General features: G+C 40.0%; 6 protein-coding genes across 19 annotated transcripts; 3 read left to right on the top strand and 3 right to left on the bottom strand.

Moving 5' to 3' along the window:
* The first annotated feature begins 38,051 nt into the window (after window positions 1-38,051).
* A2ML1 (alpha-2-macroglobulin like 1) lies at window positions 38,052-71,378 on the top strand. The gene is made up of 31 exons (XM_047743299.1): window positions 38,052-38,190; window positions 38,667-38,751; window positions 39,450-39,576; window positions 40,350-40,464; window positions 40,799-40,908; window positions 44,128-44,349; window positions 46,679-46,739; window positions 47,206-47,351; window positions 47,859-48,008; window positions 48,797-48,955; window positions 50,291-50,384; window positions 50,799-50,919; window positions 51,587-51,815; window positions 51,946-52,072; window positions 54,084-54,205; window positions 54,866-54,917; window positions 55,286-55,369; window positions 56,990-57,166; window positions 57,324-57,405; window positions 57,756-57,912; window positions 59,893-59,967; window positions 60,143-60,305; window positions 61,516-61,730; window positions 64,754-64,969; window positions 65,136-65,260; window positions 65,419-65,509; window positions 65,807-65,875; window positions 66,941-67,043; window positions 67,476-67,517; window positions 69,451-70,230; window positions 70,948-71,378. The coding sequence occupies exons 1-29, from the start codon at window positions 38,145-38,147 to the stop codon at window positions 67,514-67,516; spliced, it is 3,564 nt and encodes a 1,187-aa protein (XP_047599255.1). The 5' UTR covers window positions 38,052-38,144; the 3' UTR covers window position 67,517; window positions 69,451-70,230; window positions 70,948-71,378.
* Window positions 71,379-92,159: 20,781 nt separating this feature from the next.
* PHC1 (polyhomeotic homolog 1) lies at window positions 92,160-113,947 on the top strand. Of its 7 annotated transcripts, none has more exons than XM_047743036.1 (15): window positions 92,160-92,428; window positions 95,387-95,544; window positions 97,074-97,184; window positions 98,186-98,266; window positions 98,811-98,960; window positions 99,561-99,716; window positions 105,425-105,920; window positions 107,396-108,174; window positions 108,966-109,113; window positions 109,359-109,570; window positions 110,158-110,272; window positions 110,941-111,067; window positions 111,285-111,435; window positions 111,901-112,132; window positions 112,954-113,947. In XM_047743036.1, the coding sequence occupies exons 2-15, from the start codon at window positions 95,431-95,433 to the stop codon at window positions 113,106-113,108; spliced, it is 3,027 nt and encodes a 1,008-aa protein (XP_047598992.1). In that variant the 5' UTR covers window positions 92,160-92,428; window positions 95,387-95,430; the 3' UTR covers window positions 113,109-113,947. The 7 variants fall into 7 exon arrangements, with proteins under 7 accessions (XP_047598992.1, XP_047598986.1, XP_047598989.1 ...); XM_047743030.1 differs by lacking the exon at window positions 92,160-92,428 and adding an exon at window positions 92,570-93,731; XM_047743033.1 differs by lacking the exon at window positions 92,160-92,428 and having other exon boundaries at window positions 99,585-99,716; window positions 110,959-111,067.
* Window positions 113,645-124,089, bottom strand: M6PR (mannose-6-phosphate receptor, cation dependent). Of its 3 annotated transcripts, none has more exons than XM_047743040.1 (7): window positions 123,708-124,089; window positions 119,897-120,076; window positions 118,422-118,588; window positions 117,163-117,272; window positions 116,753-116,883; window positions 116,090-116,216; window positions 113,645-115,632 (listed from the first exon to the last, which is right to left on the bottom strand). In XM_047743040.1, the coding sequence occupies exons 1-7, from the start codon at window positions 123,932-123,934 to the stop codon at window positions 115,510-115,512; spliced, it is 1,065 nt and encodes a 354-aa protein (XP_047598996.1). In that variant the 5' UTR covers window positions 123,935-124,089; the 3' UTR covers window positions 113,645-115,509. The 3 variants fall into 3 exon arrangements, with proteins under 3 accessions (XP_047598996.1, XP_047598995.1, XP_047598997.1); XM_047743039.1 differs by having other exon boundaries at window positions 119,897-120,100; window positions 123,708-124,077; XM_047743041.1 differs by lacking the exon at window positions 123,708-124,089 and adding an exon at window positions 123,383-123,523 and having other exon boundaries at window positions 119,897-120,100.
* Window positions 124,090-124,768: 679 nt separating this feature from the next.
* Window positions 124,769-210,221, top strand: KLRG1 (killer cell lectin like receptor G1). Of its 6 annotated transcripts, XM_047743042.1 has the most exons (9): window positions 124,783-124,902; window positions 146,629-146,924; window positions 148,743-148,847; window positions 151,669-151,838; window positions 165,954-166,037; window positions 168,777-168,877; window positions 169,262-169,361; window positions 177,513-177,584; window positions 178,139-178,194. In XM_047743042.1, exons 2-8 carry the CDS (start codon window positions 146,837-146,839, stop codon window positions 177,558-177,560), a joined length of 696 nt encoding a protein of 231 aa, XP_047598998.1. In that variant the 5' UTR covers window positions 124,783-124,902; window positions 146,629-146,836; the 3' UTR covers window positions 177,561-177,584; window positions 178,139-178,194. The 6 variants fall into 6 exon arrangements, with proteins under 6 accessions (XP_047599002.1, XP_047599003.1, XP_047598998.1 ...); XM_047743047.1 differs by lacking the exons at window positions 177,513-177,584; window positions 178,139-178,194 and adding an exon at window positions 209,298-210,221 and having other exon boundaries at window positions 124,779-124,902; window positions 146,886-146,924; XM_047743048.1 differs by lacking the exons at window positions 124,783-124,902; window positions 177,513-177,584; window positions 178,139-178,194 and adding exons at window positions 131,565-131,621; window positions 209,298-210,221 and having other exon boundaries at window positions 146,886-146,924.
* A2M (alpha-2-macroglobulin) lies at window positions 209,229-251,327 on the bottom strand. Its single transcript, XM_047743029.1, has 36 exons — window positions 251,153-251,327; window positions 248,769-248,952; window positions 247,782-247,941; window positions 247,563-247,615; window positions 245,219-245,239; window positions 244,779-244,947; window positions 244,091-244,175; window positions 242,629-242,749; window positions 241,771-241,885; window positions 241,512-241,621; window positions 239,399-239,560; window positions 237,543-237,770; window positions 237,228-237,291; window positions 235,680-235,822; window positions 234,919-235,068; window positions 232,367-232,534; window positions 231,777-231,885; window positions 230,080-230,200; window positions 229,240-229,468; window positions 228,383-228,497; window positions 227,871-227,992; window positions 227,454-227,505; window positions 223,158-223,241; window positions 222,704-222,880; window positions 222,300-222,387; window positions 220,537-220,693; window positions 219,941-220,015; window positions 219,371-219,551; window positions 216,713-216,936; window positions 214,622-214,840; window positions 214,366-214,493; window positions 212,900-212,990; window positions 211,309-211,377; window positions 210,221-210,323; window positions 209,713-209,754; window positions 209,229-209,374 (listed from the first exon to the last, which is right to left on the bottom strand). Exons 1-36 carry the CDS (start codon window positions 251,236-251,238, stop codon window positions 209,358-209,360), a joined length of 4,422 nt encoding a protein of 1,473 aa, XP_047598985.1. The 5' UTR covers window positions 251,239-251,327; the 3' UTR covers window positions 209,229-209,357.
* Window positions 251,328-272,187: 20,860 nt separating this feature from the next.
* Window positions 272,188-281,727, bottom strand: LOC125106970 (pregnancy zone protein-like). The gene is made up of 7 exons (XM_047741530.1): window positions 281,009-281,727; window positions 280,259-280,400; window positions 279,655-279,886; window positions 278,440-278,566; window positions 277,938-278,059; window positions 277,148-277,168; window positions 272,188-272,283 (listed from the first exon to the last, which is right to left on the bottom strand). Exons 3-7 carry the CDS (start codon window positions 279,733-279,735, stop codon window positions 272,188-272,190), a joined length of 447 nt encoding a protein of 148 aa, XP_047597486.1. The 5' UTR covers window positions 279,736-279,886; window positions 280,259-280,400; window positions 281,009-281,727.
* Window positions 281,728-288,358: the final 6,631 nt, after the last annotated feature.

Below are 288,358 nucleotides of genomic sequence, written 5' to 3'. Positions count from 1 at the left end.
TTGGAATAGCTCTGGAGACTCAGGAAGAAGGAAAGATGAAATATCTTCTACCAAGTATTGCAGTAGTTGGAATTCTAAAACAGCCTCCAAGATTCCAGTCTCTCAGTGTACATGCCCTATGTATTTCCCTCTCCTTGAATGGAATCTTTGAATATGTTGGGATATTATTCCTGTGATTAGGCTATGTTTTGCTGTTATAATTTAGGCCTGGTCCTTAGTGGCCTCTACCTAATCAGGTGAGCCGATTAATAGAAGATCTGGAATACAGGGACAGGAGAAGTCAGATTTGGAGCAGTGGAGACTCTTGTTGGCCTTGAAGAGACAAGCTGTCATATGGAAAGGTCCAGATGGCAAGGAGCAGTGAGTGACCCCTGAGAGTCAAGCCTAAACACCAACAACCAGTAAACTTGGAAAAGGAACCTCAGCCTCAGATGAAATGGCAGCTTAGGTAAGATCTGAGTAGACTTGTGTCCAGATTCCTGACCCATGAAAACTAAGATAATAAATATGTGCTGTTTCAAACCATAAAAATTTATCATAGTTTTTTGTACAGCAAGGGAAACCTAACACAAGTATCTTTATAGTAAAAATATTTATATAAAATAATTAATAAGTGTATTAAACATTTTATATATGTGTATTATACATTATATAAATATACTTTATATTATAAAATATAGTCTATAGACTCTGGCAGATTCGTGCTGCCTTGTCTGATGGTGGGGTAACATAGTTTATAGATTCACAGGCATAGGAGTCTAGTATATTGAATGATCTAGGGCAATAGCATTATATAATGGAAAGAATATTGAATTGAGAGACAGGAAATAATATTTTGTTCTGGCAGTCACTGAGTAGCCCTACATAAATCACTTAATTTGGGGAGGGGGGTTTCAGTTCCCTCATCTGGAAAAGGAAGAAATTGGACTTGTTGGTGATGATAGTTGTACAACAATGTGAATGTACTTAATGCCACTGAACTGTACACTTAAAAATAGTTAAAAGGGTAAATTTTATGTATATTTTGCCATAATTTTTAAAAACTAAATCTTTGGAAGACAATTCTGTCATTAGTTTATAAGATGCTCATTTTACCACGTCTCTATCAACATTAAAAATCCTTTTTTTTTTCTGACGATGTTTTTTAAAAAGGGTGGTGATATTATATAGTCTTCAGTGTAATTCTGTTAGGAATATTAGACATTTTTGCCCTTTGAAATTATGTTTTTGAGTCATTTCAAGCTGAACTTAATGATTCTCTTTCCACAGTTTGAGTCACTTTATTCCCATCTCAGCCCAATATCTAGATTAAATTCTGGTCTTTGGTAAAACACATTAAATATCTCTTGTTCAACAATAAATAAAACTTGGTATCAAATAACCTTTGTTACTGACAAGACTCATTCTGATACTCTATTACATTTTTGGTAATTGTATTTGTTTTGTTCCTATGGCTGACTGCCTATTTTTGTAACTTTCCTAATATCCTAAATGCTCTGACTTTCATTCAACAAATAGTTTAAATGTCTACTACGTACTGTGCACAATTTTAGCTGCTTAGGTTAAAACAGGAAAAAACAAAAAGTCTTGCCTTTATTTACTTTTTAGTACAGCAGGGGAAATAATAAGTCATAAATGTGATTAAGCTGAAAGTGTTCCTGGAATGTTTGAGGAACAGCAGTATGGATGGACAGAGAGAGCAGGTAATGAAGGACCCAGTTAAACTGGGATTAGGATAACTGAGAGGTATTGTTTAAATTTGAGGGAAATTGAAAGGCATTGCACACATTCATTTTTTTAGATTTTTTTAAAAAAGACTTTAGTCACTTATTTGAGAGAGAAGAGAGCATGAGATGGGGAAGGGTCAGAGGGAGAAACAGACTCCCTGCTGAGCAGGGCTTCATCCTGGGACTCCAGGATCATGACCTGAGCCAAAGGCAGACACTTACCCACCTGAGTCACCCAGGTGCTCCTGTACTGCACACTTTTTTTTTTTAACATATAATGTATTACTTATTTCAGAGGTATGGGTCTGTGAATCATCAGTCTTACACAATTCACAGAGCTCACCATAGCACATACTCTCCCCAGTGTCCATCATCCAGCCACCCCATCCCTCCTACCCCCTCCACTTCAGCAACCCTCAGTTTGTTTCCTGAGCTTAAGAGTCTCTTATGGTTTGTCTCCCTCTCTGGTTTCATCTTGTTTCATTTTTTCCTTTCTTCCCCCATGATCCTCTGCCTTGTTTCTCAGATTCCACATAACAGTGAGATCATATGATAATTATCTTTCTCTGATTTACTTACTTTGCTTAGCGTTATACCCTCTAGTTCCATCCACATCATTACAAATGGCAAAATTTCATTTTTTTAATGGCTGCATAATATTCCAGTGTGGTGTGTGCATGTGTGCATGCGTGTGTGCGTGCACGTGCACGCGCGTGTGTGTGTATCTCACATCTTCTTTATCCATTCACCTGTTGATGGACATCCAGGCTTTTTCCATAGTTTGGCTCTTGTGGTCATTGTTGCTATAAACATTGGGGTGCATGTGCCCCTTCGGATCACTACATTTGTATCTTTGGGGTAAATACCCAGTATCCACTGCACACTTTTTAACAGAAAAGTAATATGATCTAATTTATATTTTTAAAGACTGAAAAAAAAAAGACCTACTTTAGCTACATTGTTGATAATAGACTCTGGACAGTCATAGGTAGAAACAGATAGGCAAGAGGACTTCTAATTCTTGCTAAGATGGGGGTAACAGAGACTAAATTTACTCTGTCATCCGAAACAATTAGAAAACAGGACATGATATATAAATGTGTGTGTGTGTGTGTGTGTGTGTGTGTATACACACACACATATATATATATACACACACATATATATATATATATATATATATATATATATGTGTATATATATATATATAGAACATCAGTAGAAGGTGAATTCTTAGAGAGGGAAAAGAACCAAGATGAGCCCCATGATTGCCAGCAAACTACATGGGGAGTTTCTTCATCACAGTGCAGGAGAAGACAATCTAACCGGGGCCTAGTGGTCTTACTGAGTTGAAGGAATGGAGCTGAGAATTAGAGAGCCAGCACACCTAGAATTCCCAGAGCAGAGTACAGAGGTTACAGAGGATCTCCCTGAGTTTTTGGATTAATACTGTTCAGCACATGTGTATGAAGAAGCTACCCAAGGACAGGAAAAGAACCACCTGGAATCACTAGTGACAACAGTTCTTGGGGCTCACGAGAGGTTTAGAATAATTAGTATTCCCACCAGCCAGAGTGGAAAAACTAAGTAGATTATGGGAGAAAAAGTAGAGAACTCAGAAGGGTATTGCTTCAGGAGTGGGAAAAAATTGTTCTAGAGTAAAGGCTGCTCCATCACACCTAACAAACTTAAAAGAAAGCCTCAATCACAGTTGGGGCAAACAATAGATTAGCCAAAAGTCATTAAAGGGAAAAGGTGAAGAATGAGATGACCAGATGGGCTTGAAAACTCCAACATATTCCTGGGATCTAAGAGCCTACATGGGACTGTGCACATGCTCAGGAAAGACCTGAGGTCCCAAGCTCTCAATTCTGACTGGCCTAGTGAGTACACACAAGCAGGAAATAAAGGCTAAGATAAAGTTGTAAACTGCATAGGTAAATGTAGAAGATGTGCTTCAAATGCATAAAGACCCCTCAGCAGAGACAGAGATTTACTCTTTTTAAGCATGTAAGGAAATTTCTCTCCAATTATTAGGTGACCATTGAGCTGAGGAGGGGTGTCAGTGCGCACACACACACACACACACACACACACACACACACATACAGACTGAACAGAACCAGTCAGAAAGAGTTACTGATCAAACAGTAACTACAAGTACCAACAACAACAAACCCTGGGAAGGTGAAAGAATCTGATTTCCAGAGTTGCTTAATTATATTGTTTGAAATACCTCATTTTCTTTTTCTTTTTCTCTTATTTTTTTTTTAGAGATTATTTATTTGTGAGAGAGAGTGTGTGAGTGCACAGTCAGGGAAGGTGGCATGTAGAAGGAGAAGCAGTCTCCCTGCTGAGCAAGGAACCCAATGTGGGGCTCCATCTCAGGACCCTGGGATCATGACCTGAGCTGAAGACTGACATGTAAGAGACTGAGCCACCCAGTTGTCCTGGAAATGCCCTATTTTCAACCAAAAATAAGGACATATGCAAAGAAACAAGAAAGTATGGTCCATACATAGAAGGAAAGAAAACATTCAATAGAAACTCTACCTGAGGAAGAACAAATGATTTACTAGACCAAGACTTTAAACTACCTATTTGAAATATGTACAAAGAATTAAGAGAAAACTATAAAGAACTAAAATAATGTTTGAGAACGTGTCTCATCAAATTGAGAATACCAATAAAAAAAGTATTTGTAAAAAGATTTTAGGGGCGCCTAGGTGGCTCAGTGGGTTAAGCCTCTGCCTACGGCTCAGGTCATGATCTCAGGGTCCTGGGATCGAGCCCCACATCGGGCTCTCTGCTTGGCAGGGAGCCTGATCCCCCCCTCTCCCACCTGCCTCTCGGCCTACTTGTGATCTCTCTGTCAAATAAATAAATAAAATCTTGAAAAAAGAAAAAGCACATTAAAAAAAAGATTTTATTTATTTGAGAGAAAAAGAGAGTATGCATGCTCGAGCATGAGCTTGGGGGAAGGGCAGAAGGACAGGTAGAAGCAAACTCCTCACTGAGCAGGGAGCCCCACATGGGGCTACATCCCACTAACACTGATATCACAACATGAGCCAAAGGAAGATGTTAAACTGACTGAGCCACACAGGTGCCCCAAAAGATAAAAAGTATTCAAAAGATCCAGATAAAATTTCTGGAGTTGAAATATAATATATCTGAAACAAAATAAGCACTAAAGGAACTCTGAGGAGGAATAATAAAGAATCAGCAAACTTGAGGATAGGCAGTTAAGATTATACAAAATAAAATGGGTGTGATGTGTGTATATATGTACATATATACACACAGTTTTTGCAAACTATTGAAATTAAATTTATTAATCTGAGTTAGAGTGCTATCAGTTAAAATGCTAATCCACAGAGCAAACACTAAGAAAATAAATAAGACAATCAGGAAATTAAAACAGTACCGTAGAAACACCCATTTAATGGAAAAGAATGCAGTAATGGAAGAACTGAGGAACGAAAAAAATACAAGTGGCAAAATGGGAGACATATATCCTCCTTTATCCTTTATTACATTAAATGTAAGCAGATTAAATTCTCAAACACCAGAAATTGGCATATGGCTATATAAAAAGAAAAAAGAAATGTGATCCAATTTTGTTGTCATTTTAGATTCAAAGAAAAAGTAAGTTCACAGTAAAAGGATGGTAAAAGATATGCCATGGAAGAGTAACCAAAAGAGAACTAGAGTACTGTACTAATATCAGATAATATGGATTTTTTTTTTTAAAGATTTTATTTATTTATTTATTTGACAGAGAGAGATCACAAGTAGATGGAGAGGCAGGCAGAGAGAGAGAGGGAAGCAGGATCTCTGCCGAGCAGAGAACCCGATGCGGGACTCGATCCCAGGACTCTGAGATCATGACCTGAGCCGAAGGCAGTGGCTCAACCCACTGAGCCACCCAGGCGCCCCAGATAATATGGATTTTAAGACAAAAATTGTTACGAGGGAAAAAAAGGACATAATGACAAAGGTTAGTCTACCAAGAAGAAATAACAATTATATGTGCACTTAATAACAGAAATCCAAAAAGCATGGAACAAAAAAATGGACAAAATTGAAGACAGAAAAAAATACCCACCTTTGATAATGGATAGAACGAGGCAGAAGAGCAAAAAGTAAATAGAAGACTTGAACAGCAGTATAAACCAGTTACACCTGATAGACATCTGTGGAATACTTCAGTACCAAATAGCAACAAAAGACATACTTTTCTCTGACACAATCAAAACATTTTGCAGGTTAGAACATATGCTATGCCATATAAAAGCCTCAATAAATTTAAAAGGATTGAGTTTATACAAGTTATATTCTCTAACCACAATGGAAGAAATTACAGACCAATAAAAGAAAGAAATTAGGGGAATTCACAGCTATGTGGAAATTAAACAACATCTAAGTAATCAATGGGCCAAAGAAGAAATCACAAGAAAATTGGAAGATAATTTGGGGTGAATAAAAATAAAGACAATATACAGAAACTTATGGAATACAATGAAAGCAATGGTTAGAAGCAAATGTTTACTGTAAATACCTACATAAAAAATGAAGAAAAAATGCAAATCATTTACCTGAACTTCCACCTGGGGAACTAAGAAGAGAAGAGCAAAGTAAATCCCAACAAGTGAAAGGAAGGAAATAATAAATACTAGAATAGAAATTAATGAAATAGGGAATACAAAAACAATCAAGAAAATTAAAACAAGACAGAACAATGTTGGTTCTTTAAAATAGACAACAAAATTGGCGGCGCCTGGGTGGCTTAGTGGGTTAAAGCCTCTGCCTTCACCTCAGGTCATGGTCCTGGGGTCGAGCCCCTGCATCCGTTTCTCTGCTCAGCAGGGAGCCTGCTTCCTCCCCTCTCTCTCTGCCTATCTCTCTGCCTACTTGTGATTTCTGTCTGTCAAATAAATAAATAAATAAATCTTTTAAAAAAATAATAAACAACAAAATTGACAGACGATCCGCCAAACTGACCAAGGTGGGGGTGGGAGTAGTGGAGAGAATACTCATTATTAAAATTATGAATGAAATAGGGAACATAACTTTTGACTTTACTGAGATAAAAAAGATTATTAGAGATATTATGAACAACTATGTCAACAAATTAGATAATCTGGAAGAAAAGACAAATTTCTAGAAAAATAAAACCCACTATCAAAACTGACTCAAGGTAATACAGAAAATCTGAAATAGATATATAAAAATAAAGACTACATAAAAAAATTTTTTTAAAGATTATTTATTCATTTGAGAGAGAAGCAGAGAGCTAGAGCATGAGCAGGGAGGAGGAGCAAGGGGAAAGGGAGAAGTGGGCTCCCTGCTCCAGCAGATTTCCTGCCAAGCAGGGAGCCCTACTCGGGGCTTCATCCCAGGACCCCAAGATCGTGACTTGAGCTGAAGGCAGACGCTTAACTGAGTGAGCCACCCAGGAGCCCCTAGTAATAAAAATTTCTTAACAAAGAAAAACCTTGGCAAGGGAACTTAACTGAAAAATTCTACCAAATGTTCGAAGAATTAACACCAATTCTTCATGGACTCTTCCAAAAAATAAAAGAGTAAGGAATATTACTCAGCTGAGTATGTGAAGTCAGTATTACCATGATACCAAAACTTGACAAAAACATCACAGATCAATCAAGAAAACTACAGATCAATATCTCTTATGAATATAGATAAATAAATCCTCACCAAATACTAGCAAAATGAATGCAGCTTTATATAAAAAGGATTATACGCCATGGCCAAGTAAGATTTATTTTAGAAATGCAAAGTTAATTTACCATCCAGAAATCAATTTAAGAATATATCATATCAATAGAATAAAGTCAAAACCACATGAATATCTCAACGTGAGTTGCAGAAAAAGTATTTGACAAAATCCAGTACCTTACATGATAAATAAATTAGGACTAGAAGGAAACTCCTTTGACTGGATAAAGGACATCTGGCAAGGTTGAGTCAATTCAAAAATCAACTAGTATAATCCATCACATCCATTATATCAAAATATAATATCATTAGTTGCAGAAATGGCATTTGGCAAAATCCAACCCCATTCTTGATTAAAAATTTTAAAAGCATGGGGCACCTGGGTGGCTCCGTGGGTTAAAGCCTCTGCCTTTGGCTCAGGTCATGATCCCAGGGTCCTGGGATTGAGCCCCGCATCATCGCATCAACGGGCTCTCTGCTCAGCAGAAGCCTGCTTCCTCCTCTCTCTCTGCCTGCCTCTCTGCCTACTTGTGATCTCTGTCAAAAAAAACAAAATCTTTTTAAAAAATTTTTTTAAAGCAAAAAAATAAAAACAGAAACCCTCGAAACAAACTAGAAAGAGAATTTCAAAGTTTCTCAATTTGACAAAGAGCATCTACACAAAAAACTCACAGCTAACATCACACTTAACAGTAAGACATTATATGTTTTCCTCCTACACCAGGAACAGGGAAAGTATATACTCTCTTACGTTGCATGTAACAATAGTTATTTATTTTTATTGCTGAGCGGACTTCATGTATACTGTCAAGTATTCCCTCTTCTATTTTCTGGAAAAGCTGGTGTAGAATTGCTATCATCCTTCTCTAAATATTTGTAGAATTCACTAGGGAATCCACATGAGCCTAGATTTTTCTTTGTGGGAGGGTTTTTAAATACAAACTTGATTTCTTTAATGTATATTGGACTAGTTACATTATCTATTTTTTCTTGAAAGAACTCCTCTATCTTTTTTTAAAAGATTTTATTTATTTATTTGAGAGAGAGTGAGAGAGAGCACGAGAGGAGGGAGGGTCAGAGGGGAAGCAGATTCCCAGCTGAGCAGGGAGTCCAATATGGGACCTGATCCTAGGACTCTGGGATCATGACCTGAGCTGAAGGCAGACAGATACTTAACGCACTGAACCACCCAGGCACCGTCCTCATTATCTTTTTGATGTTACTAGAATTTTTTAGTATTTTGTAGTTGCCTCATTAGTTAACTTGGCCCAATCTTAAAGCTCCCCAACTGGCAGGGAAGCAAACATAATCAAAATCTCTACTTAGAAAGTTTTCTGGGGCGCCTGAGTGGCTCAGTGGGTTAGGCCTCTGCCTTCGGCTGGGGTCATGATCTCAGGGTCCTGGGACTGAGGCCTGCATCGGGCTTTCTGCTCAGCGGGGAGGCTGCTCCCCCCAACCCCCCGCCTGCCTCTCTGCCTAACTGTGATCTCTCTCTCTGTCAAATAAATGTAAAAAAAATAAAAATAAAAAATCATTTTAAAAAAAAGTGACCAGGGGCGCATGGGTGGCTTAGTGGGTTAAAGCCTATGCCTTTGGCTCAGGTCATGATCCCAGGTCCTGGAATCAAGCCCCGCATTGGGCTCTCTGCACAGCCGGAAGCCTGCTTCCTCCTCTCTCTCTGCATGCCTCTCTGCCTACTTGTGATCTCTATCTGTCAAATAAAAAAATAAAATCTGAAAAAAAAAAAAGTGACCATTTCTTCTAAAAAACAAAAAAAAAAAAAAAAGAAGGTTTTCTCTGAAGACAGTTTAAAATTCTTAAGTTGTCCTTCAATTACTTCTTAGGAGAATGGGTGCATTTCAAAGACTGGCCAATCATTGAGGATATAAGAGATGTAGGAGATATATAAAAAGATTGAATAAAAATTATGAAATGAGGGACACCTGGCTGCCTCTGTCCATGGAGCATGTGACACTATCTCAGGACTGTGAATTCAAGCCCTATATTGAGTGTAGAGATTACTTTAAAAAAAAAAATCAGTGAAATGAATAGAATCTGAATAAGTCACTTAGGTCATCTTTCTGTCATGAGTTAAGTTCATGTTTGAACAACCTGAGCAAATGGCATTTATTTATTTATTTATGTATAGATTTTATTTATTTGACAGAGATTTTAGCGTAGTTTCTTTTCTTTTCTTTTTCTTTTTTTCTTTCTTTCTTTCTTTCTTTTTTTTTTTTTTAAGATTTTTATTTATTTGACAGATAGAGATCACAAGCAGGCAGAGAGGCAGGCAGAGAGAGGAGGAAGCAGGCTCCTCGCTGAGAGAGCCCGATGCGGGACTCGATCCGAGGACCCCGGGACCACGACCTGAGCCTAAGGCAGAGGCCCCAACCCACTGAGCCACCCAGGCGCCCCTTTAGTGTCGTTTCTTAAAACTTCTCTCACAAAGATTCTGTTCCCTCCCTTTAGCCTTCTAGCCCAAAGATAACAATCTCTCTGAAAGGATGCTTCCTAATGTCTGTGCTCATGTGACTGACAATTTCTGCTCATGCCTTTTAAAATAATTGTTTTGTCCTATTCCAATACCCTTTTTCCCTTGGATGGGTCCCTTGTACTCTGATTCCACCTACTGGTTGGAGCTTAAAAAAACAATGGATTTCACCAACAATCCACTTCCTTTTACTTTTGTGAATATAGAATTTGTCATGAATGGAAATAGGCATCTCTTTTAGGAACTTGGTGACATTCTTTGGATTTTAAACATCTTAATCTTAATCTTTAATCTTATACCTTCAAATTCTCGCCAAATCTGCCCCAAAGACCTTTACAAAGCCAGAAAGTGTAGAAGGCATTTTTAGAAGGATGCTCTTGAATTTTTATAGAATCCTACTATGCCTATTTGTTAGACAAGTTTCTGAAGATAAGTCTCTACTATTAACTTTTCATTTATTGGAGAAGTAGAATAAATTCAAGATAAGTTCCATGCAAACGTCTAATTGATATTTGACAATAGGTCAATGCTAAATTTATAATTAGAACTTTTTTTCTTAGTGGTTGCCCTAAGGATTACCATTAATATCTTAATTATAACAATCTAATTTAGATTAATGCCAAGTTAATTTTGAGAGTATATAAAATTCTGTTTTTAATGTAGCCTGCCCCTACCATGCTGTTATTCTTAGAAATCGTATCTTTAAACATATATACCCAACAACTTATATTTGTAATTATTGTATTATGGAATTGTCTTTTAAATTAGACAGGGAAGGAAAGCATTACAAACAAGTAGTACATTTATACTCTATTTTTACATTTATCTACATAGTTTCCTTTACTGGTGCTCTTCATTTTATTCATGAGGCATTAAGGGAAGCCTGACTGGGTCAGTTGGTAGAGCATGTGACTCTTGATCTTGGGATTGTGAGTTCAAGCCCCATGTTGGGTGTAGAGCTTGTTTAAAAAACAAACACCAGGCGGCACCTGGGTGGCTCAGTGGGTTAAAGCCTCTGCCTTTGGCTTGGGTCATGGTCTGAGGGTCCTGGGATCCAGCCCCGCATACTGCTCTCTGCTCAGTGGGGAGCCTGCTTCCCTCTCTCTCTGCCTGCCTCTCTGCCTACTTGTGATCTCTCTGTCAAATAAATAAATAAAATCTTAAAAAAAAAAAAAAAAAACCACATACACACAAGGGAGGGCTAAGAGCCTGCTCAGCTTATGATCCCAGGGTCTTGGGATCCAGTTCCACATCAGGCTGCTTGCTCAGCTCCTGCTTCTCCCTCTGCCTGCTCCTCTCCCTGCTTTGCTTGCTCCTTCTCTGTCTCTCTCTCTGACAATAAATTTTTTTTAAAAAATGAGAATTCAAGTTACTGTCTAAAGTCCTTTTATTTCTGCCTGAATGATTCCCTATAGGATTTCTTGTAAGGCATTTCTGTTACTAAGGAAATCTTGAAGTTTTTGTTTATCCAAGAATGACTTAATTTCTCCATTTTGGAAGATATTTTTGCTGGATCTAGAATTCTTGAATGACAGTTTTTTTTTTTTCTTTCAGTAATTGAAATGTATTATCCCTTTTGATCTCCATGATTTCTTTTTTGTTTTTAAAGATTTTTTTAAGTATCTTTATACTCAACGAGGGGCTCAAACCTCCAACCCTGAGATCAAGAATTGCTCACTCTAGGGACTGAGCCTGCCAGGCACTTCTGATCTCTGTGTTTTCTGAGCAATCAGCTATTAACCTTATGGGAAATTTCTTATTCATGATGAGTTGTTCTCTCTTACTACTTTCAAGACTCTCTCCTTCTCTTTTCATAGTTCGTAATGCATCTGGGTGTGGATCTCTTTCAGTTTATTAGCTTGGAGTTCATTGCACTTAGTTGTGTAGATTAATGTTTTTTTAATCAAATTTGGGGAATTTTTGGCGATTATTTCTTCAAATACTATTTTCTGCTCCTTTCCCTCTCACCACTTCCGTTACGAGTATATTGGCATGCTTGATGGTCTCCAAGTCTCTAAGGCTCTGTTTATTTTCCTTCATTCTTTTTCTGTTCCTAATGCTGGATAATCTCAATTGACACCTTTTTAAATTCACTGATTTTTTTTTTCTCACTGCCTGCTCAAATTTGATGTTGAGCCCCTCTAGTGAATTTTTCATTTCAGTTATTTTATTTTTCAACCCCAGAATTCCTATTTGGTTCCATTTTATTTTAATAAAGATGTTATCTATTTATTTGCAGGTACGAAAGAGAGAGAGAGAGAGCGCACGCGAAAGAGAACAGAAGTGGGAGGGCGGCAGAGGGAGAGGGAGAAGCAGACCCCCTGCTGAGCTGGGAGCCTGATGCAGGGCTCCATCTGAGGAGCCCAAGAGCATGACCTGAACTGAAGGCAGAAACTTAACTGACTGAGTCACCCAGGTGCCCCTCTATTTGGTTCCATTTAAAATGGCTATCTCTTGGGGTGCCTTTTTGGCTCAGTTGGTAAAGTGTCTGCCTTCAGTTCAGGTTCTGGTCCTGGAGTCCTGAGATCGAGTCCTGTATGAGGCTCCTTGCTCAGCAGGGAACCTGCATCTCCCTCTGCCTCTGCCCCCTACTTGTGCTCTCTCTCATATAAATAGATAAATAAATCCTTTTAAATAAATAAATAATAAAATAAAATTGTTATCTCTTTATTAATAGTCTCTATTTAGTAAAACGTTGTTCTCATACTTTTTTACTTCTTTAGACATTGTTTTCTTTAGTTGTTTAAACCTAATTAAAATAACTAATTTAAAGTCTTTGTCTAGTAAGTTCAGGGACTTTGGGGATAATTTCTGCTGAGTTTTGTTTTTTTTCCCTGTGTATAGGTCAAACTTTTTTGCTTCTAATAATTTTTTGTTGAAAACTGAACATTTCAAGGGCACCTGGATGGCTCAGTGGGTTAAGCCTCTGCCTTCGGCTCAGGTCATGATCTCAGCATCCCTGAATCGGGCTTTCTGCTCAGCGGGGAGCCTGCTTCTCCTTCTCTCTCTGCCTGCCTCTCTGCCTATTTGTGATCTCTCTCTCTGTCAAATAAATAAATAAAATCTTTAAAAAAAAAAGACAACAACATTTAAAATAATAAAATGTGGCATCTCTAGAAATCAGATTCTTCTGCCTCCTCTGGATTTATTATTGTTACTCCTTTTTTATAGTTGTTTTTGTTTGTCCAGTGACTTCTGAACTAATTCCATAAAATTTTCAACATCCCTATGAATATCTCATTCCTCAGCATTTCTTTTTAAGCATTTTGGTTAGTCTATTATTTATGCCATCATCTTAGGCAGCTATAATGTTAAAACATTCAACAAAAGCTCTCCTCTATTTCCCTGAGGTATTTAGCAGTGGGCAAGTTTGTGTGAGATTGGATAAAGAAAGGACTTTCCAGTAGTCTTCCAGGGACCCATTGGCAGATAGGTCAAATAATGACATTTTGGGGGGAATGAGATTCTTTCCACATCCCCCTCCCCCATTATTAGAAGTGTAGGAAGTTATCTTTCTTTCTTTCTTTCTTTTTTTGTTAAATTTTTTATTTATTTGACAGATTGAGAGAAAGAGAGAGAGAGATCACAAGTAGGCAGAGAGGCAGGCAGGGGTGGGTGGGGGGGAAGCAGGCTCCCCGCCCAGCAGAGAGCCTGATGCGGGGCTCAATCCCAGGACCCTGAGACCATGACCTGAGCCAAAGGCAGAGGCTTAACCCAGTGAGCCACCCAGGCACCCCGAGGCTGTTATTTTTCAAGGTTTCTATGGAACTGGAAAGTGGGGGGGTGGGACTAAGGAAAGGAGATGCCATAAAGCTCACTGCTCTTACCAAGATTCAGCTGTTTTTCTTAAATAAAAGTTCTCTGGACCACTGCAAACCTTTGGTTGATTTCCAGGGTCCTAAAATTGATCCTGACAATTTTGCTATGATTTTTTGTGGTTGTTGCTTTTAGAAATCCTTACTGCATGAGTTTTGCTGAAATCACCCCAATTAGACCTTTTTGCTCTCATTTAAAAAATTAATTCAGGGGGACCTGAGTGGTTCATTTGGTTAAGCATTTGACTCTTGATTGTGGCTCAGGTCATGATCCCAGCATGGAGCCTGCTTAAGATTCTCTCTTTCCCTCTCCCCCTTGCCCCTCCCCCTCTCTAAAAGATGAGTTAATAATTTTTAAAATAAGAGTTCATTCATATTTATTAAATGCCTGCCACAGACAGACACTGTTGTAAGTGGACTGAGCCTATAGCATCGTGGTTCAGTTGCTGTCTGAGTTTGGGTGTGGTTGGGTGGCAACTTCTTTTGCCCTGATGCATTCATATTTGAACTTTGATACGCCGTATAGTTTACTCAAATGGATTTGAAGAAGAAATAGTGAAACCTATAATTAGTAGAGAAGGGTGGGGAGGACACAGAGGCAAGCAAGGAGTGGTCCTAAATTCAACTGGATCATCCCTTCCTTTTCCCCAAATTATAACTTGATCTGCTTAGCTCCTGACTCTCCAGCAGTCAAGAGTCTCAAGTCAGCAGTCCTGGAGTGGGATGGACAGGCCCCTGTCTTCTGGCCTCTCCTGGAATGAGAACAGAAAGCTGGTTTGCTGAGAATACCATACCCTGTAGGACAGTAGTCAAGGTATCTTGTAAGAGATTACTGAATAAGGTGTGCCAGTAGCTTTTTGGAGAACAAAGTATTCAAAGAGCATGTTAGCAGGTGAAAGACCAAAGATTATTTGTGAAAAAGTAGAAATAATCTGGACTTGAAAAAATAACACCAGGGAGTAGAATAATATGGACAAAATATAAGATAGGTAGATAGATATTATACACACACACACACATATTTATTTTTTAAGATTTTATTCATTTTTTTGAAGACAGCAAGAGAGATAACAGAGGGAGAAGAAGACTCGCCACTGAGCAGAGAGCCTGATTCGGGCCTCAGTCCCATGACCACAAGATCATGACCTGAGCCAAAGGCAGATGCTTAACCAACACCAACTGGTGTCCATATAAAAAATATTTTTAAAGGGATCAAGAAAGCTGGAATAATATAAATAAAGAAGAATTCCAAGCACACAAGAACAATTTTTTTTTTCCTTAGCTGTATTAATGAGTGCTTATCACTAGTAAGTTTTTGGTATAGATGAATTGGAAATTTATGAGTATTCCTGAATAACTATTATATACATTATATAACTAAATATATTTAACCTAGCTATGCTTAAGATAATATGTAGCATAAGGCAGTAACCTATTAGGATAAGATGATAACAATAGGATAATATATAATTTATATAATTTTATTCCAGAAACACCTTTATTATTTATAATAAAGTTCCCCCCCTTCTAGGTGATGTATTATGATGTTTATTCAGGCTAAAACCCTCAAGTCAGGCTTCTGATATCCATGACAAAACTAAGTAGGCTAAGTCTTTACAGAATAACTATTAACATGGCTGTGTCCTCTGTATGTGTTTGTGATGTGCCCGCAAAGGGATTTTATGCAGTTTTGGAAATTATTAAACCCTAGACATTTTACCCCACCAAATTCCAGGCTGGTTATCAAACTGATAACTGCATTAGATAGATTTTTTAAAATTTATTTATTCATTATTTGAGAGAGAGAGAGAGAGAGAGAGAAAGCACAAGCAGTGAGGAGGGGAAGAGGGAGGGGAGCCCAACGTGGGGCTTGATCCCAGGACCCCAGGGTGATGACCTGAGCCTAAGGCAGACAGCACAAACTGAGCCACCCAGATGCCCCCATTAAATAGATTTTTTAAATGGATCAGAAGTGATAAAAATATTTGACTGAAAGGGTAGTAAAAAGAAGTAAGCAACTAATGGAAGGTCAGCTAGCCTCCCACAGAGGAGGGGTTGGTATTACTGGGTGATTCTCCTTATACAGAAAGCAGAAACAGGGTGATGGGACAGAGAGATGGGACAGAAACAAAGAGACAAGACTGGCCAAAATCAAGCTTATATCTTGTTCTTATCGGCTGCCAATGTTATGGGCAAACCACATTCTTGGGGAGTTCATGCTCTGGAGCTTGTTTCAAAACCAGTTTGATTCAGGTTTAGAGCGGACCCTGAAAGGTTTCCTGATTCTAACTCAAAATATTTATTAGTTAGGTCATTAAGTATAATGGATAGGAAAGTATTTGGACTAAATTAGTGTAACTATAATACTTAACTAGTGAAGCATGCTTGAAATTTCTCCCCTGCCACCAGCTTTATTGAGATATAATCCACAGATAACATTGTGTTAGTTTAAGGCATACAATACGATGATTTGATATGTGTATGTCACGTCCGTCTTATGGAAAATGGCAAGATCTCATCCTTTCTTTATGGCTATGTGTGTATATGTGTACGTATACACATCCCACATCTTTTTATCCATTCATTTGTCTATCAGTGAATTCTTAGGTTGCTTCCGTATCTTAGCTACTATAAATAATGCTTCAATAAACATAGAGGTGCATATATTTTCTTGAATTAGTGTTTTGTTTTCTTTGGGTAAATAACCAATAGTAGGATTATTGGATCATATGGTAGTTCTATTTTTAACTTTTTGAGGAACTTCATACTGCTTTCCACCATGGCTCTACCAATTTACATTCCTATCAACAGTGTGTGAGGTTTCCCTTTTCTTTACATCCTTACCAACACTTACTATTTCTTGTGGTTTTGATTGTAGCCATTTGGCAGGTGTGAGGTATCTCATTGTGCTTTTGATTTGCATTTCCCTGATGACTAGTGATGTTGAGCAAAATTTCAGGTACCTGTTGGTCTTTTGTATGTCTTCTTTGGAAAAATGTCTATTTTAGATCTTTGTGCATTTTATTTTTTTTAAAGATTTTATTTATTTATTTGACAGAGAGAGAGAGCACAAGCAGGGGGAGGAGAGGGAGAAGAATGGTTCCTACTGAACAGGGAGCCTGATGCTGGACTTGATCCCAGGACTCCAGGATCATGACCTGAGCTGAAGACAGACACTTAACATACTTAGCCACCCAGGTGCCCCTCTTCTCACCCATTTAAAACTGGATTATTTGGGGCGCCTGGGTGGCTCAGTGGGTTAAGCCGCTGCCTTCGGCTCAGGTCATGATCTCGGGGTCCTGGGATCGAGCCCCGCATCGGGCTCTCTGCTTGGCAGGGAGCCTGCTTCCTCCTCTCTCTCTGCCTGCCTCTCTGCCTGCTTGTGATCTCTGTCTGTCAAATAAATAAATAAAATCTTAAAAAAAAAAAACTGGATTATTTGCCTTTTTTAATTTTAATTTTTATTTCATTTTTTAAACTTTTATTTAGTTATTTGACAGAGAGAGAGAGCGAGAGAGCAAGAGCGCACAAGCTGGCAGAGTAGCAGGCAGAGGGAAAGGGAGAAGCAGGCTCCCTGCTGAGCAAGGAGCCCAATTCGGGGCTCGATCCCAGGATCCTAGGATCATGACCTGAGCTGAAGGCAGTTGCTTAATCAACTGAGCTACCCAGGCACCCCTATTTGCTTTTTTTTTTTTTTTAAACTATTGAGTTGTACAAGTTCCTTATGTATTTTGGATGTTAACTCTTTATCAGATAGATGGTTTGCAAATATTTTCTCTCATTCCATACATTGCTTTTTCATTTTGTTGATAATTTCTTTTGCTGTGCATAAACTTTTTCATGTGATGTACTTGCTTATTTTTGTTTTTGTTGCTTGTGCTTTGGGTGTCATATCCAAAAGTCATTGCTGGGGTGCCTGGGTTGCTCTTAAGCAGCCATCTCTTGATTTTGGCCCAGGTCATGATCTCAGGGTCGTGAGATCAAGCCCTGTGTCAGGCTCCACATTCATTAGGGAATCTGCTTGAGATTTTCTTCCTCTCCCTCTGCCCTTTCCCCCTGCTTGTGCTACTTCTCTCTCAAATAAATAAGTAAAATATTTTTTATAAATAAAGTTATTTTTTTAAAAAGATTTATTTATTTTAGAGAGGGAGAGGGAGAAGCAGACCCTCTACTGAGCAGGAACCCCCTCCCCCCCACCCCCCGCCCAATGTGGGGCTCAATCCTAAGACCCTGAGATTGTGAGCTGAGCTGAAGGCAGACACTTAACCAACTGAGCCACCCAGGGGCCCCTAAAATAAACAAATCTTAAAAAAAAATCATTGCCAAGACCAGTGTCAAGTAGCTTTTTTCTTATGTTTTCTTCTAATAATTTTATCTTTTCAGCTCTTACATTTATTTAAGTCCTTAATCCATTTTAAGTTAATTTTTTGAGATAGTGATATCTGGCTATGGCTTTGTACTCTTCTCTCATTTGAGACAAATTTCTCTGTTTTCTTATCTTGTCTAAGTCTCTGTGCCTGTTTCTGTATGCTCAGAAAGTCAGCTACGTCTCCTGCTCTTGCGGGTAATGGCTTAATGAAGAAGAGGTCCTGTAGTGCCCTGCAGTATAGCATATCCTTGTTCCCCAGGGACTGGTGCTTCTGGGAATCTCTCTAACATGTGCAGCATGCGCTCTGCTGATGTGTCCTGGCTCCTTTATCCTTCAGGCTGGTTGTCAGCAGAGGCTGCCTTTACCTGTTTTGGTCAGTGTTTGGTCCCTGGTCTGAATGTGGCTTGTTTTAACTAGGTGTGCTCTGGTCTGCTTGTGAAGTGAGACCTGTTGCCGCTGCCACAGATACTGAGGCCTTGCAAAACTCCTGGGTTTGGAGATGTAGTGTTGTCAGGGGTTGGAGCCAGTCTTCTGGGGGAGGGGGCCATTGTGCTGGGACTGAGGGGGCAGTGTGTGACTGAAAGGGCAGTTCTTCAGAGTGCAGGGAACAGGGCTTGGTGTAAGCTTTCTTATTCTCAAAATTGCTTTGGCTATTTGGGGATTTTTGTGGTTTCATATGAATTTCAATGTTTATTTTTCTATTTCTGTGAGGAAAAAAAAATTGGAATTTTTATTGGGATTGCATTGAGTCGATAGATGACTTTGGATAGTATGGACATTTTAACAATATTAGTTCTTCTGACCCATAACCTTGAGATATCTTTCTACTTCTTTGTGTCTTCTTCATTTTTTCTCATTAATGTCTTATAGTTTCCACATGTACAGCTCTCTCACCTCTTCAGTTAAATTTATTCCTAAGTGTTTTATTGATCTTAATGCTATTGTAAATGGGAATTTATTTTCTTTTAAGAATTTTTTTTTATTTACTAGACAGACAGAGAGATCACAAGTAGGCAGAGAGGCAGGCAGAGAGAGAGGGGGAAGCAGGCTCCCTGCTGAGCAGAGAGCCCAATGTGGAGCTGGATCCCAGGACCCTAAGATTGTGACCTGAGCTGAAGGCAGAGGCTTAACCCACTGAGCCACCCAGGCACCCCTTAAATGGGATTTTTAGAAGCTTCTTTTTCAGATAGTTTGTGTTTGAAGTGTCTATACAGCAAGACTGGCACTATCACCAGTTAAAAGCTATCTGACACTTATTCTTCATAGTCACTTCAGGGAGAGACAGATAGAAAGGAAAGGGGTAATATAGGATAGAGCCATATATTAAAAGACAAGTAATAAAAAATTTTTAAATAAAAAATAATAAATACAAGAAAGAAAATGGAATATAATTTAGGGTATTTCAAAATTTCATGTTTCATGTTTCTCCAAATTGGTATTCATTTTTATATTAACTTTCTGTAGACTATGAATATAGAGCATAATAACATTGATTATTTAAGATTTATTTGATGTAGACTAAAATTGAAATTGGACATACTGGTTTTCCCTTGTATCCGTATCAACCAGAACCTTCAGAGGTAACCACAAAGTGTTCCGTACCTAAAAAAAAAGAGCTTTGGGGGCGCCTGGGTGGCTCAGTGGGTTAAGCCTCTGCCTTCGGCTCAGGTCATGGTCCCAGGGTCCTGGGATCAAGCCCCGAATCAGGCTGTCTGCTCAGCAGGGAGCCTGCTTCCTCCTCTCTCTTCCTGCCTCTCTGCCTACTTGTAATCTCTGTCTGTTAAATAAATAAAATAGTTTTTAAAATTAAAAAAAAAAAAGAGAGAGCTTTGCTGTGTACAAGTGTGTGTATGTTTGTTGGGGGAATGAGAGAAACACGTAGGAATTATTTTAAACTGTAGAAGCAAGTTTCCTAGTATATTTCTAACAAGACTGATGGATATTTATGTACAATCTAATCATGATCTCACCAGCACTTATCAGTATTGACTGATGGACTGAAATCTTCCTGGGTGCCAGGTACTATATTAAATGTGGAGATAAAACAGTTAGCAAAATAGAGTTCCTGTCCTCAGAGGTTATATAGTCTCTGCCTACCAGAGAGGTTTCCAAATGAATGTAGATGTGAATCTTATATCCTGGGCCTTCAAATGCCAACTAACTATTTCACGGTGTGGATTAAATTTAACATTCACTGTTTTACTTACATGTTACTATTTATATGGGTATATATTAAAGAAAATTACAGAAAATAAAACACAGAGGCAGCCCCTTATATTTTCTGCACAACTCTCCTTTCCCATCAAGGGAGAGTTCGTGTGGATTCATTCCACAGAGAGCTCATGAGCGTTGGCATCTTATTTCTTCTACCCCATACAGTTACCATTTTCACTTTATTCCAGGTAGCAGAGCACCAAACTACATTGCTAATGATAAGTTCAGAGAAGTTCTGGGAAAGATTGACTGCAAGAGAAGAAGAACAATGAGGGAAAGGTAGACAGTTTCATGACCTCTTTCTATTGGACATTGGTGTGGGAAGTGCAGAGGAGAGTTGGCATTCTGAACCTTTATTATCAGAACTTTGCTCTGAACTCCAGGCAGTCTTTCTGAGTAACTAGCAATATAGCAGCTATTCTCAAAACATGTTCCCTGGGCCAGGAACATCAACATCATCTGAGAACTTGTTCAAACTGCAAATTCTCAGGCCCCACCTTAGACCAAGGAGTAAAAAACTCTGGGACAGGGGCCCAACAAAAGGTATTTCAACAAACATTTTGTCATGTCTCTCTTATTAATAAATCAATTGAGACGAAAGATAGATTCTTTGGGACGCCTGGCTGCCTCAATTTGTAGAGTGTGTGACTCTTAATCTCGGTGTTATGAGTTCAAGCCCCACCTTGGGTGTGGAGCCTACTTTAAAAAAAAAAAAAAGATGGATCCTTCTTCCTAGTGTGGAAAGTAAGCTACAAGAAAGAACAATTAATTAATGGTGCCACTAATCATAAAATCATACCCAACAGAAGCTTCAAACAAAGAGGGAACATTGAAAGAGTTTGGAGAGTCAGAACAGAGGAAATGAATTTGGAGATAATTAAGAGATGGATAAAATGTGGGATAATCTTTACCCTTTGCTCCTTATTTATGCATTCATCCTGAGTAACTAGACTAGAGGAAGGATTAGGATAAGCTCTGCCTCTCACAGAATAGTTTGGGAAAGAGGAACTTCAGTAAAGAGTGACAAGACAAGATGACTAGTGCTGTGGTCAAACTCACTAGGAACCCAAGTTTTGGGACACAGGAAAAAGAGAAATTAGTTCTCTCTGGAGCAGTGAAGAATATGAGGTAAGGTAGAAATGTCTTATGGAAGTGTTAGCTAAATTTGGAAGGATGATGAGAGATTTTCCAGGTAGAGAAGGAGAAAAAGCAATCTGGGCAAAGGGAATGACATGGACAAAAGCTACACGTATGAAGTCCTTTCCTGTCTGCTTTGCAGTGTCTCTCTGTGCCTTCTGCTGATCATATGAAACCCTCAGTGTAGCCAAACAAAAGAAAAACATCTCTCTACAGATCTTTCTCTCTCTCTCTCTTTCTAAGATTTTATTTATTTATTTGACAGAAAGAGAGCAGGAGGGGCACAGACAGGGGGAATACCAGAGGAAGAGGGAGAAGCAGGCTCCCTACTGAGCAGGTATCCAGGGCTCTATCCCAAGACCCTGGGATCATGACCTGAGAAGAAGACAGTCGCTTAACCAACTGAGCCACCCAGATGCCGCCAGATCTTCCTCTTTTTAATGAAAGTTGCAAGTTTTTAAATTTAAGAAATACTGAAACACAAATTTACTTTTATTATTTTTTTCACAACCTGCAGATCTTTTTTTATTATTATTTTAAAAAATTTGAAGATAGTTTATTTATTTATTTATTTTTAAGTAGGCTCTGTGCCCAACATGGGGCTCAAACTCATGACCCCAAGATAAAGAGTCACATGCTCCACCAACTGAGCCAGCCAGCTGCCTCTATTTTAATTTTCAATGATGGTAAAAAATACATAAAGTAAAATTTACCCTCTTAATCAATATTAAGTGTATAGTTCAGGGCTGTTAACAAACCACATTCACATTGTTGTGTAGCAAGTCTGCAAATCTTGCTTATATCATTCTTCAAATTGCTGATTGCCAGAAAGTTGCTAACTCTGAGAAAGCCTGTTCCACCATTGTCTTTAATAATACTAAAGCTAACATTTGGGGTGCCTGGGTGGTTCAGTCAGTTAAAAGTGTCTGTCTTCGGCTCAGGTCATGACCCCAGAGTCCTGGGATCAAGTCTCGCATTGAGCTCCCTGGTTGGCAGGGAGTCTGCTTCTCCCCCTGCCTCTCCCCCACTCATTCTTTTTCTCTCTCTCTCAAATAAATAAATAAAATCTTTAAAAAATAAAGCTAATATTTATAAGAAGCTAAGTATGTGTCAGGCACTCTTCTATACACTTCCATGCATCACATTATTTGATTCTTACACCAACTTTGTAAGATAAGTGGTATTATTGTTCTTATTTTATAGATGAGGAAACCAAAGCAGAGAGAGGTTAATACCTTGTCACGAGTCACACAGCTAACAAATGGCATTCAGTATACAGATTTTTTGCACCATTGTCTTTCTTCTGCAAGACTGGTGTGTTCTGGTTGCTACGGCAGCAAGTAGCTGTTTTAAATCTCCCTTTGCAGTGAAGTTAACATCCTAGAAATTCAAGCTAAATACATTTGATATAACTAAGCACCCTTTTCTAGCTCAGGCAATACTATTTTTTCATTCTGTAACTAATACATAACTAGATGTACAGATAGTCCCCATGGCTGGAACCATGCCTATACCCATTCTAGCTTCTCTTTTAGATCCACAGAATTGGAAAATGTTCAATAGGATCCCAAAGTTAACCAATCTTATCTGCTAGAATCAAAGGGCCAGAATAAAAGAAGATGAATGGCTGAAGAGAATTAGGTGCCTTTATTGGGTTTATAGAAAAGATGAGAGAAACAGACATGAGTAGTGGTGGGGCCTGAAGAAGTTACAAAGGGAAGAGGAGAAAAATTTCATCAGAAAATTCAAAATAGAAGAAAAAGGTGCCTAAGAGATTATGCAAAGCATGTTCCTCAGTATTTCTTTCCTCATTTTTCATTCCCTTTGTCTTGACATGTAAAAAATGCCTCATTCCTAAGATGTAACTCCTAATGAACTTTTTTTTTTTTTTTTTTTTTTTACAGAGAGAGAGATCACAAGTAGGTAGAGAGGCAGGCAGAGAGAGAGGGGGAAGCAGGCTCCCTGCAGAGAGCCCGATGTGGGGCTCAATCCCAGGACCCTGAGATCATGACCTGATTTGAAGGCAGCGGCTTAATCCACTGAGCCACCCAGGCGCCCCTTAACTGTTTTTTTTTTTTTTGCTTTCGGCAGTCTTTTATCTTTTAGAGTGATTAAAAATGGATTTGAATGTCTTTTGTATTTATTTTGTTTGATACCATTTCCAGAAATCTTCATTTATTTGTGCAGTTTCTGTCTGGCACCCTGAGAGGAGTTAGATAACTTTCTATAAATGATCAGATAGTAAGTAATGAGGCTTTGCATGCCAAATGGTCTCGTGTAATCCCTCAAGTCTACCAGGATAGTGCAAAAGCAAATGACTGTTACTGTGCTCCAATTAATAAAACTTTATTTACAAACCTGTGAGAGGCTGGATTTAACCTGCAGGCTATAGTTTGTCACCTTCTGTCATATCTGCCACCTTAAAAACTCCCTTTAATATTGCTTGTAGCACAGATCTGGCAATGCATTCTCTCAGCTTTGGCTTCTCTGAAAAAGTCTTTTTCCCCCCTTCATTATTGAAAGATATTTTTGTTGGCTACAGAATGCTGACTTTGGGTTTTTTTTTCCTTCATTATTTGGAAATAATCCAAAACCAATCCAATCCATTGTCTTCTGGTTAACATTGTTTCTCATGGGAAATTTGGTATACTTCTTACCTTTATTTTTCTATATATAATGTGTTCCCCGCCACCCCCCCCAAACCTGGCCATCTTCAAGACTTCCTCTTTATCTCTGATTTTCAGCAGTTTGAAAATAATGTGATTAGGTCTGTGCATGTATGTGTGTCTTAAGTAGGCTCTACACCCTGTGTGGAGCCCAATGTAGGACTTGAAATCATAACCTTAAGATCAAGACCTGAGCTGAGACAAAAGTCAGATGCTTAACCACCTGAGCCACACAGGCACTTCTAGGTGTGTTTTATTTTGGCATTTATCCTGCTTGGAATTCTCTATGATTCTTGGATCTGTTGTTTGATTGGAAACTTCTCACCTGTTGTCTCTTCAAACATTTCTTCTGCTTGTTCTTTCTCTCTTCTCTTTCTAGGATTCTGATGACATATATTTTAAACCATTTGATATGCTCCTGCAACTCCTGAATGTATTGTTCTATTTTTTTCCAGTTTTATTGAGAAACAATGGGCATACATCCCTGTATAAGTTTAAGGCATACAGCATGATGGTTTCATTTATGTATATTGTGAAATGATTACCCTAATAGGTTCAGCTAACATCCATTTTCTTAAAATAGATACAGTAAAAAGAGAAAGAAAAAAAAGAAGAAAAGAAAAACGAAAGAAAATTTCTCCTTGCCATAAGAAAGAACTCTTAGGATTTACTTTTTTAACAACTTTCCTATTTGGGGAACCTGGCTGGCTCATTTGATGAAGAATCTGACTGTTGATTTCAGGGTCATGAGTTGAAGCTCCCTATATTGGGCATGAATCCTTCTTAAAATAAAAATAAAATAAATAAAAAAAAAACTTTTCTATAAATCCTACAGCAGTGTTTGCTACAGTTATCATGATGTACATTTCATCTCTAGTATGTATTTATCATATAATTGGAAGTTTGTACCTTTTGACCACCAACCTTCAATTCCCCTTCCCCTCTATCTCTGGTAACCACAAGTCTAATATCTTTTTCTATGAGCTTTGTTTTGTTTTGTTTTGTTTTGTTTTAGAGACATATAGAGAGTATGCATGTGAGTGTGCAAATAGGGGACAGGGGTGAGAGGCAGAGGGAGAGGGAGAGAATTTTAAGCAGGCTCCATGCTCAGCATGGAGCCCAGTATGGGGCTTGATCTCCCAACCCTGAGATCATGACCTGAGCCAAAATCAAGAGTTGGGCACTTAACTGACTGAGCCACCCAGGCACCTATATTTTTTATTTTAGATTTCACATAAAAATAAACTCATAGAATATTTTTTTTTCTCTGTCTGACTTATTTTGCTTAGCATAATGCCTTCAAACTCCATCCACGTTGTAAATGGTAAGATTTCTTCATTTTTTATGGCTAAATAATATTCCTGTGTGTATGTGTCAATATATATACACATATATATCACAACTTCTTTATCATTTCATCCATCAGTGGATACTTAGGTTGTTTCCATGTATTGGCTATTGCAAATAATGTTGCTGTGAACATGGGGGTGCAGATATCTTTTCAAGTTAATGTTTTCATTTCCTTTGAATATAGTCTCTAAAGTGGGATTGTGAGATTATATGATAGTTCTATTTTTAAGTTTTTGAGGATCCTCCATACTGTTTACCACGGTGGCTGTACCAATTCATAAATCCATCAACAGTTCACAAGAGTCCCCTTTTCTCCACATACAAGCTGACATTTGTTACCTCTTGTCTTTTTGATGAGGTTAAATTTTTTTCTACCTTTTTTTCCTCTGTGCTTCAGTTTTTTCCTCTGTACTTCCAACTGAAGTCTATTGACTTATTTATAAGGTAAATATTGGTTAATTATTTTCTCAGCTGTGACAAGTTTACTTAAGAGCCTGAGGAAGGAGTTGCTCATCTCTGATACCTTATTTTTTTTTTAAATTTTCAGCATTTCTAATTGACTTTATCACCTCCATCTTTCTGCTGAAATTTCCCATCAGTTTATGGATATTGTCCACCTTTTTTATTATAGTCCTTAAGGGCTACAATATATAATATTACTTCTACTTCTATTACTTCTAGCCATTTAATTTTTTGTTTTTCTTTTCTTTTTTTTTTTTTTATAGATTTTATTTATTTATTTGACAGAGAGAGATCACAAGCAGGCAGAGAGGCAGGCAGAGAGACAGGAGGAAGCAGGCTCCCTGCTGAGCAGAGAGCCCGATGCGGGGCTCGATCCCAGGACTCCGAGATCATGACCTGAGCCGAAGGCAGCGGCTTAACCCACTGAGCCACCCAGGCGCCCCTGTTTTTATTTTCTTAAAAGATTTTATCTTAAAGTATTTTCTACACAACATGGGGCTCAAACTTACAGTCCAGAGATCAAGAGTTACAGGCTCTACTGACTGGGCCAGCCAGGAGCCCCTCTTCTAGTCATTTTAAAGTCCCATTCGGATAGATCTCACACCAATATCATCTATGAGTCTGACTCTGTCGGTTGCTTTGTATCTTCACAGGGCGTTGTCACCATTGTTGTCTTTGTTGTCATCATCATCATCTTTTTGTAAGTCATATAATTTTTTTCTTTTTAAGTAAGCTCTACACCCACCATGGGGCTTAAACTCACAACCCTGAGATCAGGAGTTGCATGCTCATGCTCTAATAACTGAGCCAACCAGGCACCCCATCACATAATTTTTGGTTGAATGACAAACATCTTGTCCAAAACAGGGAAGATTAGGTAAATAGCCTTTATATCTAGAAAGGGACACATCTCTTCTCAGGCAGTTTAGCATAGTAGATGGAGTCATTCTGGTTAAAAGATGAGGTGGATTTAGGAATTGCTCTTTCAGTGTACCATAAGCTTAAAATTCCTCTTATGATGCCTTGTACTCGGGGTCGGGTCTGGAATGCTGGAGGTTTTTCTCAATGTTTGTTTTCCACTTTCAGCTCTCAGTTCCCTATACACATTATAGGCACCACAGAGGTGGTCTCTCTCCATATTTTTGCCCCTCTGCCAGTGGTGGACTGCTGCTATTTGTTATGTTTTTGGCTGGAGTGCTGGTGAGAGGGTGCGGTAGTTCTCTCTTGTCCTTTTCATCTTCAGTCATAGGTAGTCTATATGCCTGTGCCTTGGAGGATGAGAGTTTCTTAGAATTCCTGCCTCTACTCCTAATCAAACTTTGCTTTGTGTGTATGGCACGTCTTGTGTAGGAGTTTCCCACCCTTCCTTCAGTCTTAGGAAACCTCTGAAAGTATGAGTATAGAATTCTTTGCTGAGGTCTGTTTCTTTTCCCTCCCTCTGAGGTTGGGTTTCTTTGTTTTGTTTTGTTTTTGTTTTTGTGTTTTCCTCTTCTTTTACTCTGTCCTTTCCCTGGCAACAGTGGGTCTTTACCTGTGCAACAATTGGGGCAACAGTATTTACCACTTCCCTCTAGAGTCTTAAGCCTTCTGAAGAGTTTGGGCAGCTCGGGCCTTTCCTGTGGGATAGATAATACTGTCCTCTATGTCTATACTACTATGGGAGGCTCTTTTCAGTCTCATTCTGTATCCAGTCTTTCATATGAGCCCTTGGTAAAGGTCATGGAAGAGAACCTGTAAATAAGTACAAGCTTCCCTTGTGGCACACGGAGATTCTTTGTTGTTATTCTAGACCACACTAGACCTTTAGTGATTCATTAAAATCTTAGCTGTGTCCTTAGTTGCTTCTGTGATGGCCCAAGTACCTCCCATGTTCCAGCACAGAGGAGACAACTCAACACTCAAGTCTCTTCTCGGAAGGAACTGGGCCTCCTTGGATTTTAGGCTACTTAGTTAACTGGCAATCTCTGCTCAGCTCTTACATTCAACTTTCTGGTTCAAAAAAAGTTATGATTTAGCTTTTTTCAGTATCAGGGAGGGGAATATGCTCTTCCAGCTTTTTTTTTTTTAATGTCCTAAATGGAAGTGGAACTTCCTACCTATTGTTTTGTATCATATTCCCTCTTCTCCACCCTGCCATCCAATTAGTGTTGCAAACAATTCCCCTTGTCATGAAAATATTGTTTTTAATGGCTGTGTATTGTTGCTTTATATTAATATAGCAATTTTTTCAATCAAATTTATATTATTGGGCATTGTATAGACTTAACACTTGATTTTCCCAGCATCTTTACTCCAGTGCACTTTCTATAGTAATGGACTCCTTTCTTTAGAAAACCTCCTCCTGCGTGTGTTATTTTGGGATTGCCAGTCACGGTACTTCATCGTGCTGGCCTCTGTGTGGTAAGAATGACCCAGGTCCACCTGTTGTAGTATCTTGGTTACAGTGATTAATTCAGAGCTGAGCATATGAGACTGGAGGAACAAAATCCATTTTCAGAAATTTCTCTGAGTTAGATGAAAAACTTCTGTATCTTGGGATCATAGGGCTGGAAGGATTCCCAGCTCCCTCTTCTCCACTACTTGAAGGAAATCCTGTGTACAGTGGGACTGAGAGATTGGGAGAAATGGGTCCTGACAGCATCAGTGCCTAATTTCAGGCCATAACATTTCCAGTTTCTCTGGTTCCTTCGGTTCTTCATGTCTGATCCACCCATTACCAAAAAATTCTTTTTTGTTTAAGTTGGTTTGATTTGGGTTGTTCATTACTCCAGAAAGTATCCTCACTAATTTATACCCTAGGTAGCATTCAAACCTCGCCAATATAAAGAATACAGTGAAGAAGCTTACAGTTGATACATCTTTTGCAAACATGCATGCTCTCTTTGCTCATTAAGAAACATTTCCAATGGGGCGCCTGGGTGGCTCAGCAAGTTAAGCCTCTGCCTTTGGCTCAGGTCATGATATCAGGGTCCTGGGACTGAGTCCTGCATCGGTCTCTCTGTTCATCAGAGAGCCTGCTTCCCAACCCCCCAGCTCTCTCTCTGCCTGTCTCTCTGCCTACTTGTGATCTCTCTGTCAAATAAATAAATAAAATCTTAAAAAAAAAGGAAACATTTCCAAAATAAGAATTGCTGGGTCATAGAAATGTGAAAGTGTTTCGATGTGTGCGAAATTGCCTTCAGAAAGGTTGTCCATTTATACTTTTATAAGGAGTGTATATGTCCCTATTTCCACATAGTCACGGGAATACTGAGTGGTATTAATTTTTTAAATTCCCAAACAGATGGAGATATACTGCTTTTCTCTTGACACTATTCCTCTACCTGTGTTCCCAAGTATGTCTTCATAGAATAACAAGAGAACAAAGATCAAACGTGGATGGAAATTTGGAATGAAACCAGAAAAAAAGGGAGAAGTCCAAAATTTGTTCTGAGAGCATTACCACTGTGAATACTCAGCCCTGGGTTTTCCCCAGAATAGGTATTAAGGACTGGCTGAGCCAGTATGAATGTTTCAGGGAGAAATAAATTTGAGGGAGTGAATGGAAGTCCTACCCAGGGTTACCACCTTAGCCTGAGGGCTCCAATAGGTGCTTGGCTGGTGCATTAATCAAAAGCTCCACACCCTGTGGGGTTAATATATATATTGTAGCAGGGACCCAGACTTCTGGTTCCTGCTATTGAGGAATCTCACCGACAAGGATGTGGGCTCAACTCCTTCTAGGAATATTGACCCTAACACCAGCCATTGCAGAAAAATATCTCCCGTAAGTGCTTGGTGTCAGTGTTGATTTGGGGCAGGTGGCTTCTTTGCTTTTCTCAAATGTAAATATGGGAGAGAAGAGATAATCTCTGATTTATTTTAATTTCCTTCTCTTCTGTTCCTTCATTGGTTTCATTTCTCCTTTATCCAGAGAGAAAGGCAGAGGCACCAAAAGGAAGCTTTAAGAAAGATAATGTTAAAAAAAAAAAGATAACGTTTAAATATAGTAGACTCCTTATACCCTGTTCTCTGTAATAGAATTAATTTCCTTCCTGGTACCCTAGGTGTAGATTCTCAGTGATGGCCTCCTAATTGTGGTTGGTTTAAGGCTGTGCACTGCTTAAGGCTGAGCTATTTGTTACTCACCTGTTTGTCCATTATAGAAAATGAGGTTCACAAAGGCGGGGGATCAGTCTGTTAAATTTACTGCTGTATACTGAGTGCTTAGGAAAGGGCTTAATTTTTCACTGAGTGAATGAATCATTACGCCCTGAAATCCTTTTGCTTCCTTAATAGAAACTACCTGGTGACAGTACCAGCCCAGCTTAACTTTCCCTCTACCCAGAGAGTTTGTTTGGATCTGAGCCCTGGGTGCCATGATGTAAAATTCACTATTACTCTGGAGACCAAGGACAAGACCCAGAAGTTGCTAGAAGCCTCTGGATCGAAGAAGAGGCACTTACAGTGCATCTCCTTTCTGGTAAGCACAGATTCAACTCCAACTCTGCTCTCTTCCTTTCTTAGCTTCCTTTCTAGGCATTTAGGCAATCTAAACTGTAAGTATGATTTCTGTTATTTTACTTTTGCCACAGTCTTTAAACCTGTCTCCCCTAAGCCTAAACTGAACTCTTGGCCGTAACACATTCACAATTTCCTTGACCTTGGATTTCTTCTTTTTTAGTTTGGGACCTTAACCTCTGAACATGGTTTCTCTTCTTCCTGGCAACTTGTTTTATGACCCTACCCTTGCTACCCCCAGCTGTTTCCCCAATATCCTACTCTGCCACAAAGCTCCCTTCTCTTGTTCAGGTACCACCTCCTGCTGGTGGCACAGAGGAAGTGGCTACAATCTGGGTTTCAGCTACTGGAAATAATACCAGTTTTGAGGAGAAGAAAAAGGTTCTAATTCAGAGGCAGGGGAATGGCGTCTTTATACAAACTGACAAACCTATCTACAACCCAGGGCAGGAAGGTAAGAGGCACACAGACGGGATTCCACAAAAGACAGGACGAACTGCTGCCCATATTCAGAAAGAAGGGCTTTGTGGTTGGGTGAGAGGTCAATGGAACGAGGCAGGAGGGAGGAAGGTTTGCAGGGAGGAGGGGTCACAGGTGTTGAAGACAAGCTGTGTTACATCAGCAGGAGTAAGTGGGTGGAGTTGCTAGTATGTGTGTGTATCTGAAACAAAAGTACACATTTTTCCTGGGATGGAATTTGGCAACTTTAACTGGGCTTCTGCATTTTACAGCAAGCTGCTGGTATGAATAAGACAGCATCAAGAAACATTGTATAAGGACATTTTCAAGGGCTTTGGCTTGAGCCCCTGGTATTTGTACTTTGTCCCTTCTTTGGTAGAAGGGCATTACATTCTAATGTATCCAAGTTAGAGGCTGGGTGGGGCTTTGACCTCTCTCTCAGACTCAGTTTTTGTTTTTTTGTTTTGTTTTAAAGTAAAACCTGATGGAATTTTGCTGACTTAGAAGTGTGTGGGGGAAGTAGAAAGGGTGGAAAAAAGATTCATAGAGGGGAAAACCCCCTTTGCCAATGATGTCTGTTTTGTTCTAGTGCACTTCCGCATTGTCACCCTGAACAGCAGCTTTGTCCCAGTGAATGACAAGGTGAGAATTTAGTTGGGAAGAGGGAAAGGGAGAGGAGTAGGGCAGACTGAGAGAGAGTGGGCAAAAGGAGATTCTAAAAGTGCGATGAGGTGAAGTCATCTGAGATCCAGAATGTTTGTGCTAGTCTCAGATTACAAGTCTAAACCCTCCTTGTCCCATCTTCTAAAAACAGGCAGCGTGGATAGCTGAGAACATCAGTTAGATTAGCCTTCCTGAGAGATGCTCATATCCACTGTCATTTAAAGGGATTTTTTTAAAAAAGATCTATTTATTTATTTAACAGGCAGAGATCACAAGTAGGCAGAGAGGCAGGCGGGGGTGGGGGTGGAGGGAAGCAGACTCCCTGTCAAGCAGAGAGCCCTATCCGGGGCTCGATCCCAGGACCCCGGGATCATGACCTGAGCCCAAGGCAGAGGCTTTAACCCACTGAGTCACCCAGGCGCCCCTTAAAGGAATTTTTAAAGGGATGCCTGGATGGCTCAGTCTGTTAAGCATCTGCCTCCGGCTCAGGTCTTGATCCCAGGGTTCTGGGCTCAAGTCCTGCATCTGGGGCCTGGCTCAGCAGGGGAGTCTGCGTCTCCCTCTACCTGCTACTCCCCCTGTTTGTGTGCTAGAGCACACTCTCCTCTCTCTTTCTCTCTCAAATAAATAAATAAGTCCTTAAAAATAAAGAGAGTTTTGAAAACTTCCAGGCCTTCTCTCCAGGAATGACACCATGTGGCTTTGCAGTTCTGATATTAGAAATAATTCAGGAGGATGTTTAACAAAAAGAAAAAAATAAGAATATCCATCCCCACCATCCTTTTACTACAAGGCAAGGTGTATGATAAAGTAGGCAATTCTCTTAAGACTACATTATGGGGGCGCCTGGGTGGCTCAGTTGGTTGAGTGACTGCCTTCAGCTCTGGTCATGGTCCTGGAGTCCCAGGATCGAGTCCCACATCGGGCTCCAGCTCCATGGGGAGTCTGTTTCACCCTCTGACCTTCTCCCCTCTCATGCTCTCTCTCTCTCTCTCTCAAATAAATAAAAAAAATATTAAAAAAAAAAAAAAGACTACATTATGTGCCAGGGCACCTGGGTGGCTCAGTGGATTAAGCCTCTGCCTTTGGCTCAGGTCATGATCTCAGGGTCCTGGGATTGAGCCCCACATCGGTCTCTCTGCTCAGCAGAGAGCCTGCTTCCCAAGCCCCCAACTCTCTCTCTGCCTGTCTCTCTGCCTACTTGTGATCTCTCTGATCAGCTTATTGATCAGCAGCTTCCTTCACCACTACTTTCTTCCCCCATTTAGAATTATTTTCTATTGCTCCTTCCTATCACCTGCATCCTTTCTTCATCAATCCGGCTTAATATTGCCTACTTCTTTTTTTTTTTTTTTCCAAGATTTTATTTATTTATTTGACAGAGACAAAGCAAGAGAGGGAACACAAGCAGGGGGAATGGGAAAGGGAGAAGCAGTCTCCCCACTGAGCAGGGAACTCAATGTGGGATCCTATCCCAGGATCCTGGGATCATGAACCCAGCCCAAGACAGACGCTTAACCGACTCAGCCACCCAGGCGCCCCTAATATTGCCCACTTTTTTCTCAGCAGTCTGGTAATCCCAGTGCTGAGAGGAGGAAGTACTAGTGGAGAGCGTGGCCAAGTGTTAGTTTAGGCTCTACTGCCCCCTGAAGGTGGATCTCATTAGCTACCCTTGTTACTCTCCTCCTCCACGCAGGTTAGACCCCATTACTGAGAGGTGTTCTGATTTCCATCCTTATTCTCTATTTCTGTTGTAAATTACTCCTTCCTCTTCACAGCATTTCTTTACCCAGCCCCCGACTCCAAGATCCAATCTGAAACACTGAAAATTTGAAACTCCAATTTGAAATACTGAGATAAACTAAAGGAATTTTTCTAAGAAACTGAGGGACAAAGATTGTGAGGTTACAGAGGACAGTATTTTATCCTGAGGCAACTGAAGTATACTTGAGATTTATTGAGCCTCTCTGGTTTGGTTGCTACAACCATTTATTCAGAAATCTCAGCCTGCTTCTGGTTGGAAATGCTATTTTCCTAGCATTGTTGAACACTGGTTTTTTCAGAGCCTACTTCTGGGTAATTGGTGTCCTTCCTGCTTCTTGACTCTCTGTGTGAGAAAAGTACTTTGTCATCTGAGAGGTGTTCTTTTCTGTACTTTTTAGCAGTCCATAGTAGTCCCATTTTTGTCTCCTTATTGTCTGTGTAGTTGTGGTTTGTAAGAATCCTGTCTCCCTCTTTATCTTGAAGGGGAGCAGAATGTGCTACCCTAAAATGGGCTACTTTGCCATATGGATTATTTTGAGCTGAAGGCAATGATGAGCCAAAATGCTCAGGAAAAATTATTTTATTTCTCCCTTAACTGACTAAAAGAATTTATATAGTGGGGGAGGTGCCTGGGTGGCCCAGTCTGTTGCACGTCTGACTCTTGATTTTGGCTCAGGTCACATCTCAGGGTCTTGGAATCAAGTCCTGCCTTGGGCTCCATGCTCAGGGTGGAGTCTGCTTGAGATTCTTCCTCTCCCTCTCCCTCTGCCCTTCCCCCACTCTTGCTCTCTGTCTCTCTAAATAAATAAAATCTTTAAAAAAAAAAAAAAAAGAGAGATCTTAAATGGGGGCATGGCCCAGTTACCAGATATAACTTTTTTTACCTAAAAGATTCATCTGCATGGTAGGACAAACATTTGATTACCAACCATCTGCTCTTCTGATCTTCCTGTGAATTGCCCTATTTCCCGCTGAAGCCCCAGGCTCCTATCTCATTCCTTAGCTCAGAATGGCTTATATAAGTGAGTCTCAGTTGCCTGGCAGTCCATGAGTCTCACTGTCTTTGTGCAAATGTATGTAATTAAATTTTTTCTCCTATTACTCCATCTTTTGTCAATTTAATTATTAGACCAGCCAAAGAACCTAGAAGGGAAGAAGGGAAAATTTTCTGTTCCTATAATCCTTATCTCTCATTTTTTGGCTTTTCTGAAGAATTGCCATTATCCTGGATATCAAGGCTGATAGTTGTATTTAATGAATCTCTGTTTCTTCACTGGTTGACATCACGTGGTACTTGGTCTAAGAGTCAAAGGCAAGCACCATCTTGATTTCATTCCCTTTTCCTTCCAAGTGAGATCCAGTTCTTGTATGCTCTCTGAGGCCCCTGTATTTAAATTCCAGCTTTCAATCTCATTTAGTTTTTAAGTGTATATAATACTAATTGGAATGCCCAGAATTCAGTAAGTGTATAGTCTCTAATCAAGTCTTAATTATATTAACATTTTAGACATTTTCTCTCTCTCTCTTTTTTTTTAAGACTTATTAGAGAGAGAGAGAGAAAGAGAGCATGAGTAGCAGGGGCAAAAGGAGAAGGAGAGAGAATCTGAAGCAGACTCTGCAATGAGTGTGGAGCCTGATTCGAGACTCAGTCTCATGACTCTGAGATCCTGACCTGAGCCAAAACCAAGAGTCAGTGCCTAGCTGACTGTACCACCCCGGGCACCCCAAACATTTTAGATATTTTAATTACCAATTTCCTTGGCTATGATTTTGTACAATTCTAATTATTACAATTTCAAAAAACCCAAAAGATCTGGTACAATAACACAATAAAAAGATAATTTTCTCATAGATTATCTGGAGCAGTCATTTTGTTCTCAACTTTTTATTATAAGAATTTTCAAATATAGCATTCATTATGTTTCATTTTGCCATATTCATTTTAATTGATCTTTTTTCTGTTTTTTCTGAATCATTTAAAAATAAGTTGCAGGTATCATAACATGTTATTCCTGAACACTTTAGCATGTATCTTTTTAAAAGTAGATCCTAGGGGCACCTGGCTGGCTCAGTCAGTGGAGAGTGTGACTCTTGATCTTGAGGTTGTGAGTTTGAGCCACTGGTGGGTGTAGAGATTACTTAAAATTAAAATCTTTAAAAAAATAAAGAAAAGGTCCATCTTAAATAATCATGATATCATTATCAAACCTAAGAAAATTAACAATAATCATTTAATAGCCAGTCTTAAATCAGTTTTTTTCAAATGAGTTTGAGGGTTTTTTTGAACTAAGATCTGATCAAAGTCTTTTAAATTTATGTCTTTTAAATTTCTCTTAACTTAAAATAATCTTAATTTTTCATTATTGACTTTTTTTTTTTTAAAGAGAGAGAGAGAGAGAGAAAGTGATCAAGCTAAATGACTTGTAGAATGTCATCATTCCAGAATATTGACTTTTAAGGAAGCCTAGTTGTCTTACAGAGTATTCAACATTCTTGATTTGTCTAATAATTTCTTTACTGTGTAATCTAACCTGTTTCCCCATCTTCTGGAAGTTGTTCTGAGGTCTTAGTTAGATTTAAGCTAAACATTTTTGGCAAAAATATTTACTAGACAATGCTATGAACCTCCAGTATACTCTAAAGGATACACATAATGTCAGGTTGTCCCATTATTAGTGAAAATGAATTTGATTACTTGCTTAAGGTAAATAATTTCTCTCTAATTTCTCTAGTGTAAAGGTATGTCTTCTCTTCAAATTTTTAAATCTATTTTAATTTTAAATTTTTTATTTTTTTTCAATATTTGAGAAAGAGAGAGAGAGAGAGCGAGCGCATGACCTGGAGGGAGGGGCAGAGCAAGAGGAAGAAGCAGACTCCCTGCCAAGCAGGGAGCTGGATGTGGAGCTCAATGTGGGGCTCAATCCGAGGACCCTGAGATCATGACCTGAGCCAAAGGCAGACACTTAACCTACTGAGCCATGCAGGTGCCCCTAATTTTTTTATTTATTTAATGTAAGTTCCATGCCCATTTTGGGGCTTAGACACAACCTTGAGATCAAGAATCATAAGCTCTACTGACTGAGCCAGCCAGGTACCCCTGTCTTCTTCTTGTTTTCTAATTAGTAAATAATTTTGGTGACACTTTAGCACTTAGCCCAATAACCTGTTCACCACTAACCTTTTGGTTTTAGCATCCATTTTCTGGAAGTCTTTTGATGGAACTCTTTAAAAATTTTTAAAAAATATTTTAATAATATTTTATTTATTTATTTGACAGAGAGAGAGAGAGAGAGACAGAGAGCAAAAGCGGTGGGGGGGGGGGGCAGCAGTTGGAGAGGGAGGGAGAAGCAGGCTCCCTGATTAGCCGGGAGCCTGATACCTGGGGCTTGATCCCCAGGACCCTCGGATCGTGACCTGAGCCAAATGCAGATGCTTAACCAACTGAGCCACCCAAGCACACCCATGGAACTCTTTTAAACAAAATATTTTTTAGAAGTGATGATGTTGCCAGTGGCATTCGGACAGCAGAGGAGGAGTCAAGGAGATATTTAGCTCCCAAGAAGAGGTTTAAACATCCGGGAGCCTCCAGATGCTAAGACTTTGTTTTCAGGCATGTTGTGGTAGAGCTCAGTCCCAGAGCCCTAAGGGACGCTGAAGGGTCTGAAGCTTCATTTCTTCAAATGTTCTGGGGACTGTCAATCCCTCTGAGGAAATCTCTTCTCTCTCCTCCCCTAGCCAGTAAGCTTTTGCTCCATCGTTACCCTGACGAGGGCACAAAAGAGCCATTTAGAAAGGAAGAAGAGGGCAACAGAGAAAGAGAGAGGCCCTTGTGAACTTTCTGCTTTCAGCACATCCTTATTGCTTATCCTGCTTTAACCCACATTATCTGATTTTCCTTTTCAGTACTCCCTGGTGGAGCTGCAGGTAAGTCGAAGTTTCCTTTTCTTTTCTGTCAGCTGTGGAAAGGGGAAATAAATTTAGTGCTAAGCTTTAAAGCCAGAAACAACTCTGAGATCATGGCCCCGAGCCTGAGACTCTGCCCCAGTACTGAGCACCCAGAGCTCCACCCCAGCAGAACCTGTTCTCCTGCCTGTGCCCCCTGCCCCCTTGGTCCTGAACCTCTGTAGAGAAGGACACCACTCTGCTGTGACTAGCCCTCCCACTCTGATTCCTGTGACTTTTCTGGGCCAGCCCTGGTTCGGTACTCCTCTTATTCTAATCGCTATCGTCATAGATACTCAGCAGTTGAGTAGGACACGGATACTGTGGGAAGTGCTAAGCAGGAAAGGGTCTAGAAGGGTGACTGCCCACAGCAACCCCTCCATGGTTCTGTTAGATTATCTTTCGGGTATCTTGTGCTAAATTCCTTCAGCATTGCCCCTAAATAGTTCCCAAGAATAAGCACTTTGTAAAGGACGTCCCAAAGCCCACTTTCTGAAACTGGCCGTAACACATTTGAGAACTCAGTCTGATTATTTGAATCCACAAGGATGCTTTTCATCCCAAATGGGGTCAGACCCATAGGAAAATTAATTTTGCTTAGTAATAAAAAAAATCATCGTTGAAACGGGGAGCTGTTCTTCCTGGTCATGAGACACTTTGTGTCTTTACCTGCTTTTTTCAGGGCTGAGTGAGAAACAGGCAACGTCATGAGTTTCTTTCTAACAAACACAGGATCCAAATAGCAACAGGATCGCACAGTGGCTGGAAGTGGCGCCTGAGCAAGGCATTGTAGACCTCTCCTTCCTGCTGGCACCAGAGGCAACGCTGGGAACCTATACAGTAGCAATGGCTGGGGGCACGGCCTTTGGCACCTTCAGCGTGGAAGAACATGGTAGGTGGGAGAATTAGCAGGTCAAAGGGTTGGACACAATCTTGTCCCCAAATCAGCAAAGGTAAAGTAAAATCTACTATGGGGAGGGATTTTAAAAAAAAATTTTTTTAAAGATTTTATTTATTTATTTGACAGACAGGGATCACAAGTGGGCAGAGAGGCAGGTTGGGAGAGAGAGGAAGGGAAGCAGGCTCCCCACTGAGCAGAGAGCCCGACGCGGGGCTCGATCCCAGGACCCTGAGATCATGACCCGAGCCAAAGGCAGAGGCTGTAACCCACTGAGCCACCTAGGCGCCCCTAAATTTATTTTTGAATCCAGGCTAAACCAGCTAATAACTTTGGGAGCATTTTGCTTTAATACTCCCCCCTTAATTTAATTAATTTAAGTATGACTATTTTTATACCCCTCTGTCTACTACCTGTATGGTCAAATCCTCTTTCTTTTCCTTTCCCACATCTATTTCCACTCTCTCCAGTGTTGCCTAAGTTTAAGGTGGATGTGGTGGAGCCCAGGCAATTATCAACAATGGAGGAGTCCTTCTTAGTGAAAATCTGTTGTAGGTAAGAGTAAAGCTCAGGATCTGGTGAAGAGTAAAACTGTATTGAGAAGCTGACAAAGGGAGTGTTATGGGAAGAGTTGTTGTGGAGGCATGGAGGCAGTGGTTAAAATGTAAGATATTTTATGTGGTCCCAAAGTCATGACTTAACCATTTCTTTCTTTTTCTTCCTTCTTTCTTTTTAAGATTTTATTATTTATTTGACAGAAAGAGAGCACACCATGTGCATAAGCAGGGGGAGTGGCAGGAGAGGGAGAGGGAGAAGCAGGCTCCCTGCAGAGCAGGGAGCCCAATGTGGGGCTTGTTCCCAGGGTGATGGGATCATGACCTGAGCTGAAGGCAGATGCTTAACCACCTGAGCCACCCAGGAACCCCTAAGAACACATTTTCTAATTGTGTCTCTGCTCTTACTTCCATTGCTGAGTCAGCATTATTGATTCAGTGTCTACCTTATGCAGAAAACAATATTGAGTCCCATGGAGAAATAGGAATAAGGAGAGAGAAAACACCATCTCTGTCCTTCAGATGGTACTTATTGTATAGTGCAATATCGTAAGACTATGAGTGAAGCAGAGAAGTGAACAGACTAGGGAAGGACTGTTAGTACTTTAGAAGTTGGAGTAGGGAAAAGAAGGGACAAGAGGAGGGTTGGATCTCAAGTGCACTCTCCCAACTCTGACTTCTCATGCTTTTCTGGGTTAGGTACACCTACGGAAAGCCCATACTGGGGACAGCACAGGTATCTGTGTGTCAAAAGGCATATACTTACCATTTTCCAGAGGCAGGATGGGAACAGCTACCTGACAAGTGCAGGAATCTTTCTGGACAGGTGAGTAAATGGGATGTAGAAAAGGAACCTTAGTCCTATGTCCTAATGAATAGCTAAACATCAATATTAAAAAGTGATAAAGGAATTTAAAAATCGAAACAGATGACATGAGAAAAAGAGAGAGGCTCTTAATTATAGAGAACAACTGAAGGTTGCTGGAGAGGAGGCAGGTGGGGCAGTGGGGTAACTGGGTGATGGACATTAAGGAGGGCACATGATGTAATGAGCACTGGGTGTCATATGTAAGTGATAAATCACAAAATTCTACTAATGAAACTAATATTACACTATATGTTAACTAACTGAAACTTAAATAAAAACTGAAAAAAGAAAAAAAATATTGAAAAGTGGTTAAAAAATAAAAAGCAGTAAAAAGCCCAAAGTAGAAATCATTTCATACAATTATTGCCCTAGTTCCAAAGAACAAAGCAGTCTTCTTTACTCTAAACAGATGAAGTCTTTTTTAGAATCTGCCTTAGAGTCAAGAAATTAACCTAAATCCTGGGAGGTACAGTTTTCCTGCAGTTGGTTCTCCCCCCCAACCCCTCCCACATCTTGGAACTTTAGAGTTGTTCATGATTGTGTGTTGCTGGTGTATATACTCTATGTTAGAGTATATACAGGGTATATATAGAGTATATATAGGGGAGTTTTTCTGTCTTGAAGACGGAGAAACCAAAGCATGGAGATAAGAATTTCTTCGATAGTGCGTTATGAAATGGGAGTAAAAGGTTATTCATCCTCTCTTTTTGGCCCCTTGATTGCCTCACTAGACAGACAAAACAGGATGCTTCTCTGCTTCTGTGGACATGTCCACTTTCAACCTCACCGGTTACATGTACAGCCACACCATCAATATTGTGGCTACTGTGGTGGAGGAAGGAACAGGTAAGTGGGATAGTCTTGGTTCATTAAGAAAAGAAAAAGGAGAAGGCCTGTTCCAGGGATAGACTTATTCAGAGGACTCAAGACCTACCCTCGCTAGTGTTTGTGAATGACTCTGTTCCTAGGTCATAGTCAAAGGGAAGTGCCAGATTCCAGTCTGTCTTCTGTTACCTGTTTTCCCGAAAGGTTGGGGAGGAAGAGTTTGTTTGGATCTTTGGCCAGAAATATGTTCAGCTTCATACTTCTAGTAGCACTGTCCTTTCAGGGATTTTATGTTAAACATGAAGATGAGGATATCAGGTATTTCAATTGTCATATATCTGGTTTCCCTCTGCAGGAGTAGAAGCCAATACTACTCAGGATATCTACATTTCTTCACAAGTGGGATCAATAACCTTTGAAGACACCAAAGACTTTTATTACCCCAATTTCCCCTTCAGTGGGAAGGTATGTTGAAACTTGTCTCTACACAAAAAATGCTTAACCATCCACCATTGCCTTCTTCCTGTAGACATAATAATAGCTAATTTAGCATTGTTCTAAGTACTTTACAGGTATTTACTTATTTAATCTTTACAACTACCCAGTGAGGTAGAAACTATTATTGGCCCCATTTTACAGATGAGGGGACTGAGGCACAGCAAGGTTAAGGGATTTTCCAAAAGTTATACAGCTGGTAAGTGGTAACTAGGATCAAATTCAGGCAACCTGGATCCAGAGTATATACTCTTAATTCCTTATGCTGTGCTACCCTTAATCTCACATGAGATGCACTTTGAATTTTTTTTTTTTTTGCACTTTGAATATTAATGTGACTTTATTGCCTTTGCCAATGCCAGGGGCTCCTAATGTACAAATCTTTGAATTTTAGACCTGCAAGGTGTCTAGAGAAATCATCTAGTGTGGCTCCTCCCCTAAGCAAGATTAATGTTTAACTCTCCTTAACAGAGAGCCATTGATAGCTCTTTAAGTAGTTTCTTCAGAGATTTAAAAAATTTCCTTTGTTGGTGTCTTCTTTCTTTCTTAAAAAAATAAAACAAAGCAAAACAAAAAACCAAAACCAAAAAACCCCATTTATTTATTTACATAATCTCTATACCCAACATGGGGCTTGAACGCTTTACCTCCAGATCAAGAGGTACATGCTCTCCCAACTGAGCCAGTCAGGCTTCCCTCCTGTCTTCTTTCTGATACTTAACAATCTATCTTTTTTTTTAAGTTCCAAATAACTTTTCCACACAATAACCTTGTATATTTTTAGATCCATTTAGGCCCATCCTTAGTCATCTTTTCTCTAGACCAAGAACAATCCAGATCTTCTTAGAGCCTAAGGATTATACAATTTGGGAGTGGAAGGGGACTCTGTTTTAAAAAAATTAAAGCAATATAATGTACAGAGAGCCTTGGAAGGGGCTTGTGTAAATGAAGGGTCTTAAAGCTTCATTAGCTACATGGCAAGTCTACTTCTGCTCCAGGCTGAGCTCCTCCTGTGTGTTTCTCATTTCCTTATAGATGTTAGTTTCCAACGCTTGAATCACATTTACCTGTTTTCTGGACTCCCTCCTGAAATGTGTTCTTAGAGTTTCTTTTATCACCTCACTTTACCACATACTTGAACTTACTTCAAACCTAATTCTAACATCCCAATAAACTTCATCCCCCAGATAAGAGTTAGGGGCCATGATGGCTCCCTTCTCAAGAATCATTCAGTATATCTGGTGATTTATGGCACAAATGGAACCATCAACCAGACCCTAACTACAGACAATGATGGCCTTGCTCCCTTCAGGCTGGATACAGTTAATTGGAGTGGGGGAAATATTTCTCTGGAGGTAAGACTTCCCTGAGGGAAAACATCAAACTTTTCTTGTTTCTCTCCCCTCCTCCTTCTTCTGTAATTCCATCTCCATCATTTACTAGTCCTGCTTCCCACTTGACAAAAATTTTTGGGTTTTTTTAAAGATTTATTTGGAAGGGGGAATGGGCAGAGGGAGGGGGAGAGAGAACCCCAAGCAGACTCAGAGCATGGAGCGTGACATGGAGCTTAATCCTAGGACCCTGAGATCATGACCTGAGCCAAAACCAAGAGTAGCATGCCCAACCAACTGAGCTACCCAGGTGCCCCAAGGGTTTGTTTGTTTGTTTTTTTTTTTTTTTTTGTTTTGTTTTGTTTTGTTTTTTGGTTTTTCAATCTAATAAATGGCCCTTCAGATAAAATTTTTTTTTTTTAAGATTTTGTTTATTTATTTGATGGCGGGAGAGATCACAAGTAGGCAGAGAGAGAGAGAGAGAGAAAAGGAAGCAGGCTCCCTTCCGAGCCGAGAGCCCGATGCGGGACTCGATCCCAGGACCCTGAGATCATGACCTGAGCCGAAGGCAGAGGCTTAACCCACTGAGCCACCCAGGCACCCTAAAAATTGTTATTTCTACTAATTCATCTTACAACTTATCCCCATCTCTATTTTGATCCTGTATTTAAAATCAGAGTAGCAGGGCACCTGGGTGGCTCAGTGGGTTAAAGCCTCTGCCTTCGGTTCAGGTAATGGTCTTGGGGTCCTGGGGTCAAGCCCCGAGTTGGGCTCTCTGCTTGGCGGGGAGCCTGCTTCCCTTCCTCTCTCTCTGACTGCCTCTCTGCCTACTTGTGATCTCTGTCACATAAATAAATAGATAAATCTTTTTTAAAAATTTAAATAAAATCAGAGTAGGGAGGAAAAAATAGTTCAGAGTCATTTTCTTCCTCCTATCTCCCTCTTCTCACCTGCCCTGGGCCATTACTCATAAAAATGGCAAAGAAGAAAATTCTACATTTTGGATAACTTATAAGGAAAACTATTCATATCAGTAATCAACTGTGAAATAATGCTGCTCAACAAACAACTACAAAACTTTAGTGTTATAACAACAAGGCTTTATTGCTCATGCATCTGGGGTAGTCAGATATGCAGCTCTGCTGATCTTGGTGGACTTTCTTACATGTTTGGGGATGAAGGCCAGTGTCTCATGCTCCAGCAAGCTATCCCAGGGATATTCTGATGGCAACGATGAGATACAAGAGCAAAAGTGGACCCAAAAGGGTTTTTCCAAACTGGCATATGCTCACATCCCATTCCCAGCAAGTCACAGGGTAGGCCTGAAGTTAGACTAGAAGGGCAATGATTACATGGTAAAGGACATGAACATGGGGAGGGACGGATTGTGCCATTAATGCAATCATTGAGCTATACTACTTAAGAAAACACATACAATTTGTGTTGTGGCTAATTTAGTTCTTACACAGGCATCACTCAATCACCCTACTTAGAAATAATTATTTTTAATCTCATTATCCTTTATGCCTTGTTTTCTTATCCCTAGGATATATTCTTTAATTTCTATATAATCTTAGTCATGCTTATCTATATTCCCTGCCTCAGTCCCCGAAAGTTTATCATCCACAATTGCCCATTACTTGACAGCTGTAATTCAGCCCTTATTTCACTCCTCTGCCTACTGAAGTGCTGCTGTTGTGGATTTCTCAAACATCCTTGGCTGGACTTCTAGTAAAATATCTACATGCCGCTCTTAGGCAGTGAAGATTTGAGAGATCTGTGAAAACCATAACAAGTCCATGGGCTTGCTTGGGTCAGAGAATGTGTGAAGAGCCTTTTTCTTTCTCTCATTTCTTAGGGAAGATTCCAAATGGAAAATTCGGTGTATAATCCGGGACAGAAGCCTCATTACTACAGAAATGGCTATCTGCATGTGCAGCCCTTCTACAACCCAACTCGGAGTTGCATCCACTGGCTACGTGGAGTCTTGGTGTGTGGCCAGCCCCAGGAAGTGCTGGTGGATTACTACATCGATCCTGCGGATGCAAACCCTGATCAGGAAGTCATCTTCTCCTACTATGTGAGACAGGGCAATGAGGGCTGGTGAAAGTGCTCTGGGAAAGGAAAGGAAGTGATGAGAGTGAGCCAGAGAGAGGGGGTAGACTGTCTAGAGACCTAATGCAAGTCCCAGAGGTAATTTCAAAATGTTTAGAAGCCATATTTAAAAAATTAAAAGAATAGGTAAAACCAATTTTATTTCATTTTATTTATTTAAAAAGATGTTACTTATTTATGAGAGAAAGAGGGAGAGAGAAAGTTCATGCACCAGTCAGGGGAGGGGCAAAGGGAGAAGGAGAGGAAAAATCCCAAGCAGATTCCATTCTGAGTGTGGACTCTGACCTGGGACTCCATCCCAGGAGTCCAAGATTTTGACCCGAGTTGAAATCAAGAATCTCCCACTTTGGGACCCCTGGGTGGCTCAGTCAGTTAAGCATTTGCCTTCAGCTCGGGTCATGATCCCAGGGCCCTGGGATCAAGTCTTGCATCGGGCTCGCTGCTCAGTGGAAAGCCTGCTTCTCCCTCTGCCTCTCCCTCCTGCTTGTGCTCTCTCTGTCAAATAAATAAATAAAATCTTAAAAAAAAAAAAAGAATCCCCTGCTTAACTGTCAGAGCCAGCCATGTGCCCCTAGGTAAACCTAATTTTAAAAATATATTTTTGGGGCACCTGGGTGGCTCAGTGGGTTAAGCCTCTGCCTTCAGCTCAGGTCATGATTTCAGGGTTCTGGAATCGGGCCCTTTGCTCATCAGGGAGCCTGCTTCCCCCTCTCTCTCTGCCTGCCTCTCTGCCTACTTGTGATCTCTCTCTGTCAAATAAATAAATAAAACTTAAAAAAAAAATATATATATATATATATTTTTTTTGCGGGGGGACACCTGGCTGGCTCAGTTGAGGGGAATATGCAGCTCTTGGTCTCTAGGTCGTGAGTTTGAGCCTCACATTGGGTGTTGAGATCACTTAATAAGTAAATAAACTAAAAAAAAAATCTATTTAACCCAGTATATCCAACATATGATGATGTCAACATGAAATCCACATCAAAATTATTAATAGATATTTCACATTTTTTATTTCAGCTGATTATGTATTTTATAGTAGCCACATTTCAAAGGCTCCAGCAGTCCCTTGTGGCTAGTGGCTATTGTATTGCAGTGTAGGCATAAAGGATTGGGGGAGGAAATGAGGAAAAAAAAAAACGATTTTAAACAGGAAAATTGTGTGGGAGGATAAAATGAGGAATTAAGGATAAAACATTGCTGGTCGGGCCTGAATGGGAGCTGGGTGGGTGAGTGGGGAAGAGGATAAGGAGGGGATGGGACTCAGAATAAATTTCATACTGTGTTTCATTGGTTAAAATTTCAAAATAGATGATAAAAATTAAAATTAAACACGGATAGCAGCTTTGTTGTGTAAAACTGTAACTTGTAGCTTGAAAGAAATGTATAAATATAAGCAGCTTTAATGGTCACCTTGGTGACAGTGAGAAATTAGATTTGTATAAATCCTGGGTTTGATGCCCTAGAGTCTCCATTTTCTTACCATCCTCTCAAAGTTTCTGAGGGATTTTCTCCGCATTGATTCATTTCAGTGTCTTTGTCAAGCCGAAACAATCATCCTGGTGCAACAGAGTGAAGTCAGAGTGATGGCACTCGCCTGCCTTTAGGACAGGGGTGTGGTGAAACCCCAGAGAAGTAGCCAGCTGATCAGTGTAGAAGGGCTGAGTGTCAGCCAGGAGTCCCAGGAGCTGGCCACAGGGCCCTTGACAGCAGTCTGAGATGACAGCCCTGCTTAGAAAATTTCACTGAATTTGGTTTCAAGGGAATGAACAGGAAGGGAGACTCAGTTACAAAGGGGATTTCTCCTCCAAAGAGTCAAATGTCAGAAGGGCTCAAGTCAGTTTAAAGCACACTCATTTGCATTGAATTTTGGATTAAGTATAAAAAAAAAAAAAGGTCATGAAGATGAAGATGAATTTTAGGTAACTTTGTGCTATAAGGATCATAAGAGAATAAAACCTGGAGATTTTCAAGAATTGGTGATAGCTATCCATTGTGAAGAATGGTTTCTCTTCTGTTTGGCAGTGAGGTACTCATGATCTTTGTCTCCTTCCATGCACCCCTGTGGTTCTCAGGCAGAACCTCCTGGAGGAGGAATCAGCAGGGCTCTTGGCACTATCTGCCATTTGACCAACTGATGGACGCTGCATGAAGTATTGACCCAGGCTCTGGAGATATGAAAGGAGCCTCTCTTTATGGAGAGGTGCAGGGATGCTCTAGACTAGGGTCAAGGCTAAACTCTCATAACTTCCCTGCTGTTGATTTTTTTTGTTTTTGTTTTTGGTCTTTTTTAGTTAATAGGGAAAGGGCATTTGGAGATGGAGGGGCAGAGACACCTGAACTTTGAGAAGGAAGGTGAGTGTTCATGCTTCTGTTGAAAACCAAAGGATACTTTAAGCTTCCAGGAAATGCTGTTATACTAGAAGCAAAAGAAGAAGCAAATGAGAGTAGAACACTAACGATAACCATAGGAGAACAGGAAAATGGGATGTAACTTGCACCATGAGGCCAGCAGCAGGCCCAAGGAGAAGAGCAGACATGTGGTCGGAGGTTGTCAGTAGACGAGTGTGTGTTCTCATCCCTGTGTGTTCCCTCTTCTTCTTTTTTTTTTTTTTTTTAAAGATTTATTTATTTATTTATTTGACAGAGAGAAATCACAAGTAAGCAGAGAGGCAGGCAGAGAGAGAGGAGGAAGCAGGCTCCCTGCTGAGCAGAAAGCCCGATGCGGGGCTCGAACCCAGGACCTGGGATCATGACCTGAGCCGAAGGCAGCGGCTTAACCCACTGAGCCACCCAGGCGCCCCTCCCTCTTCTTTTTCAGGAACAAAAGGCTCTTTTTCCCTCTCACTGATCTTCACTTCCAGACTAGCCCCTGATCCTTCCCTGGTGATCTATGCCATTTTTCCCAGTGGAGGCATTATAGCTGACCAAATTCAGTTCTCAGTAGAGATGTGTTTTGACAATCAGGTAAAATGGCAGTTGAGAAAGGTGAAGAAAAGGCCTGGGCATAGAGAGAGATCGTGTATGTGCTGGGTTGGAGATCAGGCAGGGGCAGGGAAATAAGATTATATTGAAGTGGATATCATTGTTGTATTTATGTCTTCAGTATATTTTGTTGAAATCTATCTCCCACTTCTTTTTAAGAAGGTGTGCTAGGAAATTATATATTCTATATAGAAATTCTTTCTTTCTAGTTTTTGTTTCTTAAACTTTTTTTTCAACTTTTTTTGGGGGGATCTCTTAAACTTTCTATGTTTTTCTGTGCTATGCTGCTCACTTTTTCCAATTGTACCACAAGTCACAAGTTCTGAAAGGGCTAGACTTTACAAAAGAAAAAAAAACACATCAGTATAAAAGTGAAGGATTAGGCTTGAATACCAAAGTTGGGAGATATTGGCTGATGATCCAAATTACACTGCTTCCCCTTCTCTCCAGGCTGACCTGATCCCCAAGTTGCCCTTTTTCCTTCCACAGGTTTCCCTTGGCTTCTCACCTTCCCAGCAGCTTCCAGGAGCAGATTTGGAACTACAGCTACAGGCAGCTCCTGGGTCCCTGTGTGCAGTCCGGGCTGTGGATGAGAGTGTCTTACTGCTTAGGCCGGAGACAGAGCTGAGCAACAATTCTGTGAGTAGTCTGCCAATGGGGTGGAAAGAGGGACTTGGGCGCCTGGGTGGCTCAGTGGGTTGGGCCGCTGCCTTCGGCTCAGGTCATGATCTCAGGGTCCTGGGATCGAGTCCTGCGTCGGGCTCTCTGCTCAGCGGGGAGCCTGCTTCCCTCTCTCTCTCTCTCTCTCTCTGCCTGCCTCTCTGTCTACTTGTGATCTCTCTCTGTCAAATAAATAAATAAAATCTTAAAAAAAAAAAAAAGAAAGAGGGACTTGACAGAGAAGATGGTTTGACTGAATTAGAATAAAGATGGGCTTCAGGGGGGTGGGAAGGAAAGTCTGAGGGAAATACTGTACCACCATAAGGTGGTAGAAAAGCTGGTGTGGAAATGACAGTCAAATGGTGGTATGAAAAAGGCATGGTTCATGTGCACATAGAGGTAAGAAATTTGTAATAGGAGGTAAGGGTGACAAATTATTGAAAAAGGTGAGGAAGACATCAGAATTTAGAAAGTAGGGAAGGGATAGTGTGCCTGGGTGACTCAGTTGTTTGAGCGTCTGACTCTTGATCTCAGGTCAGGTCTTAGTCTCAGGGTCATGAGTTCAAACCCCGCACTGGAGCCCAGCTTGGCACCTACTAAACAAAAAAAGTAGGAAGGGATTATGTTGGAATAAATATAGGAACAATTCTAAAGTAATGAAGAGAAATAATACAAGAGCAGTGAACTGTGGCACCAGAATCTGAGTGAAGTTTCTCAACTGATTTCACCGTGTCAGTAGCTTATTTCCTTTTCCCCTCCTATTTCAGGTCTATAGGATGTTCTCATTCTCGTATGGTCACTACCCCTATCAGGTGGCTGAATATGATGAGTGTCCAATGTCTGGCTCCTGGCACGCTCCTCAGCCCCTCTCAGTTATGTGGAGGCCTTGGGTCTCTGAAGGAATGGACCTTTTCCATTTTTTTCAGGTAGATGTTCTTACCCATTTTGTTACAGAAACAGTGGTAGTTGGGTGGGGGGTGAAGGAAAGTCCATACCTAAAAAAACAGAGAGATTCATGTGGGTACTGAAAGGATAAAATCTTGGAAGAAACTCCTGATATGTGAGGTAACCTCCCATGGTCCTTGTGCTTGAAGAAGGGGCCCAGTCGCCTGATTGCATTGGAAGAGAGCCACTGAGAGGCTGTGTGCAGCCTCTTTCTGTCCCCAAACGAACTAATTTCCATGGGATCAGCCAAGAAGGAAAAATGAGGAAAGATAGACCAGAGGTTTCTTACTACTATTATAAAAAGTACTTCATGAGTAGAAATTGAGTACTTTATGAGTAGAAGTTGGGGATGCTGTGGCCCAAGATTGACCAGGAAGTCTCTGAAGTCAGGAACCATGTCTTGCTCATCTTTGTATTCTCTCTATGACTGATCCTTCATAATACTCAATGTATTTTTGTTGGATTGACTGAGCCAATATGGTTCCTGCCCTTGGGAAGTTCAGTCTAAAGCAAATAATAATGACCCAGTGACTAATATTTGGAAGAAGCATTAAACATATTTGGCAATGACAAAAGTGGAATACTATTCAGCCGTAAAAAAGGAGAATGAAATCTTGCCATTTGTGACAACATGGATGGATCCTGAGGGCGTTACGCTCAGTGAAATAAGTCAGTCAGGGAAAGACAAATACTATATGACCTCACTTACACCTGGAATCTAAAAAACAACAACAGCAAAACCAAGCTCATAGATACATAGAACAATGTGGTGATTGCCCAAGGCAGGGGTTGGGGGTGGGCAAAATGAGTGAAGGTTATCAAAAAGTACAGACATCCAGTTATAAGACAAATAAGTCCTGGGGATGAAATGTACAGTATGGTGACAGTGTGCTTGACCTTGTATAGCATATTTGTAAGTTGCTAAAGAGTAGATCTTATAAGTTCTCATCCCAAGAAAAAAATTTTTTGTAACTACATATGGTAATGGTTGTTGACTAGACTTACTGTGGTGATCATTTTGCAAAGTGTACATTTAAAGTATATATTTAAAACGTATATTTAAAGTGTATATTTAAAAATATATATGTATATATTTTTAAAAATTGACATTGATATTCACATTAGCGGATAAAAGCGAACAGAACCTTGGTGGCTGAGTATTGGGGTATTGGATAGTAACCACTAGTCTCAAAATTAATAGGAAAAGAATGTCTTGGTTCAGTCCTTTGAGGGTGGTATTCCTAGGCAGTCACCCTGGTAATAAGGGAGGGGACCACCGTGACACTTCACTCTCTGGTTTCCTTGGTGCCTCTCAGGGCATGGGCCTGAAAATACTGTCCAATGCCAAAATTAAGAAGCCAGTAGACTGCAGTCATCAGTCTTTAAAATACAGCACTGCAGTGTCTGAAGGTAAGCTACCTGTGTGGCTTGTGGATTCTCTTGAGATGTTTAAATCATGGACTCTGAACACTTAACTCTTTGCTTCATGTTCCTGCACTGAACCTCTTGCCTCAGAATGGCAGTGGGTTGTGCGTCATAGATGAGGCAGCTGGCTCTCTCTCCCTGGGGAGAACTTTTGAAACCTGAAGCCCTTACCTGCTCATCCCCTGGCCCAACCTCCTCATCTGTCACTTCCCCCCCGATGGCCTTATGACTAGTCAGTTCCTCAGTGGTCCTTTCTCCTTGTTTGTGACTGGATGTTCTCTGTTTCCCACTGAATTTCTCATTAGTAGTCCCTCTGCTTCAATTTGTCTTACAACAGAAGTCTTCTGTCCGCCACCAGCACCCCCCTCCCGCCAATTCCCTTATTCTTGCTCTCCTTAGTGAATTATGGTATTGGTGAAGTGAGTTTTGGGTCATCATCACCTTCATCACTTCAGTCACAGGACTCTCAGGTCCGCCAGTACTTCCCGGAGACTTGGCTCTGGGATCTGTTTCCTATTGGGTAAGTGATGCCTCAAAGGTACAGTAAGACTGTACAGTGGGGGAGTCAACAGTAAACTCAGACTCAGATAATTCTTAATGAATCTAAGTCTCAAATCAAGAGAGTTTCATGGGGACATGGGAACTTTCTTTTTTTCCTGAATTCTTAGGCAATCACAGGCAATCCCTCAAACGAGCTCACATGTCTCCACATTTACTCAGTGCAAACAGTGCATTCGGAGTCCACGTCCACCAGAATGAAAGGCACATGTTGACATCAGTTCCTGCCCACTGCTTACCTGCTCATTTTGACAAGCCAGAAGAATGGCACATGAAAAGATGCTTAACATCACTAACCATCAGAGAAAGGACAGTCAAAACTCCAGTGAGATATAACCTCACAGGTTCAGAGGGCACTGACTTCTTCAGCTGTATTTGCACACATGACCCCCTACTCTCACTCACCCATTCACACCCTCAGGCACCACCTCCTTCTCCCATATTCATACATCATCACTCACCTGAACGTTCACACTCTGAGATTTGCATGTTCCTCAGTTCAGGTGCCTTTTTGCCCCGTCCCTCACAACAACAACAACAACAACACAATGGCTTCTGTAGGTAAATTTATAGCTTAATTCACAATATTCTCCTGCTGTGTGCCTCACTGGACTCTCGTGTTCTCACAGTGACTCTGGGAAGGAGGCTATCCATGTCACGGTTCCTGATACCATCACTGAGTGGAAGGCCATGACTTTCTGTACCTCCCAGTCCAGAGGCTTTGGTCTTTCACCTACTGTTGGACTGACTGCTTTCAAGCCGGTCTTTGTTGAGCTGACTCTCCCTTACTCAGTAGTTCGTGGGGAATCCTTTCGCCTTACTGCCACCATCTTCAATTATCTGAAGGACTGCATCAGGGTAAGAGTTGGAGGTACAGGAAGCAGATGTTCCTGGGAGAGAGATGGGGTGTGCCTCCACCCCCATATTTTTCTAAGCCTCTGTGTGTTGTTTCCTGTATTCAGACCCTTTATTTCTTAAACATCTGCAGGTTCAGACTAACCTGGGTACATCAGATAAGTACCAGGTGGAATCATGGACAGATTCTCAGGGCTCCAGCTGTCTCTGTGCTGATGAAGCGAAAAGCTATCACTGGAATATCACTGCTACCAAGTTAGGTAAGAGAAGGAAGTAGTAGAGGAGCAAGGAAAACACAGAGCAAAAGCTCAGTGATTGAGAACTCTATCCTTTCCTCTCCTGCATCTGCTTTATTCTCTTGTTCTTTTGCATTTTATTTGCCTGTATTTTTTTCCCTCCTATGTCTATGCCACAAAAAAATAAGAAAATGCTTTTTGATGGATGACCAAAAAATTATCCAAACTAGACAATTTTGAATGTGAAAAGGGGAGCTTTTAATATTTATGCCAGGACAAGGGATATATAGTAATGTTACTTATCAAATAGTTAACTATGGGCCAGCTGCTATTCTTTTTTTTTTTTTTTAAAGATTTTATTTATTGGGGCGCCTGGGTGGCTCAGTGGGTTAAGGCCGCTGCCTTCGGCTCGGGTCATGATCCCAGGGTCTTGGGATCGAGCCCCACGTCGGGCTCCCTGCTCAGCAGGGAGCCTGCTTCCCTTCCTCTCTCTCTCTGCCTGCCTCTCTGCCTGCTTGTGATCTCTGTCTGTCAAATAAATAAATAAATCTTAAAAAAAAAAAAAAAAGATTTTATTTATTTATTTGACAGAGAGAAATCACAAGTAAGCAGAGAGGCAGGCAGAGAGAGAGGAGGAAGCAGGCTCCCTGCTGAGCAGAAAGCCCGATGTGGGGCTCGAACCCAGGACCTGGGATCATGACCGGAGCCGAAGGCAGCGGCTTAACCCACTGAGCCACCCAGGCGCCCCGGCCAGCTGCTATTCTAACTGCTTGACATGTGGTGACTCATTTAATCATCACAATAACACTTAGATGTCATTTGCTCTTAGGATAAAACCCTGGCAACTGAAAATATGGTCTTCAGATGTATAGTTATCTACTGCTGCTTAACAAATCACCCTAAAACTTTAGAGGCTTGGGGCTCCTGGGTAGCTTGGTCAGTTAAGTGTCTGCTTTTGGCTTAGGTCAGATCTTGGGCTTCTGGGATGGGGCCCCACTCATGCTCTCTCTCTAAGAAATAAATAAAATCCTAAAAAAATAAAACAAAACAAAAACACAAAAAAAACTCCCAACAACTTACAGGCTTAAAAGAAAAACATTTCTGATCACACAGTTTCCATGGGCCAGTAATCCAGGTGCAGAGCATAGGAGGGTGCCTCTGGTTCAAGGTCTGTCAGGAAATACAAGTCACGCTGTCAGCAAGGCTGTGTTTTTACCTGGAGACTCAAATGGGAGAGGATCCACTTCCACGTTCCTCTCAAAGCCTCTGTCCCTCACAGGCTGTAGTTCGGGCCTCAGCTAGGGGCTAGTGGCCTCCCTCAGTATCTTACCACATGAGTCTTTCCACTGGGCTGCCTCAGGACAGGACAGCTGGCTTCCTGCAGAGCAAGTGGCCCAAGATAAAGAGTGTGCCTGACGCAGAAGCTATACCCTTTTTTATAACCTAGTCCCAGAGTGGCATCTCATTGCTTCTGCCCCAGCCTCCTGATTAAAAGTGAGTTGCTTAGTCCAGCCCCCACTCTGAGAGGAGCTTACACGACAATGTAGATATTGGGAAGCAGGGATCACTGGGGGTCCTTACAGGCTGCCTGCCACACTGGACCAGCATTATTGACATCATCTAAAAACTTCTTAGAAATGTGAATATAGGCTCCACCCCAGATGAACTGAATCAATTTGTATTCTAACAAGATCTGTAGGTCTTTGCATGTTGTTAAGTTTAAGAAGCACTGGTCTAGGGACGCCTGGGTGGCTCAGTTGGTTAGGCAGCTGCCTTTGGCTCAGGTCATGATCCCAGCATCCTGGGATCGAGTCCCACATCGGGCTCCTTGCTCGGCAGGGAGCCTGCTTCTCCCTCTGCCTCTACCTGCCTCTCTGTCTGCCTGTGCTCGCTCACTCTCTCTCCCTCTGTCTCTGACAAATAAATAAATAAAATCTTAAAAAAAAAAAAAAAAGCACTGGTCTAAATGGGAAGAAGCCTCATTGGTACCTCTGGCAATAGGGCTAATGCCTTCCTTTCCCCTTCTTTCTTCCAGGTCATGTGAACTTTACCATCACTACTAAGATTCTGGACAGCAATGAACTCTGTGGGGGACAAAAGGGGTTTGTTCCAGCAAAGGGCCAGAGTGACACACTCATCAAACCAGTTCTGGTCAAGGTGAGTTTTCTGTTCCTTCCTTTCCCCATTCTTCTTTCCTTTTTTTTTTTTTCCCCTCCTTCCCCCTTTCCTTCCTTCCTCTTTCTTTCTTTCTTTCTTTGAGATTTTTGTAGACCTAGCTTTGGAGGTAGCAGTCACCCCAGCAATGTTCTACGTGTCTAGCCATACAATTAGTCTTTCACAGCTGTCTAACTCCAACTTCAATCAAGTAGCTTACCTTCCTTATTCTGTGGCCCCTTTCTGCCTTTAATTATTTGCTTAACCCATTCCAGTGCTCTGTGAAAGTGCCTAATACAGGCATTGAGTGTACCTGGTATACTCAATGAATGTTAGTTTTTCTTATTAAGATCTCTAATATCATTATTAACTGCTTTTTTATCCTATTATGGACCCCATTGTCAATCATGCCTCTTAGGAGTTTCCTAAACTTGTCCTTAGCTCTAGCCCTTGCCCAGAAAGAATTTTATTGATGGGCCCATTCCTGCATTGAAGTGTAGTTCTTGGTAGCTTCAAGGAGAAAATATATCCTCTCCAGTTCTGAGAAGCCTGGGGGCACAGGGAGGGCCTCTTCTCCCCATTTCCCTTCCCATTTGCTGTTCCTTCAGTGCCATCTGCCCTAACATTCATCTTCATTGTTTCCCCCCTATGTCTCCATGTCAGCCTGAGGGAGTCCTTGTGGAGAAGACATACAGCTCACTGCTTTGCCCAAAAGGTGGGTGAATGCAGAGAAGGGTTGGTACTGAGAATTCCTGTCAGCAACAGGAGCTATTTGTAGGCCAAGGGAGGAATATACAGGACAAGAAGGGATAGGAGAGGTGCTGTCTGGGGTGCTGTCTCTAATAGGGCCAATTAACTGAGAGACAGGGTAAAGAAGAAAAAATGTGCAACACATTTTTGGGCTTTTTGGTAATTTACTTTTAGCAGAGAACAATATTAACAGGTTAAAAAAAATTGCCTCCAACCCACAGAAAGCACTGGGTACAGAAAACCCTGGATCACAGAAAGTTTTTCTAAGGTTTGGGTTTTGAACTCGCTCTATTTCCACCTTCCCTACTTTCGCCTTTTCTCTGCCTCTCATAGGACAAGTGGCTTCAGAATCCATCTCGCTGGAGCTCCCTGCAGATGTTGTTCCTGATTCAAGCAAGGCTTATGTTACGGTTCTGGGTAAATAGCCAGGGATTCTTGCTCAAACAAAACAAAACAAAACAAAACAAAAATGGGGATGAAATTTGCCAAAGCATGGAGTGGGTTGGGGCATGTGGACCAATCTGAAGGAAGGCATGTGACAGAAGAACTTATTTTGTATAGTTGGCATATATACCCTATAGGTATGGGATTAGATGTATATGAGAGTCAAAAACAGGAAGGAGTCTGGACAGGAGGAAGTTAAAGGTCAACAAAGCTCCATATGTATTTAGGCTCAGGTGGTCTATAAATTGAGGGGAGAAGAAACACAGTGTTTATAGCAGCCTCTTAGAAAGTGAGGAATTTATGTATCTGAGTTTGGTTAGGGAAGATAAAAGCATATTTACACAGATGGGACACTTCACTCTTCTGGGCAAGGAGGGGAATTGAGTAGAAAAGACTGAGCTTGAAAATCATACAAAACTGGGCTGGTATTGTGCCATATAATAGCCAGGTGACCTTGAATAAATAAGTGAACAATTCTGATCCTTTTTTTCCCCTTCTGCAAGACACTAATGATAATCTACCTCTTAGGACTGGTGTCAAAATTAAATATAAAGTTTCCACCATAATATCTAGCAGGTAGTAGGACTCCTGGACATGTTAGGTTATTTCTTTATTCTTAGTCCCTACCGAGATCCCTTCCAGCTTAAAATTTCTCTGTTTGGACTCTATTTGAATCTTTTTTTTTTTTTTTAAAGATTTTATTTATTTATTTGACAGAGAGAGATCACAAGTAGGCAGAGAGGCAGGCAGAGAGAGAGAGGGAAGCAGGCTCCCTGCTGAGCAGAGAGCCCGATGCGGGACTCGATCCCAGGACCCTGAGATCATGACCTGAGCCGAAGGCAGCGGCTTAACCCACTGAGCCACCCAGGCGCCCTCTATTTGAATCTTATTTGCTGTTTATCAGTCAGCTTATTGTAGTATAGCTCACTGTCTATGTCTGTCTTTCACACTGCCTTGTGGGGTCCTTGAGGGTAAGGGCCATGTCCTAGTATAGTTCCTGCCAAATAGTTTACCTTCAGTACCTATTTATAGATTCGAACTGAACTCGATGCTGAAAGTGCCGATCTTAATGGGCCGCTTATGTCAGGCTTACTGGTTTATAAAATAAATATATGGATGAGTCAGTAGCTATCCCTGGAAAACAGTGTCAGGATTGCATATGGTTGGGGGGAACATGGCACTTTGGAGGATAATGTATTTACAGGCAGTGGAGGACTTTAGAGATTGAGTCTGAGTATTGCGGGTTTTGTTACGTCATTCACCAGCTCTGCTGACATATCTTCTTAAAAGTCCTGAACTCCCTTCGGTAGCTTGTGTACCTCTCTGCGTACTTCGGCACCTTGTATGAACCCAGTATTATAGTGCTACATTGCAATTGTTTGTAAGGAATTTTACCTGCAATGTTCTGTCATTGTTTGCCCCTCTGATTACGATCCTTTGAGGTAAAGACTGTATTTGACTTATTGTCTCCCAGGCACAGTGTAGATACTCAACTAAATGGTCGCTGATACATGTTTGTTAAATGAATGACAGTAACTCACAAGGGCTCCTTCTTCTCTCTACCATCACTTTCTCTCTCCTTTTGGATCTCAGGAGACATTATGGGCACAGCCCTACAGAACCTAGACAATCTGGTGCAGATGCCAAGCGGCTGTGGGGAGCAGAACATGGTCTTGTTTGCTCCTATAATCTATGTCCTGCAGTATCTGGAGAAGGCAAGGCTGCTGACAAAGGAAATCAGGTCTCGGGCAGTGGGTTTCTTGAACCTAGGTGAGTTGGTTCAATCTTTTCTTCTTGGACACATTCTCTAAACCTTAATGCTAGTTTAATAAGAAACAGGGAAATTTCCCCTGAAGTGTCCCACACCCTTGAAAGCCATGTTTTTTTAAGTTGTCCCTGTGACTTAACATCATACCTGGCTTCCCAGGGTACCAGAAGGAGCTAATGTACAAACGTAGAGATGGCTCATACAGTGCCTTTGGGGAGGAGGATGGAGATGGAAACACATGGTAATATTGCCCAGTTCTCAATGTACCCCAGTGCATAATTCCTAGAACTATGGAACTATTTCTCTACCACTCCTCTTAACCCCATTCTTTTTCTTTCCATCCTCTCTACCTTTTTAATATTGTTTATTTCAGCCTCACATATGGTCAAGCCCCTCACCCTTCTTCCTGACCTTGTGCCTCCCCAGTTCATGTCCCTATTAATGCCCATCAATACTTCCCTTTTCTAGGCTCTATGGTCTTACGTTTCCTTAATCCCCTTCTGGAACCCTGTACCAAAATAAACTATAGAACTATTGTACCCTTGCTAGGAAATCCCCCTTCATGCCACACTTCCTTCTTTACCCATATAGGCTGACAGCGTTTGTCACCAAATGCTTTGGCCAAGCTCAAGAATTCATCTTCATTGATGACAATAATATCCAGGATGCTCTCAACTGGCTGGCAGGAAAGCAGCTCCCCAGCGGTTGCTACGCCAACGTGGGAAGGCTGATTCACACAGCTATGAAGGTGCAAACCACACACCCCTCACCCCGCCTTCAGCCCACTACCTGTCTGGGAGGAATTTGCATTTCTTTTCTTTTTTTTTTTTTTAAGATTTTATTTATTTATTTGACAGACAGAGATCACAAGTAGGCAGAGAGGCAGGCAGAGAGAGAGGAGGAAGCAGGCTCCCTGCCGAGCAGAGAGCCTGATTCGGGGCTCCATCCCAGGACCCTGGGATCATGACCTGAGCCGAAGGCAGAGGCTTTAACCCACTGAGCCACCCAGGCACCCCGGAATTTGCATTTCTGACTGAGCAGAATCAAAAGAGCATAAGCCCGGGAAGCAGCATTCTTCGGGCCTCAACCCTGGCTCCAGATGACTTTGGTCACCATACTCAACCAGTCTGAGACTCAGCTTCCATATCTGTAGAATGGGAATATGTACTGGCACGTGGCTCCCATGGTGTGGTCCTCAGATCAGCCACATCAGCAGCACCTGAGAATTTGTTTGAAATGCAAATTCCAGTCCTACCTTGAACCTACTCTGGGAAGCTCTGGGAGTGTGGGTCAGCAACTTGTACTTTTAACCAGCCCTTGAGCGGTCTTTTTCAAATGTGTGTATTTGTGCGTATGTGTACTGCTTTTGGAATCAGGAAGACTGATTTATGTGATAATAAAGCAAGAACTATATAATCAGGAACATACACTTAATAAGTACTAGGTCTCCACTGAAAAAATTCACAATATAAAAATACAAATAAATACACGTGCAGTGTTAACCAGCCCTTGAAGTGGTTCTGATATTTGTGGAAGTGTGAGAACCACTGGACTAGAAGTTCTCTGAAAGTTCTCTCTAGAAGTTTTTTTACTATTTCCCTAAATCTGCAGCAAGGCCATCTGCTCTGGTGAAGACTGATAGGCGGCCCAGTATTTTTTGTAAGAGGTTTACTCTGTGCCAGGCACTGTTCTAAGCACTTTGTTTATTTGATATTATTTAATGTTTACAACAAATTAATGAGCTAGCTGCTGGTATACCATTATTAATCCCGTTTTACAGAGAGAGAAACTAAGGAGCAGAGATTAAGTGAATTGCCCAAGGTGAATGCTAATGGATGGTAGGACTGTCCTTTGAACCATAGCCGCTGGCCTCCAGAGGCACTGCTCTGGTCTGTTCGCTACATTGCCCTTGCCCCTTCCTAAACACAGGATGAGGTGTGGATGCTTCCAGAGAATTTGTTCAATTCAGAATATACCCAGTGAAAGAAAGATCTGTGGGTATGTTGCTTGAGAAATCATTTACAGTGCTGTTCTAGGGCCTGGATTAAAAATCTTGGGCATTAAAAAAAAAGTTTCTATATAGGATTCACTGGTTTTCCTTATGTAGGATTTTATTAGTGCCCCTGAGGTTCTCTCCTTTTTTGCACTGTGTGAAGTACACGTAGGAGGACCCCAAGCCAGGGCTGGACCCCAAGATCCCAGAGATCTTTCCTCTTCCTTTCTTACCAGACCTGGCCAGTCTTTTAAGAAACCCATCCCCTGTGTAGCAAGGTCAGTGGTGTGGTGCGGGAACTCCATAACTAAACTCCCTGCGTTCAAATCCTAGTCCTGCTGCTTATTAGCTGTGTAATCTCAAGCAAGCCTTTAACCTTTTAAGTTTTTTTTTTTCTTATCTATAAAATGAGGATAACAATTTAGATTAGTTGTTTTTAAAAACTTGCTAATATCTTTCTGTGAAAGGCATTAAACAAGGCAAATGTCACCTAGTCTCTCCTGGAGAAGAGGGTGGGCCTTTTTCTTCTTGAGTGGATGTCCATTTGAGGAGACACCGGATTGAGTAAGAAGCTGAGAATAAGAGATTGTCTCCCTATCCCCTGGGCTGTGTTTGTTTGCTTGTTTATTTAAGTAATCCACCCATTTGGAGGGGATGCCTTTTTGCAAATTGCACACAATTCTCACATAGGCCATGCTGGCTGCTGCCCTGACCCATCTCCCTGTCACCCTCTAGGGCGGCGTTGATGATGAGATTTCCTTGACTGCATACATCACAGCAGCATTGCTGGAGATGGGAACAACCACACATGTGAGTGTCTCTAGCTCCTCCTCTTTATATCCTTATTGTGCCTAGTTCTAGAGGAATTCACCTACTTTTAACCCTATTCACCCTTGTAAACTCAAAAAGGATATGACGATTCTCTCACCGCTTCCCATTTTCCAAGGAATGCCTTATCAGTTAAGTTCTTCATCTTACTTTCCAGGACCCGATGGTGAGTCAGGGTCTGCAGTGCCTCAAAGGCTCAGTTTCCTCCACTACCAGCCTCTACGCACAGGCGCTCCTAGCTTATACATTCTCTCTGGCTGGGGAGATGGACATCAGAAACGTTCTCCTTGCAAAGTTAGACCAGCAAGCTATTATCTCAGGTATGTTGACTGGGTTAGGAGTTTTTTTGAAATTATGAAAATATGTTCTGAGTTACCTGTAGTTTTTCTCAGTCTCCATAGTCCCACATATATTCTATCATATATAGGATTCCTTTTAGGAAGAGTTGTAAAGTCATTAAATCATTGTTGAGAGTTTTGTGAGAAATCCCATGGAAGTCCTTAAAAGGTATTGTTATACTTTTAACACGAAGAAGAAAGAGACAGTGGAAGCTAGTCAGAAAACCTGGGCATTGTAAAATCACCCCTTTGTAGGTCTGTAACAGTTCCTTGGTATGAGATCACTGAGGTTGACTGGGTAAGAGTTAAACTTGAGACTTTTTTTTTAGAGAGGCATGGGGAGGGCCAGAAGGTGAGAGAGAGAGAGAATGTTAAGCAAACTCCACACCCAGTAAGTTAACGGTCCTACTCTTTTTTTTTTTTTTTTAATTTTACTTATTTATCTGTCAGAGAGAGAGAGCACAAGCAGGCAGGGTGAGAGAGAAAAGAAGGCTCCCTGCTGAGCAAGGAGCCCTATGTGGGGCTTGATCCCAGGACCCTGGGATCATGACCTGAGCCAAAGGCAGACGCTTAACTGACTGAGCCACTCAGGCATCCCAGTGGTCCTACTCTTGGTTTCAGTTCAGGTCATGATCTCAGGGTTGTGAGATGGAGCCTGTGTCAGGTTCTGTGCTTGACGGGAACTCTGCTTGGGATTCTCTCTTTCCTTACTCTGTCCCATCCCCAATGAGGGCACACACTCTCTCTCTCTTTCTAAAATAAATAAATCTTTTAAAAAAAAATGTTAAACTTTTGATTAGATAAAAGAAAGCCTGAAAAATTAAAATTCTATAAGCCCAAAAAATGCCCCCAGACACGTAAGATTCTTATATGTTCCTACTTGCCTATCTCCACTAGCATGAGAATTTATAAATTAGTAAGAGTGGTTTTCATGTAATTGGTGGAAAGCATTTATTGATAGTGTCATTTTCATCTTGGGGAATGATGTATGGCTCTACATACACGCTTAGGTACACACATCCCTATGTAAACATTATGGCTAATATATCAGAAGATATTGAGAAATATGTTTTTCTAACCCATGTTTCATTTTTGGTTGGTACTTGCTCTGCTCTAAGATACAGCATTTACAGATTGAATATGAGAAATCATTTCCTTCTAGGACCTTCCTAATTGTGCTGCTTTCCCATAGGAGAGTCCATTCACTGGAGCCCAAAGCCTGCTCCATCCCTGGATGCCAGACCTTGGTCTCAGCCTGAGGCTGTAGATGTGGAACTGACAGCATATGTCCTATTGGCCCAGCTTAGCAAAGCCAGCTTGACTCAAAAGGAGATCGCCAAGGCCACTGCCATAGTGGCTTGGTTGGCCAAGCAACGTAATGCATATGGAGGCTTCTCTTCTACTCAGGTAAATAGCTTGCTCTCCAAATGCCACTTTTCAGGTACTATTAGGTCCTGTGTAGAGATAAGAAAAACAACAACAATAATGAGCTCAATATGAGATTAGCCTAGTGACCTATATTTATATATATTTGGGAGAAGAAAAAACCAAAGCTGTTGCCCTTGACTTCTAGGTCAAGGGACTTATAATTCTATAGGGAGGGAGAAAAGCATGTGAAAAAGATACAGGATTCATAACATTGGGTCATGTGAACACATATATAGTACTATATGCATTTAATGCTCTTTCTCTTTTTAGAGTATGAAATGTCATGAGATCAATGTTTTACCACATGTGAATAAGACATATATAATTATAGCTAAATTATAGATTAAAAGCCAATTATGGGATTGGAAGCATAAAAGCAAGGTTTTACGGGTTTATTTCCTTCTACTATTGAATGTATTGGGAAGCCAATAAGATATATAATCTTTACTCTTAAAAAAGTTCACGAACTAGGGGGTGCCTGGGTGGTTCAGCAATTGAATGCCTGTCTTTGGCTCCGGTGATGCTTCTGGAGCCCAGGAATCAAGCCCCACATTGGGCTCCCTGCTTGATGGGCAGCCTACTTCGCCCTCTCCTGCTCCCCCTGCTTGTGCTTTCTCTCTCTCTCTCGCTCTCTCTCTGTGTCAAATAAATAAATAGACTTTTTTAAAAAATTAAAAGTTTATAAACTAGAAGTAAAGTTAGGAAAAGTTCCAGAATTACAGAGCAGGATTTGGTTATATAACATAAGATACAAAAGGTACAAAACAACACATTTCAAAAGGGAAAGAGAGCTTCCATAAACTTGAAGGATAAGAGAGGTCTTCAGGGGCATGGCATTTGAGATAGATCTAGAAGGCTATGTAGCGATGCCTAGCTGGCTCAGTCAGTAGATCATGTGACTCTTGTCCTTGGGTTGTGAGTTCAAGCCCCACATTGGGTGTAGAACCTACTTAAAAAATAGATTTTAAAAAATAGATAAAATAAAAGGGTATGTATGATTTTGAGTCAGAGCTATTGAAAGGAAGGAGAAATGGCTTGTGCAAGACAACAGTTTGCAAAAGTCCAGAATGACTGTTGGGGAAACTGGGTTAGCTAAAGCATAATGGGACTTCAGTTTAGAATGGTAAAGCAGTTTTATACCAAGGGGGCCCTTTCATATCAGACTCAAGATTTTATCCAATTCTGAGGAGCTATTAACTTTTTTTACCTTGTTTCAGAGAAAATGACCTGTTATTGGTGTAGGGGGTGATTTAGTGGAGGTAGACACTGGATTTGAAGCGATAAGGACACTACTTCATTTGCCCAGGTTAGGGGTAAGGAGAAATTGAATTAGTAGGGTGGCAGTAAGGGAAGAAGGGGTAGAACTGCATGATAAATTCGAATACCGTCATAAAAATTGTCTTAAATGATCATAAAGAGTGTAGTCATTAATTTATTTGCTCTGCAAATGGTATCAAATACATGTCTAATTCACTGAGAAAACAAAATAATCAAAAAACCATATTTCTCATTTTTGTAAACATTATATTCTGACTTGTTGAAACTAGGGAGTTTCACTGAGGATATAACATGTAGATTACACCTGGAAACAGAATAGATTTTAATTGATACAGTGTTTAGTAAAGATGTTAAAAGCACTGAGCTTGAATATGATAAAGACTTAATTGGAATTTAAAAAAAATTCTGTGGAGGGCACCTGGGTGGCTCAGTTGGTTGAGCATCTGCCTTCAGCTTGGGTTCAGTCTTAGGGTTTTGGGATTGAGCCCCCCTACCAGCTCCGTAGGGAACCTGTTTCTCCCTCTCCCTCTGTCTGCTGTTCCCCCTGCTTGTACACTTTCTCTCTGTCTCAAATAAATAAATAAAATCTTAAAAATAAAATTAAATTAAAAATAAGTAAGAAATTATATGGTACCCCACTTCCTTACTTCAAGGAAATTTTTAGCCAAAGATCAGGAACAACTTTCTTCTTCTTGCTGAGCCCTAAATAATTATGATATACAATTTTAGAAAGCAGTGAGTAAGATGTTTAGAACACTCAGTGACACATATGTCAAAATTGTTTTTCAGTAAAGTCCTTAGCTATTACAAGAAGTCACATATCACCCACATGGGTTTTTCAGCTAATGATGAGGTCTCATTTCTTGAATTGTTTCCACATACTCAAGCAATAAGGACCTCCTTGGACCCTGTTCACAGAGAGTAGACAAAAAGTTGTCTGTCTATGGTTAACTGCAAAGCTTTCACTGATTCCCAGCTTCCCTAGGGAAGGTCCCCAGCGACCTATCTTCCCATTTTTATATGACAGTATGATGTCTCTTTAATTTGGGAGAGGAAGAAGTGAGGTTCCTTGATTCTGTGGGTACTACACAAGCACGTAGATATACTTGTATCAGTAAAATACAACAATTTTCTGAACATCTCTTTCTTTTTTGTCTTTCCTTTCGTTGTAATATATATAAATCATGTCTTCAGAATGGAGAAGTCCCAAGTACACAGTGTCATGCTCTCTTAGTGGCAGTTTATCTGTCTTATACCCAAATGAAGAAAAGATTGTCACATGGCACAGGGCTTGCAAGAAAGGATCCCAGCTGTGTCATAGAAGATCATTGCACAGCTAGATAACTTCAAAGAATGTGCAGTTTTTAGGGCTATCATGTCACTGCTGTTTCCTCTCCAAATAAGGAAACTGCAAAATATATAATGAACAGCTATCCACTGGCTTCTAACCCTAGCTCATTCTGAAGCTAGGCTTGGTTGAATATGAATATGAGATTAGCCTAGTGACCTATAGACGTTTAATACTAGCTTAATGGCAATTTTCTCTACAGGCAAGATATGATCTCTATGTCAGCTTCCGCAGCATTGGTGAATGTGGTTCCTAGTTACTTAGAGCAGGTTTCGTCCACGCTGGGGAACAGCAACCAGATGTGTAGGGTATAGGGTTGTTTGAGGTTAATACCAGTGGCTCGGTTCATAAGCGTATACTCGGTTGTTTTCTTTAGGACACTGTAGTTGCTCTCCAAGCTCTTGCCAAATACGCCACTACTGCCTATGTGTCATCTGAGGAGGTTAGCCTGGCTGTAACATCCACTGAGGATTTTCAGCACAATTTCAACATTCAGGCTGCCAACCGGTTGGTACTTCAGCAGGAGAGTCTGCCCAATGTCCCTGGGGTGTACACTTTGGAGGCCTCAGGCCAGGGCTGCGTCTATGTGCAGGTAAGCAGCAGTCCAGGAGAACAAGCATGCATTGGGAAGGAGAATCTGAGGACGACTTTGCCTCCAGTAGAGGCAATCTTACAATCTTACTTGTAAAGGGAATAGTTTGGACTGTGCGGTAAAGTTCTTCCCAACTCTGATTTGGTTCTCTATTTCCCCCTACTAGACGGTGCTGAAATACCATATTCCTCCTCCTAAATTTGCGGACACCTTTAGTCTTAGTGTGGAAATGGGAAAAGCTAGATGTGAGCGAGCTACTTCTCGATGCTTGACACTTACTGTGCATACCAGGTGAGAAGAGCTGAGCTGGTGGTGGGGGCACCTGGATCACAGAAGCTGAGTGTGTGTGTGTGTGTGTGTGTGTGTGTGTGTGTATGTCTGTTGGGGATATAGAGTATGCTAGAGGAAACATGATGGGTTCACACTGATGTGCTCCTTTCTGCCCTTAGTTATGCGGGCAGTCGCAGCTCTTCCAATATGGTCATTGTAGAAGTGAAGATGCTTTCCGGGTTCAGTCCCATGGAGGGCACCAGTCAGTTAGTAAGTCTGTTCTGTTTTCTGCATTTAACTAGCCCCAAGAGGACCCAACATTATCCCTAAAAAGCTGGTGAAATGGGCATCACGGTACATACATACAACTCATGACTACATTATCTTAGTGGACTACAAAAGTGCATCAGAAATATAAAATGGAAACTGGAATAGTCTTTGTTCCTTTTTCTTACCTTTCCATGGTATTTATTATTCCCTTGATCATGAAAGAGCTTTTGGATATTACCCTAGGTCATAGGGAAGGCTCTGGATCTTCGTCTGTTTTATTATCCCCTTTTTATTCAGCTTCTCCAACAGCCTCTGGTGAAGAAGGTTGAATCTGGAACTGACGTACTGAATATTTATTTGGAAGAGGTAGGTATTTGGAAATGAACCTAAGAGCTTGCTTGCTTATACAGCTTTGCAACTTCCCTTCTAATCTCTATGTACTAGTGTCACATGCACAGGGAGGAGGGAAAGGAAAGAATGAGAGAGAATGAGTCCACAGCCAGAAAATGAATTCTGCCTCCATGCTGGTATTCTATAAAATACTCCTATTCACCTCCAGGGAGGTACTGCCTAACAGATATGGAATATGAGCTATCTATGTCATTTAAAAATGTGTGGCCAGAATGTGACTATTTTATTTTTTAAAGATTTTATTTATTTAAATGAAGAGAGAGAGAGAGAAAGAGGCAATGAGAAAGAGCATGCAAGAGGAGAAGGTCAGAGGGAGAAGCAGACTCCCCGTGGAGCTGGGAGCCCGATGAGGGACTTGATCCCAGTACTCCAGAATCATGACCTGAGCTGAAGGCAGTTGCTTAACCAACTGAGCCATCCAGGCACCCCAGAATGTGACTTTTTGAAAAAAAGTGGTCGGGGAAGCCTTCTCTGAGGAGACGTTATTTGATCAGACTGCAATGAAGAGATAAAGCTAATAGGGAGTATAGAACTGTTGAAATAAAATGAACGTTTGTTTCTTTGGCCACTTCAGTTAATTTAGTGGAGAAGCCACAGGTTAGGGTAGACCAAGAACAGAGGGGACCAATTTACTGAAGAGCGAGGGAGCTGTAAGCTCCTAAGAAGAAAGAGTCAGGAAGTCAGCAGAAGCCAGTATCTTTAAGACTAGCATGGGGCAGAAGGGACAGGTAGAAAGGTTTCAGAAAATTTGTGTGAAGACGAGAGAGGTTTATTTATTTATTTTTTAAAAAAGAATTTATTTATTTATTTGTCAGAGAGAGAGCCTATGTGCACAAGCTGCGGGGGAGGGGCAAGGGAGAAGCAGGGAGCCCAGACTGGGGATCATGACCTGAACTGAAAGCAGACACTTAACTGACTAAGCCACCCAGGCACCCCAAGACAAGAGTCTTTTAACCTCCACATAGAGAGTGTTATTTTCACTTTAGTTTTAATATGATGTTTTGTCTTTCTTCTCCACAGCTGAGTAAGAAGACTCAGACCTATACCTTCACCATCAGCCAAAGTGTGTTAGTCACTAACCTAAAACCAGCAACCATCACAGTTTATGACTACTACCTCCCAGGTGAAGGCTGAGATCTACTTGTGTCTCCCAACATATTTCTGCCTCATTCTTCATGACATGGCTCTTTATTTTACAAATACAGCTTCCCAATCCAAGTGGCACATAATTACATTATTCAATCTTCTAAAACATTATAATTTAATTATATATCATTTTTAAATCTTCTGCACTGGGATATTTTATCAGATATGGTCCATAGACCAAAAGAAACTATACAAACCATTGTTCTTTAAGGACTAACTATTCTGAATATTTTGCTATGATTAATAATTTACCACAGTATTAGTATTTGGGACTTTCCTGTAATTCTTAATATGCTCATAACCTATAGGGATCCTCTGAAAAGGGTTAAAGCAATAGTTTTCATGAAGTATTTTCTCTTTGAATGCATGAGGCCTGTAACATAATGATACATGTCATTTCATTTTACAGATGAACGGGCAACAGTTCAGTACTCTGACCCCTGTGAATGAGGTAAGGGTGAGCTTTTAGGGTAGGGTGATACTATTCAAAAGTTAAGGGGAACTTCTTCTGAGTTACTGTTATTGTCTTTTGGAAGCTAAATTTTTTTTTTAAGATTTTATTTATTTGACAGACAGTGAGAGAGAACACAAGCAGGGTAAGTGGCAGAGGGCAGGGAGTTGATGTGGGGCTTGATCCCAGGACCCTGGGATTATGACGTGAGCTGAAGGCAGACACTTAAAACTGAGCCAGGCAGGGGTGCCTGGGTGGCTCAGTGGGTTAAAGCCTCTGCCTTCGGCTCAGGTCAGGATCCCAAGGTCCCGGATGGAGCCGTGCATCAGGCTCTCTACTCAGCAGGGGTCTGCTTCCCCCTCTCTCTCTCTGTCGGCCTCTCTGCCTACTTGTGATCTGTCTGTCAAATAAATAAATAAAATCTCTAAACTAGGCTTAAAAAAAAAAACCAAAACTGAGCCATGCACGTACCCTGGTAGCTAGTTTTTGATAGAAAGTAGGCTTTCCGGGGTGCCTGGCTGGTTCAGTGGGTTAGAGCCTCTGCCTTCGGCTCAGGTCATGATCCTAGGGTCCTGGGATCAAGCCCCGCATTGGGCTCTCTGCTCGGCAGGGGAACCTGCTTCCACCTCTCTCTCTGCCTGCCTCTGCCTATTTGTGATCTCTGTCTGTCAAATAAATAAATAAAATCTTAAAAAAAAAAAAAGAAAGTAGGCTTTCCTTTCCTTTTCTTTTTTTTTTTTTTGTCTTGAACTTTTTTTTTTTCTTTAAGTAAACTCTGTACCCAACATAGGGCTCAAACTCACAAGACTCAAGAGTCACGTGCTCTTCTGACTGAGCCAGGCTGGCACCCTCATTTTTTGTCCCAGACTCTGAAAGGAAGAAGAATAATCTCCATAGTTCACACCAGAAAAAGTTAATAGTGGAATTTGTGTGAGGATGTCTATGTGATGATTTTTATTTTTATTTTTTTTTATTTTTTTTAATTTAAAAAAAAATTTTTTTAAAAGATTTTATTAATTTATTTGACAGAGATTACAAGTAGGCAGAGAGGCAGGCAGAGAGAGAGGAGGAAGCAGGCTCCCTGCTGAGCAGAGAGCCCGATGTGGGGCTCGATCCCAGGACTCTGAGATCATGACCTGAGCCGAAGGCAGAGGCTTTAACCCACTGAGCCACCAGGCGCCCCAGATGATTTTTATTTTTTATTTTTAAAAAAGATTTATTTATTTTAGAGAGAGAGAGACAGAGAGACAGAGAGACAGAGAGACAGAGAAAGCATGAGTAGGGGGAGGGGCAGAGGGAGAAAGAGAGAAGCAGACTCCCCAGTGAGCATGGAGCCAGATGACACGGCTTGATCTCAAGACCTTGAGATCATGACCTGACCAAAAATCAAGAGTCAGACGCTTAACCAACTGAGCCACCCAAGCAGCCCTCTATGTGATTTTTAAAAACAATATTTTTTTCTGATTAAAATTGACGAATTTTTAAAATTATTTTTACATTCTACATCTTTGTTATATAAAAATACTAAGGGAAAAGTAAAAATTACCTGATTCTATTCCCCTGAGATAACACTATTAATAATCTCATCATGCTTTTGTGAGATTTTTTTCTAGATAGGAAAAAACAAGGACAAGCCTGGCTGGCTCAGTCAGTAGAGCATGGGACTCTTGATGTCAGCGTTGTGAGTTCAAGCCCCACCATTGGCATAGAAATAACTTTTAAAAAATAATTAGGGGCGCCTGAGTGGCTCAGTTGTTAAGCATTTGCCTTTGGTTTGGATCAGGATCCCAGGGTCCTGGGATCAAGCTATACATTGGGCTCCCTGCTCAGTGGGAAGCCTATTTTTAAAAATTAAAAAATAAATGGATAAGAAAAAGCTCCTCTATACTTGTGAAGATTTTCTGAGTATCATGATTTTTTTTTCGTCTCCCAGGATAGAAGTTGGAAAGAGACTGATTTAATCCTCTGTGACATTATTGGACAGCATTCTTCTGCCTCTTAAAGCAAAACACATTCAATCAAATAATGTGCTTTCTGTGACTGACTAGAGAGTGAGTAACAGATGAGCAGGCTTGAACCTCAGCTACTTTCTACTACGTAGACGTAGACACATAGATGCCAGAATGAAGGGCTGCGGGAGATGGGGAGGAATAATCACACAAAGGAGGAATTATATGGAAAAGACCACTGGGAGAGGAGATGTGGTTTAGCCATGTAGGGGCACTCTCCAGAGGGGATATAGAGGTGATCCAGGGAAGATAAAAACATCTTCCTGAGGGTTAAATCTAAGAGAAGATGTAACTTAGGGCTTTGGGAATAGATTAAAAACATTTTTTTCTTTGGAAAGAAAATCTGCGTCCTTGGCCCTGTGCATATTTCTGTGGATACCAAAGGTTCTATTTAAACATAATGATCTCCCTTTAACCAAAACTCACATTCTGGCTTCTTCATTAGACCTTTTGACCCAGACATGTCAGAGAATCATATTTACAGATTCAGGGAGGGGTCAGAGTAGAGAATCCTAAATAAGGGACTGACTGTGTTCAGCCAGCCAGCACTGCAGGGCAAAACACGATTGATAAAAGAAGAGTAGCTGACCAGGATTCCCTATCTCTGCCTTTCTGCATTTCATGCAAGAAGTTCAGCACACTCATGGATTTGTGTATGTGTGTGTGTGTCTAAAAGTTAGATTGAGAAAGTAGAGAGAAATTGAGTCATGACTTGCTTTTCAGAAAGATCATTCTAGCAGGGTGCCTGGCTAGCTCAGTCAGAGGGATGTGCAACTCTTGATCTCAGGGTTGTGGGTCTACACATTGGGTGTAGAGCTTAATTAAATAAACAAACTTGAAAAAAAGAGAAAGGTCATTCTAGAAACAGAATGAAGAATGGAGAAGAGTAAAGCTGAAGTTCTCAAAACCATCTAGGAAAGTCCTGCGGTAATCTGGAAACAGGTTGAGGAGCTGCAGTGGGCATGAAGCTGGAGCATTGGTAGAAGTTACTCCAAGAGGAGATAGCATCGGGAGAACTTAGTAATGTCAAAGAGAAAAAGCACCAAACAATTGAGATGATTTTATTCAGGCTATTGCAATAGAGAACATGTTTATTAATGAAGAATGTCTTAGAAAAGTTAAAGGACCTGAGGTTTTATAGAGGCAGGAAAACAAAGATGCATGAATCTTATTGGGGTCGTCAGGAAGGGTAGAGATGGGTCTTTTCATGGAATATATGAGAACAGAGTGGTTCTTTAGGGTCAGCTGTTTTGCCAGAACACAAAAGGTAATGGGATTTTGGAAAACAGAAAAATGGGGTATTTCTTAACTGGCCTGTTTTCTAGAAGCATAGGGTTCAGGTAAACTCACCATTGTCAGTAATTAATTGGATATAAGACAGGAGAGTCAGGGAAGAGTCTGGGAAGACTGCCAGGTTCCAGATTGTAGAATACATGAGAGAGGAAAACCTTTGCTTCTAACCCCTTATATTCTGTGCCCGGGTCCTGTGAATTAAATTGGCAAAAGACAGATTAGCAGGAGAAAAGATCTATTTGTATGCACCAGGTCACTTCACAGGAAAAAAGTGAAAACCCCAAGAATCAGTTAGGCCTGGGGGCTTATATTATTATTTTTACAAAGGGTGATGCTGTTGTGGAAGAAATTACAAAACAAAGGAAAAGGGATTTGGGCTTCTAGGTGCAATGACATTGCATGTAGGTAAATAAATAGAGGGGGAAAGGAATAGAAGATTGAGGTTATTTTAGTAAGGTTTACTTGTGCAGATACAAATTAATGCTGACTGGGCACCTGGGTGGCTCATTTGGTTAAGTGTCAGCCTTAGGCTCCTGTCATGATCCTGGGGTCCTGGGATTGAGTCCCACATCAGGCTCACTGCTCAATGGGGAGTCTACTCCCTCTCCCTCTGCTCCTTCTCTCTTTCCATCTCACTCACTGTCTTCTCAAATCAATAAATAAAACCTTAAAAAAAATTAATGCTGACTTTCTATCTCCTGTGATAAAAGTTGTTCTCTTCCTGGTATGGGAGAAGGGAGTGGAGACACTTTCACAAAAGGAAATTAATGCCCTGCTTTCAGGCAGAAACGGGGAAGGAGGAAAGCAGAGAGTTCTTCCTGTATCTGCTTCCCAATATCCCTTTGGTCTCCCCACCTTACCCTTATTTCTCTAGGAACACCAAACTACATTTAGTTTCCTGTTTCTAATATGTTCTCTGATAATTTTGAAACATGCGTTTTATGCTGCTTGCAAAGCCTCTCCATGTCCACCTCCATCCTGCCTGGAGGACTTTCATTGGTCCTGTAAGCTATGGCCTTCAAGGTGTGTTTTCTACTCTAGTAAGTCTTCCGCAAGAACTCCTCTCCATTCCTACAGCACTTTGTACTTCCTACTGAGGACTTACCAAACTGGGCTCACATTTTCTGTTAGTAACTGCATATTCTGGATTGCCTGGGTGGCTCAGTCATTAAGCATCTGCCTTCGGCTCAGGTCATGATCCCAGGGTCCTGGAATCGAGCCCCACATCAGGCTCCTTGCTCAGCGGGAAGCCTGCTTCTCCCCTCCCCCTCCCCCTGCTTGTGTTCCCTCTCTCAGTCTCTCTCTCTGTCAAATAAGTAAATAAAAATCTTAGGGAAAAAAAAAGAACCCTGGAGGAACAGCATCCTTTTGCAATCATGCAGATGAAAGCCATATGCTGAAGATGAGAGAGCAGAAAGATAAAAGGTGTTTGGGTGTTTGATGACATCACGGATCTGTCCTGTTCTTGGACATATTGGATAGGTAATGAAAATAATAAATGCTTTACTTATTAAAAAAACTTTTTAAAAGAGATTTTATTTACTTATTTGATAGAGAGAGCAGGGGAGGGGCAGAGAGAGAGGGAGAAAGCAGACTCCTTGCTGAGTGAGGGGCCTAATGCAGGGCTCAATCCCATGACCCTGAGATCAAGACCTGAGCTTAAGTCAAATGCTCAATTGACTGAGCCACCCAAATGTCCCTAAACTTTTTACTGAAGTATAATAAACAGAAAGTATGCAAATTATAAATATGTATTTCAATGAATTTTCACAGATCAAAACCACCCATGTAACTAACTAGCATCTAGAATGTTACCATCATCCTTGAAGCCCACTCTCCAATTCTGGTCGCCAACCCCCAGGGTAACCACAACATTAACTTCTAAGAGCACAGATTATATTTGCCTGTGCTCTTTACATATAAAACAAGAATGTGGGATGCCTGACTGGCTTGGTCAGTGGAACATGTAACTCTTGATCTCAGAGTCATAAGTTCGAACCCCATGTTGGGCATAGAGTTTACTGTTAAAAAAAATTGTAAGAATATGTATGGTTGCTCCTGGCTTATTTCCCTCAACAGTATCTATATCTATATCTATAATCAATATCTATAAACATATATTCTTGATATTCTTTTGAATAGTTACAGATCATTCATGCTCATTGCTACATAGTATTCCAATGTATGAGTGTACTTCAATTTATCTATTTTTCAGTTGCTGGGAAATTAGGTAGTTTCAGGTTCTACTACTTTGAATAGCATTGCTCTAATATTCTAACACAGGTCTTTTGGTAAACGTATCGTATGCATTTATATTGGATGTATACCTAAGAGTGTATAGGGTCATAAGGTATACATATGTTTTACTTTGATAAACTATTTTCCAAAGTATTTGAACAAATTTACACTCTCAACAGCAATGTATGAAAATTTCAGTTATTTTACATTTTTGCCAACACTTTAGTATTTCCTGATTTGTTTATTCTAGCCATTATGGTAAGTGTATACTGTTGTTGCATTGTTTTTAAATTTGTATTTTCCTGATAACTAATAAAGTTGAGCACTTTGAAAAAAGTTTCTTGGCTATATGGATATTCTCTTTTTTAAAAAACAGGTTTATTTTCTTAAAAGATTTTGTTTGTTTTAGAGAGAGAGGGCATGCACCTGCTAACAGGGGGAGGAAGAGTGAGAGAGGGACAGACAGACTCCATGCCAAGTGCAGAGTCCAATGCAGGGCTTGATTTCACTACCCTGAGATTATGACCTGAGCCAAAAATCAAGAGTCGGACACTTAACTGACTGAGCCACTCAGGTAACCCCTAAAAGACATCTTTAGTGAGAAATAATTCACATACCATATAATTCACTCATTTGAAGTATCTGATCCAATGGTTTTTAGTATATTTACAGATATATACAACCATCACCACAGTCAACTTTAGAATATTTCCTTCATCTCAAAAGAAACCATACCCTTTAGCTATCATCCTTAACCCTCTTGCCCAGCCATAAGCAACCACTAATCTACTGTCTGTATCTGCAAATTTTCATATTATAGACTTTCATATGAGTGTAATCCTAAATATGTGAACTTTTTTTTAGAGAGAGAGAGAGAGAGGTGGGGAGGGGCAAAGGGCGAGGGAGAGAGAGAATCTTAAGCAGGCTCTAAGCTCCATGTGGAGCCTAATGCAGCTTGATCTCAGGACCCTGAGATCATGACCTGAGCCAAAATCAAGAGTCAGACGCTTAACTGACCTAACCATCCAGATGCCCCAAATGCGAACTTCTGTGACTGGCTTCTTTGATTTAGCATAATGTTTTCAGGGTTTATCCATGTTGTAGTATGAATCAACACTTTATTCCTTTTTATGATCAGATAATACATCTATGACCTGGTAATATGGTCAGATATTATCTGTGGCTCTACCACATTTTGTTTATCCATTTGTCCATTGATGGATATTTAGGTTGTTTCTACCTTTTTGCTATGATGAATACTACTACTATAAACACTCATTTACAGGTTATTGAGCACATATATATTTTCAGTTCTTTTGGATGTATACCCAGGACAGAATTACCGTGTCATATGGTAACTCTGTGTTGAATTATTTGAGTAATTGATAGAGTCTTTTCCAAAGTGGCTACATTTTTATATTCCTACCAGCAGCGTATGTGCATTCTACCTTCTCCACATCCTCCTTAATAATCGTTGTTAATTTGACTTTCTGATTCTAGCCTTTGTAGTTGGATATCCTTTTTTACAAAGTGTCTGTTCAAGCCTTTTGTCTATTTTTCTATATTTGAAATTCTCTATATATTTGAAATAAGAGGGCTTTGTTAGGTATACGTATTGCAAATGTCTTCTTTCAGTTAATGGGTTCCATTCTTACTTTTTCAATAGTCTTTTGGTGAACAAAAGTTCTTAATTTTAACACAGTTTAGGTGAGTGCTTTTATATTCTATTTAAGAAATACTTGGGGAAAAAAAAGGAATCTTTGTGTGTGCTAGGGTCACAAAAATGTTTTCCTTATGTTTTCACTTAAAAGCATTTTTGTTTTAACTTTCACATTTTTAAAAAATATTTTATTATTTTTTAAAAGTAATCTCTGCACTGAACATGGGACAGCCCTGAGATCAAGAGTCACATGTTCAAACCACTGAAACAACCAAGTGCCTCCTATCTTTCACATTTGATATAAAGTCCACTTGGAATTAATTTTTGCAAATGGTGTGAAGTAGGGGACAAAATACATTGTTTCCCTCTATGGATACTCAATTGACTCAGCATCATTTATTGAAACACCATCTTTTCCTTACTACATTGTGGTGTGTTATTTTACCATAGACAAGGTAACCTTACATATGAGAGTTTACTTCTGGATTCTTTTTTCATTGTTTAGTTTGCTTATTCTCACAATAATATCACCCACATACACCTACACATGCACACACACAATTGCTTTATAATGGTAGTATAGTTTCTAGTTTTGTGATTCTTCTTCAAGATAGCCTTTGCCAGGGGCGCCTGGGTGGCTCAGTGGCTCAGTGGGTTAAAGCCTCTGCCTTGGGCTCAGGTCATGATCCCAGGGTCCTGGGATCGAGCCCTGCATTGGGCTCTCTGCTCAGCAGGGAGCCTGCTTCCCTTTCTCTCTCTCCGCCTGCCTCTCTGCCTACTTGTGATCTCTGTCAAATAAATAAAATCTTAAAAAATAAATAAATAAAAAGATGGCCTTGGCTATTCCCTGGCCTTTGAATTTCCATATGAATTTAAATCAGTTTGTTAATTTCCTCAAAACACCTGCTGGGAACTTAGAAGGATTGTTTTGAAGCTATAGATTTGCAGATTACTGACATCTTTATAGTATTATCTTTTGATTTATAAATATGCTTTATCCGTCGAGTTAAGGGTCATTCTTAATTTCTCTCATCAATGTTTTATAGTTTTGAATGTAGTGGTGTTGTGCAAATTATGTTAGATTTATTCCTAAGTATTTATAGGGGTTTTTTGGATACTATTGTAAATGATAAGTCTTTTTTTTTTTTTAAGATTTTTTATTTATTTATTTGACACAGAGAGAGGGGGAAGCAGGTTCCCTGCTGAGCAGAGAGCCCAATGAAGGCTCTATCTCAGGACCCTGAGACCATGACCTGAGTGGAAGGCAGAGGTTTAACCCATTGAGCCACCCAGGCACTCCTGATAGTAATCTTTAAATTTAATTTCCTGTTTGTTTTATATTTGGACTTGAATCCAATGATCTTTCTAAATCTGCCTTTTTTAAATTAAGATTACTTATTTATTTGACAGAGAGGGAGTCAGCGAGAGAGGGAACACAAGCAGGGGAAGTGGGAGAGGGAATAGTAGGCTTCCTGCTGGGCAGGAAACTGATGCCTGCCTGGATCCAAGGACCCTGGGATCATGACCTGAGCTGAAGGCTGACGATTCAGACTGAGCCACTCAGGGGCCCCTAAATCTAGTTATTGTCTTGATTTTTCCTTAGAATCTTTTACATTATTTAGGTACAAAACCTTGCAATCTATATAACAGTGTAGCGGACTCTGGCATACCACCCACATCTATTCCATTTCAGCTCAGAAGCATTTATTTGCTCCAGGTACTGGGAGTGTTAACAGCTGACAACTTGCAGCCGGTGTCCCTTCTGGATTATTGCCCTCAGCTATTATCCATTTCCCTGGGACAGCCCATAATGGGGGATAAAGATTCTACCTTCTTGCCTCAATTCGGGAACAGTCTGCACAATCATCTCAGCTCCAGAGCTCCTCATGAGATTCATGGAAGGAATTAATTGCAGCCAGCTTCTCCCTTCATCAACAACAGGCATTGGTCTTGAGATCATTCCTTAATAAATTTCCTGCATGCAAAGTTACATCTCAAAGTCTGCTTCCTAGGCGATCTGATTTGAAACAGTGGTATCAGAACAGGTCCAAGAAAAAGACTCTAAATGATGCTTTTGTTGCTGGATCCTCAACTGACCAGCTGCAGAAGAGGACCTCATCCCTGCAGGCAGGTGGAGCAGTCACCGCCCCGGGTGAAACCCCTGTCATCACAGGCAGCACGATTGTTAAAATTTTCATGTGCACTGAAGTGAAATGGCATATCTGCAGAAAGAAACGCAGGCGGCAGGGTGTCTGGGTGGCTCAGTCGCTTAAGCATCTGCCTTTGGCTCAGGTTATATATGATCTTGGGGTTCCTGGGATCAAGCCCCACAGTGGGCTCCTTCTCAGCGGGGATCCTGCTTCTCCCTCTGCCTGCCACTCCCCCTGCTTGTGGTCTCTCTGTTCCCCCATCCACCAATGAATAAAGTCTTTAAAAAGAAATAAAAAGTTGTAGACTTTAAATATGTGTGGTTAGTTATACTAATTTTATCTTAAAGCCATGAAAAATATTATTTGGCATTTAGTAAACATTCAATAAATATTGGCTATTATTGTGAGGAGAGATTCTGAACCCTTCTTTCCCAGGAGTTCCTTTCAGGTGTTCTGCCCTGTAACTTACTGAGAAACGGTAGAGGCAGCTTGGACCTAGGCAAGAAAGTGACACCTTCTGGCCAGAGAGCGGAGTACACAATGGTATCTTCCGCTTTTAAGTGTTCGGATTTTACCTCATTTTTGTTTTTATCATTTATTTAGGAATAGATAAAACATACTGCTGTAAAATTCAAGGGTACAAAAAAAACCCCACCTTCCACATCTCTTCTCTCAGTTTGCTCCTCAAGAGTAAAGACTGTTAGTTTTGTCAAATGCTAGCTAGCTCCCTGAAAATACTAACACCCATGATAAGGCAAAGCTGGGTTTATTCAAACGGTGTTAAGGAAGCACCCTGCTTTGGAGAAACTTTAGTAGTGTTTGGGAGGGGAGGGCTAAGTCAGGATATTTGTGTGATTTGGGGGTCTGGTTTAAATGGGGGCATCTTTCAGTGTAGGGGTTTGATTAAGATTGGTTAAGGATCATGGTGTAGAACTATAGACACAGTGATGGCGAGGGTTTTGAAATGTCTTAGGGAATAATCATTTGATAACTGCCTATGGAAAAGCTCAGGAGTTTCAGATGGTTTTTCCGGATGTTCCTGAATTGAACACGACAATTATTTGCAACTTTTATTTTCTGGGTAAGAATTTCCTGGGATACTAAATTCCTGTTGTTGAAGAAAGTAGAATAGTAAAGTCAAGTTAATGTAGACAGTACACTGTGTGGGTGTAGAGGGTTCTCAGTTTCTTGTATATCTTTTCAGAAATATTCTGTGCAGGCGCCTGGGTGGCTTAGTGGGTTAAGCCTCTGCCTTCAGCTCAGGTCATGATCTCAGGGTCCTGGAATCAAGCCCCGCAACGAGCTCTCTGCTCAGCAGGAAGCCTGCTTCTCCCTCTCTCTGCCTGCCTCTCTGCCTACTTGTGATCTCTCTCTCTGTCAAATAAGTAAATAAAATCTTTAAAAAAAGAGAAATATTAAAAAAATATTCTGTGCTTATTCAGTCATACATGTATTCGGGTAAGAAATGTCAGCTTTGGAAAAAAGAAAAAAAAAAAAGAAAGATATGTCATCTTTTACCCTCTAACAGTTGTTGCAGAAATACAGAAGCTGGGTATGAGATATTCCTTAAATAATAGCTATCCACTAGCATTTGTTCTTCAGTGATATGTGACGTACTTTTTTTCAGAGTATGCATGTTTTCATCTCTTGTGTTGAATGATTCCATTCTGTTTGAATTCTAATGCTGTTTGAAGTATTGAACCAGCATTTTCCCTCCTCAGCAGTTTATCTAACAGATCATGGTTCTAGCAAAACCAGTAGGGCACATTTTCTCTTATTCCTGGTTTCTTCTTTTCTATCTTAAAGTACAGTTACAAGGCTCTATGGCAGGGGAGAGAAAGAATTATTCCATAGCACCATAATATGAAGGCAGCTGGAGAGGGCCCTATTAAATACAAGTTCAGGGGTGCCTGGGTGGCTCAGTGGATTAAAGCCTCTGCCTTCAGCTTAGGTCATGATCTCAGGGTCCTGGGATTAAGCCCCGCATCGGGCTCTCTGCTCAGCGGTGAGCCTCCTTCCCCACCCTCTCTCTCTACCTGCCTCTCTGCCTACTTGTAATCTCTGTCTGTCAAGTAAATAAATAAAAATCTAAAAAAAAATAAAAAGAAAGATAAGGAATCCTGAGCTCCTTTTTTTTTTTTTTTAAACTGGAAAAATTGTTACCCTGGAGAAATTCTAGACAAATGTTCAGAGGGTCTCTTACTCAGGGGATGATAAATTTTCTTTTTTTCTTTTAAGATTTTATTTACTTATTTGACAGACAGAGATCACAAGTAGGCAGAGAGGCAGGCAGAGAGAGAGGAGGAAGCAGGCTCCCTGCTGAGCAGAGAGCCCGATATGGGGCTCGATCCCAGCACCCTGGGATCATGACCTGAGCCGAAGGCAGAGGCTTTAACCCACTGAGCCACCCAGGCACCCTGATGAGGAATTTTCTTAATCAGGCTTCAATTTTCTTTTCCAGGTGGACTCACCAGTCTGTGTTCTCTGTGGTCCTGGCTCCACCCTCTGAGAGATCTTCCTTTGCCATTATTTCCCTTGGCCACTGCTGAAGAAGATGCCAGTTTACTGAACTGTGTTTATGCCTTGCTTGTTCTCTACAGAAGATTAAGCATCTCGGAGTCATTTTCCGTCTCCAATGTTTATAGATTTCCTAATTCGGGTTCATGGTTTCAAAGTTAGTCAGCTTGTTATCTCTTTTATTCTTGTCAGTTCCATGTGTCATTAGCCACAACAGTAATTCTTTCAAGATTTAGATCTTTCTCAGTCTGGAGCTACTCTAGACCTAAGCGGCTTTCTTGGGAGAGCTATACTCGGAGCCATTTTTTCTAACTGAAAGAATTTGCTGGGCAATACATTAATCCATTCTGAGGTTTTAACAACTAATGGGACTACCATAACTTTATTTGATCTTTGCCACAAAACTAAGGTCTCATTGGCCTCTATTATTCAAAAGCTTTAGCTCACAGTTGCCCCTTCAGATCGCATTAAATGCCCAGAGCTTAGGATTCTCCTTTCCCTTACACTCCTGATGGAAAACTGGCCAGTTCTTTGCTGTGGTCATCTCTTGTAGCACTTTGTCAAGTTCAGTCGAACTTAGTAACCAAAATATGCTACTAATATTCCATTTTCCAACTTCTTCTAGACCTATAAGATGGTCAAACGTATTTTCTGACTTTCAAGTTATTACAGACAAAATAACAACATATCGTCCCAGACTGGTTCTTAAGCTAAAGTTACATATTTTAGGAATTTAATGAGAACGGCTCCATATTTCCAGTTCTAGTGAGTCAGGACTAGTTATAAGTTGCCAAAGTAAACAAACTTAAAGTTTAGTGCTTAAAGTAAAAACACTTATTCCTTATTTTTCATGTCCCTTGAGGGTTGGATAGGGCCTGTGCTCCATGTTGTCCTCATTCCAGGGCCCAAAGTGATTAAGCAGCTGCCATATTGAATATTGCTACATTTCGTGGCAGAGGAAGAGAGAACAAGGCTAATTGGGTGTACTGGTTCTTGAGGCTTCTGCTCAGAAGTGATTCATATCACATCCACTCACATTTCACTGGCTGGAGCAGGTCACATGGCCATGCCTGACTTCCAGTGGGCAGGAAACTAAAATCCCACCATATGCCCAGAAAGAGAAAGATCTGGAACATTTGTGACAAGTCTTTTTATTATTAAGATTTTATCTATTTATTTGAGAGAGAGCAAGCATGAGCAAGGGAGGAGGGGCAGACAGAGAGGGAGAAGCAGGCTTCATGCTGAGCAAAGAGCCCGAAGAAGAAGAAAGGCTCATCCCAGGACCCTGGGATCATGGCCTGAGTGGAAGGCAGATGCTTAACCAACTGAGACACCCAGGCACCTCCCTTTGTAACAGATCTTAAAGGCTGCCTCTATATGGTAAAAACAATAAAGGATGTAGTTTTAGTATGAGTTCTAATATTTATTAATATTACCATGGATTAATTATTTAGCTCATCAGTTACCATGGATAAGTCATTTAGCATATTAGTTTTGGTAACCTCATTTATAAAAGTGGAGAAAATAGTCCTTAATTCAAGGAATGCTTGAGAGAACTAAATAGGACATTACATGTGAAATCCTTTAGCCCAATATTAGTTTTCTTTTCTTCCATTCACTGTCCAGAGATTATATATGATACGGTTAGTATTTCAAGCAAAGAAAAATTTGTATGTTTTGGTTTCCTGCTGCAATTTATATTAGTAATTTTCTTCTATACTACCATATTACAAGCTTTTGGAGAACAGGCATAATGTTTTATAGTTCTGCTGTATCCCTTACATTGGGTAGCACAGTGTTGAAAACATAATACAAGCTAAAATATATACATATTGATTATTTTCTCCTACAAAGTGTCTTACTTCTATGGGACTGTGTTAACTCTCAAATGAAGCTTTCAAAAATTTTCAATTTTCTCTCCTAGAACTTGTAACTTTGTCTTACAGTTTTCTCCAATTGATTATTTTATTGTATACTTGCAATATTATGATGACACAGAGGACATGTTGCAGTCACTTACAAATAAAAAATAGAAATCAGGGGAGATTTCATGAGTTCACTCTATAGTTCGCCTTTTGGCACAACAACCTTAGAGGCTTTACAACCCAAGAAACCATTGACATGGGACCCCTGGGTGGCTCAGGCTGTTAAATGTCTGCCTTTGGCTCGGGTCATGATCCCAAGGTCCTGGGATCAAGTCCCACACCAGGCTTCTTGCTCTGCAGGGACCCTTCTCCTTCTTCCTCTGCCTGCTGCTCCCCTGCTTGTGCTCTCTCTCTCTCTCTGACCAAAAAAAAAAAAAAAAAAGAGTCTGTTATGGCTTGTTTCCCCCTCTTTTTTTTTTTTTTCCTTTTCCCTCTTCCCATATGTTCATCTGTTTTCTACCTTAAATTCCACAGATCATATGATATTTGTCTTTCTCTGACTGACACAGTCCACTTAGCATAATATACTCTAACTCCATCCATGTCATTGCAAATGACAAGTTTTCATTCTTTTTGATGGTTAAATAATATTCCATTATATATATGTGCATGTGTATACATATATATGTATACACATATCTTCTTATTTCTTTCTTCGCCGCTAAGCAGTTTTATAGTCCCGCATCGGGCTCTCTGCTTGGCAGGGAGCCTGCTTCCTCCTCTCTCTCTGCCTGCCTCTCTGCCTACTTGTGATCTCTCTCTGTCAAATAAATAAGTAAACTAACTAACTAACTAACTAAATAAATAAATCTAAACTTCTCGGGACTCCTGGGTGGATCAGTCGTTAAGCTTCTGCCTTCAGCTCAGCTCATGATCCGGGGTCCTGGGATCAAGTTCTGCATCAGGCTCCTTGCTCAACAGGGAGCTTGCTTCTCCCTCTGCACGCCCCCTGCTTGTGCTCTCTCTCTGACAAATAAATAAATAAAATCTTTAAAAAAAAAAAAATCTAAACTTCTCCTTACTTAAATGTCCATTTTAAACTTTGGGGGGAAATGATAGAATCTATCAGAAAGTATAGAATTATTAAAGCTGAACACACCTGAATAGACCCTGGGGGCAATACTTTTAAATTTCCCATTAACATTAATCAAGACATAAAATCTTTTTTTTTAAAGATTTTATTTATTTATTTGACAGAGAGAAATCACAAGTAGGCAGAGAGGCAGGCAGAGAGAGAGGAGGAAGCAGGCTCCCTGTTGAGCAGAAAGCCCGATGTGGGGCTCGAACCCAGGACCTGGGATCATGACCTGAGCCGAAGGCAGCGGCTTAACCCACTGAGCCACCCAGGCGCCCCAAGACATAAAATCTTTAAAAATAAAAAAGTGTGTATTCTATAGATAATAGATCATCTTTCTATGGGAATTATAGCTTCCCTTTAGTTAACAAGTGTCCATAGGAGACATGTTCTGTGTGTATGTGTGAGTGTGTGTAGATAAGTTGGTGCACGTGTATATGGAGGGTTGGAAAGGCAGAAAGAAGACAACTATAAAATTACAAGGGAGGGTTAGATAAGAAGCCATCTAAAACAGAAGTTTTTAATCATTTTACTGCTACAACATGAATGAGATGACATTTTCATGTGCCATCCCCACCCTGACTCATCTCTATAAAGGGGTCCAGGATTATGTCTAATTCTGGCTGCTAGCATTAATTCATTTAAGAACATACAGGGATGCCTGACTCACTCAGTTAGGAGAGTGTGTGACTCTTTTTTTTTTTTTTTTAAAGATTTTATTTATTTATTTGACAGAGAGAAATCACAAGTAGGCAGAGAGGCAGGCAGAGAGAGAGGAGGAAGCAGGCTCCCTGCTGAGCAGAAAGCCTGATACAGGGCTTGAACCCAGGACCTGGGATCATGACCTGAGCCGAAGGCAGCGGCCTAACCCACTGAGCCACCCAGGCGCCCCAAGTGTGTGACTCTTGATCTCAGGGTTGTGAATTCAAGCCCCATGTTGGGTGTAAGGATTACTTTAAAAAATAAAATAAAATCTTAAAAAGAAAAAAGAAAATACAGACTTACAACTTCTATGGATAGTAATTCTGCAATAGTTATTGAAATAGAAAACATACACATATTTTGACCTAATAGCAACACTTTAAGGAACGTATTTTATTGTTATGTTTGCATTTATGAGTACTAAACATGCTTAAGGCTATTGTGATTACAGAATATTACAAATGACAAAAATGCTCATCAATATATCTATATTGTATAATAACAAATATTTCCATTCAATGTATCTACACAAGGGAATACTATGCAATTGTTAAACAAGAATAGGGCAGCTTTACATATTTTCTTTAGGATAATCACTAAAGTCAATTCTTACATCAAAAAGCTTGGAGGTGGGGCGCCTGGGTGGCTCAGTGGGTTAAAGCCTCTGCCTTCTGCTCAGGTCATGATCCCAGGGTCCTGGGATCGAGCCCCACATTGGGCTCCCTGCTCAGTGGGGAGCCTGCTTCCCCCTCTCTCTCTGCCTGCCTCTCTGCCTACTTGTGATCTCTATCTGTCAAATAAATAAATAAAAAAAATCTTAAAAAAAAAAAAGGCTTGGAGGTGGGGATCATGGATGGCTCAGTTGGTTGAGCTAGGGACTCTTGATTTCTTCTAGGTCATGATCTCAGAGTTGTGAGATCAAGCCCGAAGTAGAGCTCTGCACTCAGCCTGGAGTCTGCTTGTCCCTATTAGGGTCTCTTGGCTGGATCTGAGAGCTGAACTGACAAAGGCAGAATAACAGAAGAAAAACATACAAATTTATTTAATATCATTTTGATGTGACAAGGGAGCCTTCACAAAGAAACGAAGATGCAAAGAACTGGTTAAGCCTGAGTATTTTTATGCCAGGTATGATGATGAACAGATAGTTGAGGAGAAATATGGTATGTCCAAGAGTATGAAGTAATTGTAGTAAACTGGAGGAAACTCAGCAAGTCCTATTCCGTTTCTTTGCAACATTCCTTTGTTTGGGGAGCTAAGCATGCTCCTTTCCTGCTGGTATAGGGAAGGCACCTCTCACATGAGGTTTTTATGACCTATTTCAAGGAGGAAGTGTCAGAAGAGGGTGAAATGACATTCCTTTTTCTGCAGTTCTATCTAACTCCTTCAGCTGAAAATAATCAGTATGCGAAGGGGCTATATTTTGGAATAGTATGTGTCCTTCCAGTTTAGAACTGCATTTGTGCCTTTGATTGTCTATTGACTGGGTTACTTTATAACTCTAAAGAGGCAGAGATTAACAGATAGATGCAAATACTTCCTGTCTAGCGGAGGAAAAAGATAATCCTTAAGGTTATGGTTCATGGTTCAAAAGGACATTAATCAGGGCACCTGGGTGGCTCAGTGGGTTAAGCCGCTGCCTTCGGCTCAGGTCATGATCTCAGGGTCCTGGGATTGAGTCCCACGTCGGGCTCTCTGCTCAGCGGGGAGCCTGCTTCCCTTTCTCTCTCTCTGCCTGCCTCTCTGCCTACTTGTGATCTGTCTCTGTCAAATAAATAAATAAAATCTTAAAAAAAAAAAAAGGACATTAATCAGTTTTGTATCCAACCCAGCAATCTTCTCTAGCATTCCTTTATTAAATTAGCTGTAGGGGTGCCTGGGTGGCTCAATGGGCTAAGCCTCTGCCTTCAGCTCAGGTCATGGTTTGGGGGTTCTGGGATTGAGCCCCGCATCCCTCTCCGCTCAGCAGGGAGCCTGTTTCTACCTCTCCTCTCTGCCTGCCTCTCTGCCTACTTGTGATCTCTGTCTGTCAAATAAGTAAATAAAATATTTTTGAAAAAATTGTAAGTACCAAGCTTCTCAAACTTTGAGCTGATTTTAATGTCTCATTTGTTCTTTCATTACTTAACAAGTTATAGAAAACCTTTGACACCTCTTCATCTTATATTTGCAGGAGAGTTGGGACTCTACATTTTTGAAAATTACACGTTAATATCATTTTCACAGAACTGAAAAGATGCCACTCAAAATGATTCCTGGCACTTATTCATTGATTAGTCAAAGCATTGATACAATATATTGTATTCTGCTGTTAGCAGACAAAGGAGTCATGAAGTTGGCAATCAGATGGACTTTAGGCAGCAGAAAAGGCCTAAAATTTGCTGCTGCTTTTGGAAATATTGGTCAGCTTACATGTTAGTTTTCTATTGCTGCTCTAACAGTTTTTACCACAACTCAGTGTTTAAAGCAACACAAATTTATTACCTCACACTTCTGTAGGTCAGAAGCCTGACATGAATCTCATTGGGTAGAAATTGAGGGACCACAGGGCTGTGCCCTTTTCTGAAGACTGTAGGGGAAAATCCATTTCCTTGTTTTTTTCCCCAACTTCTAGAGGCTTCCTGCATTGCTTAGCTCATGGTCCCCTTCCATCTTCAAGGTCAGCAATGACGGTCCTTCTCATATGGCAACATTCAATCTGTCTATTCTGTCTCCCTCTTACACTTTTAAAGATCCTTGCTATTTGGCTTCATTAAGATAATATAGAACAATCTCCCTATTTTTAGGGCAGCCGATTAACAACCTTAATTCCATCTGCAACTTTAATGTCCCTTTTCCATGCCATAATACATTCGCAGGTTTCATAGACGAGGACATCTTTGGAACCATTCTCTGCATACCATAGATTATAAGCATCAAGGGAGAAAACAGAGAATTTAGGGAAATAATATATACAATTCTCGTCTTTATTTTTTTGCTGAGACATCTCTCCAGTATCTTCGTGGACCATAGCTAGGTCCCTTGCTAACAAAGGCAGTGTGGGACTTCCACGGCATGTATTTACAGTGGCAAATGCCAGGTATCTTTGTGCAAACGTTAATGTGTGTGCTATGCATTTTAAATAGATCTTTCGCACTACTCTATTTTCATAGAATGAAAGATGTGATGAAGTCAGACAGAATTGAATTTAAATTCTATTACTTACCATTTTCATGAACTTTGAGCAATTTCCCCAACCTTCCTACACTTTAATTTCTTCATTTTATATTAAGGATTAATAATAGCTAGTGAAAAAGGTTATTGAGAGGGTTGAACACAATAATGTATGTGAAGTCATGAACAGAAGCTCTAAGTATATTTAAATCATTTTTTCCTTTTGGACTTCTTCCCAGGAGATTAGCTCTCTTGACCTAGGGTACATAACACCAAGTGGTATAAATCTAATGCTTGGTCTCAACATGGATTTGTACCCAAACCTAGAAAAGTAGACCAGAAGGCACACTGGAAGCCCTAAGGAGGTAATTTTTTTTTTCAAAGATTTTATTTATTTATTTGACAGACAGAGATCACAAGTAGGCAGAGAAGCAGGCAGAGAAAGAGGAGGAAGCAGGCTCCCCACTGAGCAGAGAGCCCCGATGCGATGCGATGCGGGGCTCGATCCCAGGACCCTGGGGTCATGACCTGAGCCGAAGGCAGAGGCTTTAACCCACTGAGGCACCCAGGCACCCCAGGAGGTAATTTTTTTTAAAGTAATCTCTATACCTAACCTGGGACTCCAACTCTCAACCCTGAGATCAAGAGGTATATGCTCTTCTGACTGAGCCAGCCAGGCATCCTCTCTTCCTCCCCGCAAAGGGAGGCAAATCTTGTACATAGGGAAGGAAACACTCTTTTTTCTTCTCTTTTCTTCTTCCTTCCTTCTTTTCTTTCTTTCTTCCTCTCAATAAAGAATAGAGATTTAGGAGGGTATGTGGGGCTCAGTTGGTTAAGCATCTGCCTTTGGCTCAAGTCATGATCCTAGGGATCATGGGACCTAGCCCTGGTCGGCGGGCTCCCTGCTCAGCGAGGAGTCCACTACTCCGTCTCCCTCTGACCCTCCCCACCTACCCCTGCTCTTGCTGGCTCTCTCTCTCTAATGAATAGACAAAAAATCTTTAAAAAAAATAGTGATTTAGATAATTTGGTGATGACAAAAATATTGAGTTAATGCAATAGGCTAATAGATTATACTGTGTGTCTGACATTGTATGAAATAGTTTATAAGTGTTATATTTACTTCCAATAACTACAGGGTGTTATTCCTATTTTACAGAAAAAAATCAAGGCCCAAAGTAGGTACATTATTTGCCCTAATTGGATGCTAACGTTTAAACTGTTGAATCCTATGTTATTGTTAACTTTTTCCTACTCGAGGATGTGGGGGTGTATCCATTTCTTTTTTTTTTTTTTAAGAGTTTATTTATTTATTTGACAGTGAGAGAGGGAACACAAGCAGGCAGACTGGGAGAGGGAGAAGCAGGCTTCCCCCAAGCAGGGACCACCGATGATGCAGGGCTTGATCCCTGGACCTTGAGATCAGGACCTGAGCTGAAGCCACCCAGGGACCCCACCCATTTTTTTTTGATGGACATGCTGGATGGAATACTGAGAAAAACCAATCAATATGGTAAGTTTAAACTTCTACTCTAAAGGAAGTTTGGTCAGTGTAGTAGATGGAAAAAGTTTTCCTTAACACTCTTAGCGTCGCTGGCCAAGCCGGAGAGTTAAATTGACAAAGATAGATTAACCAGAGAAAAGCATACAAATTGTTTAAAAATGATTAAATAACATGGGCCCCTGGGTGGCTCAGTGGGTTAAAGCCTCTGCTTTGGGCTCAGGTCATGATCCCAGGAGAGTCCCGCATGGGGCTCTCTGCTCAGCAGGGAACCTGCTTCTCTGTCTCTCTCTGCCTGCCTCTCTGCCTACTTGTGATCTCTGTCTGTCAAATAAATAAATAAAATCTTTAAAAAAAATGATTAAAGAACACAATGTAGTAGACACAAACAAACTTTAACACTTTAACAAGTGGACAGTTTCCATTAGGAGAACTACAAAATGGGGCAGAAGGCAGGAAGCTTTTATAGGATAAATAATAAAAAACAAGGAAGTAATTATCGAGCTCAGGTTTGGCTTAGTGTTTGGGGCTTGGCTGATTGGATATATTGAGTTTTTGGCCTAGTGAAGTATTTACAGGGACATGACATTTATCTAAATTTCAGTTTGCTGACCTAGCATCCTGGGCAGGAGCGATCCCATCTCAGACCTACAAATTTATTTCAACAAAATTTATTTATTATAATTTTGATGTGACTTGGGAGCCTTCATCAGAAAATGAAGACCCAAAGATATAGACCAGTGTGGTTTTGTGCTAGGTTTGTTAAAGAGTGAACAGTAGTAGGGGAATATCATAAGTTACAAGAGTATGAGGTAATTTTATAAATCGGGAGATTTGTCTTGGTGTCCCTTTGTCTTCAGAGATAAGGATGTTCCTTTCTGCCCAGGGCACCTCTCACAGGAGGGTTTTATGACCTGTTTTAGAGAAGAAGGAAGAGGGAAGCAGGAGTTTAGAATGGCTTTCGGGTTTCTGCCATTTTTTTCAAACTCTCTTCAGTTAAAAATAGTCACTACAACAAGGTGCTTTATTTCAGGGTAGTGTGTCCTGAGAACTCCATCATGGGTATTAGTGGTGAGGAATAGGAGGCATTTTTTATTTTTAAATTCCGTATATTTTATTCAGTTATTCATTAATATATAAACTATATAATAAATTATAAAGTTTATTCAGAGAAGGGCAAATTAATTAGTTTTTAATTAATTAATTAATATTTAATTAGAAATTAATTAGGAATTAATTCAGTTAACTAATATTTATTGGACATCTTCTCTTTAGTAGGGATTACGAAATGTCCCTCTTTTACATTCATCTTTTAGCCTTCAATTTTCTCCATTAAAGTTGAGGGGCTTGGATAATTTTAAAGTTCTTTTTTGCTTAAAAACTTTAAGAGTCTCTAAGTCCTTTTAATCTTCACCTTATTTCCTCCCGACTAGACCTTAAAGTGGCATATAGCCTGGTGGTGGGATGGGAGTGTGACACGTATGGTGGTTCACACCTGCAATTGGTGATGGTTAGAGTGAAGGTTATGGTTTCCTATTTTTCCTACTTCATCCAGGCCACCTTTGCATAGAAGTCGCGAACATACTTGTTTACTTACTTGGTTTCCAGTAAACAGATACTTTCCAATGGTACTAACACCTCGAGGGGTAAGGGCCCACTCTTCCTCTACAATTCATTGTGCAGTGCTGGGCTTGGAAGTTTTGAGGAAAGGTTATTCAAGTTAGGTTGATATGCAAAATTATATTGGCCAACCTACTATTCTATTTGCTTTAGTTGTTGTCGAACAACTGAGCTCCTTTCAAATCCTGATCTTTCCGTTTTTAGCTGAGCTTGCAGGGGGAGGGCTTCTACTTAAACAGAGAGAATGCATTTCCTTTTCACCTGTTTAGGCTAATGACTTTCAGTGTTATGCAGAGTAAAGAAATTATTTAGCTTTCCATTCAGAAGAACTATTTTGTTTGAAAAAGAAAAGACCAATTCCAGCAGAATCATTAAATGAAAATGAGAAAGTTTAGTAAAATTAAAAAAAAAAAAAAGGAAAAGTCAGTCAAGGATTTTCTAGGGATTACAAATTGTTTTGCTCTGTTTACATCGAGGGAGACACATTCTTCAGTACCTGTTCCCAAGCTGATTTAGTCCACGAGAATGATTTTCCTATGGATGGCGTTTTTCCCAATACTTCGCTTTATTATTGATCCGTTTCTTTTTCATCCTGAAATTGTGTTTGGAAAACTGCTACGACCCCATGACTCTGAAAGACTGGTCTGTCTTAGAGGGAAATGGAGTTGAAAAGAATTACTGTGAAATATGGGGTACAAGATTTTAGGTCAGAAAATTAAACTACTGGTTCATAATCCGTAAGACATGGTCTGTGAGTATTCCCAGGCTAGATTGAGATCATTCAACAAAATTATACATTATCACTATCTTTTCCCCTAATATCATCGAAATGTGTAACTTTTGGTAGAGGTAGGGCTGGTGACCAGGGAATACAAAACATCTTTAGAGCCGGAATGCATCTCTATATGGTAGTAGTGCTTCACTTCCAACGGGGCTGGAATGGCCCTGTTCCGCCAAGGTACGCAACTTCCACAGGCTTTTGGAAAAATACTCTCTGGCGCCTGGATTCCTTATCCTTGGAATATATTACAGGCCTTCTTTAGACACTTAGAAGCAATAATTCTCCCATGGAACCCATGGAAGTACATGAGTAATGTGAGCCTTATATCATCTGAAAATTATCTATGGATACAACTTTTTCATTGGTGCTCGGAGATTCAGCTTAGGCTCAATATCCACTGTACATCTCCGCAAGAAAGCTTTACATTTCTTTGGCATGCCAAAAACCTAAATTTGAATTAAATGACTAATGCTTTACCTAGTTTTTACCACTAGTTCTCTGCCAGAATCTTTTCAATTCATCCTCTGCCAAAGCCTGTCAACCATCATGACAACATACCCTTTCACCTCCCTATACCTCATGCCTTTGCTTTTCCAGTCCTTTGGCTGCCCTCCGGTTTCTTCCCTCACATACTCGTCTGGCTGGTTCTTAGAAGCCTGGCAGGGATTTCTTGACATAAATCTGGCTACCACAAACTAAGAGCCAGGAGTCCAAACTCACCTCTCTGGGTGCAAATCTAAACGGATCTAATTTATAAACAAAGAGAAAACTCCTATTTTTTTCCTCTAAAAACAAAGCATGCATTGGCTTTTAAAGGAGAGAATTAAGAGAAAATAACTGACGAAAACAGAGTTTAGAAAAAAATATGACGTAAAAAATAGTTACTGGATTAAGAGGACACCAGAAAAGCACCAGCCTCAGTTACTAGTCCACGAGGAGTCCCCCAGCCTTCTGTAAGGGTAAAGGAGGGCAGTTATCTTTGTTCTGTGCACCGAAGTAATCCAAGCTTCCAAATCAGGAGGCGACACATCCTAGGTGCTCTGCGAATATTTCCTGAATATTCTCAAGACTAGGAGAATTAAAAACTGACAAACTGCTATCGTAAATAAAATGACAAAGGCTACTGCCTCATCCAGTGTTTAGCATCCCCAAATACAGCTCCATTGTTCTGTTCTCTTTATACTTCTTCCCTTATTTTTGTCGTTCTCTTTTACATACACTTAAATCTAAGAACACACACGTACATAAAATCCCTGAAGCTACCGACTTAAATGTGTTACTCAAAGCAAGTCTTATTGAGTGGCTGCTTTTAAATGAACGTCAACTCCTAATGGGTTCAGTTTCTGAGCAGCCTTCTTTCCCGCCTTCTCGGAGTTGAGGTGAGGGATTAAACAATCAGCATTCTCTCTCCAATTCCTCAGTCTTTTTTTTTTTCCCCCGTTCTCTCCCCCTTCCCCCCCTCCCCGTTCTCTCCTTTCCTCGGCTTAATTCCCTTTCCCTTAGGGTTTCTCTTAGGGTTGTGGCTTCGCTTTCTCCCTCTCTGCTTGACCGTCCCTTTGATCCTTTCTTTCTATCCCTTATTCCCAGAAGCTCCAGAAAATACCTCCCCCCCCCCTTTTCACGTCACTTCCCTCCCTTCTCCCATCTCCTCGGTGAGAGCGAGGTCCCCACTAGAGGCCAGCACTTTCTCAGTTTCGTCCCTCCAACCGGCGAGCAGAACTCGGAGAGAAAGAAGGGAAAAAAAGAGGAGAAAGAGAGCGAGAGAGGGGGGGAAAAAAAAACAACAAAAAACCAACCCCGGGGCCTGGAGCGCAGAGGCCCGGGAGCGGCGTCGTCATGGCAACGGGCGCCGGCAGGAAACGAGGGACGCGCGGGAGGGAGGACGGGGAGGAGGGCGCCGAGGGGAGGGGAGGGACGGGGGAGGGGTCCAGCTGCCCCGGAAGCACCTCCCCGCCAGCCCCCTCCTCCAGCCCGGCCCGCAGCCCCCGGCCCGCAGCCCCCACCCTCTCGGCCCGGCAGGAAGTGACAGGCCCGGAGCGAGCCCCGGAGGCCTGGCAGAGCCGCGGCCGGGCCCGCACCCGGAGCGGCGGGAGGGGCGGGGAGCCGCGGCCGCGCCGGGCACCTCCCACCCCGCCCTCGGCGCCCCCGCCCCTCCAGGAAGGGGAGGAGGAGAGGGGAGCCCGCCGCGGAGGCCGAGCGAGCCCCCCGCCCAGCCCGGCGACTGGGGACCCCGGCACTTGAGGTGGACGCCCCCCGGGAGCACTCGGGTGCAGAGCCAGGCGCGAAGGTACCCGGGCGGCCGCGGGTTGGGGAGGGGCAGGACCTCTGGGGGCTTGGCTGCGCGGGGATGTTTCTTCAGCCACCTCCGTCTGTAACGCCCCAGGTACCTCCCCCAGTTTCTTTCCCTGCCTACCTCTGCGCTTCGCTCTGCGGTCCTTCGGCTCTGTCTGTCCAAGTCTTCTTGCTATTCATTTCGCTGCGCTGAATGCCGTCTGTCCGTCACTCTAGTTGCTTCTGACTGCTCATTTTCTCATTCATTTTTCCTTCTCTGACTTTGGTCCTCCCATCCAAGCATGCTGTCTGGTAATCTCCCTGCTTTTTATGGTCCGCTTGGTCTCTCGGTCTCCAATTCTTGACTCCTGTCTGTCTCTCTCCTGCTTGTCTCCCGGCTATCAGTAAGCACATTTCCCTGCACACTTGGGTCAGTTCACTCCTGGCTCCACTCTATCTGTCCCCTTCCCCTCGGTGTCTTTGATTCCTCTTTGGAACCTCATTTTCATCAAGGTTCTGTATACAACAAGGACCCCTGGGCGCTTACTATTCCTGTTCTCCAGATCACTTCCATTTCTTTGGCACAGTCTTCCCCAACAACCCCCTACTCCCTTCTCTTGCCGCCTTCTGTGTCCCATACTTTCTACAAGACAGAGTTTTAGGTTTAGGGAAATTTATTTCCTCCAACTCTTGGCTCAGTGGACCCAGTCGCAGGTCCACTTAACTAACCTTTTCTACCTGCCTTCTAGAGGTCTGTGCTCCTTACCCACCCAAACCGACCCAATGAACCCAACCCAGCCCATACACACTCAAATACTACCTTTCAGGGTGACAATAGTTTAGCGATTGTGGGCACCTCTGTGGATCAGCTTCTCACACTTTCTCTCCTGATGTAATTCTGAACATTTAAATGCACTGTGCCTCCCAAACCTTTTGTTGTTTTCATTTTCTGTATTTAATTGTGCAGTCCCAACGTTAATCACAAGTGAATAGATCTGTGTGCCTCGGGTCCAGGACTCCTGGTTTTGATGTCAGTTTCTCCTGATTTTATTACTTAAGCCAGTATCTTTCCATCTCTATTTTCATTTCACAATCTGAAAAAAAAAAAAAAAAGACTTCCATTTTGGGGGAGATGTGGGGTCCTACAGTATAAGCATTTTCACCTATGAATGTAGGAGTTAATGTCTCCTCTAGCTGAAAAAGGGGTCTCATGTCTTTGAGTACAGTAAACTAAGTCCATTGATCTATACAACTATGCCATGCTGCCTCTAATCCTTACCCACTTTTTTTCTTCACATGCTGATAATGAGGATTCATGGGTCTGTATCTGTTTAGTGCTTTGATATTGTGGGAGAAGATAACTATAGAGTTGAAGCTGATATGATTTCTCCTGTGTACTCCTTGGGTTATATTCCATGTTTGCAGTGATGTTTGCTACACCTAAATAAAACTGAAGAGATGGGTTGAGTGTGTGGGGGATAATGATGCGATCAGATGATATTGGGAACTGAATAAGAAATCTCCCCAACTCTGTTTCCAGGGCCAAGCGGTTTGATTTTATTTACTTTATTTTGGATGTAATCATTATGATAAATCCATTGTGATAAAACTGTTGACAGGCCTTAGCAGAAATTCTGGTTTGATGTTTACATTCCTAAACCAAACAGTGCTTTGCTGACCTAATATTTCTAGTGGCCCCGTGCCTCCAGAGTAGAGAAGGTAGTGTCTAGGCCCAACAAAAGAGGAAAATAAAAGAAGAATGAACAAAACCCCTTACTGTCATTTAGTGTTATTTGGAGGCATATTTCTTCTTGCTTCTTTTCTCCTGTCTCTGCTTGGTTCCTAGCAATGTCTTCATGTCTTTTGGCAAATTTTAGTGTAGACCGCAGAGAGTAAACTCTGATTACTAAAGTGAAAAGTTTAGTTTTACTTTCTTGAAGCCTTTCATTGCTGTGTATTTAATATGTTTAATGCCTGGTAGTCATTTGTTAAAATGATATATTCAGTTGCGAAGGCTTTTCTACAAATGGGGGAACTGAGGGGCTGGCAGGGAAGGTGATCTGCCCACGGTGTCTTTATTAGTAGCTGAGCTGGAATCAGACAGCTATTTTGGCTGCAGACTAGCTCTCCTACCTCCTAGTTTTTGTTTTGTTTTGTTTTAAAGTTATATTTAAGTAATCTCTACACCCAGTGTGGGGCTTGAACTCATGATCCCAAGATCATGACTTGCATGCTCTTCCCACTGAGCCAGTCAGGCGTCCTCTACTTCTAGTTTTATGACTTTCCATGATGCATTTAACATATCTGTATCTTGAGCCCCTGCTCCATAAAATGAGGACAGTGAACACTCAAACGAAATGACACTGCTTTTTTTTTTTTCCCCCTGGTTTGAGGAAGCAGCACGTATTAATGTAAAGACTTGATACCTACTAGGATAACTTCTTTAATCTTGGAAAACCTCATTTCTACAATTATAAGATGGGGACAATCATATTTACCTTAAAGCACTATGAGAGGTAATGGAGATGAAGAGCCTAGCCCAGCGAGAGGAGGCACCTGGTGGCTTCTCAGTCGGTGGTGGCCATTGTTAAGGTGATGTTGGTACTGATGTTGCAGGTGCAGGTAAAAATGAGAAAACAATAACTTTTAAGCGGGACTATTTTAAACTGTTACAAATGCTATGGGAATGTAAGGTAGCCTTAGTATTATGGTCTTACATTCTAGCCACTTGATATTTAATAGATAGTCATGAGGGAATCTGTAAGGGTTTCTTTTGAGACACTGGATAGCTTCAAAAGATGGTACAGGAAGCATATGGTTATAAGTGTGTATTGCAGATTTGGTAGTTAAAGAAGCCCAAGGAATCATGGATAACGGAGGGAAGAGAGGAAGAGTATTAGATAACATGAAAAATAACAGGAAATAATAGTTTGAGATCAGGTGTGAATTTTAATCCTTCGCTACTTCCATCTAGGTCTTGAGTCAGAGCAACGGCTTTTGAGACCCTGGACCACTATCATGGAGACTGAGAGTGAGCAGAACTCCAATTCCACCAATGGGAGCTCCAGCTCTGGGGGCAGCTCTCGGCCCCAGATAGCTCAGATGTCACTGTATGAACGGCAGGCGGTGCAGGTGAGGCTCAAGTGTGAGGGGCTGTGATCTGTGAATATTGGCTTCAGGTGGGCACTGATGCTGGAAGATAGCCGCTTGTTGTTCCTTTCCAGCAAACTGGGAGAGTTGGATTAGGTGATAACTAACGTCCCTTCCAACTCTGAGAATCTTAGGAGTTTACAACAGTTCAAGCAAGCAGAGAATGAGATTCAGTCTTCAAATCATGGTTTTTTTTATACCATTCAGTTCATGTAGCTAGAGTCTAACTAACCGTTTCTCTTCGTGGATTGTCAGGTTTTTAACCTTTGGTCTCTCTTGTAAATCATCCTGAGTAATGGAAGTATGAAACTCCTTGGAGTTTTATTTTTAGACAAATAGTAAATCCTATGCTTTAAAAAATCTTGGGAATGGGGCATTTTACTCAAAATATCTTAGTTGCTAGAATAACTAGGCACAAAATAAGAATAGTTCTAGTTATTATGGAATAAGAATACAGTAATAACCCAAAGGTGACACTCAAACTGCATTACCAGTGTCATCTTTATAAACATTTATGTGTTTGACATGCCAGTTATTTGAAAATATTACTTGATAAAATCTTTCACAAGCCACTATTTACTCTATTTTTCATCATTTTCAACCACTTGGGGCTCTGTCACCTTTGTGTCCTAGAGCATGGTCTTTTGTGTCCCTAGAATTGTGTCCCTAGAATATGGTCTTTATTTTTTTCATTCATTTATTTTTAAGTAGGCTCCATGTTGGAGCCCAACCTTGGGCTTGATCTCATGACCCTGAGATCATAGACCTGAGCTGAGAACAAGAGTTGAATGCTTAACTGACTGAGCCATCCAGGCTCCCCTGTTTTTACTTTTTTTAAGTAAGCTCTGTGCCCAGTCTGGGGCTAGAACTCACAACTCCAAGACTAAGAGTTGCATACTCTACCAACTGAGCCAGCCTGGTGCCCCTTCTTCTCTTTATATTATTTGATGTCCAGTTTATTTTCAACTTGTCTAGTCCCAGTTCTTTTTCTTGCTATGTCATTTTGGGAATTCCATTCCATTTTGGGAATTAAGAGTTCCTGTGAGTTACATTGCTTATATTCCTTTTCTTTATATACAAGAATAGAGAATAACAGAATTAATTGTTTCTCCACTTTTTTTTTTTTAAGACTTTATTTATTTCACAGGCAGAGATCACAAGTAGGCAGAGAGGCAGGCAGAGAAAGAGGAGGAAGCAGGCTCCCTGCTGAGCAGAGAACCCAATATGGGGCTCCATCCCAGAACCCTGGGATCATGACCTGAGCCGAAGGCAGAGGCTTTAACCCACTGAGCCACCCAGGCACCCCTGTTTCTCCACTTTTTGAAGACTATGTGAACTTACTAGTTCTAATATAAAAATGGGCAAATCAGATGTTGATTTAGCCACATTCCCCATCTCCCTTTGTTTTTCTTTTTCCCAATTGTCCCTTTCACCTTATCACAGTCATTTGCATAGAATAGGAATTAGGAGTGATTCATTCTAAGTGGGTTGATCCTCTCTTTTCCTCTTAGGCTCTGCAGGCACTGCAGCGTCAGCCCAACGCGGCTCAGTATTTCCACCAGTTCATGCTCCAGCAGCAGCTCAGCAATGCCCAGCTGCATAGTCTGGCTGCGGTCCAGCAGGTGAGAGGTCAGCAGCTAGCTGGCCCAAGAGGGAGGGGATGGGCACTACAGGTGGGTTGGGGCATACTGCTTCCACTCCTCCTGCCACTCAGGGTAGAATCATAGTCTTTTCTACCTCCTGTCCTCCTATAGGAGGATGAAGGGATCTTAGTTTTTGGGGTTGCAGTAGGAATTAGGAGGTAGAATGGCTGTGTTCCAGAACTGCACTGTCCAATATGGCAGCCATTAGTCACGTGTAGCTGTTGAGCACTTAAAATGTGGCCAGTCCATATTGAGCTGTATAGTACAATTTTGGATTTCAAAAACATAGCATAAGGAAATATAAACTATCTCAGTAGTTTGTTTTTATTGGTTGTATATTGAAATGAGATACATTGGCTTGAGTAAAGTTTATTTCTCCTGTTTCTTTTCACTTTTTTACTTTTTATTTTTTAAAATTTTATTTATTTGAGATTGAGAAAGAGAGCAAGATAGAGCGAGCACAAGCTTGTGGGGAGGGGAGAGGGAGAGAAGCAGGCTTCATGCTGAGCAGGGAGCCCGAGGGCGGGACTTGATCCTGGGACCCTGGGATCATGACCTGAGCCGAAGGCAGACGCTTAACTGACTGAGCCACCCAGTTACACCTCTTTTCACTTTTTAAAAATGCATACTAGAAAATTATTTATGTGGCTCACATTGTATTTGTTTTAGACAGCCCTGGGTTAGACATATGAGTGACTCATGATTATTATCTGATCAAAGGTTCTTCTTCCACCTAAAAGAAAGTGGGAGGAGGGGGGCAGAGTACCTGATTGCCCCTGAAGGGTTATGTGGGAGTTATTAGGCTGGCATATGTGGTAATGTGAGGGTTTTGGAATTAGTGAATATACTTTTCCTTGTTCCATAGTAGAGCCTCTGGCTTTTTATCTGAACTCTCTATTACATTTTGTGCCTGTGATTCCAAGATTCAGTCTTTTCCTCCATTGTCTCTGCTCTTTCTTGTTTCTTTTCCCCTCTAACAGGCCACGATTGCTGCCAGTCGGCAGGCCAGCTCCCCAAACACCAGCACTGCCCAGCAGCAGACTACCACCACCCAGGCCTCAGTGAGTAGTACTGGGTCTCCCCACTGAGATGCTTCCTTCCCTGGGTCTCTGGGTGAAACATCCTTGTGTATTGAGCCGTGAATGATGATGATTGCTCTTACGTAGACAATATTAGTAAAAGGGAAACAACTGACCTGAGCCTATATCGGAGTCTCAGGGAGGAGGTCTAAGAAAGGAGAAAGAAAATCCTGGCGAAGAGGGGATGAAAAAGGAAGGGGACTCATCTCTGGACCTTTTAATGAGGCGTGAAGTCTGTTCCATTTTGTTCCTTTTCCCTCTCAGCTAGTAATGTTAGTAGTTAGGTTAGTGGTTAGGGACTAGTTTCTTTACTTTGGTACTACCCTGCAGTAGTCAGGATGACAGTTATGGTCAGGAAGGTATTATTCATTTCCCCCTGACTCTGAAAATGAGATCGTCTGTTCTTAAAAAAAGAAGAAAATGAGATATTCTGTTCTTGACTGTGTCCCTCTGCATTTGTCAGTGATGTGCATTTCTTTTTACCTTTCCAAAATCCTTAGTTCTGGTTCCTTTCTGTACCACACAGATCAATCTGGCCACCACGTCGGCCGCCCAGCTCATCAGCCGATCGCAGAGTGTGAGCTCTCCCAGTGCTACCACTTTGACCCAATCTGTGCTACTGGGGAACACCACCTCCCCACCTCTCAACCAGTCCCAGGCCCAGATGTATCTACGGGTAAGCCACAGACAAAACCGCCATTGTTCCAGAGGCATAATTGTTCTGCCCCTGGCAAAGACTTGAGTGAAAGCTGTTTGATATAAATATGGTTGTCCAAATATGGTAAGATACGCTGATGGACTTTCTAGGCCTTACCTATCTCTAGAAGTGATGCTTGGTATTCACAGGTAGCCTGCAGATTGCATTGAGATCCTAAGTGAGAAGGTGTTTGCCTTAGTATTTTTGACTGAAGTAGTGTCACATATAATCTAATCTTTAAACCTGTGGCTCGAGTACCCAAATTCTAAGTGTTATCTCTTAGCCTATCTACTTACTACGCATAAATACTTGCTCTAAAATCCTCATTGTCTCAACTTCTTTGATGTTTGACTCTTTGATATCAATCTATAGTTTTATATACATTCTAAGTTTCCTTCTGGATGATTCATTGCATATGGAGAATAAGGGTCTCCTGGGTTGGTGTGGAAAGGGGCAGGGCTTAGCAGTTTCGTATCTTCTGTTTATTTTGTCTTGTGGTCCTTCCCTTCCATTTCTTCTGTCTTTCTTCTTCTCTTGTTCTCTTTCCTTTGCTCTTCCTCTTCCTCCTCTCCTTGCCAGCCACAGCTGGGAAACCTATTGCAGGTAAACCGGACCCTGGGCCGGAATGTGCCTCTAGCCTCCCAACTCATCCTGATGCCTAACGGGGCGGTGGCTGCAGTCCAGCAGGAGGTGCCATCTGCTCCATCTCCGGGAGTTCATACAGATGCAGATCAGGTCAGTGGCAACCACTTGACCTGCGGATGGGCACTGGGGAGGATAAAGGGAACCACCACAGACCAGGGCCTACCCTGCTACCCCATGACAACTTCTCAGGGTTCTTATTTTTTCTCCCCTTTTCTTCATTTCCATAGCACTCGAATTCCTTGTAACTTTTGAGTTATCTGAATTAGGAAGGGAGGTGGAGTTGACTGAAAACAGCCCTGTGGACCTGGGAAGCCTTATTCTCAATCCAGGGCAGATGTCCTTACATTCTTTTAGACCTCCATGGCTCAGTTTTATTCAGGATCTTAATTCTCTCTCTTTGCAGTGCTCTCTTAAAGTGAGGGATGGCTGAGGGAATTCTGCAGTTAGGTAGATATGAAGCCCACCAGGCTGTCGCAGGAAGGATGTTTGTGTCCTTCTCTTTATGAGTTACTGTGGCTGCTGACTCTCAGTGGTCTCTGTGCCCAGGAAAGTGTTCCTCACCATTGCTTTCTGTGCCTTACCCCCAAACATGGACATGGATTTCGAGCCTGAAGTTTTGGCTTCTTATGATGGAATACAAATTGAGATCTCGTAATAACTTTTTTCATTCTCTTAGTTTATCAGTTAGCAAGTAAATAGTGAGATTGAGCTCTTTCTACTGATGTGCTCAGATATATACTAGAAACTTGGGAAGCTTGGAAAGAAAGACAAATCAAGTCTTCAAAGATCTTAGAGAACAAAGAAGTACAAAGACCTTAGTGCCCAAAAGAGTACAAAGTAAATGGTCCTAACTCAGAGTGACACATGAGTTTAGAGAAGAGTTGGCTGCATTCCTGCTCAGTGACTTTTGGGATACTTGAGCAGATTCTCGAAAGATTGGTAGAATTTGATTTGGAGTTAGAAGAAAACTGGAGAGAGAACAGTGTGTGTAAAGCCATGACTTGTATGTGACTGAATTGGGGATGAGTGGGTAAAGTGGAGACAACACACCTGATGTTAGAAAAGGTCATTGTCAGGGAGAAGTATGAAAGCCAAGTAACTTTGTAGGTAGCAGGGGTCATGGCTGGCTATTGAACAGCAGATTAATAGGATAAGGACAATACTTTGGAAAGAATCATCTGGGAACATGTGCCTGGAGAAGAAAGAGGAGTTAAGGAACCCAGTAAGAGATTCTTAGGGCTCATTTAGTTACTAGGGTAAGACGTTCGTTTTTTGGTTGTTGTTGTTATTTTTAAAGATTTTATTTATTTGACAGACAGAGATCACAAATAGGCAGAGAGGCAGGCAGAGAGAGAGGAGGAAGCAGGCTCCCTGCTGAGCAGAGAGCCTGATGTGGGGCTCCATCCCAGGACACTGGGATCATGACCTGAGCCGAAGGCAGAGGCTTTAACCACTGAGCCACCCAGGAGCCCCAGACGTTCGTTTTAGACTATGGTAACAGCATCGGGATCAGAGGATGAGGTTGAGACTGGTTTCATATCCAGTTCTTTGATTTATCCATCTCTTTACTCATCAGATATTTGGGTGTCAATATATGAAGGGACAGAGTAGTGTTTGAAAATAAGAATCTGATTCCAAGTCCATGACTTACTGTGTGACCTAGGCAGACGGCCTAACATCTTTTTGCCAGTTTCTTCATGTATAAAATAGCTGTTGTTAAATACCTACCTTGGAGTGTGTTGAGGATTAAATAAGTTAGAGATGACAAATCACTGAAGCACCAGACATTAAACAAAAATCACCTGAATGGCTTAACAATTGCTTCATTAGAAAGTACAGAGTGCTCTGAAAACACAGAAAGAGACCTTATTCAGCCTTGGGATTGGGGTGAAAGTTGAGAAGACCGCCCCGAGGAGGTGACATTTAAATTGGGTGTCTGGTGAAGGCATGGAAAGAGAGTGGTGAAGGCAATGGAAACCTTATGTCCAAATACCCCTTGAATCCAAAGAGGAGGGAAGGAGCTTTATATATTTGAGGACTTGAAAGAAGACCTGCATGCTTGGAGTTTGGCAAAGCGGGATGGAGATGGTGCTGGGGAGGTAGGAGAGACTTCTTCTTGCAGGGCATTGGGGAGAGTCTTTAGGGTTTTGGGCTTTATGTGAAGGGTGATAGGACATTATGGGAGGATTTTAAATTTGGAAATCACATGGTGGGGTTTGAAGCTTGTTCATTTGTTTGTTTAGAGACTATGTTGGGGGCATAGTGGCTCAGTGGGTTGAGCATCTGCTTTCAGCTCAGGTCATGATCCCAGGGCCTTGGGATGGAGCCCGGCATGGGGCTCTCTGCTCAGCCGGGAGCCTGCTTCCCTCTCTCCCACTCCCCCTGCTTGCATTCCCTCTCTCACTGTCTCTTTCTCTGTCAAATAAATAAGTAAAATCTTAAAAAAAACAAAAAGACTATGTTAGCTCCTCTGTAGAGAATAAATGGAAGCGTGTGTGAATAAATGAGTGTGAATCTAGGGACAACAATTTAGAGGAAAGATGGTGTTTGGGTTAGGCAGTTACAATGGATGTGGACAGAAATGAATAGATTTGAGAAAAAACTTAGAAGATCTTTGAAAAAGGAAAGCTGATTCAGTTGAGAGAGGTGCCAGGGACGAGATGTGACAGCAGTGAGGTGACTGCGTAGTATGACTAGAGAGGTAGACTGTTGGAGAAGTGGAACTTCTGGTGAGGTTAACTTTAGTACACCGCTGTCTTGGATGTGCTTGTGAGTCACTGGGTCATGAGGTCAGCAGTTTTAGATAGCTGGTGCTTGAGTATAGAGAGAAGATCTGCATGGAAATAAACATTCAAGAGTAGACACAGGATAATGGAAGTCAAGAGAGCGTTTGGCATTGCTTAGGGAAAGGTACGGATTGGTATGAGAAATGGAACCCTGAGGGTTAGGACTGCTCCTTAGAAAATAGAACAGCTCAAGGTCAGTAGAGGCTGATGAAGTGGCAGAGGGAGTAGAAGGTGAAACAGGAAAATCTGGATTGTGTAGCGTCATGAAGACAAGGGAGCAGAACGTTAGAAGTGGCAGGGAGTCCTCTGTCAAATGTAGTAGGACAAGAAAGAGTTACCAATATTGACAGAGAACCATTTCAGTGGAGTTTGGGGGTATGGGGGGGTTGAAGCCAAACTAGTATCACCTGAGGAATGGCTGGATAGTGAGAATAGATGCAGTGAATGTAAACAATTATTACCAGTTTAGCAATCAAAGGAAAGGGGGATGAAGCTGGGGTTGGGGAATTGGGGTTCAGGTGTGATCGGAGGGTGCCTTAGAGGGGAGGTTGAAGAGACAGGAAGGAATTGATAGCATAAGCTCCTTGAGAAGGAGGAGAGTTGAGGCCCTGAGTGTGGAGAAGGATTTGATAGGAGGGCTGATAGAGGGGAGAGCAGGGAAAAGGTGGTGGTGGGGATTCATGAAGGGGATTATAGATTTGGTGATGGAACTGCTCACATAGTGATTTTATCATCTCTGCAGGGGTGATGAGGAAGATGGGGAAGAGCAAGTGGTTCTGAGGTATATTGGGAGACTAGGAAAGTTTTGAGTAGTCATTATGGAAAGCTGATTGGAAACAAACTATATAATTGTCCTTTCACATTAAGCGCCCCAACACCCCATCCTGGTAATTCCTGTAAAGTCCTGTAAAGCTCTCTCAAAAGCTCTCACCTCTTTACTGCTTGCCTGAACTCAGGTTCCTTGTATTTTTCACCTGCATTACTCTTCTAGTTTTCTAATTGGTCTCTTGACTTCAGCCTTGTCTACCTCTAAGCGTCTTCCATATTATCATCAGAATAGGTTTTTTCAATAAGAAAATACATGTTGTTCCTAACGTTATTTTAAATGGTATTTCTGGTGTGCCGAGTTTGATAAGTCATAATTCTTGGTTCATGATACCTCTCAGCAGTGGTCCAATCATGGCCCAATCTTATTTACTTACTATGTTTTAATGATGTAATAAGCATTCCCCAGCTCCACCAACTGCCTGCCCCTACCTATGGTAACAATGGTTCTGATTCCTAGGTTCATCCTGCCCTGTGTCCCTTTTTCTATAGTTTTATTGTGTTTACATGGGTTTTTCAAAAGTACTTATTATGGAAAATTTCACTTATGCAAAAATAGAAAAATACACGAATCTCTGCACACCTGCTAACCAGCTGCAATATTTATCAACACACAGCCTTTCTCTCTAGGCCATTTCCCTCCACTGTGGATTATTTAGAAGTAAATTCCAGATACCATACGTTCCATATATTTTATACACACACACATTTTATATATATATATATATATATATATATATATATATATATATATATATTTGTATATATATATTGTATTTATATATATATATTTGTATATATATATGTATATATATATTGTGTATATATATTGTAAATATATATATATATATATATTTGTATTTAAGTGTAGAAGGTCTTTGTGCTGTATGTAATTTGGGGGGAATACTTTCTTAATAGCTTATTGTCAAGATCCATCTGTATTGTTGCATGTCGTTGTATTTTATTAATTTCGATTTCTCTGTAGTATTGAACCATGTGAATATACTGTGGTTCATTCATCTTCTCTTCTGATAATGGCCATTTGGGTTGCTTCCAGACTTCCATTAACTGAGTAGTGCTGCTGTGGACTTCCCTACACATGCCTCCTGTTGCTATAGGAGCAAGAGTTGCTCCTGTAGAATTCCTGGATCAGAGGGTGTGTGAATGTTCAGCTTTAGGATAGGATGCCAAACTGTTTTCAAAGCAGTTTTACTGATTTACACTTCTGTCAGCAGTGTTTAAAAGAATGGTTTCAGCTGTAGTGTTGATGATCTTTATTCTGATTAATAGTCTTCAGTGGCTTCCTGTCATTTGAAGTGCTCATCAGTCTTCTCTTCATATTTCGGAGTACTTACTCTATCAGGCACTGTGCTAGATGCTGGAAATACAACAATGGGGAAGACAGACTTTCTCTTCCTCATTTGAACATACTGAGCCCTTCCCGATCTGGCACGGTTCTACCTCCCCGGCCTCAGCCTGTCTTCCTAGCTTCATTTCTTGTCACTCCCTCTAACTCACCCCAAACATAATGAAATATTTATAATTTCCAAAAATGCTCTGCTCTTTCTTCACTCGATGGTCTTCCAAGTGTTGTTACCTGTGTCTTCAAACTTCACTTTCCCTCTCACCCATGGAGTCTCAGATGAAACAAAAGACTTTCAGGAAGTTTTCCCCAGTCTCCCCGGGCTGAGTCTGTCTTCCTCCTCTGTGCTCCCATGGCACTTTGTGCATATCTCTGTATAGTATGACAGGTTTATTGGTGATTTTCGTGTCTGTCTTTTCTGGTAGAAAGTACTCATTATTAAGAGCAGGGACATTGTCTTTCATCCCTGCATTTCCAGTATCCAGTGTACTACCGGAAACATAGTAGGGTATTTGGCCAATGTTGAATGAATAAACAGAAGAAAGGAAAATTTGAGACATTTCGAAGGAATAAATGAGCGAACTTGCTGATAGATTTGATAGTGAATGAAGGAGACTAAAAATCAAATAGGATTCAAGAGTCCCTCCCCGGGTGACTGGAAGGACTTCAATGTATGTAATTGTAAAGGTAAGGGGACAAGTTTTGAAGGGGGCTGGGAATATCTGTAGCTGTCTTCACTGCTTCTGAATCGGTCACAGAAGTCTTTGACCTTCATGCTTCCTGTTCCCCTCTTCTCAATATATGTTTTTCTTCTTATCTTTCAGGTGCAGAATTTGGCAGTGAGGAACCAACAGGCCTCAGCCCAAGGACCCCAAATGCAAGGCTCTACTCAGAAGGCCATTCCTCCTGGAGCCTCCCCTGTCTCTAGCCTCTCCCAGGCCTCTAGCCAAGCCCTCGCTGTGGCTCAGGCTTCCTCTGGGGCCTCAGGCCAGTCCCTCAACCTCAGTCAAGCTGGCACAGGCAGTGGGAGTAGCATCCCAGGGTCCATGGGGCCAGGTGGTGGTGGCCAGGCACCTGGGGGCTTGGGTCCATTGCCTTCCTCAGGAATGGGTGGGGGTGGGAGCTGTCCCAGGAAGGGCACAGGAGTGGTGCAGCCCTTGCCTGCAGCCCAAACAGTGACTGTGAGTCAGGGAAGCCAGACAGAAGCAGAAAGTGCAGCGGCCAAGAAGGCAGAAGCAGATGGGGCTGGTCAGCAGAATGTGGGCATGAACCTGACACGGACAGCTACACCTGCTCCCAGCCAGACCCTTATTAGCTCAGGTAAGCTCTCACCTCTCACAATGTCATTATTCTCTCAGAACTTGTTTGAAATCCTCAGAGTACTTTTCTTTGCCATTTATCCTGCTTCTCTGGGTCCTGGAGTAGTGGAAGGAAAAAAAAAATCACATCAGCCTTTATCAGATTAGTCCAGGGAGAGAGTAGGACAGGTAGCAGAAGTAGATCTCTGTTCCACAAGGCAGCAATCTGTACAAATTGCTTTGTCCCCTTCTTAGGCCTTGAGTTTGTCAGTTTATCCATCCCACCCATTCATTTATCCAGTTCTTACTGGGTATTGCCTACTGTGTTGTAGGAGGTGTTAGGGATGCATCTTTTTTTTTTTTTTTTTTTTTTTAGTTATTAACATATAATGTATTATTTGGGGATGCATGTTTGAACAACAGATTCCTTGTCCCCATGGAGTTTACGATTTAGTGCAAGGGATGACTTCTCTCCTTACTCTGTTTAATGATGATTAGTTGGACCAGGGTAGAGTGGAGATGGTCTAAGTGCCTTAGAGCACTCAGGACTAGCAAACGGTTTAGTATAGTTAACTTGTGATCATCTGTATCAAGGATAAGGATAAAAAAAGGAATAAATAATAATAACCTCAAATGGTTTATAGTTGCTTTTAGAATGTGGTTCGGTATAGTTAGATGTGCATACCTCACTTGGTAATGTTTATTTTTACCTGCCTTGTTTCTGGCACTTCAGTTGTTGCTCTGTTTGGATGATTTGCTTACAAAAAAGTTAAGAGTTAATCACCGGCTGTACTACTACCACCTAGTATTTACATACCCTAGCACTCTGTTTCCAAAGTGTTTTCATGTCATATGTGCTCTCTGGGCGATCTGGGAGACTGGTGTATCTTGGCTTCACCTGCAGTGGAGGAAACTGCATAAAGGCTGGACCTGCAGCCACTGACTCTTATGCCTTCTTCTAGGTGGTGACCAAACTGATGAGTCTGAAAAACCCAGGCATTCGTGGGAGGATGTTGGAATCTTTATCTTTGTGGACATTAATTCCCTCAGTGACCATTGAGTCTTTATCATGTGCCAGGCATGGGGCTGGGTTCTAGGGATGTAAAAATGAATAGAGCAAGGACTCAACCCTTGAAGAACTCAGTCTAATCATACAGGAGATGGGCCAGCCATTCTCCTTTGCTGGGTCAAACTATCAGGATTTAGTGTAGCAAAGAAAATAAAAGTTAGATAGCTGCAAGAAAGTACCAAGGACCGTGAAATGATTGGGCAAGGGACTTCTTCCCTGGAGGTGCTTCACTATGGAGAGAGACTTGGTTTTGTCTGACTCAGAGGCAAGAGTGTGAATGAAATTATCTCTTGGGTCCGCCAGGTTCGATTTCCCTTCACTGTGTGATCCCAGACCCAAGTGCACCTTGGAAAGGTGATTTCCCTTTCAATTTGTAACGATGATAATTTTCCGCTCTTCTTTGTTCCGCTCGGGGCGCCCTGCTGTAGCCACCTACACGCAGATCCAGCCCCACTCCCTGATTCAGCAACAGCAGCAGATCCACCTCCAGCAGAAACAGGTGGTGATCCAGCAGCAGATCGCCATCCATCACCAGCAGCAGTTCCAGCACCGGCAGTCCCAGCTCCTCCACACAGCCACACACCTCCAGCTGGCTCAGCAGCAGCAGCAGCAGCAGCAGCCGCCGCCCCCGCCCCCAGCTGCCACCCTCACTGCCCCTCAGCCACCGCAGGTCCCACCTACTCAGCAGGTCCCTCCTTCCCAGTCCCAGCAGCAAGCCCAGACCCTGGTTGTTCAACCCATGCTTCAGTCTTCACCCTTGTCCCTCCCACCTGACCCAACCCCCAAGCCACCCATCCCCATTCAGTCCAAACCACCTGTAGCACCTATCAAGCCTCCTCAGTTAGGCGCTGCTAAGATGTCAGCTACCCAGCAACCACCACCCCATATCCCTGTGCAAGTGGTGGGCACCCGGCAGCCTGGGACGGCCCAGGCACAGGCTCTGGGGTTGGCACAGCTGGCCGCTGCTGTCCCTACTTCCCGGGGCATGCCCAATACAGTGCAGCCCAGTCAGGCCCATTTGGCCTCCTCGCCACCTTCATCCCAGCCTGCCGGGGCCCTGCAAGAGTGCCCTCCCACGCTGGCGTCTGGGATGAGCCTCGCTCCTGTGCAGGGGACAGCGCATGTGGTAAAGGGTGGGGCTACGACCTCCTCACCTGTTGTGGCCCAGGTACCTGCTGCCTTCTACATGCAGTCTGTGCACCTGCCGGTGAGTGAGGTCTTGAGTGGACCTGGGGCTCAGTGGACATAGAACTTAACTTAGGAGGGGAGTAATGAGTTCGGAAGGTTGAGATACTGATACTTATCATTTTGCTTTCATTACTTCCTTAGAAGCCCCATCTCCAAATTCAGCCATACTGGGGTTAGGACTTAGGAATTGGGTGGGGGAGGGGAACCGCAAACATTTAGTCCATAACAAATAGATAATATGTGTGGGTGAGTGAGCATGGCAGGTGAATATGGTATTGCACCAACTGCTCTGTGAATCATATTGTTTCATCTGTAACAACTATTTGTTACAAACTGTAACACTTAAAAGATATGGTTTGTCCTTTTGTAAGAGAGGCATTGATGGAAGGTTAAGATACTGGTATTTATTTGATTCCTTTTGTAGGAAAGACATTACCGTGTATAATAATCTGTACTTCACACTGCTTGATTTGCTCCTGAAATCATTCTGGGTTTTTGGATCTGTACTAAATTAGGTCAAGATAGCCTTACTCACTTAAGTTGGTCTTTAGAAAAACGTTGGTTCTCGGTGGAGCCATAATGAACTAGAATCCTGAGGTGTAGGTCAGGACTAAATGTGACATTTTCTTTTGTCCTGATGTAGAAGATACACTTCTTGGGAATGACCGGGAATTCTAGTGTACCATGGGAAGTATGCAGATTGGGTAATCTGGAACCAAGAACATTTTCACTGATAGTATGGTGGTCATTGAGGTTCCTTATGTCCTTCATTCATACATCTTGGTTTCTTTCCTGTTTTTCACTGTATAGAGCAAACCCCAGACATTGGCTGTCAAACGCAAGGCAGAGTCTGAGGAGGAGAGAGATGATGTCTCCACATTGGGTTCAATGCTTCCTGCCAAGGCATCTCCAGTAGCCGAAAGCCCAAAGGCCATGGAGGAGAAGAGCAGTCTTGGAGGTAACTGACTTCTGCAGTGTGATTTGAGTGCAGAGATTAGAGAACTGTTCTGAGTGAGCTCAGAGCTAAATCTGGTTCTGTAGAAGATGACCCTGAACTTGGTGGACCAATGGGTAGATCCAAAAACAGGGACTCCAGGGTGAATGATCAAAGGTGAACATGTATTATTGTGGAAGATCAGACTGGCTTGGTTAATAGATGGATCAGTTACGTCATCCTCTTATCGGTTCCTTAATCTGTTCCAGAGAAAGCTGAACCGGTGACTGGTGTGAATGCTAGTACTCCAAGCAGTGAACTAGTAGCCTTGGCTCCTGCCCCAGCTGCGCCCCCCCCTACACTAGCCATGGTGTCCAGACAAATGGGTGACTCAAAACCCCCACAGGCCATCGTGAAGCCCCAGATTCTCACCCACATCATTGAAGGCTTCGTTATCCAGGAAGGAGCAGAGCCTTTCCCGGTGAGGGCAGGGCCATAAGGTGGGACTTTCAAGTGGGGACTTGATCTGATTATTATCTTTCCAAAGTTCACTAAAATCAAATCTCAGAACTATTTAATTATTGGAGAATGGTTTAATTCTATTGTTTGTATAGTTAATTGTGGAGGAGGAAGGGAAGGGGGAAAGGAAAGCGTATGTATAGACCAACAAATGCAAATGTTGGGAAGAGGAGAAGAGAAGGAAGAAGCTGTAATGTTTAGTTACACAAACTAGGCTGTCTCATGATGAAGAAATTTGTGGTAGAGAAGTTAAGGGACTTTTCTAGATACCAGGAGTTGCAGAACTAGGCCTAGAATGCAGGTGTCTGCAACTTTGGAAGGAAAAGGACAAGCTAGGGTGCCAAGTTAAGAACATGTTTTCCAGTGGCTTATCTGAAAAGAGCCAGGTAGGGCCTCTTGATTGCCATGTTGAGAAATGTTTTTCTAAACCAGACGTGGCCATTAACTCTGAGAACCAGGCAAAGACATGGCAGTGAGAAATACTGGGGAAAGTTATAGAGAAGCAGAAAGGAACTAGGCTAACTTAACTGTAAACTTTTTCTGGCACAGGTGGGTTGTTCTCAGTTACTGAAAGAGTCTGAGAAGCCACTACAGACTGGCCTGCCTACAGGGCTGAATGAGAATCAGTCAGGGGGCCCCTTGGGAGGGGACAGCCCATCTGCTGGTAAGTATTTATTTAGAGACCCATCTGGGGAAGGAGGCTCAGGGAGATAGATGTGTTTGAGCACTCAGTGTGAAATAGTAATTATTTAAAGTGGGAGTTGTATGAAGTCCAGCCACATGCAGGAACATTTTGATATTAAATATCAAAATGTATAGAATCACACAAAAGGAGTTCCCTATAGAATTAGGGTAATTTTATCAAGCTAACCTCTTGAATTATTTACTCTAAGTATGTATTTTTCAAAAGGTGATGTAAAATAGGATATTTCTAAATTTCCATTTCTCATTCTAGGTTTTATCATCTATATTAAGGACTCCAGTTTATATTACTCCCACTGCTTTTGTAAACTTGTGTTGGGAGAGGGATCCAACATCTTTCTAGCTAGTAATTAGTTCCTCTCTCCTATTCTAAAATGCAGTTTTGTTGGCAACCTGAGAGTATAAATTGGGATTAAGTTAGTCACTGAAGATGGAAACTGGGCTGGTTTAAGTCAGGAAGGCCATGATGTTCCTGAAGGACGTGTCTTTATGATTTTGGATTTTGAACTTTGTTTTAGGGATTCCGAATTAGGTTGTGTAGGTCTTGAGGGGCAAACCCCGAGAGTAATTAGCCAGCTGTGGGCCTAATGATGGCCTGAGCAGCAGCAGGATCAGCAATAGGCTCCCAAGGGATGCGTTATTTTCCAGAGCTAGATAAGGCGGCGAACCTCCTGAAGTGTGAGTACTGCGGGAAGTATGCTCCTGCTGAGCAGTTTCGAGGCTCCAAGAGGTTCTGCTCAATGACCTGCGCTAAGAGGTACTGTGGGCACCTGCCCCTTCCTTACCTTCAGCACCAGTTCCTCCATCGAATAGCGGGCCCCTTCCCTAGGATCATCTCATAGCTGACGCTTCCGGTCTTCGCTTTTGTGTTCTTCCCCAAGTCGGTTCTTAAAATACCAACTCCCACGTAGCCATGGGTAGCCTGGCGGTCTCCTCTAGCACTGCCGACACTCCGTATATGCCCCGACCTGTAGGTATAATGTGAGCTGTAGTCACCAGTTCCGGCTGAAGAGGAAAAAAATGAAAGAGTTCCAAGAAGCCAACTATGCTCGCGTTCGTCGGCGGGGACCCCGCCGCAGCTCCTCGGACATCGCTCGTGCCAAGATCCAGGGCAAGCGCCACCGGGTGAGCTTCCATTGCACGGCCAGCTACCTTTAAAATGGTCCTTCTTCCTTCCTCTTTTCCTGCCAGGCAGTTCCTTTGCCCTGATAAAAGAGTATGAGACCAGAGCTCTTGAGTTCTGTATTGATAGCATTTGTCCAGATTCCAAGAGATCGTGACTCCTTGTCTCTTCTCAAGTGATTACTGGTTCATGTCCGCACTAATCATTATATCACATTATATTTGACAATCTAGATCGATTGTTGGAAGAAGGGGTGAATCAAGAAAGTGATAGTTTATACTTGGAAGTTACTTGAGGGTGGACTAGTGACTCTGGGCATTTGCCAACAAAGTACAGTTTCTTCACTCTAATACTAGTTTTTGCTCTGTGCCTAGTATTAACCCAAACCCTGTTGGCTGGGAAGGGGCGAAGAAAAGAAACGTCCTGACACTGTTCATGACTTCATGGCTTTGTGTTGTTCTCCGTAGGGTCAAGAGGACTCTAGCCGGGGTTCAGATAATTCCAGTTACGATGAAGCACTCTCTCCAACATCTCCTGGGCCTTTATCTGTGCGAACTGGGCATGGAGAACGTGACCTGGGGAACCCCAATACGGCGCCACCGACACCAGAATTACATGGCATCAACCCTGTGTTCCTGTCCAGCAATCCCAGCCGTTGGAGTGTAGAAGAAGTGTATGAGTTTATCGCTTCTCTACAAGGTATTGAGGGCCTTATCCAGGAGAACCCAGATCACATACAGGTTTACTTTTCTTTAGATTATCCCACATGGGCCTTTGTGACAGGGAACAGAATGGACTTTTAAGCAGTAGGCACTTAAGTATGGTATGGCAGGGGTTCTACATATTTACACAAAGTAACTTGCACACACCCTGGTTTAATTTCCTTTTGGGCTGATTGTCCTCTACTATGTCCGCAATCTTGCAGTGTTTGATTTTCACTTTTCTATTTCTTACCAGTAATTTTTAGATAAAGTGTATTTTTTATATGTGATTTTTGTGACACCTGCCATGGATAAAAGACTGTTTCCACTAATGGGATTAGGAAAGTAGGGGCCACTGTTATCCTACACTCTTCGAGGCAGGATTGTTTATAAACTCTTGACAAAGGATGGTTTTCTCTAGAAAAGAAAATCAACTTACCCTTTTTGCCATTTGTCTGAACCCTGGGCTCTTAAACAAAGATGTCATAAAGGCTCTGAACTTTGTTTTGCTAGTGTAAAAGAAAACATATGATCTTGCTCCTTCCCTTTTCTCCCTCAAGCTAGTTGAATGAAGTTATTTCTGTGATAGAACAACTTTGTTATTCTTTCCTCTTGGCTTTTTTAAATAGCCAGTTTCTCGGATTTCACTTTACTTCCAAAGCTTGCCACCCCAGACTTTTATATTCCTGAATTTAGGATGAGTACATTGGGATTAACCACTACCGGATTCCCCTGTTTTTCACCTTCAATTTCCCCCTCCTGTCATCTGTATGTACCACCACATAGCTTTTCACATGTATTCCCACCGTTTCCTTCCAGGCTGCCAAGAGATTGCAGAGGAGTTTCGTTCCCAGGAGATTGATGGACAGGCCCTTTTATTACTTAAAGAAGAGCATCTTATGAGTGCCATGAACATCAAGTTGGGCCCTGCCCTCAAGATCTGCGCCAAGATAAATGTCCTCAAGGAGACCTAAGGTGGCCCTCTTGCACAAACGAGCCTAAGGCAGATACTCTCCACTGTCCAGGTTATAACCTGGTACCAGCAGACTTTACAGGGAAGAAAGAGCTGTTCCAATTACCCGAATCTTCTGCAGAGGGGATTACTGAGACAGGGAGGAGAAGTGCAAGAATTGGTTGCTGGTGCTACATGGCGGCAGCTGTGACATTTTCTCTGGTTCTACCTTATTTTTTAAAATCATTACAGTTCTCACTTTTCTCACCTACCCTAATCCAATCTTTATAAAAGCAGTCTAGAGAACGAGGACTGCTCAGCCTTATCCTGGAGTGGAGGATCTAGCCAGGGTCTCAGCTCTCCAAGAGTAGACAGTACCGTATGGTAAGGCAGTGGGTGGGACGTAGGTGTGCCTCAACAGTGGGAGAGATAGGGTTTCTCTAGCTTGTGTGACACAAGTGGCGACATCTGGTACTCCCTCTCTTCCCTCTGGATTGCCCAACTGTGGCTGGGGCCCGAGATTTCTTTGTCGTCGCTCCCTTAGTATTGAACGTTTTCTCCTGCATCTGTGGCAGGCTCGCTCGCTGGTGCAGAGACTTGGTGGGCGTCATTCTGATTTGCTGCAGGGCTAAAAGGTGTGTGGCACACACATGGTTGTCATTCTTTTTGCATCCCCTGCTCCCTTCAGTTTCTGTTGTATCTCCTGCCCTGCCTTCTTTCCAATTCCAACTCTGCTCTGTCCTATAGCTTTATTAAAACGGGAGTGTGTGGGGCTGAGGTCAGGAGTATAAGTACCTACCTTAGGCGCTATTCCTTATACAACAAAAATATTAAATATTTTTTTCCTTCTCTGTAAAAGGATAAAAATTGGTCTGTTGTCGCTTACTCCATTCCAGTGTCTCTACCCTCTTCTTTCATACAAAAGACTAGGGCAACTTGTTTGTTTGTTTTTTTAATCTTTTAAGTGTTTTTATACAAAAAATGTAGTTTTTTTTTCTTTTTGCATTTTTAAAACACCAGTGTGGGGGAGGGATGCAAACAAGTTAACAAAAAAGATGCTTTTATAACATTATTTTCCCTGTTTAGAAAGAAGAAAAAAAAATCATTCCAATAGTATTTAAAAGTCCAAAGATGAAATAATTTTTTTCTTCCCTAAAAGCTATTAAAAGCCCCTGCCTATTGGCGCCCTCTTGTGTCCAGTGGAGCCATGTTACTCTTCAATGGCCCAGGTTCACTATTATGGAAAGATCGGGCCAGGCTTCTTTCTGGGCACATGGCCTAAACAAAAAAGTGGAAGCATCAGAGGATTCAAAACCTCTCCCCACAGAAACTGCTGTGGGCAAGAAGATACTTCCCTGAGCCAGAAGGGACAGGTGCAGCAGCATTCCACACCCAGAGCACAGGATGGCAAAGCACTAGATATCCCACCTCTGCTTTCATTCCTTTCCAGAAGATTTGGTAGGGAGGGAAGGGGGAAGTCGACATGCCTGTGAAGAAAGTGCAACATAGAAATAGAAATACTGGTAGAGGGAAACAGCTTAGAAGAAAAGCTCTGCCTAAAGCTTTTACTGTGAGTGGGAGAAGAAAGCCATCAAGGAGATCCCACCTTTTCTGAAACCCCTATAGCACAAGAGGTCCCATTCACTTTCCCTTTCCAACAGACAAGACTTCTGGATAAGGCATTTTGGCCATATAAGGTCCATGACCACAAGGCCACAATCCAGGGCCCAGTTCCAGCTATAAGGTCACTCCACTGCCAACAACTGATGTGATGGTATCTTATAATCCTCTAAGTGGGAAATTAACATTTTCCCCATCCCAATCCCAGAGGTGGGAGAAGCAAGCCTGCAACATCCCCAGGCTCAGACCAAATAGAAATACTTGGAACGTAACCAAGTAATCACCATAGAGTAGTTCCAAGCAGCAAGAAATTACATCCAGGTTCTCATGGAGACTACTGTAGGGTACAGAGTAACAGCATGAAAGCAATCAAACCTTGTATAAATAATGTTTCTTTGCCCCCCCCCCCTTTTTTAATTAAAGAAATCCAGTGTCTCAAAAACTTGTGAAAATTATGTTTAAAAAAGACTCAGGACTCAGGGAGCCTGCCACACTTTTTTGCTTATTGTAACTATCTTGTACCTTCTGATACCAAGAGATAGTGTGATAGCCTCTTCTGCACAGGCCCTATTATTTTATCTGTCCTGTAACTGTACCTCTCTAGAAAAAAAAAAAAAACAAAATAGGGAGCAAAGGGAAGGCATTTCTACTAGTGAGAAGAGAATGCAAATCAAAAGCAAACTGGAAAGCAAGATCAATGTTAAGGATGGGATGAGAGACTGGAGTGGAGACTGCTTAAGAAATCTGGCTGAGTATGCTTTGGTTTGGGGGACTGAAGAAGCAGCTGGGCATTTAAAGTGCAATCACATTGGTAATAAATGATCATCCCTTTCTTCTGACTCCTCGCCCAGCTGATCATCCCCCACACCACGATACGCAGCAGGCACATTGCGGGGTTTAGAACGGCACACAAAGTCACAACCATCCTGTAGAGAGAAGCAAAAGAAGGAAATGATAATTTGGAATAACCAACTTTGAGGGTGAGGCAAAATACACCTATGGCCTAAGAATATGGCAAGAACTAGGTTTCTTCAAGGATAATGAGAAAATCCAGAACCTCTAAGGGCCAGCCTAAATTGAATTTAGGGCTAATGCGAGAAAAATTCTAATTAGGTCTTACTTTCTCCCCATCCAGGTCCCTTAATAGCTTTATCAGATTCCTCAATTTAAGCAACAGTGTTGTTCTTCCAGCCAAGCCTTTCCCAAGGCCAGACCCTAAGATGCTATGCTACTTGTTACTTTGTACTAGGGCCTGGGACTCCTTTGTGTTTAGCACCCGAAGTCCTACGTCCCTGGAAATCCCTCTGTCTGGGTAAACCAGGGTGGTTGGTCACTCAGCCTCGGCGGCAGGCTACAGACTCAGCCACCAGTCCTGTTACTTACTGCTACCAGGTTGCCAAGATCTTGCCAGAAGGCTAAGTGGGGAAACTGCTCCATTCCCTTGGCTCCCACCACCAGTCGCTGGTATAGGAACCCCCCGATGATATAGACCGCAATCAGTGATGCAAACCTATTGAGGAAGAAAGACATTGCTAGTTAAAAACCAAGGAATAGTAAAACTGATAAGGTAATCTTTATATTCATTAGTGGTTTCCTAGTCTGTATTCTATAAAAATGGGGGGAAAAAACGCCCCTAAAATGGGAAGGGTGCCTTCTTCAGAAAACCAGTTAGAGCACATCTAAAAGCAAAGGCTCAGACAAAAATAAGACTTAATGTGTGACTCTGACTAGTACCCAAGAATAAGTACTATTAGCTAGGTATAGAGTTCCACTTCCCCGAAAGTTCTTATAATCTAATGGGATAATAATAAAACTGTCTAGTTTTCCAGTAATGGGATGTAAAGCATTTCCAAATGCAAATATTAGGGGTGAAACAGTATATCTAACTTTTTAAAACTTGCATAATCAGAGTTTAAAAAGTATCCCCCCTCCAATTATAGTATAGTGTGTACACACACACAATTTGTGTCTAAGTGTCACCAAGTAATTGAGTTTAAGGGGGGAAAAAAAAGGAAGGTTTGGATTGATAAAGGAAAAAGCACTCACGTGACTAATAAGATAGAACCCACACTGAGGTGAGAGATCTCTGGGGAACAGGCCAGGCTGCTATCCATCTCAAAGAGGTAGAAACAATCTTGAACTTTGCCTCGCTCCTCAAACACAAGGTTAAAATTGTCCTGATGATGAAAGGACAGAACAGAACACAACAATGTGGTTAACTGTTTCGACGCTTAATTAGAAAAAGAAAAAACCCACAAACTAAAAAACATTTGCCTTCTCTCCTGATTCAGTAACTTATTTTCCATGTATGATTGAACACAGGTGTCTGTGACACAAGGAAAAACTGAACTAGTTTTGTCTGTCCTGATGTATCTTTTTCCCTGTGGAAATTCTCCCCGCCCTCAGGTCAGTGCTCTCATATGTTCTCTAGGCTCATGTGCCCCGGGATGCCTCACCGCAAGTGTGTGTCGATTGCAGGAGATCATCACCACTGCACGACGCTGCTCCATGCCACAGTGACTGTCATATTCATCACCCCCTTTATAGGTCAGCATGATCCAATTACCTGAGGAGGGACAATGGAAATGTTGCTTTGGGGCAGGAAGGCAGGCCTGGGTATGATGGCAGAAAGGAATGGAGGAGTTCAATGAAATTGGTTTTGATTAAAATAACCAGTATCAATATGAGCCCCGTAAACCAGAAATACCAAGTAAAACCTGCTTCTTTATAACAGCTTTGTGTTCCCTTAAAACAACAAAGAATCAGATATTCATGTAAGAATAGTCTTAATTTTCCTTATTAAAGGCAGGCAACTAATAGTGCAAAAACAATTAGGACCCATGCTTTCACACTGATTGACATTTTCTGAACACCTGCTCACATCAAAAGAAGAGGTTCCATAAAATTCTTAGGTGGTAGGGGAAAACCAAAGATTTAAAATTAGCCACAGATAAATGCAAGGTGTATGATTTTTAAGATCGGGAGCCATTTCTTCTTTAGTATTTATGGCACTCCAATTTCTTTTGCAAAATATCCTTCGATTTATCAATCATGTGAGGTGAATAAGGTAAAGATTCTGCTTCTAATCTTGCACATATGAAGAAACACAAGATGAAATGATTTTTCAAAGTCACAGGCAAGTAAACATGAGCTGGGTCAAAAATCCAGTCTTCCAACCCCTACTTACCCCCAAATTCTTAATGTTATTTTTGTGTTATTGATACGAACAAATATCTGCACTGGAAAATACAGTTATCTGCTTAAGGGAGGGAATTAGACCACAGGTGCTCACATAGTTCTTTCCAGCAATATGATTTTATGACTTTTGAGAAACCACAGTCCAAGTTAGCTGGGGAAGTTTTGGGAGACAGGTTTGCAAAAAAGTTTAATCTCTGAAAATGTAACTGGCATGGAGTAATTCAATGAGAAATGGTTGTTGTTGGTGTTTTCAAGCCTGGTATGAAAAACACATTAAGCTATAGAATCCCAGCTAGATTCTTTATGCATGAGCTTTTCATTAACTTTAAAACAAACATAAAGGTCCTGACCCTGACTCCAGAGGAGCTGTGAAACTAGGTATCTTATGGTTTATAGTCTCAGGTGAGCTGAAGCACATGTACCATATAATACTCTAAAAAGAATGCAAAAGGCTGACACATACAGGATCGTCAGAGGGATTGACCTGGGATCCATTAACCAACAGGGAGAGTCTTACTTCCATTGAAGACGTGAGTCTCGTTGAGTCTCCCTACCACTCTTTCCTTCCCATTACTTTTGTTGATCTGCACCAGGCCTGCCCCAGAGGTGCGGTTGCCAGCTTCCCGGCAGACCCTGAACATATAGATGTATGTGTCCGGACCCTGGCCCACAGTGCTCTCAAAGCTGTAAGGAGAAGTGAGGAGAAAGAAGGAAGAGAAGTTACTGGCTATCAGCTTTAGGACAAGCAGCCTCTCTTCCTTTAAGCTGCCTACCCCTACCCCGTCCCACCTCCTGCCAAGTGTGATCAATTTATTTATCTGATGTCACAACTAAACGTACTAGTTAATAATATTTGCTGGTCATGAAATACCCATGTAATAGTGAATAGTTCATTTGTTGAGCGAAGACAATCCTAACTGCTAGCAAGGACGGTTTAAAACACAACATCCAAGACAGCTAGATATTCTAGAAGACCTGTTCCAGACTATGCTGAAGGGTCACTTGCTATTTCCCAGTGAATAGGATCTTCTTCATGGCAAGTATCCCATGGCTCCTGGTTCCTTGAAGATCATCTTCAGAATTACATACCTGAAGATTCCTGACACTTCTGATGTGTATAGGCCTCAATGTTTATCTGACACTTCTAAAGTCCTATTACATAGAAGTACCAAATAATGCTTTTTAATTCCTACAACCTGGTCTCCTGGATCCAGTCTTAAAAACAGTGCATTTTCTCTTCTGCATAAGAGAATTGCACACTGCTACTAAAAACTGGGCTCAGAATTTGCTCTACAGCATTAAAAAAAAAAAAAAAACAACAACCAAAAACAAACAGGGGTGCCTGGGTGGCTCAGTAGGTTAGCATCCAGCTCTCAATCTCAGCTTAGGTCTTGAGCTCAGAGTAGTGGATCTGAGCCCTGCCCTGGGCTCCACGCTGGACATGGAGCCTACTTTAAAAAAAAGTAAGATATCATGGCCAAATAAGACCAATATTACTAAAGTTCAGACTAGAACCATCTCCCAGAGTTGGTTATTATACACGTTTTCCCTCCATATAGAGTAGTAATACTAAAAGTCAGTAAGTGGATGAAAAAAAATATATTCTTAAGATTTTGTTTTAAAAGTATTTCTAGGGGCGCCTGGGTGGCTCAGTGGGTTAAAGCCTCTGCCTTCGGCTCAGGTCATGATCTCAGGGTTCTGGGATTGAGCCCCGCATCGGGCTCTCTGCTCGGCAGGGAGCCTGCTTCCTCCTCTCTCTCTGCCTGCCTCTCTGCTTACTTGTAATCTCTCTCTCTGTCAAATAAATAAATAAAATCTTTAAAAAAAAAAAAAAAAAAAAAAAAGTATTTCTATACCCAATGTGGGACTCGAACTTACAACCCCAAGATCAGGAGTCATATGCTCCACCAACTGAGCCCGCCAGGCCCCGGAGAAGAAAAGATTCTTTAACAAAGTTATTTTCTCAAGTCCTTTAAAGCTGTACTCAGTTACCTTTTGTTATACAGTGGTTGCAGTCTCTTCAGAAGAGCCAACTCTTTCTCGGACTCTCGCCCTTTTTCTCCTACCAGGTCGCAGGTTTTTTCTTCTGTCTGCCAGGATTCTCTTACTGCCACAGCTAGGAGCAGTGGCAGGAGCAGTCCAGTCCTCCAGCAGCTGTAGAAGAGGAACATCCTTTTGGGAGAGAGGGTGTGGGTGTTGAGGAAGCGGGGAAGATCGGGGTGGGGGAAGAGAGAGAAAAAGCACACGAATGTACAATTTTTACTGTTTTATCTTCCATCCATCACTTATTCTACATTAGTCAGTTTTCCTTATTAACACGAAGTTGGGTTTTATTTTTTTGGGTCTATTTCGAGCTTTTAGTTTTCACCCATTATTTTTTTCCCTGTCCTCTAATACTCAGAACAGGATTCTTAGTCTTTAGGTTTCTTTTAAAAGATTTATTTACTTATTTTGAGAGAGAGAGAGTATGAGCATCTTTACTGTTTCATGAAAAGTTAGATGCAGTATCTCACACTTAAAGTTTAATACTGTTCACAAAAATGGCTTCAACCTGTGGTCCTCCCTAAGGTAACACTCAAATTATAACTTAACACTTGATAAAGTCTGGTTGAAAGTTATTGAAAGAGATGTAAAATAGGGAAAGGGACTCCAGTACTTTGGCTCCTAACTTCTCCTGTCAATAGTCAGAAGCATCAACAGTCTTTGTTCATATTCATCGTAAGAAAGATGGTAAGAGATAAATAAAGCCACAGCACCTAAAAGCTGACATTTACCTAATTTAATGGCTCATCTCTGAAAACACAATCGTTTAAATTATAGGAAGAAGAAAATTCACTAGGTTGAAGTGAGTGAAGACGTCTTTCAAAATCCACCTCAGGCTCTATATGTCACAAATCTCAAGAGTTTCTAAACTTCCAGTAAGCAGTTGTCTTTGTACACTCTGAACTGGTGACAATTCTTGGGAATCACTAAGTCACTTTCCAATTCCCCTGCTCCTTGTACTCCTCTAGGAATGGAAACACATGGTTCCATTTCCTAAACTCATTTTTTTTCCCTCTAATCCATCTTCACCCAGGTCATACTCATTTATCCTTGCAAACGACTTCACTCTGATGTCCATTAGTTAATGATCCTCCAGGCCACTGCTACTTGTTAATTTCATAAGAGTGTCACTGTTATCATGCAAATATTTAATTCTTCCAAACTTTTTTTACTTGTAGTAACATGCTTCCAGACTACAAGCCTGGACTTTGGCTAATTAACTCTTTAGAGTCCTCTAATTCTTTTTCAGGTTAGTTCATCGACTCCAGTACATTTCTAGAATAAAAAACTAGGCAGAGTTTAATGGGTATTAGTAAATTTAAAGATAGGAAAATGGAAGCTCTGAGCCCTGACTGAATTTTCTCTGCCCTGACTGAATTTTCTCTACTCCCCTAAACAAACTTACATTTGACCTTCTGGTTCCCAAATGCTTGGGAAGTTGTCTCCCTGACTTTGTGTATTTTTTTTTTTCTCTTAAGATTTTATTTACTTATTTGAGATAAGAGAGAGAGCAGAAGCATGGGGAGGGGCAGAGGGAGAAGCAGACTCCACTTTGAGCAGGGAGCCTGACATGGGGCCTAATCCCAGGATGCTGGGAACACGGCCTGAGCCAGAGACAGACACTTAACTGACAGAGCCACCCTGATGTTCCGATGACTTTGTGTATTTCCAAAACCAACTCACTACAGTAGTATTAGTAAAGTGTTTCCATAGAATAATTATCACCAGTCGTAATGTCTAAGGCCCCCATAAAACAGATTTAGAGCACTAATAGGAAACTTTGTAATAGAGTACTTGCCTTTTACTCTTAAAAGCATTTAACATGCATTAACTAATTAATCCTTACAAAAACCCTATGCAGTAAATACAATTATTGTCCTTATTTTACAGATGAAAGAACTGAGACATAGCCAATGGAGTGACCCAGAAAGTCTGGCTCCAGAGCTCATGGTCTACACTTAACCACTACATGAGTATCCCCTTTAATTTAATTAAGCCCCCTTAATTTTTTGGGGCTCAGAGTAGGCAGCCAAAGCCTTGCTTTCTTTTTGACAAAGCAGGGGGAAGTGATTCCTCACACAGTTCAATGAATAAGAGATAGAATAAAGAACTCAAACCTCAAACTCCTACCTTCCCTAAATTAACTCATTGCTCAACACATTACATGACCAGCATTGTTCCTAAAAAAAAAATATTAAGAGATTCCTTTTACTAGATTGATTTAACACACCATATTCCTTATATTCTCTCAGGATCTAATTTAAAATTTCAACGTTCTAGACTGTCAAGCTTTTTTTTTTTTCCCCCTTTTCCCCAGGACCAGTTTTCCAGAGGGGATGCTCATACAGAAGGCTGTGTTATATGGCTTCAAAGTTAGTTCCTTATTTGTTAACAGTTTATGATTTCTTTTCCCAAATAAGAACAAAATTGGGATAGGATAAAGGGTTAAACACCATGCAGTCTCCATTAGTGGAGCTGAACTCTCATTTGCTTATTCGTTCAAGAAGTTAGGGTGAGAATCAACTTACACTCTTCTCTCTTTTCTGCCTAAGGTTTGTCTGTTTTGAGCTACTTCTTTGATTCAGTTGCAAATGCTCTAAGTGCTTTATCTAGATTGTTTGTAATCTTCACAGCCAAGAAAAGTAGGTATAATTTCTCTCATTTTACGATGAGGAAACTGATGCTTACAAAGGCTAAATTATTTGCCCTAGGTTATACAAGTATTAAACATGTACGAAGTTGGTGGGGCAACTTGGATGACTCATGGCATAAAGCTATTTTCTGATAAATACAGCCGTGCAAAAATTTATTAACGAGCTCTGAAATCCAAGGGCTGTGTAGTTCCTTTTTAATGTGCTACACTTAGATCCTCAAGGTGCAACAGTCTGTCTAGATACTTTGGAAATAAAGGGCCGAACTTTAAGATTTTGCAAATCCCCTTCAATTTTCTTGTTTTAGGACAGATCTATTTTGGTAATGCTAAACAATTCTCTTCAATGGAATGACCACGGACTAAGCCAGGAACTGGGAAGCAGTTCAAATCACCGGGCATCTGTACCACTCTTTCCCACCCGTCAAGACTAGCCATGAGCATTTTCCATTTTTCAGTGGAATTTCTACTTTCTGCTGTCTGGCTCACTCCTGAGGTTACGACCCTCATCTCCTGTCTCCAGCAGTCTACCCTTTCAGAAGAGCAGCCCTAACTAGCTAGCTAAACGGCCCAACGCTGAGAAGCCCTAGACAAGCAGCTCTAGGTCCCATGGGCGGAAGCTCCCCAGAAAGAGAAAACACAAGATAAGCCCTCTAGTAGCTATCCCATACCATACACGCATCCTCTTCAAACTTCTCCCAGGGTTCTAGAAATTCTTATTCCGTCTAGTCTCCTGATTTCCCAACTGCCTAGAGCCGTATCCTCTCCAAATGATGCCACTTTACCTTCCTCCACAATGCAGGCCAAAAATTCCCACTACAGGTATCCGGGAACACCTCCAGCGACTCCATACCCAGGGTCCTTCCTTTCTCTGCCTTCCAAATACACGTCGAATTCTTCTCCGGTCTTGGTAGGTCCTTTCTCCCTCACTCCCTTCGGGACTAACTCCCCGCCCTCACGCCTCCGCCTCCATTCTGCCCTAGGGCTCCTTAGCTGGAATTTTGGCTAGAACCCCGGCCAAGGGAGACTTAGCGATCCCCAGCCCCTGTTCGGGCACCGGGGTGTGAGCGCTCTCCAGCTCCCCTCCTCCTCCACGCCCCTCATACTCACGTGTCACGGGCACAGGGAGTAGCCGAGGCGCAGAATCCCTGGCTGAATACCTGTCGGGGGCTGGGAGACAGGGCCAGCGAGGGGCCAGCCACAGACCCCGGACCCAGAACTCGTGTCAAAGGCCAGCGTTCCCCAAGGCGCCTCGCTGTGCTCCACTCCGGGAACCGGAAACAGGAAGCACCAGGCTTCTTCTGGGCAACTGCTCCTCCCACTAGACCCCGCGGCATGTGACCACAGAACCATTTCGCCCCTTTCCCCTTCCCGGTCTCCCGGCCGATCCCAGACCCTGATTGGTCAGGATCCTGGTCCGGTAGCTCCGCCCTTGTCCTATCAACTCCAACCACTTTCGAGATTTTCAAGTTGCGTTCCACCTTTTGGGGGGGTCGCGTTTCTACCAGTGGGGTCCCAGAGTCCCGCCCCTGAGCTTCTCTGCTCGCGGGAGTCGCTCGCGGTCACGCGGGGTCACGCGCCGGCCAGCTCCCTGAAGAGGGTACGCGAGGGCGGGAGGCGGAAGCGGAAATTTGGAAAAGGGGCCGTCGGCCAGGCCTCAGTGGGAGCTGTAGTTCTCGCCCCGGGTCTCTTCCTGTCGGTGTTTCCCGTGCAGGTTTGCCGCTGGCGAGAGGCGCTGTTTCGCCGTCGGCCTGCGCCGAGTTGCGTTGTCTTCAGGATCGACCCCTAGAGGAGCGTGGACAGCGATTGGGTCGCGGCTTTTTTTTTTTTTTTTAAGATTTTATTTATTTATTTGAGAGAGACAGTGAGAGAGAGCATGAGCGAGGAGAAGGTCAGAGAGAGAAGCAGACTCCCGCGGAGCCGGGAGCCCCATGCGGGACTCGATCCTGGGACTCCAGGATCATGACCTGAGCCGAAGGCCGTCGTCCAACCAACTGAGCCACCCAGGCATCCCGGGTCGCGGCTTTCTTAACGACACCTTTGTTCTTTATTTCCTTTCTATACTTTAGTACCTTGGGCTCTGTTGTTACCGGTACTGTTTTCGTTAACCTTGTCATCCCGGTCATTCTGCGTAAAACACGGCAACCAGTTCTGTTCACCGGAGGTTTCGCGGCATTTTGCGTGCTGAGCCCTTCGTAACCAATTCTGCTCAGCCCATCCTATCCGCATTTCTGGTGTCCTCGGGAAAGAACAATCCTCTTTTAGTCTCCGTGCTTTTGCCAAGATCCTCCGCGGTTTCCCTCAGGTCGGTCTGAATTCGTCGCTTGCTGAAGTCCTGCGCGTACCTGGAACTCGGTTCAAATGCTTTTGCTCCCGTGACTTTCTGGATTTTAACGCTTTTCGGAATGAAGAACTCCTTCCTCTAACTGCCCGCTTGTTGCCTCTACTTGGTTTTAACCGGATTCCATCCTGCTTTGACTCCTGCGTTGCTTTTGTGTGTGTCCCCCCCTCTTCGCCGGTAGGGACTGGATTTTAATACGTCCTTCTCACCAGAGCTACTACAATGTTTTGAATCCAGTAATAATGGAAGCTATACGTGCATGGTTCTGTGGTCCCGGCACTGTTCTAAGTGCTTTAAATGAGAATTGATTGATTTAATCTTAACCCTAAACTTTGAATTTTAAAGCTGATGGAGGCTAAGGAACTTACTCTGGGTCCCACGTCTATTAAGTTAACGTTGTCAGTATTCAGGTTCCGTAATTTAGGCGTAAGTTAGTTATTTATATGTGCATGTAGTCTTCAGAGTCGAAGCTCTCACGCAATACTTTATGCTCACTGTTTAGGATTCTGCATTGGTTTATTGATTGGTATATTCAGTTCAGCCAAGGTGGTTATCATGTCTGGGTTGGGTTTGAATGTGTTCTCAAGAAAAAAATAAGAAAATTAAAAAGCGAGTCTCTTTTTAATAATAAGAGTAATTTGTAATCAGAAAATACAGAGAAGGACAAAACAAAAATCCAAAAACCCACAAAGAGGTTGTGTATTTCTCTCAGGAACGTGTTATCCATTTCCTTCTTAAAAACATTCAATGTAATCAAATTTTTTCTCTATATCGCTAACTTTACAAATAAACTTAATTTTTTAATTTTTATTTTTTAAAAGATTTTCTTTATTGACTTGACAGAGATTACAAGTAGGCAGAGAGGCCGGCAGAGGGAGAGGGGGAAGCAGGCTCCCTGCCAAGCAGAGAGCCCCATGCGGGGCTGGATCCCAGGACCCTGGGATCATGACCTGAGCCCGAGGCAGAGGCTTTAACTGACTGAGCCACTCTGGCGCCCCACAAATAAACTTTTTAATGGTTGCATAATATTTAGGTGCATGGACTACTGCCTAAGCAATTCCATTAGAGTTAGGTATTTAAGGCATTTCTACTGAAATGTTTTTTTTTTTTTTCCAATTCATTCAACAAATATTTACTGAGCAGTTACACTGTTACAGATTTTGGGTGATGAATCGTAGAAAATAAAAGACAAAAATCCCTTTTACAATGAGCTTTCATTCTAGAATTAATGTTCTTTTGTTGGTGAATTCAAATTTTAATTTCAGAAATCTTGCCTCTGGTCATTGCCTAGAGTCATTTTGGGCTTGAGGGAAGGTTGTATGTTGGAAATGGTGAAAGGTCCAGCAACACAGCTGAGTAGGATGAATAATTTGTCTTATGTAGTAGGAGTGAGAAGGAGGGAGAGACCTCCCTTTCCATCCCTTACAAGTAACCTGGGTTACTTCCCTGCCTCTCAGCCTTTAATGCCGATTATGGAAACTATCTAAGCCAGGGACAAAACTGAAATTAGCAGGGTTTTTGCCTTTCTGCTCTGTGTCTATCTAGCCTTATCATTAACAAGAACACCCTCCACACTCTACCCACACCCACACCCCCTCCCACATACAATTGCTTACTTTGTTTAGAAAGGAGTTCTGTGACTTTTGTTCTAAAATCATATGTTGAGGATGCCTCCTGTTTAGTATAAGCAGAGGAGGGGAAGATGCTGGAAAGATCTAGTGTTCCCCATTTCATACATGGAGGATATATTCCAAGATCCCTGAAACTAGAAACAGTACTGAACCCCATATATACTATATTTTTTTCTTATACATAACCTATGATAAGGCTTGATGTGTAAGTGAGGAATAGTAAGAGATTAACGACAATAATAATAAAATAGAACAATTATAACAATATGTGAATGTGGTGTCTGTCAAAATATCTAACTGTGGGGTGCCTGGGTGTCTCACTGGGTTAAGCCTCTGCCTTTGGCTGAGGTCATGATCTCAGCGTCCTGGATTCCAGCCTTGCATCGGGCTGTCTGCTCTGCAGGGAGCCTGCTTACCCCCTTCTCTCTGCCTGCCTCTCTGCCTACTTAAAATTAAAATCTGTCAAATTAAAAAAAAAAATCTAACTGTACTATACTTATCCTTCTCCTTGTGATGGTGAGAGATGATACGCCCACATGATGAAGTGAGGTGAATGACATACAATTGTGATTTAAGGTTAGGTTGTTATTGACAGATAAGTCAGAAGGAGGCTCATCTGCTCCCAGGATGTGGTTGACCTTGAATGACTGAAACCATAGAAAGCGAAACTGTGTGTAGGGGATACTACTGTATCCTGAATTCTTCCATCAATTCGTTTCTTTGATAATTTTCCCCGTCTACTTTTTTGTTAACTCTGAGCTAGGAGGTTGGGAATGGCTTTTTAAACCTCTCAATAGCTATCTTCTGTATGAGTTTTGCATTGCAGGTTTTGCTCTGGTTTTACTATCAAATCCTACCTGCTCACAATTTCTGATCTACTCAGGGATATTTCGAAATTTGTTGGTAGTTTCTTTTTTTTTTTTTTTTTTTAAGATTTTTTATTTATTTATTTGACAGACAGAGATCACAAGTAGGCAGAGAGGCAGGCAGAGAGAGAGAAGCAGGCTCCACTGCGTGGAGAGCCCGATGCGGGGCTCGATCCCAGGACCCTGAGATCATGACCCTAGCCGAAGGCAGCGGCTTAACTCACTGAGCCACCCAGGCACCCCTGTTGGTAGTTTCTTAATCCTGTTATGCATGTATTCAGTTTGCAGTCTTGAATTGGATTTCAGTTTTGAATTTTTATTGATGCTTTCCTTTTAAAACATTTAACATATTTTCAAGGACTAAATATATTTTTTGGTTTTGGTAATTTACAACTTTAATATAATTTAACATTTTTAGAATAGATGCAAGAATAGTAAAAAGAACTCTTGTATTCACTTCACCTGGATTTACCAGTTGTTTACAAGTCGCCCCATTTGCTTTATTGGTCTCTCCCATCCCTGTAAACACACACACACACACAGCACACAACACAAACACACTCACGCAGTGGTTTATTTTGAACAATTTTTGAAAGTTGCCCATTACTGTTAAGGACATTAGTGTGTATTTCCCAAGAATAAAGACATTCTCTTCACTTATTACAGTGTAATCATCACAATTAGAAATATAACATTGGTAGGATATTATTACCTAATCCATGGTCCATATTCAGATTTCATCAGTCATCTCAGTAAATATGCTTTGTAATTATTTCCCATTCCCCAACCACAGAGCCCAAGCAGGAGTCACACATTGCAGTTAGTTGCCATTTTTCTTTGTTTTTCACTGAAATTTTGAAAAGTACAGGTCACTTAATTTGTAAAATATCTCTCATTTTGGGTTTTCCTCGTGATTATATTTAAGTATATGTTTTCTTTTTCTTTCTTTTTTTTAAATGTTTTTAAAAAGATTTTAATTTATTTGACAGATCACAGGTAGGCAGACAGGCAGGCAAAGAGAGAGGGGGGGGGGAAGCAGGCTCCCCATCGAGCAGAGAGCCTGATGTGGGGCTCGATCCTAGGACCCTGAGATTATGACCTAAGCCGAAAGCAGAGGCTTAACTCACTGAGCAACCAAGATTCCCCCCCCCCTTTTTTTTTTAAGATTTTATTTATTTAGGGGCGCCTGGGTGGTTCAGTGGGTTAAGCCTCTTCTTTTGGTTCAGGTCATGGATCCAGCCCTGCATGGGGATCTTCGCTCAGCGGGGAGCCTGCTTCCTCTTCTCCCTCTGCCTGCCTCTTACCTACTTGTGATCTCTGTCAAATAAATAAATAAAATCTTTATTTTTTAATGTATTTTTAAAGATTTTATTTATTTATTTGACAGACAGAAAGAGAGATCACAAGAGTGATGTGTCCTCTTATCAGTCAAGATCCAATTAGAAGACAGATACCAGCCCAGTGATTTTAAGGAAAAAATTAATATAGACTTGTTTTCTAGTAAAAAATAATTAGTAAGGGGGAGCTCAACAAGGACTCTAGGTTATACAGAAGTTACACAGAAATAATAACTGGGGTGCCTGTGTGGCTCAGTGGGTTAAGCCTCTGCCTTTGGCTCAGGTCATGATCTCAGGGTCCTGGTATGAGCCCCGCATCGAGCCCCGCATGGGGCTCTCTGCTTGGTGGGGAGCCTGCTTCCCCCTCTCTCTCTGCCTACTTCTCTGCCTACTTGTGATCTCTCTCTCTCTGTCAAATAAATAGATAAAATCTTAGAAAAAAAAGAAAAAAATAGCAACTACAAATGCAGCTACTACCTCTGGGCTGAAGAAGAGTTAGCAAGGAAGTACCTTAGAAACTTAAGAAGTGCTCACTTCCCCAACCACGAGGTAGAGATTCAGGCCTGTGAAGAGATGGTGTAGTTCTTGCCACAGAAACATGCAGCCCACTGATGAGATAACAGATAAATTGCTGGAGGGTGTGGATTGATGTTGACCGCCAGTGGGAGCCTCCTTTTGTCATTTTGACATCTCCCCATCATGTTTGGAGCGAATTCTTTACTTTTGGGTATACAGATATTCCGTGTTTATCTTGTATTTTAATTACCCTAGAATCAGTTATTTCTCCACAGGAGCCTGGTTCCTCTTAGTGGAGAGTGGTGTTGAGAAACCAAGATCTGATTACAAGGTGTGTTTGTTGCTACTTTTGGGTCACTGCTTTAGTGCCTCTAGGCAGAGTTAGGAAATCTATATATATATATATATATTTTTTTTTTTTTTAAAGATTTTATTTATTTATTTGACAGAGAGAAATCACAAGTAAGCAGAGAGGCAGGCAGAGAGAGAGGAGGAAGCAGGCTCCCTGCTGAGCAGAAAGCCCGATGCGGGGCTCGAACCCAGGACCTGGGATCATGACCTGAGCCGAAGGCAGCGGCTCAACCCACTGAGCCACCCAGGCGCCCCAAGAAATCTATATATATTTCTAAGAGTGAGAAAACACTTCCATTACACAATATATTTATGCATTTGTTCACAGACAAGAAAATACAGGAAGTAGCTTTATAACTGATAAACCATACCATTGTGTAAAGCAAGCCTACTGGAGTTCAATATTTGTTTGAAGTTTCATTTTTTTTGTTGTTGGTGAGGTATAATTTATCAATAATGAAATACACAACTCTTAATATAATTCAATGCATCTTAACAATGCATCATAACTATAACCACCTTGTAATCAAGATTTAGTAGATTTTCATCACCCAAGAATATTTCCTCATGTTCCTGTCTAGGATTTTCATTACAGTGTTGCATAGAAATGATAAAATTAAACATCCTGGCTTTGCTCCTGGGATAAACCGCATTTTGTCATGATGAATTGTCTCCTGTATTTTTCTGAATTTCATTTACTGATATTTTTTCAAAGATTTTGAAGTCTATATTCGTGAGTGTTCATGAATCTAGTTTTGCTTTTTTTTTTTTTTGAAGATTTTATTTATATATTTGTCAAGGAGAGAGAGAGAGAGAGGGAGAGCACGAGAGAGCATAAGCAGGGGAGCTGCAGATAGAGGGAGAAGCAGGCTCCCAGGCAGGAATCCACCCCAGAACTCTGGGATCGCGACCTGATCCAAAGGCAGAGGCTTAACCGGCTGAGCCACCCAGGTATCCATAATCTTTTTTTCTTGTAATTTTTTGTCAGTTTTGGTATCAGAATCATGATAGCTGCCTAAAATAAGTTGGAGTGTATACTTTCATTTTCTATTTTCTGAAGGAATTGTGTTATTTATTCTTCGAAGCTTGATAGAACATGCTATTGAAGTCATCTGAGCATGAAGCTTTTTTAATGGGAACGTTTGTATTAAGAAATTCAGTTTCTTTAGTAGAGCCATTCAGAAATTTCTGTTTCATGTTGTGTTAGTTGGTAAATTGTGTTTTTCTTTCTTTCTTTTTTTTTAGGAATTATCTATACATTTCATTTATTTGAACTCTTTATAAATATAAAAAATTAAAAATCAAATACATTTTCATTTGCTAATATTAATTATCATTATGAAACATCCTATAAAATCTGTTATCTGTTTATATTCTCTACAGACTTTTAAAAAAAATTCAGTTAATTAACAGATAATGTATTATCAGAGGTAAAGGTCAGTGATTCATCAGTATTATATAACACCTGGTGGTTTTCAAGGAATTTTTCCATTTTATCTAGATTGTTAAATTTTTTGGCATACAGATATAATATTCCCTTATTACTCTTGTAGTGTCTTTAAAATCTGTAGTAATATACTCGCTTCATTCTTGATATTCATAGTTTGTCTTTCTTTGTTTCTTGGTAAATTTTGTTAGAAGTTTATCAGTTAATAATCTTACCAAATAACCCAATTTTTATTTGTTTATTGTTAATTTTGTTAATTTATATTATATGTATTATATAACATATAAATACATATATAAGAGTAAAATTTTGTTCATTTTTTTGTTGGTTGTGGTTAGTTTTTTTTTTTTAAGATTTTATTTATTTATTTGACAGAGAGATCACAAGCAGGCAGAGAGGCAGGCAGAGAGAGAGGAGGAAGCAGGCTCCCTGCTGAGCAGAGAGCCCGATGCGGGGCTCGATCCCAGGACTCCGAGATCATGACCTGAGCCGAAGGCAGCGGCTTAACCCACTGAGCCACCCAGGCACCCCTGTGGTTAGTTTTTTAAATATTATTCGTTTAGAATTTAAAATTCCCGACCTTTCTTCTGCTTGCTTTGGTTTTAATTTGTTCTTCTTTTTTATCTTCTTAAACTAGAAACAGATTATTTATTTAAAGTATTTCTTCTTTTTTAGTCACTTAAAGCTCTAACATTCTAAGTTACTGTTTTAGCTTTGGTCTACAAATTTTTGTAATTATTTAGTTTTTTAAATAATTTCTAATTTTGTTTATTATTTCTTCTTTAACCTATGGATTATTTAGAATGTGTATGTGTGTGTGTGTTTTAGGTATACAAAAAGTCATGTTAATTATTCAAACAGAACTTAATTTTTGAGTGTACATGTAATGATATGATATATGCATACATTTCAGAATGATTACTACAGAAATTTTATCAGCATCCATCACCCCAGTTACCAGTTTTTTTTTCTTGTAGTGAGAACTTCTGAGATATACTCTCTTAGCAGCTTTCAAATATATAATACAGTATCGTTAACTATAGTCACCATGCTATATGTTACATCCCCATGACTTACTCATCTTGTAATTGGAAGTCTGTACCTTTTATCTAACTTTACCCTCCTCTTACCCCCTACAGCTGGCAACCACCAATCTCTTCTCTCTGTCTAAGAGTTCAGGGTTTGTTTTTTTGTTTTTTAGATCCTACATATAAATGAGATCATACAGTGTTTGTTTTTCCCTGTCCGACTTATTTCACTTAACAGTACCCTTGAGGTCCATCCATATAGTCAGAAATGACAGGATTTTCTTCTTTTTTTTAATGGCTAAATAATCCATTATGTATATACACCACATTTTCTTTATTCATTCATTTATCAGCTGATACTTAGTTTGTTTCCATGTGTTGGCTATTGTGAGTAATGCTGCAGTGAATGTGAGAGTGCAGATGTATTTTGATATAAAAGATACAAATGGTAGTGATTTTGTTTTCTTCAACTGCATACCCAAAAGTGGAATTATTGGATCATATGGTAGTTCTACTTTTTAAGGTGCCTTCACACTGTTTTCCATAATGGCTACACCAATATCATTCCCACCAATAGTGCCCAGGGTTGCCTTTTCCTCACATCCTTTCCAATACTCTAATAAACACTTGTTATTTCTTTTTTTTTTTTTTTTTTTTGCTATTTTTAAAAAAGATTTTATTTATTTGAAAGAGAGAGGCAGAGGGAGAGGGACAAGCAGATTCCCCACTGAGCAGGGGAGCTTGATTCCAGGACTCTGACCTTGATCCTTGATTCTGAGATCATGACTTGAACCAAAGTACCCAGGTGCCCCTGGCTATTTTTAGAAGTAGTCATTCTAACAGGTATGAGGTCATACCTCATTGTATTTTGATTTTTATTTCTCTGATGATTATAAGTGTGCTGTAAAATTTTTAAGTATTTAGGAACTTTCTAGATTTTTTCTTGTTATTGATTCTACTCTGGCTGTAGAACACATCTTTAAGATTGTAACATATTGAAATTCATTAAAGCTTGTATTATTATCCAGTATTGTAATTTACTTGGTAAACATTCCATTTACACTTGAAAGGCACACATATTCTGTAGTTATTTGGTATCATTTTGTTGGATATACTTCAACTAAGTCAAGATGGTTATAATATTGTTTAAAAATTTTAAAATTTTACTGATTTTTTTTGTCTAATTGTTTATCAGTTATTGAGAAAGGGGTGTTTAAATTTTCAACTATAATTATGGATTTGCTTATTTCTTTTTTAATTCAGTGAGGTTTTGCTTCATATGTTTTGAAGTTGTATTATTAGGTTCATACTCATTTGCAGTTGTTATGTGTACTTGATGCTGTGATTCATATAACTATGAAATGTACCTCTTTTTACTTGTCAATTTTGTTGTATATTAATAGAACCACTTGTGGTAGTCTAAAAAATGTCCCCCATTCCCACCTCCAAAGATGTCTATGTCTAATACCTGGAATCTGTGATTTCATTTCCTTACATGGCAAAAGAAACTCTGTAGATACAATTAAATTAAGAATCTTGCATTGGACAGCCATCAAAAGAAATGAAATCTTGCCATTTGCGACGACGTGGATGGAACTAGAGGGTATCATGCTTAGCGAAATAAGTCAATCAGAGAAAGACAACTATCATATGATCTCCCTGATATGAGGAAGTGGAGATGCAACATGGGGGGTTAAGGGGGTAGGAGAAGAATAAATGAAACAAGATGGGATTGGGAGGGAGACAAACCATAAGTGACTCTTAATCTCACAAAACAAACTGAGGGTTGCTGGGGGGAGGGGGGTTGTGGGGGGGGTGGGGTTATGGACATTGGGGAGGGTATGTGCTATGGTGAGTGCTGTGAAGTGTGTAAACCTGGTGATTCGCAGACCTGTACCCCTGGGGATAAAAATATATGTTTATAAAAAATAAAAAAAATAAAAAGAATCTTGCATTGGAGATTATGTTGGATTATCCAGGTAGATGTAGTATAATCACAGTGAAGCAGTAAAGTAAAAGTTAGAAAAAGGAGATATGATGATGGAAATGGGCAGTGGGGTGATGCACTTTGAAATGGAGGAAGGGGCTGCAAGACGAAGAATTCAGGCAGCCTATAGAAGCAGGAAAAATTGGGGTGCATGGGTGGCTCAGTTGGTTAAGCCTCTGACTCTTGGTTTTGGCTCAGGTCATTATCTCAGGGTTGTGAGATCAAGCCCCACATGAAGCTCTGTGTTCAGCACAGAGTCTGCTTGAGATTGTCTCTTTCCCTCTCCCTTTGCCCCTTCCCCACTCATGTTGTCTCCCACTCCCCCCACAAGTAATACATAAAAAATACCCCCCCTTTTGAAAGATGCAGGACAAATAAAGAAAACGAATTCTTCTCTAAAGCTTCCAGAGGAAAGCAGCCTTCCAACATTTTCAAGTTTTTGACACCCAGAACTGTGAAAGAATAAAGGTACATTGTTTTAAGCCACTGTATGGTATTTGTTACAGCAACATTAAGAAACCGATATACCACTTCAGGTTACTTTTGTTTACTGTTTGCAGGTATCTTTTTCTATACTTTCTTTCAACTCTTTGTGTTATTATGTCTGCAGTGCATGTGTTATATACAGCATATTGTTGGTTTTTTGCTTTTTTCCCTAGTGTTCCAATCTCTGCCATTTATTTGATGTATTTAGTGCATTTATGATGAATTCAGTTATTGATATGGTTGGCACTAGGTCTGTCATTTTGCTCTTTGTTTATAGTTCGTCTTGTGTGTTTTATTTTCCTTTGTTTCTTCTTTCTTTTAAGGAAGTTAAGAAAAACACGATCTTTTATATGTTCCTATGTATTTATCATTTCTGTTCTTCTTCAGTCTTATAAGTCTACATTTTCATCTTGTGACATTTCTTTTTAGTATGAAAAGCTGCTTTTAGCATTTCTTGTAGTGCTGGACTGCTAATGACAATGTTATGTTTTCTTTAAATAAAAGTGTTTTTTTCTTCCTCTTTATTTTTGGTGGATGTGTTTGCTGGATATAGAATTCTGGCTGGTAGTATCATTTACCACACACCCCAGATTTATTGAGATATAATTGACATATAACATTGTATAATTTTAAGGTTTACAGTGTGATGATTTGACATATGTATATATTGTGAAATGATTACCGCATAAGTTACTACCTCCAACACCTCACCTAATCCATCCATCCATCCATCCTTTCTTTCTTTCTTTCTTTCTTTCTCTTTCTTTCTTTCTTTCTTTCTTTCTTTCTTTCTTTCTTTCTTTCTTTCTTTCTTTCTTTCTTATTCATCTTATAACTGGAAGTTTATACCTTTTGACCTACATCTCATATGTTCCACCCCTCAGCCTCTGGCAACCTCCATTCTCTCTATTAATATGAGTTTGGTTTTTTAATTATTTTATTTTATTTTATATTTTTTAAAGATTTTATTTATTTATTTGACAGACAGAGATCACAAGTAGGCAGAAAGGCAGGCAGAGAGAGAGAGAGGAGGAAGCAGGCTCCCTGCCGAGCAGAGAGCCTGATGCGGGGCTCCATCCCAGGATCCTGGGATCATGACCCAAGCCGAAGGCGGAGGCTCCAACCCACTGAGCCACCCAGGCACCCCAAGTTTGTTTTTTTATGATGCTACATATAAATGCGATTATTTAGCATTTGTTTTTCTCTGATTTATTTCCCTTGGCATAATGCTCTCAAGGTCCATCCATGTTGTCACAAATGGCAGGATTTCTTTCATTTTTATGCCTTAATACTATTCCATTATATCTGTATACCACATTTTCTTTATCCATTCATCCTTTGATAGGCACATAGGTTGTTTTCATGTCTTAACTATTGTGAATGATGCTGTAGTAAACAAGAGGGTGCAGATACCTCTTTGACATTATGATTTAATTTCCTTTAGCTACATACCCAGAAGTGGAATTACTGGATCATATGGTGGTTCTGTTTTTAATTTTTGGGGGGAACTTCCATGTTCTTTTCCATAGTGGCTGTACCAATAGTATTATTATTTTACCTTTTAAAAAATGGAGTTCCATTGTCTTTCTCCTTCTTGGTTTCTGATGGGAATTCAGAAATCACTCACGTTATTATTCCCCTCTGTTAATATGTTGTTTTTCTTTGGCTACTTGCAATATTTTCTCTTTATCTGGTTTTCAGCGGTTTTGTTATGATGTTCTTAGGTGGGATTTCCCTTATATTTATCCTGAAAGGGGTTCATTGAATATCTTATATCTGTACATTTTGCACTAAATTTGGGAAATATTTGATCATTAATTCTTCAAATTGTTTTCCTGTTCATTATTTTTCTCCTCTTTTTCTGGGGCTTCACTTATAAGCACTTGATATTGTTCTGCAGATCATTGAGGCTCTACTTATTTATTTTTTCTGTTATTTATATTGGATAATTTCTAGCAATCTATCTTCATATTCCATTGACCTTTTCTTCTGTCCTCTCCAGTTTGCCGATAATCCCATTCAGTTGGTTTTTTATCTTTAATTAATTTTTAATTTTGGGGGGCTTTTAATTTTAGTTTTTTAAAAAAATTATGGGTCATGATCTTTTTTTCATTTTTTAAAAAAGATTTTATTTATTATTTATTTGACAGACAGAGATCACAAGTGGGCACAGAGTCAGGCAGAGAGAGAGGAAGGGAAGCAGGCTCCCTGCTGAGCAGAAAGTCCGATGCAGGGCTCGATCCCAGGGTCCTGAGATCATGACCTGAGCCAAAGGCAGAGGCTTTAACCCACTGAACCACCCAGGCACCCCCCCCCGCTTTTTTTTTCATTTTTTAAAAGATTTTTATTCATTTATTTGACAGAGAGAGCGAGAGAGGGAACACAAGTAGGGGGAGTGGGAGAGGGAGCAGCAGGCTTTCCACTGAGCAGAGAGTCCGGTGCAGTGCTCAATGTGGGGCTCAGTGCAGGTCTTGATCCCAGGATCCTGGCCAAAGGCAGATGCCCAACCATCTGAGCCACCTAGGTGCCCCTTTTTTTCATTTTATTTTTTCTTTCTTTCTTTCTTTCTTTTTTTTTTTTTTTTTTTTTCATTTTAAACAAGTTTAAACAACAAGATGCTTGACTTGAAGGGAAAACTATCTAGGATTCATTTCTTTTAATTTATCCCTACTTAAAGACAGAGTGCCCTACATGTAATAGCTACATACAAAAAAGTTATAAAATTGTTCTTAGTTTTATAATGACAAATGAAGAACATTAAAATTCTCCAAACAAGGTGTGCAAGGAATTTTATGTTTTTCTTTTTTTGTTAAACTGTGAGAGCAAAATAACTTACTGGAATATAAACATAAGAGCTGACTGAGCATGCGACTAATGGAGAGAGTGGGTATTTTCACAGAAGCAGTGTTTTCCTCCATCCCACCTCCATTTGATGTTGATCAAAACATACCACTGGCCATTTACTTGAAAAAAATGCGATACGCTTGTGCACATACACAGTTCCTTTATGTACAATAAAGGAATAGGGAAGGGGAAAATGAAAGAATAGAGAAAACTACTGTAGTAGTCAGGATGTGGTGGAATCCAATTGTGGCTTTCTAATTGAGAATGTCTTTTTGGTCTAGAGGAATGGAATTCTGGAGTAATGTAGCAGGTTCCCTTTTTAGTAGACACTCCTGTCTGCTGCTGGAACACATCAATTTTATCTTCAGCCTCCATTTCCAACTGTGCAGGTGTGTCTGTTTTATTGATTGGCTGCCTATCAAATCAGAATCTGATCTGCCTCATTGACAAACCCTGTCGTTCACAATAGGCTTTCATTAGTTCATTAAGTGGTGTATGCTTCTTAATCTTAAACTGCACTACAGAACCATCCTGCCCCACCACCTTCAAACTAATTCGATCGTTGTTCTCAGTCTTGACTCCTTCCTTGGGCTTTTTGTCGGCCATGGCAAGCATGAGTCTCTTCTGCTGTCACTTCATACAAGAGGTACCAGGTCAGCACCAAACAAGCACACAAGCAGCACCAGCCATATTCCTTTCTGATTAAGAATTTTACTTGGTTCTTTCTGTTTCCCTGCAGTGGTTCTTCATCTTCTTGTTCATTATGACCATATTTTCCTCTTGTCTTTGAGCATATTTATACAGCTATTAAAGTTGCTGATTCCAACACCTATGTCATCTTAAGTTTCTTTTTAGTTATTTACTTTTCTCTGAGTGGTGGCCCACAATTTCTTATTTTTCTGCGTTGTAATACTTTTTTATTGTATGCTGGACATCAAATACATTATAGGGAGAATGCATTATGTTTTTATTTTTTAAATAAAATTTTTATTTGGGAATAATGTCAGATTTTTAGAAGATAGTATATAGCAATTTTTCATATCCTTTACCCCATTACTTCTAATGTTAACATATTAAATAATCATTTAATCATTGAATCAAAACTAAGAATAACTGCCCTACTATTATTAACTAACTGCAGGTTTTCTTTGAACTTCACCAGGTTTTCACTGTTGTTTGTTTTCTGTTCCAGGATCTAATCCAGGATACTGCCTTGCATTTATATTTCCTTAATCCTTTGGTCTGTTGTAGTTCCTCAGTATTTCCTTATTTTTCATAACCTTGATATAGTTAAGAGTACTAGTCAGATATTTAGTAGACTACTTCTCAATTTATTATTTTTTTTCATCTTTAGACTTAGATTATGGATTTTGGTAAAATATACCATAGTAATTAGGTATCTTTCTTATTGCATCATATTGGTGGTACATGATATCAATAAGACTTATTACTGGTGATTTATAAGATTCACCCTGTTTTTATGTTAAATGTCGTGTTTGCTAGGTTTCTCTTCTGTAAAGATACTGTTTTCTACTAACCATATGTCTTTCTTTCGAAGTGAGTCACTAAGTCTTGCCAATACTCATAGGGAGGAGAATTAAATTGAGTATCATGATGGGGGAGTGCCTGCATATATTATTTGGAATCTGTATGAAAGATATATAACTTCTCTCTTATTTATTTATTTATTTATTTGTTCAATAATGTCTTTAAATTATATGGATTCAGAGGAGTGACATCACCATGATGGCAGATTAGGAGACTCCAGCCTTTATCCCTCCACAAAGAAGAATAGAGAGCTATTTACTAATAAGAATAGCTCCGAAAGATCTCAGGAATCTACTTAAGCATCAGCAACACAGTGGGACAGAAAAACTCGAGAATAACCACACAAAAAGGGTAGGAAGAAAGTTCTATCACCCACATGTATATAGTCAACTAATTTCTGACAAAGGCATAAAGAATATACAATTAATTGGGAAAGTATAGTCTCTTAAATAAATGATGTTGGGAAAACTGTATATCCACATGCAAAAGAATGACATTGGAACCCCCACCCCCCCCTTTTTTTACACCATATATAAAAACAATGGAAATAAATTAAAGTCTTAAAACTAAGACTGAAACTGTAAAACTCCTGGTAGAAAACAGGGGAAAAACTCCTTGACTCAATCTTGATAGTGATTTTTTGGAATGTACACTAAAAGCACAGGTAACAAATAGTAAGGGACAGGCAAGGCTAGAAGTGACTAGGGTCAAGGTATGTGTGTAGGGGGGAATGTAGATGTAATCAGGGTCACAGAAATCCCAGATGTGGAGAAATAGATATGATACTTACAAGAACACCTGTTTGTTCTCATGATAGTTACAAGTCTTCCATGTTTGTTCTAAATATTGACATGATATTCACAAACCCATCATGATATTGACAATAAATTTACCAAGTTCCCTGGTCAGTTTCCCATAAAAAACTGGCCATAAAAGCAGTGGTAGCCCATTTGGAACCCCTCTCCCTTCAGTGGGTTCTTTTCTTTCCTTTTTGTCCTCATCTTCACTTAATAAAACTTTCACTTCACTTCCTCCTTTTTTACTTGAGATCCATTCTTTTACTCTGCGAGAGAAGAATCCTGAAACCCTGCAGCAATAGGGGCACCTGGGAGGTTTAGTTGATTAAGTGTCTGACTCTTGATTTGAAATCCTGACCTCTGGTCCTGATCTTTGGTCCTGATTTCAGGATCATGAGTTCAAGCCTTAAAAAAAAAAAAAAAAAAAGCCAAAAAACCCCCAAACAAGAAAACAAACAAAAAAGCAAAAATAAACAAGGGGCACTATGTGAGATTAAGTAGTTTTTTTTTTTTTTTAAAGATTTTATTTATTTATTTGACAGAGAGAAATCACAAGTAGGCAGAGAGGCAGGCAGAGAGAGAGGAGGAAGCAGGCTCCCTGCTGAGCAGAAAGCCCGATGTGGGGCTCGAACCCAGGACCTGGGATCATGACCTGAGCCGAAGGCAGCGGCTTAACCCACTGAGCCACCCAGGCGCCCCGAGATTAAGTAGTTTTTATACAGCAAGGAAACAACAAAGTGAATGGGGATGTCAATTAGTATAGCCACTACAGAACAGTTTGGGGGCCCCTGAAAACATCAAAAATGGAACTACAACTACATCAACAATGGAACTCCAACAATCTCACTTACGGTTATATATCCAAAGGAAATAAAATCACTATTTTGAAGAGATATCCACACTGCCATGTTCATTGCAGCATTATTCATATTAATCCTAATACAGAAACAAACTTAATGTCTGTGGATAGGTAAAGAAAAAAATATATATTTATATACACTGTATATATGAGAATATATATAGAACAGAAAATTATTCAGCCTTAAAAGAAGAAAGAAATCCTGCTATCTGCAACAACATAGATGAAACTAGAGGATATTATCTATGTCAAATAAGCCAGACCAGAAAGACAAATTTTGCATGATCTCACTATGGGATCTAAAAAAACGAAGAAAAGGAAAAAAATGTTGAACTCATAGTAACAGAGTAGAAAGGTCATTACCAGAGGCTAGTGAATGGGGGAGAGGGGAGATACTGATCAAAGAGTACAAGCTTTCAGTGACAAGGTGAATAAGCTCTGGAGACCTAATGTACATACAGCATGGTGACTGTACTTGATGGTAATGTATTAACAAGAGAGTGGATAAACAAACTGGTCTGGTCTATGCATAGGTTGGAATATATTCAGGATAAGAAAGAATGAATTATTGATACACACTTCAACATGGATGAGTTTCCTTTTATGAAAGACTTGGGATAGATACAAACTAATCTATGGTGACAGAAGGCAGATCAGTGGAGGCCTAGAGAAAGGGGAATGGGAGAGGCAGAAGGACAGTAGTAGAGTACACAAGTAAATTTTCAGGGGTGACAAATATATTTATTTTCTAGATTGTGGTAATAGTTTCACTGATGCATGCATATAAGTTAATTGTACCTCAGTAAAGCTGTTAAAAAATAATATATACTTGAGGGGCCCCTGGCTGGCTCAGCCACAGCATGTGACTTTTGATCTTGGGGTTGTGAGTTCAAGCCCCATGTTATGTGTGGCAACCTACTTAAAAAAACAAAAACTTGAAGTTTGTTAAGAGAGTAGATTTAGGGGCACCTGGATGGCTCAGTTGGTTAAATGTGTTAAGTGTCTGCCTTTGGGTCAGGTCATGATCCCACGGCCTTGGGATTGAGTCCCGGGTCAGGCTCCCTGCTCAGTGAGAGCCTGTTTTTCTCTCTCCCTCTCCCTCTGCCTACCACTCCTCCTGCTTGTGCTTTTTCTCTCTCTCTCTCTGTCAAATAAATAAATAATAAATAAAATCTTAAAAAAAAAAGAGAGTAGATTTCAGGTGTTCTCACCATACCCCCACACCCCCACACAGAGACGGTAACTGTTGGAAGTGTTGAATATGTAAATTAGTTTGTGGTAATCGTTTCACAATGTGTACTTAGATCAAAAGTTCCACATTAAATGCTTTAAATAGATACATTTTTTCCCAAATTAATTAACATATACTGTATTATTAGTTTCAGAGGTAGAATTCAGTGATTCATCAGTTGTGTATAACACCCAGTGGTCATTGCTTCAAGTGCTCTCCTTCGTGCCCATCATCCAATTATCCCTTACCCCCTACCCACCTCCCTCCAGCAACCCTTAGTTTGTTCCCCATAATTAAGAGTCTCTTATGGTTTGCCTCCATCTCTGTTTCCTCTTATTTTATTGTTCCTTTCCTTCCCCTTCATCTGTTTTCTCAAATTCCACATATGAGTGAAATCATATGGTATTTGTCTTTCTCTGACTCATTTCGCTTAGCATAATGCCCACCAGTTCCACCCACGTCATTGCAAATGGCAAGATTTCATTTTTTTTGATGGCTGAGTAATAAATATGTACAACTTTAATTAAAAGTGCATGCATGGGGCGCCTGGGTGGCTCAGTGGTTAAAGCCTCTGCCTTCGGCTCAGGTCATGATCTCAGGGTCCTGGGATGGAGTCCCGCATCGGGCTCTCTGCTCAGCGGGGAGCCTGCCTCCTCCTCTTGTCTCTCTCTGCCTGCCTCTTTGCCTACTTGTGATCTGCCTGTCAAATAAAACAAAACAAAACAAAACAAAACTTTAATTAAAAAAAAAAAAGAAGTGCATGCAGATAAAAACCAGTCAGTATGAAGTCATAGTTCTTTTTTATTCCTGAGTTATACTCCAATACTATTATTTATTTTCTTGCTTTAATTGTTTCATTTTTAGCCATTGGGAGTTTTGTCAGCTTGGTTCCTGTGTCCTTCTGACATGCCCTCATCTTTTTTTTTTTTTTAAGTTTTTGAGTACTTCCTCATTTTCTAGCACTAAAAGACTAAAAGGTGCCCCAGACTCATCTTGGTTTTTTTATGCCCTGACCCTAGATTTAGTCATTTCCTCAAGAAGTTCTGGTTCTTATGCTCCTGCCATTGCCTCCTCCTACTCTTCTTTCTTCTTCTTCTTCTTCAGTCATCTTAACTGTTTTTAAGTGTACAGTTCAGCAGTGTTAATTATAATTATGGCCTTAATATTTGTGACCCTTCCATCCTCAAAGTCATTTGTTGAAACCTTAACCTCCAGTGAGGCTTCGTTCGTTCTTTTGTGATGGGACCTCTAAATGTTACAGTATTTTTGTCCCCTCAGTGCCCAGGTTCTTGGTCATGCCATTTTGAAGAATGTAAAGGTAGATCAGACGGAGAGTGGTGGGCAGCAAAGCAAAGTTTATTGAGCAAGAGTTTAAAGCTCTTGCGGGGAGGGGGGCAGTGAGTGGGTTGCCTCCAGAGTTTCTAAGTTTAGGGCTTTTTTTTTTTTTTTTAAGTTTAGGGCTTTTTATGAACTCTTTTGCTGAGCTATCTTAAGCAATCAGGGTGTGCTGAGTCATGCCAATTAGGGCTTTGGTTACGGATCTACTTACTAGGTTAATGTCTCTGTGCAGATGCTCTTTTTTTGCTGATGTCTGGGGGCTATGGCTTCACTGCCCCTTGCCTGTGATATTGACAGCTTTTGTGGTTGTCTTATTTTAGGACATTTTGCAGAAGTCATTTCTGCAAAGGCTGCAAAGCAGAATGCTAGTGCAGTCCTGTCTAAGCTGCAAAACAGGATGTCAGTGCTCTTTTATCTTAGCTGTCCTGACTCCATATTTTCTTGCTGGGTACTCTGGCCCTGACTATCTAACTGTCAAACTAAGTCCTAACATAAGGAAGTAACTGAAGTTATATGAGGTCTTGATGCTGCGGTCCTGATCTGATAGAATTAGTGTCCTTATAAGATGAGCCCCCAGAGAGCTTGCTCGCTCTCTTCCTGTACACGTGCACTGAGGAAGGGCCATGGGAGACCACAGTGAGAAGGCCACTGTAACCCAATGGGGGAGTTCTCAGCAGATACCAACCCCGCAAGCAGCTTCATCTTGGACTTCCAGTGTCCAAAACTTTGAGCAAATAAATTTCTGTTGTTTAAGCTACCCCAGCCTAGGGGATTTTGTTATGGCTCTCTAAGCAGACTGATACATGTTTATTCACCTTGTTGTACAACAGAGCTCCAGAAGTTTCTCATCTTGCAGCACTGAAACTATAACCATTAAATAACTCCCTGTTCTTCCTGCTCCCCAGCTCCAGCAATCTCTGTTCTATTTTGTTTCTATGAATTGACTACTTTAGATACCTGATATATGTGGAATCACAGAGTATTTGTGTGTGTGGGGGATGGGCTTATTTCATTTATCATAACGTCTTCCAGGTTCCTCCATGTTGTAGAGTGTGACCCAATTTTCTTCCTTTTTAAGATTGAATAATATCCCATTTTATGTTAGACCACATTTTGTCTCTGTTGTCTTCTTTTTAAGGGCATCAAAATTTGTTCGTTGGGACAGCTAAATTACTGGTAGATCTTTTTGGTTCTGTCAGGCTTTACTTATTTTTTTTTTCTCTGTTCACACTGGTCAACACTGCATCACGTTAGGTCTCTAATCAGCTGTCGGCCCTGCTGGAGGCCATCTCAGCGGGGAGGGGGCTGCTAGGGGCTTGTCCTCTGCCTGTGCAGCCTAGATCTTAGCCAAGGAGCGTGGTGAATTCCCATACTGTTTTTTGGATACCGCTCTCTGCAGTCTTGTCAGTTACCCTGCCCTGCAAACCCCAGGCACATAAACAGCTCAAAACTTGCACCTGCCTCCTGAGCTTGGTGAGACTGCTGCTCTTAGAATTCAGTTTCCTGCCAAGATGGGATCGGGAGGGAGACAAACCATAAGAGACTATTAATCGCACAAAACAAACTGAGGGTTGCTGGGGGTAGGGGTGTAGGGAGAGGGTGGTGGGGTTATGAACATTGGGGAGGGTATGTGCTATGGTGAGTGCTGTGAAGTGTGTAAACCTGGAGATTCACAGACCTGTACCCCTGGGGCTAATAGTATGTTATATGTTTATAAAAAAAAATAAAAAAATTATTAAAAAAAAAAAAAAGAAATGAGTTTCCTGCTTTGGGCCAGAAAGTGACCGTGGGTAGTATAATGCCAGGGTGATGCTGGTGCTCACCTTTGCGTGTTTCATTCTCTCAGGGATTGCTGTGCTGCCTGTACTTCTGTGCCTGAAAACAGTTGCTTATGTATTTTGTCATATATAGTTCTTTTTTTCTTTTTTTTTTAAGAATTTATTTAGTCATTACAGAGAGAGAGCACAAGCAGGGGGAGTAGCAGGCAGAGGGAGAAACAGGCTCCCTACAGAGCAAGGAGCCCGATGCAGGACTTGATCCCAGGACTCCGGGATCATGACCTGAGCTAAAGGCAGAGGCTTCAACTAAGCCACCCAGCCATCCCCATATATAGTTTTTTGGTTGAAGAGCAAATCCAGTCTTACTCTGTCATGGTGGGAAGCAGTACTATACTAGGTTTGTTTTTTTTTAAATTTTTTAAAGTTTTATTATTATTTTTAAAGTAATCTCTGGGGGGCTCAAAGCCCCTCAAAGGGGCTCAAACTCATGACCCTGAGATCATGAGTTGCACGCTCTACCAACTGAGCAGCCAGGTGCCCCGGAGTTCTACTAGTTTTTATTAGTATGCTCTCCCTGCTTTTCATCTCTTTCCTGTCTTGAACTTACGTAGATTTTAATTCTGTTTCTGTTTTCCTTACTTTAACTACTTATTAACGTTTCACCTACTAGAAATACATTATTCACCCTTTAGTATGTATTTATTTAATTTGTTCTCCTTATAGCTGTCTTTGCATATAAAAATAAAGGAACAGGGGCGCCTAGGTGGCTCAGTGGTTTAAAGCCTCTGCCTTCAGCTCAGGTCATGGTCCCCAGGTTCTGGGACCGAGCCCCGCATCAGGCTCTCTGCTTGGCTGGGAGCCTGCTTCCCTTCCTCTCTCTCTGCCTGTCTCTCTGCCTACTTGTGATCTTTGTCTGTCAAATAAATAAATAAAAACTTAAAAAAAAATAAAGGAACAAGGAGAGAAAATTTAATGGAATTTCTGACCCAATGAAGTGTAAAGATTAGAACACAATCGGGAAGATATTTGGGGGAATGTAGGGGTACAGCACATTCACAAAACATATATCAGGGAAATAGTTCATTTTTCCCATGATGCCAGGCACATGCAACCAACAGTCAATTTCTCTTGTCATATATCACTAACCAAAAGCTCTAAGAAACGATGAAAACGGTCCCATTTGGCATGCATCTATTTTCTCAAAAGAAAACAAAGCAAATATAAAATCTGAGATAAATTCATAGCTAAGAACACTGTCATTTTTATTCCAGTTTCTATAATTGAAATTGCTGGACTTCAGAGCAACTTTTCCTTGTTAAATAGACTGAATGAGGTGGGAATCAATATGCATTTAATGGATATCTAGAGAGAGTGCTGAGTCAGAAAAAAATCATAGTTTAGAATATTAATTTCTATTTATTTATTTATTTATTAAAGATTTTATTCATTTATTTGAGAGAGAGAGAGAGGATGAGAGAGAGAGCATGAGAAGGGGAAGGTTCAGAGGGAGAAGCAGACTCCCTTCCAAGCAGGGAGCCTGATGTGGGACTGGATCCCAGGATTCCAGGATCATGACCTGAACCGAAGGCAGTCGCTTAACCAACTGAGCCATCCAGGCTCCCCTAGAATATTAATTTCTTAATCAGCTGCAGATTTTGAGCCATTTCCTGAAAAACTGCTTCTGTCTTTATCATACTGGGCCATTTGAAAAAAAAAAAAAAAAACAAAAAAAAAACCCAACTTGAAAACCTTCAAATTTCCTGCTCGCGGTTGAGACATCGGGTTGTTCCCTCACTGACATGTGTCTCTTCACACTTCTGTAATTTTACTCTCTCAACTGAATGCAAATATTAGATGGAGATAATGGACAATGTTATTTATTCTACATTTCCATTGTCTACAGAACCTCAAACCCAGAATGATTGCAGACCACAGCAAAAAGGTGAGTTAATCAAGTTAGTGTGCAAAACAATGCACAGTGCCCATAGACTAAGAGATGAATGGAAGGTAGAATAAGTTTGGAGTAGAGGATGCAGAAAAATGATGGTAATTTGAAGGAATACATCTGGTTCAGTTTGAAGTCCAGACTGGGGGTATGAAAATCTGGTATACAGTCATGGATCTGCTCCTAGTTCTTAGGTAAAGTCTTTCCTAACTGTTCACTTCTAAGGTCTCATCTATGAAACCCAAGCTAAGGCTGTTTAAATTCTAAATATCTCTGTTTTTCTGATTTTGAAATCAGGAGAAAGACACCAGTAACTTTGCTAATGGATAATAGTAAGAGTTTGTCAGAAAAGAAACTGATTCACGTTCTCTAGGTTCCCCTCCCACAGTACTGTACGAGAGTGTGACAGGAGTAGGAAGAAGGCATTACGAATATTACAAATAAGTATTCCCAGTGACTCTTTGGGGGATTTGAGGATGAAAAAGATATTTTTACATGGAGCCCTGAAAAAACGCTTTCTGGGATAGACACATTATAGTATAAGAGCCAAAATTAATGTTTGTTTTTTTATCTTAGGCAATACACTCCCATAAAGTAGTTCTTTAGGGCGACTTCATCAGCTTTCTCTCTTCTGCTACATAATCTTATTATTATAATTTTTAGTGTTGTTCTTTGAAAGCAATACTATAATTTGCTACATCATTCTAGTACATTTGGACATTTATTTATTTCCATTACTCTAATTTATATGGCATTGGATATCTTCATTTATATGTAGATTTCTTTTGGTTTAAATCTGTACCAATTTCTAAGGAATAGGAACGTTAAGTTAAAGGAATCAACATTCTAAAGTTTAAGGGTGGGGTCACACAGGTGGTGGTAAGTTGGAACTTGAATATAATTATTTTGATTTCTAGGAAAGTAGTTTTTTATTTATATACAGTCCACATTGCCCATTCTTGTTTGCTGCCAGTATGCTCATTTCTACCCCAGCTTTCCAGGGTACTATATTTGGGAAAAGGAAAATAGACTAGGAGCTTTAAAATTACATTAAAAATCTCTTTACAAAATTATTACATGTTTGTTATGGAAAATAGGGAACATATGAAAGCAGATAAAAGAAAATAAAAATCACTAATAATTTTACAACAATGTGGTGATTATTACTGTTACTATTTTGTCTATTTTTGCCTGTCTATGCAATGTACTGTATGTACTCTACTAAAAGCCTTTTAATATGTATATTTCTAAAGTAAATTTAAAAAAAATTTAAAATCTCACGAATTGTGGTTGCACAAATGCAATTAAGTTTTGGTACCTCTTTTCATTTCGCGTAACATCTAAAATAATTTATTTCATTAAATATTTTACTATAGTGAAAATGTATTTTCTTTCTTTTTTTTTTTTAAGATTTTATTTATTTATTTGTCAGAGCGAGAGCTCACAAGCAGGGGGAGCGGCAGGCAGAGGGAGAAGCAGGCCCCTCACTGAGCAAGGAGCCTGATGCAGGACCGATCCCAGTACTCTGGGATCACAACCAACCAGAAGGTAGATGCTTAACCAACTGAGCCATCCAGGTGTTCCAAGAAAAAAGTATTCTTAACTCGATAAATATAGGATGTTTCCTGATAAAGATGTGGGTTGTCACTCTAGACTTTAGAGCAAATCCCTAATATCTAGCAAGGAAACTTTTAGGGCCTAGGTCTCAGTTCTCACTAGGCCAAATTTGTTCAAGACTCCAGATATACTTTGCCTTTTCTTGTCCTTCAACTTTTATTCTAACTCAGGATTTTGTTTTGGATTCTCTTCTTGCAGTTTCTTCTTCCAGGTTCCCTCTCTCACACCAGGTGGCAATAGGTTTAGGACTTCTGAACATCATTTTTGTATGTCTCCTGCTTGTCCAATGGATTCACTGCCAGGGTAAGTATTAAGTCAAAATCTTTTGTTTTGCCTCTTTATTTTGTTTTATTTTAATATTTTATTTATTTATTTGACAGAGAGAGATCACAAGTAGGCAGAGAGGCAGACAGAGAGAGAGAGAGGAGAAAGCAGGCTCCCTGCCAAGCAGAGAGCCCGATGCGGGACTCGATCCCAGGATCCTGAGATCATGACCTGAGCCGAAGGCAGAGGCTTATTAACCCACTGAGCCACCCAGGCGCCCTGTTTTGCCTCTTTAAAAAAAAAAAAGTTTACTTATTTAAGTAAACTCTACACTCAGTGTGGGGCTCGAACTCATGACCTGAGATCAAGAGTTGCATGCTCTTCTGACAGAACCAGCCCAGTATCCCTAGTTTACCTATATTGTGTTATAAAAGCAATATAATATAACAGAAAATTTGAAAAATGAAAATGCCAACGAAATAAACCATCACTTGTACACAACATTTCCTGACTGTCACCTCCTAGTCTTTGACTACATGCATTTGTAGAAGTATTTGTTCTTTTAACAAAGACTATCAAGTCCTCTAAAATCTTCCCCACCTTTTTTTTTTTTAAGGTAAGACTAGGTATAGTTCTAATCATTGGATGCTTAATAATTCATATATTGCTTTTTAATTATATTATGTCATAAACACTTTCCTAATACCATATTTATTATGATAATAAAGTTAAAATTGTACTATTTATGTATTGTATTTAACTTTTCACATAATAGATATATCAAATTTTAATTAAATATATTCTGATTTTTTTTCAACTAGAGTGCTTTCACAATGTTTGAAGTGAAATTTTCTAGATTTAATTCTTCTAGGTCATTAACTATGATGATCCAGAAAGCCCTCGGTTTATTGTTTCACAATCCAGAGTCGTGACTTAAGTTTATGTTATCTGAAGATGATTGTTAGTGACAGATGATTGTTTTACAGACTTTATTCATTAGGACTCTAATCCTAACCTAAGGGTTCAGCCCTAGGACCTCTACCTCAGACCCAAATCCTTTGACAGAAAGAGACTTCAAGAAAGTTGGGAATTTCTCATTCAGGCTGGGTAATGTCACAGTTGTATGGAAAAAGCATAAATTTATAAAGTGCCAACTTTGTAGCTTAATCTCCAGAACCCTATATTGGTCCCCTGTCAAGCCACAGAAAAGCTGCCTAATTTTGACATTTTTAAAAAAAGACTACCTTTGCTTTTTAACCCCCAAATCTAGATTAGGTATATAACCTATTATGCAGTCATATATCCACATGTGCTCACTTGCTATAATGGCTCCTGTGTGCCTGTTGTGAAATTGTGCCTGTGAGGAGTTTATACAAATATGTTTTATGAAAGTAGAAAATCAGTAGAATTATGGAATCTTGGCTGAAATGACCTTGAAAGCTTATTAGGTTTCCTTTCATTTTCACAGAACTATAATCCACCCAGTTTTAAAAAAGATTTTAGTTATTTGTTTGAGAGATAGAGTGAGCACAAGGCAGGGAGAGGGACAGAGGGAGAGGGAGAGGGAGAGGCAGACTTCCTGTTGAGCAGGGACCTCAATATGGAGCTTATTCCCAGGACCCCAAGATCATGACCTGAGCTCAAGACAGATGTTTAAGGCAGACATATAACTGACTGAGCCATGGAGGCACCCCCCTCCCCACTTTTATTTTTTTTTATTTTTTATTTTTTTAAGATTTTATTTATTTATTTGACAGAGAGAGATCACAAGTAGACAGAGAGGCAGGCAGAGAGAGAGAGAGAGAGGGAAGCAGGCTCCCTACCGAGCAGAGAGCCCTACGCGGGACTCGATCCCAGGACCCTGAGATCATGACCTGAGCCGAAGGCAGTGGCTTAACCCACTGAGCCACCCAGGCGCCCCCCCCCCCAACTTTTAAAAGATATAATCTGGCCATTTTAACCTTTAAAAAAAATATTTATTTATTTATTTGACAAAGATCACGAGTAGACAGAGAGGCAGAGAGAGAGGGAAGCAGACTCCCCGCTGAGCAAAGAGCCAGATGTGGGGTTCAATCCTAGGACCCTGAGATCATGACCTGAGCCGAAGGCAGAGGCTTAACCCACTGAGTCACCCAGGTGCCCCTAATCTGGCCATTTTAAAGGAGTGAGAATGTTCTGTATTTAAAAGAGCACTGTGAAGAAATTACATCACTTCTGACTTCAGCATCTGATATCTTTCTCTGTCAGAAACTTTTCTTCGATAAATTATTTTTGCTGAAGTGTAAGTCTTTTATCTAATACCTAATGATGACAATCACATTTGTGATAAATGATAAAACACTTTAGTTAAGTTTGCTTTTTCTAATTTCTGTCCTTTTCTTTTGCATTATCATGTGGTATCAGATTAAGGTTGGACATTTTGGAAGATTTGGCCTGATTTCAGCGATGTATATTACGCAGTTACACAGTGTGTGCACTAAAACTACATAGACAATGGACAGATACATATAATGCAGATGCTTAGTTATTTTATCTGGTATGAATACCGCAGATGTGCATAAGGATCTAGCACAAGTGATGTACTTTGTCCATGGTCCTCCGCCAGGCTGTATCCATTTCTTTACCTGCTTTAGTCCTAGTCACATGCTTCAGTGGTGGAACGCACAGGAGTAGTGAGAGAGCTGGACATCATGAAGATTTTAATTCGAGGCCAGGCATTGTTGTGCCTTTCTCTAAACCTCAGTCTGAAAAGTGGTGGGGCAGGGAAGACGGGGCAACCGCCATGCTCTATTTATCTCCCATTTCATTTCCAAGACTGAGTGGTCCATAAAGATGTGAACCAGGTCCTCTTCCTTTCCAGGTTCTAGTCGTACCAGTTGTTCCAGTTGTTGCAGTTGTCCAGACCTCTTTATGAAGAATGGTAACTACTGTTATTACTTCTCAATGGAGAAAAAAGACTGGAAATCTAGCCTGGAATTCTGCCTGGCTAAAGATTCACATCTCCTTGAGTTCACAGACCGACAGGAAATGGTAAACATAAACATTTAGCAGATGGTTGTTTTGTTGGTGAATGCTGTTCCAATGTATTGTGTATTCTCTTTTGAGGAACAAAAGGAACACTCTTCTCCTTCCCTATCCTTCTCTCTCCTCTTTCCCTTCCTTCCTCCCCCTCTACCCCTGCTCCTTCCCTCCTTCCTATTCCTTACTCTTTCTCTGCTTGACCCAGCAGCCCTCAGGTATGGAAACCTAGATGTTTGCATACTCCTGTATGTGTGTCTATGTGTGTGCTGGAGGTGGAAGGATGGTGACTATTACAGATAGGAATTAGGCCTGAAATATAGGTCTAATGAAAAGAAAGCATTAGAGCCAGAAACATACGGGTCCAACAACAAGGAGATAGCAGACTCCTGTGCAACAGCTGGTGGAATTTGGGAGGGAGCAGAAGAGAGAGATATGGGAACAAAGAGACTGTGGCAAGGGCTTCAGTGCCTTTTTCAGTGATTTCCCTTCATTTATTGGAATCCAGTAAGTTCTAGGCTAGGAAACATTTGGGTTGAGGAGTAGGGCATGAGGAGGAAGCAGTTCCAGAGAGCTGGAAAAGAGAAAGGAAAGTTGTGTGTGTGTGTGTGTGTGTGTGAGAGAGAGAGAGAGAGAGAGAGATCATACTCTCCTTGCAGGGCTAATCTGGTGGGCTCCACTTCCTATACGCCTCTCAGATCATTCCTGTCCATCCATCAGTCTCTTGGAGGAGAGCTCTTTATTAATCCTAGAGCATCTCAAGGAATTGATATCCTGAGATAACCTGGTACAAAAATCAAATTCTAACTTGTCAGTGTAAATAATGTATACAAAGAAAATAAATCCTAGTTAGGTTTTTAGTGCTAATTTCATGTTGATTTTTTGTGTGTTGATATTGTTTTACGTGTTCTCTTTTGGGTAGAATTAAATCATAGAGAACAGTTTATTAAGAATTAAACTATAACTTGTTATTTGCAATGACGTGGTTGGAACTAAAGGGTATTATACTAAGCAAAATAAGTCAATCAGAGGAAGACAATTATCCTATGGTCTCACTGATACGTGGAATTTGAGAAACAAGGCAGAGGATCATAGGGGGAGAGAGGAAAAAATATAACAAGATGAAACCAGAAAGGGAGACAAATCATAAGAGACTCTTAATCCCAGGAAACAAACTGAGGGTTGCTGGAAGGGAGGCAGGCAGGGGGCTGGGGTGGCTGGGTGATGGACCTTGGGGTGGGTATGTGCTATGGTGAGCTCTGTGAATTGTGTAAGACTGTTGAATCACAGGCCTGTACCCCTGAAACAAATAATACATTATATGTTAATAATAATAACAAAAAGAGAAGGATAAGGAAGAAAAAAAAAAGAAACTATAACGATTATAACAACACTGTATGGTGACAGATGTTAACTACTTTTGTAGCATAGTGTACCCAGAGTTTTCCACACTACATTCTACATCTGAAACTAATGTAACATTGTGTGTCAACTATACTTCAGTTAAAAAAAAAAAAGAACTCAATTATATTAACATTCTTTGGGGAAATTCAGAGAAGTAACTACTCTAAAGCTGATGAGGAGAACATATAGTCCCTAATTGTAACTTTCTATTTTAAGAAAAGATTAAAGCATCTAGATTTCTTGTTTTCTGTTGAAAGAGGAATAGTCATTCCTTTGAAATTCTTTTTTTCCCCCTAAAGATTTATTTATTTATTTGACAGAGACACAGCAAGAGGGAACACAAGTAGGGGGAATGGGAGAGAGAGAAGCAGGCTTCCCGCTGAGCAGGGAGCCCAATGCAGGGCTCCATCCCAGAAGCCTGGAATCTTGACCTGAGCCGAAGGCAGACACTTGACTAAGGCACCCAGGTGCCCCCATTCCTTTGAAATTCTGCATAGAATCGAATTCCAAATCAGTCTGTCCCTGTTACTTCCTTTTCTTTTATGCCTTCCCTAAACTAGATGATAAGATGCATTGGGATCTATTCGTTAGATATGTGAGATCTTGGTTTTGTGGCATCTGATCATAATAGCCTTGCTTTCTGGACCATTTGCAGCAACTTCTGTTCTCACTCTGATATATCCGCGTCTGAAGACTTGAGCTGACCAACGTCAATAGCAGAAGTGAGCCAAGAGCTTGAAACATTGCAGGAACCATGCTTGATAAACAGAGTAGTGAGTCGTAATGCGAGACAATGCCAGAGGCAGTGTGGTATAGTAGCTGTTATTACAAAAGAGGCTGTGTGCTGATAAGAAGGGAGGAGGACAGGGGCTAATGCTCAGAATATCTGGGGTTTGGGATATTTCTGATTCTCAGCCCTTCCCCAAAGGAATGGAGAGGTATTAGAGGGATTTTTTTTTTTTTAAAGATTTTATTTATTTATTTATTTGACAGAGATCACAAGTAGGCAGAGAGACAGGCAGAGAGAGAGGAGGAAGCAGGCCCCCCCGCCGAGCAGAGAGCCCTACGCGGGGCTCCATCCCAAGACCCCGAGATCATGACCCGAGCGGAAGGCAGAGGCTTAACCCTCTGAGCCACCCAGGGATTTTTGTCTATCTTTACTTTCCCTGAGTCTTTCCTCTGCTGTCGAGTAAGCTGAACAGAGTTAGTTTGGCTGCATTTCCAAAACCTGTTTATTTTCTCATAAGGCCCCTTGGTTCAAGGTGATGCCGGAGAGGGTAGAATGCCCTTGAGAGATTTAATAGCAGTCAGATGGGTTTTGCTTCTGACCTTCCTAGGGAATTTTGCTCGATTCTCGGGTCTAATTCTTTTTCTTGCCCCCAGCTTTTGTCAGATTCTATAGCACTGGCTTGACTTCTGTCTGATCTGCTGAGCCTCCTGTACTAGCGACATTATTCTTTTGTTCTCAAGGCAAGATTTATATTCTATTTTAAGGTAAGCCTGATATTTCTAGTGTCATACTTTGGACTAAACAGCTGCTAGAGGAGCATACGGGTCCATTAATGTGGAAAGTTTTCAAACTGGGATTCCCCTGGTGGAGAACACTTCTAGAGAATTAGTTTGCTATATGCAAAGGCCAACCTTTTAAAGTCACTCACAGAAATATTGTACTTGATGGCTTCCAGATACATCTTGCACATGCTGAAAACTGAGATGACTTTTCCCATTAATTGTTTGCTGTGCTTTTTTTATTCATGTTTAAAAAATTATTTGAAGTTGAAATCTGGAATGTACCTTATAGAATTTAAATCTATTTAAAGTAGTGAGATGCTCACTTATTATCTTTTTTTCTATCTTGGACTTAAATATTTATTTTATTTTTGAGAAAATAATAAAATGGAAATTGAATCACTCCGTTATTTCTTCAGTTTTCTGTTTACATGATGGCATTGACTGTTGTTTTTCTTGCTCTTTTGAATTTATCTTTAGATCTTTAGGCATATTCAAGTTCTTGATTTTTGTTGCCATATTTTTCTGTTAGGCTCAGTTCATTTAGGATGTTCGCACTTGCTCTTAGGGTTTTTTTGTTGTTTTGTTTTGGGTTTTTTTTAGCTGCACCCTCCGCTAGCTCACAAGAACCAGCCCCTTGCGGCTCTGCCCTTCTCTTAATCTTTGTTATAGTTGTTGGTAAGTTATCTTAAAATACACCCTTGTTGATCAGAAAGTTCCCCATGGAAATACTTTGGTTTCTTTAAAGCTATTCCAATGCTCCTCTGTGCATTGGACATCTTGTGCATTGGACCTGTGACATCTTTCTTCCTTATCATAATCATTATATCACCAGGCTCTTGTTTTAACAACCTCTCATTCAGCCTTAACCCTCTTCCCTGTCAGAGTTTATGACTTTGGGATTGTCCCTATCTTCCTCCTGAACTTTTGATATTGGCTTTTCTTTGTTTTTAGGATTTACATCTAAACATAATCAGGGCTTCCTTCTTTGGATACTACAATACAAACACTATGGTAAGGTGGTCACTTTCCCCCATATTTTAAGTAACAGAAAGGGCTTTTTTTGGTGTCTTTGAGACAGTCACAAGTTGGTTTTTACTACCTAGCTTTACTAGCTATGTGAACTCAAGAAATTTTCTTACCCTCTGTGACTCCCAGTTTCCTCAGGTATGAAGTAGAGAAAGTTCTTTCCAGAATTATTATGATATTAAATGAGAAAATCTGTGTGGAATTTCCTTTAACATATAGGAATCACTTAATTTTAGTTTTTCTTCTTTTCCACTTTAATTCTCCTTGTCACTCAAAATGAAGCCTAGAGTCAAAATAACTTGCTTTTCTCTTATGTCTCCCAAGATGTGAAATTTCAACAAATATGTATCACAAAATAAATTATGACTTGTCGAAAGCATTTTTGTTATGAGGATATCTGAAATATGTTAGAAGATTCAAAGAAATGCCTGGAAACAAAGGGTGATGGTAGGAGAACTGTTGAACTCTGGAGTTGTTATAGGCTGATAATGTCTATGTTTTTGTCACCCTTCCCTCATAAACAGAACGAGCAGCAGCTATGACCTTCACACAAAAATTGTAGGTGTGGTAGATAGGTTAAGATATCTCTCAGTATCTTTTTTTTGGTTAACATTTTACAGAATTGTGGTAAAATATATGCAAAACATAAAATGTACCGTTTTAACAATTTTCAAGTGTACAATTAAGTGGCATTAAGTATAGTCACATTGTTTTTCAGCTGTCACCACTGTTTCTCTCCAGAACTTTTTCTTCATCCCAAACCAAAACTCTGTACCCATTAAACACTTAACTCCCCATTCCCTCTTCCCCCAACCCCTTGTAACCACTGTTCTACTTTTTGTGTCTCTGAATTTGCCTATTACGTCCTTTTGTATCTGGCTTATCTCACTGACCATGTTTTCAAGGTCCATTCATGCTGTAACACGTATCAGAATTTCATTCCTTTCTATGGCTGAATAATAGTCAATTACATGGATATATCACATTGTGTTTATCCATTCATTTGTCAATGGACAGTCTCATGTCTTTTAAAGAGAGTGCTCTGGTTTACACAGCAAGTCTTAATTTATTTTTAGTATTTTGCACATTCACAAAAGTATAGGGAACATTCATATCATTATTAAACTCTAGTAATTTGTAGCCTGTCAAATTTTCCTTTGATATATTTTAATGTATCTGCATGTTTTTATACGATACTAATTGCTGTTAAACTATAAGGTATCTGAAAGTCTGGAAACATAGGATAAACTTATTTTTAAATAGTATATTAGTTACATTTTCAAGTAATATGCTCCATATGTTGTTACTCAATCTCTAGATATGTTTTTAGGCAAAACTCCTCTAAATTTAAAACAATAGATCCCAGTTGATTTTAGATATTATGGGTGATCTGTATTGTACTTTTTTTTCCAAATTAATAACTACATCCATTGCTTTAAATATCTTAAATGAAAAGGTATCCAGAGATTGAAGAAAAATAAATTAATGATATTATTTAGAAATATAACAGATACATTTATAACAGATATATATATTTAAAAATATATTTATCCTATGTTTCCAGGTTTTTTGGACACCTTATATTTATGTTCTGCTTTCATCATATAACATTGTTTCCTTACTGTTTTTTCCAAACATTTAAAAATTATTGTAGGTATTTATTTTTTATGGTTCTGTATTATTCTATTATTGCTTATCTATTTTTCTTATTTTAGACAACATTTTTCTTATTTCTAATTTTTATTCATTTAAAGCATATTTATATGAATTATTTCTCTTGAAGTCATTTTTTAAGGATATAGTTCCTAAGATTAGATGAGCCAATTGAAGATATGACCAAGTAACTTTGACATATTATTAGTTTATTTCCATAAGGATTGAAATAACTTAGATATATCCTGTAAGCCATGTTAGTTTGGTAGTTTAAGGAGTATGTTCTATGCTTTAATAATATTTAAGTTATAATTTAAAAATATTACTTGCAAAGGTATGTGGGTATATAAGCATAAATACTGATCTAAAAAAAAAGAAAGAAAAAGAAAGAAAAATATATCTGATTTTATCTGTTTAAGCTCTGTCTTCATTTTGCTTTTAGGTTTTGCATTTTTTCTCTCTAAAATAAGACCAAACATCACAAACTCTAAAGTAAATACAACAAACCTGAGTCCTTTTGTTTATACCCTCTCTGGAGGATGAGGATTCTGAGTCAACACCCTTGTTTATGCTTCTGTGCTGCTTCTACACACACGCACACGCACACGCACAGAGTTCAAGAGTACACAGAGCATTGATAATTACAGTCTGGTTTTGAGGTTTATTCTGAATGGGATAATAAAATTTTCACTCTCTAGCCTCACCAGTGAGAAGTGGTAAACTGGTCTGATCATGTGACTTAAAATTGTGTGGGTTGAGAGAATAGTAAATTAGTGCAGAGTTGGCATTTGTATGCGGGCACTATCTAATCCCAGCTCCTCAGACTCTACCTGAGGGTTTTTTTTTTTTTTTTAAGATTTTTATTTTATTTTATTTTATTTATCTGACAGAGATCACAGGCAGGCAGAGAGAGAGAGGAGGAAGCAGGCTCCCTGCTGAGCAGAGAGCCCGATTCAGGGCTCGATCCCAGGACTCTGAGATCATGACCTGAGCCTAAGGCAGAGGCTTAACCCACTGAACCACCCAGGCACCCCTCTACCTGAGGTTTTTGAGCAAGTCTTTGTTCATTTCTGTGCTTTATCAGATATCCCTTTACCCTTGAAATAAAGGGAAGAAATAGACTGTTTTTCTTGCCATATCCAGAGGAATGAGGACAAACTAATTTTTTCTATTTTAAATAATCCTTTAAAGCAACTTGGTTAAAAACTGCATGAAAAGTTTCAAGCTATTCTGGAAATTAAGACATCATTTCATTTCTCTTACCCTTCCCTGACTCTTCAGTTTACCTCCCTACCCCCAACATATATAAGTAAGTACTCCATGGGGGTAAAGTAAAAAGGGCAGAGCACTTGGGTTCAAAAGGTTTTAATTTCTTGTGGCACAAGACTTGTCTTTATATCCCTTAATTCTGTAAATATTATTAAATAATATTAGATAATTAAATAATTTCATATATTTTCATAGGTAGTGGGGATGTAGTAGTAATCAAAAATTCTTGCTATTATGGTGCTTACATTTTAATTAGAGGAAAGACATACAACAAACAAGTAAATAAATGTGGTGATACATGTTTTGAAGAAAATGAAACAGTGTGAGAGTGAATGTAGGTACTACTTTAGATTGACCAGCAAGGAAGGCCTCTCTAAGGAGGCAACACTTGAGATGAGACCTAGGCCTGAATGACACCTATGTAAAAATCTAGGGAAAGGGTATTCCAGGCAGAGGGAAAAGCTATGTAAAGACCCTAAAGTAAAAATGACCTTGTTATGTTAAAAGAACAGAAAGAAGGCTCACGTGACTAGAAGCTAGTAAATGAATAAATGGTTGGCAGGCTCTAGATCATGTAAAATCTTGTAATACATAGTAATGATTTTATTCTATGTGAAAGAGGAAACCATCAGGCAGCATTAATCAGGGGCACAGTATGATTGTATTTATTACTAGAAGGGGAGAGCCTGATATAGCGCAAAAGTTTAGTCCTGGGAGAGAAAACTTGGATGCTTATTCAGTATGGAGCCTTGGGTAAACCCTTTCACCCACGTGAACTTGTTACTCTTCTGGGAAGAAGAGGATGATGACACCTGTGCATATTTTGGCTTTTTTTTTTTTTTTAAATTTCAAGTTTTTATTTACGTTCTAGTTAGTTAGCACATATGGTAACATTGGTTTCAGGTGTAGAATTTAGTGACTCATCACTTACATATAACACCCAGTGCTCGTCAGTAACAAGTGCCTTGCTTAATACCCCTGATCCATTTAGTTCATTCTCCCCCCATCTCCCTCCATCAACCCTCAGTTTGTTCTCCGTAGATTGAATCTCTTACGGTTTGCTTTTCTCTCTATTTTCCTTCCCCTATGTCTATCTATTTTGTTTCTTAAATTCCACGTTAGTGAAATCATACGGTACTTGTCTTTCTCTGACTGACTTATTTTGCTGAGCATAGTACCCTCTAGTTCCATCCACATCATTGCAAATGGCAAGACTTCGTTCCTTTTTTTGATGGCTGAGTAATATTCCATTGTATGTATATACCACATCTTCTTTATCCATTCATCAGTCGATGGACGTTTGGGCTCTTTCCATAAGTGAGCTATTGTTGATAATGTTGCTATAAACTTCAGGGTGCCTGTGCCCCTTTGAATCGGTATTTTTGTATCCTTTGGGTAGATATCTAGTAGTATAATTGTTAGAGAATAGGGTAGTACTATTTTTAACTTTCTGAGGAACCTCCATACTGTTTCCCAGAGTGCCTGCCCCAGTTTGCATTCCCACCAACAGTGTAGCGGGGGTTCCCTATTCTCCACATCCTCACCACCATCTGTTGTTTCCCATGTTGTTAATTTTGGTCACTCTGACTGGTGTGAGGTGGTATCTTATCATGGCTTTGATTTGTATTTTCCTGATGATGAGTGATGTTGAACATCTTTTCATATGTCTATTAGCCTTCTGCATGTTCTCTTTGGAAAAGTGTTAATGTCTTCTGCCCATTTCTTAACTGGATTGTTTTTTGAGTGTTGAGTTTGATAAGTTCTTTATAGGGTTTTTTTTTTTTTTTTTTTTTTTTTTAGGTTTTGGATACTAACCCTTTGTCAAATATGTCATTTGCAAATATCTTCTCCCATTTTGTAGATTGTCATTTGGTATCATTGATTGTCTCCTTCTCTGTGCAGAAGCTTTTTTATCCTGACGAAGTCCCAATAGTTCATTTTTTTCCCTTGTTTCCCTTGCTTCCAGAGTTGTGTCTAGTAAGAAGTTGCTATGGCTGAGGTCAAAGAGGTTGCTGCCTGTGTTCTCCTCTGGGATTTTGATGGTTTTCTGTCTCACATTTAGGTCTTTCATCCATTTTGAATTTATTTTTGTGTATGGAATAGGAAAGTTCTTCAGTTTCAATTCTTCTCCATGTTGCTGTCCAGTTTTCCAACACCATTTGTTGAAGAGACTTTTTTCTATTGGTTATTCTTTTCTGCTTTGTTGAAGATTAGTTGACCATAGAGTTGAGGGTCCATTTCTGGGTTCTCTATTCTGTTCCATTGATCTATGTGTCTGTTTTTGTGCTAGTACCATGCTATCTTGATGATCACAGCTTTGTAATATAGCTTGAAGTCTAGAATTGTGATGCTTCCAGCTTTGCTTTTCTTTTTCAAGATTGCTGTGGCTATTCGGGGTCTTTTGTGGTTCCATACAAATTTTAGGATTGTTTGCTCAGTGACAAATGCTGGTGGTATTTTGATAGGGATTGCATCGAATGGGTAGGTTGCTCTGGGTAGCATAGACATTTTAACAATATTTGTTCTTCCAATCCATGAGCGTGGAATATTTTTCCATTTGTTTGTGTCTTCAACTACTTTCATAAGTATTTTATAGTTTTCAGAGTACGATCTTTTACCTCTTTGGTTAGGTTTATTCCTAGATATCTTACGGTTTTTAGTGCAATTGTAAACGGGATCGATTCCTTGATTTCTCTTTCAGCTGCTTTGTTATTGTATATAGAAATGCAACAGATTTCTGTATATTGATTTTATAGCCTGTGACTGCTAAATTTGTGTATCAGTTCTAGTAATTTTGGGTGGAGTCTTTTGGGTTTTCTACATAGAGTTTCATGTCATATGTAAGTGAAAGTTTGACTTCTTCTTTGCCAATTTGGATGCCCTTTAATTTCTTTTTGTTGTCTGACTGCGGAGACTAAGACTTGTAATTCTATGTTAAATAATGATGGTGAGAGTGGACATCTCTGTCTTGTTCCTGACTGTAGAGGAAAAGCTCTCAGTTTTCCCCATTCAGGATGGTATTCGCTGTGGGCCTTTTATATATGGCCTTTATGATGTTAAGATGTGTTCCCTCTATACCTATTTTGTTGAGGGTTTCTGTCAAGAATGGATGCTGTATTTTGTCAAATGCTTTTTCTGCATCTATTGAGAGGATCATATGGTTCTTATCCTTTCTTTTATTAATATGGTATGTCATGTTGATTGATTTGCAAGTATTGAACCACCCCTGCAACCCAGGAATAAATCCCACTTGATCATGGTGAATAATTCTTTTAAGGTACTGTTCAATTCCATTTGCTAGTATCTTGTTGAGGATTTTTGCATCCATGTTAATCAGGCTTATTGGCTTGTAATTCTCCTTTTTAGTGGGGTCTTTGGTTTTGGAATCAAGGTGATGCTGGCCTCCTAGAAGGAGTTCAGAAGTTTTCCTTCCATTTCTATTTTTTGGAACAGTTTGAGAAGAATAGGTATTAACTCTTCTCTAAATGTCTGGTAGAATTTCCCTGGGAAGCCATCTGGCCCTGGACTTTTATCTGTTGGGAGATTTTTGATTACAGATTCAATTTCTTTGATGGTTATGGGTCTATTCAAATTTGCTATTTCTTACTGTTTCTACAGAAAGGTATTCTCTAGTGTCTTCTATGCTTTTCTTAAGCCCAGCTAGTATACTTAGGATTGTATAGGTTTTAAGTTCTGGTTCAGACATATTATTAGTTCCCTGGTCATCACTTCTTCCTGTTCTTTCTTTTGGGGTGAATTCCTCTGTCTTGTCATTTTGGGTAGGTCACTGTTTTTTCTGTGTTAGAAAGCCTCTTATGTTTCCTGCTCCTGAGAATAATGGGTATATTATGAGGTCCTAGACTGTTCCAGGCCTGGTGCTTTAGGATGTGTTTCACAGTATGCACTGTTTTTCTGTTTTGGCTGCTTTATCCCTCTGATCAGTCCTCTGCAGTCTCCTCTCTTGTGTTCCTGGCTTCCATCAGACCCTGCCCTCATGCTGTCTGTGACTGAGCCATCTGCCCACCGCATGTCACAGCACTCCTGTATTTTCTGTCATGCTCATGGCTAGGTTTCAAAACTCCAAATTTTAGGGACCCAGAGCAGTGCAGAGTGGTGATGATCCTCTGGGAGAGAGTCTTGCCATGCTGCAGCTGGTGTCCATAAGTCCCAGAAAAGCAGTGACATGATTGTGCAGTGGCTTGGAGTTTATGGTAAAGTGTAGCAAAAGTGGGCACCAGGGTATGCTGCTCTCAGTGGTGTCTCTGTTCCTATGCTAATGAACAGGGCAGCACACTAGTGTCCATGAGCTCTTTTGACCCCTGAGAGGCCATGCTGCCTCTCCCAAATGCACTCCAAGAAGGGGAACTCTCTCTTCCAGTGCAACCTAGGGGATCTTCAAATCATGCTGTCTGGTCCCAGGTCTCTGCTTTCCTTCCCCACGGAAGCACTGCTGTAACCACCAGGCTCCACTGGGCTGTGGCTAATGGACTTCTGAAGCTTCAGACTTTGGGCTCCCTGGCTTGTAAAAACAGGTGATAATCAGCTGCTCTTATTTTCTCAGTCAGTGGTTTTGGGGAGGTGTTTGTCTTGTGCAGTTGCCTGCACTGCTTTCTTTCTCTTCTCTTTCTCTCTTTCCAAGATCAAAACTCCCTCCCCTCTGAAGCACCTGCATTTCTTTTCTTTCCAGAATTATGTCCCCACACTTCCTATCTTCCCTGATGTGGCTTCTTTTCACCCTCTCGTTCTGAAGTTTGTACTTTACCGTGTGAGGTCTTCCTCACCCAGCCCAGGTTTTAGGATATCTGAACTTGGTTGTAATGAGAAACAAATGTGATGTATTCACTTTAGTAGACCTCCTTATTCATACATCAGCCTGTTCTGTGGCAATACTGGGACCCAGTAAATAATACTGAAATCTAATGTTATAATATAAACTTAAGTTGTCTTCTTGGTGTCTTTCATCAAAGAGAATTTGGTCTCTTAGCCAAATGTGCATGTTTCTTGACACATCCTAGGAGTCTCATGATCTTTTTCAGGGCTAGTGAAGCACTATTTTATTTTATTTTTTAAGTAATATGTACACCCAGCAGAGGACTCAAACTTATAACCCTGAGATCAAGAGTCTCATGTTATACCAGGTGAGCCAGTCAGGTACTCTGAGAAAGCATAGTTTAAGAGAGAGATGGGTTGCAGAGAGATGGACTATCTCAGTAGAGGACATGCCAAGGTGTTGGGTACTAGGGCAAGACCTTGGGTTCTAGTCCAAGTCCTGCCACCAAATTGCTGTGGAATAATTGCTCTTTTTGAGTTTCTATTCCTCCAAACAGAAGTCTTTAAGTGAGGAGAGAGATCAAAGCAAGTTCACTGAATTTGAGAATATGATGCTTTTGTGATGGCCACTGCCAGATGAAGTCGCTGGTTATCTCAGAGCATTAATGTAAGAAGGAAGCTTGAGACAAATAGTCAGGAAGTGCATGATCACAGGAACAAGTTATGGCCTTTTTGTTTAACATCCATCAGATCAAACTCCAACCCAGAGAAAACCAAACCAACCAAGTGACCAAACAAAACCATTAACACACAAGATTCCTGGTAGCAAAATTGAAGGAATGGAGATATAATTTGGATGCTTTCTTATTAGTTTTTATTTTTTTTCACAAGGGATTTGCTGTGACTTTGAGGATTAAGAATAAGAAGTAGAGTGTTGAGAAGTTGCAGGACATTATCTCATTAAGTATACATACAGTATTTGCTGGACACACAGGGACATCAGTTATCAAATGTCCACAAATGCTCCTGCACACATGTTTGCTTGCCCACCACTTGTAATCCAGGATCTTTAGTATCTGTTAAGATACATATGAATACCTTTAGGGGTGCCTGGGTGGCTCAGTGGGTTAGGCCTCTGCCTTCAGCTCAGGTCATGATCTCAAGCTCCTGAGATCAAGCCCCACATCAGGCTCTCTGCTCAGCAGGGAGCCTGCTCCCCCGCTTCCCTCTGCCTGCCTCTCTGCCTACTTGTGACCTCTCAATCTGTCAAATAAATAAATAAATAAATAATCTAAAAAAAGATACACATTAATACCTTTAAATATTCACTTATGCTCTGAAACACATACAAACTGAGCTCCTTATGTTTTTTTTTTTTTAATTTTTTATTTTTTTATTAACATATAATGTATTATTAGCCCCAGGGATACAGGTCTGTAAATCGCCAGGTTTACACACTTCATAGCACTCACCATAGCACATACCTTCCCCCATGTCCATAACCCCACCACCCTCTCCCCCTGGCAACCTCAGTTTGTTTCGTGAGATTAAGAGTCTCTTATGGTTTGTCTCCCTCCGATCCCATCTTGTTTCAATTATTCTTTTCCTACCCCCAAACCCCCCACATTGCCTCTCAACTTCTCGTATCAGGGAGATCATATGATAATTGTCTTTCTCTGATTGACTTATTTCGCTAAGCATAATACCCTCTAGTTCCATCCACGTCATCGCAAATGGCAAGATTTCATTTCTTTTGATGGTTGCATAGTATTCCATTGTATATATATACCACTTCTTTATCCATTCATCTGTTGATGGACATCTAGGTTTCTTTCCATAGTTTGGCTATTGTGGACATTGCTGCTATAAACATTCGGGTGCACGTGCCCCTTCGGATCACTACATTTATATCTTTAGGGTAAATACCCGTAGTGCAATTGCTGGGTCGTAGGGTAGCTCTATTTTCAACTTTTGAGGAACCTCCATGGTGTTTTCCAGAGTGGTTGCACCAGCTTGCATTCCCACCAACAGTGTAGGAGGGTTCCTTTTTCTCCGCATCCTCACCAGCATCTGCATTTCCTGACTTGTTAATTTTAGTTCTGACTGGTTAAATTGTTAAATTTAATTCTGACTGGTATGAGGTGGTATCTCATTGTGGTTTTGATTTGTATTTCCCTGATGTCAAGTGATGTTGAGCACTTTTTCATGTGTCTGTTGGCCATCTGGATGTCTTCTTTGCAGAAGTGTCTGTTCATGTCCTCTGCCTACTTCTTGATTGGATTATTTGTCCTTTGGGTGTTGAATTTGATAAATTCGTTATAGATATTGGATACTAGCCCTTTATCTGATGTGTTGTTTGCAAATATCTTCTCCCATTCTGTCAGTTATCTTTTGGTTTTGTTAACTGTTTGCTGTGCAAAAGCTTTTGATCATGATGAAGTCCCAATAGTTCATTTTTGCTCTTGCTTCCCTTGCCTTTGGTGATGTTTCTAGGAAGAAGTTGCTATGGCTGAGGTCGAAGAGGTTGCTGCCTGTGTTCTTCTCAAGGATTTTGATGGATTCCTTTCTCACATTGAGGTCCTTCATCCATTTGGAGTCTATTTTCTTCTTTTTCTTTTTTTTTTTTTTAAAGATTTTACTTATTTGCCAGAGAGAGAGAGAGAGAGTAAGTGAGTACACACAAGCAGGCAGAGAGGCAGGCAGAGGCAGTGAGAGAAGCAGGTTCCCTGCCGAGCAAGGAGCCCGATGCAGGACTCGATCCCATGACCCCAGGATCATGACTTGAGCCGAAGGCAGTGGCTTAACCCACTGAGCCACCCAGGCCTCCCTTTTTTTTTTTTAAAGATTCTTTTTTTTTTTTTTTTAAAGATTTATTTATTTGACAGAGAGAGATCACAAGTAGACAGAGAGGCAGGCAGGCAGAGAGAGAGAGAGGGAAGCAGGCTCCCTGCCAAGCAGAGAGCCCGATGCGGGACTCGATCCCAGGACCCTGGGATCATGACCTGAGCCGAAGGCAGCGGCTTAACCCACTGAGCCACCCAGGCACCCCCAGGCCTCCCTTTTTTCAGTCTATTTTCATGTGTGGTGTAAGGAAATGGTCCAGTTTCATTTTTCTGCATGTGGCTGTCCAATTTCCCCAACACCATTTTTTGAAGAGACTGTCTTTTTCCCATTGGACATTCATTCCTGCTTTGTCGAAGATTAGTTGACCATAGAGTTGAGGGTCTGTTTCTGGGCTCTCTATTCTGTTCCATTGACCTATGTGTCTGTTTCTGTGCCAGTACCGTACTGTCTTGATGATGACAGCTTTGTAATAGAGCATGAAGTCTGGAATTGTGATGCCACCAACTTTGGCTTTCTTTTTTAATATTCCTCTCCTTATATGAGGTCTTTTCTGGTTCCATATAAATTTTAGGATTATTTGTTCCATTTCTTTGAAAAAAAAAAAAAAAAACGGATGGGATTTTGATAGGGATTGCATTAAACGTGTAGATTGCTTTAGGTAGCATAGACATTTTCATAATATTTGTTCTTCCAATCCATGAGCATGGAACATTTTTCCATTTCTTTGTGTCTTCCTCAATTTCTTTCATGAGTACTTCATAGTTTTCTGAATATAGATTCTTTGCCTCTTTGATTAGGTATATTCCTAGGTATCTTATGGTTTTGGGTGCAATTGTAAATGGGATTGACTCCTTAATTTCTCTTTTTTCTGTCTTGTTTTTGGTGTAAAGAAATGCAACTGATTTCTGTGCATTGATTTTACATCCTGACACTTGACTGAATTCCTGTACAAGTTCTAGCAGATTTGGAGTGGAGTCTTTTGGGTTTTCCATACAAAGTATCATATCATCTGCGAAGAGTGATAATTTGACTTCTTTGCAGATTTGGATGTGAGTTTCTTATGTTATATGTAACTGTTTCCCATCAATAGATTGGTCTTCAGACTTACAATTTTATCCTTCTTGCTCATGAAGAAACAAGTACTTGTTAACATTAACATCACACTGAGGGGCGCCTGGGTGGCTCAGTGGGTTAAGCCTCTGCCTTCGGCTCAGGTCATGATCTCAGGTTCCTGGGATCGAGCCCTGCATCGGGCTCTCTGCTCTGCGGGGAGCCTGCTTCCTACTCTCTCTCTCTGCCTGCCTCTCTGCCTACTTGTGATCTTTCTCTGTCAAATAAATTAAAAAAAAAATTAACATCACACTGAAAATTCAGCATCACAAGAAAAGTCTCTAACAAAAGAAATTTTCAAAGCTGAAGATGTTTATTGCAAAGTCTATTCATTACACTAACACCAAATCCTACAATATAATTAATCTTCTGGGATTTATCCTTTATTTTATTCCACTTATTGAGGCAATTACCTCAGAGTATAACTCCTTCATTTGAATGTCAGACTGTACAGAGCAAAGAATCTGTTATCTCTGTTCTAGTGGTAGCATGGGATTCACTTAATTTTGTCTTATGCTTGTTTCCTTAAGAACTGTTTTTATTTTACTTGTCATATGCAAGATTGATGAGAACTTGAAAAATGGGAGTGTAGTGGGAAAAAAGCAAGTATATTGCTACAAGCTTAATAACAAATTTTGTATTAAATGATAATGAGAAAGATGACTGCTTCCATAGTGGTATTAAGCTTTTCTTCTGTAAAAGTTATTTGAATACCTATTAAGTACTTTATCTAACCGAGGAAGTTACAGTGGAAGGCAGAGTATAATGTCTTTCATGCTATAGAATGCAATTATACATATTAAGTTGAATTATAGGAAATGTTGCACTCTGCAGTGTAACTCTAGAATTAGAGTTTAAAAGAGGGATTAGTTATTTGGACTAGGTGGTGGTTTAGTCAGCTTGAAATGCTAGCCGGAATATCACTGGGTGGCTTAAACCACAGACATTGATGTCTCACAGTTTTGGAGGCTGGGAAGTCCAAGATCAAAATGTTGATGGGTTCTGTCTCTGGTAAGGATCTTGTTTGTGGCTTGCAGACAGCTGCCCTCTAATCGTGTCCTTTCCTGATAGAGGGAGAGTGCACTGGGACCCCTTCTTCTTACAAGGACACTAATCTCATCATTAGCGAGGGCCTCATGACCTTGTCTAAAACTAATAACCTTCCAAAGGCCATATGCCCAGGTACCATCATGTTATAAGTTAGAGCTTCAATATATGAATTTTGGGGAGAAATAAATATTCAGTCCATAATAATGGTAATGAGAGGGAGTATAAAGAATATTTATTGATCATGACACTGAATCACTTCTTTGGTTTCCTACATTTTCTTACCTTTTTCCATCATCTTCAATCTCTCCCTAGAGCCTAGTTAAACAGTTACTCAAAGATGATTTTTACTGGATTGGTCTGAGGAATGAAGCTGGCTGGAGGTGGGGAGATGGGTCACCCCTAAACATCTCAAGGTAAGGGGGTTCAAAACAATGGGGAAAAAAGAGAAAAGGAGAAGAGAAAGTATGTGATGGGGAAATAGGTCAAGGTTAACAGACGCTGAGGAGAGGAAAGGGTAAGGAAAGGAACTAGAGAACAGGAGAGGAAATGAATAGTGGATAAGAGCCAACCCCCCCCCCCCCACAACCAAAAAAAAACAAAAAAAAAACAAAAAAAACCAAAACCAACAACAAAAAACCCCAACAACAACGAAAAAAAGAGAGGCCAATGTTCTGGGAACTGAGAGAAGCGGGGCCTGAATAGGGAGAAAGAACTGCCCAGTTTTTAACTCTTCCATGTCTTGCAGCTCCTTTGCTCTCATGTTACCTTAAGTGATTGACTTCCCTGATTTCTTACAGCATCATTTCAAACAACTTGATCCAGAAGTGTGGAGCCATCAATGGAAACGGTCTCCAAGCCTCTAGCTGTGAAGTTTCTTTACCGTGGATCTGTAAGAAGGTCAGACTTTGAGGGAGTCAGATCTGTGGTAAGGCTCCCTCACAAGAGGGAGCAGGCCTCTGGATGCTCAGATGACCATGAGCATGTATTTGGTGAATGCTGAACCTTCTAGGACATAGCATTCGATGTAAGATTAGTGCAGCTTCCCTGGGAACTGCAGATTTGTTGCTGGACTCTCCTTGTGAACATTTAGATATTATCCTAACAGTTTAAAGATCAGATCTAGGATCGTTTGGGAAATACAAATTTTTTGTAGTACTTCTTACTGTAGTGACTTATGCTGCCTCCTTCATTCCCCATTCCCACCATTTCTGTCAAAAGTGTACCTTTCCTCTATGTTATGGTCCGAACTGACGAAATCTGCGCAGGTATATACTATTGCTCATGCGTTATAGGTGTTTTCTTTTTTTTTTTTTTTAGACTTCATTTATTTATTTGACAGACAAAGAGAGATCACAAGTAGGCAGAGAGGCAGGCAGAGAGAGAGAGGGGGAAGCAGGCTCCCTGCCGAGCAGAGAACCTGATGCGGGGCTTGATCCCAGGACCCTGAGATCTTGACCTGAGCTGAAGGCAGAGGCTTAACCCACCGAGCCACCCAGGCCCCCCCCCCTTATAGGTGTTTTTGATGTGTGCTAGGAAGTTGGCATGTTACTTATTCCTCATAATATATTTTTATCCTAATGGTGGCCCTTCACGAAGAAAGCTATATTCTAAAGGATAATGCTAATAGTGAGAACTTAAGTTGTAGAAAGAGGATGAGAACAGGGTGGTGCTTTCTGCTTCTCAGCTCTTCACCACTTAAAGACCTGGCCTTGGCTGAATTTAATTTTTCTAGGCATGCATAGATGTGGTTGAATAAACTGATATATGACCATATCTTTTCCATGTTGTGGATGTGTGATTTGCAGGTTAATTTCACAATAGTGGTTAATCTGAGGAAAGTTTACAGAAGCCATTTATGTGCTTGATTCCCAAGTTATTTTAGGCATGAATGCCTCAAAAATGAGAAAAACTTGGTTATTTCTCTTAAGTAGGGTTTGGAGAGGGACGCCTGGGTGGCTCAGTCGGTTAAGTGTCTGCCTTCGGCTCAGGTCATGATCCCAGGGTCCTGGGATCGAGTCCCACATTGGGCTCCCTGCTTGGCGGGGAGCCTGCTTTTCCATCTGCCTGCCGCTTCCTTGCTTGTGCTCACTCACTCTCACGCTCACTCTCTATCTGATAAATAAATATTAAAAAAAATGTAGGGTTTGGAGATAGATAGGGAGGGAAGGTGCTGTTTAAAAGACCTAGGAGGGAATACTGAAGGGGACCATCATTCTGTACTGTACTGTTGATGATGCTGGATTACAATCTCTTACCTTTCTCTCAGTTTTTAAAAAAATTAACATATAGTGTATTATATGTTTCAGGGACACAGGTCCGTGATTCATCAGTCTTACACAGTTCACAGCACTCACCGAAGCACATACCCTCCCCAATGTTGATAACTCAGCCACCCGATCCCTCCCACCTGCCTCCACTCCAGCAACTCTCAGTTTGTTTCTTGAGACCAAGAGTCTCTTAAGGTTTGTTTTCCTCTCTGGTTTCATCTTGTTTCATTTTTCTATCCCTTCCTCTCTGATCCTCTGTCTTGTTTCTCAAATTTCTCAAATCAGTGAGATCATATGATAATTGACCCTCTCTGATTGACTTATTTTGCTTAGCATAATACCCTCTAGTTCAATCCACGTTGTTGCAGATGGCAAGATTTCATTTTTTGATGGCTGCATAGTATTCCATTGTATATACACAGCACTTCTCTTTATCCATTCATCTGTTGATGGACATCTTTCCATAGTTTGGCTATTGTAGACATTGCTGCTATAAATATTTGGGTACATGTGCCTCTTCAGATCACTACATTTGTATCTTTAGGATAAGTACCCCATAGTGCGATTGCTGGGTCTTAGGGTAGCTCTATTTTCAACTTTTTGAGGAACCTGTTTTCCAGAGTGCGGTTTTCCAGAGTGGCTGCACGAGCTTGCATTCCCATCAACCGTGTAGGAGGGTTCCCCTTTCTCCGCATCCTCGCCAGCATCTGTCATTTCCTGACTTGTTAATTTTAGCCATTCTGACTGGTGTGAGGTGGTATCTCATTCTGGTTTTGATTTGTAGTTCCCTGGTGTCGAGTGATGTTGAGCACTTTTTCATGTGTCTGTTGGCCATTTTTCCTAGTTCTTTTTTTTTTTTTTTTTTTTGAGGAACATGAACTCGATCATATCTATTGTTATATCCTCCCCCCCCACCTAAAATAGTGCTTGTATCAGTAAATATTAAATAAAAAAATGGATGAATAAAAAATTAAAAAATTCTTATTCTAGTTTTTTCTGTTACAGGATTTACAGGAATTAAGGGCAAGAAATACAGTATTTTCTAATCCTTCCTGACCCCATCCATGTATGCGTTCAGTAGCTGCCTCTAAAAAGGCAAAGAGGCAGTTTGGTTTGGATGTAATGTTTAGAGAAGGAAGTGGTAGAAACAAACTCCTGTCTGCTTATGATCTCTTACTGTTTGCTCTGGGGTGGGAGGGTGTCTGTTGATTACGAATGTGATGATAGCGATTCCGGCTAGGTTAAAGATATAATGATCCTGATTCCACCTGGGCCCTGGCTTTGCTGCTACTGAGCGCACAATCTCAGTTACTTATTCAAAGAGAAGCAGAGGAGGACGGTGCCCTCCCAAGCTCTCCCCTGAGCAGGTAGCTTGTGGGCAATTCTTCTCTGTGATGAAGTTTCAGTCTTTTTGCAAGGATTTCTCACCACCTCTCATCAGAATTGGATCTAGTTCTTTCCTGCTCTTCCTCCCTTCAGGATGTTACATTAGAAATCACTGATCTCCTAGCTATTTTTTTTTAAAGATCTTATTTATTTATTTGACAGACAGAGATCACAAGTAGGCAGAGAGGCAGGTAGAGAGAGGGGAGGGGAAGCAGGCTCCCTGCTGAGCAGAGAGCCCAATGCAGGGCTCGAACCCAGGACCCTGGGATCATGACCTGAGCCAAAAGCAGAGGCTTTAACCCACTGAGCCACCCAGGCGCCCCGATCTCCTAGCTATTTATTTGTTCCCTGGACTTACTCATTAGGAGCCAGGGTCAGTTACTAACTCAAATTCTTTTCCCTTGCCTAGTGAAATAAAGTTTGAGTTTATCTTTGTGTCTGGTGCAAGAAAGTGGTCCATTTTCATTCTTTTGCATACTTTTGACTAGTCTTCCCAACACCATTAAAAAAAAATTCAGATGTTTTTTAGTCAAGGATTTTCAAAAGAAGGAAAACAGAAAAGGCTAACAATCTGATCAAATGTACAGTTCAAAAATGTCTTTTGGCATTTAGCAACAAATCCTAGGAAAGAAAACCACAGTTTTCTTGAACCAAACAAGTTACCCCTGGCAAGTTCGTGGCACTAGTAAAGCAAAAATAAAAAGTTAACTCTCTTGATCATACAGTTATCTCCGTGAAAATATTTTTTTCCCAATCTGTACAGAAGGTTTTTCTTCATAAATTAACTTTTTTTTTAAAAGATTTTATTTATTTATTTGACAGAGATCACAAGTAGGCAGAGAGGCAGGCAGAGAGAGAGGGAAGCAGGCTCCCCGCTGAGCAGAGAGCAGGATGCGGGGCTCAATCCCAGGACCCTGATATCATGACCCGAACCGAAGGCAGAGGCTTTAACCCACTGAGCCACCCAGGCACCCCCATAAATTAACTTTTAAAATAATTTAATGGCTGCCTACTATGTGATGTTCGACTAATTTTTTTTTTTTTTTTTAAATTTACAGAGGTTGTGTTTCCCAACTCTTACCCAGACGAGTATGGCTCAGTTTAGACCCATCTAGGAGCAGATTACCCCTCCCCTCTAACTGAGCTACCAAGCTACTAAGTTTCTCTCTTAATTAATGCAAACATATCAAGTAGTAAGAGACCCAGGCTTACAAATGTACTAAATACATGGAGGGCGCTGCATCCAGTTGGACTTTCACAAAGCAGTAGTATTCTAGGGAGTGTAGAACCAATAATAGCACAACTTTTAAAAAGGAAACAAAAACAAAACACAATTTTTAAAAAAGATTTTATTTATTTATTTGACGGAGAGAGATCACAAGTAGGCAGAGAGGCAGGCAGAAAGAGAGAGAGATGGGGAAGCAGGCTCCCTGCTAAGCAGAGAGCCCGATGTGGGGTTCGATCCCAGGACCCTGAGATCATGATCTGAGCTGAAGGCAGAGACTTTAACCCACTGAGCCACCCAGGTGCCCCCAAAACACATTTCTTTTATGGCGTTGTAATTTTCACTAGACTCTACACTTCTCAGAGCATCAAGGACTTTTGAAACCATGAAATGTCACTGACATCTATAATCAAATACAAGCATAAAATTTAAGAACTAGAAAGTCCTGGAAAGAAATAAGTGCTTAGCCCTAGCTTGACTACCATTGATTGAGGGAACTTTTTCCCTCTTGCATATTCCTGCCTCCTTTGTCAAAGATTCGTTGACCATATAACTGTGGGCTTATTTCTGGGTGTTCTCTTCCATTCCATTGATTCATATATCTGTTTTGTGCTAGTACTGTACTGTTTGGATTACTACCGCTTTGTAGGGATTCTTGAAATCTCGAATTGTGATACCTCCAGTTTTGTTTTTCTTTTTCAAGACTGCTTTGGCTAGTTGGGGTCTTTTGTGGTTCCATACAAATTTTAGGATTGTTTGTTCTAGTTCTTTGAAAAATCTGTTGGTGTTTTGATAGGGATTGCATTAAATTTATATACTGCTTTGGGTAGTGTAGACATTTTAAATAATATTCTTTTTTTTAAAGATTTTTAAATTATTATTATTTTTTAAGATTTTATTTATTTATTTGACAGAGAGATCACAAGCAGGCAGAGAGGCAGGCAGAGAGAGAGGAGGAAGCAGGCTCCCTGCTGAGCAGAGAGCCCGATGCGGGGCTCGATCCCAGGACTCTGAGATCATGACCTGAGCCGAAGGCAGCGGCTTAACCCACTGAGCCACCCAGGCGCCCCTTTTAAATTATTTTTAATTAATCTCTATACCCAGTGTGTGGCTCGAACTTACCATCCCTGAGATCAAGAGTCACATGCTCTACTGACTGTGCCAGCCAGAAGCCCCCAATATTTATTTTTCCAATCCATGAGCATGGGATATCTTTCCATTGGTTTGTGTTGTTTGCAATTTCTTTCATCCATGTTTTAAAGTTTAGAGTATAGTGATTAGAGTTAATCAAATTCCTAAGGTCATGGGTCACCATCTTCATCAGTCATATATGCCTCTCTTGCTGTCCATTTATCTTTCCCCTTGCCCCCATATCCCCACTTTCACAAACATACTTTGATGTTTGATAAGGTCCTTGAGCTTGTTTGTATCTTTATAAAATATGTACTGTTCTTATTTGTTTCATATTTAATTAAATTATTCTATATATTTTATTATTTTACTTTTTCCATGAATGTGTTTTTGAGTTCTATTCATGTTGCACTATGTACATGTAATTCATCCTTCTAGCTGTTGCATAATATCCATTTCATGTATTCATTCTCTTAATGATGGACACCTAGTTACCTTTGTTTCCCCACTAGCACAAACAGTGATGGGATAGATATACTCTTCTATATCCCTACTCCAGAGTCTTCTCCATCTTATGAAATGACCTTAAGTTGTTCAGATTCCAAACTGGAGAGCTTCCTGATTTCATTTTTCTACATCAACAAATTTTATCATTGCCACCAGCAAAGTATAATCTAAATCTCCTCTCTTCTTTCCATTTCTACTTTTGAAAAAAAGATTTTATTTATTTATTTGACAAAGAGAGGGCGAGAGAGTGAGAGAGAGAGAGAGATCACAAGTAGGCAGAGAGGCAGGCAGAGAGAGAGAAGGGGAAACAGGCTTCCCACTGAGCAGAGAGCCCAATGTGGGCCTTGATCCCAGGACCCTGAGATCATGGCCTGAGCTGAAGGCAGAGGCTTAACCCACTGAGCCACCCAGGTGCCCCTCCATTTCTACCTTTTTAAAAAAGATTTATTTATTTATTTATCTATTTATTTATTTATTTATTAGAGAGCAAGAAAGCATGCACACTAGTTTGAGTTGGAGAAGGGGCAGAAGGAGAGATTTTCAAGCAGACTCCCGCTGAGCAACCTGGGCTCCATCTCATGACCCATGAGATCATGACCTGAACCAAAATTGTCAGTTGAGACACCTAACAGCCACCAAGGTGCTCCTCCATTTCCACTTTTAATTCCATTCCAAACCTCTGTTGTTGTTCACCTAGATTACTGTGACAGTGTCTTTTCTTATGACCTCCTTTAAAAATAGTTTCAGTGAGGGGTGCATGGGTGGCTCAGGTGGTTGTGTCCAGTTCTTGGTTGTGGCTCAGGTCATGATCTCAGGTCATGGGATGGAGTGCCAAGGCAGCTCTGTGCTCAGCAGGGAGTCTGCTTAGGATTCTCTCTCTCCTTCTGCCTCTTCCCTTGTTCATGTGTGTGCACTCTCCAAATAAATAGAATCTTGAAAAAAATAGTTTTATTGAGATATAGTTGACACACAATAATCTGAATATATATATATATATATTTTTTTTTAAAGATTTTTATTTATTTATTTGACAGAGAGAGATCACAGTAGACAGAGGCAGGCAGAGAGAGAGAGAGAGAGAGGGAAGCAGGCTCCCTGCTGAGCAGAGAGCCCGATGCGGGACTCGATCCCAGGACCCTGAGATCATGACCTGAGCCGAAGGCAGTGGCTTAACCCACTGAGCCACCCAGGCGCCCAATAATCTGAATATATTTAAAGAGTAAAATTTGTTAAGTTTTGATGTATATCTCTATCTCTATCTATATTTATCTATCTCCATGAAAATGTCACCATAATCTAGATGGTGAAAACAGCAACTATCCTGAAAAGCTTTCTCATGCATTTTGTAATTCCTTCTTCTCTATTGTCCCTGTCACCCAACACTCTCCTATCCTCAGGAAACCCTGATCTACTTTATGTCACTATAGATTAGATTATGTTTTCTAGAGTTTTACAGTACATAGAATTTTACAGAGTCATTAAATATGTACTCTTCTTTTTCAATCTTCTTTCACTCAGAATAATTATTTTGAGATTCATTCCTGGTGTTGTGTGTATCAGTGGTTTACCCTTTTTTATTGCTAATATTCCATTATATGGATGTGTCATAATTTGTTTCTTCATTCATTTGTTGATTGACATTTTGGTATTTTCAGTTTTGGGCTATTAAAAATAAAGCTGTTCTGAACATTTGGGTATAAATCTTAGTATGGACGTAGGCTTTCTTTTCTCTTGATAAAATATGTAGGAGGTGGAATGGCTGGATCATATGGTAGGTATATGTTTAACTTTTAAGAAACTGTAAACCTCTTTTTCAAAGTCTTTGTACCATTTTATATTTCAGCCAGCAGTGTATGGGAATTCTAGTTTCTTCACATCCTCGGTGATCCTGGGTATCAGCAGTCTTTTCATTTTTAGCCATTCTAGTAGGTACTCAGTGGTATTTTGTTGTGGTTTTAATTACCATTTCCTTAAAGATCAGTGGTGTTGAGCAACTTTTCATATGGTTAATTGCCATCCATATATTTTTCTTTAGTGAAATAATTGTTCAAATATTTTGCTTCCTTATTTGTTTTCTTGTTGCTGAGTTTTCAGAGTTCTTAATATTCTGGATACAAGTTCTTACTAGATACACACTTTGTAAATATTTTCTCCCAGTCTGTGGTTTGTCTTTTTATCCGTTTTTTTTTTAAGATTTTATTTATTTATTCGACAGAGAGAGATCACAAGTAGGCAGAGAGGCAGGCAGAGAAAGAGGGGGAAGCAGGCTCCCTGCTGCGCAGAGAGCCCAATGCGAGGCTCAATTCCAGGGTCCTGGGATCATGACCTGAGCCGAAGGCAGAGGCTTAACCCACTGAGCCACCCAGGCGCCCCTCTTTTTATCCTCTTAATAGTGAGTTTCAAAGAATAGAATTTTTAAATTTTTATGAAGTCTGTGTTATCGCTTTGTTTTATAGTTTGTGTTGTTTGTATTTGTCTAAGAAATCTTTGCTTAGTCCATGTTCACAAAGATTGCCTTTATGTTTCTTCCAGAAATTTTACAGTTGGAGCTTTTGCATTGAGGGCTGTGATCTGTTTTGATCCAACTATTACATATGGTATGAGGTATGGGAGGTCTCTTTTTTCTTCTTTTTATCTAAGCCTAATTGTTCCAGCGCTTTTTATTGAAATAACTACCCTTTTGTCATTAAGCTCCTTTGATACCTTTGTTGAAATCAATGATCATATTGGCCTATTTCTGCATTTTGTCTTTTGTGCCATTTATTAATGTGTCTATCATTTCATTTCTACACCACTGTAATTTTATCATTAAGTCTTGAAATCAAGTAGTGTGATCCTCCAACTTTGTTTTTCTTTTTCAAAATTGTTCTAGTTGTTCTAGGTCCTATGATATTTTACTGTAGATCTTAGATAAATATTCTATTCCTATGTTATTTTGTAAATGTATGAATATATCAGGATGAATTACTGGGTCATTGGGTACTTTGTTCATATGAGCCTACTAATTTAAACTCTCCAGCAATGTATGAGGTTAAGTACCTGTTGCTCTCTACCCTCCTCTCCTCTGGTAAGGCTGAAGTGAGCCACAGGCTCCTTATGATCATGAATTTTCATGCCTGGCTCTATCCTCTTGAGTCTTTTTTTTTTTTTTTAAGAAGGTTCTTCACGAACCTAGATGTCCATCAACAGACGAATGGATAAAGAAGATGTGGTATATATACACAATGGAATACTATGCAGCCATCAAAAGAAATGAAATCTTGCCATTTGCGACGACGTGGATGGAACTAGAGGGTATCATGCTTAGCGAAATAAGTCAATCGGAGAAAGACAACTATCATATGATCTCCCTGATATGAGGAAGTGGAGATGCAACATGGGGGGTTAAGGGGGTAGGAGAAGAGTAAATGAAACAAGATGGGATTGGGAGGGAGACAAACCATAAGTGACTCTTAATCTCACAAAACAAACTGAGGGTTGATGGGGGGAGGTGGGTTGGGAGAGGGGGGGTGGGGTTATGGATATTGGGGAGGGTATGTGCTTTGGTGAGTGCTGTGAAGTGTGTAAACCTGGTGATTCGCAGACCTGTACCCCTGGGGATAAAAATATATGTTTATAAAAAATAAAATTTAAGAAAGGCAAAAAAAAAAAAAAAAGAAGGTTCTTCACATTGGAAGACATCTATAAGGCAAAGCTAGTAATGATCTTTGCTAATAATCCTCTCTCAAAGCAAAATCTTGATGATAAGAAAGTCTTTGTTTCCCTATTAGTAATGAGATGAGGAAGGAAATAAAGGGTAGGGGCGAAAGCTCTTAGCACACAGCAGAAAATACAAAAGGAATGTGATAAAAGCTAAGGAAAGCTTTCAAGGTGGAGGGAGCATTCATCAATATAACATGCTGAAGAGATGTAGAGCAGCATAATGACAGAAGAATATTAAACGAAATTGACAATATGGGGGTCATTGTTCATCATGCTTTATTCGTGTGCTGGTGAAAGATGTGAAATTTCAGTGACCTGATGGGGGTAAGGTCAAATGAGTTTAGATATATCTTTTAAGAAGTTTTTAAGAAGTTTTCTTAAAGCAGGAAGGAAAATGATAACATCTAAATAAAGGGCTGTATGTTGCACCAATACATTTTTACATATAGATAAAGAGTAGCTCATGTTTATAGCTTTCAACTTAGTTGAAAGAGAGAGATTAAAAATTTATGCAAGACCAGGATCCTTGAGGCAGTGAATAACTGGGTGACCCAATGCACAAATGGAAAAAATAATTTTGTGTGGAAAGAGCATCCTTTTTCCTATGGAAGGGGGAACGATGGGGGAAGATTCTGATATGTTTGTCTAAGTGATAGGAAAGAAAATGTACTGTTCTTGCCTGGTGAACTCTATTTTCTCAGTGAAATAAAGGACAAGTTTATATGCTAAGAATGAAGGAGAAAGTGATAGGTTTGGGATCTATGGAAGGCAGAATTGTGGAATTTCTGCACAGGGAAAAGAGACCTCTGCCTAGAGACACAACACTGCTGGCCAGCACTGAGAGCTCAGGTGAGGCAGGAGGCCACACATGTTTGGTGATTTCAGCCTGCACTACTGCCTGATTATTGGCTGCAGCTCCTGTCAGACTAGTTGTAATAACAGAGAAGTCAAGTGGTGGGAATGATGGAGGGTGGGGATTTTGCAGGGAGTTTTCAGGAAATAGAGGTAGCCAGAAGTAGATAAGAAACCCAAAGAATAGGGAACCCTGGAGTGAGGAACGTACTGGATGGGAAAAGATTTGGGAGTAACAGGGATGTACTTTAGGAATGTAGGTGAGGTCCTGAGGGGACGACCAAGAAAGAATTCTTGAGCTGTCTTTGGTGCAAAAAGGTGATTTTACTAAAGCATGGGGACAGGACTCATGGGCAGAAAGAGCTGCTGCCCTGGGGGCTCTGGCATGACTGGTTATATACTTGGGAGCTGGGGGATTCAGGAAAAGGGAGGTTATCAAAATAACTTTTATTTGTTAAGAAGGACCTACAAGATCCTGGGGCCCTTGTCACTGCACAGTTAAGGTAGTTTTTCCCTCTACTTAAGCATTAACATTAAGACAGTTTCATTCCAGAGGCGCCTGGGTGGCTCAGTGGGTAAAACCTCTGCCTTCAGCTCAGGTCATGGTCTCAGGTTCCTGGGATCAAGCCACCCATCAGGCTCTCTGCTCAGCAGGGAGCCTGCTGCCCCCCCCCCCCCCCCCCCCCCGCCTGTCTGCCTGCTTGTGATGTCTCTCTCTCTCTGTCAAATAAATACATAAAATCTTAAAAAAAAAAAAAGACAGCTTCCTTCTGGAAGTTATGTTATTGATAAGAATGCTTTTTTTCTTGTAAACCACTAAGACATTTGTAAATTGAGGGAGACTCCTGTCTTGCTGGACTGTGATCTCCGTTAGTTAACCAACCCCCCCGCATCCCCCTCCTTCCCTTAGGTTTAGAACAGCCAGGAGTGCCTGAGGAATGTTCCAGATCCCACCTGGGAGTGGGAGTGGGAGTGGGGGGGTTTGTGGGGTGTCAGCTTGTGCTTTGTTCTCAACTTGCCTTCTGCTCCCTCATCAATAGTACAGGAGATGACAGAAATACTGCAGTGAACATTGTTGTGCATATATCCTATTTCTCTATAACAGATTCCTAAAAGTGAGTGTCCTGGGCCAAAACGTATGCCAAGTTAAAAATTTAAATGATACTAAAAGATTGTAAGACTGAAACCATTTTACTTCCACTAGCAGTGGATAGGAACACTGGTCCTCCCTTCTTCTCAGCTCCAGATGTTTTCAAAGTTTTAAATTTGGCTTATTATCATTCTTATTCTTTTTCTTGTGTATGGGGGGAGGAGGAGGAATGTTACATCGCCGTTATAGTTTGTGTTTTTCTAGCTGCTAATATCTTTGAGCATCTTCTCAAGTTAATTTGTAATTTGTATTTCCTTTGATTTACCTTTTCATACATATCCCTTGGCTATTTATTATCTCAGCGTTTTTGTTTTTTTGGTTTTGTTTTTTTCCTTTCTTACCGATCTGTAGGCACTGTGTATACTTGGAATAAATTTTTGTTAGTTATATGTGTTACTGGTGTTTTCTTTCTATTATTTGTGTGTTTTTATTTATTTATATATATTTATTATTGTGTTCTATTTTTAATGTCATGGATATTTTTTTTCCATTCATGTATTTTAAGTTTTAATAAGGTCAAATCTCTCATTCTCCACTACCACCCCTCCCCCCCAAATTGTGGATTCTGGTTTTCTACTTTGAATCCCCTGCCTGGGATTATGCATACATTTTCCAAATTTTTTCCTAATGGGACACCTGGGTGGCTCAGTCTTTAAGCATCTGCCTTCAGCTCAGGTCATGATCCCAGGGTCCTGGGATCGAGTCCCACATCGAGCTCCTTGTTCAGCAGGGAGTCTGCTTGTCCCTCTCTCTCTCTCTTTCTCTCTCTCACTCTGTGTATCTCAAATAAATAAATAAATAAAATCTTTAAAAACAAAACGAAAAAACTGTTGTGGGCGGTTAAGATAAAGAAATGTGGGAATGTTCTGCACACAGGTGAATACTATAATGTAACGTGTTTTCAGCGTGACTGAAGTTCAGTGAGCACACTCAAGGGGTAGAGGATTTGCCTGCAGGAGCAGCAAGAGGGTGGCTGATCAGGGAGGCCCAGATCAGGACTGGGACAAGAGTGGGCACAGGTACCCAGGATAGGCGTGAGCATTTCCTGCCGACTCAGACAGGACACTAATGGTGCCTCACACCAGATCACTCTTCCTGCTTCCAGCCCGGTCAGTAAGCTGGTAATCCCCACAATGGATTCGAAAGGGATGTTTGCATGCCTGCACCAAGATTTATGTACAAAGAACGTTATTACATTTATCCAATGGGAAAAATTACAAACGACTCAAATATCTGTTGGGATTGAAATGATTAAATGTATCACCTTACCTTTGCTTTCTTTCTGTAGAATAGACCTTATAAAATGAGAATGTTTTTATCTTTTGCCCGAAGAACAAAAATAATGGACAAAAAGCAACCAGTCTTTACCCTCCAACAAAATTGTCAAGCTAGAACGTCCGTGAGGGGTGAGGAGGTCCTCGGGCTCCATGGTGCTCTTGTTCACCCAGACTCTGGTCTTCTTCACAGCTCTTCCCAGCTGGAGGATTAGTTTGGTTTGGCTCCGGTGGGAATGCAAGTTTAGACGGTGGTCCCATTGCTTTGTGGTGCTTGGGATTGCTTAATGTACCTTTTCCTCTCCCTCTACCACCACCACTCCCTCTTTTAAGAATCCACTATCAAATGTTGCGTTTTCTTCTTCTCTCCACCCACCCCCTCAGAACAGATCCTCCCTCATTTTAAAATGGCGGCGCACTTGGTCACATGACTACAGAGTCAGGGACTTCCCTCCAGATTCCTAATGGATGCCAAGACGAAGGTGGTAGCCTTTCTGGGCTAAGAGATCTGTTGTTGCTTGTTCTGCTCTTACCAGTGTGGCCCTAAACCAGCTGTGATGTATGTGCTGTCTCTCCACAGGCTGGTAGAATGTGTTCTGTAGATTCCCTGGTCAGAACCAGGAGAAGGTTTTTTGTTCGTTTTTGTTTTCCCCTTAGTTCTTTCTGGTTTTTTTTTTTTTTTTTTTAAATTTTATTTTATTATTATTTTTTTAAGTATTTGTTTATTTAAGAGAGAGAGAGAGAAAGAGCATGAGATGGTAGAAGGCCAGAGGGAGAAGCAGACTCCCTGCTGAGCAGAGAGCCCAGTCCAGTGCAGGACTCCATTCTGGGACCCCAGGATCATGACCTGAGCTGAAGGCAGGCACTTACCCAACTAAGCCACCCAGGCGCCCAGTTTTTTCTGTTTTTTTCCTTAGGTATTCCTTACTGCGAGACCCTGTGTGACTAGTAACATCTAATTGCTGCTTACTGTGATGGGTATACAATGCTCAAACACTTTCCTGAAACCTATTGGTTACACTGGCTCTCTGTATGGCCGTATGTTATATGTATATTTTTAGACAATACCTTGTCCCTACCTGGGAGCTGTGGGAACATATTGGGAAGAACACCAGTGCTGGAGTTAATAAGACAAACCTTTATTCAAATCCTTTTTAAAATAATTACTGTGCGACTTGAGGCAAAATGCTTAACTTCTCCCAGCCTAGGTTTACCATCCTATAAGATCATTCCATCTAAAATAGCCAATCCTTTGGTCTCTGTGACATCCACTTGTGTAGTTCCTTCAAAACTCTTGTCAAGTCTGTGATTCTCTTTATGTGTTACTTCTTTGAAATTATTACTTACTATGTTTTGCCAATGTGTATGTTCACAGTTTAAAATGCAAAAGTGACAAAGGGATGTGTCTGTGAAAACAGTCTGTTCCCACCTCTGATTGCTGACTCACTCAGTTTTATTCCTTTTCATGTTCCTTTCCAGATATAATCTTCTCATACACAGCATTTACTTACATGAGTATGTGTGTGCGCGCGCATACACACACACACACACCCCTGAACTATAGCATAGTACACGTGCTGCTCTGAACTTTACTCCCCCCATTAACAATCTATCTCATATCTTTTTTTTTAAAAGACTTTATTTATTTATTTATTTATTTGACAGATTGAGAGAGATCAATCTGTCAACCCCCCCATTAACAATCTATCTCATATCTTTTTTTAAAAAAGACTTTATTTATTTATTTATTTATTTGACAGATTGAGAGAGATAGGACAGAGAGGCAGGCAGAGAGAGAGGGGGAAGCAGGCTCCCCGCGGAGCAGAGAATGCGATGCAGGGCTCGATCTCAGGACCCTGAGACCGTGAACCCAGCCGAAGGCAGAGGTTTTAACCCACTGAGCCACCCAGGCGCCCCTATCTCGTATCTTTTTATGATTATACTCATAAGAGCTGCTTCTTTCTTTTTAATGGTTGGATAGAATTCTCTTTTATGGATATAACTATTTAGCTAGTCTTCTATTTTTTAAAAATGTTTTATTTATTTGAGGGAGAGAGCAAGAGAGCACAAGCAGGAGGAGTGGCAGAGGGAGAGGGAGAAGCAGGATCCCTGCTTAGCAGGGAGCCCGCCCCCAGGACCCTGGGATCATGACTTGAGCCGAAGGCAACCCCAAGCTAGTCTTCTAGGCACCTCTAACCTAGTCTTCTATTAATGGAAGTTACAGATCATTTCCTCTTTTTTGTCTTTACAAACAATGCTGCAATGACTATATTTCATACAGGCATAACTACATGCTTTTTGAGTGTTTGTAGACCTGACAAATTGCTCTGTGTAAATCTTCAGATTTGTCTTTCCACCAGCAATGTATAAGAATTTCTTCACCAATGCATTTTTTCATCAAACGTTTTGATCTCTGCTAATTAGATAGGTAAAAAATATTTTCCCATTATGGCTTTAATTTGTATTTCTCTTATTAAGAACTATAGAGAGCATCTTTTCACATGCTTAAGGGCCATTTCCTTTTCTGTGAACTGACACAACCTTTATCCTTTAAAAAGAAAATGGATGAGGGGGATGCCTGAGTGGCTCAGTTGGTTAAGTGTCTCCCTTAGGCTCAGGTCATTATCTTGGGGTCCTGGGATCGAGTCACACATTGAGTCCCACATCGGGCTCCCTGCTCAGTGGGAAGTCTGCTTCTCCCTCTGCCTGTACCTCCCCCTCCCCTTCATGTGTTCTAAAATTAAAAAATAAAGTCTTAAAAAAACTTTGGATGAGCGAGCTTTTCCTCAATAATTGGTAAGAAAAAATGTTCTTTATATACTAAATAAATTAGCCTTTTGAGTGTGATAAAAATTGAAAATATTTTGTCTTAGTTGGTCATTTTTTTTCTTATATATGATGGGATTTTTTTCCTGGTTAGAAATTTGGGATTTTTATATCTCAAATTTATAGTTTTTATTTATTTATTTATTTTAAAAAAGATTTATTTATTTATTTGACAGACAGAGATCACAAGTAGGCAGAGAGGCAGGCAGAGAGAGAGAGGGGGGAAGCAGGCTCCCTGCTGAGCAGAGAGCCCGATGCGGGGCTCCATCCCAGGACCCTGAGATCATGACCTGAGCTGAAGGCAGAAGCTTTAACCCACTGAGCCACCTAGGTGCCCCACAAATTTATAGTTTTTTAATCAGTTCTGGGTTTCATAGCATTTGAAATCTTTCATTCTCCATTCTGAGATCAAATTAGTTAGACAACTTAACTAGTTAGACAATTGGCTTCTAACGAAATGCAGAATTAGGAAGGATCAGAACTAACTGAACTCGGCATGGTTGTGACAAGAAGTGTGAAAAATTGGTGCATCTGCCTGTGAGACATGGATGAGTCAACGGTTATGCGTTTGAAGATTCATCCAGAAGGCTTTAAGAACCACTGTACAGTGGGACAGATAGTCACTGACTCATGAACTCATCAAATATCCCTAGACTCAGAAACAGCCACAAGTGGAAAACATTGTTGAAAGTCTGGAACAGCCTGGGATGCTCTATAAAGATAAAAAATTCTACATAGAAGCTTACCTATGAATAATAGCTTTTCCTGAGAGTGCAAAAGCTTAGTGATGAGAGCCGTAGAATATTAGGCAAAGACCTCATCCTGTGATCTTGAAATTTTGGCTGAAAGCTAACGCTGGGAATAGTAGGTGACAAGAAGTCCTATGTTCTAAAGGTAGTCCTTAGACTGACTCCGTACTGGGTTTAGGGACAATTACTAAGAGCTCATTAGGGGAAATTAAAGACTGATTACAGGCAAGCCCTTTGCAGGAATTTGTAGATGGAGAGATGGCTGGGGTATCTGTGTTCCCACAACCAAGCTAAGTGAGAGGAAAAACTAGAGGGCAGCTGGGACAGAGGGGGGGCTTCTTCCTGGAGGTGGAAACAGAGTCAAACTCCCTGGTTCTGTGTTGCTCAGCCCTGGAAACTTGTAGATTTGAGGCTGCCTGGAGAAAAGAGAGGGCTTAGAAGAACTTGACCCAAGTTCCCTTCTTTGGAGGGCATAGAAACTTCTCTCTGAATTCTGCTTTCGAGAGGTCTGATGATTTGTAGGAAAATTTGTAGAGATTGCCCCTAAAGATGAGGTAAGGAGGAAGAGCTGGCAGGGACACAAACTGCAGTTTCACTGTTTGTTGAGTGCCTATATGAGCTCACCGAGCCCAGAGGAAGTGGAAGAAGGTAATGGGATTTGAGTTACCTACAAAGGGCTTTATCCAAGAGGACGTCCTGCCAACCAAAGGGACTCCAGAAGGAAGAAGTCTTGTGGAATGTTTCACCATAAGTTGAGAGCTAAGGGAAAGCCGTAAGAGGCTCTAAGAGGCCTTCTAGAGAGCATATGACCTGCCTGTATCACGGAATGATGCAGGGCAGAAATTCCTCAAGAGTGTATCTCTCTGCATGTAGGAACTGCTAAAACCTACAGAAGAGCCCGAGAAAGAGAACTAGTATTGGTATTATATCCAATCCGATAAGAGAAACAGAACCAGTAGGTTTACATAAAGAGATTATTGCAAGGAATTGGTTTGTGCAACTGTGCAGCTGACTTGGCAAGTCCAAAATCCATAGGGCAGGCTGCGGGGAAAGGCAGGCTAGAACTCCTCCGCAGGGCTGAAGCTGGGGTCCACTGGGGCAGTTTCTTCATCTGAGAAGCATCCAGTCTGCTCTTCAGGCCTTTGAACTGATTGAATCAAGCCCACCAGGATTATCTATCATCTCTCTTATTTAAAGTCAATTGGTTATAGACTTTAATTATCTCTCTAAAATACCCTATAGCGACATCTAAGATTAATGTTTTAATTAAATAAGTGGGGACTGTTGCCTAGTCAGGCTGACACATCAGATAACTATGACAGATATCTTCCACACAGAATCACCACCCGGTAACCTCAGTACCAACGAGAAGGACTTTGCCTTTTCTTCCAGTCCCCTGTATCCCGAGACTGGAGGGCTGCTTCACCTCTGCACTGCTGGTCTGCAGAAACAAGGATCAGAACTGAGAGAAATGCAGGGGAAATTTTTGAATTGGTTATAAGACTGACATTTTGATTTAGATTGGATTTAACTTATCAGGCATCAGTTTGTGGACACAGAAACAGAGAACTGACAAAGCAGTCTTACTTACCTCTGCACATGTGTAATATTATGCTTTTGCTTTTAAATTCTTAAATTTTTGGGGGGCGCCTGGGTGGCTCAGTGGGTTAAGCCGCTGCCTTCAGCTCAGGTCATGATCTCAGGGTCTTGGGATCGTGTCCCGCATCGGGCTCTCTGCTCAGCAGGGAGCCTGCTTCCCTCTCTCTCTCTCTCTCTCTCTCTGCCTGCCTCTCTGTCTACTTGTGATCTCTGTCTGTCAAATAAACAAATAAAATCTTTAAAAAAAAATAAATTCTTAAATTTTTAAAAAAAGATTTTATTTATTTATTTGACAGACAGAGATCACAAGTAGGCAGAGAGGCAGGCAGAGAGAGAGAGAGAGAGGGAGAAGCAGGCTCCCTGTTGAGCAGAGAGCCCGATGTGGGGCTCGATCCCAGGACCCTGATATCATGACCTGAGCCGAAGGCAGAGGCTTAACCCACTGAGCCACCCAGGCACCCCATGCTTTTAAACATTAGAACAAATTTTCCTATTCGGCTACCTTTTCCTCTCTTTCTTTACTTTAAAAAACTGATGTGTAATCATCTTATTACACAATGGGCAATTAAACCCTCTTGCTGTCAAAGCCAAGGATGGCAGTGATAATGATAGTTGCTAAAGCACTCAGCCCAAGGTCATCTTAGAAGATACTTAATTAAAGATACCCCTTCAGGTATCCTGTTTGTCTGTTTTTGGTGGCCAATCAAGGGTAGAATATTTTCAATCACTTGTGGAAAAAATATTTTTTTATTACCTTGATTCTAGACAGATCTCAGAAACGAATAGTTTATTTGTGGCCAGGCATTCCCATTGTCCCTGTACATTTTCAAGATCAAGATCTAGGATCATTTGATTAGCAAGACTACATGTACATTGTATTCAGGTTATTGCTAGTTCTGAACACTAGCCCAAAAAAATGATAGCAAGTTAGTAAGAAAGAAAAAAATGCTAACATTCAGTAGCAAGGAAACTTGGAAATTTCAGGAGTAGAAGTTTCTATAATGAAAAAAGAACATAGGAGGCTAAAACAGAGACACATCATATGCTTAATAAAAGGTGATATTGGATTATAGGAAATTAAACTTTCAGTAAGGTAGGAGAAAAAGAAGTGTGGAAGAATAAAGAGCTAAATCTTGTTATCTTTTAGAATGGCTCATAATCTTATATTGAAATTATGTAATTTCAACATATAGCACAAAACCCTCACAGTTACAGACAGTGCTAACTCCCCAGGCCTTTTCCGTCCTTGCAGTGCTTAGACGGAATTTTATAGCACCGAACGTGTGTGTTAGAAAAAAAGAAACATCTAAAATCGATAATGTATTCTTCCACCTTAGGAAACTTGAAAAAGAAAAGGAAATTATATCCAAAGTTAGTAGAAGGAAGAAAATGATAAAAATTAGAGCAGAAATAAATGAAATTAAAAGCAAGAAATCAATAGAAAAAAATCAGAAGATCAACAAAATTGATAACATTTGAATCAGGTTAATCACGGGGGCAAAAAAAAAAGTAGACACAAATTGCTAATATCAGAAATGAAAGAGTCAGCATTACAGCCGATTCTATGGGAACTAGAAAGGTAATGAAAGGAATATATGAACAACTACATGCCCATAAATTTAGTAACTTACCTGAAATGGACCAATTCTTTTAAAGATACAATCTACCAAAACTCTCATATGAAGAAATTGATCATCTGAATAGGTCTATATCTATTAAAGAATTTGAAGCAGCAATTAATAACCTTCCAAAACAGAAAGCACGAGAACCAAATGGTTTCGTTGGTGAATCCTACCCAACATTTGTACAATTCTCTACTCTCTCTTCCAGGAAGTAGAAACAGGAGGAACACTTCCTAACCCATTCTATGAGGCCGGCATTACCCTAACACCAAAACCAGAGAAAGACATTATAAATCTTTGTCAAAGAGTCAGATCCCTACGAAGGACAAGGAGGCCACAGAGTAGGAAAGGGTCATGTAGGCTATCAAGAGGTGTCGGCAGCCCCGGAGGACCCAACATCTCCATCCTGCATTAGTTCCCCAGGATATCTGGGATGAATTTCCTGTAGTCCAATGGCGCTAAGGCTTAAAGTCACATTTCACTGACAGAAAACAAAAATTGTAATCTTTCTTGTAGAATACACAGATTCCAAGAACTGCTCCCTGCCCAAGAGCCAGCGCTGTCCTGCATTGTGAATGTAATTCTGCCCACAGATAAGGACGGTGTGTTCTAGCTACCTCAGTTTGGTATCTTCTTGTTTTAAATTTCCATAATTATTTATTCCTCTTTTCCTCTTTTCCTTATGCCTAACTTATTTTTTTTTAAACATTTTTAAAATAATGCAGAAACAGGACTCACTCTTTAAACTTTGCTGCCACCCTGTGGCTGATTGTCGTTACTGTACGTGAAAAGGGGGCATCGCACCGCTATTGCGAAGCCGTCAGAGGAGAGGCAAGTGTACAGGAGACACGTTAAAGAGAAAAAAAAAATGCAGAACATCCAAGACGATCTTTCACCAGAATGCTCAGGATCTTAGCCATGAATCTCGTAGATGCTATCTGCATCTTCTTATAGTATTTGTCCTTTACAATTTTGTTAGCTTGAGTCTAACCTTATTTTCATAGTTTCCCATTCCTCATCCTCTAACCCAGAAGTATAATTACTCTGGAAACACATTAATTGTTGATCTTGATTTGCCATGTAGTATCAATTATGCCTTTTAATGAGTCCAGGAATAAAAAAAGCATAGGAAGCTGAACCTATTTACCATAGGCCCGATTCTTAATTTTTTTTGGTAGACATTTATTTTGGTCTAGAACTTATCATATTGATACACAGCATTTTGGCTTTCCCTAAATTGTAGAAAATCAAGGAATACAGTTTTAAGAAGTAGAGTATACTCACAGCATATTTTCCAGGCACATTTTTCATGAGAAATAAGTACTCTTGTAATAATCTCCTTGCCACCTAGCCCCTTTCTCTCACTTGTTACCATCCTAAACCAAAATCCATCATGCACTGACCTATTTTTAAAAGATTCCATTCGCTCCCTATTGTAGGATAAAACACAGACTTCTTTGAAGATGCTTGAGAAATCAGTCTCACCTGATCTCTGTAGCTTCTGTAGCTTCAGGTTTTTTTTTTTTTTTTTAACAACAATTCTTTTTATATGAGAGAGAGAACAAGAGCACAAGGGGGGCTGGGGGAAAGACAGAGGGAGAGGGAGAAGCAAGCTTTCCACTGAGCAAGGAGCCCTACGTGGGGCTTGGCTCAAACTCAGGACCTTGGGATTATGACCTGAGCCAAAGGCAGACGCTTAACAGACTGAGGCACCAGGGCTACCCTGTGGCTTTAGCTTTTATTACTCCCATAAACACTGTCATGCCTTTTTAACATTCAACCTGGTCTGATTCTCCTAACACAGACTAAAACTGAAAGCTGATTCCACTTTCTATCCTCGGTCTTATATTTCTTTTATTGTAATTAGACAAAAATATCAGGGCACCAAGAGTCTGAGGCTTGTCAGCAGGATTTCCCTGTTTCTTCGTCACTAAGTACAAGGCGAACAGTATTTGGTTACTGGTTTTCAATACTCCTAATTCACTGCATGAAGTTGGGATTCTTCACTGTGCCCATTTCTGGGAGGAGCTCCACGAATCTGGGCTCTAAGCTCCTGTAGCCTCTCTTGTGATTGGGGCATCTAACAGAGTGAGAGCATTTGTCTTGTATGAGAGAGAGCCTGTGGGCATGGCCAGATTGAGGCTGAGGGTAGAGGTTCTCTGACCCTTTCATTGTGATCATGTAGAGAAGAGTCTTGGCTCTTATGATACTATCCAGTCATAAGTCTGCTAGCTCTTTTGGAATACTGAAGGGCTCTTTTCTTTCTGTACTCTAGGAAGGAAATAAGGCAACATCATCTTCAAAGAAGCTTTAAGCAAGAAATTTTGTAGATGTTACCTTTCCTCTTCTCCAGTGTGGTTTGAATTTTGGGAAAGGCCTATTGCCGTGTTAGCAGCACTGCCCAGAGTCTGTCAATCCCCTATGCTTTCCGCAAGAAAGGGACAAGTACTGCCTGGTGATGCCCACAGGTCTCAGAGGTGAATTTGTCTGAGGGTCTCCCCAAAACCCCTAACTTCGGCCTTTCCTGCTTTCTCTGCCCCATTTTTCTTACCTGCTCTCTGCTCTCACATACATTCTTCTTCTTTTAAACACATCTCTCTTTCTGCATGAAGCCTCTTACCATTATCTAAAGTCTCCAAAGAAGACTCTTTCTTTCCCATAGCTAAGTAGCAGAGGGAAGTTAGGTAGAGATTGATGCTAGCATGCTGGGCTTCAAATTTTGCCTCCTCATCAGGTGGACCTTGGGAAGCTTCTGAATTCTCCACACCTCTGTCTCCTCATTTTAAAAAATGGTATTAACCATACTGGGTACATCAGAGAGTGATTGTGAAGTTGGAATTACATATCAAACACGATGCTGAGAACAGTGCCTAGCAGGTAGTAGACAGTACTGGCTTTAAAAAAAAAAAAAATAAGTTAACCCTGTATCTATTTCTTTTGCTTCTGCACTTTCTTATCTCCTCAGAACTTTGCCACCATACTTATTCCTTCTTTTTTTTTTTTTTAAGATTATTTATTTATTTTTTGACACACAGAGAGAGAGACAGCAAGAGAGGGATCACAACCAAGGGGAGTGGGAGAGGGAGAAGAAGGCTGAGCTGGGAGCCTGACTCGGAGCTTGAAAAGCAATGTGGCAACACAACTCCCGATAACATGTTTAATACTTTCTGTTGATAGCACACCTGATGATTTCCAAGGCATTTTGATCCTCACAAGAGTCCTGTATAGCAGTGAGGGTCATTTTATAGACACTGATCTAGACTCAAGAGGTGATTAGTGGGGCACCTGGGTGGCTCAGTGGGTTAAGCCTCTGCCTTCGGCTCAGGTCATGATCTCAGGGTCCTGGGATCAGCCCCGCATCTGGCTCTCTGCACAGCAGGGAGCCTGCTTCCCTCCTTCTCTCTCTGCCTGCCTCTCTGCCTACTTGTGATCTCTGTCAAATAAATAAATAAAATCTTAAAAAAATAGTTTAAATAAAAAAAAAAAGAGGTCTGTGTGGAGAGGGCTGGCCCAGATGTCACATGCTTGTGGACCTCTGCATGGATACGCTTGCTGCTTTGATGTGCTGTTTGAGAACTGCGCACAGTGCACTGCGGCCAAGAGGATCCCCGGGAAAGTGAGGTGTCATGGGGATTGACGGGGAAACAGATAACATGTTCCATGGCTTCCAGCTCGTAACGCAAAGGAAAACAAAAACACAGCAACAACACCCCCAGCTAGCGGGGAGCCCCCAAGTCAGGAAATGCTCATGACAGAGAATACAGGCTCGCTGAGCTTACTGAGTAGCTGCCAGCTTCCCACAGAAGACCCAGGAAAGTTTCCAGGTGTGGTTTGTGCTGCTGCAGGATACAGGAGCCACAGTGTTGCTCTGACCCAGCAGGAGGCAGAGAAAATGAGCCACATTATGCACGCCCGGTCCTTCATGGTCCCCTGTGGGATCCAGACTCTCCTGTATAGATTGGATTACTCTAGCCTGCAGGGATCTCGCTGGGCATGTGAGACCCTGGACATCTAGAGGGGGAGTCACAACAAATCCTTAGGGAGTTGGAGATGGGCCATCTGTACCCCTGGTGTTGAAGAAAAGATGGGAATCCTGGTCTGGCATCTCTCTCCCTCGGACTGTCTCCTCCTGCCTGGCAGTGCTGTCTCCCTGACCGGCGTTTGTGGTACGTACAACCAGGTCAAGCTCTTAAACTGCCAATCTCCTTCTCCTCAAGGGTAAGTGGACACATTCTGTTTTCCACTGGTACGATCCTGTGTCCCCTCCATTGACCTGGAAAGCATTACGGCATAGAGAGAAAACTTTCCTAAATTCATGCAGCAAGCCTCAAATGATAGCAGCAAAGCCTGCCCTTACTGAGTACCGCAGTGGCTCTAAAGAGAAGGGTTGTCCTTCAAACAGGCTGGCCTTAGACATCATTATGTCTCACAAGGAGGTACTTGTACCATTTTCCAAACAGAATGTTGTGTGTTCACACTCAGTGAGTCAGTCTGCTAATATATCATCCTTATTAAGTCACGTAAGGATACAAGTAAACACCTGGAAACATCTGATCCCCAGCCTAGAGTTTTGAAGAAATCAGTGCTTTGGATCATAGGGCTTTGGCTGGAAAACATTGTCACTGATTTTGGGAATATTTGTCTCAGTCTGTGTTTTCCTCTTCCTTGTACCTGCATTCTTCCAGTGGCATTTTTGGCCAGCTCAGCCAGAGAGCCAGAAAATGAGCCACCTCCATCCTCGTGAACCCCCTTGCTGACTTCTCAGCGCACACTGGGGAAGAAATTATAAGAGCCAGTGGAATGTTGGAGGCTGTTGTTAAGAGGACATGACTGTGGGTTGACCCGTGGGCTTGACCTTGGCACTCGGAGGCTCCTTACCCATCTTGCCTTGGAACATATTCAACTTGCCTTTCCTACTCCCAGAAGCTGCTCTGGGAACACCTGCGTGGTATACGTGACTGAACCCAGGTTAAGATTTGGCGCGTGGCTGTAGAGATCTGCTCACTTTGCAGCCGCTGAGCACAGCCCCTGTGTAAGTTCTCTTTGCTTATTTGGTCTCTCTCTGCCCTCCATGTCCAGGGGCTGGTTTCAGATTTCACCTGGGAAGTTCCTGAGAAGGGTATGAACCAACAGCGACAGACTCGTAGGAAGGGAATTCTCCTCAATAAAATCGCATATAAGTTCAGTCACGTTAATTACTTTAGCAAAAAAGAGGATAAAGAATTATGTAATATTAGAGTAGGAGGCGGCATTCAAGCATACAGTTGGAGATTTTGTGGGGAAAACAGCGATGGAAAGAGGTAAGAGAAGACAGCCTGGAAGGAAAGGGGACAATATAAAATAGGGCTATGGGTGGTACTCATGGTCTTCCACGCATTGAGGGCAAGAAGAATTAGAACTAGACGTGACAGAGCGTATCTTCTTGTCCCCATGGTGCAAGAGATCAGAAGCATGGTGTCTCCCTCCTTGCACTCTGCCTGGTCTCAGAAACCCCCCCAATTCACAGGAATTTATTTCTGACAGCGCTCTGTGCAAACAGAATGCCCCACTCCAAGGCTTCCAAGCAGGGTGTGTGGCATTTGGCAAGAACCTTGGGCAAGGTTCTGATGACTCCTGATAGGGGTCATGGCTCTCAGCAGGGCCAGAAGTGGGTCAAAGCAGATGCTGGTAGTAGAGGGTCCAGGGAATGGAAATCCTATAGCCAGAACCCACATCTTAGATGTTCCTCATCTGAGAACAGTCTCTCTACCTCAGCACTGTGGACATTTAGGGTCAGGTGAGGGTTTATTCTGGGGGGCTGTGCTGTGATTGTAGTGTGTTTTGCCGTCTCCCAGCCTTTACCCATTAGATGTCAATAGCATTTGCCCAGTTGTGATAACCAAAGACATCTCTGGTCTCCTCTGTCGAGAACGACTAGCTTATGGAGTCCTGATAAGAGATTTTCAGCTCTCCCAGTTTGTGGACACTGGGAAGATTCAGACCCTATTACCAGTGACATGTCATTGCCTGCAGTTTCTTCAGTAGAATAGTGTTCCCGGGGGCACCTGGGTGGCTCAGTGGGTTAAAGCCTCCGCCTTGGGCTCAGGTCATGATCCCAGGGTCCTGCTCGGCTCTCTGCTCTGTGGGGAGCCTGCTTCCCCCTCCTCTCTCTACCTGCTTCTCTGCCCACTTGTGGTCTCTGTCTGTCAAATAAATAAATTAATTAAAAAATCTTAAAAAAAATAGTGTTCCCCAGACTTTCCCACATCATGGCACACGTGGAAAATGAGAATATTTGCTCAGGATAGTAGTAAGTCAAAGGTTTTGTTGCAGCTAAAGGAGACTGCTTTGAGGGCTGAGGGTTCAATATTTGGGACACACCTTGATTCTTTTTGCAGCACATTAATATAGTTGAGGAGTGATTAGCATTTCCCTAAGTAGTATTTTTTCACCTTTCACAACACTTTACAACACTTTCTTACAGAGGTGTTTCCTGCACCCCTACACGGAGCGGAGCTGTAGCCACGCCCCATCCCTACTTCAGTCCTCCCCTTTTCCCCCTCCATAGCAGGAAACATTTCTTATTTACAATTTAAATTTCTTGTTTATATATATATATATATTTTAATCTTTCTACATCCTCTAGAATATTAAGTTCTCTGAAGGCAGAGATTTTGCCTTCTGTTCTGTTTCCTGTTGGTCCACAGTGTGGCTGCTCAATGAATGACTGTTGAGTGAACGTGTGGTTCATTAACATGAAACAGAAAGCAGGAATATTTGAGAATGGACACAGATGGGGATTATGAGGCTAGATGCACAGGAAAGCTGTATGAAATGTTTGTTTCCCATGACAATTACAGTGTGGCTGGATTAACTCTCCTGTCTTCCTGTATTCTAGGAGTCTCTGTCTTGTATTTGAACTTTATCAGAATAAATGACGTAAGAGTACATTAGCTGCACTTTGCCCGAGTCCTACGGTGGCTGAGGGACATTTTGTCTAGTTAAATATTAACTGCTTTCAAATGCAAAAAGCCCAATAACTGGACATGACCAATTTTTTCTTCTCAGAATACCAGCCCAACTATGCTCTGATGTTAACTCTCTATACCTGTTTTTATGGGAGGCTAATCAGAATACACTACATGAAAAACCTAATAAACGTTTTTCAGACCATTGCTATTCATCAGGTTATAATTCTTTCATTTTAAAAACGAATTTGGTAATTTAGGCAATTTCATTCATTTCTAAAGGCGATAAAAATATAATACTTTGGTAACCGTGTCAACCTCTGACCATTAAGATCTTGTTTCTTTATTGTTATTCCCCAAAATGACCCAAGCCAATTGTCCAGTGAAAACAATGGCTCGTTTAATCCCCTGCAAAATTTTTGACTAGTTTTAATATCTCTCCATCTTGCCTTTTTTTTTTTTTTAAGGATGCATGAAAGACATCTTTTGTGATAGTCCACAAGCATCCGGTCAGTTATAGAGGGCTAAAAACAAACACAAACAGACAACGCCTGGAATCCAAACCCAGGCTTTATTATTGTTTTCAACTTTTTTCTGGGTTGTAAGGCAAATTAAACAAACTGACTCACTGGACATTTTATTTTATTTTATTATTATTTTTTTAAAGATTTTATTTATTTATTGGACAGAGAGAGAGATCACAAGTAGGCAGAGAGGCAGGCAGAGAGAGAGGAGGAAGCAGGCTCCCCGCTGAGCAGAAAGCCCGATGCGGGCCTCAATCCCAGCACCCTAGGATCATGACCTGAGCCGAAGGCAGAGGCTTAACCCACTGAGCCACCCAGGTGCCCCCTAACTGGGCATTTTAAATGCAAATCAATTGTATTTACTTTTTTCCCTAAGGGATCCCATAAACTTCCCATTGATTTTGCTGAGTTCTCTCTTTCCTTGCCCCAGCTGGGTAAAATCTGCCATTTATGTGTAAAGAATTAAGAATTTCATCTAATAGAAGAAGAGTTTCTGAATGTTCCAATAAAAAATCAGAGATAAATTCATAATCACATTTCATAGGTGTAGTAATAACAATGTCTCAGCCTTAAATATTGCTTGTAACGTGGGGAAGCCATTCAGCATTTAAAAACTGACAAAAGTAACATATGAAACACACTGGGTAAAAATGCAGAAGATTAAAGAGAAAAAATAAAAAAGGCTTCCATTCATCAGCCCTACTCTTCTACTTCCCGTTTTAGAAATATCCACTGTTAATTTATTTGTTTCTCTCCAGGGAAGTTTTCTTTCCATTCTTTTAAAAGCATAGAAAGCATACTTAGAAAAAAAAAAAAGATGATTACAAGTGAAGAGAAAGTTCTCTGTGACTACCCTCCATTTGCTGTCTTCCACACTCTCCAGAGAGATATTTAGAATTTAAAAAAAAAAAAAAAAAAAAATCACCGGGCGCCTGGGTGGCTCAGTGGGTTGTTAGGCCTCTGCCTTCGGCTCAGGTCATGATCCCAGGGTCCTAGGATGGAGCTCCTCATCGGGCTCTCTGCTCAGCGGGGAGCCTGCTCCCCCCCCCCCACTTGTGATTTCTCTCTCTGTCAAATAAATAAGTAAAATCTTAAAAAAAAAATCACTGTTTTACATCCATCTATGTGTAATAGATGAAAGAGAAAAAGAGAAAAAAACTCACGGCTGTGTGTTTTTTCTCTATAATGGTAGCATTGTGCATATAGTCAGTCTAAAATTTGCTATGTTCTCCCAGTTGTAGTGTTTCACAAGCCATGTTGCTACGTATAAAGAGACAGATAATTCATTTTAGCTGCCCTATAGTGTTATATTGTGCAATACTACATTTTATTACATTTCAATATCCAAATTATGGTTTCTATTTTTTTTTAATTTTTTATTTTTTCAGCATAACAGTATTCATTATTTTTGCACCACACCCAGTGCTCCATGCAATCTGTGCCCTCTACAATACCCACCACCTGGTGCCCCCAACCTCCCACCCGCCACCCCTTCAAAATTCTCAGATCGTTTTTCAGAGTCCATAGTCTCTCATGGTTCACCTCCCCTTCCAATTTCCCACAACTCCCTTCTCCTCTCCATCTCCCCTTGTCCTCCATGCTATTTGTTATGCTCCACAAATAAGTGAAACCATATGATAATTGACTCACTCTGCTTGACTTATTTCACTCAGCATAATCTCTTCCAGTCCCATCCATGTTGCTACAAAACTTGGGTATTCATCCTTTCTTTCTTTCTTTTTTTTTTTTTTTTTTTACAGCTTTATAAACATATATTTTTATCCCCAGGGGTACAGGTCTGCGAATCACCAGGTTTACACACTTCACAACACTCACCATAGCACATACCCTCCCCAATATCCATAACCCCACCCCCTCTCCCAACCCCCTCCCCCCATCAACCCTCAGTTAGTTTTGTGAGATTAAGAGTCACTTATGGTTTGTCTCCCTCCCAATCCCATCTTGTTTCAATTACTCTTCTCCTACCCCCTCAACCCCCCATGTTGCATCTCCTCTCCCTCATATCAGGGAGGTCATATGATAGTTGTCTTTCTCCGATTGACTTATTTCGCTAAGCATGATACCCTCTAATTCCATCCACGTCGTCGCAAATGGCAAGATTTCATTTCTTTTGATGGCTGCATAGTATTCCATTGTGTATATATACCACCTCTTCTTTATCCATTCGTCTGTAGATGGACATCTAGGTTCTTTCCATAGTTTGGCTATTGTAGACATTGCTGCTATAAACATTCCGGTGCATTTGCCCCTTCAGATCACTACGTTTGTATCTTTAGGGTAAATACCCAGCAGTGCAATTGCAGGGTCATAGGGTAGTTCTATTTTCAACATTTTGAGGAACCTCCATGCTGTTTTCCAGAGTGGTTGCACCACCTTGCATTCCCACCAACAGTGTAGGAGGGTTCCCCTTTCTCCGCATCCTCGCCAGCATCTGTCATTTCCTGACTTGTTAATTTTAGCCATTCTGACTGGTGTGAGGTGATATCTCATGGTGGTTTTGATTTGTATTTCCCTGATGCCGAGTGATATGGAGCACTTTTTCATGTGTCTGTTGGCCATCTGGATGTCTTCTTTGCAGAAATGTCTGTTCATGTCCTCTGCCCATTTCTTGATTGGATTATTTGTTCTTTGGGTGTTGAGTTTGCTAAGTTCTTTATAGATTTTGGACACTAGCCCTTTATCTGATATGTCATTTGCAAATATCTTCTCCCATTCTGTCAGTTGTCTTTTGGTTTTGTTCACTGTTTCCTTTGCTGTGCAAAAGCTTTTGATCTTGATGAAATCCCAAAAGTTCATTTTTGCCCTTGCTTCCCTTGCCTTTGGTGATGTTCCTAGGAAGATGTTGCTGCGGCTGACGTCGAAGAGGTTGCTGCCTGTGTTCTCCTCGAGGATTTTGATGGATTCCTTTCTCACATTGAGATCCTTCATCCATTTTGAGTCTATTTTCGTGTGTGGTGTAAGGAAATGATCCAATTTCATTTTTCTGCATGTGGCTGTCCAATTTTCTCAACACCATTTATTGAAGAGGCTGTCTTTGTTCCATTGGACATTCTTTCCTGCTTTGTCGAAGATGAGTTGACCATAGAGTTGAGGGTCCATTTCTGGGCTCTCTATTCTGTTACATTGATCTATGTGTCTGTTTTTGTGCCAGTACCATGCTGTCTTGATGATGACAGCTTTGTAATAGAGCTTGAAGTCCGGAATTGTGATGGCTTTCTTTTTCAATATTGCTTTGGCTATTCGAGGTCTTTTCTGGTTCCATATAAATTTTAGGATTATTTGTTCCATTTCTTTGAAAAAAATGGATGGTACTTTGATAGGAATTGCATTAAATGTGTAGATTGCTTTAGGTAGCATAGACATTTTCACAATATTTATTCTTCCAATCCAGGAGCATGGAACATTTTTCCATTTCTTTGTGTCTTCCTCAATTTCTTTCATGGGTACTTTATAGTTTTCTGAGTATAGATTCTTAGTCACTTTGGTTAGGTTTATTCCTAGGTATCTTATAGTTTTGGGTGCAATTGTAAATGGGATGGACTCCTTAATTTCTCTTTCTTCTGTCTTGTTGTTGGTGTAGAGAAATGCAACTGATTTCTGTGCATTGATTTTATATCCTGACACTTTACTGAATTCCTGTACAAGTTCTAGCAGTTTTGGAGTGGAGTCTTTTGGGTTTTCCACATAGAGTATCATATCATCTGCGAAGAGTGATAGTTTGACTTCTTCTTTGCCGATATGGATGCCTTTAATTTCCTTTTGTTGTCTGATTGCTGAGGCTAGGACTTCTAGTACTATGTTGAATAGCAGTGGTGATAACGGACATCCCTGCCGTGTTCCTGACCTTAGCGGAAAAGCTTTCAGTTTTTCTCCATTGAGAATGATATTTGCGGTGGGTTTTTCATAGATGGCTTTGATAATATTGAGGTATGTGCCGTCTATCCCTACACTTTGAAGAGTTTTGATCAGGAAGGGATGCTGTACTTTGTCAAATGCTTTTTCAGCATCTATGGAGAGTATCATATGGTTCTTGTTCTTTCTTTTATTAATGTGTTGTATCACATTGATTGATTTGCGGATGTTGAACCAGCCTTGCAGCCCTGGAATAAATCCCACTTGGTCGTGGTGAATAATCCTTTTAATGTACTGTTGAATCCTATTGGCTAGTATTTTGGCGAGAATTTTTGCATCTGTGTTCATCAAGGATATTGGTCTGTAGTTCTCTTTTTTGTTGGGATCCTTGTCTGGTTTTGGGATCAAGGTGATGCTGGCCTCATAAAATGAGTTTGGAAGTTTTCCTTCTATTTCTATTTTTTGGAACAGTTTCAGGAGAATAGGAATTAGTTCTTCTTTAAATGTTTGGTAGAATTCCCCCGGGAAGCCGTCTGGCCCTGGGCTTTTGTTTGTTTGGAGATTTTTGATGACTGTTTCAATCTCCTTACTGGTTATGGGTCTGTTCAGGCTTTCCATTTCTTCCTGGTTCAGTTGTGGTAGTTTATATGTCTCTAGGAATGCATCCATTTCTTCCAGATTGTCAAATTTGTTGGCATAGAGTTGCTCATAGTATGTTCTTATAATTGTCAGTATTTCTTTGGTGTTCGTTGTGATCTCTCCTCTTTCATTCATGATTTTATTTATTTGGGTCCTTTCTCTTTTCTTTTTGATAAGTCTGGCCAGGGGTTTATCAATCTTATTAATTCTTTCAAAGAACCAGCTCCTAGTTTCGTTGATTTGTTCTATTGTTTTTTTGGTTTCTATTTCATTGATTTCTGCTCTGATCTTTATGATTTCTCTTCTCCTGCTGGGTTTAGGGTTTCTTTCTTGTTCTTTCTCCAGCTCCTTTAGGTGTAGGGTTAGGTTGTGTACCTGAGATCTTTCTTGTTTCTTGAGAAAGGCTTGTACCGCTATATATTTTCCTCTCAGGACTGCCTTTGTTGTGTCCCACAGATTCTGAACCGTTGTGTTTTCTTTATCATTTGTTTCCATAAATTTTTTCAATTCTTCTTTAATTTCCTGGTTGACCCATTCATTCTTTAGAAGGATGCTGTTTAGTCTCCATGTATTTGGGTTCTTTCCAAATTTCCTCTTGTGATTGAGTTCTAGCTTTAGAGCATTGTGGTCTGAAAATATGCAGGGAATGATCCCAATCTTTTGATACCGGTTGAGACTTGATTTAGGACCAAGAATGTGATCTATTCTGGAGAATGTTCCATGTGCACTAGAGAAGAATGTGTATTCTGTTGTTTTGGGATGAAATGTTCTGAATATATCTGTGATGTCCATCTGGTCCAGTGTGTCATTTAAGGCCTTGATTTCCTTGTTGATCTTTTGCTTGGATGATCTGTCCATTTCAGTGAGGGGAGTGTTAAAATCCCCTACTATTATTGTATTCTTGTCGATGTGTTTCTTTGATTTTGTTATTAATTGGTTTATATAGTTGGCTGCTCCCACGTTAGGGGCATAGATATTTAAAATTGTTAGATCTTCTTGTTGGACAGTTCCTTTGAGTATGATATAGTGTCCTTCCTCATCTCTTATTATAGTCTTTGGCTTAAAATCTAATTGATCTGATATAAGGATTGCCACTCCTGCTTTCTTCTGATGTCCATTAGCATGGTAAATTCTTTTCCACCCCCTCACTTTAAACCTGGAGGTGTCTTCGGGTTTAAGATGAGTTTCTTGTAGGCAACATATAGATGGTTTTTGTTTTTTTATCCATTCTGATACCCTGTGTCTTTTGATTGGGGCATTTAGCCCATTAACATTCAGGGTAAGTATTGAGAGATATGAATTTAGTGCCATTGTATTGCCTGTAAGGTGACTGTTATTGTATATTGTCTCTGTTTCTTTCTGATCTACTACTTTTAGGGTCTCTCTTTGCTTAGAGGACCCCTTTCAGTATTTCCTGTAGAGCTGGTTTGGTATTTGCAAATTCTTTCAGTTTTTGTTTGTCCTGGAAGCTTTTAATCTCTCCTTCTATTTTCAATGATAGCCTAGCTGGATATAGTATTCTTGGCTGCATGTTTTTCTCATTTAGTACTCTGAATATATCATGCCAGCTCTTTCTGGCCTGCCAGGTCTCTGTAGATAAGTCTGCTGCCAATCTAATATTTTTACCATTGTACGTTACAGACTTCTTTTCCCGGGCTGCTTTCAGAATCTTTTCTTTGTCACTAAGACTTGTCAATTTTACTATTAGGTGACGGGGTGTGGACCTATTCTTATTGATTTTGAGGGGGATTCTCTGAACCTCCTGGATTTTGATGCTTGTTCCCTTTGCCATATTGGGGAAATTCTCTCCAATAATTCTCTCCAATATACCTTCTGCTCCCCTCTCTGTTTCCTCTTCTTCTGGAATCCCAATTATTCTAATGTTGTTTCGTCTTATGGTGTCACTTATCTCTCGAATTCTCCCCTCGTGGTCCAGTAGCTGTTTGTCCCTCTTTTGCTCAGCTTCTTTATTCTCTGTCATTTGGTCTTCTATATCGCTAATTCTTTCTTCTGCCTCATTTATCCTAGCAGTGAGAGCCTCCATTTTTGATTGCACCTCATTAATAGCTTTTTTGATTTCAACTTGGTTAGATTTTAGTTCTTTTATTTCTCCAGAAAGGGCTTTTATATCTCCTGAGAGGGTTGCTTTAATATCTTCCATGCCTTTTTCAAGCCCGGCTAGAACCTTGAGAATCATCATTCTGAACTCTATATCTGACATATTACCAATGTCTGTATTGATTAGGTCCCTAGCCTTTGGTACTGCCTCTTGTTCTTTTTTTTTGTTGTGAATTTTTCCGCCTTGTCATTTTGTCCAGATAAGAGTTCATGAAGGAGCAAGTAAAATACTAAAAGGGTGGCAACAACCCCAGGAAAATATGCTTTAGCCAAATCAGAAGAGATCCCGAATTGTGAGGGGGGAGAAAGGGGATAAAAAGGGGTTCAGAAAGAAAGAAAAAAAAAAAGAAACTATTAAAAAAAAGAAAGCCGATAAAGAAAAAATATAAAAAGAGGAAAAAAAATATATATATTAGATAAACTATTTAAAAAACGTTAAAAAAAGAAAACGGTAAAAGTTAAAAAAAATTCAGCAGGAGAAAAAGAAAAAAAAATTGAAAAAGAAAAAAAAATTAAATTAACTGCAAGGCTAAAAAATCATGGGGAGAAAGCCATGAGTTCCGTGCTTTGCTTTCTTCTCCTCTGGAATTCCGCCGCTCTCCTTGGTAGGTGAACTTGGTCCTGGCTGGGTTTCCCGTTGATCTTCTGGGTGAGGGGCCTGTTGTAGTGATTCTCAAGCGTCTTTGCCCCAGGCGGAGTTGCACCGCCCTTACCCGGGGCCGCGCTGAGTAATCCGCTCGGGTTCGCTTTCGGGAGCTTTTTTTCCCTGAGCGCTTTCCGTAGAGTTCCGGAGGACGGGAATGAAGATGGCGGCCTCCCAGTCTCCGGCCCGGAGGAGCCGAGAGCCCGGGGCCCCATTCCTCAGTGCGCCCTCAGAGAACAGCGCCCAATAACTCCCGCCACCCTGGCCTCCGGCCACGCTCCGAGCTGACCGAGCCTGCGACCGGTTCAAGGCAACCCCGAGCTGAGAGTCACTCCTCGGCTCTGTCTCTGCAGCCGGCTTCCCTGTTCTAATACCGGTAAGCTCTGTGACACTCAGACACCCCCGATCCTTCTGCGACCCTGCGGGACCTGAGGCCGCGCTGACCCCGCCTGGGCTTCCAGTTAAGCCTCTGGAGCGATGTCCCTCAGCGGAACACACTTTTAAAAGTCCTGATTTTGCTCTGTTGCTCCGCCGCTCGCCGGGAGCCGGCCCCTCCCCCCGCGGTCTATCTTCCCGTCGCTTTGGATTCACTTCTCCGCCAGTCCTACCTTGCAGAAAGTGGTTGATTTTCTGTTTCTGGAATTGCTGTTCTTCTTCTCTTCAATCTCCCGTTGGATTTGTAGGTGTTTGCAATCTTTAGATAAGCTATTTAGCTGATCTCCCGCTACCCGAAGTAGTCTCAGCCTGCTACTTCTCCGCCATCTTGACTCCTCCCCCCTGGTTTCTATTTTTTTTTGTTTTTCAAAAATTGGTGGAAAAAATGTCAGTATAAAATTTTCCATTTTAACCATTGTTTAAATGTACAACCCAGTGGCATTAATTACATATGCAATGTTGTGCAACCATTCCTACTAGTTCTGAAGAAGCCTTTTCTTTTCTTTTTTTCCTTTAAAGATTTTATTTATTTATTTGACAGAGAGAGACAGCGAGAGAGGGAACACAAGCAGGGGGAGTGGGAGAGGGAGAAGCAGGCTTCCTGCTGAGCAGGGAGCCTGATTTGGGGCTTGATCCCAGGACCCTGGGATCATGACCTGAGCCGAAGGCAGAGCTTAACGACTGAGCTACCCAGGTACCCCTAAAGAAGCCTTTTCATCATTCCTAAGACATAAGACAAACTCTCTACTCACTACGCAATAGCCACACCGCCCATCTTCCACCTGCCCCCAGTAGCCCCTAATCTACCTCTTGTCTATTAATTTGCCTATTCTAGATAACTTCATACAAGTGGAATCAGACAGTGTTTTTGTCCTTGTGCATCTGGCTCACTTCACTTGGCATAATGTCTTCAAGTTTCCTGCAGTTGCAGTGTGTACCAGAACTTCATTCTTTTTACGGCTGAATAATGTTCCAGCCCAAGTATACAGCACATTTTGTTTTTCCATTCATCTGATGATGGACCCTTGACTTCTACCTTATTGTGAATAATGCTGCTGTGAACAGGGGTGTACGAGTATCTGTTTGAGCTGCTGTTTTCAGATCTTTGGGGTGAGTTGGTCCTTAGGAGTGGAGTTGTTGAATCATACAGTAATTCAGTGTTTAATCTTTTGAGGAATCACTAAGTGTTTTCCTAGTGGCTATGGGTTTTACCTTCTTAGGAGCAATATATAAGGGTTAAAATTTCTCTACATCCTGGGCAACGACTGTTATTTTCCTTTTTTTTTTTTTTATTACTCATCCTAGTAGGCTTTAAAGGCAATTGTAGTTTTGATTTACATTTCCCTGATGACTAATGGTGTTGAGTGTCTGTTGTGTATGTATTTGCCATTTTTGTATCTTCTTTGGAGAAATCTCTATTCAAGTGCTTTGACGTTTTTATTTATTTATTTATAAAGATTTTATGTTTATTTATTTGTCAGAGAGAGAGAGAGAGCATGCACAGGCAGGCAGAGTGGCAGGCAGAGGCAGAGGGAGAAGCAGTCTCCCCGCCGATGGAGGAGACTGATGTGGGACTCGATCCCAGGACACTAGGATTATGACCCGAGTCGAAGGCACCGCTTAACTGACTGAGCCACCCAGGTGTCCCAACTTTGATGTTTTTAAACTGGGTTCTGTTTTTGTTGTTGATTTATAAGTTCTGTCTATATTCTGGATGTCATACTCCTATCAGATAAGTGATTTGCAAATATTGTCCTCCATTGTGTGGGTCGTTATTTACTCTTTGGAAGTATCTGTTGGGGGAGCCTGCTTCCCCCTTTCTCTCTCTCTGCCTGCCTCTCTGCCTACTTGTGATCTCTGTCAAATAAATACATAAAATCTTAAAAAAAAATGAAAGTGTCCGTTGATGCATGATGTTTCTAATTTTAACGAAGGTCTGTTTACTTATTTTTTCTCTTACTATCTGTGTCTTTGGTGTCATATTTCATTAACCATTTCAGGAGCCGCTCAGGCTTAGGCCTGATGCACCCCTCCTCCTGCCTTGTTATCTCCCCACTCCCTTCTCTGCCAGCTCAATGAATACAAGAGCATTGACCCAATTACTTGCATTTTCCAATATATTTTTAAAGCCTCAGATTTCTATTAACTCTGTGCATAGGAAATTGGAGAAAATGATTGGACTTCAAAATGTAATTTTTAAGATGGTAAGCCATTTCACATTTGCTTTTTTGTGGTTAATTGCTTTCCAGTGCATTGTTATTATTGTTCAGAAACAACCTTGAGCATCCCCACTTCTGAACAGATTTCCCTTGGACAGATCATGTTATTACTGGCAGGCTTTAAAACATCATTTAATTGGGGCGCCTGGATGACTGAGTTAGTTGTGCATCTGCCTTCTTGAGCACCTGCCGCTCAGCTCCTGGCATCGAGTCCCGGATCGGGCTCCTTGCTAGGCAGGAAGCCTGCTTCTCCCTCTCCCTCTCCTCCTGCTTGTGTTTGTTATGCCCGAGTTTTCGCGTCCGAGAGACCGCTAAGGAGCCAACACCGATGTAAACATACGAGGGTTTATTCAGCAAGCTTAAGCTTGGGCCCAAGTATACCCGACACAGCGGAGTAGGGACTTGGACCCCAAACCAGATTACAGTCAGAGGTTTTAAAGGCAGAGTAGGGGTGGACTCGGCGGTGGGTGAGGACAAAGGGGCTGTTGTAAGTCTCTAAGGAATTTTGGAAGCAAGGTCTCCAGGACCTTGCGGGGCTAGCTATTGTTGGGAGAAAGGTTATTTATTACTGAAAATCTTCTCGTGAGACCCTTTAGATGTATATCAGTGGGCCATATGCTTGGGAATGATTCTCGACACTATCTTGGAGGTTTAGAGATAAAGTTTCACATTTCTCCTATCAAGTGTCCTTGTTAGTGAGATTTGGGTTTAGAAGAAATTTAACTTTATTTCCATTTCCTTCTGCCTCAGCCTCCTTCAGTTTTATGGTGGGGAGGGCAACATTAGGGCTGGGGGAACTGAGTTATTTGCCTCTGGAAATTGGGCTATTGTTAAGATAGCTTCTTTGTTGTAAATCTCCAGGACATTTGTAAACCAAGGGAGACTCTGTCCTGCAGGATTGTGATCTCTGCAAGTTAACTATTTGTTTTTCTTTTAGGGCAGCCCGGGGTGGCTGAGGATGTCACACATACTACCGAGGGGAGGGGAGTGGGTGGAGACAGGGTACAAAGTGCCAGCTTTTGTTTTGTCAAGACGGCTCTACTTATGTCAGGGCTAGTACAGCCTTGTTTTTCTTTGCCTCCACAGTGTTCCCTCTCTCTCTGTGTCTTGGTCAAATAAATAACATCTTCCAGTGGATGTCTTTGCACCCTCACACACACCTGTGGAGGGTGATAATGATTTCCTTCTTTACCGATGAGAAGACTGAGTTTTGAGAGGAATTAAGTGCGAGTTAAGATTCCATAGGTGCTTAGTAGCAGAGTTGAATTTTGAGTCCATTCCATTTTCCACATCTGTGAAAACATGTGCTTTTTCCCTACCATATGACACTGCAAATAATGTAAAATGTGGAAGGAAGAGGATTCGCAGAAGAGGGAAACCCAGTCCCTGACCACTTCACCATTAGGATAATAATTTCTTCCCTATGTTTTTGGAAGGATTTTAGCTTGGCCCTGGTTATTGAGTTTGTGCTGAATAAATCTTATGCTTCGTCATCGCCGTGAATTTTTCTGTGTGGGGTCTCGGCTGTGCTACTGCAGCTGGGCAAGTGATCTGGGATTCAAGTTGTGGGGGGGCGCCTGAATGTGTGAAATTCAGTGATAGCTTTTATCTTTTACTTTTGCCCAGTCCAGGGATAGAGCTAAGAACATTTGAACTTCAAAGTCCTTGAGAGTTCTTAGCTGATACCATCCAAGCTTCAGTCAAACTAGCCCAAATGAAGACATGGACTCCTAGGACAACTCCAGAGATCTCCGTGAACTCCTGAGGCTTCTGTCCCTCCACCCATAAATAAATGCTTTCAATACTTACCACAAAGAAAATATAGAGACTGGGTATTCTGGGGACACTGATTTCTTTCTTTCTTCTTTTTTTTTTTTTTAAAGATTTTATTTATTTGCCAGAGAGAGAGAGAGAGCAAGTGAGTACACACAAGCAGGCAGAGAGGCAGGCAGAGGCAGAGAGAGAAGCAGGTTCCCCGCCGAGCAAGGAGCCCAACTCGGGACTCCATCCCAGGACCCTGGGATCATGACCTGAGCCGAAGGCAGTGGCTTAACCCACTGAGCCACCCAGGCGTCCCTCTTTTTTTTTTTTTTTTTTTTTTTAAGATTTTATTTATTTATGTGACAGAGGGAGATCACAAGTAGGCAGAGAGGCAGGCAGAGAGAGAGGAGGAAGCAGGCTTCCCGCCGAGCAGAGAACCCGAATCAGGGCTCTATCCCAGGACCCTGGGATCATGACCTGAGCTGAAGGCAGAGGCCCTAACCCGCTGAGCCATCCAGGCGCCCCTGGGCAGTGATTTCTGCCTCTGAATTCCTCCTTGAGTTTACACCTATCCTTTGATCCTGGCTCGATGTTCTGGGAAAAAAAAATACTCCAATATAACATACTTATTTGGGCTTTTGAGTCCTATATACCCTTTCTTCTAAGAGAGCTCACTTTCTTTTGAGAGAGAGAGAGTCGGGGGGAGGGGCTGTGGGAGAGGGAGAGAGGGAGAGAGTCCCACATGGCGCTCGATCCCATGACACCAAGATCATGACTTGAGCCAAAATCAAGAGTCCCAAACTCAACTGTCTGAGCCACTCAGGCGCTCTTAAGAGAGCTTGCTTCTAATGTGTCACCCTTTAAGCATTTTCCATCTGTCATCCTTTATTGAACCTGAGACCCACAGTTAACTGACAAATCACTTGCATAAGTCAATGGCAGATTTGGTTCTGAGGACATGTAACCCCTATTCAGGTAAAGTTCCAACTAATGATGATGCCACCCAATGTAACTTATCCAACATTGTATTTCATTATTTCCCTTTAATGTGGAAATTCTTTTCTAGTCCTAAAATGCACGCTGACTTTTTCTTAGGGTATTCCTGTAACCAAACACGCTTCACACTGTCCTAGGGCATAATTCAATACTTTCTTTGCAACCCTTAATGAAGGTCGCTTAGACCGACATCGCTGTAATAGTTCTCATTTTCTGAAGTCCCTCAACCCTTGATTTCTATGAATTTTTAACCCCAGGAATCTACGGGAATTATATGGAAATGTAATAAATGTTTATTGAATGAATGAGGAAACAGTGATAAAGATCAACCAGAAAAAAAGGTTTATTTCAAATCTTCATAGATCACAAAAATTCTTTTCTTCCACAGAGACCTCAGTCCGTGGAACAGGGACCCCAGCAAAGCAGTTTTCATTGTCGTTCGTGATCTTCAGGCATTTCCATGATCTGTGATAGTGGAAAGAAGAGAGAATCAAGATGGACTCGGGCTTCCTGAGTAGTGACTCTTCCATCCCTCAGATCTGGGTAGCATACTGTCTAAGGAGGCCTGATTAGTATAGTGGGAACTGAGATTTATTACTTATATGTATCCAACAAATAATCCTATGAACTATGTGAAGTTTGACCATCAGTGGCCCTTTCCCAATAAATGCATTTTTCTATAATAAGTTGCACTGTGAGCAAGACGATGTTTATGAAAAATAGTTAGCCAGAATTTTATGGAGGGATGTAAGAGACATGCCAAGGGGTTCTGATTGCATTTGGAAGGAAAGTGCATTACTTACCTTTGCTGCAAGGAGCATCATACTCAGCAATTGCAAACTCATCTGAATGAAAACAAAACCATTAGGTGAAGTGAGAGGGAAAGATTTATGGAATACAGGTCAGTTAAAAAATATTTTATTATGGGAAGAATTGTATCAGAAACATCAGCATCATTCATTTCATACATTCCTTGCTGTTTTATATGTTAACTCTTCAAATACAGTATATTTCTTTCCCCTAAACTTCTGAAAGACAGTTCAAATGTTCTATGTATTTAAGTCTCACATTGTTTTGCAGTTGATTTATCTGAAGAAAAGGGAACTAAATATCCTACAGGTGGTCTGTGTTAGTAGTTGATGTATTAGTATGATAGATAGTTTCTATAATATGTATAGAAGACAGAGAAGAGTCAGACTTGATGGGGACAAAATTAAAGAACAATATAATAAGTTGCCCCCACACATTTCTCAAATCTAAATTTTTTGTGACCAGAAATTTAATTTCTAAGTCAAAGTTGTTCACACTCACCTGTCTCATAGTAATCATAGACTTTCACTATGGCTGGCTTCAGCTCTATTACTGGGACATCTTGCAGAACCATGAAGGACATGCTGAGTGTCTGATTTGTCACCTAGAAAGCAAAAGGGAATTACAAGCTTTCTTCTCTCTTCTTTGAATGAGTTTAATTAGTCATCTACTTTTGGAGAGAAAAACTTTTTATCGACTAACAGTGTCCTTAAGTGGCACAGAAAGCTCCCAGGGTGAATGAAAATATCCCTAAATTTTGCTTAAATAACCCAAACAATTCATATACTCTGATCAATACTGGTCCATGGGCTCTTTGTAAAGGGTGAATGATACATGATTTTGTTGGGTGAATGGCGATATTCGTTTTTCCGTATCCAGAGATTTGGTATAGTTTTACTTCTCTATCTTGTAGAAATACTGTGTTGGCTTAACAAGTCATACAAAAGATCTATCATTCAGCCTTATTAAAATTTCACAAAACTTGTAAAATATAATGTCTGTAAGTATAAGATGAATAAATTATGTTAGAACAAAGAACTATAAAATGAGATTGGCTTATTGGTTGACTGATCTTATCATTTTATGGTGTATCCTTGCTGAAATGGTCAGTATTTCCCTCTTTTATACTGTTGATATAATAATTTAGCTGTGAATTATATAATTGATATATCTGAGGTATGATATATGTAATATGTAATATATAACATCAATTATGTTGATGTTGATATAATAATATAAGAAAGAAACCATCGGGTTTCTTTCTTATATTACTTGATATCTTCAAAAATAGGTTATGGACATAAACACATTGTGCAGAGAATTTTTTGTTTATGAGGTCCAAGAAGTATTCATATCCCCATATTATAATGGTCATTTTTTTCCCACAGTCTTACATGAATTTCAGATAAAGAAGAGGAGAGTATTTACTGGAATTAATATTAGAATGCTCAAACTTTTGCCATGGAGGCGATGTCTCCAAAATGCCTTCATTCACTTTCCTTAGGATAGGATTAGTATATCTCCCTTCAAGAGATTATTACCTATATATTACCTATATTTTTTTGCAATTAGTTTGGCAGGACTCTCACCTTATCCAGATAAATCAAAACATGATTGTTGCTGACTTCTGTTCGGCTCACATGGTTAGATCTTTCAAGCTGAAGAAAATTAATACATCACAAATGTTAATAAACAGATGAAGCCTCTGGGAAAACCAGAGAAACGAAGAATTTTTATTACCAAATTAAGCCTGAGGGTAAAGTTTCTTCAAGTGATTTTTGTAAGTGAAGATGATAATGTTTTTACATAAAAAATGAGAGATAATTGGGATGCAGGGTTTGATATTAGTAGGACACATGACCTATGTGTGAAGTTGATGTATCTGAAGAAAAGTGAAACAAGTATCCTAAAGTTGGGAATTTTCTGCATTTCGAAGTTCAATGTACATTCTATTCCTTCATGAAGGAGGGTTTTCTTAAAACTTTTTTTTTTGCTTGCTCTTACAGCAATCTCATTTTTCTCTGAACTTCTGTAATAATTAGAGTTAATATTTATTGGTCATTTTTGTTTATTGGTCATTTTTGTATTTTTTTCCACTGGTGCCATAAGCTTTATCTTCTTTTTTTAAAAAAAGTTTTATTTATTATTTATTTAAGTAACCCTCTACACCCAACATGTGGCTCAAGCTCATGACCCTGAAGATCCAGAGTTTCATGCTCTTCTGACTGAGCCAGCCAGGCGTCCCAAGCTTTATCTTCTTAAGTGTCTAAGCTCCATGAAAGCAGGAGCTTGCTGACATTCTTCTTCTAGTAGATGTGGCTCTTGGAAGAGAGCTGTTTGTAACGTGAAACAGACAGTCTCTGTGGTTGTCATCAAAGCAGTGGATGGGAAGCCTGCTGGAGTTGGCAAGGTCACCACGTCTGCTTGGAAAGCTCAGGAGGCTCAATGAATATTATCCCTAATGCCTGCCACCCCAGTCCTAACCAGCCGTAGAAGAACGATCACAGTACTGTGTGTCTCAATTGGCCATTTAAGTCTAGAAGGAAGACTGGTTAATGATAAAATGATAAAAATGTCCCAGAAAACCTTCAGAGGGAAGAGAGAATGTTTTGTGGATCATTCATTTGTGCATCTGTGCGTGCGTGTGTGTGTGTGTGTGAGTTTTAACTTACTAGTTTTAAAAACAAGTACTTTCTAGTGGGAGCAACTTGACTAAAAAATCTGTCAGTGGGGCTCCTGGGTGGCTCAGTAGGTTAAAGCCTCTGCCTTCAGCTCAGGTCATAATCCCAGGGTCCTGGGATCGAGCCCCACATCAGGCTCTCCACTCCACGGGGAGCTTACTTTCTCCTCTCTCTCTGCCTGCTTGTGATCTCTGTCTGTCAAATAAATAAATAAAATCTTAAAAAAAAAATCTGTCAGAGAATTTTGAGACCCCCTAAAACAAAGTTTAATGAGGGAAAAAAACAACACACACCAAAAAACCAAAAAACCTGTATGCAAACATGTTTTATGTTATATTATATTATGTTATACATATATATATCTTATATTATATTTCTGACTTTGGAGAAAGTATTTGTGTTTGATAGAAGTGACTGAAAAGATTTTAATATTTTCTTAGTCCAGAGATACCTAAAACATTAAATAAAATAGAGCCTCCTGGACATATGCTAGACCTACCATTTTCACTGTTGGTTTCAGGGGAATGAAGCCGGACACCATCTTCACGTCAATAATCACCATGTTGGAGGCAGGACGACTCCCGGTGTAACTGAAGATTCAGGGAAGAAAGGAGTTAGGGTTTTCTGTGTTACTAAATATTCTCATTTTCTTTTTTTTTTTTTTTTTTAAGATTTTATTTATTTATTTGACAGAGAACACAAGTAGGCAGAGAGGCAGGCAGAGAGAGAGGAGGAAGCAGGCTCCCTGCTGAGCAGAGAGCCCGATGCGGGGCTCGATCCCAGGACCCCGAGATCATGACCTGAGCCGAAGGCAGTGGCTTTAACCCACTGAGCCACCCAGGTGCCCCTAAATATTCTCATTTTCTATGCCTAGAGCAAGCCCTCACTGCCCTCAAAGGTACATGGAAGTCTTCCTAAATGTCCTCCCCAAGCGGAAGCATTACAATCTCCAGGGAATGTGTTGAAGCCACAAAGACCAGGCTGTACCCTAGACCCGATGAGTCAGGACTTCACGTGTGTGGACTCGAGGCAGCGCAGTTTGAGAAAGCATGTGACACAGAGCTGGGTCTGAGACCTCTAATTCTGCCAGTTATTTGTGACATATACTTTAACTTTTTTTCCTGAATAGTATCCCCACCCAGGTTAGAATATTCTTGTGGACAGATATATTTTTTGTTAGCCCTGGAGCCATCTGAATACTGCTGCATATATATCTATTTTTCCCCCAAATTGATTATTTTGTATATAATCTGAGATTTATTTATTGCCAGTAGGAATTCTAACTAGAGAGTCACTATTTCCTTCTATTCGTGCTTTTCAGGAATTCTCCATATCTGTCCTGGATAGAGCAAGGATGATATCAAATATCAAAAGGTTTACCATTACAGCCTTATTAAAACTGCATAAAACTTGTAAAATATAAAGTCCATAAATATAAGACTGAATAAATTATGTTAGAACACAGAGCTATAAAATGAGACTGGCTTATTGGTCAACTGATCTTATCATTTTATGGTGCATCCTTGCTGAAATGGTCAGTATTTACATTCTATTACAATATTACAATATTCTATATTACATGTACATATACATACATGTACATGTATAATAGAATATACATTTTATATTCTGTAATAGAATGAAATCCGAGAATGAATCAATGACCTTAGTATTAAATCAGGAATTCAGGTCAGAGGCAAGGATGAATGTTCTCTGTTTTTAGCTGTTATTGAGGGGAATTAACCTTTAAATAATGAGGTTCGACAAGCATAGATCCTGGAGACAGGGGACGTACCATGAATATATGCCCCACCACGGAGAAATTCTGTATGAACCCGAGGACACACTGCTTTTTCAATAAACGTAGTGCAGATATTTATGGACATGCTGCTCAGCTTAATAACAAACTCCAGTAAGAGGACTGGTGTTCTAACCAGAATTAGATGATTCAGGCAGAGGTCTTACCTGACATTCAGTGAGATCTGGAAGCTGGTGTGGGCTTTGGGTCCATCACAAGTTTGGGGCAGAGTCTGTACCTCCAAAGCAAATGGGAACTCTGCCTTTTCTGGCAGAATATTGTATTTCAGGGATGTCTGTGGAATATCAAAGACAAAAATCTGTGTTTCTCTCTTTTCCTCCCAATTTCCTCAACTCTTTCTCTGACTTGCCCTCTCCTCTGCCGAGTCAGAGATTAACGGCTAATGAGGACCAAGAGTCTCACCTGGAGGTAGACACAACCTTCTCCTGTCACTGTCATGGTATATTCCTCAGGCACCTTTGGCAGTGAGGTCTGCTGTAGTAACAGGCGGTTGTCGTCGTCCACTTGGAGTTTTGCGACAAGTGTTCCCGAATGTTGGATGGTCACCTGTGTGGGCTTCCCAGTCCTGGTGAAGGTGGCTGCTCCGTATCTGGACAAGGCCTGGAGAGCCACCACTGTGTCCTGGAAGAGAGGAGTGAAAGAACCTGTGTAGGCTTGGTAACCTTCTGAATCAAAGGTCCATGTCAGCCACCACAACGGGGGCCTTGATTCCCTCTCTCCTGCTCCCCTCACTACTTAAATACTGGAGCTCTAATTTCAAGATTGATTTTAATTCTTAGAGCCATAACAGTCACATATCTGCTTCAGGAGTGCATTTTATTTCTCAGAAAATAGATCTTTTTCAATCTAATAAATACTTGTGGGATATGGAATGTGGAAAATATACATGAATTGGAATCAGTTATTGGCATTAGCTGTTTGCCTAAGAGGTCCAATTTGGTAACTATGGTCATACCCGCCACCACTCAGCCAAAATTCAGTTGGCTCTCAGCCCAGATGAAACTCTGCTCTGTGGTGAGGTCAGTGCCATGAGGAAGCCCAAGGTCCTTTGCAGCCATGATTAGGGTCATGCTTAATTATAATTATCTTTGGTTCTCCCTTTTTTATTGGAAGTCTGGATTCCTCCCATTCCCACGTCATATTCTCCATTCTCATCAGCACTGAACCTGAACCTGAATGAGTCTTTAAAGAATAGATTTCTTTTTTTTTTCCAGGTTTTTAAAAAAATTATTTTTATTAACATATAATGTATTATTGGCCCCAGGGGTACAGGTCTGTGAATCATCAGGCTTACACATTTCACAGCACTCACCATTAAATAATAGATTACTAAGAAAGAATGGCTTGTAATAAAAGTATTCAGTTTTTTCCATTCATATGGAAAAGTAAGAGAGAAATTACAATGGAAAAAAGATGGGATGCCATTTTGTCACTTTCTATTTCTCTTTTAGGTTAAGCATGTAGGCTAACCTCTAAATTCTCTGAAGATGAAATGACCTGCTGTGTACATATTGATGAATTTTTCAAATATAAGATTATAGAGTTAGGCTTAGGATGTTGGCGCAGTAAAGAAAATTCTTCATGCTCCTGGTGAACAGAAGTTTGTATAGTAAGAGGTGAATAGTAGGAGTATAAAATGTGTCCACTTTAAAATAAGCCAGTTAAAGGGGACCTACGAATGGAGAGATTTGCAAGGAGAGGTTACTGGGTTTTGAGCAGCATTCCTGGGAACAGTTTGAAAGGCACTCTTAGAACTTCCAGAAGATTCCAGAAGGTAGGTTTTATTTTTGGTTGTTGTTTTGTTTTTTTAAAATTCATTCTGCTGTGGCCATTGCATACCAGGTCCCATTTCTTTAGGGAGGTAGAGTTTTTATCGGGAGGAGAGGTCCATGATGGTAACAAGGATGGGGTCCCAGGATTGCAGACATTTTCTTTTTAGCCCTCTTTGACTTTCATTTTTCCTTATTTCTCACTATCCCTGAATACTAGTAATATTTACCTCATTCAAGTTATTCTCAACTTCAGTTTTTCTTCTTGAGTGTCTTTATAGCTTGTTCAAAACTTTTTTTAAAAGATTTTATTTATTTATTTATTTGTCAAAGAGAGAGAGAGAACACACAAGCAGGCAGAGTGGCAGCCACAGGCAGAGAGAGAAGCAGGATTCCCGCCAAGCAAGGACACTGGAATCATGACCCAAGCCGAAGGCAGCAGCTTAACCAACTGAGCCACCCAGGCGTCCCCAAAACTTTTTTTTTTTAATATTTTATTTATTTATTTGACAGAGATCACTAGCAGGCAGAGAGGCAGGCAGAAAGAGAGGAAGGGAAGCAGGCTCCCCACTGAGCAGATCGCCCGATGCGGGGCTCAATCCCAGGATCCTTGTATCATGACCTGAGCCGAAGGCAAAGCCTTTAACCCACTGAGCCACTCAGGTGCCCATCCCAAAACTCTTGTTACCTAAAGGTGAAGTGAAAGGTTCTGGGAAACACAGACCTGGGTGGAGGAGAAGCCCCCGTGCGAATTCTGTTGCTTTGTGATCCACTTCACGATGTGCGAGGCAGAAGTCAGCTCCTCTGAGGTCGGGGCAGGCTGGGCCGTGAGGTAAGCCAAGAGCACATAGGATGTCATCTCCACCTCAGCTGAGGGAGCCGGGGGTTCGTAAAAATGCTCCACTGGTGCCCTGGGTTTCTGAGGTCGCTCCCAATGGACAGAACCCTCTGGAGATGAGAAAAAGAGATTTATGAGTGACTACCTATTCTTATTTAATTTAAGTGAAAGTGCCTAAGCCAGAGCTGAAGTGAGGAGTACACTCTTGAACCTTATCTAGACGCTTTTCCTTCTGTGTAAATCTGAACTTGGTTTGTTTCAGTTAGGTGAAGGCAGATGTTGCTGGAGTCAGAAGCCCACAGCCGTCAGTTTCCAAAAAGTTGCTGTGGTTGGGTTGTCGGGGAGAAAGAGCAGAGCAAGATCCCTTGCCAGCTGTGGGGATTTCCTCTTTTTGATGTTAATCAGACCTTATCTAGGCTTTGTTAAATTTTCTATAAGTTTTTCTTTTTTTTTTTTTTAAAGATTTTATTTATTTATTTGACAGACAGAGATCACAAGTTGGCAGAGAGGCAGGCAGAGAAAGAGAGGAGGAAGCAGGCTCCCCGCTGAGCAGAGACCCTGATGTGGGGCTCAATCCCAGGACCCTGAGATCATGACCTGAGCTGAAGGCAGAGGATTTAACCCACTGAGCCACCCAGGCGCCCCTATACGTTTTTCTTTTAAAAAATTTTTTTTTAATTCTTTTTTTTAAAATTACTTATTTATTTATTTGACAGAGAGAGGTCACGGGTAGCCAGAGGCAGGCAGAGAGAGAGGAGGAAGCAGGCTCCCCGCTGAGCAGAGAGCCCGATGTGGGGCTCGATCCCAGGACCCTGAGACCATGACCTGAGCCGAAGGTAGAGGCTTTAACCCACTGAGACACCCAGGCGCCCCTCTACAAATTTTTCTATAGAAGTTTCTTGTGAGGATCACAGATGACATGAGATAACGGAGTTCATACTCCTTAGGCCAGAAAAAGTACATAATCCTTAAAATACCAAAGGCTGACGAAGATGGAAAATAATAGGAACTGATTTACCATGATGTGGGAAGGAAACTGCTCTTTGGAGAGCAATTTGGGAATATCCAGCAAAGAGGAAGATGTGCTTAGCCTGCTAATCAGCAATTCACTTCTTGGAAGTGTAGCTTAGAGAAACTCATGCAGGTACAAGGAGGCATGTTTGTGTTCATTGCAACGTGGCTTGCAATAACCACAAATAAGAAACAAGAAAACATCCATGAGGGAGAGACTCCTTACTATAAATCATGACCTATGTATATATCGTGAGATATTTTGTGGCAGTGAAAATAATGAATTAGAGCCACAGGCACTCATATGGGGCCTCCTCTTCCCACAAGGTTCAATGTCAAAAACAAAAGGCAGAGAAACAGGCAAGAAAACAAGATGCAGAAATACTCAAAAGTGTGATACTGTTCATGTAAAGATGAGGAACATGTAAAAATTCTGAATATTGTTTAGAAATAGGTATGTAGGAAAAATAAAGAAACCCAGGGAAATTATAAGGACAAATTCAGGATAATGGCTACCTTTTGGGGTGGGAGTGGTACACAGGGAATTTTTTCCTGCACTGGTAATTTCGTATTTCTTAAACTGGGAGGAAAGTATAAAGTGGTTTACATATCTGAAATATTCCCAATACGTTTTAAGGATAAGCAATTAATGGCACTGTCAAGGGTGAAAGGTAGAATATGTTTTACTGGATAAAGTATTATTTGCATTTTTATTTTCTATTTCTTTGACCCCTCATATAGACCACTGCACACATAGAAATATTGTGTGAATATAAATAGATTTGTCAACATTATCAGACTTTTGATATGAGCATAAAATACCAGAATTTATTTATGAGGTTACTTCCTTCAGTCTTTTCTTATGTTTAAGAAGATATGATGCACCAGGAAAGGACTGGGTGTATCTTAAGAATGGCTATTAAAGGGGCACCTGGGTGGCTCAGTGGGTTAAAGCCTCTACCTTCGGCTCAGGTCATGGTCTCAGGGTCCTGGGATCGAGTCCCGCATCGGGCTCTCTGCTCAGCGGGGAGCCTGCTTCCTCCTCTCTCTCTGCCTGCCTCTCTGCCTACTTGTGATCTCTGTCAAATAATAAATAAAATCTTAAAAAAAAAAGAATGGCTATTAAAATCACAATAGGTAATCCTTTCACAGCACTTACTTGTACCATATTATTTACTAAGTGCTTTGCTTGTATTCATTCATTGAATATTGACACAACCCTATGAGGTAAATACTATTATCCCCATTTTATCATTGTAGAAACTGAAACACAGACATGGTGAGTGAGTTGTCCAAGGCCTCGTAGGTTAAGACGCTTTGGAGCTAGTCTCTAGAGGCTGGGCGTCTCACTACTACACTACACTGCCTCTTATCTTTTGATGTGTGACTTGCTTAAGAGAACCCAGATTTTATAGTGAAATAGACAAAAGAAGACAGGGGAAAGGGTTCACAGGATGGAGGTGTGGGGGTTTTGCTGTACGGTTCTTGATACAGAGAATGGGGGCTGGGAGAGGACCACAGATGTGTGCTCACCTTCCTTCACGGCTTCCTGATGAAGGGAGCTGAGTGCTTCTCTCCTCCTCTCCTGGTTACCTGCCAGGGCGAAAGCGTAGGCCAACAGTGCCTTGGTGTAGACATGCTTTCCATGGGGTCCTTCCTTTGCTGACTTCCAGGCTGACTCCAGGCAGAACAGGGCATTGCGGACAATGGGGTGCTGGGGTGGGGAACAAAGAGGGAACCAAGTAAGCACAGGTCAATTTTCAAATGCATGTGTTCATCTATTCTTATTCTTGTGGATCAAGAGAATAGTATCTTCGTGTTATCATGACATTTGTAAGTCAGGAACGCAGGCCATATTTTTAGAATTCATTTTGAGTGTGTATATGGCAGCAGTGGGAGGTCCATAGGGGAGAAATAGCTTAGGGGCATCACTGGGATGGTGTCAATCTTTCTTAGTGGATTGTCCAAATTTTCTGCTGATCTGGGAAGCACCGTCCTGGCATAAAAGAGCTGACACTGGACTTTGAGCAGAGGGATGGTTCTGACAGCAGGGCAGCAATGTCATTGCATCTAGAACTATGCAGGGGAGGAGGTAGTACATACAGTGGCAGGGAGAGGAATCTCCAGAAGGGCAATGGTGATGTAGGCAGAGAGGGTCACTTCGTCTTCCACTCCACCCTGTAAGTGAGAGTCAGAGGGAGAGATCAGAGTAATTTAACTTCTGAGCACGCTCCTCATTGACTCTTTGCCTTCTGCTGTGTCCTGGAGTTTATCCTCACTCAGATTCATTCCCATGGGGCCAATTACCACAATCAAGCTAAGTCCCATCCCCTCTTTCTTGGTACTATCCAGGTTTCATGTATTTATTTTTTAGTTAGTTAGTTAGTTACCTTTGCTAAGGAATTCCTATATTATTACCTCCTCTCATCCTTGTGGACATCATAAATGGACAAATCAAAACTAATTCCAAGGGCGCCTGGGTGGCTCAATAGGTTAAGTGTCTGCCTTCAGCTCAGGTCATGATCTCAGGGTCCTGGGATGGAGTCTCACATCGGGCTCCCTGCTCAGCAGAAAGCCTGCTTCTCCTTCGCCCTATGCTGCTCCCCCTGCTCGTGCTCTCTCGCTCTCTCTCTCCCAAATAAATAAATAAAATCTTATTAGAAAAAAAAAAAGAAAAACGAACTATGAGAACACCTCACCTTAATGGCATTGTTGAGCAGAGACCCGGAACTCCTGAAACAACCATTGTCCTTCTGCTTTTGGGAGAGCCAGATGAGGGCTTGGGTGATGTATGATTTCTCGATAAAGATGTAGTTTTGAGCCTGGGCAAAAGTCTTCATTACAAAGGCAGTGAGCCTGATCAGGGCGGAGGAGATGATATTTATGTTGTTACAATAGTTTTATAACTGTGGCACAGAAAAAGCTTCCTATGATACTGCTTACATTGATGTGAGTCACCTGACAACTATTCCTGTGTATTCAGAATTCCCATTGCCTTTAGACTGCTTGATTCGTTGGCTACATCTAGTATTTCCTTGCTGACTCATTTTCTCATTGCTACAGAGAGTCTAAGAACTTCTTCTTCTTCTTTTTTTTTTTTGAAAGATTTTATTTATTTATTTGACAGACAGATCACAAGTAGGCAGAGAGGCAGGCAGAGAGAGAGGGGGAAGCAGTCTCCCTGATGAGCAGAGAGCCTGATGCGGGGCTCGATCCCAGGACCCTGAGATTGTGACCTGAGCCGAAGGCAGAGGCTTTAACCCACTGAGCCACCCACGTGCCCCATAAGAACTTCTGATGTTACTTGTTTTTACTTATTTGAGTAAGGCTTTCTTCTCTTTAGAGATTTCCTTCTGTAGATGGCAGAATCTCCTTACTTAGAAGATTGAATAAAAAAAAAGAATTAAGGGCGTCTGGGTGGCTCAGTGGGTTGGGCCACTGCCTTCGGCTCAGGTCATGATCTCAGGGTCCTGGGATCGAGTCCCGCGTCGGGCTCTCTGCTCGGCAGGGAGCCTGCTTCCCTCTCTCTCTCTCTGCCTGCCTCTCTGTCTGCTTGTGATCTCTCTCTGTCAAATCAATAAATAAAATCTTTAAAAAAAAAAGAATTAAAAAAAAAGAAGATTGAATAACTTCAAACTGCTTTGGTTTGCCTTTGGGATTTTATTTATCCATTTATTTTTAAGTAGGCTGTACACCCACCTTGTTGCCCAGCACAGAACTTGAACTTATGACCCTGAGATCAAGACCTGAGTTGAGATTAAGAGTCAGGTGCTTATCTGACTGAGCCACCCCGGTGCCCCATGCCTTAGGGATTTTAAAACAATGTTGCTTGTCCCTGGGTTCTCCTCTTTTCTTTCTTCCTATGAGTGAATTTATTCACAGTCAAGATGACTGTGATCTAAAAACATATTAAAAGCTGAAGTGAACATGGTTTATCTAGAAGTTAGATGATATGTTCACTGGCCATGTATTAAAAAACTCATGGCTATGGGAGCTATTCTAGAAAAAAAGTAACCATTAAAAAAAAAATAGCTGTTTCTGGGTGTCTGGGTGGCTCAGTCAGTTAACCACCTGAAATTAATTGTCTGACTTGATTTTTGGCTCAGGTCAGGATCTCAGGATCATGAGATAGAGCCCCACGTCAGAGTCTGTGCTGAGTACAGAGGCTGCTTAAGATTCTCTCCCTTTGTCCCTCCCCCTGCTCGTGCGCTCTTCCTCTTAAAAAACTAGCTGTTTTAGAAAGAATACCTTGATTATTACTAACGGGATGAATTTGGGGGACAAATCTAACATATAGTTGAATGTCAGCTCTTCTGTTTGTTACCTTGCTATATTTGTCAAGTATAACCAACTAGAGGTTTAATAATATATATCTGATAAGGTTACTGTGAATGTAATTGTGATAATATATGTAAAAGAGCTGGTAAAAAAATAAGACCTCAAAGAACTGTCAATCACTTACCAGGTATTGCCCTCATTCCTGCCATATTTCTCCCCAAAGGTGCTATAGGAGCCATCACGGTGCCTGTAATTCAGCTGCCTCTGGTAACCTGAAATGGAAGGTTAATGAAACAATATGACAGACTGTGTATGCTGCGGCCAGAGAAATTACTAAAATGCTTTGGTTTCTCTTGTGATATTTCTTAAATTTTGCTGTCATATGTTACAAGGTTCTGCATTTTAAACATTTATTAGAGGTTGGACCCTGGATAATAAGCTTAAAATTAACTGTCCTTCCTATCGTAGTAACTATGATACTATGATTCGTTAACATATCATAGACTTGGTAAGTAACTCAAGCCTATGAGGAAATCCAATCTATTGTTAAAATGACACTGTGAAGTCTTCACTCATTTAATCACTCACCAGTATTGAGGTAGCCAATGGCCTTGGACATGATTTCTGGAGTCAGCTGTTGTGTTTTATTTAGATAATTCAGAACATGGATGTTGGGAGCGAAGAGGACCATATTCTGTTCTCCGCAGCCATAGGGCATTTGGAGGAGATTTTGTATGTTTTGCATGGCAGAGCCCAGTATGTCTCCTAGAAAGTGAGAGAGATGGAATGTCATAAAGCTTATAGATTATAATCTATGTGAATCATTAAGAAGAAATGAATAATTTTAGGAAGATTAAAAAATAAATATTTTTAGGAAGGGTGAGCTGTCCCTGGACAGAAGTATGATTGGGAACAATACACAAGTCCAAAGAAAGAGGGAAGAATCAAGTTAATATTACAATTGTGATTTTGAGTATTTATGGAAAAGGAAATAGGAAAAACTATCAATACAGCAGAATAATTCACTAGGGCTGGAGCTTACCCAATATGAAGGTGGAGGCTCGGGCAGATTCTTCTACTACATTCTCCGGCAACTTCAAAGATAATTGTTCAGATACCTCAGCACCTAGAGAAATAATGGAAATTACTTCTGTCATGTAACTCCTTGAAGAGCTCCAAATCCAGAAGCCAGAACTGTGCCTTACACTTAAACTTCTGAAAAGTTGTCACTCTTTTCATATGCTTGTTTAAAAAAAAAAAATATATATATATATACATATATGCACATATGTGTGTGTGTGTGTGTATTTATCTTAAATGTGTACGAATGGGAAACTGAGATTTCCAGAAATTCTCCTTCCTCATCCCTCTTTTCCCCCCATATATAGAGTGCATTCCAAAAGAAGGCTACAGATTGAGAAGTGTCTATGATGTTGTGACTCTGTTGTGGTCATCCTGTGGCTAGCATGAGACGGTTATCACAAGATGATCTCTTTAGTGTTCATCTCTAACCTCTTTATTCAACAGTGTAATGAAAAAAACCCTAATGTATACACAAGCAAAGAAAAAATCTCTTGAAAGTTCCTGAATTCTATAATAATTCTCTGTCCTGGGCGCCTGGGTGGCTCAGTGGGTTGAGCCACTGCCTTTGGCTCAGGTCATGATCTCAGGGTCCTGGGATCAAGTCCCGCATCGGGGTCTCTGCTCAGCAGGGAGCTTGCTTCCCTTCCTCTCTCTCTGCCTGTCTCTCTGCCTACTTGTGATCTCTCTCTGTCAAATAAATAAATAAAATCTTAAAAAAAATAATTCTCTGTCCTTACTGCCATCAACTTTCACCACTTATGAAGATAGTATTTTTGTGGAAGATGTGGGAGTGAGGGATGAAGATGAACAACGTTTGACTCACTGAAAATAAAATAATTGCTGGTGACAGGCATATATGTACCGCCATTTAGTACTGGTAAATTTCAGGATGATGAAAGAAAATGTAGTATTTATTTTCATGCTGCCCGCCCTTCCTCATGAAATTAATATTGAAACTTTTGTCAAAGGGTACAAAATTTCAAAAAAAAAAGGTACAAAATTTCAGTTATTCAAGAGGATTATGTTGTAGAGAACAGTGGCTACTATTTAATTTAAATTCAATTGATTAACATATAGTGCATTATTAGTTTCAGAAGCAGAGTTCAGTTTCATCAGTCTTATATAACACCCAGTGCTCATTCCACCATGTGCCCTCCTTAATGCCCATCACCCAGTTACCCCATCCCCCCATCCCCCTCCCTTCCAGGAACCATAAATTGGTTTCCTGCAGTTTTTTTTTTTCTTTAAGATTTTAAGACAGGACAAACAGGGGAGGGGGCAAAGGGAGAGAGAGAAGCAGACTCCCCACTAAGCAGGGACTGTGATGTGGGGTTTGATTTCAGGACCTGGGACCATGACCTGAGCTGAAGGTAGATGCTTAACTCACTAAACCACCCAGGCGCCCCTGTTTCCTCTAGTTAAGAGTCTCTTATGGTTTGTCTCCCTATCCCATTTTGTCTTATTTTATTTTTCCCTCCCTTCCTCTATGATCCTCTCTTTTGTTTCTTAAATTCTACATATCAGTGAGATCACATGATAATTGCTTTTCTCTGATTGATTTATTTTGCTTAGCATACTACCTTTTAGTTCCATCCACATTGTCGCAAATGGTAAGATTTAATTTTTTTGATGGCCGAGTAATATTCCATTATATATATATACACCACGTCTTTTTTTATCCATTCATCTGTCGATGGACATCTGGGCTTGTTCCATAGTTTGGCTATTGTGGACATTGCTGCTCTAAACATTGGGGGGCATGTGCCCCTTTGGATCATGTCATTTATATCTTTGGGTAAATACCCAGTAGTGCAATTGCTGGGTCATAGGGTAGCTCATTTTTAATTTTTTGAGGAGCTTCCATCTTGTTTTCCAGAGTGGTTGTACCAACATACATTCTAGAACAGTGCCTACTATTAACAATATCATACTGTACACTTAAAAACTTGCTAATAAGGGGCACCTGGGTGGCTCAGTGGGTTAAGCGTCTGCCTTCGGCTCAGGTTGTGATCTCAGCGTCCTGGGATTGAGCCCCGCATCAGGCTCTCTGCACAACAGGGAGCCTGCTTCCCCCTCTCTCTCTGCCTGCCTCTCTGCCTATTTGTGATCTCTGTCTGTCGAATAAATAAAGAAAAATATTTATTAAAGAAAAACTTGTTAATAAGATAGATCTCACATTAAGTGTTCTTATCACATAAAAATGTAATAAGAGATATAAATGTAATACATACTTTTGTATGTATTATTTATATGTTAAAGAAACCTCTCTTACCTTCATTCAAAAAAATAAGAAAACAGATGCCATAAACAAAGGTAAAAGACAAATTGCAAAGCGAAAAAAAATTGCAACTTATTCAATAAAGAATCAGTGTCATACAGATGAAGCAGAAAAAAAGACAAACCACTAGAACCTGAATGGTCAAAGGATATGAAGTCATTCATGAATATGTAAAAATAAGCTCATATTCACTTGTGAGTATAGAAATTAAGATCGAAACAACACTATTTTTCATGCAAATTTTTCAGGAAAATTGAAAACTCTGATGGTTAAAGATGATGGTGATTGTGCAGGACAATATAAACTGGTAGGAATATTAACACATTTCGGTAATAAAGGAAAGGTTTTTAAGTTCTATTAAAATTTAAGAATATACATGTTCCCTCTTAGGAATTTCACATTTTGGTATCTACCTTAAATATATTTGCATGTGTATATAAGGAGGCATTCATTCATTCATTCATTCTGGCAAATAGTTAAAAAAAATTGAGCAATAGCTAAAAAACAATCAGAACCATGATATATTGATAGTATGGAATTAAAAGGGGCTAAAAAAGATTACCTAGTTCTATAATTTAATATGGCTAGATTTCTAAAACAGGTTGCTCAGTAAAAAGTTATAATATGTTAGTTATAGAATGAAACATATACCATTTATAGAAATCACATATATATAAGCAAATTCATGTGCGTATTATTTCTAAACATACACGGATGATAGTTAAAGTATTGACAAAGTTTCCCTTTAATATGAAGTTTTTTTTTTAAAGATTTTATTTATTTATTTGACAGAGAGAGAGAGATCACAAGTAGGCAGAGAGGCAGGCAGAGAGAGGGGGAAGCAGGCTCCCTGCTGAGCAGAGAGACCGATGTGGGGCTCGATCCCAGGACGCTGAGATCATGACCTGGGCTGAAGGTAGAGGCTTAACCCACTGAGCCACCCAGGTGCCCCTGAAGTTTTGTATTATCTTGTAAAGGAGAATGTATTTTTATATCACATGGGCAATTAAGTTAATTTTAATAAAACTACTTGATGATTAGCCCTAGATACACAAGAAATAAATAAAAATGAAGAGCTCAGTGATGGAAGTCATACCAAGATAAAAGGATTTGGTGGCAAATTTACTTAAATGTAGAAATAAGGCTAACCAACCAGGCAATTATGTTTTTAGAACACATTTTATATATTTGAAGTCTTGAGAGTATAATAAGCATAATAAACAGAACTGTCATTATACAAACAGAAGAGAAATATATATATATAAATATTATATAAACTGAATATTATATAAACGGAAGAGAAAGGCAAAAAAGACATATATGATATTGATTTGACATTGTTTGAGGTGAGAACATATTGTGCTGATAACTTTCTTGTGTATTAACATTCTGTGTTTTTGTTTAGACTAGAACACTCTCCACCAAAATAAAGTTATATCTTCTGCTGTGAGTTTCTTTAGTATCTTCTCAAATGACTGATAGAACATTAGGTACAAGATTGGCATCAAACAAATATTGATATGACAATAATGGTATAGGCTAAGATAATTCTTTCTTTAGGACACAGCATGGTCCCATTATCAAATTCTCTTGCCTATGCAAAACTCAATGTTGAGGTGGCTTGAATTTGGCTACCCATATGGTATGTAACTAAATATTCAAGGAAACATTCCTTTTGGCAATATTCATTTGATTCTACTCACTTTTTATGTAACCACGTCATACATGGAAGGACATTTGGGTGTTTGTACAGGTGCTATAACAGATAAAAATTTGGAAAGCATGGGCTAGGGATAGTCTCCTGATCAAATTGTGTGGCTTCTCTAAGAACTAGTTCCCTCATTTATCAAATGAGTCAATGGTTCTTTGGGTCTTAGCTCATAGGGAGGTGTAGGGATAAGATAGAGGATTCTCTGAACTTTAAATATTATAGAAACTTTAGTCAATGCTATTCTAATTATGATGAATGACTCTTACCTGATGGGCAGAGCAGGGAATTAAATGTTGCTTCCTTCTCTAGTCCTTCAGGCTGTAGGTGGAAAGAAAGAAAGGTAGAGGTAAAAATGGACAATTATGTTGATAGTGGAATCACCAATTTCCTAATCATGAAGAGAAGAATTGGAGCTGACTTCCAAATGTATCACATAAAAAGTCGATAAGTATAAGCAATATGAAGGAGATAGGTTGATAGAGTATAAAATGAGGAAAAATTATGTAACTATCAAGAGAGAAAGATAGATAGAGACTGAGAGATAAAGAGAGAGAGGAGAGACTATTGTGAAATATTCTGTGCTTATGTATTATTTAGCCCTTCTTACCTAAAATGTGGAACCTTCAATGCACCATTGTTTTTATTGGCTCATGATGACCTATCGAATGGGTAGGCTTACTTACTTCAACCAGCAGGGACTTAATAATGGTGTCCTTCTTGCCATATTCAGGGACCACCGCCACATCATTCCCACATATCTCTTGAGATGCCAGTGCCTCTGCACTCACGGTGAAATTCACATTTCCTAAAAAAGGGGCAATACTGATGAGCACCATCTCCTTCTATCTCCATGCCTCCAAACCTCAAGATTTATAAGTGTTCAATCTTTGTAACCTTTTTTTTTTTTTTTTTATGAAAACGCAGGAGCGGGAATGGAAGCAGCATCAACTAGAGGCTAGTGACCCTGAGAATACAAGGCAGAGATAGATGGAGGCAAGCGAAGGGAGGGGATAGACATCCTAGACATCCTAGAATAAAAGACAAAGGAAAAAGTATCTACAAGGCAGTGGCAGGGGTGGAGTGTGTGTGTGGGGGGGCATGGTCTTTGCCTGAGGGAAGTAGCACTAGATGTAAGGATCCAACTGATATATACAATCCTTGAGTAGAGAATTGTCTCTAGGAGACTGTTCCTCACCTAACGCCTTTGGTCTTATTGCCCAGGACATGGTTTGCCGGCTACAGATGCAGTGAGACTCCTGTTCCTTCTCCTGGACTAGGAATGCAGGATTCAGGCCTAGCTGCACACTAACCTGAAACCACAGGTGAGACAAAGAGACAGATTAGAGGGAGAAGGGAACCAAAGGTAGAACGGTTTGAAATAAAGCATATTGGGGGACTGCTTAGATATTAAGTTGCCTAATATTGAAACTGATCTAAATATAAACTGACTACTTAACAGTGGATCTGACATTGAAATCTTTGTATTTTCATACAAATAATCTGCTCTTTTGTGGGATGACACAAGAGGTCAGGAAAAGTAGAACGCCCCTGCCTGTGGAACTTCTACTTCTTTGGCCTGGGATCTTGACCATTCCCTCAGCTCTCCCAGCAGAGTATTCAAGATTTATAAACTGTTATGGGTTCAGCAGAGGTAAGAAGCTCAAAAATAACTTTCAAAGTAAGGTTTAATCTAATTAATGCTTTATGATGATATATAAAAGTTAAATATATGGAATGTACAAGTCAAAAACTTGGATCTAGGACATGAGAATGAAGCCTACTGATTTTTGTTCACTAAGTCAGGAATCTTCATAATGTGCAAACTTCCTAATCTTATGGGGTTGGGGCAAGGGTCAGAAGCTTGTTTGAAGTTGCAAGTATATGGAGATATCAGCAACCATAGCTTCTATCACATCTGAATATCTCTGAGAGTATTCCTCCTCGGGTAAGAGCCCCTTATACATAGGAGTTTGTCAGTATTTCAAAGAATAGGATTTTTAATTTACTTGACTGCCATACCTTGTGTTCAATTTAGGAAAGAGAGGTCTTTACCTGGATGCATTTGGGAAGGTAGTTGAGGACAGTGGCCTTGAGTGTGAAGGCTTCTCCGCGGATCACAGAGTAGGGCATTGTGAGCTCCACAAAGAAGGGCTGGAAGGCTCGGAAGGAGGCAGGAAGAGAGAGACCAAGTCCAGTGTCATTGGACAGGCAGAAGGCTCCTGCCTTCCACTCCGTGATGGTATCAGGGACTGTTACTCCCACTTCGGCCACTCCTGATGAGCTGGGGAGGATGGCAATGTGAAGAACAGAAAGTCAGCAGTTAAAGAAATACTTTCTAGGAAGAGAATCCCTATAAATAATTCTACTGTCATGACTTATGCACCCAGTAGAAATGTCAATAAAGAAGAGTAACATCAAGACTCAAAGTGGGAAAATATAAGAAGTCCTTTACTTCCAATTCTGTTTTCAATTCTAGTCTTTATCAGAATTTCCTATAGGCACAGAATTATAACATTTTCTATTATAGACACTATTGTTATGAAATAAATATGTATTTTTGAGATCGCTCTTAAATTTTACTCTTTAAAATACTGTTCTAACGAGGGCAGGCTTTTTAAAGTTTTAATTCCACTACTACGGTGTATAGTTGGTCTGACTGATTCTGTTTTTAACTCAAGATTGTTGGCCAGTGAAGAATCTCTTATAGGTGTTAGTCTGTGTAGGGCCTGGTCATATTTACTCCTTACTCCCATTTTCTGGAAGTCTGAGAATTAACTGTGTGCAAAATTTCTTAGCTCTGATGCAATGTGTCTATATTGAAAAATTGGCTAAAAATGGGAAATTGTGAGAAGTCTATATCATTCCCTTTTATATATAAAGAAAGTTACTTACTCTAACACCACCAAGTCCCAGATCCACGTCTCAGGGAAGTACTTTCGCACAGTCTCTGGGGGAGCCTCGGAAACAAGGGCCATCTCCATAAATTCATTGCCTCTTTGCAATTCAGATATGACTATGGTGGGGGGGGGAGACAGAAATAATAAATACGCAGATAAAGAGATTATAATACATGCTACAAAAGAAATAAATAGGGTGATGGAATAGACAAGAACCAGGAGAGGATGCTTGGGTGATAAGGGAAAGCTTCTTTGAGGAGGTGGTATTTTTGCTGAATCCTGGAGTCTTAGGTCAGTTCTAAGTGAGCTGGAAGAAAAGAATCACAAGCAGAGGGCAGAGGCCTAGAGGCAGAAGGAGCTTAGGATGGTCTTTGGAGCAGAGAAAGAGTCCTCTGTGGTCATTGCGCTCTGTCTCAAGAGGAAAGTGATAGGAAGTGTGTTGGGAGGAGGACAGGACTCAATTTCCATTTGGTGTGTTCCTCTGTGGGATCAAAGAAACATCATACCCAAACATGAAGACAATGGCTCTGAGAAAGTTTATAGGAGTGAGGGATCAAGGATTAAAAAAATTCTTTATTTCCACATGTGCCAGAAAGTCAGTCAGGTTTTCTCATCTATTTTCCTTCTGTTAATGGTGTACTGGTAAATATTCAAAAATCAGTTCTCTGAAAAAAATTTGTATATATATATATATATACATATATATATATGTATATATATATATACTACCTTGTACATATGTAAGTTTACTGTAAATTCTACTCTAAAGGATGGTAGACTTTTATTTATGAATAATAAAAATATATAATAATATTTACTTAAATTCCACATAACCAGTTAATTTTCACCAAACGCTTTCCTTGATTTTTTGACACATTCTCTAGTTGTACTCAACCTATATTCCACCATGATTTGATGATATCAGACTAGAAATAAATGGTTGATTACCATCTGATTCACCAGTAAAGTAATCCATTTCATTGACAAATGAATGTGACTTGAACTTGAATACTGGCTGCTAATTCTGGTAAGTTAAAGAGCTTCCTTATCTAACTGGTGAGAATGTAGTCCCAACTTGTGAACATTTCTGTTTCAGTTTATACTGATCCTCTGGAAATTATCTTTCCTTCTCAACCTCGCCCATTCCCACATCTCCATTTACTAGAGGGAGTCATTCTTTTATGAATGACTTTCTTGATTGCTCAGTCAGAATTAACCCTTTCTTTTATTTTGCTTATCTGCATCTCTCTCTCTCTCTTTTTAAAAATGGAAGTATAGGGGCGCCTGGGTGGCTCAGTGGGTTAAGCCACTGCCTTTGGCTCAGGTCATGATCTCAGAGTCCTGGGATTGAGCCCCGCATCGGGCTCTCTGCTCGGCAGGGAGCCTGCTTCCTCCTCTCTCTCTGCCTGCCTCTCTGCCTACTTGTGATCTCTCTGTCAAATAAAAAAAAAAAAAAATGGAAGTATAGTTGTTACTGTACCTCTCAGAAAACATCTCAGTCTGTCTCATATTCTCTCCAGCATGTGGGGACTTGACACAATCAGAAATTTGGAGTTTGTATTGCTATGTGATCTTGAGCGAGAACTTTAATATATCTGAATCACAAGGACTTTTTTGTTAATTTTATCACATTTTATCTTTTAAAATATTCTTTTATTTGACTCAATATATTAACTTTTATTAGTTTTTTACCTGGAGAAGCGAATAGTCTTTGAGATGAGTATGCTACTTTGTGTTCAGGCTGTGAACATACTTTGGGTTTGTGAATCTTTGTGTTGGTGAACACCTTTAAGCCCATATCCTGTGAAGGAGATTATCACTTAATCAGTACCTAAGTATTCTAAAATATATACAGGCACATATTTCATTGCATTTCACAAATAATTCAATTAACTTAATACTAAACTTTCAATGTTCACATCTTTAGAAGGGATATTGGTATACACATGGAGGTAATTTTATTCTGTTGTTAAAATTCTTTTAACAGTAATATTTTATACATCTGATTTTTTATAAATAGCACCAGGCAATGAATTTCAGGAAAACTAAATTAAAAAAATTAAAATTAAAATTAAAAAAACACATGATTACTAGTCCAAAAAATTCTAGCCCTGGCTCTGTTGCTATTAGCAGATCTGCAACTATTAGTGACCTTGGAGAAGTCACCTCTATGTGTCCCATTACCTTCAATTATGACATGAAGACATTAGAATAAGTAATTTTTTCACATATAATATTTTGTAAATCTTCAGAAGGGATCATCTATTGTATAAGGAATTTACCTGGAGGAAGCTATACATATCTTTTTCATTTGTATTTGATACAGGGGAATATAGGACTCCATTGATATAGACATTATGGTGATCGACACAGTCTCTATCATCTTCCATCTGTTGATTCAAGCTCCCAGGGAAACCAGTGAGGTCCTTCACAGGTAGCAGGTTATAAACCTGTACAAATGCAAAGGACAAAAGGACAAACTTATTTGTGGCTTATTCTTCTTAAATGCAAAGAGAAAAGAATAATCACCACCAGTCTTTGAGCACCACTGTCACTTCAGTTATTTACAGAGATGATTTCAAAGCTGTTTTTAAGAGTTTTAAGAGAAAAAAAAAACTAAACATTACCATCTGAGTACTCAAAGACCACAATAATTTGTTACACAGTTCAGAGGCAGACACTGGACTCCATACTGGAATGGAATAAAACTTTATTGAGATATATTGATGTCTGCTGTATTTGAGACAGTATAGTATAAAACTTCAGGATGATAGAATGAAATGATGGCTTTGTCTCTCCTTGTGGTTCGCAAATGACCTAGTGTGTAACAAATTAATGAACTTATGTTCTAAACTGGCACATGAATAAGTGTATGTCCTCTATGTAGGGCAGGCTAGTATTTTCTTAGGTATTATTCATGGGAACAAAATGCTCCAGATCTTCACACAGCACATAAAATACTGGAAATGATGTTTTCAAATTCATTTGAAAGGGAAGGGGAAGACAGATGCAAAAATGCTGATAGTGCACTGTGTTATGTTCAAAGGAGTTTAAAACTGCTTGGCCAAGTAAGTAGGGTAATGAAATTAAATGCTCTCTCAGAGGTAGCTCTGTCTTACTATTCTCCATCTCCTCTCTCTGCTATTTTCTCCAAAGTGTATTATGTGTTACTATCTATCTCATCTTTGGAAATGTAAGTTCCATGAGAGCATGGCTTTTTGTCTTTTGAGTAGGTCACTACTAGATCCCCAGCACTTCAGCAAACAGTGGGCACACCTAGAACACAGCAGACACTAAATAAGTATGTGTTGAATGGATGGCTTATGCTATTGGGAGTGAAGTGTTTCATTAGTAAAATATTATCAAGGCTGTGGAGGATTGGGTTAGTGTGTTAGTGTTCTAACCCAAGTCTACTATTAACTACCTAAAAGTTTCTGCTTTTTTAATTAACAAACCAATAGGAAGGACATTCTGCCTTATCTATCTGCCAACATTGTTATAATTTAGAAACCCCCCTGAGAACTATAAAATTATGTAATATAAACATAAAACATCATTATTTCCCCATGTATCCTCTTGTTCCCATTGAAATGTACTTAATACTTCCTTTAGCAGAATTCTAATGTTTTCAATTAAATTCCATTTAGAAGGACCAAAATGTTAGATGTCTTTTTTTTTTTTAAAGATTTTATTTGTTTATTTGATAGACGGAGATCACAGGTAGGCAGAGAGGCAGGCAGAGAGAGAGGAAGGGAAGCAGGCTCTCCCTGAGCAGAGAGCCTGATGCTGGGCTCGATCCCAGGACCCTGGGATCATGACCTGAGCTGAAGGCAGAGGCTCAAACCACTGAGCCACCCAGGCGCCCCTAGATATCTTTTCTTATAACTTTCTTTTTCAGGGAGTAAAATATAAATTTCCCTTTGTAAAATTTTGATAGTGAGGAAAAAAGTACCTTCAGGAAGAGATTATTTCAACTGAACTCATATTGAAAATTTGAAGATGTAAGCAGGTTACTGTTAGCTCGTGTTGTTGTTTCTCATTGTTCTACTCCGGCCACACCCTTGTGTTATTTCTTCTATTCACCCAACATTTTAAAGGATTTCATTTAGCAATGTAATTGGTAAATGAAATTAATTCATTTTTCCAAATTTTTTTCATCAGAGACAGTGTTCCTTCCTTCAGAAATTGTGTTCATCTTGGGACATACAGTGTTTGATATAATTCTTATAAAAACAGAAATTTGGGGCACCTGGGTGGCTCAGTGAGTTAAAGCTTCTGCCTTCAGCTCCCGTCATGATCCCAGGGTCCTGGGATTGAGCATTGGGAGAGCATTGGGCTCTCTGCTCAGCGGGGAGTCTGCTTCCTCCTCTCTCTGTCTCTGCCTGCCTCTCTGCCTACTTGTCTGTCAAATAAATAAATAAAATCTTAAAAAAAATAAAAACAGAAATTTGATATTTCATATCAGTTTTAGTTCAAGTCAATGCACCACTTTTGTTAGGCTTTTTCAAACATTACAACTAGCTTGAAAATGACTGTTACTAGTTTCATCAAGCTCTAGGATTTCAGGAACTTCGAATGGTGTATGATTTTATTAATATATATATATAAACACATATACATGTTTGTGTATGCATATATATAAAATTATGTAAATAAATACCTATGTATTCAAATGTAATATATTTCTTATCAAAAAAGTGCCCACGAAGGAGATAAAACCTATGAACTCCTAGATAAATAAAATTTTAATAGATCTGATCTTAGGTAGGCATTTCTCCTTGTTCTGAGCCCCTTGTGTGGCCTTTTCCGACCCCCAAGACTGCTGGGAACTCACCGAGGCTGCTGACAGCTCTGCTTCAGGCTTCAGGAGCAGCACACTTTGGTCCACCGCACGGAGGGCGCACAGGGATTGAGGAGAAGCTGAAACTCTCAGGTGGGCATGTGAAGCCGGAAGACTTTGTGCTGGACGGAAGCTCAGGTCCACCTATGGAATTGGGGAGAACGGTTGAAAAAACAAATGTCCTGATTTTACTGTGCATTCACAAGCATTTCCCAAGGGTTCCTCACATTCAACACACGCTCACTCTGTTTGACTTGGTGGTGGTTGGCACCATGTGAATCTTGGGGCTTTTTGTTCCTTACACATCATTCTGATGCTCAAGAATCAGTTGAGCCATTATAATGATATCTAATTATTCTTATAAATTGTTAAATTTGAGACGCCATTTTTTACCTTTGGCACATGGTAAGGTGTTTATCAAGTGTGGGTGGAACGCAAATGGTTCTAGATGCTCTTGTATTTTTCTTTTGGCTCTTTAGTAGCCTTAAAAACTTGCTTACATATTTTCCAACACTTCATCATAGAAAGGAGCAAGGTATTCTGAACTGTATCATATAGTAAGAGACAATGCATGAGAATTTTGAACCAAGAGTCAAATGACATGGCTTCTTAGTGTGACTCTGCCATTACCTTGCCTAGAATCTCTGAAAAATTCATTTAATCCCTTTGGCCCCAGTGTTCACACGCAGAACGTAATTGATTATAATAGCAACTTTTGGTTTTAAGTGTTGAAAATTGCATGATAAGAAACCCACCTTGTTGGCTAGACAGTTTTCAACCATGTATTTTGCAGAATCCCCGACCACTTCCCCATCAGGTAAAATGGTGAAGAGGAGAAATCGAGCGATGGGAGCAATGTCTGTCTCCACGGGGACTGACACAGAAAAATGGCCGTTCACTGGAGCACAGAGAGAACGAGGAGGTGACTATGGCTTAGACAACTCCCCAGGGCTGAAATGAAATTTTTCTGTTGCACAAAACCATTTTTAGGAGCCTGGGCTGGTGAGTGACTGTTTCTATTAGTTAATGTAACAGATAAAAGAAAAAGTAGATGTGATAAATGAATGTTTATGTCTAAGAATTCTCTACTTCTAAGAACTCTAGCTTTAGAAAAAAAGTTTATTGAAGTGTTCTCTTATAAATCATATAATGATTTCACACCAATTTTCAGCTTTAGCTCATCTCTATAAAGTTCTGATGCTATCTGAGGATTTGGAGGCATCCACTTGGCTACTATTTGATCAAGACTTCACACCTGAGGAGGGGAATAGAACCTGAAGTTGTGTGATATAATCGTCAGAGTTTATTATCTTTTTTAAAAGATTTTATTCATTTATTTGACAGAGTGAGAGAGCACAAGCAGACAGAGCAGTAGAGGGAGAAGGAGAAGCAGGCTCCCCACGGAGCAGGGAGCCCGATGTGGGGCTCGATCCCAGGACCCTGGGATCATGACCTGAGCCAAAGGCAGTCGCTCAACCAACTGAGCCACCCAGGCACCCCTAATCGTCAGAGTTTAGCACATTGTATTTATCCTTATATCTTCTTTAACTTCCTATGAACAAAATATTCCATTTTTTTTTTCTTACGGGGAATACTGTGCTCCTTTGATAGTTGTTTTTTGATGCCTACGTAGTCTTATTAAGGTTCTGTACATAAGTCTACAATGGTGCTTTTCTGTTGCTATGAAGATGCATCAAAAGGGTAGCTCACTGATAGTTAAGAGAGTAGCTCACTGATAGTTTTCTTATAAGTGGTCTTTCAAACTTCCTTAGAAGAGCAGAAAACTTCAGAGGTTTATATTGTTCCATATTTGTTCATGGCGAGAGTCCAATTCAATGGTGGAAGTACCCAATTCAACTTTCCATAAATCAGAACTATCTTCAAAAAGGATATATGATACAAAGATAGAAATGACTCAGCCAAAGACCTAGTGTATAGGAAGCATTCCAAGATTTTGCCTTCTCTCTGTTTCCTGAAACAGTTCTAAAATGCCATTTTGAGAAGAAGCTCCATGAATATTTACGGTTTGAAAATCTGGAATAAGCATAGATTCTAAAACAACAACCTCATCATTTTAAGTAATTTGAACAGAAGAAGCTGAGGGAAAAGAAAAGAAATATTTCATAAAGGGCAAAATGGACGAACAAACAAACACCCATTCTTTCTTTCTCCTCTCAACTTCTCATTTATTGGAGTTTGATGGAAATCACCATTGTTTATTTGAAACTTTTTCTGGTATTTCTGCAACTTAAGGCTGACTATGTCGAAGTGGGACAGAAATGTACAATTGTGGAAATACTCACTATCTCCCTGTTCCACAGGCAGCACATGCATCCCAATTCGGACAATGCCTCCTTTTGCCATGATCTGCAAAAAAGGAAAGGAAAAGAAATCTGACTTGCCTGACAGAAATCTTGTACCCCACGTCCTGCCCTTCATGCATTATGTCTGTTGTATTGAGCTCCAGCTGGCAATAATTAGCCCTAAGAGAAGTCGAACTTTCAACAGGAACTTGGACAATAAGTCAAAGTAGTGATGGCTTAAAGAATTTTGTCATTCTTTGCCTCACAGAGGGTTTTTGCCTATGGATGAGTCAATGAAGTGGACTTCCTTCTCACCAGATAATAGAACACGAGCTCCTTCAGCTCCTGTAGGACCCGTCCATTCAGAATATAATGTGCACGAACTGTCTGAGTTTGGCCACAGGGCAGTTCACCAGGCAGGGGCTCTAGGCGGACAAAACTCTTGCTTGGGGAGAATACAAGATTAGCGGTGTGATGAGCTTCTTTGTACTCTGCCAACAGCCACTGGTAGCCGTAACAGGGACTAGGAACCTTGTGTCTGACCTAAAGAATTTAAAAAATGATATTATTTTCCAGATCATATGTCATAGAGAATCAGTGTTCTCACAAAACTGCATTAGTTCACCGTCCTCCCTTAACTAGTACTTAGAAAGACTTTGCTCCACAGTAAAAAGTGAGAGTGTTTATCTGTATTGCAGATAAACCCTGCAGATTTACCCTGTAGAGGCTCCTTGGGTTGGTCTTTAAATTTCTGAAGTGCATACATGGAGGCATCTTTTGCTCTGCTTAATTTGCTCGATGTTTTTGGGGCCACTTTATCTATGCAGACAGAGAGGCTGGAACTATAAAACCTCACTGAGGAGATTAAATACTCTCCAGAAACTGAAGAACTACATTCCAGAAACCTATTTATGATGGGTTTCAAAAAGGTACTATGAATAAATGTGATACTGTAGCCATAGGGGTCTGAGAACACTTTCTGTCAATGGTTTTGGTTCATGAGTTGAGTTGGTGAATTAGCTGAAGTCGCTCTCTCCTGGGCTGTCCTAGGCTGGTTATTTTTAAAGATTTCTGTGACTCTGGACTCTCAAGGTTTATAGGCCCTATTTGAATTGTAGTTTAACTTTTCTCCATGTAGAAGTTATTCCTTATTCCTTATTCTCATCCTCACCTCCCAAGTGGTGTGAGTGAATCCTTATGTCAGCAAAACACTTTATTTCTATTTTAATATATATTCTAGTGACAACACGTAAATGATTATCAAAAAGAGGGAGTGTTTAAAAATAATTTTTTAAAAAAGATTGAATTTATTTATTTGACAGAGAGAGAGAGATCACAAATAGGCAGAGAGGCAGGCAGAGGGGGAGGGGGAAGCAGGCTCCCTGCTGAGCAGAGAATGGGATGCGGGGCTCGATCCCAGAACCCTGAGATCATGACCTGAGCCAAAGGCAGAGACTAACCCACTGAGCCACCAAGGTGCCCCTAAAAATAATGTTTTTATTTTCGGGATGAGAACATTGCCTAGCACATAGAAAACATCCAAGAGACTTTTTGATTGAATAAATGAATGAATGCTCAGTTTTTAATTATTAGAAAGTATGGGCTTTCATGCCATCTATTTAAAGGGCAGTCAATAAAATATATTATTTATTCTGTTTATTTATTTCATCATTATGTAGTATCTATTGTGTATCCATATATCTCTTACTGTATATCTACATTTCTATTGATGAATAGAAAACTCTATGCTATACCAAGTAAGTTATATGGGTATAACAAAAACCTGGAGAAAACTAGAATAGCAGGACAAAAATAAAGTAGGAACAACAATTCAGAGTATATATACTTGAAAGCAAATGCTAGTGATGTTGAACTGCACTTTACAATGATAGCCAAGGTAAAGGGAGCTTGCATTATCATTTCTTATACGTAAATTTTTATTTATTGTTATTTCAAAATAACACATCAACTGTTAAAAAAGAAATTAAACATCACATTTAATCCTAGCACCCTGAAAACTGAAGGGTGTTAGGTTTGTTTGTTTGTTTATTTATTTATTTATTTTTCTGTTTCCATAGGACTAAATGCAACTTGGAAATATCATCACCTTTAGGTTGCAACCTTATTTCCAAGGCTACTTCATGTCATTGGTAACTTCTCTTCAAACTTACCCTGACAGTGAGAGAGGTATCCTTAATGTTGGTGGTGTTGATAGAGAATTGAACCAGGCCATGCTCATCAGTGGTGGCATTGGAGTTATAGTTAGCTTCATTTGCTGTGATGAAGACAAGTTCGTTTGGCATGGGGACACCTTTCCCATCCACTAGTTGCGCCTGAAGATTAAAATTTGTGGATCAGTTATATGGTTAATACCCAGTAACCAAACATTCATTTTATTACAAATATTTATTATGTCCTGTATATTGGACATGGTTCTAGGCATTGAGACTACAGTGGTGAACAAAGCAAAGTTCCTGCCATCATAGAAAAGAGATCTATTTTAAATAAATGCATAGATGATATATATTTATTTTGTAGTAATCAGCCCTAAGACAAAAAATAAAGCATTGTGGGGATGCCTGGGTGGCTCAGTCAGTTAAGCATCTGCTTCTTGATTTCAGTTCAGGTTGATCTCAGGGTTGTGGGATTGAGCTCCACATCGGACTCTGTACTAGGTGCGGAGCCTGCTTATGATTCTCTCTCTTCCTCTTCCCTGTCCCACTACCCCCCCAAATAAAACAAAATAAAGCAGTGTGAAAAGACTGAGAATCACGGAGCTGATGATAGGGGTGACCTAAAAAAAGGATTCTGTGGATATTTTGGAAATGCCATGTATTATATAAAACTCTTGGAGAGTTACAGAGCACAAGTGTCAGATAGCAATGAAAATTTTTAACTCCTTAGCCAAATTTAATTGAGCTCCATACACTTATTTTATGACCAACTCTTAACTTTCTATGGATTAGTGTTCTAAAATATAAGTGCACAAGATAGCAATTGCTAATACATTACCTTGTGTACTTTTCTAGTTGTTTTTTTATACATCTGCTTCTCAATTTAGACTTTCAAACTTTTGGAAGGTAGGCGAGTATTATGAGGGACTTCCCATGTGAAAAATGCAAAGTTGAATAGAATCATACAGTATTACATAAGGGCCTAAAGTCAAATTACTGCTAATATTGAACTCAGTAGATGAATAATTTGATTCAGATTGCAAAGATGATGATTCTTTTTCAGTAGAAGCTACTTTCAGTAGAAGGAAGCACAATTGGGAGACTTGGATCCATATTTATAATTGATTAATAAAATCTCAGTTTGCTAGTGAAGTATTGGCTGCACATACAAATTCAAGGACAGGTACAAAATTCTGATTCTCTTTTGATGAAAGAGTCTTATGACTAATGGGGTAATTATTTAGCAGGAATGAAGTATCAAAAAAGTACAATATACCTCTCAGAAATTAAAAATAAATGGACTGTTCATTTTAGGAAGTGAATTTCTCAAATCTTTTGCTGTCATAACATAATCAAAACATTCTAAAACGTGCTCCACCCCTTTTTAGTGGGGTTTTGTCCCTCTCTGCTTTGGTCTCCACACTACAACCTCATAACATTTCCATTAAGAATATGACACACAATAATTACACATTGATGGACATACAACTGCCATCTCAGACTCTGGAGTCAGAAAGATCCATCTGCACATCTGCTTGTAATACAAAAAATAACAATACAAGATATTTTGTAGATACATGAGAAAATTTATATTTTTAAAATCTGGAAGACTTAAATAGAAATATTTTACCCTTTTGTGCACTGTTTTTTAAAATATATTCCTGTTGTTATAGAGAAAATAATATAAATATAATACCCATGAAAGAAACACCAGGTAAAGTAGAATCTTTTATACTTCAAAATAAAAAAGCCATCTACGCACTCATTTCCCATACAAAGTTAGCGATAGCATGATAATTTAAAAGGCCACCATAACTTCTGAGATTCTTGTGAGAAAATATAAAAATCCAAGACTACTGGTAAACCAAGGAAAGACTGAGTGATATCACACAATGCTGTTCTAAAGGTGAAAAAAGTTATGGTGGTGCTTTAGAATAATTTTGAGGATTTCATACACTAATTTACAGAGGAACAGATTTATTTTTATGTGGTTTTACACTTTTGGTTAGGTTAATCAATAGATAATAAACCAGGTCTGGTTTTAGCATAACATAATATGCTTATTAAGTGATAGTACAAAATTTGATTTGTGACTTAGAAAATACTTCACCTGCCCAAAGAAGGGGATCCCTTGTCTAAAGTATGGGTCCACTTTTGTGAATGAGAGTTTGGTTATGGTTCTTGTTATTTCAGTGGATCCTTTTCCAGTTAATTCTACCTCTGGAAAAAAGAAAAAGAAAAAAATAAGTTTTCCTGGAAGGATGATCTCTCTGAACTTCTTACACTACTTTCATTGCAGTTCATAGTTCAGCAAAGGAAAGAAATCCATGTTCATTTTTTTTTCTCCCATAACCATGTGGTATGCAAACCTGTTCCTTCTTCTTGTATCTTGGCCTCCACTTCAAGTTTCATTTCATACCCTTGTCTCTTCATCTGGAAGATCCTTGTTTTTACTTGCTGAGAGATGCAACCCTGGCTGTTTAGCTAGGCAGGGATAAAATACAAAAACATAACACTGGACAGATCAGATGTTGATTAATCTGGTGGGATTTTTTGGGGACAATATAACCTAGGGATTTTCTATGACAAGAACACAACTCATATTCTCTAGAGATTAATTATGATTGCATTTCATAATAGTATCTGGTTTATAATGGATATATTTCTTAGTATCTGATAGTCCCTAGAGTTAATGCAATAGGAAATGTCTTAAAAATTTGTGGGTAATCCTACTGTAGCAGGGAACTAAGTTTTCAGAAGTCTAGCTCCCCTTCCATAGTATGCAACTGTTGTTGGAAAGGGGCTGCCCATCTGGAGACCGTGTTTCCTGTCTCCCTGATCCCTAGGAGGGGCTATGTGACAAGTTCTTGCTCATGGAAAGAAGGAAAAACATACACCCTTCCCAGCCAAAGTGATTAACAGGTGTAATGCTTTTTCTTCTTTCTTCATACAAGTAGATGCCCAAGGCAGCTCTGGATGCCAAGTATTGGAGATTGCTCAACTTTCATTATTCTGGGAGCTTGGTGGGCCAGGAACACCCACAGTGGAAAATTACAAGAAATAAATGATTCCTATTGTGCTAAATCACTGATATTTAAAAATCATTGTACCTAATATAGAATTCCCTTACAGATTGCTCTCTTCCTGAGTTAGTACCATGTTGTAATTCATTGCTTATTAACAATGTCTCCATTGTTAGTCCCTGGAAAGAACAGTTTTTCACCTACCTGGTGACTGAATTTCTCACAGACAGCCTGTGACTCTCCACTATAGCAGTTAGAAGGGTTACTATACTTTCTGCATACTCTCATAGTCATATGTCCTGGGACGGGCTTCCCATATGTGTATCTGTCATAAGAACATTGCCAATGAATCAAAGCAGACATTGAACATCTCCATTTTCTACTTACTTCCATTCTCCTCTTAGCAATAGTATAGTGTTTACCCTCTGTACTTCTCTCTAATCTCTGCAGGGCTCTCACAGTGTTGAGAGCAAGTATGCTAAATTATTCTTTTTAAAAAAATCTCCAGTGCCAATGCTGAAATTGACTACAGTCTTTGATCATGTCTTTTTTCCCTTAATTTTTTATTTTTAATTTCATCTTAAAAAAATATATATATATATTTATTTATTACCAAAGCTACACCTGTTCTTAAAAGAAAAAAAAAAACAGTATCAACAAAATGAAAATGAGAGAGAGAAGAGGACCTCAATTCTATCTAGGAATACAAACTATGAATATGATGGTGTTTCCTTCCATTATCCTTTTCCAATGTGTAGCTCTCTCTATATATATGGAATTTAACTTCTCTACTTTTTATAAAAATGGGGTTGTGGCATATATACATGTATGTCATTGATGGTTGATGTGTTTTCAAGGGTATTTGTTTCCTTCCCTACATATCTTTATTTGCAAGAGTATTGGCTCACCCGTTATATAGGATCAGGAACTTGGTGGCAATTACTCTGAGACAGTGCAAGGACCCAGCTGAACCGTGGGTGCATTACACGTGTGGTCTTTAGGCAGAGCTGGTTTCTTCAGTGCTAGTGCTACTTTCTGCTAGCGTTTTCTGCTAGTGCTACCCCTGGACTACTAGAGATGGCCATGAGATTTTAGAAACATGAATTTTCAAGGTTAGAAAGGACCAAGCTGAGAGATCATGTCCAGTCTCATCTGTAAAAATGGCAGTGCTGAGAGGTAGGTGACATGCCTTCAGTAGACCAATGACTCAGCTGAGATTTTGGTAATATGCCTATCTCTACAAATTCTGAATCTAAGCTGTTTTTCCACTATGCATGCAAGGTCAGGTAAATGATCTGTTGATGATAGAATTTCCTCTACAGCCTAGGGAAGGGAAAGCCACTATACCCTTCAACACTATCCCATTTGTGTGTGTATCTGTGTGTGTGTATAGCTCTGTCACTTTCAGAATCAACTACTGTAGATAGCTTCTCTAAGAACAGTTGCTTGCCCCATGACAGTTACAATAATACCGGTAAGGCCATGAAAGAAAAAAGAAGGAAAAATAGAAAAACAACAGGTGAGGAACATTCCAGAGATGGGATGATCCCCATGTACTAAAAGTACTTGTACTCTCACTGCTCCTAAAAAAATGAGTTAAAACATCCCAAATAGTGAGTCTCCTTTATATAATTCTCTCAAAAGATTAAAAAATATATAAACTCACAGGCCACACACTGACACATTCACCTCTTCTTCCAAGATAGTGATTATCCTTGGCATTGTTATTTGCACTTCAAACTTGGGAAGCACTGTTTATTGGAGATAAAGGAAGTTAGTGATCGTTTTTCAACTTTTGGGGACTTAGTATTTTCAGTAAAATTCCCTAATAATATTTTAGGATTCTGAAAGGTAGCTATACTCTCCAATACGACCACCTTACTATCAATGGATATATATTTTTTTAAGATTTTATTTAATTATTTGAAAGAGAAAGAGCACAAGCAGGGGGAGGGGAGGGGGAAAGGGATAAGCAGAAACCCCGCTGGGCAGGGATCCCTGGGATCATGACCTGAGCCCAAGGCAGGCGCTTAACTGACTGAGCCACCCAGGTGCCCCTAAAATGGATATTCTGATTGAAGGACTGTAACCTTAATGAATTATGGAAGACTTGTCTAAAACAAGGATGTTTTACATATTTTTTGAGATTAAAAATTATTACAAAAAATAACCAAGCTATATGAAGTTCTATGCATAGATCACTGATAGTCTCATTGGAGTTAGATATAACTGATTCAACTCAAAGCTCAACCTCACTACATAGAAAACAGAAGGACTCTAAATTAAAGTGCCAATTCTAGGCCCTAGAAGTTTAGATATGAAGAAAATGCTCCACTACTTTTCATAATCCATACCAAATTCCTCCACAGTGAAGGCGTGTGTTGTCACTCCACCTGATTTCTTCTGTACCACCACCTTATAGGAGCCCTGAAAGGGCTCTGACGAGAGGGGAAAGCTCAATTGCTTGAGACCATTCTCTAACAGGAGTTTCTGCCATTGTGCGATGCGATTTTCTTTCGGGTCCTATGGATATAGTAATTGTAACTTACAAAGCTTAGAGCATTAGACACAATAAAAGCAATCTATGGAAACTCCTATGTTATCCACAAAGAGGTATCATTGGTGGTGATACCCATTGGTGGTGGTGAGGGATGGGGAGGACAGATGTTAGAACCATCTAGTGCTGTGTGAGCTCAAAGGTTTCTCCCTTAATGACAAGTTTCTGGTATATTGTCAGAACCTCTCAAATATAAACATTTTCTCTAAATTTATTTAATTCTGTTTATTTGCTTACCTGAATGTATACTTGTGAAATCTGAAAGACAAAAGAGAAATAAAGGAATGCAGAATTATTCTCAAATATTCTCAAATTCTGATTTATAAACAAGACAGCTTTATGTAGAATAACTCTATCTGTAGTAAAACAGAAAAAAAAAATCCAGGTTAAATTTTACAAAACTTAGGGGGAGACGAACCATGAGAGACTGTGGACTCTGAGAACCAAACTGAGGGCTTTGGGGGGTTGGGTGAGCCTGGTGGTTGGTATTAAGGAGGGCACGTATTGCATGGAGCACTGGGTGTGGTGCATAAACAATGAATCTTGGAACACGGAAAAAATAACATTAAATTAAAAAAAATTTACAAAACATTTAATTAATCTACTTTAAGCAATTAATAAATAATGTTAAGAACTTATTAGACCTATGAGCAACAAATATCCATGTGCATAGCCACTCATTTAGAATGGGATTTACTAACATTACTTGAATGCTTATAGGATCCTAGTGAGGAACACTGCTTTGTTATGAAATTTTATGGATTAAGAAATAAACTAATGGAACTATGAGAACTGTACTCAGTCCCAAATATTGAGATGGTCATGGAATTCTTAGTTCTAAGAATAAAGAGGGAGAATAGCTCCTTTACCATCAGTGGTTAGTCATTTTTAAAAAACTAATATTTATTAAGTGCTTACCATGTGCATTGTATAGCAATGCACAAAAGAATTTGTATTCTAATAAGGATGAATATATAAGAAACACACACATACACATATATATACACATATACATATATCTGAGAGATATATTTTATATATATTAAGTATATATAAAATTAAGTATATATAAAATATTATATATTTATATATTATATATTAATATATCACCTACTTTTATATTGATATTTATTTGATATTCAGTATTTATTTGACATATATATCAATGATATGATATCAATCCTATATCTCAAAGATAAAAAATGTATGATAAACATATATATGTGTGTATATACATACACACACACACATAGACACACATATGGACACACCTGATTTATATTAGGTAGTGAAATGTTGAGAAGCAAAATGGAGCAGGGTAAGGCTGCCAGAGTGATGGATGAGGTGCTTATTTTATTTTATTTTTTATTTATTTATTAAAAAATTTTTTTTAAAGCTTTTTTTTTTTTTTAAAGATTTTATTTATTTATTTGACAGACAGAGATTACAAGTAGGCAGAGAGGCAAGGCAGAGAGAGAGGAGGAAGCAGGCTCCCTGAGGAGCTGAGAGCCCGATGCGGGGCTTGGTCTCAGGACCCTAGGATCATGACCTGAGCTGAAGGCAGAGGCCTTAAACCACTGAGCCACCCAGGCGCCCTGAGGTGCTTAGTTTAGATAGAGGAATGGAAGTAGAAACTAGAAGATCAGCTTTAAGTTTACTGCAACAGCCTTGTTAGAGGTGATATTGGCCAGGATGAGATTGTGGCAATTCAGGTTGTTAGAAATAGAAATAGTCTGGATTATTTCAAGCTAGCATGATTTTCTAATAAAGTGGATATAGGTATGAGAGAAAGAGAGGAAATAGGGATTATGCAATAATTTTTTTTAAGATTTATTTATTTATTTTAGAGGGAGCAAGAGTGGGAGTGGGAGGAGGGGTAGAGGGAGAGAGAGAGGGAGAATCCTCAAGCCAACTCCTCGCCGAACTCTGAGCCCGACACTGGGCTTGATCCCAGGATCCTGAGATGGTGACCTGAGCCAAAATCAAGACTGGGTTGCTTAACCAACTGAGCCACCCAGGTGCTCCAAGATAAACTTTTGTTTTAGGAGTTACAAGAAAAGAATTGCCTCTGAGATAAGAAGATGTAGTGAAGCAGTACATTTGGGAGAAAAAAATTAAGATTTTCTGCTTTGATGTCTGCATTAAAATTGAAAGAGTTGTTTCTTATAAGTATCAGGTGTTAGTCTCAAAGAACAAACACTGATTATACTCTTCCTTGACAGAAGAGGTTCTGGTAGGCATGTTTAGAAAAATTTTAAATCTTTGAGAAGTTATTTGAATTTAACTTATTTCATGGTATAGGCATGTCTATTATTTAATATATATTTCTAATTTGCCTAGTGGAGAACTTTATAAAGAGTAAGTTTGATTGTGTGACAACTAAGTACCAGTACCAAGCTGGAAAGAACTAGCTACTTCCTTGACCTGAGATTCTGGTTTAAACAAGGATCATGCACTATTGTAATGCCAGAAATCACTGCTAATGATACCAGATTCTTTCTCTCCCTGTCTGCCCCCAGCACCAAAAACAGGCATCCAGATTGTTTACGCAGATAATAATGATAGGTATTTGGAGACTCACCAACTCATTCAAGGGGTGAAAATTTTCATCCAACGCAACAACACGAAACTTCACTGAAACAGAAATATTTTCCATGAGTCCCAGAAACCTTAAATCAGGCTTAGCGGCTGATAAAAAAAAAAACTGTTAAAGAACCAGGGCTATAGAGCCCTGGGGAAGATGCAGGGGAGGAAGGTCTTTCCTTTTGGGAGTTGTTCTGACCATAGGGCCTTTTCATACCTGTCTGCCCTGGTTTGTAGATGGGCTTGTCTGTCTGGACAAAGACCAGATTCTCTTGGTTTTTAACCACCACTGTGGTCCGCCTTTTGAATTCTTGGGTTGGTCCTTTCACTTGGATAGTGAGGAACATGACCTCTTCATTGGTTAGAGATCTTGGGACCTGAAATATAGGACAGACCGTAAGAACCCATTCAGTCTTGCAAGTTTCCTCCTCCACTCCTTGTCCCTCTCCTCCCTGGAGATCTGGCCTCTTTACTTCACTGCACCCCCTCATTTTCATCAGGGGAAGTTGGCATGGACAGGAATTATTTCTGTTATTTTACAATGGGGAGACAGAACAGAAGATGGAGGAAAATACAAGAAAAAAGAGGTCATAATTGAGACTTACGTCTCCTTATAGATCAGCCAATACGTCTTGATTCAATTATATGATGAACTTTACCAAGTTGATGTTCTGTGTTAAAAGGGCATGGTAGAAGCACATTTAAAGCTATGGGAAATGAAGCTACCATATTTTACTGGCCGTAGGCTGTAAGCATTTTACATATGGGTAACTCTGAAGAGATAGTGGATATTTGCTTATGGTAATTTCTACAATTTTCCCTGTTCAATATGGGTTGATGTGTGTCTGCCAGACCACCACTGGAGGCTTATGTCGTGGGTTAATCCGGCTTGCCTTATTAATATTTTTTCCATTTTAATGTTAAGAAGTCACATTTTCCTTTTGTCTAGTGCATACTGCTTTTTCCTCCTGGCTAATAGAAATTTTCTTTGATCATTAAGTTGATTTTTAATATGCCTCTAAGTATTTGTCTCCCATTGGAAATTCATGCATTGCTTCTTAATTTCTACACACATTTTTTGCCCCACTTAGATTTCTTTCTGAAGTCTTTGCCAGGCTCTCCAAGCTTTATCTTGACTGAATTCTAGATGCCTATTATCCTAACCAGTAGAATTAAGTATATGAAGTCAAACAGGCATACTCACAGTGAAGGAGACACAGTGGAATAAGTCCTTCTCCACCACCAGGTCAGTGAAGAGGCTCTTGTTCTCCCTGACAGACTCCAAGGAAGCACTCACAGTCACTGTCTCATTCAGGTAGTTCAGAAGGAGGCAGCCCTTCTCAGGGGTTTCAGAGTGGATCAGGGAGGGGACCAGGACCATGTACTGCCTGGAAATGGAGGAGTCCAGTTAGCGGAAAGTGTAGGAGGAGAGGTATTGCTATGATCAGCACTATTTTCTATCACAATGATTGTTACTAACATTAGTTTGATACCAAGAGAGGACATATTGATGAACATGACATTGGTCTCTGCTGTTGAATGGCATGCGTGAGAATTATTCCCTGTTCCATCACCAGTGCCATGGCAGTGAACATTTTGCTGGAAGTGAGCTTTAAATAGATTAAAATTTGCTAGGATACTTCACTTTAAGGAACACAATATGGGAGCATCTGAATTCAAATAAAACTATGCTAATTATGTTTATTCATGTTGTAAATCTATTTTACACGAGGATTGCTGTAAAAAGCAAGCAAAGTCTCAGGAGAGACACTACAAAAACCAATCAATAAACAGTATTTTCATTGGATATATATATATTCAACAACCCTGTGAAAATGATAAGGCAAATACTTGCTTCCACTTTACAGATATGGAATCTGAGTCCCAAAGAAAATGAGTCATTAGTTTAAAGTCTCAGTTGTAAGTAACTAATGAAATCTTCATGTTACCTAACCCTGGCTGTTTGCATTTTAAATATTTGCCATTCAGCTCATGGCTAGACAATGGTTCCACCCCCAAACAGCCTTCTAGTGATGGAATTTTGGGTCTTGGTAGCTCATGAGCAGAACAGAAACTTTGACAATTCCCTCATATATAATTTTGACAATGTAGTTTTCAAACATTTTTGCTTACAGGATTCTTAAAATAATTTTTAGATGCTATTCATTTCTTACATATTTTCAAGCAAACATGTACATTTGTACACAAATAATAACAAAATATATTATTTTTGATGAAATTTTAAGTTAAAACTTAGTTTTCTATAAGTTTTCGATGGATTCTTAAATATCAGTGATGAGATACCCAGTATGACCTACTTAAAAAGTACACCAAAAGGTTCTTTTTGTAATGATCAGAAATTTAACATCTTTCCTATTTTTTCCCTCCTTAAACTTGAATTACCATGCCACTTACTACATAGAAGTTTAACCTAAGATTTTTATGCTTCAAAATATATTTATGGATAACTCTTGCTTCTTTATTAACTAGTTTCTTTATTAACTATATATGTGTGTATACATATATACACACTTATATATATGTAATGTTACTTATGGGTGCTTAATTTAAATTTAATTCTTTATGTGATCATGAAACTGTTAAACATTTTCTTCTGGATTGAATTATTTTCAAGTCTTACTAGTATATAACTGATCAAAACAAAATAAGTGTATTATAATATTCATACATATTAGATATAACATAAAAATATTTTTGAAACACATCTTTAATAAGAACAATGAGATTTTTTTCTGTATCCATGGATGGATATTCCTTAATTGTGGGAATTAAAGAAGGCTTAACATTAATTCTGTTGCTATTTTTAGTTTGTATGGACATGAGTGCCCAAAAAATTGTTTACATAAAGTAAATAAAATACAGATAAAACAATTGTATCACTGTTTCCAGTTCTTAGAGCTCCTTCTGCATTAGGTACCAAAAATCACCCAGTGCCTATTATCAAGAATTGCTTCTAATCATCTATCAGCTCATGTTTTCTTTAGATCTCCCTTCAACTTTGTTGAAATCAAGAATTCATCACCACATAATCTGCAAAAGAATTTTCTCCCTCATTGTTAGAATCCTTTGCTTTCTCAACATTAGCATCAGTATTTCAAATTATTCCTTTATCAGTATTTCAAATTATTCCACCGTACAGATTTCTATGCTCTAGGACAATGCTCCATGGTGACATCTGATTGAGGGAAAGATTTGTCTTTCTTTTATAAAGTGGGAGATCGGCAATAAGAAAGAAGTAAGGAAGGATAAATAGCCTGGTCTCGAGCAAATCAATCTGAATGTGAGGATCTGAAAATTGATTCCTTTAAAAGTATCAATTGACAATGCCCCTCAGAAAATCTTTGTATATCCCTAGAAAATTTAGAAAGTCAGAGATTCAGAGTTGGAGAAAAAGAATTAAGAGTAAGGAAAGAATGAATGAACTAGATTTATGAAATCTCATCATTGGAGGAGCCCTTGGAGATAAGAAGATGACAGTTTTGTGGGAAAGACAAATGACCAGTCTAAATGAGAATCAAAGAATTCTCTTCTAAGGAAAAGATTCTTCACGTCCTCTGTGAAACTCACGGTTTTCCAGAGACTGAGACATCCACAGGCAGGAAGACCAGAAGGAGGAGAATAAGATTTGGATGAACGAGTGTGTCCTTCCCCATGTTGCAGGGAGAAGGGCCCTGAGGAGACCAGACTGTATTCTGCCCTGCTCCCTGCAACGGGTCTGGTCCCAAACATTCCTCAGAGGAACTAGGCTTTATGCTGCTCCAGTACAAACAGGAAGTTCCACCCACACATGGTGTCTAAACAAAGTAGAGGTTTCTGAACGTTCTGTGAAATGGTAGTTGCTCTCAGGGCCTAATTACAGTCAAGATTATTTCCGGGTGGGGTGAATAGAATTCCTGGAGGGATAAAATCCACATTCCCGTTAAGTGCTCACTTTCTCTGGGTTTTATTATAAAGCAGCTAATCGGCTTTTCAACCCCTTCTCTCTTTTCTCCCTAGGTCCACTTCCCCACTGCTCCTTTTAAGGCTTTCCTCACGTCTCTTGCCTAAATAGTTTGCTAGGGAAGCTACAATTTAAGCAACACTGGACAGGCTCAAAATAGCTACCTCACTTCAAGTCAGAGTGCCTGCGAGTCCTCCATTAGATATGCCTACTCCAATGCTGAAGCACTTTCAGATTCAATATTCCCTATGGAAATGGTATTGGATTACAGCAATAATTTTTTGATCTTAGGGATAGTACCTGATTGTGGAAGATGAGCCAGACCCTGGAAGAATGATAATAGGAAATATTTTTCCTGTATTAAGAAAGTGAAAAGATGAAAAGAGAAGCAGCAGGACCTCAAAAAAAAAAAAAAAAAAAAAAAAAAGCAAAGCTTTGACCTACTGTTATAACAAAGAACCCAATTTATCATCTACTATACAAACAAATTTTGTTACGGTCTTCTAAATATGCTACTCCATAACAATCTTTAATCAAATAAACTATTTCATCCATCCATCCATCCCTCTGGTTGTTTTGTAAGTATTTATTGAGCCTAGTAGGGCTAGGTATCATGCAAAATTATGGAGATGGTGTGGTCAAATATGTAGAAAGAGATATGCACTGAAAGGTCTTATGTTCTATGGGTATGAAACCAGACAAATAAGCAAGCAATAAAAATACAGGAGGCAAGCATTATTATTTATTTGGACCCCTGAAATATGAATGTTTCTTCACTTGATCCTATAAAGAGATTCCTTAACTTACCCTCTTTTTAAAATTTTTTTTTCTTTTTTTGCTCTTCAGCTTGGGTGCTTTGTATTTTTACCTTGTCTTCCAGATCTCTAATATGTTTTTCTGCATCTCCTAATCTACTCTTGATTTGCTCTAGTGTAGTTTTATTGGTATTATTTTCTTCAACTGTGATTGGTTCCTGTTTATATTTTGTGTCTTTTTATTTGGGAATAGCAGTGCAGTGAATCATTCATGAAGCCAGTGTTGATTGCCAGGATCACCTTTTGGACATGTTCCTGTATGGAGTGTATAACATGCAGCACAGAGCGCTAAATATGGTGTTTTACTTAAATCAGTGGTATGGTTTAATTCACTCAGATGTCACTTTTACCAACAATTGCTGTGCATATTTCTTTTAGGAGTGTGTCACATGCTGCCCCTACTGCTGAGCAATGTGTCCACTGAGACAGCACTCTACTGATTCTTTCAAGCATCTAGCACTCCTACAAATATCTTTTATACATGGGCTTTTATGGAATGTTACTTATCTATTTATTTTTTGAGTATAGTTGGCACACCCTGTTACATTGGTTTCAGTACAACATAGTGACAAATTTATACATTATACAATCTGCTATGTCCACTACAAGTGTTCCCATCTGTCCCTATACATTGCTACATGGTATCATTGACGATACTCCTTATGCTGTGTCTTTTATTCCTGTGATTTACTCATTCTGTAACTGGAAGTCTGTACCGCCCATTCCCCTTCACCCATTTTGCCTATCACGCCTTCTCTAGCTCCCACTGGAGGTAGGGAATACAGTTTATTCTCTGAGTTTATAGCTCCCATTCTTTTTGTTTTTTATACATTTTTTAAAGATTCCACTTATGAGTAAAATCATATGGTATTTGTCTTTCTCAGTCTGACTTATTTCACTTAGCATAATACCCTCAGGGTCCATTCATGCTGTCTCAAATGGCATGATCTCATCCTTTCGGTAGCCAAAAATTATTATTGAAGTTCAGGATGCTGTGGGAGCACATAAGAGGGGCACATAATCCACTCTTGGGCTTTAGAAAGGAAATCTATGGCAAAGCAAAATTTTAATTAAGCTCTGAAGTATGAGTAGTGTTCAGCCAGAGGAAAGAAGAAGATGAAAAATGCATTCTAAGCACATAAGGAATGACTTATACAAAGGCTCAGGAGATGAGAATAATCAAGACACATTTAGTGAAATGAAAAGTACTTGGTATAGAAAAAAATGCCCATGTGTTCAGGAAAGTGGTGAAGCAAACTGGCGTCAAATCAAAAAGGATCTTGTTGGCACTATTAAGGTATGTGAGAGTGAACAGTGGAGTCACTTCTCTGGCTTTTACTGAAATTTGGAAGACCGACGGGAAGGAGACAATCCAAGAGGCAGAGGGGCCAATTTGGGAATTGATACAATTATATAGGTGAGAGATGATGGTATCTTTGAATTAGGGCATTCATAATCACACTAGAAAAAGATTGATACATTTATATCATATTTAAAAGGTAAAATATAGTACACAGCAAATATATGTATGTGATGAAATGTTCTTTTCAATTTTCCTGGCTGGTCATGGAGTGAATTGTGTTGCCTTTAATTGACTGAATGGAACAGAGGGAATACAGAGTGGGAACGAAGGACGGAAGAAGGGCTGAGGGCTGGGAAGATAAGGAGTCTGGTTTTAGAAAGTGCTTGTAGGAACACCTGCATAGGTCATGATCTTAGGGTCATGAGATGGATCCCCACGTCGGACTCTGCACTGGACATGGAGTCTGCTTGGGATTCTCTCTCTCTCTTCCTCTGCCCCTCCCCCCTGCCTGTGCACACACACTCTCTCTCCAAAAAGAAAAAAAGAAAAAAGAAAAAAAAAAGTAAGTGTTCATGGAATATTCAAGTATTAATATTCAAAGGGAGTTTGACATTTGCATCTAGAGTTTAGAGTAGTATGACTTAATAGAGATATAATGTGAGCCTCTTATGTAATTTTACATTTTTTAGTAGCCACATTAAAAAACAAAGATAAGGGATGCCTGGGTTGCTCAGTTCATTAAGCGGCTGCCTTTGGCTCAGGTCGTGATCCCAGGGTCCTGGGATCAAGTCCCACACCTGGCTCCTGGCTCAGCAGGGTGCCTGCTTCTCCCTCCCACCCTGCCTGCTGCTCTCCCTGCTTGTACTCTCCCTCTCTGTTAAACGAATAAATGAAATCTTAAAAAAAGACAATTAAATTAATTTTGATTATCTATTTTACTTAATATAGCCAAAATATTATCATTTCAACATTTAATCAATATAAAAATTGCTAAGATACTTCAGGTTCTTTTTTTGTACTAAGTCTTTGAAATCTGGTGTGGGATTCTATACTTACAACACATATCAATTTAGACTAGCCACATGTTGCATGTTCAATAGGCTATGTGGCTACTGGTTACCATGTTTGACACAGTAGGCTTAGAGCAATATTTTTCAAATTGTGGGTCATTATCTACAACAAGCTATGATATATTCAGTGAGTTATGACCAAGATTTAAAAAACGTGAGCTAGAATATAGTAAAATAGAAAATATCGTAATGAACACAATAAGTAAAGATATTGATTTCAGAAACATTCATTTCACATCCATGCAGCAGAAACTGTTGGTATCCTATGATCCCTTCTCCAATTCTATCTTTATAATCTTAAATAATAGAACTCCTGAGGGGGCGCCTGGATGGCTCAGTTGGTTAAGCTTCAGACTTTGGCTCAGGTCACGATCCCAAGGTCCCGGGATCGAACCCCAGGTCATGTTCCCTGCTGAGTGGGGAGCCTGCTTTTCCCTCTCCCTTTGCCTCTCCCCATGGCTCATGCTTTCTCTCTCAAATAAATAAATAAAGCATTTAAAAAAATGACAGAACTCCTGAATTTTAGCTGCACACAAGCTGCATAGCTGGAAACTTTTATTTTCTAGTCTTCTCCCTTGAAGCTGAGTGTGGCATATGACTATGTTCTGGTGATTGGATTATGAGCGGAAGTGATGGTTGCAGCCTTTCATGACTTCAAAAGGAAGAGTTGGGTTTTGTGCTTCCCCTTCCTTCCTCACCACTGGTTGGAATGTGGGCATGATGCCTATAGTCATAGCTTCTGTTGTAGACCTTAAGATGGAAGCCGTGTGTTAAAGAAGGCAGAGTAACAAGCAAGACACAGTCTGAGTTCCTGAGTCATCCAAAGGCCGCTGTAGTCTAGACTTTCATGTAACTGAAAAATACTTTCTCTTATTTAAGTCTTTGCATTTTGAGATCTCTTCACTGGAGCAGCAAAGCTTATATTCTAAGTCATTTCTTTATCGCTCTCTCTGTCTCTCATAATCTCTGTCCTTAACTATGAGTATACTCATACATGTGAAGATGTGATTATAGTGTTCCCTTGCGAGCTGTCCAATGAGGATGTACGGAATTTGTTATTGCAGGTTAAAGTTGAAATGATCCGAACACTGCCAGTTTCCTGAGACCTGGACTACTTATACTGATTAGAGTTTTCTCAGCTTGTTGGGAAAGCTGATGCCATGGGAATGGATGAGAAAACCCAGATAGGATATGTTGGTGAAAAGAGAAAAGAGCCCAGGACAGAGCCCCAAGGAACCCCAGCATCTACGTGATGGGCAAGGGCACCCCAATGGAATAAGAAGGGCTCAACAGAGAGAGAACATTAGGAGTGTGTGGGATCTCTAAGCACTCCCCGAAAAAGGACATTTTTAAAAAAAATTTTTATAAACATATAATATATTTTTATCCCCAGGGGTACAGGTCTGTGAATCACCAGGTTTACACACTTCACAGCACTCACCATAACACGTACCCTCCCCAATGTCCATAACCCCACCCCCTCTCCCAACCCCCTCCCCCCAGCAACCCTCAGTTTGTTTTGTGAGATTAAGAGTCACTTATGGTTCGTCTCCCTCCCAATCCCATCTTGTTTCATTTATTCTTCTCCTACCCCCTTAACCCCCCATGTTGCATCTCCACTTCCTCACATCAGGGAGATCATATGATAGTTGTCTTCTCCGATTGACTTATTTCGCTAAGCATGATACCCTCTCGTTCCATCCACATTGTCACAAATGGCAAGATTTCATTTCTTTTGATGGCTGCATAGTATTCCATTGTGTATATATACCACCTCTTCTTTATCCATTCGTCTGTTGATGGACATCTAGGTTCTTTCCATAGTTTGGCTATTGTAGACATTGCTGCTATAAACATTCGGGTGCACGTGCCCCTTCGGATCATTACGTTTGTATCTTTAGGGTAAATACCCAGTAGTACAATTGCTGGGTCATAGGGTAGTTCTATTTTCAACATTTTGAGGAACCTCCATGCTGTTTTCCAGAGTGGTTGCACCAGCTTGCATTCCCACCAACAGTGTAGGAGGGTTCCCCTTTCTCCGTATCCTCGCCAGCATCTGTCATTTCCTGACTTGTTAATTTTAGCCATTCTGACTGGTGTGAGGTGATATCTCATTGTGGTTTTGATTTGTATTTCCCTGATGCCGAGTGATATGGAACACTTTTTCATGTGTCTGTTGGCCATCTGGATGTCTTTGCAGAAATGTCTGTTCATGTCTTCTGCCCATTTCTTGATTGGATTATTTGTTCTTTGGGTGTTGAGTTTGCTAAGTTCTTTATAGATTTTGGACACTAGCCCTTTATCTGATAGGTCATTTGCAAATATCTTCTCCCATTCTGTCAGTTGTCTTTTGGTTTTATTAACTGTTTCCTTTGCTGTGCAAAAGCTTTTGATCTTGATGAAATTGCAATAGTTCATTTTTGCCACAAAAGGACATTTTTAAGAAAGGAAGAGTCAAGAGAAGATTTTTCCTAGTTGGAGTTATTAGGGCTTGATGCTAAGGCATCTATTAATGGCATACAGAATTAGAAAAAAAATCATTTCCGCGGTTTACATGATTTTTATAATGTGTTGATTCAAAATACAACAGAACTTAAGTTGCTTTTAAGAAACTAGAAATAAAGAAATACTAACTTGCGAGATTAATTCCTTAAAGGAGAAGGGATTAATAACATTACAAGCATTAATTTGTTGCTTTATAAATTATGAAGATGATCTATAAAGATTGTTATTGTTAGATTCCTGGCTATCCATGTCAAATGCCACAGTGAAATCAAGTAATAGATTAAATGACCTTTTTTTTTTTCCTCCCTAGTTTTAGGCCCAAGGAGAACACTGGGACCCAGCATTTTTGGTGTCTATTTTGGGCAGAAGCCTGATGGCCTCTTGTGGAGTGAGAAGAAAACTGAGAACTAGAGCCAATTTTGCTGAGTTCATCTGAAGGGAAGGAGAATGATAGGGTAGTCCTTGGAGACATGTTGGGTGACAGGGAGTTTCCTTAAGAGTAAAGAAACTTGAATAAGTTTAAATGAAATATTGCTTCTATAAATGCTGAGTGGGAGGGTCAAATGAAAAGGAGAGGCTGAATATTGTGCAGTGAGAAGTGAAATACCAAGAGAAGGCTGAGGATGTGTAAGGCAGATGCTAAGTGAGTGGACAGAGAGATTACCTTCAGGAGAAATGACATCACTTCAGTATAATCATAGAAGGTAAGTTTTATAAAAAACTCTCCCTTCACCCAAAATGGAGCTTTCTCTTCTTGGGAAAAGGAAAAATGAGTATAGAGGAAAAAGTGACTGGATCAGTTGTCAGGATACTGAGTCCTAGCTCTGACCCAGCTATAAGGTCCTAGATAACTGAGTTGACTGTCCTGAGTTTCAGCTTCCTCACCAAAAAATAGGGGGTAGGTGATGTCTGTGCTATCAGCTTCCTGGGATAGTTTTACACATGATGTTATGTAGAAGAAAGTTTTTTTTTTTTTAACTGTTAACCTTAGTGAACCCATGAAAATGAATATTTATCTTTTGAATCTTAATGACTGAAGAAGGGCTCTGGGCTTTGGTCTGGAATGGCATCCAAATAAGGATAGTTAGGGTACCTGAGTAACAAGTTCTTGTCAGAAAAGAGAACAGGTTCTATACAAGTTTGAAGTATTTTGCAAATACTATATTTACTGAGGTAAAAGGATAAGATAGGAGAGGAAAGTAGGAGAAAGAAAAAAGTCAGTTCCTAGAAAAGAGAGCAAGGGAGCAAAATGCAGGAAAACTCAAGCCATTAAGAACAAGGGAGGATTATTTTGGAATTGGTAGAAAATAGGATTAGGGCCTATATGGATCTTAACAGAAATGCATAGAAAAACATGTTTCCCATTGTATTGGTATAATGCTTGCCAGGGACTGAATATAGCTCGTCTAGTGGTAACAACTGCTATACTCGGTTTACTTTGTGTGGGTGAAGAGACCGTCCAGGATAGTGTAGTTTCTTACAGTGAAATCAAGCACATTTCAGCTGATTACATGTTAACCACCTTCAAAGCCAGAAAGCTTAATGAATGGCCTACTATATCCACTCTAGCAGGGTGTGCATTTCTTTGTCTTGGCGCTAGTAGCTTGAGGAACAGTTGGGAGTTACGACACTCTTTATCTCCAGAGATGACCTCAAAGATCAGTGTTTCAATTTTGTGCAATCTCATTAAGCTTCTTTAATTTTTGGTGGGAAAAATATTTGAATGTACAAAAATAAAAAGCATAACAAACCCTCAGATTGTTTCTACTCAGACTATACACTTAATATAGTTTCTTAAGATAATAAAAAAGCTCAGTGTCACTACTGGGTGTTTACCCCAAAGATACAGATGTAGTGAAAAGAAGGGCCATCTGTACCCCAATGTTTATAGCAGCAATGGCCATGGTTACCAAACTGTGGAAAGAACCAAGATGCCCTTCAATGGACGAATGGATAAGGAAGATGTGGTCCATGTACACTATGGAGTATTATGCCTCCATCAGAAAGGATGAATACCCAACTTTTGTAGCAACATGGATGGGACTGGAAGAGATTATGCTGAGTGAAATAAGTCAAGCAGAGAGAGTCAATTATCATATGGTTTCACTTATTTGTGGAACATAACAAATAGCATGGAGGACATGGGGAGTTAGGAGTAGGGAGTTGGGGGAAATTGGAAGGGGAGTAGAACAATGAGAGACTATGGACTCTGAAAAACAATCTGAAGGGTTTGAAGAGGTGGGGGGGTGGGAGGTTGGGGGAACGAGGTGGTGGGTATTAGAGAGGGCACGGATTGCATGGAGCACTGGGTGTGGCACAAAAACAATGAATACTATTAGCTGAAAATAAATAAAAAAATGATTAATAAAAAAAGAAAAATAGAGAAAAAAAAAGCTCAGTGTTTTATTATTATTATTTTTAAACATTTTGTTTATTTGACAGAAAGCACAAGCAGGGGGAGCGGCAGGCAGAGGGAGAGGCTGAGCAAGGAGCCTGACATGGGCCTCCATCCCAGGAGCCTGGGATCATGACCTGATCTGAAGGCAGACACTTAAGCAACTGAGTCTCCCAGGCACCGCTCAGTGTTTTATCTTTTACGTTAGAGTCCATTTGCTTCTTTGTATTTCTAAAGAGTACTGATATCCGAAAATAGTCTATTTTCTGGGATTCTACATTGTGATACAGGTTAGGGGCAGAGGGAGAGAGAATCTCAAGCAGGCTTCATGCCCAGAGCGGAACCCGATGCAGGGCTTGATCTCACTACCCTGAGATCCCCACCTGAGCTGAAATCAAGAGCTGGATGCTTAACAACTGAGCCACCCAGGTGTCCCAGACCTTCATTTTAGAGAGTTACATTTAGTCTAGAAGAAAACAGTAGAGTCAGATTTTAACAATAGGAAAAGCTGAAAGTACATGTCAAGCTTTAATTACTCAGATGTTAAAGACAATACTAACAACAACAATAGAGATGATAGCTAGTAATTACATACTATGTATTATATGGATACACTGAATAATGTTCTAAGAGCTTTATTTATTTATTTATTTTTGAGATTTTATTTATTTATTTGACAGACAGATCACAAGTAGGCAGAGAGGCAGACAGAGAGAGGGGGGAAGCAGGATCCCCGCTGAGCAGAGAGCCCGATGCGGGGCTCGATCCCAAGACCCTGGGATCATGACCTGAGTTGAAGGTAGCGGCTTAACCCACTGAGCCACCCAGGCGCCTCTCTAAGAGCTTTAAATGTTCTAATTTATTTGTTTTTTTGTCATGCCTAAAGGTTATTTAACCATTAGTTGAATTGTGGGTTATATAATAACCCACAATTTATAGTAGTACTATAGCAATGTGTAAGAAATAAATAATGGAATATAATAATTCATGTTAATTTTTGTATATTGTATAAGATTAGGGTCCAGCTTCATTCTTTTGCATGTGGATATCCAGTTTTCCCAACATCTTTTGTTGAAGAGACTGTCTTTTCCCTCTTGAGTGGTCTTGGCACTGTTGTTGAAGACTATTTGCTCATCCTTATTTTGGGGCTCTCTATTCTCTTTCATTGATTTCTGTATCTAACTTTATGCCAGTAACACTCTGTTTTGATTACTATAGTTTTGTTATATTTTTGAAATCAAGAAGTGTGAATCCTTTAAATTTACTCTTCTTTTCAAAACCATTTCGTGTATTTAAGGTCCTTTGAGATTCCACATGAATTTGTTATGGATTTTCTTTTAAAAGTGTAATTTTACTATACTGTACATTTTACTTTACATTTTTTTCTCACTAAAATATACATTGAAGATAACTTTGTTTCCCAGAGTGGCTATGCCAGCTTGCATCCTCACCAAACTCTTTTGAGTTTACTTTTGTGTATAGTGTAAAGAAATGATTCAGTTTCATTCTTCTCAGTGTGGCTGTCCAGTTTTCCCAAAACTTGTTGAAGAGACTGTCTTTTTTCCATTGGACATTCTTTCCTGCTTTGTCAAAGATTAGTTGACTACAGAATTGAGGATCCATTTCTGGGATCTCTAATCTGTTCCATTGATCTATGTGTCTGTTTTTGGAACATCTGTGTTTTTGAGGAATAGTTTGAAAGGTTAATTACTAGAAGTAGACATATTGGATCAAAGGGTTAACAGTAGGATAGAAGTTTCACAAGGGGAAGTATTTTGTTCATTGCTATATCCCCAGAGCCTAGAACAGAACAGTACCTGGTATGTATTAGGTGTTTAATGATGATATATATACGAAATTTCTAGGATATAGATTCTTGGGCTCAGTCTCAAAAATTGAGAAGATATTTGCTAAGCAGACCATTGCAGACACTGCTCATTGGCTTAACTACTCATGCAACATCCTTCTCCCCAGCCATCTTCAAGCTATGGGTCTAGCTTGATATTCTGACCAATGACTTATAAGTGGAAAAGTGCTGCAGGGTGGGTTTATGAAAAACTTTTGCTCTCTTAATAAAAAGAAAAATTTTCAGTAGTCACACAATGAATGTTTTTCCTCATTCTTCCTGTATGGAAAATGGATATGATGCTTGAGAATTCAGTGACCATCTTGAGATGAACCAGGAGGAGGGTGAAGGTCTGCATGCTAAATAAGATAGAAAGGGCCTTGGTCTCTGCCATCGTTATTGGGCAATTGTATCAACCTTGAGATGTCAACCTCTGTACCTCTTTCTTATTTGTTTAAACAACTACTAGTTGCTTTTCTGTTATTTATTGCTAGAGGGATTCCTAGCTCATATGGAGACAGATGCCAAATATATTCTAAGTAGATAGGTCAGTGTGATGAAAAACAGGGGTTTTGAAACAACACGGGTGTTAGGTAATCTGCAAGTACAGAAAGGAATTTAACTTGGCTGGGGCGTAGGGATAAGACCAGAGAGAGAGAGAGTTAGAGCCTTTTGTGCCAGAGGGAAGAATTTGGAATTCATTCTGTAGACAACTGTGTAGAAATGACTTAGACATTGGAGAAACATGATCATCACTCTGGTAGGAAGGTGGTACACACGTTGGAGCAGAGCAATGTAGGAGACAAGAAAACCAATCAGGAGACTATTTCAGTGTTGCAGTGAGAGAAAGGAAAGGCCTAAAGTAAGGTTGAAACAGTGGGCAGAGGGGGGAAAATATGGATTTGAAGTATACTGAACATGACTTAATTACTAGTTTAATAAGGACAGGCACAGTGGAGAAAGTTATATTACTGCATTTTATCACCTCTAAGATATCATTGATATAAAGGACACCAGCATCTAAGGCACTATTTAAAGAAAAGAATCTCATCTAATTGAATTAGGATACACCACTGATTGTCAAACACATTCTGGATTCAGAGATGTGAAAAGATGTGTATCTTAGAATCACTGATAGTTGGTAATAGCTAATATTTGTAAGTGCTTTGTGCCAGGCATTGTGCTGAGAATCTTGCTTTAATTATTTCACTTAATATGCTCAAAAGTTTGTGAATTATTTCTGAGTACAGAAAAACAAAAACTCCAACTTCTTTTTATGAGCTGGGTATAACATTGATACCAGACCTGGCAAAGATAACATAGAAACTAATCTCACTCAGAACATTGACAACACGTCTTAAATGAAAAACTTGTAAGCATGATCCAACAGCACATCAAAGAAGAACTGATTTTTACATCATGATCAAGTTGGTTTCATTTCTGTAGGTGTAGGAAGAGATTTAAATCCACTCTTTATAAGGCTCAGTAAAAGAGTAATGAATGGTTAATTCCGTAATTATACGTATGTGTTATCTTTTCTTGAAAGCCAGGACCATGCTTAATATGAAAACATTGAAGCATTTACAGTAGGGAAGACAGAAGACAAAAAGGCTATTTCTACTATTCTAAGTTTGTTCTACACACCTCAGCAAATACAAATAAAGTAAAATAGAGGTATTAAGTATAAAAAGAAAAGATGAAGTGATGATTATCTGAATATGAGATAATTTATACCTGGAAAATATAAGAGAACCAACTAAGAAACTACATTAAAGAGTAAGAGAATCAGTAAGTTAGCTGGACATAAAATTAACATGCAGCCATATTTGTCATTATAGACAACATCTACCTATCAAAAATAAATCACAAAAAACCCCTGTAAGTGCACAAATTGATTCAGCAGTTACATTTCTAAGAATTCAGTCTATTGCTTTATTAACGCTTTTGCAAAATGGTGTTTTATGTTCAAGATTATTCATTGCTGTATTGTTTGTGGTAGTAAAAGACTGGAAACAGCCCAAATTACATCAATAGGCAGCTGGTTAATAAGATATGGGACATGCACACAATATAATGCCGTGAAGCTATGAAAAAAATCTCCACTGATATGGAAACACACTTAAGGTATATTATGTGAAAATAAAAAGTGAGTTTATGTTACCTTTTATGTTAACAAGGTGGAAAGAAGAGTGAATAATCATATTTGTTTGGGTATGGAGAGTTTAGAAAGTTACATAAAACACTAAGAAAAGGGACTGCCTAAAGGGGGGAGTGAGTGAGAAGCAGGTTAATCTGGAGCAAGGGTGGGAAGCCAGCTTTTCACTGTATAAAAGCTATTTTTTTTTAGGATTTATTTATTTATTTGAGAGAGAGAGAGAGTATGTGCAAGTTGCGGGGGAAGGAAGGAGGGAGAAAGAGAATCTCAAGCAGGTTTCCTGCTGAGCACGGACAGAGCAGGGCTCTGCCCGACAACATGGGATCCCACAACCCTGAGATCATGACTTGAGCTGAAATCAAGAGCCGGAAGCTCAACCAGCTGAGCCACCCAGTCTTCCCCACTGTATAGCTTTTTATATGTTCTTGTGTTTGAGTTATGTGACAGCTACCCATTTAAAAGAAAAAAAACCCCATACTGTAAACAAACAAGGAAAACAAGCTGAGTGACTTTTGAAAAGTTGGCTGAACCTTGAAAATTTTCATTTGGATTATCTGAAAAATATCTTCGGTTGCACAGTTTATAGACCCACAACAAAAACAAACTGATTTGTGCAGATTGATGACGGCACTTTGTGTAAACAGGTCACTCATTTCACCATCATTTGTTTGTCCACCTACTCTATATGGGGAGCACTGTGATTCCTGAAGCTGAAAAGCCCTGAGAGTACTTCACCTATTGAGTAACAGATGAATAAATAAATGATGACACCGTTGTGTATCAAATGTCCTAGAAGACTTAAATCTAGTGTGTTGGGGAAGTGGTAAGGGGACACCTAAGTCTGACAGAGAAAAAGCTCCTGGGGATAATTCTCATGGATCTGACTTTAGAAGGAAGAGCAGAAGTTCTTCAGATGATAGAGTAGGAAGGAGACAACACATGGGGATGTGAAGGGCATGGTCTCCCTGATGCCCTGCACACAGTCAAGTCCACCTGTGAGGAGCACAGGTGGGGGGAGCTGGGAACAGAGAAGGAGGCAGGGGCCAGAACGTGGGGATCTGGGGCTAAGCTAAAGGTCTTCACCAAAAGATTCTAAAACAGGAAGTGACACGATTGGTTGTGCGCTCCAGAACTAGCATCCTGGTAGCAATGTGGAAGACAGATTGGTGGGTATCCAAAAAAGGAAAGGACATTTGGCTGATTCCTGAGTAAGAACTAGCCAGGAAAAGATTAGAGAAAAGAAGGTTTTGAGGCAAAAGGTCTATGAGGCAAATGGTCTAGTATCTCTGAATGACAAAAGGCCTTGGAGCTCTTAAGACACTGGCAGGGAGGGGCACCTGAGTGCCTCAGTGGTTAAAGCCTGTGCCTTCACTCAGGTCATGATCTCAGGGTCCTGGAATCAAGCCCTGCATCGAGCTCTCTGCTTGGCTGGGAGCCTGCTTCCCCCTCTCTGTCTGCCTGCCTCTCTGCCTACTTGTGATCTCTTGCTCTGTCAAAGAAATAAATAAAATCTTAAAAAAAAAAAAAGACACTGGCAGGGAGCCAGTGTGAATGGAGCACAGTGCATAGGGAGGATAGTGACATGAGTTTGAAAAGGAAGGTCTGGATCATGCAAGGGTGTTGGATATTACTCCAATTGTAATGAGTAGCCAGTAAAAGCATGTAAGCAAAAGAGTGGTGTACGCTTATGGACATTAAAAAAACCATGATTCTGTGTAGGAAATGGATTTAAGAGAGCAAGAAAATGAGCAAAGAGATCAGAAAGGAGGTTCTTACAGGGTGAGAGATAATGATGTTTCAGGTAAGGATCTAGAATGGAGGGAGAAAGAGTAAATTTAGCTGATTAAGTCATGATCCTGTCATTACCAAGACAGTTCACATAGGAGGAGAGGTAAAGTAAGGAGGAGCGGCAAGAGTTAACGTGTTTGTAAGACATTCAAGTAGAAATGTGTAGAAGACATTTATATCTTTAGTAGGAACATCCCACACTGTGTTCTTACTGTAGGTGGCGTAAGTTTCAATTTCTCCCATTTTGGGCAATATTAAATTTAATCACTTGATTAAGGTGATATGTGTCAGGTTTCTGGCCTCTAAAGTTATTTTTTCCTTTATAATTAAAAAATATTTTATGTACTATCAGGCTATGTAAATGTCTTGCTTCTCATCAAAATTTCAATGCATTCATTTATTTATTTATGCCAATATGGAGTAATGGCTTCCTGTTTTATTTAATGGGTTATAATCTCTTACTGTCATTATTTGGATGCTAAATTGACCCCCATTTGGTCACTTTTTAAGCTGGTTTCTGAGTCCTCTTGACAGGTCCTCACCATTCTTTGAACAATTCTTTATTTTCAGGTCTATAATATTTCAATGAAGCTCACTTTTTAATTTCCCTTTTCCAAAACCGGGATCATCATTTCTCTAAGGACTTAGGTTTTCTTGCTGTTTTTAGAGGGTAATATTAAAAATCACAAACTGGGATGGAGGTATACCAGGCTCTCTCAGCAAACAGAGCTAGGGAATGTATGTATGCTTAGACATACATATATATGTACATACACAGTCTGATTGGCTTTCTACCCTGATACCTTCTAAACTCCACAGATAGAGTATCCCATCCATAAGAACATCTTCCTCTTCTTATTCTGGCTCTGACAGCTTGAACCAGACCACCTTCCTTGGCCAACATTCTCACCCTTGTCAGGGTAGTACACCCCACTCCACTGTTACCGCTCTTTCATTCAGTGTGGCAGCCAACTTGCCTGGCTCCACCTAGTGGCACTGGACTGAATTGTTCAGGAGAGGAAGGGAAGAGGTAGCTAATTTTTACTTTTGTGACTTACTGGATTTTCCAAATGTACTTCAGTAGATATGTACTGCTTACAAAATAAAAAAAAATTAACTGTGAAACAGACACAAGCCTAGACATATCTATATAAGATTATCTTGGTAAGTTGCTATTTATTCTGTAGGGGCGAGAAAGTAAAGTTAATTTCTTCAGGGAATGCTTAATTAGTATCTAGTTAAAATAGAAAAGAAATAGTTACATGGGGTGCCTGGGTGGCTCAGTCATTAAGCGTCTGCCTTCCACTCAGGTCATGATCCCAGAGTCCTGGGATTGAGCCCCGCATGGGGCTCCCGGCTTGGCAGGAAGCCTGCTTCTCCCTCTCCACCCCTACCAGTCCTCTTCCTGCTCTCACTCTGTCTCTGTCAAATAAATAAATAAAATCTTAAAAAAAAAAAAAAGAAATAGTTACAAAAGAAAAGAGAGAAACAGGATGGTAGGTATGGCGACTTGAGGCCCAGGAAAGTGTATTTTTTTTTATTTGCTCTTTTTTTTTCCATAAAATAGGGTCAATTTCAACATATTTATTAGTTGTGGTAGGAGATCCAACAGAGAGAGAAATTTAATACAATTATTTAATAAAGTAAAATATTTAGTTAATAAATTTTAAAAAGCCTGGTGTCCCAAACACAATGGGTAAGATTATCCTCAGAGAGGAGAAGGACACATCTTCTCTGACACAGAAAGGATGGAAGACAGGATTAGTATAAGTTCTGATCTGCTTGGGATGGCAGAAAGGAAAGTTCTGGTGCTCTCAAGTGATAAATTCTGTTTTTCAGTAAAATATGGGCCAAGGTCATATATTGAGAGTAAGAAAGGAATAGTGGCCAACAGGGTTTGAAAGTTGAAATGGGTGTTTGGACTAATTGTTGAGGTCCAAAGAGAGAGAGATATAGCTAAGAATGCAGAGGCCTTCAACATCTACATGGAGTTGAAAGCTATATATATTTTTCTTTTAAAAAATAAAACTTACTTTTTTAGAGTAGTTTTAGATTCACAGCAAAATCAAAAGCCCAGAAAGTTCCTATATACCCTGCTCCCCCACATTCAGGGTCCACAAAGAACATCCTCCCCAGAGTGGTACTGCCTTTGAAAATAATGACCTTCGCTGACACATCATTATTACCCAAAGTCCATAGTTTACCTTAGGGCTCATTCTTCCTGTCCTGCATTCTATGGGTTTTGACAAATGTATAATTTATACATTTATACAATGTATACATATATACAATGTATAAATTATAGTATACAGAATAGGTCCACTGCCATAAAACTCTCTGTGCTCTGCCTACCCACCCAACTCTCTCCCTTAACCACTAGCAGTTACTGATCTTTTGCTCTCTCCAGTTACGCCTTCTCCAGAATATCCTACAGTTGGGAGTCGTACAGTATGCAGCCTTTTCACATTGGTTCCTTTTACTTAGTAATGTACCTTTAAGTTTCCTCCATGTCTTTTCACGGCTTGATAGCTTTTTCTTCTTCATACTAGATAATTTTCTATTGTCTTGATGTATCACGTTTATTTATCTATTCGCCTACTGCAGGACATCTTGGTTGCTTCCAAGTTTGGCAGTGATGAATAAAGCTTCTAGAAACATTTGTGTGCAGGTTTTTGTATGAACTTAATTTTCCAACTCATTTGGATAAATACCAAGGAGTGCAATCATTGGATTGTACAGCAAGAGTATATTTAGTTTTGTTAAGACTCTGCCAAACTGTCTTCCAAAGTGGCTGTATCGTTTTGCATGCCCATCAGCAGTAGATGAGAATTCCTTTTACCTATTCTCACCAGCATTTGGTATTTTTCAGTGTTTTGAATTTGTGTCATTCTAATAGGTGTATAACAGTATTTTATTGTTTTAATTTACATTTCTCTAGTAACATGATGTGGAGCATGTTTTCATATGTTTATTTGCTATCTATATATCTTCTTTGGTGAGGTATAGGTTTGGGTTTTTGACCTTTTTTTTTTAAGATTTTATTTATTTATTTGACAGACAGAGATCACAAGTAGGCAGAGAGGCAGAGAGAGAGGAGGAAGAGAGAGAGGAGGAAGCAGGCTCCCTGCTGAGCAGAGAGCCCGATGTGGGACTCGATCCCAGGACCCTGAGATCATGACCTGAGCTGAAGGCAGAGGCTTAACCCACTGAGCCACCCAGGCGCCCCGGTTTTCGACCATTTTTTAATGAAGTTGTTTGTTTTCTTATTAGTGAGTTTTTTTTTTAAAGATTTTATTTATTTATTTGACAGAGAGAGATCACAAGTAGGCAGAGAGGCAGGGAGAGAGAGAGGAAGGGAAGCAGGCTTCCCGCTGAGCAGCGAGCCCGATGCGGGACTCGATCCCAGGACCCTGGGATCATGACCTGAGCTGAAGGCAGCGGCTTAACCCACTGAGCCACCCAGGCGCCCCTTATTAGTGAGTTTTAAGAGTTTTAAAAAATATTTTGGATAACAGTGCTTTATCAGACATGTCTTTTATACATATTTTCTCCCAATAATTGGCTTGTCTTCTCATTCTATTGACAGCATCTTTTATAGAGCAGATTTTTAATTTAAATGAAGTCCAGCTTATCAATTGTTTCTTTCATAGATAGTGTCTCTGCTGTGTATCTAAAGTCACCAACCATACTGAAGGTTACCCAGATTTTCTCCTATGTTATCTTCTAGGTTTTGATAGTTTTGTGCTTTACATTTAGGTCTATGATATGCCTTCAATTAATTTTTGTGATGAGTGTAAGTTCTGTGCCTAGATCCTTTCCTTTCTATCCTCCCCTTCTCTTAACCTCCTTCCGTGCCCTCAGACCCAGACCCACCCACCCTTCCTTCATTCCTTCCCTCCTTCCTTCCTTTTTCTTTTCTTTTCTTTCTTTCTCTTTCTTTCTTTCTTTCTTTCTTTCTTTCTTTCTTTCTTTCTTTCTTTCTTTTTCTTCTTCTTCTTCTTCTTCTTCTTCTTCTTCTTCTTTCTTCTTTCTTTCTTTCTTTCTTTCTTTCTTTCTTTCTTTCTTTCTTCTTCCTTCTTCTTCCTTCCTTCCCTTTCTTTTTTCTTTTCCTCCCTCCCTTCTTCCTTTTCTTTCCTTCTTTCTTTCTTCACCATTGGTTGAAAAGGCTGCCCAATCTATTGTATTGCCTTTTCTACTTTTTTTTTAAAGGATTTTATTTATTTATTTGACAGAGATCACAAGTAGGCAGAGAGGCAGACAGAGAGAGAGGGAGGAGGAAGCAGGCTCCCTGCTGAGCGGAGAGCCCGATGTGGGGCTTGATCCTAGGACCCCAGGATCATGACCTGAGCCAAAGGCAGAGGCTTTAACCCACTGAGCCACCCAGGCGCCCCTGCTTTTTCTACTTTATCAAAGATCATGTGGGTCAATTTCTGGGCTCTCTATTCTATTCCATTGATCTATTTGTCTTTTCTTTCACCAATACCATACTATCTTAATTACTAAGGCTCAAAGTCGGGTAGTGGGTATCCTCCAAATTTTTTCTTTTCCTTAAATATGTACTGGGTGTTTTGCCTCCTTATATAAACTTTTGAATTAATTTGTTGGTATCCGCCAAATAACTTGCTGGAACTTGACTGGGATTGCATTAAGTGTGTTGGTCAAGTTGGAAAGACTGACAGCTTGACAATATTGAGTCTTACTATTCATGAACATGGAGTATCTCCCCATTTATTTAGTATTTTGATTTCTTTCATCAGAGTTTTATAGTTTTCCTCATCTGGGTTATATATATATTTTGTTAGATATAAACTTAAGTATTTCACTTTACCGGGGGGTGCTAATATAAGTGGTACTATGTTTTTAATTTCAAATTCCACTTCTTCATTGCTGATATATAAGAAAGCAATCGACTTTTTTATATTAACCTTGTATACTGTGACCTTGCTATAATCATTTATTAGTTCTGGGAGGGTTTTTTGTTGTTGATTCTTTCAGACATCTGCACAAGAAATCATGTTCTCTTTGAACAAAGAAAGTTTTATTTTCTTCTTTCCCACTCCATATAACTTTTATTTCCTTTTTCCCCCCCTTATTGCATTAGCTAGGACTTCCAGGATGATATTGGGAAGGAGTGGTGAGAGGGGATATCCTTCCCTTTCTTCTGATCTTAGTGGAAAAGCTCAGTGTGATGTTAGCTCTAAGTTTTTAGTAAATATTTTTTTATGAAGTTGAGGAAATTCCCCTCCATTCCTAGTTTGATGAGTTTTTAACATGATTGTGTTTGGGATTTTTTCAAATGCTTCTGCATCTATTGATTTGGCCATATGACTTTTCTCCTTTAACCTGTTCATATGATGAATAATTGATTTTCAAATATTGAACTGGCCTTGCATACCTGGGATTAATCCCATTTGATCATTGTGTATAATTCTTTCATACAATGTTGAACTTAATTTAGTAATATTTTGTTGAGGATTTTTACACCTATGCTTAAGAGACATTATTGGTCTGTAGTTTTCCTATAATGTTTTTGTCTTGTTTTGGCATTAAATTAATATTGGGTTCATAATGAATTAGGAAGTACTTCTCCTGCTTCTGTCTTCTAGAAGAAATTATAGAGAATTAGTATGATTCCTTCCTTAAATACTTGGTAGAATTCACTAGTCAACCTGTCTGGGCCTGGTGGTTTCTGTTTTGGAAGATTATTAATTATTGATTCATATTCTTTAATAGATACAGACCTATGCAAATTGTCTGTTTCTTCTTTTGTGAGTTTTTTGTGGAAGTGTCTTTTGAGGAATTGGTTTCATCTGGATTATTAAATTTATGGGTGTAGACTTGTCCATAGTATCCTTTATTATCCTTCTGATGTCCATGAGGTCTCTAGTAATGTCTCTGTTTTCATTTCTGATATTAGTAATTTGGGTCATCTATTTTTGGTTCTTAATTAGCCTCAAGAGGATTATTAATTTTATTGATCTTTTCAAAGAAGAAGCTTTTGGTTTCATTGGTTGTCTCTATTGATTTCCTCTTTTCAGTTTCACTGATTTCTGCTCTAATTGTTAATTTTTTTTTCTAATAATCACTTTGGATTTAATTTGTTTTCTTTTTCTAATTTCTTAAGATGGAAGCTTAGGTTATTGATTTTAAGTGTTTCTTTCTTTCTTTTTTTAAAAATTTTCATTCATTTATTTGACACAGAGAGAGAGATCACAAGTAGGCAGAGAGGCAGGCAGACAGAGAGGAGGAAGCAGGCTCCCTGCTGAGCAGAGAGCCTGATGCGATGCGGGGCTTGATCCCAGGACCCTGGGATCATGACCTGAGCTGAAGGCAGAGGCTTTAACCCACTGAGGCACCCAGGCGCCCTGTTTATTTCTTTCTAATATATGCGTTCAATACAATGAATTTCCCTCTAAGCACTGTTTTTGCTGCACCCCAGAAATTTAGATAAGTTGTATTTTTATTAACATTTCATAATATCAGTTCATTATATTTTAAAATTTTCTTGAGATTTCTTCTTTGACTCATGTGTTATTTAGAAATATGTTCTTAAATCTCCAAGTATTTTATTTCCAAGGTATCTTTTTATTACTGATTTCTTGTTTAATTCTATTGTGGTCTATGAGCAAACATTGTATGACTTCTATTCTTTTAAATTTGTTAAGGTGCATTTTATGGCCCAGAATGTGGTCTGTTTTGATGAATATTTCATGTGAGCTTGAGAAGAATGTGTGTTCTGCTGGCTTTGGATCAAGTAGTCTATAGATGTCAGTTATATCTGGCTGTCAGATGGTGCTGATTTTCTGCCTGCTGTAACTCCATTTCTGATAGAGGCTTGTTAACCTTTCCAACTGCTGTAGAGCCTGAATAGCCAAAGCTATCTGGAGCAAGAAGAACAAAGCAGAAGGCATCACACTTTCTGATTTCAAACTGTGTTACAGAGCTATAGCAACCAAAGAAGTATAGTACTGGTATAAAAACAGACACTTAGGTCAATGGACCAAAGAGAAGGCCCAGAAATAAACCCATATGTTTATAGTAAATTGATTTTCAACAAGGGGGACAAAAATCACAATGGGGAAAGAATAGTCTCTCTTCAATAAATGTTTTTGGGAAAACAGGATAGCTACATACAAAAGAAATTGTGCCCTTATCTTACATCATACATTAAAATCAACTCAAAATGCATTAAGACTTAAGCATAAAACTGTAAAACTCCTAAAAGAAAACATAGAGAGCAAATGACTTGGCAATGCTTTCTTGTATAAGACACTAAATGCTTAGGCAACAAAAGCAAAAATAGACAAATGGACTATATCAAACTAAAATGCTTCTGCACAGCAAAGGAAATCATTAGCAAAGTGGTAAGGTGACCTACAGAATGGAAGAGAATAATTTTTCAAATCATGTATCTGATAAAAGGTTAATATCCAAAGTATATAAGGAACTCACATGACTCAATAGCAAACCCCCCCCCCAAAAACCCTCCCCCACAAAACCCCCCAAACTACACCAAAAATAATGATTAAAAAAGGGACAAAGGACCATTTCTCCAAATAGATATTTCTCCAGAGAAGGCGTACAAATGACCTATTGGTATATGAAATGGTGTTCAACATCAGTAATCATCAGGGAAATGCAAATAAAGCCATAATAAGATAGCACCTCCCAAGTGTTAGGATAACCATTATCAAAAAGTCAAAAGATAACAAGTATTTAGAAGCGTGTGGATCAGAGGTACTCCTTGTACATTGTCAGTGGAAATGTAAATTGGTAAAGCCATTATGGGAAACAGTATGGAGGCTCTTCAAACAATTAAAAATAAAAATAGAACTACCTTAGGATACAGCAGTCCCACTTCTGGGTGTTTACCCAAAAGAATTGGAATCAGGGGGGCGCCTGGGTGGCTCAGTGGGTTAAGCCGCTGCCTTCGGCTCAGGTCGTGATCTCAGAGTCCTGGAATCGAGCCCCGCATCGGGCTCTCTGCTCGGCAGGGAGCCTGCTTCCTCCTCTCTCTCTGCCTGCCTCTCTGCCTACTTGTGATCTGTCTGTCAAATAAATAAATAAAATCTTAAAAAAAAAAAAGAATTGGAATCAGGATCTCAAAGAGATATCTGTACTTTCATGTTTATTGAAACAGTATTTATAATAACAAAGACATGGAAACAACATAAATGTCTATGGACAATATAATAAAGAAAATGTGGTATATACAGGTTGTGGATACACTTAGCTTTAAAAAAGAAGGAAATTCCACTATATGTTAATAAAAAAAGTAGAAATGAAGGAAATTCTGCCATTTGCTACTACATGGATGAACTTCGAAGACACTATGCTAAAGGAAATAAACTAGACACAGAAGAACAAAAAAATCTATTGTCTTATATCAGAAATAAAAAAACAATGGAACTCATAGAGGCAGAGGGTAGAATGGTGGTTACCAAGGGCAAGAAGAATCAGGGAGATGTTGGTTAAAGGGCATATAGTTTTACCTACACATAGTGAATAAGCTTTAGAAATCTCTATAGCATAGCGCGTATAGTTAACAACATTGTATTGTATGCGTAAAAGTTTATTTTATTTTCTTTTATTTAAATTCAATAAATTAACACATAGTGTATTATTAGTTTCAGAGGTAGAGTTCAGTGCTTTATCAGTTGCATATAACACTCAGTGCTCATTACATCATGTGCCCACCTTAATGCCATTCACTCATTTACCCCATTCCCCCACCAATGTCCTCTTCAGCAACTCTCTGTTTGTTTCCTGTAGTTAAGAGTCTATTATTGTTTTGTCTCCCTGTCTGATTTCATCTTATTTTATTTTTCCCTCCCTTCCTCTATGATCCTGTTTTGGTTCTTAAATGCCACATATCAGTGAGATCATAAGATAATTGTCTTTCTCTGATTTTTTTTTTCTCTGAATTATTTTTCTTAGCATAATACCCTCTAGTTCCATCCACATCATTGCAAATGCACATCATTTTTTTTTAAAGATTTTATTTATTTATTTGGCGGACAGAGATCACAAGTAGGCAGAGAGGCAGGCAGAGAGAGAGGAGGAAGCAGGCTCCCTGCCGAGCAGAGAGCCCGATGCGGGGCTCGATCCCAGGACCCTGGGATCATGACCTGAGCCGAAGGCAGAGGCTTTAACCCACTGAGCCACCAAGGCGCCCCTAAGATTTCATTTTTTTGATGGTTGATTAATATTCCATTGTGTGGACATTGCTGCTACAAACATTGGTGTGCAGGTGCCCTTTTGGATCACTGCATTTGTGTCTTTTGGGTAAATTCCTAGTAGTGCAATTGCTGGGTCATAGAGTAGCTCTATTTTTAATTTTTTGAGGAACCTCCATACTGTCTTCAAGAGTAGCTGCACCAACTTGCATCCCCACTGATAGTGTAAGAGGGTTCTCCTTTCTCTGCATCCTCACCAACACCTGTATTTCCTGACTTGTTAATTGTAGTCATTCTGACTGGTGTGAGGTGGTATCTCATTGTGGTTTTGATCTGTATTTCCCTGGTGCCGAGTGATGTTGAGTATTTTTTCATGTGGCTGTTGGTCATTTGGATGTCTTCTTTGCAGAAATGTCTGTTCAAGCCTTCTGCCCATTTCTTGATTGGATTATTTGTTCTTCAGTTGTTGAGTTTGATAAATTCTTTATAGATTTTGGATACTAGCCCTTTATCTGATATGTCATTTGCAAATATCTTCTCCCATTCTATCAGTTGTCTTTTGGTTTTGTTAACTGTTTCCTTTGCTGTGCAAAAGCTTTTGATCTTGATAAAATCCCAAAAGTTCATTTTTGCCCTTGCTTCCCTTGCCTTTGGTGATGTTCCTAGGAAGATGTTGCTGTGGCTGAGGTCGAAGAGGTTGCTGCCTGTGTTCTCCTCGAGGATTTTGATGGATTCCTTTCTCACATTGAGATTCTTCATCCATTTTGGAACCATATGATACTCTCCATAGATGCTGAGAAAGCATTTGACAAAGTACAGCATCCCTTCCTGATCAAAACTCTTCAAAGTGTAGGGATAGACGGCACATACCTCAATATTATCAAAGCCATCTATGAAAAGCCCACCGCAAATATCATTCTCAATGGAGAAAAACTGAAAGCTTTTCCGCTAAGGTCAGGAACACGGCAGGGATGTCCGTTATCACCACTGCTATTCAACATAGTACTAGAAGTCCTAGCCTCAGCAATCAGACAACAAAAGGAAATTAAAGGCATCCAAATCGGCAAAGAAGAGGTCAAACTATCACTCTTTGCAGATGATATGATACTATATGTGGAAAACCCAAAAGACTCCACTCCAAAACTGCTAGAACTTGTACAGGAATTCAGTAAAGTGTCAGGATATAAAATCAATGCACAGAAATCAGTTGCATTTCTCTACACCAACAACAAGACAGAACAAAGAGAAATTAAGGAGTCCATCCCATTTACAATTGCACCCAAAACTATAAGATACCTAGGAATAAACCTAACCAAAGAGACTAAGAATCTATACTCAGAAAACTATAAAGTACTCATGAAAGAAATTGAGGAAGACACAAAGAAATGGAAAAATGTTCCATGCTCCTGGATTGGAAGAATAAATATTGTGAAAATGTCTATGCTACCTAAAGCAATCTACACATTTAATGCAATTCCTATCAAAGTACCATCCATTTTTTTCAAAGAAATGGAACAAATAATCCTAAAATTTATATGGAACCAGAAAAGACCTCGAATAGCCAAAGCAATATTGAAAAAGAAAGCCATCACAATTCCGGACTTCAAGCTCTATTACAAAGCTGTCATCATCAAGACAGCATGGTACTGGCACAAAAACAGACACATAGATCAATGGAACAGAATAGAGAGCCCAGAAATGGACCCTCAACTCTATGGTCAACTCATCTTCGACAAAGCAGGAAAGAATGTCCAATGGAAAAAAGACAGCCTCTTCAATAAATGGTGTTGGGAAAATTGGACAGCCACATGCAGAAAAATGAAATTGGATCATTTCCTTACACCACACACGAAAATAGCTACAGTTGTTTCTTAATGAAATGATAAATCCCTAATGTAAAGTGTTTTTTTGTTTGTTTGTTGTTTGTTTTTTTGTTTTATTTTTGGCCGTGAAACATTTTTTCAGTAAGATGAGTACAAAATGCCGTATATTTCATCATTAACTATTTTGGAGAATATCACCATCATTCAACCTTATTATGACTTTGCTGTCTTTCTACCTAGACTATGACACTCTGAGCTACTATGTCCTTATTGGTTCATGAGCAGTCCCTGGGCTATGGAGGTAAAGGCTAAATGTGAACTGAGCAAGCCCCAGTGTTGGTCTTGTCCATACCCCGAGGCCATAATAACCCCCTCTCTTGGGCTCAGTGTCCTCTTCTGTAAAATGCATATAAAGAAATACTTATTGCTATGTAAAATTTAAGGGAATGTTCTAAAGATAAGGGGAGATAACATGTATGGACATACATTGTAACTTGACATACATATCCCTGGGAGGCCTTATTCTCACTCTGATTATGAAGATGGACTCTTTTTTTTTTTTTAAAAGATTTTATTTATTTATTTGACAGAGAGAGATCACAAGTAGGCAGAGAGGCAGGCAGAGTGAGGGGGGGAAGCAGGCTCGCCGCTGAGCAGAGAGCCTGATGTGGGGCACCATCCCAGGACCCTGGGATCACGACCTGAGCTGAAGGCAGAGGCTTTAATCCACTGAACCACCCAGGTGCCCTTTGAAGATGGACTCTTACCTGAAGTGCAAGTTATAGAGTTGAAAGTCTTTTCTTGCTCAATACCTTCAGGCTCAAGTGGAAAAAAAAAAAAAGGAGAAAAGGGATAAATGTCCAGGTTTTTGAAGGATAACCACAGGTTCATTGCTTTGCAGGGTGGGGGTTTACACTAAACAATCTTAACACCCTGCTTATCATCAAATTATGATAAATCCATTAAACTCTGAAGAACCATGGAGACCAGCAGAAGAGAAAATGAGGGATAATAAGGAAAGATAATCAAAGGTAAAAAGTATGAGAAATAAATGAATCTTAGAAGAGATGGAGAGGTCAGGAAAAGGGACTAGGTCTGAAATAATTCATAAGAAAGAGTATTTATGATAGAGACTATGGACTCTGAAAAACAACCTGAGGGTTTTGAAGGGGCTGGGGGAGGGAGGTTGGGGGAGCCAGGTGGTGGGTATTAAGGAGGGCACGTATTGCATGGAGCACTGGGTGTGGTGCAAAAACAATGAATACTGTTATGCTGAAAAGAAATAAAAAACAACAACAAAAAAAGGAAAATTCTCTATATGCTAATAGAGAAATATATCCACACACACAAAAAAGTTAGCTAAAAAAGTTTACTATAATACTTTTAGGGCAGGAAATTCCATTAGTCTTATCAGGTGGATTGTGTGGGTACAGTGTTAATTATTCTTTGTTAGTCCAAGAATATGGTCATGCTGTTTCTCACTGTTACTATTGTTACAGTCTCAGGAAAATATTGAAGTGGTTCAGACCGACTTACCTCCACCAGCAAGGTTTTGACAACCGTGTCTTTTCTCCTGATTTCAGGGACCTCAGCAATTTCATTTCCACGCAGCTCTGGGGACTGCACTGCCTCTGCACTCACTGAGAAATTCACATTCCCTAAAACAAAGAATGTGGAAAAAAAATGAGCATCCATCTTGATAGCAGTCCAAGCCATTCCTAACAGCTGAAAATGATTTTTGTTCTGTAATCATCTTGAAGGGCTGCCCTTTAGACTTACTACCAGCTGGAATAGGAAATAAAGCTGAAAAAAACTCAAGGCTAATGGACACTGAGCATTCCCGTGCCCAAGTATAGTGATTGTAGGGCCCAGGTGCAGTGGGAGTACTGGGAGGAAAACACTATGGGTAGAAATCAAAAGAAGACCTAACTTTATGGAATTATATTAATGGGAAACAAAAAAGTGAATGTGATATCAGTAGTGTTCAGATATCCACCACCCTTGTCCACTGGAGAACCTTTGGCGGAATGACACTTACCCAGAGTTTTAGGAGTCATCATCCAAAACAGGGTTTGCCGCTCATTTGCACAGATGTGATAGGATTCTTCTCGCTTCTCATTTTGGGATTGTAGGAAGGCTGGAGAAACTTTCAGTTCCACACTGACCTATCATTTGCAAGGGAGGTAGAGGGAGAGAAATTACCAGAATATGTACGGAGAGACAATGAATGTACAGAATTGGGGCCACATACGAGATGCTGCACTAAATTGGGATTTGGACAAAATGATGTCGTATAAGCTCATGTATGCTTTGAGAAGTATGAGGATGGCAATTATGCAAATCAAGGATGATTACTTACTAGGAGGGTCTGGCCTTTGCATTAGGGTAGACTGGAGAACTCTGCAGATGAAGCAGTGGGCAGGAAGGAAAAGCAGCAATGGTATATTGCCCTTGGGAGCAGGACCTACTGGTTTCTGCTTGTTGGTTCCTATCTCTCGTGTAGATTTTTTCCCTGACTTCCTTCTTTCTTACCTTTTCCCACTTCCTGCAAGTTATCACATGTCTATTATGTGCAAGACACAGCAAATTATGGGGAGTATGTAAGAAGTTCCTGACCATGAAGATATTGTGTTATGAAGGGGATGATCTATATACAAAACTGTGACAAAATTTACAAGAAAATATGTGCTGTAAGAGAAGTTACAAGCATATTGTGGGAGTTTAGAGATGGGAGACCTTGAAGAATGACCATGGAATTAAGAAAACTGAGTTTTGTGTCAGCATCAAGGATTTTCCTGGCAAAAAGCCTATCCTACAGTAGAGGATGCTGTAAGATTCAGGAAAATTTTTCAGAAATGCATGTGAGGGGGCACTTAGGTAGGTCAGTCATTAAGTGTCTGCCTTCAGTTCAGGTCATGGCCCCAGGGTCCTGGGATTGGTCCTCACATTGGGTTCCCTCCTCAGCAGGAAGCCTGCTTCTCCCTCTCCCACTGCCCCTGCTTGTGTTCCCTCTCTCGCTGTGTGTTTCTCTCTGTCAAATAAATAAATAAAATCTTAAAAAAATTCATGTGTTTTGGAGATCCATAATTTCAACCTGTAGGTCAAATATCATTGTGTTATCTTTCTGATCATGTCCTGTTTCCTTAGCACAGACAGTGCTAGTGCATAATTCCCAGAATTATCTAGTCTTGGGAACAGAATCAGGAGCTGAGGGAAAGAAGTTTTTGATTCTCTTCACTCTTATTTTTCTCACCCGGATGCATTTGGGAAGGTAGTTGAGGACAGTGGTCTTGAGTGTGAAGGCCTCTCCGTGGATCACAGAGTAGGGCAGCATTGTGAGCTCCCCAAAGAAGGGCTGGAAGGTTCAGAAGGAGGCAGGAAGAATGAGACCAAGTCCAGTGTCATTGGATAGGCAAAGGGCCCCTGCCTTTCACTCTGTGATGGTACCAGGGCCTGTTACTCCCACTTTGGCCACCCCTGATGAGCTGGGGGAAGATAGAGATGTGAAGGACAGAAAGTGAGCAGGTGAAACATCTCTTCTCAAGTGAGAATCAGTATGTGCACGTGTCCACTAGGTAATGTATTGGCAAACTGAGTTGGGAAAACAAAAGGTACTAAATGCTGCCTCTTTCCCTTATCAACATGTCTGTACTTTAAAGAAAAATATTTGAATGTGATTCAGTTTGGTTCTTAAACTTCCCTCACTGTTGTGTGGTCTCATAAACCAGCATACTTAAGGATCATGATCCAATAAGCAGACTTTAGAACTTTTCAGAAAGATTATTCTTAGAGTTGAAAATGCTGAAGAACCCACATTCCCTCACCCACAGCAAATGGAGGAGAATGAAGGTACTTACCCTACCACCACCAAATACCAGATCCATGTCTCAGGGAAATAAATCCACACTGTTTCAGAGATTGCCTCTGGACTTTGCATATTATTTGCGGACATATTATATGAGTGAAATTGAGGAATATATGGACCTGCTGCTAAACCTGCTATAAAATTAAGGGAAAATTATAATCTAGTTAAAGAAAAAGCATCCATTCATTTCATGGTGCCAATGTGAGATTTAGAAGAGCAAATTTTTTTTTATAGTGATTCTGTTTATTGAAACTGTAATTCAAATACAAACTTCCATTTTACATACTCTTGCATTAAAATGAATAAATTACTTGCTGTTAGTGAAAAAAATAACCTCACAATGCTGTGTGCTTTGTTTCTATGAATATGTGTGTCAACTAACAGAGGGGAGGAATCAGATCTATTCTTCTCTTCTTTTTTTAAAAAATTATTTTTATTAACATATAATGTATTATTTGCCCCAGGAGTACAGGTCTGTGAATCATCAGGCTTACACATTTCACAGCAGTCACCATAACACATACCCTCCCCAATGTCCATAACCCAACCACCTTCTCCCTACCCCCGACACCCTGGCAACCCTGTTCATTTATGAGATTAAGAGACTTTTATGGTTTGTCTCCCTCCCGATCCCATCTTCTTTCATTTTTTCCTTCCCTACTCCCCAACCCCCCCACCCTGGCTCTCAAATTCCTCATATCAGAGAGATCATATGATAATTGTCTTTCTCTGATTGACTTACTTCAGAAGAGCAAATTTTTAGTATTCCCACCCAGATTGTCTCCTGAGAGTTGTAGAACTTTGGAAATAACTTGTTGAGCCCTTATTCTTTGAGCAGAGAGAAGTCTTTGTTGAAGGCAGAAACGCCATGTTTCCTGGAGATACCATAATTCTATGTTGAGTGGAGACTCAATGGATAACAGGATAATAGGACAAGATAACGGATAATAGGACAAGATAACTTGGAGATGCATTTATGGTTTGTGGGAGAAATAGTGACTTCTCAAGATCAGAGTATTGTTTCCTCTATAAAAAGGATTGAGCAGAAAATGCCAAATTGTCTTTAGGCAACATGTGTTCATTTGTTTGAATTACCAATGGGGTGAACAGAATTTAATAATATCAACTCTTTGCACTATATTGAAGCTTGAAAACTCATTGTTCTCTTGATAACAAGGCTAGAGCATTAGAATTTATTCTCTTTATTTCTTGGGAAGGAGAAATGAAAAATTCAAGATGCCAAAGAGACATTTCAATTTGGTATAGCTCTATGATGGAGACAGAAATTATTTACAAAGTGAAGAGAACTAAACATGAAGCCTTTCTGGTTCTTTTTTGTTAGAAATTATCCTTAATTGAATTTGAATGAGGCTTTACATCCAAGTACTCCATCTGATATTTCAGAATTGCCTTTGTGAAAGAATATTTATAAGGAAAAACATTACCAGGCATTTCTCCTCAATATCTCTCAACTATAAAAAGCATCAATAGTAATTTCTTTATATATATATATTTTTTAAGATTTTATTTATTTATTTGTCAGAGAGAGCGAGGGAGAGAGAGCGAGCACAGGCAGACAGAATGGCAGGCAGAGGCAGAGGGAGAAGCAGGTTCCCCGACGAGCAAGGAGCCCGATGCGGGACTCGATCCCAGGACTCTGGGATCATGACCTGAGCCGAAGGCAGCTGCTTAACCAACTGAGCCACCCAGGCGTCCCAGTAATTTCTTTAAATATCATACATCTTCTTTCCCTCATGTCCTTCTAAGTGGTAGCCATCTCTATTTCTGCCTTTGGTTTCCCACTGATGTTGCTCTATTATCTATGTCTTTACTCAGGTTGAATATGAAAACAGATTATTAGTATTCAAGTTTATCTAAATGGATGGTGCATTTAAATAAATTATTTTCTATTTCCTGCTCCATATGTCAAAGACCCTTCAACTTCTCCAGCTGTTGCAGTTAATGAAGAATGGCTTAATGTGTTATTTTAACTCCATTTATTGGATGAAGACTATATTTTCCTTATTGTCTCATTCTCAGGGTCAACTTAACTCTCTACTGATCCTTCCACAGTGTTTACATTAAAATTTTATTCTTCTTTATGTCACAACTCATAAACTCTACTGAAATGCCTTTAATTTCCCAAGACAAAATATTATTATTAGTTATTATTTTGTTTCTTTTCCCCATCTGATTTCATCAAAATGTGTTGATTCCTGGACTTATCCTCTTATATTTTATTTCACTGCTGATCACAAAATACTTTCTCCTGGACATTCTGTTCATGGCTGTTAAAGGGCCACTCAGTCTACCTTTGTGATACTTGTATGCATTTTTGACCTTTGCTACTTTCAAGCAAAAAAGTGTAAAAACTCAAAACTTAATTTTCTTCTAAATATAGTATTTGGGCGATCCTTATAAAAGACATATAAGATCAATTTACCCATCCCTTCTGAAACGTCTTTCCATTTCACACAGAGTAAAAAGTTAAGTTCTTATAATGACCTACAAGGCCCTATACAAATTGGCCTTGGTTATTCCATTGATCTCACTCTCCCTTGATTCACTCCGTTCTGGCCACAATGGTTCCCTTACCTTTAGAATGTTCTAGACAAGCTCTCACCTTAGAGTCTTTGAGAGACAGAATAGTATAGAGGTTAAAAAACATGGATCTTAGAGTCAAACAGCCAGATTTGAATCCATCCCCATTCTATATCTAAACTGGCTGTGGCATCTTAATGGCTTGAGTTACTTAGTCTTTCCAGGTTCAGCTCTTCCATTTGAAAAGTGGTGATAACCATAAAAAAGAAATAGACGGACTCATTTCACTTAGCGCTACACTCTCTAGCTCCATCCATGTTGTTGCAAATGGCAAGATCTCATTTTTTTAAATGGATGCATGAAATTCCTAAGGCAGTCAAAGAAAGACAACTACCAGATGATTTCACTCATATGTGGAATTTAAGGAACAAAACAAACAAGCAAAGGCGGGGGGAGAGACAGACAGACAAACCAAGAAACAGATCTTAATTCTAGAGAACAAACTAATGGGTTACCAGAGGGGAGGTGGTTGAGGAGATGGGTGAAGTAAGCAATGGGTTACAAGGAAGGCACTTGTGATGAGCACCAGATGATGTATAGAAGTAAAGAAATCACTAAATTCTATACCTGAAACTAATAAAACACTGTATGTTAACTAACTGGAATTAAAACAAAAACTTAAAGAAATGGAAATTACAAGGCCAAGGAAATTTTAGTTAATACTGTGGTGATAATCATTTTGCAATATATATAAGTTCATCATGGGACGTCTAGGTGGCTCAGTGGTTAAGTGTCTGACTCTTGGCTTTGGCTCAGGCCGTGATCTCAGGGTCATGAGATTGAGCTCTATGTGGGGCTCTATGTGCAATGGGCAGTCTGCTTGAGATTCTCTCTCTTCCTCTTCCTCTGCTCTAACCCTCTAAAAAATAAGAGCATTATATTAAACATATATATATATATATATATATATTAAACTTATATATTACATGTCAGTTACATCTCAATAAAGCCATCTATCTTCTATCTCCCTCTCATTGGTCTTCCAAAACAAAGTAAGCACTCCACAGGTATTTTCTATTTTCTATTATTCATGTTGCTTTCTATGACTGATACACTCTTCTTCCAAATAGTCTCTTATTTTATTGTCTTCCCTCAAATCTTTGCTCAGATTTCACTCTCTTGGTAGGATAGTTACTGAGCACCTTATTGAAACTTGCAATTCCTTTAGTCTTGATATTCCATTCTTTCTTTTAATTCTTCCCATAGCCTTTATCATCAGTTAATAGACTATATAATATACTTGCTAATTTTGTTTACATTCTTCCTGTGTCCATTAGGACATAACCTTCAAAACAGTGAAGATTCTTGTTCTCAATATTTGTTATATGTCTAGAAAGTAGGTCCGTAAGTGTTCACTGACTATTCATGGAACATATGCATGAATAATAACTCTAATTTTTATGACTTCTTGATTTTTGTAGTTTCAGGTCCTAATCATTTTTATCATTGTCTAACATGATTTTAATCCCTTTTTTGGATGAACCATTTCTCTCTCTCTCATACTAGGGACAATATTAAAGTTTTATTTTCCAGGTATATTGTTCCATGTCACCAAGCCCTTGGAGATTGTATGATACCTTCCCAAACAGACATGGGAATGGATTTTATGTTCTTCAAGTTATTTTTAAGAACTTTCACAAAATATTCTAGTTTTGTAGCTCTTTCATTGCATCATATACTTGATTCATTTGAATCTACCTGTTTATCATTCAATATATCTGCCTATTTCAATTCTCAGCTATTTATATTATATACTTTATAAGTTTCTTTTTTTTTTGAGTTATATTATATGGTTACAATTCTATCCTTATCAAATTCCAGAAAATTTCCTTCTCCCTCAAACTTCCATGGTTTAAACTCAAACTTATTCCTTTGTAACTTTCATGATTATTTTCCTTTTCCTTATTCTCCATCATTTATATAACATGTTAGTTACTTGACAAAATCATATTTACCATCACTGAGAAACTCTTTGGAATTTATTTGTGTTATTATTGAGAAAAATAGTCTATGGTCTTTTAAAAGTAAGCTGATAACATTTTTTTCTTCATTACAGGGCTAGTTTATAGATGTATAATTAACCTTACATGTAGGTTCAATGTCTCAGAACAATTTTTAAGCAGTCAAGATTCTTAATTTGTTCTGGTACATCATATTTTGTTATTTTTTTGGGTATTTTGAAAGGCCTTGAAGAGCCTTTAGTCAAAGTCCTTCAATTTATTGATGAAGGATTTGATGCATAGAGAAGAGGCATCACAAATGCACCTAACACATAAAACCCCTGATTCGTAACCAAAACTCAAAAGATGTTAATATTCAGAAACAGTAGACCTCAAGAATATCTTGGACACATGGATAGTCAGAATCATGGGAAAAGGGAGGAAAAAGGATTGGTTAGTTGCTGCCAAGTATAAATAGACTTGTGGATTGGAACATAAGTTTTAATGGAAAATTGAGGGGTGTAGTAAGAGGTTGCTTCATTTGATGTTTTATTATTTATTTATTGTTTTGGGGTTTTTTTGTTTTTTTGTTTTTTTTTTTTTGGCCTTGGATTAGGAGATTTTTCTGCCATCTTCACACTGCTTCTTTTCACCAGTGAGGCCTTTTCTCCTTTTTTTTTTTTTTCTTCAAAAAGACTTGATTTACTTATTTGAGATATAGAGAGAACATGAGCAGGTGAAGGGGCAGAGAAAGAAGGAGAAGCAGGCTCCCTGCTGAGCAAGAAGCCTGATGCAGGACTCCATCCCACAACCCTGGGATCATGACCTAAACTGAAAGCAGATGCTTGAAAGACTGAGCTACCCAGGTGCCCTTTTCTCCTCCTTTCTATTCTTTAAGATACAGAACAGAATGTTTCTTGATTCCATAATTAAAATTATTCTCCCCTTACACTGTAAATGTTTTCCTTCCTTATCTTACAGTAGAATCTTGTGTTTCATCTGATTTTGTGCCCTAAAGTATCTGAATCAACTTTAAAGCACTCTGGTCAGTTCTGGCTATGCCATTTACCAGCTAAATGATTTCAGCAAGAAATATCTTATCTGAACCTCGGTTTCCGTATGTATAAAATGGTTACACTATCTATCTCATTTTATCTTTTTTTTTTTTTTTTGCTAAGTAATATTGTTGGATGTAATAAAAAACTGAAAGCAACTTGTTATCTTACCTGCCATCAGCGGTTGCTCTTCTCTTCCTACAGGTGGGTAAATCATTGAACATGGCCGTGGTTTTCAGATTTTAGAGTTAGTGAACACCTTTAATCCCATACCTGTAAAAATTGTGACTCAATACATTTGTAAACTTGATTAGAATATATGAAATATATTTTCCTTAGAAATGTCCCTAGGTAGCCCTAATAGCCTTAATGTTATATTAATTTCATGGAGATACACAAACTCAATAAATATAAATAGAGTGATAAAATTATAAACTTTATGGCTTATTAAGATTTTATTATGGTGGCCTTTAGCAAATAAATTAAATATAACAAAAATCTTTCAATGAAATGGCAGAGGTTAGGTCTAGCCCTGGTTCTGACTTACCAACTGTTAGGCTAAACAATTTCTAAACTATATATATATAGTTTTATCAACATTAAAACTTTCATAAGCTGATACATTAATAAATAATAGGGGCTTTACCTTTAGGAAGCTATGATTCATCATAACTTGGTAAAGGAATATAGATGGCTCCTTTACTAAGGACATAAGGATGGCTACGACTTGCTTGTTCTTCTTCCTGCTGGTCCAGATTTTCAGGGAAATCAGCAAGATCCGTCATAGTTAGCAGATTATACACCTGTAACAGTGGAGAGATCAAAGACAGTGCTTGTACCTGTTTTCCTTTTGAAATATCCAGGGAACTGAGAGAAATATGATAATCATCATCAATCCTTTCTTCCTTTCCCTTTTTTTTTTTTTTAAAGATTGATTTATTTGAGAGAGAGAGAGTATGCAGGAGAGGCAGAGAAAATCCCAAGCAGATTCCATGCTAAGTGCAGAGCCCAACGTGGGACTGGATCTCATGACCCTGAGATCATGACCTGAGGCAAAATCAAGAGTTGGATGCTTAACTGAGTGTGCTCCTCAGATGCCCCCATCACTAATCCTTTCTTGAGTACCTTCAAGTAGTTGGTACCTTAGAGAGAAGTTAAAATTTTTGTTTGTTTATCTTTAAGTCGTTTTTGTTGTTGTTGTTGTTGTTCTAATGATATAAAACCTACCTGGGAAAATGTTTCCAGGGAATAATAAAACTGAAATTACCGATGATTAAAGAAAATATCACTCTATAGATAAAACTAGACCAAATATAGAAAGGAGATCTAAATTGTCTCTGTGTTTGATGAATACTTAATACCCTGACAAATTTAGGTAGAATTATTGCAATCTATTAACCTTCCATTTCTATATGGCTTTGTTCTTGGATAGAAGAACCACATAGGTATATAAATGAATATACATAATCTATATTCAATAGAACAATGTCTACACAATTACAAATATGGGCCACTTTTTTTTTTTTTTTTGAATAGGGATGACTTAAATGAAAGAACCAAGAATCTGTAGAGTGGAACCAAGAGGCCTGGATATTTATTTCCTAAGCTGGAGTAAGACAAGTCCTAATCAAAGTACTTTGAACCTTTGGCTGGATCTCAGAATTGCCTTGGACCAATTATGCCCATGTGACTTTTTTCCCCCTTTTGAACAGGAGTGTTAGTATGCCAGTTCCACCATTGTATGCTGGATGCGTGGAGGTAAATAACTTAAGTACACTTTAGTTCAAGGTCTTCATATTGGGAGGAATTGAAGTTGAGGAACTACATCCAAGAAATATCATCTGTACCTGGACCTAATTTAAATTATGAAATTTAAACTTTGAGCTATTGCTATTGGGAAATGAGACTTCTAGGAATTTGGGAGGAAAGTGAGTGTATTTTACCTGTGGGAGGGTCATAAATCACTGGGAGTCATAAATCACTGAAGACAGCCTCCAAATTGCCCCCCAAAATCTCTACTTCGCGGTATTCATGCTTTTATGTAGTTTCTCCCATAACAAATAGGGTTGACATCTATAACTAATAAGATTTTGTGGAAGTGATAGTGTATAAATTCCAAGGCTGTGTCATAAAATATATCACAGCTTTAGCTTTTCTCTGATTGCTTGTTCTGGAGGAAATCACCTGCCATGTGTAGGGACACCCAGGCAGCCCTATGGAGGAGTCAGTGTGGTGAGGAATTAAGGCCTCCTGACAATTATATGAGTAACACATCTCAGAAGTGGACTTTCAACCTCAGTCAAGCCTTCAGATGATTGAATCACTAGCTAACATGTTGACATGTGGACTGACATGAGAGATCACAAGCCAGTACCATCCAGATAAGTCACTTTGGGATTCTTAATCCACAGAAAGTGCATACGATAATACCTGTTTATTGTTTTAAACCACTAAGTTTGGGAAAGATTGCTCTGCCTCAGTAGAAAGCTAACCATA

The sequence above is a fragment of the Lutra lutra genome, chromosome 8 (genome assembly GCF_902655055.1).
Source record: "Lutra lutra chromosome 8, mLutLut1.2, whole genome shotgun sequence".
Taxonomy (NCBI): domain Eukaryota; kingdom Metazoa; phylum Chordata; class Mammalia; order Carnivora; family Mustelidae; genus Lutra; species Lutra lutra.
This window is presented reverse-complemented; position numbering and strand designations above follow the sequence as displayed.

What these genes read in the sequence shown, in the direction of transcription:
- A2ML1 (XM_047743299.1), top strand. Translation starts at nt 38,145, where the DNA reads ATGGCTGGGGGCACGGCCTTTGGCACCTTCAGCGTGGAAGAACATG. An exon ending in TTAGTGAAAATCTGTTGTAG is followed by an intron (nt 38,752 to 39,449) that starts GTAAGAGTAAAG and finishes TTTCTGGGTTAG; the next exon opens with GTACACCTACGGAAAGCCCA. An exon ending in ATCTGAAGGACTGCATCAGG is followed by an intron (nt 51,816 to 51,945) that starts GTAAGAGTTGGA and finishes AAACATCTGCAG; the next exon opens with GTTCAGACTAACCTGGGTAC.
- PHC1 (XM_047743030.1), top strand. An exon ending in GGAGAAGAGCAGTCTTGGAG is followed by an intron (nt 109,114 to 109,358) that starts GTAACTGACTTC and finishes AATCTGTTCCAG; the next exon opens with AGAAAGCTGAACCGGTGACT. An exon ending in AGGGGACAGCCCATCTGCTG is followed by an intron (nt 110,273 to 110,940) that starts GTAAGTATTTAT and finishes TAGGCTCCCAAG; the next exon opens with GGATGCGTTATTTTCCAGAG.
- M6PR (XM_047743039.1), bottom strand. Translation starts at nt 123,934, where the DNA reads ATGCCGCGGGGTCTAGTGGGAGGAGCAGTTGCCCAGAAGAAGCCTGGT. An exon ending in CAACCACTGTATAACAAAAG is followed by an intron (nt 118,589 to 119,896) that starts GTAACTGAGTAC and finishes TTCTCCTTACAG; the next exon opens with CTTTGAGAGCACTGTGGGCC. An exon ending in GACTCACGTCTTCAATGGAA is followed by an intron (nt 117,273 to 118,421) that starts GTAAGACTCTCC and finishes GTCCCTCCTCAG; the next exon opens with GTAATTGGATCATGCTGACC.
- KLRG1 (XM_047743042.1), top strand. Translation starts at nt 146,837, where the DNA reads ATGGAGATAATGGACAATGTTATTTATTCTACATTTCCATTGTCTACA. An exon ending in TTGCAGACCACAGCAAAAAG is followed by an intron (nt 146,925 to 148,742) that starts GTGAGTTAATCA and finishes CTCTTCTTGCAG; the next exon opens with TTTCTTCTTCCAGGTTCCCT. An exon ending in TACCGTGGATCTGTAAGAAG is followed by an intron (nt 169,362 to 177,512) that starts GTCAGACTTTGA and finishes TGTTTCTTCCAG; the next exon opens with AAATTTTACAGTTGGAGCTT.
- A2M (XM_047743029.1), bottom strand. Translation starts at nt 251,238, where the DNA reads ATGGGGAAGGACACACTCGTTCATCCAAATCTTATTCTCCTCCTTCTG. An exon ending in GCCTGTGGAACAGGGAGATA is followed by an intron (nt 235,823 to 237,227) that starts GTGAGTATTTCC and finishes TCTGTGCTCCAG; the next exon opens with TGAACGGCCATTTTTCTGTG. An exon ending in CATTGGCTACCTCAATACTG is followed by an intron (nt 222,388 to 222,703) that starts GTGAGTGATTAA and finishes CTTCCATTTCAG; the next exon opens with GTTACCAGAGGCAGCTGAAT.
- LOC125106970 (XM_047741530.1), bottom strand. Translation starts at nt 279,735, where the DNA reads ATGCTGCCCTACTCTGTGATCCACGGAGAGGCCTTCACACTCAAGACC. An exon ending in TCAAAACCTTGCTGGTGGAG is followed by an intron (nt 277,169 to 277,937) that starts GTAAGTCGGTCT and finishes CTTGCACTTCAG; the next exon opens with GTAAGAGTCCATCTTCAAAG. An exon ending in TAAGAGTCCATCTTCAAAGG is followed by an intron (nt 272,284 to 277,147) that starts GCACCTGGGTGG and finishes TTCTTGCTCCAG; the next exon opens with ATAGCTTTGGCTATTCAGGC.